The sequence below is a fragment of the Gopherus flavomarginatus genome, chromosome 1 (genome assembly GCF_025201925.1).
Source record: "Gopherus flavomarginatus isolate rGopFla2 chromosome 1, rGopFla2.mat.asm, whole genome shotgun sequence".
In the NCBI taxonomy this organism is placed as follows: domain Eukaryota; kingdom Metazoa; phylum Chordata; order Testudines; family Testudinidae; genus Gopherus; species Gopherus flavomarginatus.
This window is the reverse complement of record NC_066617.1, coordinates 74,382,357-74,670,714: the sequence shown is the minus strand read 5'-3', so window position 1 is coordinate 74,670,714 and position 288,358 is coordinate 74,382,357. Positions and strand designations below refer to the sequence as shown.

General features: G+C 43.5%; 2 protein-coding genes and 1 long non-coding RNA gene across 12 annotated transcripts; 2 read left to right on the top strand and 1 right to left on the bottom strand.

Moving 5' to 3' along the window:
- Nucleotides 1-51,566: 51,566 nt before the first annotated feature.
- Nucleotides 51,567-266,707, top strand: OSBPL8 (oxysterol binding protein like 8). Of its 8 annotated transcripts, none has more exons than XM_050934821.1 (25): nt 51,567-51,626; nt 60,156-60,216; nt 120,105-120,213; nt 144,009-144,045; nt 151,913-152,050; nt 195,194-195,264; nt 203,477-203,557; nt 205,636-205,737; nt 207,375-207,578; nt 218,966-219,050; nt 222,188-222,359; nt 235,334-235,571; nt 237,279-237,463; nt 246,002-246,083; nt 246,757-246,855; nt 248,346-248,442; nt 249,017-249,115; nt 250,802-250,899; nt 251,582-251,671; nt 254,994-255,130; nt 255,567-255,752; nt 257,387-257,474; nt 257,877-257,982; nt 258,650-258,755; nt 264,501-266,707. In XM_050934821.1, exons 3-25 carry the CDS (start codon nt 120,172-120,174, stop codon nt 264,634-264,636), a joined length of 2,679 nt encoding a protein of 892 aa, XP_050790778.1. In that variant the 5' UTR covers nt 51,567-51,626; nt 60,156-60,216; nt 120,105-120,171; the 3' UTR covers nt 264,637-266,707. The 8 variants fall into 8 exon arrangements, with proteins under 8 accessions (XP_050790778.1, XP_050790760.1, XP_050790797.1 ...); XM_050934803.1 differs by having other exon boundaries at nt 51,567-51,641; XM_050934840.1 differs by lacking the exon at nt 60,156-60,216 and having other exon boundaries at nt 51,567-51,605.
- On the bottom strand, nt 238,311-273,068 carry LOC127042732 (uncharacterized). Its single transcript, XR_007772033.1, has 4 exons — nt 272,977-273,068; nt 256,415-256,553; nt 255,323-255,347; nt 238,311-238,821 (listed from the first exon to the last, which is right to left on the bottom strand). It is a non-coding gene; the product is annotated as an uncharacterized LOC127042732 (long non-coding RNA).
- BBS10 (Bardet-Biedl syndrome 10) lies at nt 272,982-276,539 on the top strand. Of its 3 annotated transcripts, none has more exons than XM_050934997.1 (2): nt 272,982-273,223; nt 274,760-276,539. In XM_050934997.1, the coding sequence occupies exons 1-2, from the start codon at nt 272,991-272,993 to the stop codon at nt 276,306-276,308; spliced, it is 1,782 nt and encodes a 593-aa protein (XP_050790954.1). In that variant the 5' UTR covers nt 272,982-272,990; the 3' UTR covers nt 276,309-276,539. The 3 variants fall into 3 exon arrangements, with proteins under 3 accessions (XP_050790954.1, XP_050790944.1, XP_050790937.1); XM_050934987.1 differs by having other exon boundaries at nt 274,655-276,539; XM_050934980.1 differs by having other exon boundaries at nt 274,256-276,539.
- The last annotated feature ends 11,819 nt before the right edge of the window (nt 276,540-288,358 follow it).

The following is a 288,358-nucleotide window of genomic DNA, read 5'->3' as shown; positions in this document are numbered from 1 at the left end:
ACATTCCTGACCAGCCTTTGTACTGGACAGGCAGTTCAGCTGTAGGCAAGTCTACAGCTTGTGACATGAAGGGGTAAATTGTCACTTGGGCCTTTGGGTTGATGAATTTGGGGTCTACGAAGGATTGGTGGATAGCTGACACTTGTGCCCCCCGTGTCTCTCCATGCAGTAACCTTCTTTCCGCCCACTCTCAAATTTTCCCTTTGCTCCAAGGGTATTTGAGAGGCATCTGGGCCTGGGGATCTTTTGGGTGATGGTGGTGTAATGAACTGCGCTCGGATGGCGTTCTTTGGACAGTTGGCCTTGATATGTCCCAGTTCATTACACCTAAAGCATCTTCTATCTGATGGGTCACTGGGTCGAGGTGAGTTACTGGAGACTGGTGAGGTGGAAGAATAGTGTGTCTGTGGCTTTACTTGGGTTGTAGGTGGGGTTTTTGGCTGCCCTCGGTTATAGGGTTTATGGTCGGTGTGCCCTCTGGGGTATTCGTTCCCCTTGACAGTAGCTTTCTTGCTTTCTGCCACTTCCATCCATCTGGCTCCAATCTCCCCCGCCTCGGTGAGATTTTTGGGTTTTCCATCTTGTATGTACCATGTTATGTCCTCAGGAACACCATCCAAGAACTGCTCCATTTGTATGAGGAGGTGCAGTTCTTCCAAGGATTTAACATTGTGTCCTGATATCCAGGCCTCATAATTTTTTCCAACGTAGTAGGCGTGTTTGGGAAATGACACATCTGGTTTCCACTTTGGGTTCTGAAACGCCGACGGGCATGATCCGGGGTTATCCCCATTCTGTATCTGGCCTTGGTTTGAAAAAGTTTATAGTCGTTTATGTTCTTCTTAGGCATTTCAGCTGCCATCTCTGCTAAAGATCCACTGAGCTGTGGCCTCAATTCTACCATGTACTGGTTTTCAGGGATGCTGTACCCAAGACAGGCTCTTTCAAAATTTTCCAAGAAGGCTTCGGTGTCATCACCTGCCTTGTAGGTGGGAAATTTCCTGGGATGTGGAACCATAATTGGCGAAGGGTTGTTAGGATTGGCTGGAGCCTGTTGCTTAGCCTTTTCTAATTCCATGGCCTGTTGGTGGGTTTTCCTCTGGAGTTCCATCTCTTTTTGTTGTTTTTCCATGTCTTGGCGGTGGGCCGCCTCTTCTTCTTCTTGTTTCCTTCTGTGGGCCACCTCTTCTTCTTTTTGTTTCCTTCTGTGGGCCATCTCTTCTTCTTCTAGTTTTCTTTTGTGGGCTGCCTCGTTGGCTGCTTGTTCTCTTTTGTAGGCTGCCAGTTTGATGCTTTCTTCCTTTTCTTTCAGCTCCAGTTGTCGCCTGTGTTTAGCTTCTTTGATTTGTTCTTCTGCCTCCCTTTTTTCCTTGGAAGTCATGGTTCCTGTTTTCTTGTGTTGGGGTGCCCTCTGGTGTTTATTGTCCGAACTGCAGGCTCTGTTGCCTCCTGGGGTCTGCCTAGCAACAGTGCCTTTTTCCCTTTCTTCCTCTAGCTAATCTTTTCAATGTAAAGTAAACCAGAAAAACCACTTTATTTGCATGTGTATAGTGCTGGTATTTGCTTCCTAATGCGAATGCTATTGTCTGACAAAAGACCTGTTTGTCACAGCTTAATGGTTCCTTGCTTAATATGCAAGCCAGAAACTGCAAGAGAGAGCAGAGAAAAAAAAGTTCTCTCTGCTTCCCTTTAAAACCAAACTGTTTCTCTCTGCTTAAAAGCCCCTAGCAGAGAAAAGAAAAATATAATATTCCTATTGGCTTCTGGATTCTATCTTTCCCACAAATGCTGCCACCATGTCATAACCTAGTCCCAGATTTGGACCTTAGCGTCCAAAATATGGGGGTTAGCATGAAAACCTCCAAGCTTAGTTACCAGCTTGGACCTGGTAAAGCTGCCACCACCCAAAAAATTAGAGTGTTTTGGGGCACTCTGGTCCCCCCAAACCTTCCCTGGGGATCCCAAGACCCAAATCCCTTGAGTCTCACAACTAAGGGAAATAAACCTTTTCCCTTCCCCCCTCCAGGTGTTCCTGGAGAGATACACAGAAATAAGCTCCATGAATCTAAACAGGGGGATTCCACCCTCCCAGTTTCCAGCCTTGGAAAACAGAAGTACCGAGAGCTAATCTCTCTTCCCCCCTCACCCAGAGGGAATGCAAAGTCAGGCTAGTAAATCTAACACACACACAGATTTCCCCCGACTTCTTCCTCCCACCAATTCCCTGGTGAGCACAGACTCAATTCCCTGGAGTTCCCCACTAAAGAAAAAACTCCAACAGGTCTTAAAAAGAAAGCTTTATGTAAAAAGAAAAAAAATTACATAAAAATGGTCTCTCTGTATTAAGGTGACAAATACAGGGTCAATTGCTTAAAAGAAATATGAATAAACAGCCTTATTTAAAAAGAATACAAGTTAACACATTCCAGCAACTACATACATGTAAATACAAAAAAACAAACCTATCTTTGTACTCACAACTTGGAAACAGAAGATTAGAAAGCAGGAAATAGAAAAATCCTTCCCATAGCCGAGAGGGACAGGCAGAAGACAAAGAACTCAGACACAAACTTCTCTCCACCCAGACCTGAAAAAAGTCTGGTTTCCTGATTGGTCCTCTGGTCAGATGCTTCAGGTTACTTTTTTTCAGGTGAAAGAGACATTAACCCTTAGCAATCTGTTTATGACAGCTTCATTGAATTGTTGTTTGAAATACCACACAATTAGGATGTTATGCCAATTCTGGGGGAAAAATCCTTTAAATATTCCAAAGTTCAAAAAGCTTTTAACCTTGTGTTGTATCATGAAAATGAGAGGGGATACATTTCTTGAGATTCTTCAGATTATTTGATAACAAAGATTGGACTCTCTGGCCAAAATTTCAAGTGTCCACTAATTTTGAATGCCTCCGCTTTTGGGATGTGTAGAGAACCCTACGATTTGATTTTCAGAAAAGGTTAAATGTCAGAGTGAGACATATTTGTAGACTATATCAAGCCATTTATTGATCTTCTGTGTTTGTTACAAAATTAGAATTATAGACTAGAGATGAGTATATCTATAAGTGAATGAAAGTGGAAGATACTCCTCTTTAGCTATGTCACCAGGGTAACTGAGTTATCATCAGGGTCACACCTGGCTTAATGGTTGAGCTATTGTACAGTCAAAGCTGTGGTCCAGGATGTGTCCTTTTGGGTGATCTGTCTTTGCACTGACTATGTCAGGTCACATCATTACTGTTCCATTCAGTAGTGATTTTTTTCTCGGACAAGTATCCCTCCTGTTTACTGTTCAGAGGGCTCCTCTTAGCCCTCTTTCTATTTCCTGGGGAGAACAGTCTCTAGAAACCCCAGCTTTCTTCCCTGGCTTCATTTGCTTTCACACATATGTACCTTTACAAATGTATATTTCAAGAAAGAAATCAGACATCATAAACCACAGACCATCGGAGTGAGTGGCATAAATTACAGCATCAAGTGAGCAGGTGGCCCTTGACAGAGTTGAAGCTTGGGGGCTGATGCTATTGTGATGAGTACATTGTAGATAACTATAGGGTTGCCAGGTGTCTGGTTTTCGACCGGAACGCCCAGTCAAAAAGGGACCCTGGTGGCTCCGGTCAGCACTGCTGACTGGGCCATTAAAAGTCCGGTCTGCGACACAGCAGGGCTGTGGCAGTCTCCCTGCTTGCTGTTGCTCTGCACAGCTCCCAGAAGCAGCAGCATGTCCCTCCTCCAGCTCCGCGTGCTACCCAGGCCCCAAGCACCAGCTCTGCAGCTCCCACTGGCTGGGAACTGAGGGTTCAGGAGGGGGGCACGCAGAGCCGCTTGGCTGTGCCTCCACGTAGGACCCGGAGAGGGGACATGCCACTGCTTCCAGAAGCTGCTTGAGGTAAGTGCTCCCTGGAGCCTGGACCCCTGACCTCCTCCTCAACCCCAAACCCCTCATCCCCAGCTGTCATAAACAGATAGTTAAAGGTTAATGTCTCTTTTAACAGGTTAACAAACAGTGAACCTGAAACACCTGACCAGAGGACCAATCAGGAAACAAGATACTTTCAAATCTCGGTGGAGGGAAGCCTTTGTTTGTGTTTTTTGGGTTTTGCGTTGTTCTCTCTGGGTCCTGAAAGGGACTAGACGTGCAACCAGGTTTCTTGCCAATCTCCCTGCTACAGTCTCTTATATATTCAGAATAGTGAGTATTAAGTAGAAAAGGCGGTTACAGTCTTTTGATTGTTTTCTGTATTTGCAAATATGTAGTTTGCTGGACGGATTTTGATTGGTATTTGTGCTGTGGGGAGACTTCTTTCCAATGTTTATAAGCTGAAAGACCCTGTAATATTCCATTTTGATTTTACAGAGATTTCTTACCTTTTTCTTTCTTTTATTAAAAGCTTTTCTTTTTAGCTTTTTAGCTTTTCTTTTCTTTTTTTCTGTTTAGTTTTTTTCCCTTGTTAAGGCTCAAAGGAACTGAGTCTGTACTCACCAGGGAATTGGTGGGAGAAGGAAAGGAGGAGTGGGAGAGGAAAGGTGAATTTCCTCTGTGTTTTAGATTCACAGAGCTTGAATCTGTCTATCTCTCCCGGATAGCCCAGGGAAAGCCGGGGAGGGGGTGAGAAGGGGGAGAAAAAACCTGATTTCTCTGTGTTGTGATTCAAGGAGTTTGAATCATGGTGATCTCCTAGTGTACCCAGGGGGGGAAAGATCTGGGAGGAAGAAGGGAGGGGGAGGGGAAATGGTTTATTTCCCTTTGTTGTGAGACTCAAGGAATTTGGGTCTTGGGGTCCCCAGGGAAGGGTTTTGGGGGGACCAGAGTGCCCCAAAACACTATATTTTGGGGTGGTGGCAGCCTATCAGATCTAAGCTGGTAGTTAAGCTTGGAGAAATTCATGCTGGTACCCCATCTTTTGGACTCTAAGGTTCAGATTAGGGAATTATATCATGACACCAGCACCACCCCAGAGTCTGCAATCCCAACTGGAATCCTCACCCCTTCATGTCCCAACCGCCTACCCCAGCCCTGATCCCCCTCCTGCTCTCCGAACCCTTCAGTCCCATCAGGGTGAAAAGAAAACACCATTGCTCCCCAGACAGTAAAGAAAGCTGTACTGCAGGCATAACAAGCCCAGAGTCATGAACAAATGAAGCCTAGAAGAGTCAGTCAAGACTGCGTCCTTCTAACTCTCGCAGCAAATGACACATCGTCCACAGCTGGACTGTTTGACTCACTCAAATTCTAGCCACATCTGCTCTGGGAGGCAAGAGACCGATCTGGGATTGCAACATTATTAATTACAATTGTAATGTGTACAGTGCCTTTCCTCCAAAGATCTCAAAGTGCTTTACAGGCATTAATAAACTAAGGGCTTGTCTACACAAACAGTTAGTTCATGGCAAGCTGGGTTGTGAATCTACCAACACTAGCCTGCTGCTGACTAAATGCCCATGTGCACATTCACAGATCAAAGTGCACAAGTGAACTTTTAATATACATCAGCAGAGTCCACACAGACAGTTAGTCTGCAGCAGGATAATGCAGGATAGATTCACACCCCAGCTTGCGGCGAACGAAATGTTTGTGTAGCTAAGCCCTAAATCACCCAAAACTCCTGTGAAGGAAGCTTTATTATGCCTACTTTAAAGATGGGTGAACTGAGGCATAGAGAGGCTCAGGATAAAATAGTAGCTTTCTGCCATTGCTTGACTTGCAGGTGTGAGGAGGAGCTGTATGCCTGGGGCTGTTCTTAGGGGCATTTCATCAGAAGCAAACATAATGCCCCCAGGAGCACTGGAGAAGCACACACAGCAGCTCTTATGGCTACATCCTTTTACAGGGTGAGCTTGTGCTCTGCCTATGTTAATATAGCTCTTGGTCAGTGGAGTGGGCAGGAGAATCATAATCCCACCATTGCCCCATCCTGCTATGTTTCCTTCTGGGGTGTCTACCACTGCTCACAGCACTAGAATTCCTTGGTCCTTGTTTGTCGGTAGCACAAGGACAAGGAATGTGCCTGGCTCCTGAGCTGGAGTGCAACAGTGGGAAAGGTTTCTTGAGCCCTCCTTATCCACACAAGGCTATGTACAGTCTAGCTGTAACTAGTGAATAGCAAATCTGGGAACAGAACCCTGGAGTCCTGTCTCTTCCACTGCCTTCTTTAACCATATACAAAACCATCTGAGAAGCTTACTATTGGATATAGAAGAATACATTGGTTCTAGAACACTGACCACAAATTCAGCACTAGTCTAAGGATAAATTCACATTTTGTCTAGGCATTGAAAGTTAGTCACACAGTAATATGCGAAGAAGTCCATTTCCACTTTTCTCCTGACCCTCTTCCTTCTGTTTCTTGTTGTTAATTTTATTTAACCTTTCTAGAATATCCCACAGCCATAAAGAAAGTGTAATGAAGCCTGCACTACCAGCATCCTGTTTCTTCAAGTGCCTTCTTTTCTGCTTTGAGCCCAGAATAGAATGGATCATTTAGATGATTTCACTGATGATTCAACATTACTGTTACTTCAGCACAGCCAACATTGCAGGAAAAGTAATAGGCATAATTGTCCTGAAGCAGCACTTAATCTAGAGATCTTGAGGGCAAATTCTTCTAGAAAGAAACATTTGTATAAAAGATGTTATTTGGCACAGTCTTGTAAATGTGTGGCAAATTGCAATTTCTCAGTTCAAATCTGACTTTCTAAAGTCTCACAGGAACTATTATAATCTTTTTTACATTTATTTCCTTTGCCAGGCTTCCTTCTTACAGTTTCAACCTCTTTTCTTCCCATCGTCCTGGTTCCCCTCCGCCCTTTATCTTTGTGCCTTTTTTCTGTTTACTCTTCTGTTTCTAGTCTCCTCTACTTTCTTCTAGTACCTAGGGGGAAGTAAATGATTCATTTAAAACACGTTGATGAATTTTGCTGCTTTTTCTATTTGCAAACTAATTTTGAGTCTATTTGTAAAATGACCCTACATCCTAATTTTACCAGGACAGTCCTGTTCTTTTCATATGATCTCCTTGTTTCCCAGGATCATCTTTCAGAACACCTGAAATGTCTTCCTAGTCCTAGTCTCTTTATCCAGAGTCCTAACTCCCAACCTCCACCATCCTCTACTAGCTCCCAGTCCCAATCTACTCCTTCTGCTCTCTGTCCCTGAGTCTAGAAAGTGCTGCTCAGCTCTTGTATCCCTGGGTTAGAGCATGTTCAGCACAGACAGACTATTTGGAGAATTAAGATGCTGAACTCTAAGAACTCTATACATAGCATTGGTGAACTGAGATATCTTAGCGACATCTAACCTTGCCAAATGTGAGCTGTTTTTCACAGGTCCAGCAGAAGACAAATCCCTGACATCAGAAGGGTCCCTTTGCCAGATTTCAAGTCTCTGCTCCAAAGCCTGGAGGTGACCGCTTGAACTTCTCAAAAAACTGGCATCACAAATTATTTTTTTAATGTGAGCAAAACAGTGTATTTTCCCCTAACTGTATTTTCAGAAACAGCTGAACAATTTTTGCTGAAACTTTAAAAAAAAATCAGCCTGAGGCAGACACCTGGCATGGAAAATTTCAGCTTGACTGGTTAAAATTTGGCAACATTATAAGCCACTGTAAACGGTGTCTTATAACAGGATGTGTCAGGCAGCCTTATCCATAAGCAGTGCTATAAACTCTCTCTATAATTAGTAAAATCCATTACTCTGAGCAATATGAAAAATAAGCAGTGAATAAAATCCAGTAAACATTTAAATACGACAATAGAGTACAGAGCAGGAACACCAGTAGTTTGTATACTAGAAATCCATTTAGTTCCATGCACGTTAGTCACAAGGCAAGTAGAATGAATCAAATGAGTATTCAAAGTGGCAGAGAGATGGACAAAATGATCTGATGAGTCTTTTTCATCACTAATTTCTGTGAAGTGAGTCAATTAATCTCAGGCAAGGTATACAAGTGTACAAAGGCAACAACTAATGAAACAGTAAAACGAGTTAATGTAACACAAAACTTCCATTTAACTGATCCTTTTCAAAATATATGTCATAGTAGCGCAAAGACGCCCAACCAGCCTTATACACTCAAATCTCAGAAGGCTACAGTTCATCAGCATAGTTAAGCCAATGCACAAATGAGAAGATAATCACAGACTCTCCATTAATTCAAATCACTTTTCTTGCCAAAAAGAGCACACTGTATAGTAGAAGCTCCTCATGCCGACTCTGGTAATGTACTGGCCTGCGTCAATGTGTATCACAGCCCTCTGCTGGGCAGAATCAGACTGGACTGAGTGTTTTGTGGTCTGTCATTGTCTAATCCAGTGATTGATCTGTAAAAGACAGTGATTGTGTGCTCCTCAGGGCCACCCATGGGGGGGGGGAAGTGGGACAATTTGCCCCAGGCCCCAGGCCCCGCAGGGGCCCCCATGAGAGTTTTTCAGGGCCCCTGGAGCGGGGTCCTTCACTCGCTCTGGGGGCCCTGGAAAACTTTCAGGGGGCCCGGGCCCCCAGAGCTTCTTCCACTCCGGGTCTTCGGCAGCAATTCGGCGGCAGGGGGTCCTTCCGCACTGGGACCCGCTGCCAAAGTGCCCTGAAGACCCGTGGCAGGGGGGTCCTTCCACCCTGGGACCCGCCGCCGAAGTGCCGGGCCTTCAGTGGCAATTCGGCAGCGGGGGGCCCCTGCTGCGGGTCTTAAGGGCACTTCAGTGGCGGGTCCCGGAGCGAAAGGACCTCCTGCCGCTGAATTAGCACTGAAGCAGGGGCCCCCCACCGCCGAAGATCCCAGACCCCCTGAATCCTCTGGGCGGCCCTGGTGCTCCTTTCCACTCAGCTTTTTTCCCCACCCCCAAATACCAACCCCTTTTCTCATAAGATGTGAAAATAAAGTATGTTCCTCCCATTCAAGTACTCTTATTTTCCGATAGTGACAAGCCTAAGAGGATGTCAATCTATGTCCCAGGGTATTGGGAATCTTCTTTAGTCAAAGCAAATTCAGTGAGTTGGGTGCCTAACTCCTTTAGGCTCCTTTGAAGAACTCAATCCATATTTATACTGAATATTCATGTAGCACAGACCAAACTCCCAATATCTTGCCCCAGGATTCATTAAACTGGTGTAAAATCTGGGATGGATTCTCTGCAGACAGTGTAGTTCAGGGATCGGCAACCTTTGGCACGTGGCCAGTGGTGAAAGTAACATACAGGACTTACCGGTACTGCCGGAGTCCTGAGGGGGGCATGGCCTCATTCGGGAGGGGCATGGCCTCAACCAGAAGAGGCGGGGCCTATCAAGATTTAAAGGCCCTGGGGTACCAACTGTGGCTGGGAGCCCCAGGGCCTCTAAATCAACCTGGGGCTCCCAGTTGCAGAGGTGGTTGGGAGCCCCGGGGGCTCAGGGACAAATTAAAGGACTTGGGGCTCTGGCTGCCGCCGAGCTCCGGGCCCTTTAAATCCCCACCGCAGCTGCGGACGGGATTTAAAGGGCCCGGAGCTCCCGTGGCTGCGGGGAACCCAGAGTCTTGCTGGGCTGGGGTCGGGATTTAAAGAGCCCAGAGCTCCTGCCAGTGCGGGGAGCCCCAAGCCCTTTAAATCCGGCCCCAGCCCGGCCACTGGAGCCGCAGGCAGGATTTAAAGGGCTCTGGGCTGCCCGCAGCGGCGGGGAGCTCTGCGCCCTTTAAATCCCGGCCCCAGCCCGGCCGCCGGAGCCGCGGGTGGGATTCAAAGGGCTCGGGGCTGCCCGCAGCCGTGAGAAGTTCTGAGGCCTTTAAATATGGCCCCAGCCCGGCCGCTGGAGCTGCGGGTGGGATTCAGAGGGCTCTGGGCTGCCTGCTGAGGCGGGGAGCCCAGAGCAGTTTAAATCCCCGCCACAGAAGCCGGTGTGGTCCGTCACGGCGTACTGGCTGTTGTTGGTACGTCGGACCGGACCGGACCGGCTTACTTTCACCTCTGCACATGGCCCATCAGGGAAATCTGCTGGCAAGTCAGGACGGTTTGTTTATCTGACGCGTCCACCGGTTCGGCTGATCACAGCTCCTACTGGCCGCGGTTCACTGCTCCAGGCCAATGGGGGCTGCAGGAAGCGGTGGCCAACACATCCCTCAGCCCAAGCCGCTTCCTACCACCCCCATTGTCCTGGAACGGTGAACCGCGGCCAGTGGGTGCTGCGATAGGATGAACCTGAGGACACGGCAGGTAAACAAACCATCCTTGCCTGCCAGCGGATTTCCCTGACGGACCATGTGCCAAAGGTTGCTGATCCCTGGTGTAGTCAGTATTTGTTCCAACATCCTGGTCATGAATCTGGAAGTGACATTCCCCTACTACAAGAGAAAACTTATGAAGGTTTGCTTTTAGTTCACATAGAGTTTATTTGAGTAAATGGTGTCCTATGCGGTACATACTGTACTGCTCTTTTGCATCTTCTTTATGCTTTAGCTTTGAGACTCTCAAGTGAAAACACAAGAGACATTTTTTAACAAGACAAAAACATTTTGGGACAAATCCTTGGCCTTGGTCCAGGCCTTCTCCACCACTTTGGCAACAGCAGAGGCATAGCTGGCCAGCTGAGGATTCCCAAAATCCCTCTGTTGCCTAAAACTAGTTTCGCTGGCTCCTATGCCCCTTCCCTGACCCACTATGTAGGGCTTGTATTGGGAACATTGATGGAGTGCTGCTGCACTCTATTGATCCCTGGCAGAAATAATATAGGCTGCTGTAAAATATACCAGGGCTGGTGGAAACTGCCCTTGTGATCAGGGAGCTGCATGCGGCTCCTTTGGGAGTCCATCATATAGCTGTGCCCAAAGCTTATTGAGCACAGTTGAAGACTGAGTCCTCCATATTTTGTTAAGACGAAGGCCATGCTTATAGTAGTATTTTTGTAAGAATTTTGGTGGGGTCATGTCTATGGCATTTCAGAAGGATATTTCTTGAGTGGTTCATTGCCATCTACAGTAGTAACACTTGCAGTTTGGCTATCACAAGGATCTGAAGACCAGCTGATTGGTGCCGCAAGCCTGGGAAGCGGGAGAAGTGGAGCGGTGACGGTGTGCTCTGGGAGGAAGCGGAGCAGAGGTGAGCTGGGGTGGGGAGCTGCCGCACAGGGGGAGCTGCCACGGGGGGAGGCACAGGGTGGGGGGGGGAGTGGAGAGCTGCCACAGGGCTTGGGGAGGGGATAGCACAAGGTGGAAGTTTTGCCTAGGGTGTGAAACATCCTTGCACCCGCCCTGACTGTGGGTCACAGGGAGTAACAGGTTACAGCTGCAGCCAAGTGGCAGTGTGGTGCTATTGGTTGCCAGATCACTCTATGGCTCTGCGTTCAAGTCCTGATGATCCTTACAGTAACTTGTGCTGAAAGGTTTTTTGTATTAATTGGTTTTACAATATGTGATAAATAGTAAAATACTTCTTAGTAGGGCCTGATTCTACTGTGCTTACTCACTTTAAGTACCTTATTTTGCAGGGTGTCACATTAAAAGCAACAGGACAACTTACAAATTAAGGTGCTGTCACCTACACCCCTGTACACAATTTAAGAAGGATGGTAATAAATTGGAGAGGGTTCAGAGAAGAGCCATGAGAATGATTTAAGGATTAGAAACGTGCTGTATAGTGAGAGACGCAAGGAGTTCAATCCATTGAGTTTAATAAAGAGGAGGTTAAGGGGTGACTTGATCACAGTCTATAAGTATCTATCTGTGGATCAAATATTTATAATGGGGTCCCCACTCTAGCAAAGACACAACATGCTGCCCCCAAAATGTTAGTGCCCTAGGCGACCGCCTAGGTCGCCTAATGGGTTGCACTGGCCCTGCCCACAATCCACAGAAGTGAACACTACTGGACGTTCTATCTCAAGAGATCTGACTAACAGTGGTCTTAGTGATCCCTGGTTGGCTCCTTGTCCCTATATAAATCCATGGTGTGTACCAGGAAGTGTCCAGACAATAATGTGGATTCCTAGCTAGCTACCGTGACTGAATTCCTCCAATGACCTAGATACCACCTCTCAGGGAGGTGGATTGTCTACTGCAAGGGGAGAGCACCTCCCATCACCTCAGTGTCTATGCTGAAGTGCTACAGAGGTCCAGCTGCAGCTGTGCCATTAGCGTTTTAAATGTAGACCTAGCTGAAGTTTCTAAAATTGCTGGAACAAAAACCCTAATATCATAAGGGAGGATTGCTGTTACCCCATGTAATGCTTGCTTTTACAAATGGGCCTGGGATTATATTGGTTATAGATTAGAACCTAGTGGTTAAAATAAGAGTAGACAAGAATCAATCCACTTTCTCAGTTTATGCAACGTGTATGGGTTGGTGGAGTGTGATGCTTCTTACAGTTAAGGCTTATATCACAAGAGAAAACCAAATACTATAAAAATCTCAGTATATTAAAAGATGCCAACTCAGCCAATAATTGAGGAATAATATAACAAAGTATATAATATATAAAGATCTATACTGTGTATAGAACACCACTAGTGCACATAGTGCTTTACTATAGGCCTGATTCTCCATTCTCTTGCACCAGTTTTATGCCAATGGATTTATACTGCTCTAAAGAGTTTTCAGTCTAGTTCAGTTGATACGTCACTTCAGCTAGGTAAGGGTTGCAGACGTTGTCAGTTAGCAGACCAGCATTAAGCAGCTTTGCAGAAGAAGAAGAGGTTTACAGAGAGATTTAAGAAGCAATAAAGCAAAGACAAAGGAACAGCCCTAACAGAGTTCCAATTTATATTCTATCATTCTAGCAAGGGAATTAATAGCCCCACCACCATAGCCTCAGAAATATTAAGATATCTACACAATTCCTTGGTGAGGTGGGGAAGTATTATTCCCAATTTACAGGTGGGGAACTGACACACAGAGTGATTAAGTAACATGCCTAAGGACACACACAATAATGTCTATGGCAGAGACAGGAGTTAAAACCCTAATCTCCTGAGTCCTGGTCTAATGCCTTAGCCACAAGACAGTGGATAACAGTGGTTAAATAATCTGAGTTGCACAATCTTCATTGTAAATGATTTTTTAAAAATTAGAAATGTGGCTTTCAACTTAAAATAAGGATTTGAGCACATTTGAATCATCTGTTCAGAACTGAGAAAGGCTCTCCTTGCTCTCTGGAGTCTGAAAACAAGTACCGACTTGTCCTCTGTGATATCCCTAGGTTGGAGAATCCAATCCAATCCCTACTGAAGCAAATGCAGATTCCTATTGATAGAAAAAGAAACTGGATCTGGCCGTCTGCTTGTGGTTAGCTGGCTGTGTCAGTGAGAACACCCTGCCCTCTGCTGGATAGACGATCTGTTCTGGCTCCTTTTTATTTGCTGTCTCCAGTTGCACCTTATTTTTGTCCTCAAAGTCAGATGTTCTTGTCACAGTTTTAATTTTGATTTTTTTTAAAAGTAAATTATTTGTTATTAGTTACAATGCTACTCCTGATTGTTTTATTATCTTGTGTGTGTAGCTTTCTTAGTTAATCCATTTTGTCTCAAATGTTCTGCTCTAGTCTCTAGAACTTCCAGGGCTGATTAGCACTTTGAGGACATTCATGGAGCATAATTCTCCACTTTGGTTCAACATAATCACCTTACATTCATGATATTTGGATGTTTTATGGACAAAAGGGCTTATGTCACGGTCTTTTCTTTACACTGATTTAGGCACAGGATGAATCAATTCAATACAATGTTCCTGCAAAGCCAGCTTGTCAAGCTGACTAGAACAGAATTCAAAGTCATAGATCCTGAAGTAGTTTTCCAACCCACTACAGCTCTTTATTTATTGCTTTACCCACAACATCTCTTTAGACCACACTTGGAGAGCAGGAATGAGAAGTTTCTGGATGCCTAAGTACACCAATGGAAATGATTGAGCTGCCCTAGATCCTTTGTTCAACCACAGTACAGGTGGGCTGAGCACTTAACTGAACAGATGTGCCTGTTTCAGCAAATATGCTTTTCCATGCCTTAGATTATCTAAGAATGAAAACAAACAAAGGAATAGAGGACTAATTTCTGTATGTCCTCACCTGCTGTAAAACTATACCCGCCTTTTCTTTAGGAAGCAATATAGCAAAAACAGCAGGAACCAGCTTAGGGCTGGTTTTATTTTATACTGCCTGTTGTTTGCAGTGCAGTGACTCACGTAAAAGATTGGGAGGTTCTGACTGGTTTTGTATTGCCAGTTCGGAAATTGAGCTCTCACAGCTGAAACTCAATTCTTTGGGATCCCTGGGACTACCGTCTTCCTGCAGGACTTCAAGCTAGCACGTGTCTTAGGCAAAGCACAAAACCCAGTCTTAATAGGTTTTTCCATCCTATGGTATCTGGCGTCTGTTTAAACTTCTTGAGGCTATCTGGAGAAACCACCCATTATAGCATGAGTTCAGTTAAAAACATATTAAATGGTGCTTTCCTGTGTACCCTAGAAAGCAGGTATTATTCTGCAGCTTTATTAAAGACAACAGAAGCAGCTGCTTCAAACACAGGGCATGTGCATACCCGCACATGTCCTGTTTCCTGTCTTACCTCCCCAAGTAATGTAGGTTTGATAGAAGCCAGTAGCTATCTGTTTCATTTGTACCCGTTTTAACATGAGCCATTCTCCACTTTGGACTAAGCCCAAGAGTAGAGATAAATTGAGCACATTGATGTGGTTGCTAGAGTCTTACAGAGCCCTTTTATACTGTCAACACATATACATGCAAAGTAAATTATTATCTATGTAAACACTGCTGATATTTACTCCCAAAATAATCCTAGCTTTTCAGTATGATGCCACATCACACTGCAGTAAAAAGCAACAATACAGCTAGACATATGGAGAGCCTTTCCCGCCCTCTTTTCCACAACTTAGAAATATAGGCCAAACATTTGGGTGCCTATATTTGCCTAAATATAGGCACCCAATTCTGAAAATCTTTATTTATAGTTCAGTTGTTAACAACAATATCATTCTTAAATAATTCTTTAACTCATAACAATAAAAATGGCTGTTTGCAGTTTTGTAGCTGTGGCAGTGTTGTCTTTCTAATCAAAATATTGTTAGTCGCTCTAGGGGCATGTAAAGCAAGAAAATCAAACACTAAAGCCACGTAGGTTGAAAATATTGGTACTCTGCTTAGTGCACATTTAGAACTGTCAAAAAATCAGATATTTTATGGCCTGATGAACAGCTGCCTATATTACAAAGCAATATATGTATATCAGGGACAGTATAAAAATAAAGAAAGGTAGTGTAAGTAGCACCAATCCTATTTATTATTTATTTCTTCAAATGTACAAAATACAGCTATTGGTGCTTATCCTATGGGTCTGGGAACTTATCCCCTAGGTTAAAAATACAAAATAATGCAAAAGGGCTGCCCACGAACATAGCCAACCCAACTCACAGCCTGTTCTCTCCTAAATAGCTAGTGAAAAGAGAGAAAATATAACCTTCTGGGTACTCTGTAAAGTCTAACAAATCCAACTCTGGCAGACCATGAAGTTCCTGAGGAATTTGCTATGTACAACAGGTCAAGTGCACGCTCACAGTGAATGAGGAGCCCAGGAAATTTTAATCACAAAACTATAACCTATAGTAGCAGCTGGGTATACCTCCTTAGATCTCTGTTTTGTGGCGTTACAACATCCTAGCATTTTTCATGGTCTTCCGCCTAATACCCAAGGCACTTGAGACAGGACAATCCCGCACCAAAGCCTGTTCCTGCTGCTGTAGATTATAATTGCCTCATGAAGAGCCAGAAAGACAATATGGGGCCTATGTGGTGCTACAGATTAAAATGATAATTATTTTGATTTGAAGCCATGTAAAGACATGAAAAAAATATCAATATATAAAACAGTTCCTTAGCTGTGTTCTAACTACATGTAATAGAAGCATCCTGCACTGAAGCAGTGTCAGTACTGTTAAAGAATTAAGAAGGATATACATAGTTAGGAGATACTGCTTACTCAAGGGGAATATTGGTTTTGATTATTATTTACCAGACTCTGGCATCTTCTAAATATACTGATTTTGTGATTATAATATCTTTCTATTAGCTCATCTGAACATAATGTACCAAATTAAAACCGTCAAAAACTGGTATTGCCTCAAGATGGCACAGTAACTTTAAATATTTTAATTTTAATTTACCCATTTCCAGCCATCTAGTCAAATGAGAAGTTTCTTTTGGGATGCATGAAAGATATACAAATGGGAGCTGTGGAAGAATCAGTAAAGCTGAATATCTGCTAAGAGACAAAGTGCATGAGGTAATATTTTTATTGGGCCAACTTTTGCCTGTGAGAGAGGCAGGCTTCTGAGCTCATACAGAGTTCTTTTTCATATCCTGGAAACTAACTCACAGTATTACTGCTAAATACAAGGTGAAACAGGTTGTTCAGCATAAGTAGTTAACACATTGCAAGGGACCATTCAAGGTGAAATGGCCCGATACGACTGTGCCAGTCATAAGGAGGAAAGGAAAAAGTTGCTAGTGGGTTATAGATTGTTGTAATAAGTCATAAATCCAGTGTCTAGTCAGTCCATAGTTTTTAGTGTTTAGCAAAGTTATGAATTTGGGCTCCCAGACTCGTCTTTTGAATACATTATGCTGGTTTCCTTTGAGGATGAGGACAGATAGAGTGATTGGTTTGTGAAAAGTGCTCACCAATAGGTTATAGGGTCTTCTTGTCTGTATCATTTTCCTGTGTGAGTTCATGAGAGAGTAGCAATTGTCTGGTTTCATCACATTGTTGTTATTGGGGCATTTAGTGCACTGGATGAGGTAGATATATCTGCAGGGTTTGCATCTGTTGTACTGGAAGGGTCTGGTGCCACTTTGAGTTGGTGTGTCCTGGTCTATGGGGAGCTTGTGCCCAGAGCCGGTGCAACCATTTAGGCAACCTAGGCGGTCGCCTAGGGTGCTGGCATTTGGGGGGTGCCATTTTCTTCGGCAGCGACCACAGCGTCTGGATCTTCTGCTGCCCTGGTCACCGCCGGCATTTAGGCAGAAGGAGCTGGGCAGGGGAGTGCGAGGAGGGCCGCCTGCAGCAAGTAATGGGGGGGCGACATGCAAGGGAACTCCCCACCCCAGCTCACCCCTGCCCCGCCTCCTCCTCAAGCACACCGTGGCCACTTCACTTCTCCCACCTCCCAGGCTTGCGGTGCCTAAGCTGATTGGCGCCATAAGCCTGGGAGGCGGGATAAGTGAAGCAGCCACGGCATGCTCGGGGCAGGGGTGAGCTGCTTCACTTCTCCCGCCTCCCAGGCTTGTGGCACCAATCAGCTTAGGCGCCGCAAGTCTGGGAGATGGGAGAAGAGAAGCAGCGACGGCGTGCTCCATGCAAAACTGCTAATTTATTGAAAGCAAAACATTTCATGGAAACATGACAAATCTTCTAACAGAACACAGGCATGGTTTGAAACTCAACTGCCAGGCTGGTTTCCTGCCAGCTAACCTGCCTAGCTCCTCAGCAGCCTGCCTGAAGGACTGTCTTGGAGTTGGGACCCCAGTGCTTATAGGATCTGCCATTCCGAGGCAGCCCTGCTATGCAGACTGACCTGGAGACAGGCTTTCAGACCCTTGGGCCTGCTTCCTGGGCTACCCAGCTCCCACAGCCTGGGGACGCAGCTGCCGCAGGAGTGGAGAAGTTCAGGGAGACATCTGGCCTGAGAATCTGTCAATCCTGGAAGCCCTGAGATCTCGGACTTGGTGACGGTTAGCATGGTGCGGCTGCCATGGAGCCAGGAATCCTGGAAGCCCAGGCAGCAGCTGACTGACATTGACATGATTCTTGTCAGTGTCACAGCTGCTGGAACACTGAGTCCCGAAACTGACCACTGCTATAAGGTGGTGGACAGCTGTGACATGATATGATTCTTGTCAATTTCAGTCAGCAGTTGCCAGGGCTCCAAGGGAGCAGATCTGGTTTCAGAAACGCAATCTGCTGGTGTTTCCAAAACAAAATACTGTGGGATTTCAGTTCCATGAAAACTTGAAGTTTTTGCTTTTTGTCCCCATTTGTTTTCTGGAACCTTAAAAATCAGAATGGAAATTCTGTTTCCCAGCCAGCTCCAGTGGTGATGCCTATAGCTAAAGGTTGCACAACACGTCTCCTTATAAGATCCCATTTTCAGTTGCTTGTAACTTTGTCAAATTGTAACTGTTTGAGATGAAACTTTCCATGCTGGGTGTCTGCCTCTGGCTAAATCTTTCTGAGCATTTCACCTAAAATGGTTCAGCTATTTCCAAGATCCAAATTAGGGAAGAAAAGAATTTTTTTTGTCTGTAAGCCTGCGTGACCAGCCCTCCTGGTCTGCCTCTGAGGGAGGCCACACCTCTTCACTGTCAAGCCCTTACATCGCAATCAATTAGTGGGGAATTAGCGGTCTTTAGAGTTCAGTCCACTAGATCTGTACTGGGCAATAGCAAGTCTATGAACCCCATCCCTCAGGCAAGGCAGGGCATGAACAGTTAGGGGCTCTGGCCTGCAGTCAAGGCAGAGAAACACAGTTTATAAGCCCAGGCCCTTAGCCGGGGTTGGGCAGCAAGCAGTTAGGGGCTCTGGCCTGCACCCAGGACAGAGTAACACAATCTCAGGGCTCAGGCAGGGTTGAGCACCAAAACACAGGCTTCCTGGCCTAATGCAGGGAGGCTGCCTCCCCTGGAGAAGGAAGGTAGCAGGGGGCCTGGGCCCACCCAACTCCAGCAAGTCCCAGCCTTAGGGGGGACCCTAGCAGTGGCAGAGTGGTCTGCCATTGAGTCAGCTGGGATCCACCCACAGCACACGGACTTAGTATCAGGCCAAGGCCCAACCAGACTGTCATCTAGTTTCCCTGGGCTACTTCCTACCTTCCCAGTCTTTGATACCTCTGTGCAGTAGGTGTCTTTTGTCTCCCTGGAATTGTGGTCAGCACCTCAGTCAGCCGGGGGCCTTGGGAGCTCTGGCCAATCCTCAGGCAGCAGCCCCAGGAGTTCCTTCTCAGCATCCTCCTCCAGACACAAAGAAGGGTTTGTCTTCCTTAGCAGCTCCATCCCAATGAGCTGCATGGATGGCCTTTTGTACTTCCGCTTCCTGTCTCACCCCTCAGCTTTCAGCAGGTGTGGCTTCCCTGGTTCTGTAGCCCAAGGAGTGGGCTGTAGTCCTTCCTTGCCTGTCTCTGAAGGAGGCCATGCCTCCTCACTACATTACCCATGTAAAAATAAACATTTTTTGCATCTTTTTTTATTGAGAAGCTTTAGCACTATCATGCTTTGGAGCAAGGACTTGATATTTGGCAGAGATGTCATTGTGGTGTCAGAGATCTGCCTTTTCCTGTCTCAATTAAAATCTGCTAAAGTTTGTCCAAGTTATAAGCCTTAGAAATATCTCAGTTTACATATTCTACGTACAAACTTGTTAAATTCTCGGAAGATTCGCTCTGCACTGGGCATGCTCTATCCAAAAGCTGCAAGGCTAAGCAGGACTTTCCCTGCCTCTGTTGCTCCTAATTGCTGTAGGCCACTGTGGGAGCCAGGCACCAGAACTGTGAGACAGTCTCTATGCAGCCCAACAAAGCCCACTGACCTGTAGTAGGCTGCTTGATGGGCTGCACTGCTTGATTGGTTGGAAAGATCAATACAATCAGCTCTTAAATCCAGCAGCAGTAACTGTTGCTCAAAACATTTGCCAATGGCTGTGACAGCTCCTGTCCCTGCTTGTTCCCAGTCCTGTCTCTGCCTTGCCTAACTGCAGGTAACCCAGTTCTGATCCTCCACTCTGATTCCTGATCTCGGACTTTGGTTCAGACCTTTGGTTCTGGTATCTGTCCTCTGACTCTCCCTCTCCTGGTTACTGACTCCTGTTCTGACTATTACGCATGAGCACCAGTGTCCAGGTCACTGACACCCTCGTGCGTGTGCTTTATGATATGATCTTTAATTACAGAATCCCATACTATTTTTTCCCACAGAATCCCAGACTCATTCAGTGCACAGGATGGCCCTGCTCTGGGGATGACTCTTGGCTGTGTAAATGGTTACATAATTATTTACTGCATAGTATGTGCCTGTGGAGGTCACAATAGGCATATTTTAACAAGTAATAAATGTAATAGTACATATTGGTGGTTCTGAGTTATGCTGAGAAGATCAGCAAAGTAAATAAGAACTTGAAATGGATTTTCAAATTGGTTGAATAAAGTTGCATAAGAAAAATTCTGAACAAAACAGAACTCTAGTGTAGCTCACTACTGTCTATTTGGATTTCATTCTGTGATGTGCTGGCAGGTATCTGTGTCAATGCCCAAAGTATTTCACTGACAGCATGAAAATATCTTGCTACTGCAAGGACCAAAATCATTAACTGTGAATCCTTTGTATCTGACAGTATGTTATTTATGGTAAGCAGGTAAGTACAGAGGTGTTTCCTAAGGATTCCAGGCAAAACAGTGTGATGGAGAGATCTGTCAGGAAATTTGCTTGTCACACCCAGCTTTCTGCAAAACAATCCAAAGAGGGAATGAAGGGTGTTCTGCTTGATCCTCCAAACTTTCAAATGCCTCTTCTTCCACTTTGAGAAGAATGTAAAAGAAAGCAGGAAGCAGAGGAGAGGCATTTCTTTCTGTGATGAAACCATCAGCAAAATGCTGAAGCAGGTATATTAACTTGATGGTCAAGTACAGTATGTCACATAGTGAACAGGAATAGTGGACAGGAGAGTTTTGCAAGGGAGTTCTCCAGGTGAAGGAGGAGACACTATGTGACCCTCGGGGTGTTTGTCTGTTTGCTGTGTGCTTGCTTGATTAAATATTATAGTGAGTTCAGTTGTGAGGGCAGTGTGCTGAGCCAAAAGGCCTTCTAAGCTAGTACTAAGGAGGCTCTAGCCTTCCACAGTTTCAACCCTAATCCCCTTTAGGATATGCCTACACAGCAAAGAAAAACCCCAGTTGACTCGGGGTTGCGGGGCTTGGGCTGCAGGGCTGTTTCACTGCTATGTAGACTTCTGGGCTCGGGCTGGAGCCCAGGCTTTAGGACCCTGTGAGGTGGAAGGGTCTCAGAATTCAGGCCAGCCTATGCTGTGTAGACATAGCCTTAGAACCCCTTGACAAGGGGGTGGAGCTAGCTCAGGGAGAACAGGGTTTTAAAAAGACAGCTCCTTAAGTGACTAGAGGAGCTATCAAACTGGAATTTTGTGAGGGACTTGTGAGAGGCAGATACACTGCAAACATACTCTAAATTAGGCCAACAACCCTCTACCACCCTCAAAAAAACCTGTAGAGAAGTTGAGCAGCAGAGTGGGAGGCTATCTAGTTTATTGCACTGAATGCAGCATGTATGATTATCTGCCTTGTGAATAGGTGGCATATATGTATATGTGGTGTAAGCAGCTCATGGCCCCCAGAGACATAGTACAGGTGCTTCAGGCCAGAGTGGCTGAACTGGAGGAGCTAAAGGAGACAGAGAGGTAAATAGAGGAGACTTTCGGGGGCATAGTAGAGTGGTCCTATCCCAGTCTAACAGCCTCTGTCCTGTTGAGAAGGATGAAAGTCCCGGGGAAGAAGAACATCAAGCTGGAGAGGAAGGAAACAATCCCACAGTCAGGACCATCTTTCCAGATGATATCATGCTATCCTCTCACACTGAGCATACTCCTCCTGCAGAAGAAACCCCAGTTACTAGGAAGAACCAGGTAGGAATAATGGGGATTTGAAACACAGATCATTACAATAATAGATAATTGGGTTTGTGATCACCAAGAGAACATGGTAATTTGCCTGCTGGTCTGAAGGTTGTAGATCTCACATGAAATCTAGACAGATTTATGTGCAGTGGTGGGAAGTAGCTGGTGATCATGGTACATGTAGGTACCAGTGACATAGGGAAAGGTAGGAGACAGATGTGGGGGGCCAAATTTAGGCTACTAGGTAAGAGATTGAAGTCCAGGACCTCTATGGTAGCATTCTCTGAAATACTTCCTATTCCATGCACAGGGCCAGGAAGACAGAACAGCCGAGTCTCTGTGTGTATGGCTGAGACAATGGGGTAGAGAAAAGTGTTTTAGATGTACTAGGAACTGGGGGACTTTTGGGAAAAGAGGAGCCTAGATGGGAAGAATGAGCTCTATCTAAACCAAAATGGAAGTGAACTACTGGCACATAAAATTAAGAAAGTTGTAGAAGATTTTTTTTAACTAAGGGCTGGGGGAAAGCCAACAGGTGCAGAGGGGCACATGTATTGGGTGAAGACATCACTTAGGGATGAATTTAGGAAAGCAATTCATAAAGCTCCCCTCTTCTCCCATGCAGGGCTGGCCCAAACCCCACCACTCACCACCACCCTCCAAGCCCCTTTTTGGCAAACTGGGCATTTGTCTCGTTTGCTCTTGCCAACTGGTGATCAGTTGGCAAGAGCAAACAGGACAAATACCCAGTTTGCCAAAAAAGTTGGGATGTCCAGGGCCAAAACAGGAGATATGGTCACCCTGAGCCAGGGGTCCCCAAACTTTTTCGATCATACCCCTGCTCCCACTAGTTCACGATCTCCTGGGAGCCAGGGCCAGCAGTGGGGCCAGAGAAGGGAGCAGGAGCTGGGCGGCTGTGGTTGGGAGCGGGACTGGAGATGTGGCTGAGGCCATGGCCAGGAGCAGAGCCGGGGCTGGGAGTAGAGCCGTGGCTGGGGGCAGGGCTGCAGCAGGGCCAGAGTGGGGCTGGAGGCACAGCAGGTCTGGTTGGTGCTCCCTGTCCACCCCCTGTGGGGGGCTAACCCTGCCCCTGCTGTTTCCCCCGAGCATTCCTACATGCCCCCTTAGGGAGGTGTGCCCCTCAGTTTGGGGACCACTGTCTTAGACTATGGTAAGAGCCACCCAGGAAGCCAGGGCAGCTATGGGGAGCCCCAGGCCTTCCACCTGCCCTGAGTGGGGTGCTGAGGTGCCTGATGGCAGTTCCCAGCCTATGTCTCTGCCCCCAAGGGCAGGTGGAATGTCCAGGGTTCTGCACAGCAGCCCAGGCTCCCTAGGCAGCTCTTACCATGGCCTGGCTTCTGGTCAGGTCAGGGGCTGGGGCCTTGGTGGAAGGGGAGAAGCAGGGGGTACATGTCACCTCAGGATGAGATGCAGAGATAAAATTTCTAGACACATTAAATGTCTGCTTCTTGGAGCAGCTAGTCCTGGAACTCACAAGGGGAAAGGAAATTCTTTATTTAGTCCTAAGGGGAGCACAGGATCTGATCCAAGAGGTGAATATAGCTGAACTGCTTGCTATTAGCAACCATAATGTATTTAAATTTAAACATCCTTAAATGCTGGAGTGAGGGGGAATGCCAAAGAAATTCACCATAGTACCATTTAACTGCTAAAAGGGGAACTACATAAAAGCAAGGGAACTAATGAAATGTAAAATAAAATGAACAGTCATAAAAGTGAAATGCCTGCAAGCTGCATATAAACTTTTTAAACACAGTGTAATAGACGCTGAAATTAAATGTATTTGAAAAAAAAGTAAGAAGACCAAAACAATGCCACCCGGACTAAATAACAGAATAGAAGAGGCAGCTGGAGGCAAAAAGGCATCCTATAAAAATTGGAAGTGAAATCCTACTGAGGAAATAGAAAGGAACATAAATTCGGGCAAGTCAAGTGTAAAAGTATAATTAGGCAGGCCAAGAATTTGAAGAGCAACTAGCAAAAGACCAGGCCGGTTTGTTTACCCGCTGCATCTGCAGGTCTGGCTGATCGCGGCTCCCACGGCTGCAATTCGCTGCTCTAGGTCAATGGGAGCTGCTGGAAGTGGCGGCCAGCACATCCCTCAGCCCACGCCACTTCCCGCTGCTCCCATTGGCCTAGAGCCGCGAACTGTGACCAGTGGGACCCCCAATTGGCCAGACCTGTGGACGTGGCAGATAAACAAAATGGCCCGGCCCGCCAGGGGCTTTCCCTAAACGAGCAGCGTCCCAAGTTTGGGAAACGCTGACATAGACAGATGTCCAGACACAATTAGCAGATTTAGAGTTGAAGTTTTTGCCTTTTTTAAAAAAAAATATATAAGCAAAGAAGTTAGTGATCTTAGTATCCCTGCAGGCCATCTGCCGAGCCATTTTCATCTGGCAATTTACCATATCTCCTGATAAAGTGGGTCTTGAGGAAGGATTTAAAGGAGGACCGAGCAGGAGGACTGAGCAGGAGGTTTATGGATTAATCTGGGGAGGGTGTTTCAGGAGTAAGAGGCAGCGCTGAAGAAAGCATAGGGATGTCTGTGGGAGAAGTGCCAGCAGACTCCTAGATAAAGCCCACATCAGCTCTATTATCAAACAATTCCATTGGCTACTCTTTCATTTTAGAAATCAGTTTAAAATTGCCCTTGTTTTCTTAAACTTTCTGAGACTTGTTACAGGGTATGTCTTCACTACCCGCCGTATTGGCGGGTAGCAATCGATTGCTCAGGGATCGATATATCGCGTCTCATCTAGACGCGATATATCGATCCCCGAACGCACTTATATCCATTCTGTAACTCCACCAACCCAAATGGAGTTGCGGAATCGACAGGGGGAGCTGCGGACATCGATCCCGCACCATGAGGAAGGTGAGTAATTCGATCTTAGGTACTTTGACTTCAGCTACGTTATTCGCGTAGCTGAAGTTGCGTATCTAAGATCGATTTTCCCCCGTAGTGTAGACCAGCCCTCAGTCACCCTTACGGACCTTGTCTGCCTTTAATCTCTTCCCTGCTCTTCCACTTGTCTAGCCCTGGCCCCCCTCTGTTGCTACATACAATCTCACAACTGTTAGATTGAAACCCTTTTCAGCTCTTGTTATCAGACTCTTCTTTGCCTTCCTCATAACTTCAAATTATCATTTGTTTTCAGGTTTCATCTCAAGACATTTTTTTCCCATGCCTATACTTCCCTCTGCCGTTGCTTTTTATTTTAGCTATGTAGCTATATCATTTAACCCTGTAAAGTATTTTGAGATACACTTGTAGAATGTTATACACCAATATTTTTTTATTTTGCTTTCCATTATACCACTGCAAATCTAAAGTAATTCCATCAAATTTAGCTGAGTTACACCAGTGTAAGTGAAGTCAGGTTCAGGCCCACTGGTATTCAGAATTGTCATAAACAGATAAGTAAGAGTTAATAAAACAAAAGTGCTTCATATCTCTTTTGCCTGGAAAGAGTTAACAAGAACAGTGAGCCTGGCTGTCACCTGACCAGAGGACCAATCAGGGGACAGGATACTTTCAAATCTTGAGGGAGCGAAGTTTTTGTGTGTGCTGTTAGATTTTGGTTGTTGTTCACTCTAGGGGTTCAGAGGGACCAGATGTGCAACCAGGTTTCTCTCCAATCTCTCCGATACAGGCTCTTATAAGTTCAGAATAGGGAGTACTACGCAGATAAAGCGAGTTAGGCTTATGTTTGTTTTCTTTATTTGCAAATGTGTATTTGGCTGGGAGGAGTTCAAATATGTATTTGGCTGGGAGGAGTTCAAATTTGTATTTTGCTGAAAGGATTTTAATTTGTACTTGTATACTTAGGCTGGGAAGGTATTCCCAATGTCTATAGCTGAAAGACCCTGTAACATATTCCATCTTCAATTTACAAAGATAATTTTTACTGTTTTTTCTTTCTTTAATTAAAAGCTTTTCTTGTTTAAGAACCTGATTGTTTTTTTATTCTGGTGAGACCCCAGGGGACTGGGTCTGGATCCACCAGGGAATTGGTGGGGAGAAAGGAGGGAAAGGGGAGAGAGAGGTTAATTTTCTCTCTGTGTTAGGATTACTTTCTCTCTCAAAAAGTCTGGGAGAAGGAGAGAGGAGGAGGGGGGGGAGGTGGATTTTCCTCTCTGGTTTAAGATTCAAGGAGTTTGAATCACAGTGATCTTCCAGGGTAACCCAGGGAGGGGAAGTCTGGGAGAGGCAACGGTGAGGGAAAGGGTTTACTTTCCTTGTGTTAAGATCCAGAGGGACTGGGTCTTTGGGGTCCCCGGGCAAGGTTTTGGGGGGACCAGAGTGTACTAGGCACTGGAATTCCTGGTTGGTGGCAGCACTACAAGTACTAAGCTGGTAATTGAGCTTAGAGGAATTCATGCTGGTACCCCATCTTTTGGACGCTAAGGTTCAGAGTGGGGAATTATACCATGACAAGAATGTTGAGAAAGATCAGAAGCAATAATCTGGGCCCGGATTCTGCCATCATTACTCATGGTGAGTATTACTTTATTTGGCAAGTAACCCCATTGAAATCAAGGTAGCAGAATCTGCCCCCAAATGGCTATTTCTCAAACATCTCAACCTCCTGAACACAATGAAATTGAATGTGATCTTACTTTCATGGGTGTAGAGCTCAGCTGAAATCAGAGGAATCACTCCAGATTTATCACAGTGTGACAGAGTAGAAACAGGTCAGAAACATGCAGTGAGGGCTTCCATGAAGCACAGCAAAGGGCTAAAATTCAGAGCAGTCATTTTTGTCAAGTGCACAGTCACTTCTGTGGTTACTCTACTGATGATTAACATTTTACGAGTGACTTACTACAAGAAATGTGCATCATGTGTTGGTTTGGCTTTATGCAGTTATTTTTGTTTTTCTATAAATATGAAAGGACTCCTGAATGGGCAACAATATTTTTCATATCACTGAACAGTTAGTTTGTTCAAAACTAGAAGCCTGAGTGTACCTTCCCCATGTGCTTTCACAGCCTCTTCCTGCTGGCTGATACTCTCAGTCTCTCCCCAGGTTCTCTCTTCCACTCTTTATGTCCTGGGAAGGAGGAACCCACTTACACCTTTACCACTCAGAAGGAATGTACTGCAGTCACTACTGTGGAACTAGGGTTGCCACCATCCAGGTTTTACCCAAGCAGTCTGGGTTTGGGCTTCTGTATCTGGTTTTACCCAGAAGGTCCAGTTGAAAAAAGGACCTGGCAACCGTAAATGGCACCCAAACCAAAAGTCCAGTTACTATGGGATGGGCGGGGTGACGCCCGGTCATTAACCTGAACCAGCCCCTGCTCAACCAGGGCCACCTCCTACCTGCAGGCAGGCTCCTTGAGACAATCCAGGAAGTGATGGGGGAGGGAGGGAGAGAAGCAAGCAAAGGAATGGGGCCTTGGGGTGAAGAGGTGGAGCTGGGGCAGGGCCTTGGGGGTCCAGGTGCCAGTAATCAGAAAGGTGGCAACCCTATGTGGGACTGACTTGCTGGTAAATGTGGAACACTGGCAGAAGAACAGTTTCAATCTTCCTTCTTGACACCCTGCTGTGACAAAGCACTTAAGCCCTGGCCTTGCTTTCTCAGTCTTGGTTTCTTAAGTGCTAGATAATTGAGTTCCTGTGTGTCTTTCTAATGATTCTCCTGTAGGGTTTTGAGGGTTTTTTTGTTTTGTTTTTTTGGTGGAGAAAATTTCAAAAAATTCAAAATGATTACAGAGATTTAATAGCTTGCATTAGGGATATATAACTCTCCATATATTTTCAAGGCACATATTAGATAGGTCATCCATATCAGAAGGCACTAAAGAGAATTTTAAAGAGATGTTAGAGTGCCCAAGGAATCCAGACAATTAACTCTATCTTCCCCTGAAGTCTTAAACCAACTCCACTGAATTAAAATAGATGCACTATAAATCTTCTTTGCCAAACAAAGAATGCTTCAGCAAGCAATAAACCTGGCCCTCCAAAAACATATCTCCTTAAAAGTGACCAAGATAGAACTCCTATAAATACCAGTGGGAACCAGAGGAAACTAAACGTACAAAACTAGGTATTGACAGTGCAAATATGTGATGACTTCTTCAGAAGGCTGAGGACTAAACAATGTTTAAAAACAATCAATTATTAACCAACTGAACCTGTGGTGGTTGTCACTTTAAAAAGTAATTGTTGGGCACAACTTTAACAATGAATCATATGTAGAAGTCATTAAAAATTTCCTTGAGCAAAATAACACCCTTAATGTCAAATCTGGACAATTTTATCCCAGCTAGACAAGCCAGAAATAGAAGGCACCTTGAGGCTCATATCATTAATAAATTTAGTAATATTGCCCACTAAACTTTACCTCCCCAAAACAACCACTAAACTAAGCAGGCCAGATAGGAACAATCCATCAAGGAAATGTATTGAAACAGTATCAAGTTCCTAATTATCCTAATTTCAGAGATGCACTATAACATTCTATTTGTCTTCTCTATTGCTGCTGGAATATCAGTTGACAGGAGGGATGAGGAGTTCATTTCGCCATCTCTAAATGGTAGATAAATGAGCCTTTTAAAACATTTTGGTTCTAAACCTGGGAATGCCTCTATTTCTCCTAATAACATGAGTTACCGGAGCCACTTTAGCAAGAAGGGTATTTATCTAGTCTACCAGGCCTCCCGACTCCAACTGAACATCTTAAAGCATCATTCTGTTTGTTTGTTTGTTTGTTTGTTTGTTTGTTTGTTTGTTTGTTTGTTTCCAAGATGATTTCACTGTGAATCCCTGTGTATTACAGTTCGTATTTGGTGAAGCTGCCCAATTCAAATTAAGCAACATTTTCAAGCTATGTGCCTAATCCTGCAAGGTGCTAAGTAGCCTCAATTGCTTAAAAGCAAGCATAAATCCCAGCCCAGCATACTAGCCATAAAAAAATTATTCCAACTGTGCATTTTATTTGAGGTAGTTAGTTTCTTCCAATATGTTTAGTGGCAGAAGAAAGTATAAAAGTAAGTAAGAGCCATCACAACTGGCAACTTTCATGATAGTCTCAGTAGAGGCCAAGGAATGAATGAATGAATAGCAAAGAGACATACAGTACAAAGTTCCTACTGTTGTGAAACTTGCCCTCAATGCAGATGTTTGATGTCCTGTATTAACTCTGGCAACACTTCTATATGGCCATTTGTATAAAGTTGTTGATATGGAGACCAATCTATCCTTGCCCCCCTAGAGATGCCTGTTGGTCAGGAATGAGGCACACTACTGGGGCAGTTTGGGGAAATGTGTATGTTCACTGCTTGTGCTGTAGCTATTCTATTCTGTGATTCTGGCAACTTTCATGACATCTATATTCACACAAATAAAAATTAAAAAGGAAATAAGGGCCAGATATTTCCTGTGATGCAAGTTGTGATGCTCATTTGAATGCCCTGACAGATTTGTATATGACCAACAACACCCAGACAACTTCAAACTAGAGCTACAGAACACAGGAATGCAACATAGAGGAATGACAAAAAGTCTCCTGTAGCCAGGCACACTGGAAACTGCATGCATCATCTATTATCTGTGCTATTCACACCTATTAAGCATGTGCCAAAATAAAAGAAATACTTTTCAATCTGTCAAGGTTGTGAAACTAGATTTTAACATGTGTGACAAAGACCCAAAATAAGAGGCAGAATGAAAAATAACAGAGAAAGGACCTCAAAATTACATGGATTGAATGTATTTAATATGCATGAAGTTTTCTGCAAATTCAGCATCAATAATCAGACTTCTTAATGTCAGTAGTCTCAGTAATAAATGGTCAGATAACACTGGATCTCTGTGGAATAAAGGTAAAAATAGAGGAAACTTGCATAAGTTGTCTTTCAGTAATTTGAAATTGTTTCATACCCTTGTGACAGGCTGGAGACCACATAATCATGTGTAGGTGGGCAGGGCCGTCCCTTTGCATCTGAGGGGGGCTGCGCCTCCTTGCAATTTGGGTATGCTAAAGCCTTCTCTAAGAAGAACAAGCGTGGGAGGATTAGTGATTCAAAAAGGGGTCCATCCTTCAAGCGGGGCAGGCCATACGCAGTCTGGGCTCTGGCTGATGACCGGGGCAGGGTGCAGCTATCTATTCATCCAGCCCTTAGGCAGGGCAGGGCAGCCACAGGTTAAGGCTCTGGCCTGTAATCAGGAAGAGCTGTCGTACCAGTCAAGTACAGGGGCTTAGATAGGGGGTTGAGCACCATACAGTCTCGGGGGCTCAGATGTGGGGTGAGTGCCACATGCAGTCTATTGGGGTTAAGCAAGGGGTTGAGCTGAAGAGCACAGGCCTCCTGGCCTACAGAGGGAGAGTACTGCCACTCCAGGGGTTGGGTGGCAGGGGGGATGCAGGCCCGCTCAACTCCACCATGTCTCAACCCAGGGCCCTATCAGTGGCAGAGCAGTCCACCACTAGGTCAGCGTGGATCTGTTCGCAACACATTGACCTGGTTTCAGGCTCACTCTTCACCAGACTACTGCCTGGTTCCCCTCGGTTGCTTCATTCTCTCCCCCTCGGGCTTACCTGGATGCAGGGGTCATCCTCAATATCCTCTGAGTAGACTGCCAAGGTTAGAGGTAACAGCTTCTCTGCCTCAAAAGCGTTGGGGCTCCCTGGAAGCTCACACTGGTCCCTGGGGCAACAGCAGTTCTCTTTGGTGCTTGCCTCCAACATCAGGGAACACATCTATCACTTTCAGTGGCTTCTTCCCAAATGAGCAGCTGGGCCAGCCTTTTATATTTCGGCTTCCTGTCCCACCCCTCCGCTTCTGGTGCGTGGGTCATGACCCTCCTGGCTCCTCTCACCTGATGGCCTTTGGCATTCTCCACACAGATGACATGCCCTTGCAAAAGTGGGTGGAATCCTAATTTGACTCCTCAGAGCAAAATAAAGATTTCACCAGAACTGTGAAAGGAGCTTTTATCGTCATCTGAATTTAGGGTGACCAGATGTCCCGATTTTATCGGGACTGTCCTGATATTTGCTTGTTTGTCCTGCATCCTGACTGATGTTCGGTGGGACACTGGACAAACAAGCAATTTTGCCCTCTGTTCCTGTGCAGAGGAGGAGCCCGGAGGGTCTCTCGCCCCCCCAACTCCGCCCCGTCCTTCCCCCATTGGATCCCTCCCCAAATCCCTGCCCTGGCCCCGCCCCCAGACCCGCCCCCTCGTGGCCCCATTGGATCCCTCCCCAAATCCCTGCCTCTTCCCCAAGCACACTGCCTTCCTCCTCCCTCCCAGGCTTGTGCTGATCAGCTGTATGGCGGCACAAGCGCTGGAATGAGGCCCGGGGAATGCAGCGGAGTGCAGGGTGAGTGAGTCTGGCCTGGCCCTGAGCTCAGGCAGGAGGGTGGGGTGGTACCTGAAGGGGCAGCCCCGGGTCCAGCCTGGGGAACCAGCTCCCTTTATGCGCCCATGGGTGGGGGTGGGGGAGCAGCAGCTGCCCACGCGGGGACTCCAACGAGGCTTCACCTCCCGCCACGTGGAGGCAGCAGCAGCCCTGTTGGTTCCCCTGTGGGACCCGAGCAGGATAGGGGGGCTAGGACCTGCTGCCCCCACTCCAGGGCCGCCTGTGGTGCTCTGCGGGACAGCTGGGCTTGGGCTGGGCCCGGGCACACTCAGGGTGACAGGATTGTGCCGCTCCGCAGGGCAGGCTGTAGGGAAACCCCACCCCGGGGCGGAGGCAGCAGCAGCCCCATTCATTCTGCTGCAGGACCCGAGTGGGACTGGGGGGCTGGGGCCTGTTGCCCCCACTCCAGGGCCGCCCGTGGGATTGCACCAGCTGGGCACCTTCCCCTACGGGGGGAGGTGGAGACGAGGCGAGCTGGTGTGGAGGGAGGGCTCTCTGGCGGCTTTTTTTTTTCCTCCGCCGTGCCCCCCAATCCCCCCCCCCACGTCCCTATATTTCAGTTTTGTCATCTGGTCACCCTATCTGAATTAATGGAAAAACATCTGTGAAATCAAATCAAATATGACACCAGACTATTTATTACAAAATCTCCACAGCATTAAACGGATAACAACACTGAACAGAGACATTTGTTTGATGTTCTGTTTTCAGTAATTATTTGCCCCAGGCCAAGCAACTACAGGATAAGTGTACTTCACTCTACTTTCCAAGGAAGTACGAAGGGTTTTCTTAAAATAGCAACATAGGAATTGGAGGTTTCGCTCTCTTATCAAAGGCTCCATCTGGTAAAGAACTTTGATTAATTACTTGGCATGATTCTTTTTGACCTCTGTGATGGTTTGGGCGGGAAATATGTCTGTATACAACTTACAAATTCCATTTTGGTTTTATAAACAACCTGTTTTCTTACAACTTATGACTGTCTTCTTCCTGTGCTTCTTGTGTTAAGTAAACAGGGGAGTGGTCCCAACATATCAATCTATGAATAAGTCAATCATTAAGGACTATCAGCATCTGAACAGCTCTTATCTAGGAAGATCAAAGGCGTGACTGCATCCTAGAAAAAAGCCAATAAAAGGTATTACTTTACAGACCTTGTATCTGTTTTCTTCTAAGGCTATGTCTACGCTAGAGAGTTTACAGCTGTACTGTACTGATGCCACCAGTGGTTTCCCCAGGAATTGAAATTGGGGGGGGGGTGTTCGCATTTACGGGGGGGTGTCAGGACCAATGAGATAAATAAAAGAGAGATGAATAAAGTAAATGTTTTGTTAGGATTATGCACATTTAACATAACAATAATGCAAGTTACACCAAACACATAACAGGTCTAAATTTCTAAAAAAATATACATTTAAAAAAAAGGATTTAATTTAAATTGACTTTTGAAAAGTAAGCCATCATGGGGTAAGAGGAAAGTCTTCTCATGGATCAGTAACTGGTTAAAAGATGGGAAACGAAGGATAGGAATAAATTATCCGTTGTCAGAGTGGAGAGAGATAAATAGTGGTATCCCTGAGGGGTCGGTACTGGGACCATTACTGTTCAACATACTCATAAATGATCTGGAAAAATGGGTAAACAGTGAGGTGGCAAAATTTGCAGATGATACAAAACTATTCAAGATAGTTAAGGCCCAGGCAGACTGCAAAGAATTACAAAGGGATCTCATAAAACTGGATGACTGGGCAACAAAAATGGCAGATGAAATTTAATGTTGATAAATGCAAAGTAATGCACATTGGAAAGCAATCTCAACTATACATACAATATGATGGCATCTGAATTAGCTGTTAACACTCGTGAAAGATCTTTGAGTCGTTGTGGATAGTTCTCTGAAAACATCCACTCAATGTGCAGCAGCAGTCACAAAAGCAAACAATGTTGGGAATCATTAAGAAAGGGATAGATAATAAGACAGAAAATATCATATTGCCTCTATATAAATCCATTGTACGTGCACACCTTGAATAGTGTGTGCAGATCTGGTCACCCGTCCTAAAAATATATATATTGGAATTGGAAAAGGTACAGAGGTGGGCAACTAAAATAATCAGGGGTATGAAACAGGAGGAGAGATTAAAATGACTGGGCATTTTCAGCTTAGAAAAGAGATGACTAATGGGGATATGATAGAGATCTACAAAATCTTGACTGGTGCAAAGAAAGTGAATGAGGAAATTTTATTTTATCCTTCACATAACAGAAGAACTAGCAGTCACCCAATGAAATTAATAGGCAGCAGGTTTTAAAAAAACAAAAGGAAGTACTTCTTCACACAATATAAAGTCAACCCAGGGAACTCTTTGCCAGGGGATGCTGTGAAGACCAAAACTATAACAGGATTATAAAAAGAACTAGATAAATTCCTGGAGAACAGGTCCATCTATGGCTATTAGCCAGGATGGGGAGGGATGCAACACCATGTTCTGAGTCTCCCTAGTCTGTTTGCCAGAAGCTGGGAATGGGCAACAGGGGATGGTCACTTGATGATTACCTGTTCTGTTCATTCCCTCTGAAGCACCTGGCCTTGACCACTGTTGTAAGACAGGGTACTGGGCTATATGGACCATTGGTCTGACCCAGTGTGAGCATTCTTATTTAAAAATTAATAATAATAACAATGTTTAGTACAGAAACTTCCCAACATAATGACCTCCCAAGATGACAACAATGTGAGATAACAACCTTGGCAAATAATGCATTTAAAAAATCTTGGCCTACTAGGAAACATTTATTTAAGTTTCCATTCCCAGTCACAAATCTAGCATTCTGGAGCAAAGTGACTAAAATATAGTCCAACAAACAAATGTTTATTTAACATGCTCCTCACTTTTCCCTCCACCGCACTCCACCCACCAGTGTTGTCCTTGGTCAGCGGAGATTCAGAGTTCAGAGGTCCTTTCACGTGAGTACACCTGCCAGGTGGGGGACAAGAAGGCACCTTGCTTGTTCCTCCAGCTGCTCACTGTTCGATCTGGCCACGTCTGTTCGTTGTGCCACCGTTCACTCCACCACTCTGTTGCCAATGGCCCTGTGCAGTCACCTTCGGCTGCCACCTGCCACTGTGACCTCTGCGAGTTGGGCTCTTGAGGTTCCACCAGCTCTCAGTGATTTCAGCTGAGCTCTCAGTGTGGGAACCTCGCTTGCTGCTAGTGCAGTCTGGGCTGTCTCTTACACAAAAACACTGTCCCCACAGGAACACTGTCCCCACAACAGGACTAAGCACTTAGACCTGATTGTCAGTGATTTCAGCTGCAGTGGTCACTTAACAGAACAAAAGACTCTCTATGGAGCCTAATCAGCTCTGTCTTTAAACAGTGGAGAGGGACAGATCCCCACTCTCTCTCTTGATGCCTTCAGATCACCACAGGCTAAGTACAGTTCTACTGCCCTTTACTCATACAATAAGAACAACATTTCATCCCCCATTCCCCCCACATTCAAGTGGTTTGTAACCCAGCCCCAGCCAAAATCTATCACTTGGACAACACAGCTCTGTTTGCTGGATACCTAGGTAGATTATGTTTGAATGTAAATATAATCTGGCCCCGAAGCCTTTCCCAACAGCCCCAGCTCATCACTAGCTGTCAGGGAGAGCTCATTTAGACTTTGCTTACAAATCATTATTTGAAATTATTAGGTTGGCCAATATCACCGAAATGAATGCACTGACATCATAAAAAACAATAGCTGTATAAGGAAGCAAGGAAGCTAGTCGATGTTCATACTTTTAAAATCTATTATACTTTTTCAGATACACATTTTATCATACACTCTATAAGCTTTTAAAGTGTGTATTAATGTTTCAGTTTAAATTCAGATTTCCAAACAGTCACTAAATTGGTATGTAACTAGCTCACAAAACTTGGGGGGGGGTGTATACCCCCCCTGGGAGGGGTGTACGGAAATCACTGTGCGCCACTGTAAGATCTCTCGTGTAGCTGCTCTCTGCTGACAAGAGAGAGCTCTCCTGTTAATGTGACTAATCCACCCTCAACAAGCAGTGGTAGCTATGTCAGTGGGAGAAGCTGTGCACACTACCACTCATGCCGGCATAATTTATGTCACTCAGGAGGGGTTGATTATTCACACCCCTGAATGACATACATTTTGCCGACAAGAGTAGTAGTGTAGATATAGCCTAAAGTCATTAATAAAAGCAGAAGGCTAAGAACTGATCCCTCTAGAAATACTGTTCAATGATAATTCTAAATTTACAGTTACATTTTTATACCTGTTAATTAGCCAGATTTTAATCCACTGAATGTGTGCCATGTTAGTTTTATAACATTCTGGTTTTTTAATCAAAATGTCATCTGGTACCAAGAAATCTAACTATGTTACCTTAACACTCTTACCTTTATGAACCAAACTTGTGATCTCATCAAAAAAAGATATCTGGTTAGTTTGGCAGGGTCTGTTTTCCATGAACAATTGTTGATCGGCATTAATTATATTATGCTCCTTTGATTCTTTATTAATTGAGTCCCACATCAGCCATTACATTATCTTGCCTAGGACTGATGTCAGATTGACAGGCGTGTATACCTATCCCATTCACCCTTTTTAAATATTGGCACAATAACTTTTTTCCAGTCTTCTGGAACTTCCCCAAGGTTCCAATATTTATTCCAAATCAACATTAATGATTCAGGGAGAGGCTCAGCCAGCTATTTTAAAACTTTTAAATGCAAGTTATCGGGACCCATTGATTTTAAAATGGCTAAAATAAGTTACTGCTGTTTAACATCTTCCTGAGATACTAGTGGAATAGAAGGAGTGCTATCATCAGCATGTGATGAGACTATGTCTTTTTTTTCCATAAGATAGAAATATTTATTGAACACTTATGCCTTTTCTACTTTAATATTGATTATTCTACTATTTCTATCTAGTAATGGACCAGTACCATTGTCAGGATTCTTTTTGTTCCTAAAATACTTAAAGGAAACTTTTTCTTATTGTCCTTATCTCTGCTGGCCATAGATTTCTCTTTATGACCCTTTGCTTCCCTTATCAATTTCTATAATTCCTAGCTTCCGATTTATAGTACTACCGACTTCTTTTTCTTCCTTTATTTTTTTATATATAATTATTTTTGTAGCTGTCTGCACTTCCCTTCTAAACCAGATTGGTTTTTTTTTAACCAATGTGGCCTTCTTACTTAATTGTGGGATTGTGGCTGTTCGGGCATTTAGTAAAATGTTCTTAAACAATTTCCAATTATGATTCACATTTTTCTGATTAAATTATTCCTCCTAGCTGATTTGGCTCATCGTTTTCAGCCTTGTGAAACTGCCAGACCTGACTAGACCAGCGGACCATCTAGTCCAGTGTCCTATCTCTGACAATTCCACCTTATTCTGAAACATCGGGTACTGGCAAGAGTTATGAAACAACCTGACTATATGGATTGTTTTTTCTACTTCTTGGTAGTTAAAAGTTGGTTTATGGTCTGAAACATGAGTGTTTATGTCCCTTATAAATGTTTTATCTTATTCTCTATAACTGAGCATGTTCTCATAATCCATTTGCCCACACAACAAACACTAATACAAAGTATTCTGAGAAAGTGGGCTATACAGATATGCAGTCCAACAACCAAGGTGCAGGTGCACTCAGTATCTCTGTTGCCGAACACTTCCTCTCAGCAGGATTATCTAATTAAATACCTACTGGAACAGCTAAATATACTCTGACAAAGTGCAGTCAACTATACATGAGAAATTTGAAGCTCTGCACAAAAAAATGGGGGCTTTTGCTACAAAAGCTAATCGCACTTGACAAGAAAATGGGGGCAACAGAGAAACATGTGGAGATGAAAATTGTCTCCCAGGACAACGTGGCAGTTGACAGAGTGGATATTAAAAAGTAGTTGTCAGACAGGAGCAAACTGCAGATTGCAGAAAGGAACAAGCTCAGGCATAAGAATATCTTAATGCAGAGAGTGCCTGACGATAAAGACCTATTCGACCTGATATGTGTTTGAATCCCAAATTCCATCACATCCTAGATAATCAAAAATGATGCCATGGAGTAGGGATGCCGCATTAGACACAAGGAAAACCAGAGCCAGATGAAGGGGGAATGCTGTTTTACAGCATTCTCAGATGCTGATGCCTGCAATAGACGATGTTAGCAACTGAGCTGTCTGTAGAATAAAAAGTGACCTAGTGTGGAGGAATTTTCCGTATTCATTTTCTTGCATCTTAGGCTATGTCTGCACTAGAGACCTTACAGCAGCACAGCTGTACTGATACAGATGCACCCCTGTGGGATCTCCCGGGTAGCCACTGTATGCCTGTGGGAGAGAGCTCTCCCATGAACATAATTAAATCACTCCAACAAGCAGCAGTATCTATGTTGGGAGAGTGTCTGCCACTGACATACTGCTGTACACACCAATGCATCTGCCGGTGTAATTTTTGTTGCACGGGGTGTGTGCGTGTGTGTTTTTTTCACACCCCTGAGTGACATAAGTTATACCAACAAAAGTGCTAGTGTAGACATAGCTTCTGACAACACACAGGAGAAAACAATTAAATATTCCAAAAACCAATTCCATAAAGATAACACTATAAGTCAGGAGAAATAGAAGATAATGGCATTACTTGTGATTCACATGGGTGGAAATTAGAAAAGACTCAGACCTAGTGTCTGCAACTCAGCTTTCTGGACCAAATTCTACTTTCAATTACTCCCATACAACCATACTGACTTAGGATCAGAATTTGGCCCAGAGTTTCTCATGAAGATTATCCCTTAAGCATGAGTTATGTACATGGAATCACATTATACACTGGTCCATGATGTCAGAACTGAGCAAATCTTTTCTGAACAGAACACAACTCAGCGGGGCACTACTGGCAACCCTAACCCTCCTTTTGTTATTACTTACTATCATAGCACCTAGGAGCCCCAGTCATAGGCCAGGACCCCTTTGCACTAGGCACTGTACAAATAGAGATAGGATAGAACCTAGAAAGCCTAAGTCCCAACATAGTCTACTGCTGTCAATAAAATAGTAATATTAACCATTCACAGAACATGTTAGCTCATGGGGTAGAGGTCTGCGGTATGGCTCAGAATACTACAGTGATGAGCATTCTACAAAAGCTTGTAATCACTAGACATTTTTTCAAATAATACTTTAGATAGCCAATAAAAGTAATAATTCTGGAAGTAATATGTGCTTTAATTAAAACCTGTAATTCTGCAGATAAGAGTACCTCTCTTTGATTAGTTAAAGCACATGGTAGGGATCAAATGTATCATTGATGTAAGGTGGGTGCAGTTCCATGGGCTTCAATCAGAGCCTGCCCACTTATGCCAGCTGTGAATTTGTCACTAGATATGTAATGTCATAGTGAGCAGTTGTCACTACTGCACCAACATTTATCAGATACAATTATTACATTTACATCTTTCGTTGGGCATGATTGAAAAAGTACAGACTCAGTCCTGCAAGGTGCTGCATAAGTCTTACCAAGGACTCAAATGCATTCAGCACCTGCAAGAAATGCTCAGCATCTTCAGGATTGAAATGTAAGTAATTATAAAAGAACATTGTCAAAGGATCAATATTTCCTACTCTGAAAATAAGCTTGCCAGCTCTAGGTGATTACATTTCTCATAATTTCCTCTGCTTTGCCTCAATTATGTAGCAGTAGCTTTAGAAGACCATTATGCTGTGTTAATGTTCCATTGACATTATCTCTAATTCTGTTGCTTAAATAATAAAAGTTAAAAGTTTGAATTTTCTTTCCTCAATACTTGTTTCTTATAAATATGTTTTTGAAAATACCCTAAAATGTATTCCTGAGTACAGAAGATTTCTTCTTCTTCTCAACAATCAGAACTGAAATGCTAATCAGCTACTTAGAATATGTTTTCATATTTAGAAAGAATAGATTTTAAATGTCTTTTAATAAAGCTTCCCTTAATTAAGCAATGGTTCTCACCATAAGATGTCCACAAAGGGAGATAATTCACTCTGACAAGAGTTATATACCAGGGCTTTCTCAATGCAGAGCTTTAATCTGTAAGGTCACCTGCAGTCTAGTGGATTGAGCGTAGCTCTGGGAAGCAGGAGACCTGGATTCTATTGGTGACTCACTGTTGCCTTGCTTTGAGACACTAAACAAATCACTTGCAGTCATATTTTCTAGGATATCACCCTGCTTCAGTCTGAAGTGTTCAGAAAACTGTGGAACTTTTAAAATCATGTGTTAAGCACCCATGGATCCTGAAAACATGGTCACATATCTAAATGTGCAAGACAAGTGGGTGCCAAAGACATTGCAGACCATCTAGGTACAAACTTGTCTAATGGACACACTCATATTTATCCATGCCACATTTGTTTCCTCTTCCTAAATGTCACAAATAAACCCCTGATACCCTTACAGCACTCTCCTAGCACTCCAGTACCCCACATATGTGGACACCTGTGGTAGAAGGGGAGAGCACACAGAGCCCAATATCACCAACCATGGCCAGAAACCCTAAAAATAAGTGAGGCGGTGTAGGTGTCAGTTCATATGGTATGATGAGGTGATGAAATATTAAAGCTGGTTTTCATAGTTTTTGCCATAATTTTGAAAACCTGGAATGTGCAACAAAAGATATTATGATAAAGAGGCTCCCATATGGCAAGGGGAAGAGACCAGAATACTGTTATATTTTAAGTGTATACTCTCACCATATTGTGCCTGACATTCTTGCCTACAGATTTGAGACCCCAGAACATTCTGATATAGGATAGGTAGGGCCTTCCCCTCTTATCAGTGTGAGGTGCAGAAAGATGGGCAAAATATTAATAGAGGCCTCCATGGCAGCATTTCCTTGTTCCATGCACACTGTGGCATAGATACATACCAGAAGGACTGGGACATACCTCCAGACCCTACAGTTCTAATCCAACCAGCCATAATAATGTGTGATCCCCATATAGGATGTTCATTGGGTCTACTGAGAACTGTACCTATGTCACTGATCTGCAGGGTCTGTGCTACACCCCAGATTTTAAACAGTCTCTTGGAGTGACCCTGTTAAGTGCGTGTAGCGGGGTGGTCACCCGCTCCGGCCCTGAAAGGGTTAAAACAGCCCTGGGACAGGGCTGCCCCGGGGAGTCAATATGCTAGGCTGATTGGGGAGGCAGCCACAGCTGGGGCTACACCCCATTCAGGCCACAGCTGGCCCTATAAAAGGACTGCTAGCGAGGTGCTCAGGTAGACTCTCTCTCTAGACTTGGAGGGAGAAGGACCGGGCTGCCTGGGAGCTTAGAGTACAGGGATTGGAGCAGGGCTAGGGAAAGGCAGAAGGAGCTGGGGAGCTCCATCCTGGCAAGTCCCTAGGCCAGGGATCCCCAGCATGGTGCCTGCCAGGGCATCTATGTGTGCCTACCTACTGGCCGCCATACAAACAGCTGCCAAAATGCCGTTGATTTTCGGTGGCATTTTGATGGCGATGCCTCTTGATAACGCTACTTCTCAGCAGCATTTTGGTGGCGAAGCTTCTTGGCTTTGCTGCTTCTCACCAGCATTTCAGTGACTGCTTGACCGGCAGCTATGCTCCTTGGTGGCTAGTTGTCTGGTGCCCGCCACACGGAAAGGTTGGGGACCACTGCCCTAGGCTGCAGGCATTGTGCAAGGCTAAAGCTGGTACAGGGTTTGCAGAGGTGAAGCCTAGGCTTAGGCAAAGACAGCAGATCCAACCCCCACTTGCCAATGATGAGTTGCCTTTATAGACTGAAGTCTGCCCTAGTGAGTGGGGGCTAGGTGGTGACTGGCAGTAGCCACTGAGGTGATGTGGGGATAGAGGGTTGAGGGTTCCCCTTGGCGGAGGCAGAACCCTGATGTAAAGGGCACCGGGGTCTGGGAGGGACATGAGGGCCAGCGACAGGTGAGACATTGGCCTGCAGAGGGTGGTCCGGGCTGGAAGAGCTAATTCTCGAGACAACCAGCAGGAGGCACTGTGCTGGTGAGCCGTTGCCTTGCTACAGTGTGCCAGATGAACAAGGGGTCCCACTCTTCTTTGAGAGTAGGCCATGCAGCTTCACCACCTCCTAGACTGAGCATCTGGCTTCCAGCACACCTGGTTCATACTGTGAGCTCTGCCCAGGGAGTCACACTAAGATGGACTCCTGATAGAGACTTGTACACTCTTCAGGGACTCATGCACCTCAGCCAGTATTTCCAGTGACACGCAAGCAGTGTTGTCAAAACAGAGTAGGGTTTATTAGTCAACTGGAACACAACATTGGAAGTCCTTAGGTTAGCACAGAGAAATAAAGGTTAAAGCATAGTCAATTTAAGCCATAACTAGTCTGGTTGGTCTGGTCAAGCCAGAGTCATTTACCAGCCAAGCTATAGCAAACTCTGTTTTCAGGATCTGTCTCTCTCTGACCTCGGTCAGTCCCTGCAGAGAGGCAGCTTCTTCCAGAAATTAACGCTTTTTTCTAGTCACCTCCCAAGTCCTTTGTTCTCCAGGTAGGGCCAAGCTGAGTGCACAATCCCTGCTAAGGCAGGAAAAAACTCCTTCTGGGTCATTGGTTACTAGGGATCAACGTACTGGTGATGAAGGCTTTCTGTTTTCTTCTTGGGTTTTCCATTGATATGAGTGAACATTGACCAGTCCTTTTAATGACCCATTTAGTGTGCTCAAATAGCTATGCAGCACACATACACCTATGGCTTTTGGTCTGCCCTTAGAGCAGACTTAATCCTGTTTTCCCCACTAAGTAGCAATGCAAAGTATAGGTGGAAACTGAAGCATAACAGGCTTCATAAAAATATTACAAACATTCCCATTTTGTCACAGCCTGTGACAGGATGTACATATCTGCCAGTTCCTTAATTATTTGCAGTGTTGTTGTAGCTATGTTGGTCATAGGATACGCTGCTCTACAGCCAAAATGCTTCTGAAATAAATGTAGTCCAACTTTACTAATTCTGGGTCACTGAGAACAAAATTGATGCTTAAAATTGTTGATTGGCTCTAGTTTTCAAGATATGCTATTGGGTCAGTATATACAATCCTTGACTTGGGAATGGTGGAGGATAAGTGAGTTATAAAGGGAAGGGATTTCAATTTAAACCAGAAATGACTAAAATACATCTTTGACTGGATCTATGAATAAATCTATGACTGGGTTTGGACAGTACTTGCTTTTTAGGCAAAACAATGAATGATGCAATCTGAAGCTGGTATTGCGTCATACATGATATGAATTGCATCATGTTATTCCTAGAAGACATGGATGATGCAATCATAACGAAGCTTACATCACTCTGCTGAACAAATTGCCCTATATCAGCTCTAGAAATCATACAGTGTTGTGCTCTCTTATTTGTCAGTGTTTGATTTTGCAAAGGGACACATTTCTGTTTAGCCAAAGTGAGCAGAGATGCCTCATACTTGTGTGAACAGTGCAGATAACTTCTTCTATGTTTGTGGTGAAGTGACTTTTGCATCACAAAAGCGCAGTCTAACCACTATGGTTAAGAAAGCCTATCACTTTTATTTTGGCTGCAAAATTGGAGATCAGGACAAGAGGTGGGCCCCACACATATACTGCAACACTTGTGCAACAAATCTTCACCAGTGGTTGAACAGGAAAAGGAAATCTATGCCTTTTGCAGTGCCAATGATTTGGAGAGAGACAACAGATCATACCAGCAATTGTTACTTCTGCATGGTGCCTCCAGTTGGGAAAGGTGTGTCAAAGAAGAAAAAGTGGACTGTGCATTATCCAAACATTCCATCAGCTATACGCCCAGTACCCCACGGAGAAGGACTGCCAGTTCCTGATGCACCAGAATCATTCTCACTTGAGTCAGACGAGGAAGAGGAAGAGGATGAAACTTCTGGTCCTGAACCATCAATGTCACAGGACCTACATTTTCTCCCATCCTCCTCCTCTGAACCACACTTCCTAACACAAGGTGAACTGAATGACCTTGTCAGGGATTTGGAACTACCCAAGAGTAAGGCAGAACTGTTGGGCTCCAGATTACAGCAGTGGAATCTCCTGGCAGGCTATCAGGGCAATGGAGCCCATCAATGCTTGCAGACTATTGCTGGACAGTGACAAGAGATGCTCCATTTAATGAATACAAGAGACAAGCCAAGAAGCGCCGAGTAGACGCTGAATAGGACTAAACTATGTACATAATAGTTTTTTGCCTTTTGTTTCATAATAAATTTTATTTATCTAACCCTTTTGCTGATTTTTAAAGTGTTACATAAACAGGACAGGTGAAATATTATCATGTGAAGCAACCATAAACCCATGAAAAGACCTAGGTTTACAATTTATGATTAAAACTCTACTATCTACACAATATACATAGACATAAAATGTAAAAACTTAAATATCTTAGAAACAGTAGCCAATCAGTTGTGTTAATTATCATATTAGAATTCAGCACATCAAAATACATAATAAATATCCCATTTTATCTCTGAAACAGACGACTTCTCAAAAATTGTAGACCAGCGATATCAGAGAGACAAGGTGGGTGAGATATGGCAGCGTCCAAGGAGGCAGTACCACCTCCACCCACTGACCGTCCTCAGCAGACCACCCAGGCTGTTTGGGTTGTGAGTGGTGGGGGTTCAGCTCAAAAATTTTAAAAACTGCTCCTGGTACAGGGAGTACTTAGAGCTCTGTGTGTGTATGAGTGGTAACTCAGGGTAGAATGAGGGGGTAGCCAGGGCCGGTTCTAGACTTTTTGCTGCCCCAAGCAGTGCACCGAATTGTCGCCACGGGCGGGGGGCAGTCCATGTGCCCTTAGGGCGGCAGGCGTGTTTCTGCGGTGGCAGCAATTCAGCAGCAGCTTCTATGTTTAGCTGAAGCCACCGTGGACAGCTAAACATAGAAGCTGCCGCCGAATTGCCGCCACCGCGGAAATGCGCCTGCCACCCTAAGGGAACACGGACTGCCCCCCGCTCATGGCGGCAATTTGGCGCTCTGCTTGGGGGCAAAACAACAGGGACTGCCATCCCTTGCAGATTGCCGCCCCAAGCACCAGCTTAGAATACTGGTGCCTGGAGCCGGCCCTGGGGGTAGCTAGGGGCTGTGTGCAGGCAGAGGAGTATCTCAGGGTGCAGGGAGGGAGTAGCTAGGGACTGTGTGCAGGTAGGGGGGTATCTCAGGGTGTATGGGATAGCTAGTTGCTGTGTACAGACAGGGGGTATCTCTGGATGCAAGGAGGGGGTACCTAAGGGGCTGTGTGCAGACACGGGGTATCTCAGGGTTCAGGGAGAGAGTAGCTAGGGGCTGTGCAGCAGGAGGGCTCTCCTGTGGTCACTGCTCTCCAAGGACTCTGCCGGTCCCAGAACCAGGTCCTCCTGCCTGGGCGGCTCTTACCAGCTGTCTGAGCTGAGGAAGAGCCACAACCCTGGGCACCAGCAGCAGGAGATGGAACAACATAGCTGCCCGCTCCATGGCACAAGCCAGAGCAGCAGCTGCCTGGACTGCCCAACTCCAGCTTCCCGTCTCTGACCTGGCCAAGGAATGAGACCTCAGGGGTAGGGAGAGGACAAAGTGGGGGCATGTGGAGCTGCCCTTGGGACTGTTCTGCTCTGGCACTGCTGGGATGGGGGCAACCAATGCTCAGGGCTTCAGCCCCGAGGCTCCCGTCTTCAGCCCCACAGTGTGGGAGACCAGGACGCCCGGCTTCAGCCCCATGGTGGGAGGGCCCCGGGGCTTCCAACTTCAGTGCTGAGGCTCAGGGTTTCAGTCCCGTGGCCGGGGAGACAGCAAGGCTCAGTATCTGGGTTCCAGCTGCAGGGTCCCACAGCTCCTCTGAAAAGGCTCGAGGCACCCTCAGAGGGCCACAGACCCCCAGTTGAGAACTGCTGGTTTATTGGACCAATTTCTGTTGGTGAAAGAGACAAGCTATTGAGCTTACACAGAGCTCTTCAGGTTCCAGGACTAGCTGCTCCAAGAAGCAGTCATTTAAGGTGTCAAGAAACTTTATTCCTGCATCCTATCCTGAGCTGACATGTACCCAGTCAATATGGGGATAGTTGAAATCCCCCATTACTATTGAGTTTTTTATTTTAATAGCTCCTCAAATCTCCCTGAGCATTTTACAGTCACTATCACCATTCTGGTCAGGTGGCCCCTCCCTGACCCAGCCCAGCCCAGGCCCTCCAGAATTGCTGCATCCTTGGTTGCCAGGGAAAGAGTTAGTGTCATCTGTGAACTTGCTGAGGGTGCAATTCATCCCATCATCCAGATCATTATAAAGATGTTAAACAAATTTGGCCCCAGGATCGACCCTTGGGGTACTCCCCTTGATACTGGCTGCCAGCTAGACATCGAGCCATTAATCACTACCCATTGAGCCAAACAATCTAGTCAGCTTTCTATCCACCTTATAGTCCATTCATCCAATCCATACTTCTTTAAATTGCTGGCAAGAATACTGTGAGAGACCATACCAAAAGCTTTGCTAAAGTCAAGATATATCACATTCACCGCTTTCCTCATTAATTGTCACCTCAGGATGGGATGCAGGAATAAAGTTTCTTGACACCTTAAATGACTGAGGTAGATAGGCTGGAGAGTAGGGATAGGGTCCAGAGTGACCTAGACAAGTTGGAGGATTGGGCCAAAAGAAATCTGATGAAGTTCAAAAAGGACAAGTGCAGATTCCTGTACTTAGGAAAGAAGAATCCCATGCACTGCTACAGGCTGGGGACCGACTGGCTAAGCAGCAGTTCTGCAGAAAAGGACCTAGGGATTACAGTGGATGAGAAGCTGGATATGAGTCAGCAGTGTGCCCTTGTTGCCAAGAAGGCTAATGGCATATTGGGCTGCATTAGTAGGAGCATTGCTATCAGATGGAGAGAAGTGATTATTCCCCTCTACTTGGCACTGGTGAGGCCACACCTGGAGTATTGTGTCCAGTTTTGGTCCTTCCACTACAGAAGGGATGTGGACAAATTGGAGAGAGTCCAGCAGAGGGCAACGAAAATGATTAGAGGGCTGGGGCACATGACTTATGAAGAGAGGCTGAGGAACTGGGGTTATTTAGTCTGCAGAAGAGAAGAGTGAGGGGGGATTTGTTAGCAGCCTTCAATTACCTGAAGGGGTGTTCCAAAGCAGATGGAGCTAGGCTGTTCTCAGTGGTGGCTGATGACAGAACAAGAAGCAATGGTCTCAAGTTGCAGTTGGGGAGGTCTAGGTTGGATATTAGGAAACACTATTTCACTAGGAGGGCGGTGAAGCACTGGAATGGAGTACCTAGGGAGGTGGTGGAATCTCCATCCTTAGAGGTTTTTAAGGCCTGGCTTGACAAAGCTGTGGCTGGAACGATTTAGTTGGTGTTGGTCCTGCTTTGAGCAGGAGATTGGACTAGATGACCTCCTGAGGTCTCTTCCAACCCTAATATTCTATGATTCTGTGATTCTATGGTGGGGTATAATTGGTTAAAGGATTGTTTTACAATATGTTAGGATTGGTTAGAAAATTGCTCAGTAATATTTTAGTAAAATGAATGGTTAAGGTACAGCTCAGCAAGACTCAAGTTTCACTGTATAAACTGAGGTCCAAAAGGAAGTTCCTTGGAACCAACTCCAGGACACAGCCCCAAGATCAGAGCTGCCAGACCGCAACACTCTGCTAATGACACAGTGAAGAAGCTGGAGCCCCCCAGATGACCTGATCCTGACTGGCCATCAAGGAAAGTTCACTTGTCTTATTGGGAGTGGTAAGCATAGTATGCTTAGCGTGTGCAGTCTGTTTTGAAGATTGTTAATAAATAGAGGTTAAGTAGGACATTACAGTGTAAGGCTTTTTCACTGGTAAAAGACCCTGCAAACCCACAGAGTGTAAGCCCTAGGAACAGGGCGAGCATGGGTGCCTAAATTAACCAGGTTACACCTTGAGCCCTATGAACTGGGTAAAGATGTGTGCCCATAGCGTCTGTGAGTAACAGAGAATTTATGCGGGTAACACATTCTGAGAGGCAACATAGCTGAGTGGGCAGGATTTGTATCTGCTGTAACGGAAACCTGGTTTCTAGTCCCAGAGCTTACTTTATTTGTGAAATGGATGGAATCATAGTTATCAGTCCCAAGGGTGGAATATGGGGCCATGGTCAATAATAAGGGCTTTGAGTTGCACCAAAATATTAACAGTTGCCAGTAGACGATGACTTAAACTCATGCTCTGTCCTCCTGGTTCTTAGACTACTGTACTTTAGGTTAAAGCAGAGGTCTCAAACATGCGGCCCGTGGGTCGCATGCAGCCCATGGAGTTATTTTCTGTGGGTCACCATAGGCACTGACTCCACCAGCAACCAGACTCCCCTCACCCCTTGCCCCCTTTCTTTCCCTCCCCTCAAGCGTGCCATGTCCCCAATCCTCTGCCTACCTCCCAGCACTTCCCGCTGCCAAACAGCTGTTTAGTGGCACTTAGGACTTTCCCGGAGGGAGGAGCAGGGACCCGGCGAGCTCAAGGGAGAAGGCACGGCTGGGGTAGGGTTTTGGGGAAAGAATAGGAATAGGGGCAGAGAGGAGGTGGAGTTAGGGGGGACTTTGGGGAAGGGATTGGAATGGGGGTGGGGAAGAGGTGGGGCAGGGGCAGGGCCTCATGGACTAGATGAGCAGTCTGAGATATGAAGTTCAGCATGTATGATTCTTTGCTGTGAGTAGTTGGGAAGAATGTTTGTTAAAAGTGGTTATGTATTTTGTATGAATAGTTACTTTAAAAAGTTCCTGCTATTACAGCTATGTTGATGGCTGTTAGTGTAGGTCATCATCAGTGTTACTGACCACATAAGGAATAGTTACAGGTATTTATATTTTATTAAAACTCCTCTTCACATTACAGTTTTTAAAAAGTTCATATATTGACTTTTAATAGCATACTGCATTACTCTTCACTTTTTCATTTTTGACTATACTTTTGTATCGTTGTATGAAAAGGTTTCAGTGATGCAGCTTTCGGGACAATGTACTAGTTCTCTTGTGGTCCTCATGGTGATCTGAGTTTGAGATCCCAGGGTTAAAGGGTATTTTGTGAGAGATGTGGTCAGGCTCTCTTATTTAGAGGAGTGTGTGCTGGGCTGTAGCTAGGTGGCGGGTGGAGCTGTGAGAGCCCAAGGGGTGTGTGCAGGGCTGTAGTTGGGAATGTTATGGCTACGGGAGCCTGTGGGGTGTGTGCCAGGCTGTAGCTGGGGATATTGTGGCTGCGGGAGCCTCAGGGATATGTGCAGGATGTAGCTTGGGTCAGTGCTGGATTAAGGTATAAACTACAGTTTAGGGCCTCGGAATATGAGGGACCTCTAAAACATAAAAAAAGACTCCATTTTAAATTTTATCAAAATCAATTGATAAATAAAGGAGATATGCGAAAAAGAAGATTCTCTCTAAATACAGGCATTTTTGTCCAAATATCACAAAAATATACACATCTGGCTACACAAATACCCTAACCCTACCCTTCCCCTTCACTAATTATTCATTACTGAAAGGAGGGATGCCAGGGCTTAGAAGAAAATGACAATTGAACTTGTAGAATTAGATTTCTATGAGTAAGTCTGCTATCAGTCTCTGAAAGCAGCTTTTTGTTGGCCAGCTGCTACTGGTAAAATTCTGACCGCGCCTTCATAATTTATTTAAAGAAATGCATAATCTCACTGCCGATAAAATTGTAAAAAATGTGAGGTTGGAGATGGCAGTGTCATGAAACAATCCTGTCAAGCTCATACTTGTATGTTAGTGTGGTCTTTCTTATTTTGATCTGTACACACGTACAATTGTGTATTTTAGGGCACACGCTGCTTTCTGCTTTGTGCGCTATCTATGCTTTATATGACTGAGTTTGCAATTAATCGTCTTATGGCCTTGAGTCAAGTGGATCTTGAGGAGGATAAATTTGTGTTGGCTTCCCTATGTCAGTTTTGGGAACCTTCACAGTAAATATCAGAGAGTGCTGAAGAAAGGATAAATAGAGGTTTTGAGAGATGTGAAGGCAGATATACATATGTATAAAAAATTTCTGAATACTTGTTGAGCAAACTATTTCAAACTATGTGCATATATGATTATAGGCTATTAAAGACTAGAATATTCATTATACTGCTTGAATATGGGCTAGTTTTTCTCACTTTCTCAATGCTTCTCTAGAGATTACCATTTTTTTCTGGTAAATTCTTTCTCTCTCTTTCGTACGTATAGCTTGTTGTCACTCTGTGTGTCTGAGGTGTTTACTCAGATTAATTAGTGGTTCTGGGGGAGACAGAAGAGAGACGAAGGCAAAGAGAGATGTCTAGAAAAAAGACTGGGATTTTCTGCTCGGTGGGTTTGGAGCACGCAAGATATTATTTTATTATAGGTAGTATGCTGTGTAAAAATTCTTATATAGACTTATAAATCACATATCATATGCATAATACATTGTATTTTTATAGTATGAGAAAGAAAAATCCCAACAATTCATTGTTTCGTAGAGAAAATTAAATCAGAATAAACATTTGTAAATATATTTTATATATAGTCTGGATAAACTTTGTATTTCCCTAACAAAATTAATCAAATGTTTTTTCATTTATTCATATGAAAAGAAGCATCACTTTCTTTATTCATGGTGTAAAAACAAAAGATATATCCTCTCTTTTTTTCATGTGAGAACATAGACAAAATAGCACTAACTTTCACACAAACATCCTGGTAAAATAACACAGGTTTTTGGCATACATATATATTAATAAAAATATTATTATTGTATAGATATATAAATCTCAGTATTTTTTAACTGGTTTCAATAAAAACTTTCTGCTATTAATTTTAGTACCAATATTAGGTAATTCAGCATAACCTTCTATAAGAACAAAACAGATCAATTTATTGGAAAAATACAAGCTGCATACAATTTTCTGACCGTTTGCTTATTACCTCAGTGTAATTTATATTAATATAACTAATAGCTGAGCTTTAAGCTTGTGGGTTATCCGCATCCTATATCTTATATTGCCTCTTGTATCCTCTATTGCCATCTTATATCCTCTTAAGAGTCTCATTGCGTATTAAGACAAGGAATTCCACAATTTAGATGCCCCAACAGAGAAGAAATATTTTCTGAGAACTCTTCTAGTAAATTGTATTATTTACTGTATTTTTTTATTTTGTATTTTTTTATATTGTATTCTTTACTTCTATGTTACTTACATACAAAATTAGTTCAAAGAATTGGTCTAAAATTCATTTTTGCTTTGTCATCCTTACAGAGGGCTGCTGAAAATGAAGATTATTATTCTATTTTTACAAGTTGATCTTTGTACATATGCAAATATAAAGCTTTTGTGTTTATATATTGTGTCCTTTCTGTGAAAATAATAAATTCATTTTTTTTATGGAATAGGGCCTCTTACACTTGACATAGTTAGGGCCTCTGAATGTCATAATCTGGTGCTGGCTGGAGATGTGTGAGTGTGGAGCTGTGAGAGCCCAAGGGGTGTGTGCCAGGCTGTAGCTGGTGGTGTTGTGTTATGGGAACTGAAGGGGTGTGTACCAGGCTGTAGCAGAGTGGAAAGGCTGCGGGAGCCCGAGGGGTGTATGCCAGGCTATAGGAGGGTGGAGGGGCTGCAGGAACTTGAGGGCTGTGTGCAGGGCTGGAGCTGGGATAGAGGGAGACGGAGGGGTGTGTGCCAGGTTGTAGCAGGGGGAGGGGCTGCAGGAACCCAAGGCGTGTGAGCAAGGCTATAGCTGGGGTTGTTGTATTCTGGGAACTGGAGGGGTGTGTGCCAGGCTGTAGCAGACGGAGGGGCTGCGGGAGCCCAAGGGGTGCATGCAGGGCTGTAGCGGGGGGTGTCGTGGTTGCCGGGCCGCGTGCCGGGCTGTAGCGGGGTGTTGTGGCTGCCGGAGGTGCGTGTAGAGCTGTAGCGGGGAGTGTGTTCTGGGAACTGGAGCGGTGTGTGCCAGGCTGTAGCAGGCGGAGGGGCTGCGGGAGCCCGAGGGGTGCATGCAGGGCTGTAGCGGATGCGTGTAGGGCTGTAGCGGGTGCATGCAGGGCTGTAGCGGGGTGTTGTGGCTGCCTGGGGCGCGTGCCGGGCTGTGTGTGGAGGGGTGTTGTGGCTCGGGAGGACGAGGGGCGCGAGCCGGGCTGTAGGCAGGCGCTGGCCGCCGGGTGGGGGCGGGTGCGCTGCTGTCCTAGGGAAGCGCAGGCGGAGGAGGGGACCGGCGCTAACGGATCTGCTGGGGGCGGGGCGAGAAGCCTCCTCCGGAGCTGGCCTCAGACCCCGGAGCTGTCAAACCCGCACCCCGCCCTCCCCGGCTGTGCGCCAATGAGTCCGGGCAGGACCTGTCACGTGCCCAGAAGGGGCGTGGCTGCGCGTGGGCCCCGCCCAGCTGGTCTGGGGCAAGGGCGAGGGTGGCGCGGCTGGTGAGAGAATCAAACAGCGACGCTGCGCCGCGGCGGGGTGCGGGGACAGGAGCCGGAGCAGGGTAGGAGGCGTCCCGGGCCGCGCTCGTCTTTTCGCCGCACGCGGGTAACGGCCGGACGCTCCCAGGTGCCGCGCGGGGAGGTGAGCGCCGCGGTCTGGGACGGGCTGCCCGCCAGGGGCGGTAACTGGGGTGGTACCGGGGTGCCCAGCCTGTGGCCGCGGCGGCGACTCTGCTGGGGCTTCCCCCAGAGGCTGGAGTCCGCCCCGGTGCTGCTGGGCTGCGAGCGAGCCGGCCCTGGGCTGCTGCTACTCAGACCCCCCCGCTGCCATGGCGGAGCCCGGCGCTGCCCGCACTGCGGGGGTCCCTCCTGGCCGGCGCGGCCCCCATCCCCACCGTGTCGCTGAGGGGTCCTGGAGGAGGCAACGCGGCCCCCGTTAACTGCCTTCCTCCCCGCTCAGCCGCGAGAGCCCGGCCAGGGTCGCGGTGCGGCCAGAGAAGCGTTCGCCTCTCTGCAGCCCGTCCCTGCGGGCTTTCACCCACCGCGCCTTTGTGTGGCTGTTGCTTGTTCGCAAACACTGGCCGATCTTAACTTCAGACTGTTTTATCTGCCAAGGACGTCAGAATAACCAACTGGGTGGGTAAAATTGTTGAGATTGGGAGGGATGATGTAGCTGGGGTTGTGGAATTACGCTTTTGGCAGGAGGACTGGGTGGGTAAATCACTAAAAACTGGAGCACTTTACTTGTTGAACCGCATGTAGATAGAAGGTGGTTAGATCTGTGGGGAAAATAGTTGAGGGTTATGTGACTTTGCAGGTGGTGTCATCAGGGGTGGTTGTCCCTTGGCACTTAGTATGGTGCCTCATTCAGTTTTAGGTTAATGTATCCGCTCAAATACATTAAGATCTGATAATCAGGCTAAGAAAATATTTTGCATGTTTAGAGAAAATGAAGAGCAGTGAATTGTCATGCAGGATGCATCATCATCCCAGACTTAATGAGCAAGGCATATTTAAGCCGAAACTAGGAGTCAAGATAATGTAGTAATATGCCCTTTTAAAAATACATAACACAGTTTTAAAAACCTAGTTTTCTCTGTTGTTAGTATTCTCCTTTCCTTAGTACTGGTCAGAGAGTCTCCCTATTAACTGTTTAATTCCCCCAGTGGAACAAAACTTAAATTTCCCAAGCATTATAAACTGTTGTATGTCACCACTGACCCTCCTGTATATTTATTAGAAATGTGAGTCCATTCTTCTTGAAAATCAGTCTTTCAAACAGACAAGTATGTTTAATACTTAGTAGCTTAATGAAATACTGTTAATCTTTTAATTCTCAGTCCAGTATGCAGTAGCCTTGTAATATTTGTTTTAAAATTATCTGTGTAAATCAGTGTCCAGGAAAACTGCAAAAAACAAACACCCCCCGAAACGTCAACTCCCACGCAAACAGACGAATAAACCTTCCAAAACCAGTGTTCTCTAAAGGTAGATTTAAAAAAACAATCAAACCTTAAATGGGTTGAACCTGTCTCATTTTATTAGAAACTCATCTGCTTATGCACCTCTACCTTGGTATAATGCTGTCCTTGGGAGCCAGAACAATCTTACTGCGTTATAGGTGAAAACATGTATATTGAATTTGCTTTGATCCATGGGAGTGTGCAACCCCGTGCCCCGGAGCACTGCTTTACTGTGTAATATCTGAATTCATGTTATATCAGGTCATGTTATATCGAGGTAGAGGTGTATGTGGACTAATATGTGGTATTTAAAACAAAACATAAAGCAGTAAAAAATCTCAAAACATAATTTTTCATGAGAGGGCTCTTTTGGCTGAAAGCTTAGATGTTTTAGTTTAATCCCTGGAGATAAATTAGAATGGAAATTAACACTTGGCATATCAAAACCTGATTTGTATGGTTGGGTCCCAACTAAAACTCACTGTGATGTTAACCTCATTTTTATTCTTCTTAGTCTGTCAGATCTTTGAAATAAGGGCTGTAACAGTTTTTAAAAACATCAGATGTTGGACAGTTGTCTGCCCACTACAAATGTTGTGGTGAGGATGTATTTAGTTCCATTCCTTTGCTTTCCTTGCCAACTCAGTTCTGGTGAGCTGGCAGGAATCTGAAACTGATAGCCTTGCTTCCTTAAGCACAGGGCTTAAACCAAAAACAAACACACGTTCACTTCAGTGACCTGTCACAGCTTTAGAAAATACTATAGGAGCTTCTCTGAATGCAATGCAATCACCTGGAGATGTGCTTTCAGCCATGCACTAATTTTCCTAAAAACTTTTTAGCTTCTGCTGTAAACTGGTTTGCCACATGCCTATCTGATATGTACTGTGCAGTATTTTAGTCTTTAAAACCTACAGTAGCACTTGACAAGCAGGATTCTCGTCCATCTTAATTCATTGCCTGTTAAAAATGCTTCTAGCTGGGGAGACGGGAAGTATTGAAAAGGGTGTCGGATGCTTGTTACCATCTGTGGTTATGGTCACTTGTAAGCTGCTAGGCTTTAAGTCAGTGATACTCAGACTGGGGCTTGGGAGCTGCAAATGGCTCTTTGCAGCATGTAATATATTAAAACACTGTGATTTAATTATTAACCAATCAGGATGCTTTTACAGTAAAAGCTTTGTTATCCAGCATGTTGGGGGAATGGAGGTGCAGGTAAGTCAAAAGTTCCGGTTGACTAAGAATTATACTTACCAATGGAAGGAGGGGAATGTGATGCGCAGGCTCTGGGAGGGAGTTTGGGTGCCGGAGAGGGCTTGGGGAATGGGGTTGGTGCTCACCTCAGGCGACTCGCCACAAATGGCGACATGTCCCTGCTGCTTCTAGGCAGAGACGTGGCCAGGTGGTTCTGCATGCTGCTTCTACCCCTGCAGTTTCCATTGGCCATGGTTTCTGGCCAACGGGAGCTCCGGGGGCAGCGCACAGAGCCCCATAGCCATTTCTCCGCCTAGGAGCAGCAGGGATATGTTGCCAGGTAGGGAGCCTGCTGGCCCCTGTGCCAACCGGACTTGAAACGGATATCAGAAGTGCTAGTTTCTAGAACTTTCTGGTTGTTAAAGTGCAGATCAACACAGCTTTTACTGTAGTGTGTTGTTAACCAGTTGTAGTTGATAAAATAATACTTGGTCAGAATAACTAAGAAAATAAATTAAGAAATACATATAAAAAGTAGTAAATGAAACAGTGAATTCACGCTACTGTGACTCTCTTGGGTAATGTTGATTGCTAATTTGGCTCCTGAACAACTGAGTTCTGAGTATCACTGCTTTAGGTAGTTAAGATGTGACAGAATTCTTCTTTTGGAGAAAAGAAAAGCTAACTGAGAGCTGTAAATAAAAAGATGCTTAGACAGCTAGATCCAAATGACAGCAGCAAATGGACCATTTTTCCTGCTTTTAACCATGGGTTGCAGGGAGACTTTCTTAAATTGGGAATGAAAGATCTCAATTTTTTTTTTTTTTTGTTTAAAAGCTTTTCTATCTTCTCACTTTCAAAGAGTGTCCAAGGAAACATTTTCCCACCGCATACTATTTATTTGTCAAGGATCCTTTCACTTTTTTAGCAACTCTGAAACGAAGAACTTTTAAACAAAAGTTAAGGAAAATACTGTGCATAAAATCTAAAATCCTTTTCTCTTTTTTTGGTGAAGGTTAACTGGAGAAAAAGTTCATGCTCTTCTTATATAACAAAGGCCCAATGAATATTTTTTTTTAATCTTGCTTGTTTTTAACATATTCAGGTCTTGTCTTCTCTGGAAGGCTCTCTGACTCTTGGAGTAGTTGAAACTATGAAATTCCTAGAGTCAAGAGGGTGAAGGCTGAGTAACAGAGGATTTTTAAATCTTCTTTTGCACGTAATGTTCTCTGTGTGTGTTGTGCTGTTTAATTTATGTGCTTTAAAGACATGATCCAACTCCCGTTGACTTCAGTGGGAGAGATTGATCAGGCTGAAAGTCTGGCATAAAGTGCAGCCAGTTTGACTATTGTGCACCTAACCATGTTTTTGCTATTTTATACACTATTTCTGTAGGACGTGAGTCTCCAGGGAAGTGACGATACTAATGTTTTGAACCACATATTGACAAAATGTGATTAAGAGCAAGCCACATTATGCAGGATTTACATATCTTGGCATTCAGACTCTCTCTGCAAGAAACCTTTCCCCCTCATGTCTAAAAATTAGCTGTAGTTATTGATAGAAGCATACAGGTCTCCCTGCTCTCAGTTTTAAACTAAAGTTTACAAATACAGCAGACCAATTGTGTTTTTCATGATGGTCCATGCACCAGATATAAACATATATATAAAAAACATTTACTACAACAGAAATGCCTCCCAGAACTTCTGTACTATATATTCTGGGAAACAGCACTCCTAAAACGTTAATCCTTGACAAAAACTTGTGATTACTGATTCTTGGGTGAGATGCTACTGAAGTGTTCAGTACTCTGAATATATTAGGAAGGGCTTGAAAAGAGATTATGAGCTTGATTGCTAGTTTGACAATCTCTGACTTTTTCACCTTCACTTTGTTTCTCTGTTTCCCCAACTGTGACTTCTTTCTATCTTGTACAGTGTATGTGGCTGTCACTTCAGGCTAGAAGTCACAAGGGCTTTCTAATTCAGGCCCTGTACTCTCCTGCTTTTGAACAGGGAAAAGTCTTGATAAAGAAAGTAGATATCACTATTTGTAAAATGTGTGCTAACGTGCTGCTTTGCTGTGGCAGTGGACTTGTTGTATGAACCAGAATAGCCTTCACGTAATATGATTGGTCATTATTTTAACGTAATGGCTCTCTCTGCGTCAGAAGTAGAGAAGATTTAAAAATAAATGAGCTAGGCATCATGAAAGGAGACAAGCAGAAGGGAACTGTTGTCTTCAGATAGCAAGAATGAATAATTTTCTGTAAAATACAGTATTTATATTGGTTAAGTGTTGCAGTAGTTTTCCGGGAATACCCACAAAGTACTCGATGCTGTGCAAACATAAAATATAGTGTTCCTTCCCCCAAAGAACTTACTATTGAATTTTTGGCTTTCTACTTCATTAATTACTTATCAGAAAACATTAAGTTTCTGCAAATAGTCTCTTTCAGAAGTGCTGAGAGGGAGAGCTGTATCTGGAACTCATTAAAAGGTATATTTGCATGGCTCCTATATTTACAGGAAATAAAAAATTAGAGGCTTTGCAATTGTGCAGTTGCAGGCAGTCAGTGAGATGAGGTGTGGGGGATGTGCAGAGTGTTTGCTTTTCTAAATGTCAAGCTGAACAGTTTCTTTGAGTAGTACTAAATTTATTTTCTGCGTTCTGTGCACAGATTTGCTCGTGTTAAATCAATAAAGTTTTTAAGTTTTAGTCCACTCTAATACATTTCTAGTCTGATTATTTATTTTTAACAGAAATGGTGTATGTATACCTTACAGTGTAAATAGTATTGGAAGATTAGGAGTTGGAGTTGCCAGAGGTCAAGGGCAAGATTAGTCCTGGTGTACAACCCAGAGTCCCACTTCCACATAAATTGTTTGTGGGAAGGCGGCACGCTTTAGGTTTCCTACTTGAGAACTGTCTTTGTATCCTGCTTGGTTAATTCATCTCTTGTAGCGGTCTTTGGCTAATTAATATTAGGTAGAAGCCCTTTTTGCTCACCTCCAACTGTTTAAAGAGGATGTGGTTTCACTCTGCCCTCAAAACCCTAGAACTTCCTGGGTGGTGAAGGGAAAAGGAAGAACCCAGAAAAGGCTGATGGAAGGGCAAAGGAGGAAGCCACCCTCAGCTGAGAGGCTGCAAGATGGCCTCTGTTACTCCATCCCGTCTTCCTCCCTATAACCACACCCGCAGCCAGGAAGCTCTGGGGTTTTGGGGGAAGAGTGAGACCCATGAGTAACTCCTGTGCCCGCCTCTGTTGGATAACTTTTCTAACTACTGGTAGAGTGAAATTGACAGTTGTGAACGGTAGCAATGAAAATGACTATATTTGTTTTGTTTTGCTGCTTACTGAGAAAGGGGTATGCAACTGCTGAAGCACTGGAGCTGTCTTCCTATAAATCTTTTAGACAGACAGCACTGCATCATGTTGACGCTAGAAGATTTTCTTTATAACTGTAAGAAATCAGAACTAAGGCCCAGATTCTCAAAGGTAATTAGGCTCAGATCCTCAAAGGCAGGCACCTATGCTGCTTTTTAAAATGCAAGACTTAGTTATGTAGAAACCAATTGCTTTAGGCCCTTTCTGTTCTTGTCCCCTCTCAGTTCGGAGTTTGGGGGAGGGATTCTTGCTGCTGGAGAGTAGACTTTTTTTCAAATCCAGGACAAAAATCTTTGCCTCTTATTGGAGAGAGAGTACCACCAGTGTTAAGCCTTGCTTAGTTTTATGAATGACACAAAGCATAATCTTTTGGACAGTGAAGTAATCTCTTCAATCATACGATTACATCAGTGAAGACTGAGTAGAAGAAACTTCAGTTACCAGCATTTAAAGCAAATACTTGGTCAGCTCATGGTAACAGCATGTTAAATACTTTTCCAGCAACTTGGTACATGTTAATTTAGACCTCGTCCACATTTAAATGTAGATTGACCTAGCAATGTCAATCAGCGTGTGAAAAATTCACACTCCTGAGTACCATAGTTAAGATGACTGAGCCCCGGTGTAGACATGGCTAAGTTGATGAAACAAGTCTTCTGTTGACCTAGCCGCCATCTCTTGGGGAGTTGGATTACTTACATCGACCAAAAAACCTCTTCCATCAACATAGGAGGCATCTCTGCTATCGGTGCTACAGCAGAATAGCTGCTGCTATACCAGCCATAATGTAGCTGTGCCCTTAGCTTTGTAGCTTTATACCGACAACCAGAGTCTTGCTAGTGCACTTTGGTGTTTGTAGATCAGTGACTTTGAACTCTTCAGTATAGGAGTACGGTATAGATAGGGCCGTACCAAATTCATGGTCCATTTTGGTCAGTTTCACAGTCATAGGATTTTAAAAATCATAAATGTTATGATTTCAGCTATTTAAATCTGAAGTTTCATGGTATTGTAATTGTAGGGTTCCTGATGCAAAAAGGAGTTGTGGGGGGAGTTGCCTGGTTATTGTGGGGGAGGTTGTGATACTGCTACCCTTGCAGCGGTGCTGCCTTCAGAGCTGAGCAGCTGGAGAGCGGCAGCTGCTGGCTAGGAGCCCAGGTCTGAAGGCAGAGCTGCCGCCAGCAGCAGCAGCACAGAAGTAGGGTGGCAATACTATACCATGCCATCCTTTACTTCTGCACTGCTCTCTTCAGAACTGGGCTGTCACTCAGCAGCTGCCACTGTCCGGCTGCCCAGCTCGGAAGGCAGCAGTGCAGAAGTAAGGGTGGCATGGTATAATATTGCCCTCCTTACTTCTGTGCTGCTGCTGGTGGCAGGGTGCTGCCTTCAGAACTGGGTGCCCGGCTAACAGCTGCCGTTCTCTGGCCGCCCAGCTCTGAAGAAAGCATGGAAGTAAGGGTGGCAATACCATTACCCTTCTAAAATAACATTGTGACCCCCCCCCCACAACTCCCTTTTGGGTCAGGACCCCTAATTTGAAAAACGTTGGTCTCCCCTGTGAAATCCTATAGGATAGGGTAAAAGCACACAAAGGACCAAATTTCTCCAGCGGGGGAGACCAGATTTCACAGTCTGTGATGTGTTTTTCATGGCTGTGAATTTGGCAAGGCCATAATTATAGAAGCTCTTGGGGTGGAGAAGAGGGAACAACTAGTAGTGGTTCACAGCTAGTTTTTGATGTAGGGTGCCTGGGAAAGTGAGGAATCAGTCCTGGCTTTTGGCAATGAGGAGGCAGCTTGGATTCTGGTTCTGGATGGTAAAGAAATCTTTGTTTCTTCTTACCTTTAACTAGGTGGGAATGTGGGTTTTATTTTGCAGTGAACTTCTTACTGCAGTCTACAACAATTGCTCCTACATGTAATAAAAAAGAAGATACTTCAGTTTTTTTTCCCCCTGAAATTTTTAGCAGGGAAATAATTATAATTTTTTATATCTAAACTGTACAGCACGTAACCTGTGTAACTGATCTTGCATTCGTTACCTTCACCTCATCCCCTATTCCCTCCATTTTTAATTGGATTCGGAAGCCATTGGATTCATAAGCCTTTGAGGGTAGAGACTGTTACTGTTTGTGGTTGTACAGTCCCTCGCACAATGATCCTGAGCGGTGTCTCAGAGTGGCACTTCAATACAAATGCTAGTTAATTATATATGAATAGGAGCAATTTTTATTTGTTTCTTTTCCAGACCTGTTCATTCTGCCTGCAGACATGTGCAGATGCTACTGCATTGGTTGGCTTACATTGTGAAGGTTATTTTATGGTGTTATGGAATAGGTTTTTTTGTTTGGTTTTTTAAAGAATCTTAGATTTAGGTGCACAATTATGTTTCTGTTTATGTAGCTGCATAGCTGCATGAAACAGAACCCTAGGGTACAGTTTCCATTCTAACTTCACTCACTGACTTTTAACTTCCTCAGACAAGTTACCTCTGGGTTGAAATTTATTTGCTTGATCTTGGAGCAAAGGTGAATCTTATATTGGAAAGATTTTTAACAATCAATACAGCCACTCTTAAATTATAGGAGTACTTTTCCTATATATTACAGGAGATGTCTTCATGGTCACATAACTAGAATTGGAGAAGGGACAACTTCCTAGCTGGTTGAAGTAAGTACTTCAGATTTGAAGAAAACAGGCTTAGTGTTTAAATTACATATATTTAAAGCTGACTGGAAGCTGACAGATACCTTCCCCAACCGATGTATAATAAAGCCCAAACTATAGTTCTGTCCAAATCTCTTTTTTCTAAGGACTAGCTGTGCTAACTTGGAGAAGATTCAAAAATAGGATCAAAGTAACACAAAACACTCAACAACCAAGTGAGGTTTTTACAGCATTTAGCGCATGGACAGAGTGGAAGCACCCTTCCCCCGAGTAGATTCTCGAGTAGATTCTCTTGATGCCTTTTTGATGTCCTTACAAGTCCTCATAAAGGGTTTTACTTGAACATTCATTACTTCAGGGGGAATTTTGCAGCACTGTGCATGCGTAGAATTCACGTGCTGCTCAGAATTTTTTTTTCTCAGCAGAAAATATTCTGCCAAGAAGTGCTGCAGTTATGCCTTTTGCCCACCAAGGGCACCAGGACAGTGAGCAGCTGTTCCCAAGCAGTAGCAGCCCCAGCTGCAGATAGGGAAGAGAAAAGGCTGTATTCCTCAAAGCACCCTGCCCATGGAGCCAGGTCAGGATGCAGGGGATATGGGAGGATGGACAGCATGGGGCTGCAGGGTGTGTGTGTGTGACAAACGGGTTCAGAATGGAGTTGCAGAGACATGGGGATGGGGTGGATATTCCCAACTGAATGAGAGAGGCTGGGGTCTGCATCGGGGAGGCTCCCTAACAATCCCTCCTACCCCCCCTCCCTCCTCCCCCAAAAAAACAGCCAACCCCTTCCATAATTCTCCCACTGACATCCAGCAGCCCTTCAAACCCCAGGCACCTTCACAGCAATTACTCCCCTCTCCCTCAGCTCCTCTGTTACCCTTGACTCCCCCAAGTTTCAGAAGCAGTGCAAAGAGGTGTGGGAAATATGTTTGTATTGTAGTTTAAATAAATTATTATTCAGAGTTCTGTATTAATATGCCTTGTAAGGAATCAGTGTCAAAAAACATTTCCTCAATCTTTTTTTGTTGCCTGTATTGTTACAGACATGCTTGCCGACAGGTATTTTGAAATAAATTACCAAAATAATTGAAACTGGCATGATTATATTGTTGTTTTTACAAATAAAATATAATATATATTTTTTGTGTGTGTGTGCAGAATTCTCCCTAGGAGTAATTCATCTACCCTCCAACTGAGCTGAGACTAGTCCTTATGTATTTCTCAAAGGCAGTTGCCTGATTCTGTGGTCTCATGACTGATAGACTCATTTCCTTCTTGGCAACTAAATTTCCCAGAAGGCCTATTCTGAAAGGGCCCAAGCACCTAAATGTGTGTGATACAGGGCCTTGTTACACTGATCTCTTTTGTGTATGTATATTAAGAGATGCTGTTTCTTTTTTTAGTATATAAATGTACTCCTCAACAAAAGTAGTTCTTTTTTCTTAAAATGTAGGAAACTAAAACAAAATAGTGATGCAGAACCATGAGCTCAAGTTAGGAAATTTGAAGAGTTAGTGCAGCAAGAACTATTAACTTGTCCACATTGTGCTTTTGTAGTGACTTCCTTGTTTTTTTGTTTTTGTTTTGTTCAGTCTAAACTGTAATTATTGCTATATTTATTCTGTGCCATAACTTGGTCCCACTGTAATTCCTGTATATTTTTACATTCAGGTCAATATTGTAATACTTAGAAGCTACCAAAGCCTGTGCTTGATTTCTCAACCTGAACACTATTTTAATGCTGTTTCCCTTTAAATAATAAATTTCACGTGTATGATACTTCAAATAAGGAAGCTAAAAAGGCCTTTCATTTAGACACTAGTTGACTTTAAATTAATACCTGCCTTCTAACACATCACAAAGTGACTAAATGAACTTTTGTGCTTTGAAGAGGTTCTGTTACATCCAACTTGGGTACAAATCTTGTTAAGAACTTAATCCTAAAAAATCGAAGATCAATAGAAACTACTTTCACAAAACTTGTGAAAACCTATTCTAATGGGAAGCTTTTATTAACAAATGTTTCCTGCACTGTCAGCAACTTGACAAAGATTGTGCGGGGGGCATGAAACTAGAAAATGAAACTTGTCTTTTTTTTGTTTATAGATAATTAGTTTATTTTCCTTGCCAGAGCTCAGAGAAATGTGAGAATAAATCTACTGAAAAATAATCAAAATTTCAATATTTTAAATATCTTTGATGTAGTAATACTGTTAGGGGAACATCTTACCTTAATGAGCATTCACTCCGATACTAACATCTTAATTCAGCTTGTTGCTCAAATTCAGTTTTTTGTATTACATTTATTTATCTTTTTATCTGAATTGAGTCCTCTAAAAGCAATGTATGACTCTGCTTATAGTGATCAGAAGATGGCAAACAGAGCCAATTGCACTTAGAACAATCTCTGAGAATTGTATAGTGAAGCCTATACGTTAGTCTGTTGTCTTATTACTTGTTGGAAAGATACTTGGCTGAATTCCAAGGAGAAATGTAGTTAATTTTGATAAGAGTCATTATAAAGCAATTAGTTGTGGAGGAAGTTGTGATTGGTTTTGTTTACAGAGTGATCACATACTTCACATATTTAAACAAAACTTCCACATATGGACTAAAAAGTTTATCTATAACAGAACTTCATCCATAAGTTAAGAATGGCACTATTTTAGTTTCACTGACAAGATAAATATTTTTATGGAGAAAACATGGACAATGTTTGGTGAAGTGACCTCATATTTTGATGAATATACCGAAGTAATCTGTCCAAATAGTCTTCACCAGTCTGCAAGAGTTTTGATGATTTGTGTGTTTCGATTCACATCAGGATATTCGAAAGTCAGCTTCCAAAGACCACCAAACTTGGAAATGCCTGTCTACTGGTATGCAGATCCTTCATAAGCCTGTCCTTGTTCCATACTTGGAGTAGACCTCAAGGAGGGGAGCAGAGGAACATCTAAGTCAGTGAGGATACATAGTGACATATAACTGTGTTTTAGGGCTGAATGTCTATTTTGTTTTTCATGGGTGAATATTAAAGATTTAACTGATGTAAGATTTCTTTCTGTCACTGAAAATGGTATATATCACTAGCCTGCCATAACCACTGAATGTTAGCCATAAAAATCTGTTTTACTACTATTTTCCACTCCAGGGAAAAGCCTGTAAATTATCTTTCAAGGCTTTGTCTACACTGGCACTTCATCGGAAAACCTTCTGTCTTTCAGGGGAGTGGAAGTTTTTTGTTGCAGCTGCACTGCGTGGCTTTTAGCAGCGTGGCTATAGTGGCACAGGCATGTTGCTAAAACTGGGTAGTGTATCCATACCCTTAGCCAGTGCCTGCTTGTGTCCCCACTTTGCACCCATCCACTAATCTAGTACAATCTTCCTTCATAACCCGTGTGCAATTAACATGTTTACTCTCTCTGTCTCTCTCTCCTGTCTTCTGCTTTTGTTACTCTTTTTCCCTCCTCATCTTGTTTTTACTGTTTATTATTGCCCCCTCTTTTGTTTTGTTTGCTTTTCCCCCTGCCTGTTCCATTGCTCATCAGAAGCCGATATGGTGCTGGGATAGGTTAGGGAGTCCACTGATCACTCTAGCACCAGGACATGAGCTCTCTTAAGAGAGTTTGTTACAAGACAGATATGCATCTACTCTTACAAACCTGAACTGCAGTTAGAACGGAAGGTGGCTTTCAAGAAGCTGCACTCTCTTACCCACAGCATGCGTTCAGTGAGAAGTTTAGTTAACCATGAATCATGTGACCACCACCCCCGCCAACTATCGCTATGCTCCTCTGCCTAATACCCATACTGCTCCTGTCCACAGCCCCTTTCTCCTTGAACTGGTGTGTCCTTGCCCTGAATACCCAGATTCCAGGTTGAGGAAATGTGGCTTTAACTGACGGTGCTTGAGGGAAAATGAGGGGAAAAATATAGCCAGCTCTTCTTATTTTTGGTTTTGATATGACTTGGTGTCTGAGCCATTTTAAAATCACTTAGTGATATGAGGCAGTCTGGCCTTAATAGATGGAATTTTACTGAGAGGTGTATCTTGGTACTTCATAAGAACAAGTCATTTGCTTTTTAATGTGGACAAAATAGTAATGATGCTACTTGGACATTAAGTATAAGGGGGTAGCTGTGTTAGTCTGTATCCACAAAAACAATAAGGAGTCCAGTGGCACCTTAAAGATTAACAGACTTATTTGGGCATAAGCTTTCGTGGGTAAAAAACCCACTTCTTCAGATTCTTTCAGGTGCCACCGAACTCCTTGGACATTAAGGTTCTGAATCTCTGTAAACTGCAGTTTTGTTCCACAGCTGTGGAAATTGAAAATGCCTGATGTGCTGTACTGCTGAACGGTGCTGTGAGAATGAGTTCAGCATTGTTTTTTTCTCTAGAGAGCTGTTCCTGCAAATAAATAGTGTAGCCTGAAAATAAATACTTAATATGTCTAGAAACTCTCTAGTCTTTGTGTCTCAAAGGCTGCATGTCAGCCTTTTTGTAGTAAGAGAACAGTCTCCTCATAATGAGTGATGTAAGTGCCTCGCTTTCTAATCTGTACAGTGAAAAGCAACCACAAAACCAGGATTATTTGTGGTACTCTTAAATTGAAGGGAGATCCTTTCCATAGCTGTGTATTAACGGAAACACTTTTAATAACTTATCAGTTAACAAGAGTGCAGTATGATGTATATTATTTAAGCACTATGCTGTGAGTCAGGACTGTTTTTTTTTTTATTTATTTTTTTATTTTTTTTTTGTAAATCTCTTCCTTGTTTTTGTATCAGTAGTCACATTTGACTGGAGTGACCTTTTCAGTTTGAAGTCAAGGGACCATAAATATATCTGCCCCTACCATCTTTTGGGATATCTACCATTAGTGCAGCTCCAGCTAATGTAGATGAGGCGCAGGTGTTTTTACTGTTTCTTGTCTAGTGAGATAACACAATGGTGATGCTTTTGCCCTGTCCATATTACAGTAACACTGTTGCTACCGCTGGTGGAGCTGTGTTTTAGTTATGCTTTATTAAACTCAGATGAATTTTGGGATCTTGAAAGTGGAGGCTAAACCAAACTTCAGTGAGCCAAGCATATTGCTGTCTGACACTGTTAGCTTCCCCACACCTCTGCAGTACTTTTGTTCGTTTCACTTTGTGGTCTCTTCTAAATCCAGGTATTTTACAGTGTGGACTAACATAAAATGTTTAGATACTCCAATAAAACAGAAGATGTAAAAATAAAATGGAAGACACCAAAAAAAAAAAAGGAGCAAATGTAGCATGTGCCATTATCCTAGCTAGTGAAACATTTTCTGGTGGCATGGCTCTTTAAAGAACCAATGATTGGGGACCTACAGGAATACTTAAAAAGATACATAGTGAAGATGCTTGCTAAGTATCCTCTTCCTAAGAGCTTTGTCTAAGCCTGAATTTGAGGAAAACAATTTAATTTTGGTGGTCAAAACAGAGACAAGAGAAGAAAATAAATGCAGTCCTATGTAGTAGATAATTTTGAAGGAGATGTTCATCTTTGTGTCAACTCATGCACTTAAAACTTAAAATTCTATGTGTGCTGACTTTTTATTTTGTTTTAAGGTCAGAAGGGTCCATTATGATCATCTAGTTTACCTCCTGCATAACACTTGCCATAGGACTTCACCCAGTTGTTTCTTCATAAAATTGATACATTCTGTTTCAGTATTAGCATATCTGTTAGAGAGATGTGTAGTCTTGATTTAAACACTTCAACTGATGAATCTACCGCATCCCAAGGCAAGTTTTTCCAGTGGTTAACTACTCTTACTGTTAAAATTGTGTGGCATATTCCTTGTCTGAATTTGTCTAGTTTCGCCTTTAACCATTGAATCTCATTATGCCTTTTTCTGCTAGATTAAAGAGCCCTCCACTATCAAAAATCTCTTACACATTTAGGTGCTCGTAGACTTTGCTCAAGTCATCTCTTAACCTTCTTTTTCATATATAACATACATTCAGCTTCTCTAGTTCTCACTATAAGGCATGTTTTCTAAACCTGGAACTATTTTTGTATGTCTTTTCTGAACACTTTCCAATTTGTCAACATCCTTTTTGAAGTGTAGACATCAGAAATGGAGATGATATTCCAGTAACGATCTCATTGTGCTGTGAACAGGAGTGATACCACCTCCCTGCTCCTTCCTGATGTTCCTCTGCTTAGGCAGGCAAGAATTGCATTTGCCCTCTGTCGCCTAGAGCCCTGGTAGTTTCCAGCCAAAGGAAGAGCTCTATCTCCACACTGAGTCCATTGTGTTTGGAGCTCACCTCACTAGGCTCCATGTGCACTTTAAGTCTCTTGAGTTTGAACATAATCTCTAGGCACTGCCCCATCTGGAGGTGCACTTTTAGAGTGCTGATCCTCTGTCTAGCACCCCCTTCTGAATGCTGTTCCCAGTTGCCTAAACCGTGGGACTAATCCTGGCCCTTCAGACTTCTCTGTAGCTTAAGTACATCCCTCGTCTCCAAAATTTCAGCTGTTGCAGAAATTCTGACTTTACAGTTAAACTCTAGACGGTCATATGACAGTGAAAGCAAACAGATATTGCTCAGGATTCCAGACACCGTTACTCTTTACTTAGCAGCATAGGATATGTGCAGGTCTAGACAAAATACAATACAGTTTTACACATTTTCCCTGTCTCAGCTTCTTCATCACTCTAGGAAATCCTCTGAAGTGTCCAGAGTCCTTTCTTGAGTCTCGTGGCACCTTTTTGGGTCAGCTAGCTTTCTGTGACCTTGGCTGGTAGTCCTGCAGTTAAAGCAGAGCTCCTGCTGTGAAAACATGTCCTTCAATTCCTTTTTTCTACAGCAGCTTTCAGTAGGTCTTTGTGACTCTCAGGTTTGTGTTCCCCCTGCTAATTTTAGTACTACTGCTGGTGACTTTTCAATTCTTCACTTCATTAACTCCTTGCAAATAAACTTGGTTAGACTGGTTTCCCCAACCAGGCAACCTCTTCAGCATACCCATTGTATGATTAGAGCACAGTCATTAAGACTAATGACTATTTTCTTGGGTCTGGCAGAGATGTGCTACAGCCTTGTTAGCAAATGGTGGATTCCACGTCCATTCAGAGGCATTCCATGATACAGAAATTTAATGTAAACCAGAATTCATAAATTAGTCACATTCTCTTAGCTGTAGCAGTGGAAGCTCATGTTCATTTGTCTGCCTACCATGACTTCCAAGTCTTTTTCACTGTCACTGCATTCCAGGGTACAGTTCCCCATCTTGTAAGTGTATCCTACTGTTTTTGTTTCTAAAAATATGATCTTGGGCTCAAATGACCCCATCTTGCCAGGTGATAGGTCTGTATAATGGACCTGTCTCCATCATTTATCACTCCACCAATTTTGTGTTGCTTGTTTAAAGAAGGGAGATAAACCATTATGCTTTAGGGCAGGAGTCGGCAACCTTCGGCACGCAGCTCCCGTTGGCTGGGAAGAGTGAATCGTGGCCACTGGGAGCTGCAGAGGGTCGTGCCTCTGGACGGTCAATGTAAACTAAATGTCTTGCGGCCCGCCTTTGGATTACTCTGGGCTGGGTACCGAAGGTTGCCAACCCCTGCTTTAGGGATAATCCATCTACTAACTAATGTAAGTTTCTTCCAAATTCCAATGTGCAGTTTACTCCATAAGTGTCCATTATAGGGTTACTCACCCTTTCCTGTGAAAAAGCTGGTTCTGGCCACTGTCAGGCAAGGCACTGAACTAGATGGCAACATGGATCATATCCAGTATGAAAATTCCTGTTATCAGTGAAAAACAAAACAAAGATGGCTATTTGGTGGTCATATTTTAAAATCTCATAACTATTGTGTTGAAAGTCTTCAGAAGTCTCTCAAAAGAACAGAGCAAAGATTGAATAATTAAATATACATATCTCCTAAAAAGCATCTGTAATAACCTTAGTCCCAGATTTGGACCTTAGCGTCCAAAATATGGGGGTTAGCATGAAAACCTCCAAGCTTAGTTACCAGCTTGGACCTGGTACCTGCTGCCACCACCCAAAAAATTAGAGTGTTTTGGGCACTCTGGTCCCTCTGAAAAACCTTCCCTGGGGACCCCAAGACCCAAATCCCTTGAGTCTCACAACCAAGGGAAATAATCCTTTTTCCCTTCCCCCCTCCAGATGCTCCTGGAGAGATACACAGACATAAGCTCTGTGAAACTACACAGAGTGACTCCCCCTCTCTGTTTCCAGTCCTGGAAGCAAAAAGTACTTTCCTATTCCCCCAGAGGGAATGCAAAATCAGGCTAGCGATCCAACACACAAATCTCCCCTTGATTTCTTCCTCCCACCAATTCCCTGGTGAGTACAGACTCAATTTCCCTGAAGTAAAGAAAAACTCCAACAGGTCTTAAAAGAAAGCTTTATATAAAAAGAAAGAAAAATAAGTACAAATGTTCTCTCTGTATTAAGATGATACAACACAGGGTCAATTGCTTAAAAGAATATTGAATAAACAGCCTTATTCAAAAAGAATACAAATCAAAGCACTCCAGCACTTATATTCATGCAAATACCAAAGAAAAGAAACCATATAACTTACTATCTGATCTCTTTGTCCTTACACTTGGAAACAGAAGACTAGAAAATAGAAACTACTTCTCCAAAGCTCAGAGAAAGCAGGCAGCCAGAAAACAAAGACCTCAGACACTCAATTCCCTCCACCCAAAGTTGAAAAAATCCGGTTTCCTGATTGGTCCTCTGGTCAGGTGCTTCAGGTGAAAGAGACATTAACCCTTAGCTATCTGTTTATGACAGCATCAGAATCTATTTATGCTGAACAGCACTCACTGCACCAGGTTTCCTACAGAAAAAAAGTAGCTTGACCAGGCTATTTTTAAATTAAATGCTGAAATACGGATTTCAGAGCCTAACTGCAGGTACTTAGCTTTGGAAGTTTATGCCATTAATCATTATTTACAAAGGTCTTTTTAAAATTAATTGCCAGTCAAGTTACTTTTTTTTCTGTAGAAAACTTGATGGAATGGATGCTGTTCGGCATGATTGTCAGACTCTAATGCTCTTACAATTGCCAACTTGCATCAACAGAATTAGTTTAAATGAAAAGGAGAAGTTGCTGTGATTCAAGGATTGTTGAAATTATTCTTGTTAAAAATAGAAGATGTGAAGCTAGAAGTTAGTGAGCCAACATTGATATGTCAGATAGTAGGCATAATCGATGGACAAAATAGTGAGGGGTTTGGCTATTCCACCCATCACTCAAAAGAACAGATGGAGGCTACTGAAGCAAGTTTCATCATCATGGCTGCCATCTCCACCTTTTTCTGTGACCCCAGGCCTTCATCATCCTGATCTTGAAAAATGTCCTTACTAGACCAGGCCAGAGAGAGGGAGCAGGATGACATCACCACCCTACCAGCTCCAGCTGAATCCTAACCACCACCTGGGATGAAACGACTTTAACATCAGCAGTAATAAAAAAAATTGATACCATCTAAGAGACTGTCAAACAAGAGTTTTCCCCTTCTAAAACTCTCTAAAGCTAGAATGAGAGGAAACAAATGTTAAAATGAAAGCCTTATTTAACACTTTACATTTCAAATGCTTTAACTGTATCTTTAATAGGCTTAAAGGGTTTTTATTGGTGTGTTTGCAAGGTACTAAGCAGGCAGAGATCTCTGTATACCAAACCACATACCTTGTTTAAAATTAATGTTGGACATAGGCTGGGTTATGTTAACAACATTTGCCCACTTATTTCACCTACATTAAAATATTATTCCCATACTTTTATCTTCTAAATGCTCTGGGTTTCAGGAAAACTCACTCAACCCCCATCACATGCACATGCACAAAACTGCTCTTTATATTCAATAGCCAAATCCTCCAAAGTCTCAAAATACTGTGGTGTACATTTACACAAATATTATGTTTTAATTAAATTAAAACTAAGCAGTTGTTAAAATACAGTGTACTGATACATTATCCATGCTTTTTTATTGTTTACTTGCTAATATGAAAAATTCTGTAATCCACAGCCTCCCACTAGGACCTAGAGGCTCTACTATAATTTTAGAACAAAACTTCCAAAGTAGGTGGCAAAATATGGTGGTGTTGGGACTTTTCTTTTCTTATCTCAAATAACTATGAAGAGGCATATTTAAGAGCCTTTGGGCTACCAGCTGTGGTGATACGTTGTGGAAGGAAGAACAAAATATATTCCATTCCCTCCCCCTTTTACCATCCCCTCCCCGTTAAAGGGTATCCACACACCGATCCATTTAAACAAGTTTCTTGTGAAACACTAAGAGTAACTTTACTTAATATATAAACCAGGTGTTTACATTGGGCAAAAAAGTACCAAGATACACAAAAATAAGCCAGTACTGCAAAGTGGTGCACCCCATTTATTGAATAGCTAGGCTGAATTATTAATCCTGATCTTAATAGAATTTGCTGCAATATTTCACATACTGAAACCAACCATTTTAAGAGCTCTCCACTTCAGAGTCCACTATTTAGTAATATTCTACCATAATATCAAACTAGTATGATTTTTTTTGACTAGAACAACCTCCACTTCAGGGAATGATTTGCCTTGATTGGAAAGGCTCTTTGTGGTAGGTTAGTTTCCTTGATGTAAACTAACCTAAATGGACCATAATACCTTTTTTGCTAGATGTGCTTAAAAATAACTTTACCTATGCTTTTTTTAATTACATAAGCGCTGAGCAATTGCCAGAAGGCATCCCATGATAAATTAAAGACTACAAGAGTGCTAGTCAAGGAGAGCTGTCTTATTGTTGGTTTTACCTGGACTAAAGATAAATAATTTAATTCATACTTCTATTTTATACACAATTGTAGAGAATTACAATAAAAATCAAATATTTATGAAGCATGCTGTAGAAAAAATAATTCAGCACACAGACGTCTTTGCAAATATACAAACTCAAGTCTTTTCTTTGGATCCCTGAATTCCACCACTGGTAAAATTTAGACCTGTGAGCTGGAATAAGCTGTATAATATTACTGAATTTTTGCTAGCACCAATGCAGCTGCACAGTTGCTAATAAATGGGTACAAAGTGGGCTAATGTAAAACAGCATAATTAAGATTTGTCTACATGCTAGTTCAGGGTGTTCTTATATCACAGCTGCTGTTACAGACAACTTAAATAAGACCTCTGCCCTGAGGACCACAGACTAGTTTAAACAAATACTTAGTTTAAGGGATGTGAACAATCTAATGACAAGACACACAGAAACAGGTTTAAGAAAGTAGGACTTTGTCCACACTCAAAATCTGTACCATTTTTAACTACGCTGGCACAACCACCCTAGTGAGGACACAACTGTGTGGACCCAGGTATACTGGCGTAGGCACTTCTATACCAGTATAATTGCACCCACAGTAAGTGCTGTACCAGAATAATTATTTTGTTTAAATAATAAAAAGTCACACCAACTGAAATAGTTGCAACACTACAACATCTGTTACTTTAGTCAAGAAATCAGCTGATCAAATTAACCAGCAAGTGAGCTGTAAATATCAAATATACAAGGCTGTTAAAACAAGAGTAAATGCTTTCAGAAATGTCAGGATAAAAATTCTAGGAAGACACATTTGATATATTTTTAACTGCATGATGCTAGAGGTGTTAACTAAGTTGCTGTTGATATCACATCCAACTGGATCATTCTACAAAATATGAAATCCAGTGCTTACAAGTTAGCATAAAACAGAACATCTGAACTGTTATCGGAATTACTTTAGGGCCTTATTCTTGTTCACTGGAGTCGCTGAAAATTATTATTTCAATGGGACCAGGATTTAGCCATTAGAATGCATATGTCCATCTTAGAGTTTCAGACTGTTGCTGTCAAGGTATGAACCCCCACTCTGAACCGTAGCGTCCAAAAGATGGGGTACCTGCATGAACCCCCCTAAGCTTAATTACTAGCTTAGGAATGGTAGAGCTGCCACCACCCAAAAATATAGTGTTTTGGGGCACTTTCTGGCCCCCAAACCCTTCCCTGGGGACCCCAAGACCCAAAGCCCCTTGGGTCTCAAAAGAAAGGGAAATTAACCATTCCCCTCTTCTCTTTCTCCCAGATCCTCCCTTCCCTGGGTTACACTAGGAGATCGCTGTGATTCAACTCCTTGAATCTTAAAACAGAAAGGAAATCCACCTTCCCCCCCCCCTTCTTCACTCCCCCTCCCAGACTCTCCCTGAGAGAGAGTGAGTGATACTAACAGAGAGAAATCAGGTTTTTCCTCCCCCCCTTCTTTCCTTTCTCCCACCAGTTCCCTGGTGAGTGCAGACTCCCTCCCCATGGGTCTTACACAAGATTAAAAAAACAATCAGGTTGTTAAAAAGGAAAACTTTTAATAAAAAAAAGAAAAAAGTAAAAATTGTCTCTGTAAAATCAAGATGGAAAATGTTACAGGGTCTTTCAGCTTATAGACACTAGAGAGAATCCTCCCCCCAGCACAAATACAAATTGCAGCAAACAGAGATACAATTCTTTCAGCAAAATACACATTTGCAAAATAAGAAAACAATTAAAAGACTAAACTGCCTTTCTAACTGGTACTTACTACATTGAACAGAAGAAGCTGTTTCAGAAACTTGGAGATATCTGCTTACATGTCTGGTCCCTCTCGGAACCCAGAGAGAACAAAGAAAAAACCCAGAATGCACAAACAAAGGCTTCCCTCCACCGAGATTTGAAAGTATCTTGTCTCCTGATTGGTCCTCTGGTCAGGTGTTCCAGGTTTACGGCTAGTTAACCCTTTACAGGAAAAAGAGACATTAACTCTTAAACATCTGTTTATGACAGTTGCCCATCACTATAGCGTCCAAGCATCTTCCACATTAAATTAATAGTAATAGCTGAAGTCCCTAGTAGATTTTATTGGGCCTATGGTGGTTCTTTCTTTTTCAGGAGTACAGGCTTTGGTTTTGGTTTTGGTTTTTGGGGGCAGAAGGTGGTTGTCAGTCTTGCTATAAAGGAAAGGCTTTATTGAAAAGCAAAGTTTTGCACAATATTTCCTAGAGATACTGTCAGATGCTAGAGTTGCCTTATCTCCTTCAGAGCTTCCTTCCACACCCAGATCCCTTCTGAGAATCCCTTGTCACAAACTTTATCCAGGGCTTTTTGCCCTGCATTCTCTCAGTTTGATCTTTAGCACTTCTGTGGCTCAATCCATTATTTATGCTAAAGGTTAGGACCAGTGCCTTAAACTGACAGCAGAAATCAAGTAGGAATCAGCAGAGAGAATAAAGCACAGGCCTGAAGAGCTTATGACAGCCTAAGCAGCGAAGCAATGAGCAAAATGCAGTCTAGTCAGTCACTTCTTCAAAATCGAGCCTACTGTATGTGGGAAACACAAATACACTTAAGTCCATAGGTACCCTAAAAGCTTTCTCTAATACAATTACTGTTACATTGTTCAGGTCTGCCATTCAGTTTTAGTACAGATTGAAGAGCTTCAGATTTCTATTGCATTCTAATTCTTCTCTGATCTAGCAACAGCTATCTGTGGAAGTTTTTGTAATCCATTTCCCATTACTTGCAGTACTGTAACTTGGAGCAATATGTATTTTCAACATGGTAGACCACATAGAATTTATTAAATTTGCGAAAACAACTGATTTTATAGGGTTGCTCTAATATGCTTTATAAGATTGCTTTGATGCAATGTAATGTGGTGCAGTGAACAGATGAATTTTTGTGGGCACTAACGCCTCTCCACACATTTTCAGTTAATTTTAATTGAAGATGTATAGCTACATCCTCTGAACTGTCTTGAAATCTCAGATATAATTTCACATCCCCATGGTTCCTTAACATTTGAAAAGGCTTGACATTCTGTTGCATTATAACATCTATGAATGGGAATCTGTCAGGAAAATCATAAAAACTAAAAAGGAGCCATGCTATTCAATAACGGAAGTCTTCTGTTCCCAGACCTTTCAAAACTACTCAAGATAAACATGGGATTCCTTCTGTTTAGAGCTGACTCTTTCATCTTAAGCTTTCCCATCCTTTTTCCTGCAGTTGCAGTAATAGAAATCATAAGTAGCTAATTTTCCTCTGACTAGAATGACAGGAAAGGTTTTTTTGCTTTTTCGTATTAGAGGAAGTGATCTTTACAGATAACATTACATCAGACCTAGTTTCCAAATTACCTGATCATGTTTTGTTTGTTTAAAATAGTTTGATGCAAGTTGTTTGTTTCTCTTTCATACTTTTCCCCATCAACATTTGTTGTTAGAGGACATTGTAACATCTTCTCAGCTTTAGGAACATGCATAGCACAATTAAACATCCCCTTGGCCCATGCCAGCTGACTCAAGCTATACACAGGTTTTTAATTGCAGTGTAGATGTACCCTAAGACTGTAAGATCTAAGGCCTGGTCTACACTATGCGTTTATACCGAATTTAGCAGCGTTAAACCGATTTAACCCTGCACTTGTCCACACAACGAAGCCCTTTATATCGATGTAAAGGGCTTTTAAAACTGATTTCTGTACTCCTCCTCGACGAGGGGAGTAGCGCTGAAATCAGTATTGCCATGTCAGATGAGGGTTAGTGTGGCCGCAATTCGACAGTATTGGCCTCTGGGCGGTATCCCACAGTACACCATTGTGTCCGCTCTGGAAAGCCATCTGAACTTGGATGCACTGGCCAGGTAGACAGGAAAAGCCCTGCGAACTTTTGAATTTCATTTCTTGTTTGCCCAGCGTGGAGCGCTGATCAGCACGGACTGTATGAGAGATACTGGATCTGATCGCTTTATGGGGAGACAAATCTGTTCTATCCGAGCTCCGTTCCAGAAGACGAAATGCCAAAGCATTTGAAAAAATGTCCAGACAGAGGCCACAGCAGGGACTCAACACAGTGCTCCGTGACAAGTGTAACGGAAAGCCAAAGAATCAAATGGACGCTCATGGAGGGAGAGAGGGGGGACTGAGGACTCCAGCTATCCCACAGTCCCTGCAGTCTCCGAAAAGCATTTGCATTCTTGGCTGAGCTCCCAGTGCCTGAAGGGTCAAAAACATTGTCCGGGGTGGTTCAGGGTATATCTCGTCAATTTACCACACTCTCCCCCCATGAAAGAAAAGGGGAAAAAATCGTTTCTTGCCTTTTTTCGGTGTCACCATATGTCTACTGCATGCTGCTGGTAGACGCGGTGCTGCGACGCTGAACAGCAGCATCCCCTCCCCTTCCTTTCCTGATGGCAGATGGTGCAAAATGGTGGAAAACTGTCCTCCTCATCCTGTGAGTGCTCCTGGCTGGCCTCGGTGAGGTCGGCCAGGGGTGCCTGGGCAACAATGGGAATGACTCCTGGTCATTCCTGGTAGACGGTGCAAAAGGATTGAAAACCGTCCTCATCATAGCAATTGGGGGCTGAGCTCCATCAGCCCCCCCCCTTTCATGTCTAATGAAGAATCTGAACTGCCTGGATTATCATAGCAGCAGGAGGCTGCCTCCCCATCATGTTATCTCACTAAAAAGTCAGTGTTTCTTATTCCTGCATTCTTTATTACTTCATCACACAAATGGGGGGGACACTGCCATGGTAGCCCAGGAGGGTGGGGGAAGGAGGGAAGCAACGGGTGGGGTTGTCGCAGGGGCTCCCCCTAGAATGGCATCATCATTTCTGCGGGATCTCTGGGGCTCTGACCCGGAGCGGCTGTGCTCCCTGGTTCTCTAGTACACTTGCCCCATAATTCTAGGCAGGACTGACTCTATTTTTAGACAAAACATAAAGAAGGGAATGACCTGGGGAGTCATTCCCATTTTTGTCCATGTGCTGCCGGCCCACCTCAGCGAGGCCAGCCAGGAGCACCCATGGCAGCAGCAGACGGTACAAAAGGACTGATAACCATCATCGCCAATTTCCAATTGCGAATGGTGCAAAATGACTGATAAACGCCATCGCCAATTTCCAGTTGCAGATGGTGCGATAGCTGGTAACCATCTCTGCTACCTTGCAAAGGCAAATGAATGCTGCTGTGTAGCACTGCAGTACCGCGTCTGTCAGCAGCATCCAGTACACACATGGTGACAGTGACAAAAGGCTGAACAGGCTACATGGTTGCCATGCTATGGCGTCTGCCAGGGCAATCCAGGGAAAAAGAGTGCGAAATGATTGTCTGCTGTTGCTTTCACGGAGGAAGGATTGAGTGACGACATTTACCCAGAATCACTCGTGACGCTGTTTTTGCATTGGGATTTCAACCCAGAATTCCAATGGGCAGGGGAGACTGCAGGAACTATGGGATAGCTACGGGATAGCTACCCACAGTGCAATGCTCCGGAAATCGACGCTATCCTCGGTACATGGATGCACACCACCGAAATATGTGCTCAGTGTGGCCGCATGCACTCGACTTTATACAATCCGTTTTTAAAAAACGGTTTATGTAAAATCAGAATAATACCCTAAATTGCATATCAGATTTCGGGATTCAGGAGTAGTGTTTAGGCCTAGTCACTCTTCAGAATTCTCATGTGAAGTCCACGGCAGCAGTTTACAAAAACAAACCCTAAGGAGCCACGTTACCATCATTTATTGCTGCTCCTACAGCGAGAGACTAGGATTCCCTGCTCTTTCATCTATGGATTTTTTTTTTCTTCCCTCTTAAGTAGCACTATGGAAATTTCTTCTTTGGAAGGTTCTAAAAACCTACCCTCAATAAACAGGTACGGTTAGCAGTAAGGCTGTAAAAGAACTGCCTTGATTCAGGTAGAATGTACATTTACCATGTTGCTGGATAGTCAGTGTTTTAATCTGAGGCACTAAGTGGGGGATGGTGGGAGACAGACACAATTGTTGTCACAGGACAGAGAAAAGTACTTAATTGAAAAAAGTGATGTAACTTTTCAGCTGAGAAATGGTTTGAACTTCAATTAGAGTATGCTTTCATGTCAAAGTTGATGTCCTTCACCCTTCTCCCCCCACATCATCATTACTGAGCCTTTTATGGCCCTCTACTTGCTGTTGTGCATTGAATAATAAAGTTGGAAGTGCTCATCTCCTCCTGATTTCTGTTTTGCCTGGAATGAGTCATTAGCTGAGTTTCCCCAGTTGTTCCCTTTTTTCAGGCCTTTAACAAGTTAAATCAGTGTACATGTAATTTCCTGGCTCTGCTGTTTTGGCTGGCAGGGGCATCTGACTCTCGTTGCTGTATCGGTCTTCAGAAGAGTGGGAGTGATCCAGACTCTGCATTTTCTACTGTGTACTTTCTCCAACCAGCAGCTCAGACTCAGCATTATTTGGGACTAACATGTCTTCCTTCTAAAGGGTGGCATGTTTGCACTGAGGTACTTCTTTTGAACACCTGGTGCTTTTCTGAAGTGTAGTTTGGTCTCTTTAATCTTTTCACCATTGTATGATAGATATCTGCCTCATAGAAGGAGTTCCAAGGCACTGCTGAGGAGAGAGTTTAGATGTATTCATGAACTTGACAAAAAAATAATAATTTTTGTGGGGATAAAGGGAAGTAGTGTGAATGGAACAACTGATGTAAACTACCAGTTAGCATTTCCTAATTTAACATAGTCCGAACTGTGTTCAGATTAATGAACCTTGCTGATTTTTGAAGGGTTTTAAATTACATGTTATTTGCAGAAGCTCATTAGAAGGCGTTTTCACAAGATTGGGCAACGCAACTGCATATCAGTGTTTACAGTGGAAATTATTTTCTATAAATCTTTAAGTTAGTTTGCACTCTATTTTGGAATCTAACTTAGAGGCGATCCGTATTTAAATATCTATCTTGTGAGTGGCACACACAACAGGAAATTAGGATAGCTCGTTTTGAACAAAAGTTTGAACCTCAAAAGCTTCCAGACTAAGCTAAATTAAGTTTTTGCTATATTGTCTATTATGCCTCTGCCACGTTGCATCCCTGGTGTTTCAGCTCTTAGGGTTTTGAGTCTCACAATATTTTGGGTCTTTCTGATAGCCCCAGTTACTGTAGTCATGTGAATAAATCAGAATCTCTGCTTTCAATTTAAAAAAATTCTGGACCTCAAGACTGCAGAGAGAAGCTGGAAAACATGGACCCTAAAGGCTCAAATACCAGAAGGTACATAAAAGGACATAAAAAGTTGTCTTTTAAAAGTGTTATGACTATTTTTAGGGATTGACTTGTGATTTTTATTTATTTATTTATTTATTGGTATGCTTGACGTTGGCAACACTGCTTTGCATAGTTATCAGTAATTACAATTTTTTGACATGCCATTTAGTAAGGTGGAAGCTGAAATTACATAACTTGATCTGAAATGTCCATAGACCCTCAGTTTGTGCTACATTGGTGGGTGGAGTGGGGAGTGTTGGCTGATTTTTTCTTTTGCTGGTAGACAGCCCATAGGACTAAATTGTTGATGAGCATGTATCTTTCCCAACATGCTGTGTAAGTGCACTCTAGGTATTATGTAAAATGCAAACCTCTCTCCCTTTGCATGGTCTGGTGTTGTTGACTTTAAGATAACACACAAGATCAGATGAAACCTTCTCTCTAAATTAGGCTGCTTGTAGAGTCCCTCTGTTAGGTCTGCTCATCCCAGATCCTTGATGGTGTAACAAGTCATCTGCCTCAATGGGTCAGAAAAAAAAAAACACTCCATGCTTTCCTAGCAAGTTGAATACCTGCTATGCAGATGGAAAGTCCCTGGCAAACACTGCCAAGCTGTAACAAGGGCTTTCCTTATCTTGTACTTTGAAGATACAGAAATGAGCTCTGTTTATCAGTAGTCATATGAGCTGCAAAACAAGAAATGAAAGCAAATAGAGTGTTCAAATAAGGCAAATATCAGCAATCTATTCACATAATCTTTTGGTTACTCAGTTCTGTGAATACTTCCCAGCATTGCTAGGAGAGAAACAAATCCCTTCTCATTATAAAAGAGGAAAAATAAATACAGATGTTCAGTGCTAATATCCAAACTAAATTCAATATAATAAAACATACTTGCCAACAGAAAACTAAAAAGAAATGCATAGCTATTGTTGAAATTGTCTTCCTTATTCATTCTGTAATTATAGATGCATTTTTTTTCTGTGTCCTTTTTCGCGGGTCTGTTATGTCCTAAGTGTGTAGTTCACAATGTATAGTAAAGCCCATTTTACCCTTAGTTCATGTCTTCTGGTTTAGTGCCTCCTTAAAAGTAACTTGCCATGATACACACCAGCTTGTTTGTTCTCATTCAAACTGTATTCAAAACATGGGAAAAAGTATATGAAGAAAAAATAGCTGTCTAGTATGCTACCTCATCCAAACATTGTTTGTGCAACAGCATTGACAAATGCTCTAATCCCAGCTGTATCAATATTGTGCATCAGGCTGCTGCTGATGATCCAATGAAAGGAATGTTAAAATATTGTATGTGGTTCACCCCCAGCCATTAGAAGTTGTTCCTTGATTCCACGGATCAAGGTGTCAGCCCCCCCCCCCCCAAACATACACACACTTCAGTGAGTGGGCATGGCTTTTTGGGTAAGTAAATTATGGAATAGTTCTTTTCCTTGGTGAATAGTCATCTACAATTTGAGTAGATAATGAACAAGTCACTTATTGCAGTGTAGTTTAGTGTTAAGAGCAGAAGATGTCAGATTTCCTGGGATCTGTTCATCTGACATCTCTTTTGCTGATTCACTCTCAGATTAAGCTTGATTCATCTACCTCAGTTTTCTGTTTCTCTTTCATGCATGGGTATTGAGGGCTGAACTGTATCTGTGAAATGGCTGTTTCCTCTAATGAAAGCCATCAATTGCAGAGTACAGTCTGAGTGGGTGGCCTGCTCAGCCCACTTATTAATGGATTGCCAGTCACAGAGAGGAGAAACTGAATGGACATGGAAACTGAACTAAATTCACCCTTGGAACATGATCCACAGAGAACAATTGAAATTCACTTGTGAAACATGGTATGAGTTTGCTCTGTTGGTGATCCAGCTATTTTATGGATTAAAAAGACTACTTCAGTCTAAGTGCTATGAAACAAGAATGATTTATAAGCCCTTAGTTTAGTATCAGCTGCTGTAGATATTTAGCATATGGATGGCTTTTCCATCTGGTTATACAAATTTTATTTAAAACTGTGGAATTAAGAACCTTTGCTATGCAAGAGGCAATTTAAGGTCAGTGCCATATATCTGTTTCAATATTGCCATTTACTTCCAAACTTTCATGGGAGAAAAGTAAGCCAACCAGAATATTTGTGTTATTCCAAAAAATAAGATGTTCACTTCCTGAAGGATAGCATCAATGTAGTGTATTCAGTTTATAGAGAATCATTGATGACAATGATATTTGGATTCCTCTTTAACCAAGTTCTTGTGACTACTACTCTGTCAAAAAGAAATTGCTCTCACAAAATAGCAGCTAGTATTCTTAATACTGTAACTTGATCTAAATTGATCTTCTGCAAGCTGCATTCTGTGCTTCAAAATAAAACAGTTCAGATGGCAGGAATTTGAGAGTATTGAAAAACGGTTTCTAACATAAATTCTAGACTTCTGTGATGCAAATTCAATAGGAGTCTACCTATTGAGAAAAGGGGGTTAGTAAAACTGCAAGGTAAAATGTAACTTAATCCTACCTATCAAGTCATCCTTTTGTCAAACCTGTAAAGTTCAAGAAAAGATTGAAGCTTTGGGAGAGGATTTTGGTTCATAACGGTTTAGTAAAATATCTATTATTGCCACTTCAGCCTAATTCAGGCTTTCCTCACAGAAAGCATTAGTGTAATGCCATCCAGAATGAATATCAGGTACTGAAAGACTTTTGCTACTGCTTTGGCTCCAGGAGGCTCACTCTGTCCACCTTCCGATAATAGATATGAACATTCCTTCTTTAATAGATGACTGATAATACTTCTCAGTAGCTTTGTTTGAAAATCCAAAATATAACTGTTACAGTATGTCTACATTTAATAGGGTAAGAATCTTAAATGCAGAAAAATAGCATTAGTAACTTTATTGTTTAGAAGCAGTTTTTTAAATTATTTTTTTAATTGTGGGATTCTGACTATCCTTTAGGAAACCGTGGGTGTGATGCTAGTTATGTGGATCTCTGGTGTGGAAAACAACTTACTGTCTTCAAATGTCATACAGAAATTTTGTGCTACTCATAATAAGCTGAAAGTTTTTAAATGGGTCTCCATCAAAAATGGTTTAGGAGATTTCCTCCCAGTGAAATGGTTTTGAAATATTTTTGATGATTTGGGCATTTAATATATTTCAGTGGGAAAAATAATTGATGTTCAGGAGTACTTTTTAGAACTGCACTAAGTCTCTCATACCGGAGATGACAAGCAGTATCCCAAGACGGTAAAATTATCCCAAAACTTTCTTCAGTTTGTTAGTGGAATTTTAAGGGGTCCCTCAAAAGCCCCATCAGCATACATCTGTCACAACTTAAGGTGCATAATATATGATTGAAAGGTATACACTTCATAAAATTTTCAAACTTTCTTGAAAGAAGATAATAAATATCTCTCCTCCTCTCAGCATCTTCCGTTGCGACCTTACTTTCCATGTTGATGCTCCACCGACTTATTAGCTGCTGGCTTGATCTTATTTTCAAGCAAAATTGCTCTCGGGTTCCTTCTATCTCATTTAACATCACTGACCTTAGCCCAGTGGTAGGCAACCTATGGCACACGTGCCAAAGGTGGCACGTGAGCTGATTTTCAGTAGCACTCACGCTGCCTGGGTCCTGTCCACGGGTCCGGGGGGCACTGCATTTTAATTTAATTTTAAATAAAGTTTCTTAAAAATTTTAAAAACCTAATTTACTTTACATACAACAATAGTTTAGTTATAAATTAGACTTATAGAAAGAGACCTTCTGAAAACATTAAAATGTATTACTGGCAAAACCTTAAATTAGAGTGAACAAATGAAGACTCGGCACACCACTTCTGAAAGGTTCCTGACCCCTGCCTTACCCTTTCATAATGTCCAGTCTATCAGCGTCCATGATTTCTTTGTCACTCAGTTCTCTCTTCATAGACTTCCCGTCAGTCACTTGAGTAGACTCAGTTGTCCACTACCCCTTTTTCTTCCACCTTTGACTCTGTCCCCTACTGTAAAGTCTGTCCTATTAACCTGCAGACCTGGCTTATGTCCAATATCTGATCTCTGTTTCTGCTTCTGTTTGCTGCCGAACATCTCTTGGGTAATCCAATGACCATGCCGACTTACTCCATTACAGGTTGGTTCTCTCCACCTTCCAAACTTCTGTCACCCTGACCAAAACATACTAACTATCAAGCCTGTCACAGTAAGTGAACAAATGTATTCAGCCAGTAAACACTGCCAGAAAAAAAGCTCTCACGTCATGCCGGTTCATTATGAAATAGAAATAATTGCCTGTGAAACGTCGGAGAACTAACTAAATTACAAATTATTTAAACAGAGTTCACTATGTTTGACCTTCAGTCAAATTGCAAAAGCTGAGGAGCAAACTAATGCCAAGGTAGTGTAAGAATGTTGAAAGTAAAATTCTAATTTTAGTCTAAAAAACTAGTTTTTTTAATTTGCCATCTTAAAATAACTTACAAATGGGGTTCATGGTCATTGCACGGGGGAAAAAGTAGAGACTGCTGTCTTGTTTCTGAATGTTCAGCCTTGAGGAAGGAAATGTTATTACTTTGTTTTCAGTACAAATGCTGCAAATATCTTCAAACTTGAGATCTGGTGTCATGTGAAATAATCATGATTAGTTATTGTGTGAAAGGATTGATACATTAATTACAAAAATTGTTCAGAAATCTTTTGTCATTGCGACACCCTCCTGTGTTGAAACTGTAATGAAGAGACATTTGGGTGAGGAAGGAGAGAGTTCACTGCGTCTCCTGCTCTCTGGGCTCACTCTAATGGCTCTGAGAATTCCAATCACTTCTTATATTTAACCAGCTTTGCCTAAAACATAGATATTTTAATGGGAATGTCCATCCTGAAGTGGAGGATTAGAGTAAGGGTGGAGATAGGTGCTCAGGAATAGATTTTGGTTTTTTTGCACGAAATGGAAGAGTGTGCTTAATCTTCAGCTGTGTTCAGTGTTTGAATTTTTAAAGCAGCTCCTGGTTGGAATTCATATGTCATGAAGAGTTTTTACAAGTGGTTTGCAGCAAAACTCATCAAACATCATGAGGAGTCTACTACTCTTCTGCAAGGGTAGACTATTAAGTTGATATTTTCCATTACTCAGAGAGATAATAGTTGAACAGTATACTAAATGTCCCAGCTGCAGAAAAAATATCCAGTTGCAAGATAGATTTGTAACTACTTGCCAGAATCTTCCACATATGTGAAGAACTTGACAGTAGGTCAGGTTTTTTTATATTTTGTGAGTGAGGTTGTCTAACTGGCTCAGAGTCTGAAGCATAGGTGACAAAATGAAGAATTTGTATTCTTGGAGAAGCAAAAACAAAACTCAGAGCAAATGACGAATATCCAATAAATAGCATTTGAACATTATGTGAAACTTTTCAGTATAACAACAGTTGGCATACCAGGAGTTTCACAGCTCACCCTTGGGCCTACACAGTCTTCTCCAAGTAAATTGTACCACTAGTGAAGCATCTCTAAAGTTGTACTTAAGAATCAAAGGGCACTTGATTTTGGGAATTTATTTCCAGAGTGCACTGGTCTCTCTGAGTCTCCATATTATAAGTAGCAACAATACCTATAGCTCCATTACAATTACTCCACTGTGATCCATTAGAGAAGAGGATGGAAAGAGGCCAACTAGAAAAGACAGGGAGTTCAGCTCTCACCCACATGTTTAGTTCATTTTCCTGTTAACATATGTAGTATAGAAAAACAACTTCTTACAGCAGCATGAGTTTTCTAAACACTTTTGTTCTTGGAAGCCATAGCTATCTGTGAAAGAAAGAGGAGAAGGAACCTCCTGCTCTACAAAGTCATCTTCAGAGACCCTTAAAACAAAACGGTGTCCACACCTTTAGAAAGTGCCAGTGGCTGTATCACAAACACATATTTATGAAAACTAAGTAGTTCATGTTATGCCCTCCAACTTGTTAGGTAATAACTAGAAGAGGCATGTAACCCTTCATAAATGTTACAAGCTCGCTGTATTAGTCTCTGCAAAGTGTGCTCCAGTTCTGTTTGATGTGTGCTGTCCCAGGTGATGAAAAGAATATTTACTACAAACACCCACAAATCCCCAGTGATGTGTATGGAAGGTAAGACTTGAATTTCTGCTCTTCAGTTGATCTTCTGCTAAATTCAGCAGCCCTTTTTCTTTAGATCCAATTGATATAGACCAGTGGTTTTAAAACTGTTTTTCTGGCAACCCAGTTGAAGAAAATTGATGCCTGGAACCCAGTGGAGCTGGGAATGAGGGGTGTGACTACAAATTCGTTTTTGTATGTAAGCAGTTTGTTGACAATACTCCATTCTGAAAAATAATATCACAGGAATGTAGTATCTTGCTGTCATAAACAGATAGTTAAGGGTTAATGTCTCTTTTACCGGTAAAGGATTAACAAACAGTGAACCTGAAACACCTGACCAGAGGACCAATCAGGAGACAAGATACTTTCAAATCTCGGTGGAGGGAAGCCTTTGTTTGTGTTTTTTGGGTTTTGCTTTGTTCTCTCTGGGTCCTGAAAGGGACCAGACGTGCAACCAGGTTTCTTGCCAATCTCCCTGCTACAGTCTCTTATATATTCAGAATAGTGAGTATTAAGTAGAAAAGACGGTTATAGTCTTTTGATTGTTTTCTGTATTTGCAAATGTGTAGTTTGCTGGACGGATTTTGATTGGTATTTGTGCTGAGGGGAGACTTCTTTCTAGTGTGTTTAAGCTGAAAGACCCTGTAATATTCCATCTTGATTTTACAGAAATTTCTTACTTTTTTTCTTTCATTTATTAAAAGCTTTTCTTTTTAAAAGACCTGTTTAATTTTTTCCCCTTGTTAAGGCTCAAAGGAACTGAGTCTGTACTCACCAGGGAATTGGTGGGAGAAGGGAAAGAGGAGTGGGGAGGAAAGGTGAATTTCCTCTGCGTTTTAGATTCACGGAGCTTGAATCTGTCTATCTCTCCAGGATAGCCCAGGGAGGGAAAGCCTGGGAGGGGGAGAGAAGGGGGAGAAAAAAACCTGATTTCTCTGTGTTGTGATTCAAGGAGTTTGAATCACGGTAATCTCCTAGTGTACCCAGGGCGGGAAAGATCTGAGAGGAAGAAAGGAGGGGGAGGGGAAGTGGTTTATTCCCCTTTGTTGTGAGACTCAATAAAAGAGAGAAAAAAAGTAAGAAATTTCTGTAAAATCAAGATGGAATATTACAGGGTTTTTCAGCTTAAACACACTAGAAAGAAGTCTCCCCCCAGCACAAATACCAATCAAAATCCGTCCAGCAAACTACACATTTGCAAATACAGAAAACAATCAAAAGACTATAACCGTCTTTTCTACTTAATACTCACTATTCTGAATATATGAGAGACTGTAGCAGGGAGATTGGCAAGAAACCTGATTGCACGTCTAGTCCCTTTCAGGACGCAGAGAGAACAAAGCAGAACCCAAAAAACACAAACAAAGGCTTCCCTCCACCGAGATTTGAAAGTATCTTGTCTCCTGATTGGTCCTCTGGTCAGGTGTTTCAGGTTGACTGTTTGTTAACCCTTTACCGGTAAAAGAGACATTAACCCTTAACTTTCTGTTTATGACACTTGCCTCTAGTAGTGACCATTTCAGAGAGAGGTGAACGTTCCTCTCTATCCCTGTTTAGTGCAAATAATCAAATATGCAATGATATTTATTGCTCAGGTGATATAGTGTATGCTATGAATCATGAGACTTGATTACTCTTCTCTGAGCTTACAGATTTATAAAAGTTAATGATGAAAGCTAGATAACTTTGACCAAGTACAGCTGGTTAAATACATAGGTTGCTGACATTTCCTTTTTTAATCATTAAATTTAGTGTCCAGAAACGTCACTGAATTATCATTGGCCCTGTCTTCTGGGACAGAACCAAAAGGGGTTCTGTCGCAGGGGAAGTGCACCCTGTCCTCTTTTGGGGCGAGATGAGGGTTATTTCCCCATGACTGAGTCAGTGTGATCACCCCTTGCCTCAGGATAGGAGCTAAAGTCAATATGACTCCCCTCACTCAGGGCTGAGTGACCCAATATGCAGAGTCAATTTACCTGCCCTCTTCAGCAGGGCTGTGCGACTTAAGGGCCCCAGTCAGTAAGGCTGTGTGACCTAGTGACCAGAGTCAGTATAGCTGCCTTTTTCAGCAGTGCTGTGTGGCCTAGAGGCTGGTTGGGGGAGTGGGCCACTATCTAGGGGTGTGGGGTGGTCAGGACCTATCACTGCTCCACTGGGTCCCAGCTCAGGGCCTTGGCAGTGGCAAGTGCGTTTGCCAGTGGGTTAGAGGGGGATTCATCTGAAACACACTGACACCACCTGGCACACTGAATAATTCCTCCCGAGCTACTTCCTACCCTGGCCTTGGCGTAGTGGGCATGGCATCTCTGAAGTCTTCGTTCTTCTCCACTTGTGCAGCTTTCAACAGCTTAATCTCTCCTTGGGTGTCTGCAGAAGCTTGGGCATTTTCCTGGGTCTCAATGTCTCTGGCTTCTGCCATCTGGGGCCTCAGCAGTTTCCAGGCTGACTGTGGAGGAGGGAGGATGCATGCTGGGCGCTCTAGCCTGGAGTGAGCTGAGCTGCCCCCTTTATGCCTGGTCTCCAGCTGGAGCATGCCCAGCAGAGCTGAAGGAGTGTGATCTCTTTGGCCCAAAGAGGTTAACCCTTGCAGTACCATTGCAGGGCAAGCATGCCCTGTCACAGACTCTTATTTTTTCCCCTTTATTCCTGATATTTTTATTAGTCAAAGTCCTACAGTAAAAAGCTTTGACAATCTAATTTTTTGGGGTATGGAAGGGAGAAAATGGTTGAGACTTATAAATCTCAACCAGTAATCCTAGGATTTTTTCAGTTTCTTACGTGCAAATCCTGCTGTGTCAGTAACTATTTTGGCTGCCTTTCTCTGGACCATATCACAGCTATTGTAATTTGTGCAGGGTGAACATAATTGAAATCCTTATTTCAGAAAATCCAACAACCTCAAGATAGTAAATCCTCTCATTTCACAGATTTGTTTATCCATGAAGTGATTTCAGTTCTTGCTGTAAGATTAAAAGGGGTGCTGTTACGTTAAATATTTTTGTGTGATCTTTATTCCATGTTATTGACTCTAGTTAAATAAGGATCCGGTAGGAGTCAAATTACTTTCCTTAGAGTCTCAAATAACTGCTCAGAATTTGTTAATGAAGGATAGAATAGAATGATAAAATACTACATTTAAATTGGGATGCATTTCCTATGGAATATATTTTAGAAAAAATCCATCTTGGGCTAAGAATTTGACAGTGAACTGCATTATGGTAAAGAACAAGTTAATCATGGATGCAAAGGAGTAATGGAAGCCATTATATTAACATTTGAAAATATGACAACATTATGTATTTTGGCATGATTGGTCAATCAACTCAATTTCACTCAGGGCTTGTCATAACATTTTTCCCATATTTGGACCTTAGCGTCCAAGGTATGAATGTTAGCATGAAAACCTCCAAGCTTAGTTACCAGCTTGGACCTGGTAAAGCTGCCACCACCCAAAAAATTAGAGTGTTTTGGGGCACTCTGGTCCCCCCAAAAACCTTCCCTGGGGACCCCAAAGACCCAAATTCCTTGAGTCTCACAACAAAGGGGAATAAACCATGTCCCCCCCACTTCTCCCTTCCAGGTGTTCCCTCCCTGGGTTCCTGGAGAGATACACAGAAGCAAGCTCCGTGAATCTAAACAGAGGGACTCCACCCTCCCTGTTTCCAGTCCTGGAAACACAAGTACTTCCCTCTTCACCCAGAGGGTATGCAAAGTCAGGCTTAGTAAATCTAACAGAAAGAGATTTTCCCTCTGACTTCTTCCTCCCACCAATTCCCTGGTGAGTTGCAGACTTAATTCCCTGGAATTTCCACTAAAGAAAAACTCCAACAGGTCTAAAAAAGAAATCTTTGTAAGAAGAAAGACCATTTTTATGTATTTTTCTCTCTGTATTAAGGTGACAAATACAGGGTCATTTCCTTAAAAGAAAAAAATGAATAAACAGCCTTATCCAAAAAAGAATACAATTTAACACATTCCAGCAACTATACCCATGTAAATACAAAAGAAAACAATATAAACCTATGGTCTTCCTATCTTTGTACTTACAACTTGGAAACTGAAGATTAGAAAGCCAGGAGACAGAAAGATCACTCTCAGAGCCGAGAGGGTCAGACCCAAGACAAAGAACAAAGAACTCAGACACAAACTTCCCTCCACCCAGATTTGAAAAAGTCTTGTTTCCTGATTGGTCCTCTAGTCAGGTGTTTCAGGTTACTGATGTTACCCCTTTACAGGTAAAAGAACATTAACCCTTAGCTATCTGTTTATGACAAGGCTGCAAAACTAACAAAAAACAAACACAAAATCCACAAACCCTGGGTTTTACATGTTTACGTTTAATAGATTATTTTGATAGCTCATGGTCTGCTATTTTTTTTCAAGTGGTGCTCAGCTCCAGTAGTTTCCACTGAAGTTAATATATCTTAACTTCAGTGTACAGAGAATAGTTTAAAGGCCGTGTCAGTTGCGAGTGTGTGGTTTGTTTGTTTTTTGTACCTCAAAATCTGGCCCTAAAATTTTACAAAGTCGTCATGGAAGATCTTATGTTCTAAAGGTTCACGGTCACGCTGCCTATACTCATTGCATTTAAAAAATGAACAAACTTGAACTGGATACAAAATGTCAGGATTAACTTTACTGGCCTACATTTTCAAAAGTGGCTACTGATATTTTGAGTTTCCAATATAGACATCTTAAAAGGAGTCTTAATTTCAGAGCATGGGTGCTCAAACTCCTGGAAAATCAGGCCCCTATAAGGTATCTCGGATTGGACACCCAAAAGAAGTGGTTGCCTTTGGAAGATCTAGAACACTGTATTTTTGTGCTTTCTAAGTCTGATTTACTTACTATGGTCCCTAATCACTAGATTCTATGCATTCATAGTGCAACTGAGAAGAGAGGAAAACTAATAGAACACATTAGACATGTGGCATGTGAGATTTGCCAAATTGAGTAAGAGATGTAATATGCACAAGGATAGAAATGCTTGGTATAGCACAGTTTGAAAACCCATGGTCCTAGCAATCCACTCATTGTATTTAGAAGCATGTTGAAGATGTTGTTGCTGATACCAGAGCTGAACGGTTGCTAACTTCCCCACCTTACTGTAAAGGACTGATACACTTTACTTGATCTCTAAATGCCAGATTTTAAAATCAAAATGCAAATTATGATGAATGTAAATGAAAGCATAAAATCATGACACACTTAGTAGCTATGGTATCAATACTAGTCTCATAGAGTAACTTTAAGCTAGTATCTAATTTATGCAGTAAATACAAAAAGGGAGTGTTATCTTTTAAGTTTAACAAAATCTAGGAATTTCTCTCTGTTTGTAACTCAGATTATTGTAGAGGAATGTGACAGTGGTATAAGTAAAGGAAGAAATAACAGTTCTCCTTTTATGAATGTTTAAAAAGGTCTGTCAAGGAAGGCTAAAAACTGCACAATTTGTCTGACAATTGGAATAGGCTCCTTTTAGACCTGTTCTTGCCTTGTAATTATATAATGCTACATTTCACTGGGGAAAAACAAATTTGTGCTTTGCCTGGGGCTCCATGGTCTTCATGTAGATTTGTCACATTTAAAAATAATAATAATAATTTAAAAAGTTGCACAATTTCCCAAACTTGCAAAGCCAAGGTCTCAAAAGTTAGGAAATGTCAAAGGTTCTCATGCAACTTTATACCCTCTTATATGTTTGCATTTTGCTAGTCTTCCATTCAGTGATCATATAACTGTTTTTTTTTTTTTGTTTTTCCTCCTCCATGAATGTTCAGCAGGTTGTGAGCAGAGGATCTTCAGATTCAGAGCACACACTTTTCCACTTGAGTTAAATGATTAACTGGTAACAGAAATGTAGACTATTATCTTCTGTATCAGTCCCTAGAAGGGGATCTTAAATACGCATTGCCCATGAATTGTGGAATGCTTTGGTATTGGGATTCTTGGCCTCCATTCCATAGATTCCAACACCAGAAGGAACTATTGTGATCATCTAGTCTGACTTCTGTATAACACAGGCCATGGAACTTCCCCAAAATAATTTCTTTGGAACTGGAATATATCTAATTCTAGGCTTTGGGAGCAGAGTGTTTCCCAATGGTTACAGAAGATAGCAAAAGTTCATAGCCTTTTGGAATGAAAGAGCCACACAGATTTGGCACAAACTTCATTCTGCTCTTTTAGAGGCCTGAGTCTTTTCCCAGTTCTGCCTAAAATTATCTTTTGAGCAATCTCTGATAATTTTTTATATAAAAAAAGAGTAACTACTTTTCTCCTAGAGGTAGGGATATGAACACTTGGCCTATAACTTGGACCCTACCAAATTCTCGGCCGTGAAATACACATCATGAACCATGAAATCTGGTCTCCTCCTCTGTGAAAACTGGTCTTTTGTGTGCTTTTACCCTATACTATACTGGTCTCCTCCATGAAATCTGTGTTTCTCAAATTGGGGCTACTGACCCAAAAGGGAGTTGCAGGGGGCTCACAAAGTTATTTGAGGGAGGTAATGGTATTGCCACCCTTACTTCTGCACTGCCTTCAGAGCTAGGACTGGATGGTGGTGGCTGCTGACTGCTGGCCCAGCTGTGCAGCAACAGTGCAGAGGTAAGGGTGGCAATACTATACTATGCCATTCTTACTTCTGCACTGCTGCCTTCAGAGCTGGGTGGCTGGAAAGTGCCGGCTGCTGACTGAGGGCCCAGCTCTGCTGGCAGCAGTGCAGAAATAAATGTGGCAATACCATACCATGACATTCTTACTTCTGTGCTGTTGCTGGCACAGCTGGGCTCCTGGCCAGCAGCCGCCGCTGCTCTCCAGTTGCCCAGCTCTGAAGGCCATGCTGCCACCAGCAGCAGTGCAGAAGGAAAGGTAGCAGTGCCGCAACCCCACCTTCAACAACTTTGTGATCTGCCCACAACTCCTACAACACTGTGAAAACACTGTGAAAATCCAATGACCATGAAATTGACCAAAATGGACCATGAATTTCATAGGCCCCTATCTATAATATTTCTGTGCAGTTCACAACCCTGACCACTAGTCATTGGAAGAGGTGTGACCAAAACTATAGTGTCTTGGCTCACAGACCAGAATACCTTCTTATGTGCCAAAAGGGGTTTGTGTATAACTCTTACCCAGTGGAAATGTGGAGCAGGCTGCCCCAATGTGTGTGTGTGTGTGTGTCATATGAGGACTCTCGGGAGGCCTTCATTACAATAATATTTATGACTACTTCAATTGGACAAATGAAAGTGAAACATTCTTGATTCAACCTGTTAAATGTAAAGACTGAATTGCATAGGATACAGCATGACTCAACACACGGACCTGAAATTCCTATGATTCTTTGGCATATTCGTTCTACAAAGGATGATGCATCAGCCTTAAAAAGGACAGGCTTGGGTAAATCAGGCTAAAAATGTAGGTCTTGTTAAATCTTTACAAATCTTAACTTTTAAAAAGTCTGTAAACATTTCTATTTGAATCACAAACAGTGGAGCACTGTGCTAGTATACAAGAACCTAGAAGTGAAATTTTAACTAGGCAAGCAAAGTAAGTGTAACTGTAAATTTAGCAAAAATGGTGGAAATTACACTTTCTAAATCTTTTGATTTAATAATCCATGATGCTAAAGGCTGGCAAGGTCACTTTACGTTTGTAACTGTTAGTCCATTTAAGTCACATTTTCTTGTTTTTTTTCCTATTACACTGCTACCCCACTCTAAAGCAGCTATGAGGAGCCCAAAATCCCTACCACGTTATAGCTGAAACCCTGTTATATCGGGGTAGGGGCGGCAGGGCTCTGGCCGCTGCGGGGAGCCCCAGGCCATTTAAAGCGCCGTCCAAGCGCCGCTGCCGCAGTCCCAGGGTAGTGGTGGCAGGGCTCCAGCGGTGATTTAAAGGGCCCAGGACTCCCAGCAGCAGCCAGAGCCCCGGACCCTTTAAAGCATCGCCGGAGCCCCATTGCTACCACTCTATACGCGAAACTGTGTTATATTGGGTCGCGTTATAGTGGGGTAGAGGTGTATACTTTTATGGTATTTGATTTCTGTTTTTTCCCCTCTACTGTGGGAATCTATTTTTGTTCTGAAAGTCCTGGAAGATAATTTCCACAATATTCGCGGATAAATTCAACTTCAAAGTCTATTTCTCACTTCATCATATTTTTTAATCTACAACAGGAAGAAGCTGCTGAATTGCACACATTAAAGACAAACTTTAATGGGTCTATATGATCACAGTGGTTCCTTCTGGCTGTATAATCTATGAATTCCCAACTAAATTGTATTTTATTGCAAAGTCAGTATGCTGCTAACATGTAGTGTTGTTTGTTTTTTAAATCCTATGGTTAATATGCATTCATAGATTAAATCAGGTAAATTTTAGATTTCTAAGCCTTTCTGTGTGGTTTTGAACTTGCATTATCTTTCCATCCTAAATAACTTCAGTTACAGCAAACTGTGCATGATGTTGTTGGCTGCATGTGTGTGTTCTCTTGGTGTGCTGTTCCAACTCTGGCCAGGTAGCCAGCTCAGCAGACCTTGGTTGAATTGTCCAGAAAGACCAGAGACTTGGTTCAGTGGTGAAAATGCTTGGCCAGGTTTACTGATGACAAAGCATTGCACTTGCACCTGGCAGACTCTAGAGACATGCTCGTGATAATGGACTCAGCTCAGTGAGCTGCAGGATCTTCTGCTTCCCCCCCTAGGCTGGACAAAGACACTCATTCTGCGACCCCTCTTTTATGCACTGTTACAAACAAGTTACAAATGCCCCCTCTGACTTGATTGGTTACCACCCTTTACATTGTGCCTGTTGGTTTGATCAAAATATCTCTGTCCGTCACCCAGTCATCCTAACCTTATCTGTGAGGGGTCAGTGTGTCCCTGTATCATCATCATCATGAAGTATATTTATACAGTAACTTTGTATTGAGGTGTTTTGATACCACCCTTCTAAGAATGTATTTACATGAATGCTTAGTGCCTAGGAGTGCTTGCGTTTTTGCAATGCCAGCTCTGTTCTTGCCAAATCCGTATACCGACTCTTGCTATCTTTGCTTTATATCAGCAGGGCCTGACTTTAGTTTGGGCCTTAGACCTTGTACCAGGCCCCATGCTTCAGGCTCTCTTTCTACTACACATGATAAAGAGAAATTGGGAACATCTTTATTGGTAAACTGAAATTTTGGCAACACTTATACACTATTAATGCAGTGATGTCCTTCTGAGGGCTGGTCTACACTACAGCTGTAAGTCAACCTAAGTTTTATGCTACTTTAGTAGTGATTGCTTTGTGAAAGTGTTCACCCATAAGTAATTGGTCTTTTATCATTTTCATGTGAGAGTTCATTTGAGAGCATAAGTGCTCATCTGATTTTACCCACACAGTTTCTATTGGGGCATTTAATGCATTGTGTGAGGTATGCCAGGTGTTGAATAGGCATAGGTATCTTGAAACGTGTGTTGTGGGAGTTTTGATCTTTTGTAGCAGTGGAGATATGTCTACTGGTTTTCATCTGTTCTGGCAGATGTTTTGACACTGTCGTAATTGGAAACATTGTCTACTAGTTCATTAAAAGCTATTAAATTGTTTTCTCGGTGTCCTTTTTCTCAGACATTTTTTTCATTTTAGTGAATTGAATCTGATACTATACTGTTACAGGCATCTATTCCCAGGCTTAAAATAGTAAAAGTGCTGCCTCTTTCCTTTTATGCTTTCACTCTACATTCCACAGCAATGTCAGTCAAAGGAGAAGGGAAAAAAAAGTCTTCGTTTTAAAAGAACAGGATTGGTTTTGTTTTGGTAAATGTTACATGCAAAGGAAATTCAAATCTGTATTTAGTATCTCTTCTTAGAACTGCGAATTCCACTCTGGCATTAGAAATGGAAAGAACCTATTCTTGCACCTATCCATCCTGTCTGTGGAAACACCATTGTTAACTTAACTTCCTTTGTTTGAGGAATTTGGCCAAAACATCTATATTTTCTTCTGTTCGGCTTGTCCCCTTACTTGCATTAGCTTCTCATCAGTGCTTATATTACTTACAGACAGCTCACAAACCTATCAAGATAAGAACCAAAGGAAATATTAATTGGTCTTTATCCATCAAAATACAGATCATTTTCTTGCCTTGAGATATTGACAAGAACCTCTTTATTTCTCATGCTAATCATTCTCTAGGTGAAAATGAATTAACTAGGTAGAGAAACTTTCTTATTTACTTATTTATTTTAGTTATACTATATAAGAGTTGGGAAAACAATTTCAAAGTGCTGCTGGCTTCAAATTAAGGCTCCTCTTTTGAATGAAAATTGTGTCACCCACTTATCATAGATATAGAACATTTACCACAAATTGTTGCTACCTGTCACATCATTAGAATTTTCCCAGTTTCAACGTCTTGTCTTATTTAAAAATAACTAAGAGTGGAAAAAGCGTGTGACTCTAAATCAGGACATAGTCCCAGTATTCCAGAGTGGAGTTCCGGGGGTGGGGGCAGGACTTTTTTTTGAACATTTGTTAGCCGTTGAAGGAAAGAACATTAAGGTAATCACTTTTTTCCAAAGAGCCTGTATGAAAGTTAACTTGTATATGAAGTACTAGCATTACAAGATATTAATATCTATTGTAGGTTCCACTCAGTGCCTGCCTAAACATTTGATGCAGACAAGGTACTATCATTCTTCCATTACACTGTTTAATTCTTTCCACAAGATAAGAGAGAATGACATTGTAAACCTATACTGGTTTAAGATCACCAAGCAAGGAAGTTACTGCAGTCCATGATTATAATCAAAGGAACACATAGTCCTGCAGATATGTAGCTTTCTAGAAAATCCTTCCTATGTCTAGAAAAAAAATAACCACAGATAATAAGATTTTACTAAATGTGCATTTTCAATGTAAAAACAAAGAATTAGCCCCATCTGCAGCTTCATCTGCATGTCGCTTCAAAAAATTACTGGCTTCATCTGGTTTGGGAAATGCAAGGGGATGCCCCCAGAACTTATACAGTAATGGTTAGGAATTTCCTGTAAGGTACGCTTGTTATAATAGTGGGCAACTGCTTTTGAATTTGAGTAAAAATAACTTCACTCAGTTTTCAGTCCATTTTAAAGGGATCTTCTCAAGCCAATTTGAATTGATATATCTCAGGGTATCTCAGACTTTCCAAGAATTGCATTGGTGCCAAGGTATATTGTATGTACTTTGTTCCCTTGTATGCTGAACTTACAAATCTAATAACTAAATTTGCCATGATGGGTTGCTTTATAAACTCTTGATGGCTATTGCTAAAAGTTCCGTTATTCTTTAGATATTCAGATTATGGGCCACATTTTGTTAGAGAAATAAGATAGGTTTACTGATGAGTCAATGCTAGCATCACTGACTGCATTTTAAAAATAGAGTAGGGAGCAAAGGTAATACCATTCCCTGGTACCGCTCTGGGTATTGATAAAAATTAAAGATGGTAGATGTGAAGTAACTAAACTACATATTTTAATGTTTTCTAAGTATCAGTGGATTCTTGTCAACAGTTACATTTATACATTTTTCATGCTCGCAACTTTAATGCTGCTTATCTTAGTTTTTTTTTATAGTGCTGCCCTTTACGGTAGCACCTGAGCATCTTCCGTATAAAATCAATAGCAGTGGATTTCATGGAGTCTCTGGTACTTAATCTTTTTCATGTCAGAATTCTGTTTGGGATAGTCCTTTTTTTTTTTTTGTGGGGGTGGGACAAGGAAGAAAGAGGCAGAGTTAGTGACAGAGTTCAAATGCCCCATTTATTCCCAAGACCCTAAGGGCAGTAATTACTGTGATGGCTGATGTCCACATTACCCTTCTTCTGTCCGTGGAGTGTGTCCTTACCTTGAGTGCTTTCACCGAATGAAGAGGGGCAGTGTGGGGGCTGACAGCTGGGCCTTTCAGCTCCGTGCAGCTCCCCACTGGGAGGCCAGTTGCCCTGTGGGCTTCTCACCTTCCTGCTCCCAGCTGCCCAGGTTGTCCCCTCTCCAGAGGGGAGATCTGCGCCAGAATCTGGTTGGCTGCCATGCCTGGCTCCTCCCCAGCCTGGAGAAGCTGGGAACAGTCATTAGAGGAGAAGTCTGGCTTCACCCCTGTAGCCCTTGACTGAAGCATATGCAGTCAGTCTAGTATCTCATAGGAGCTGAGAGGCTCAGGCATGCTTAGTGAGGCTATATCGTCAGCAATTTTAGCTGTTAAGCTTTAACAAGTCTCTACTGAGCATGTGCAAACTTGTAACTTGGGCAGATATTCACAGGTTTGGCAAATGGACCATCCCTGACATTAAGGTAAAATTTCAAGTCCTTGCTCCAAAGGATGTTGGCAGTGCTATATCTTTTTAAAGAACAGGTCACTGGAACTTTAACACTTAAATGCATTTTTTTTTCTCTAGCTTGTGTTCTTGGAAATAGCTGAACTATTTGGGCTTAGTTTTTTTGCCAAACCAATTCTGCCTGAGCCAAATAAGCTGACGTGGAAAAATTCAGCCTGAATGGTTAGAGTTTGCCAAAATGATAAGCAGCTGAAAACAGGGTCTTACAATGGGAGGCGTGGGGCAACCTTAATAGGTGGTGCTACCAGCTCCATCTACAATATGTCTTGCATTACCCAGAATGCTGACAGTATTAATTGACTCTGTTCTGGTTTGGTTTGCTCCCCACTGTTCTATTTCTAGTATAGATTTACTTCTGATATTTGAGCTTTCCTCCCAACCACACTTCTTCTAAAAGCTACTTTGATAACTCCTAATTCCTTGTCACTTTTTAGGTTGATAAATCACACCGTGAATATTATAGAAACTAAATTTAACTAGTAAGTAGAAGGTACTTTACCTAAAAGTAAAGATTTTATTTCTGCATTTGGTTATGATGGGTTTCTTCACAGCTTGGGTTTTTAATATTGCTTTATGTTGCACCTAGCTTGTTAGATATAATTTTACAAAATTTGCTGACTCAGAATATAATCTTGTACTGAAGTATTCCATGAATTTGTTAATTATGTTGACCTCGGGTAGCTTGTGGTTACTAGCCATCTCTATTGTTCATGTTATAATTCTTATCTCTAAGTAGATGATTCAAGAAGACTTCTCTTGTGGTTGTATTCTTTACTTTCTGGATATGAAATTGCCTCTTTCATAATTTAGAAAACCTATTGATCCATTTTTAGCTGCATATTTTATCAAGTAGATGTCTGAGTTTGAGCTCTCAGAGTTTGTACAGAAACTTTTCATGACATTTAATTTCACTCTTGGAGAAGAGGGTATGGGCTCTGTTGCAGTTCTTCCTCGAGTGCTTGCTCATATCCATTCCAGTTAGGTGTGCGCGCGCCGCGTGCACGTTCATCGGAGATTTTTACCCTAGCAACACTCGGTGGGCTGGCAGGGCACCCCCTGGAGTGGCGCCGCTATGGTGCCGAATATATACCCCTGCCGGCCCCTCCGCTCCTCAGTTCCTTCTTACCGCCCATGTTGGTCGTTGGAACAGTGGAGCGCAGCTTAGCTGATCACCACCACCCCAGCGATTCGCTCGTTTCTGTTGTATTTGTGTGTATAGTTCGATTTCTATCAGTATAGTTAGTGTTTAATTGTTAGTTCTGTAGTAGTTATTGTAGATAGTTAAGAGGGATCGGGGTCTAGCCCCTTTTTCCCTCCCCCGGTACCGGGGCCCATGCCCAGTTCACTGGGCTTCAAACCGTGCTCGGCCTGTCATAGGCCAGTGCCCACAGGAGACCCTCACGACTCCTGTTTTAAGTGCCTGGGTGAATCCCACCTGACGAACAAGCGCCGCATCTGTAAGGCGTTCAAACCCCGGACTAAAAAAGAACGGGACATTCGCCTAAAACAACTACTGATGGAGGCAGCGTTGACTCCCCAGTCCTCGGCACCATCAGCGGCACCGGGAGCAAGTGCCTCCTCGGCACCGGAGTGCACTCCAACAGCGAAGGCTCCTCGACATCAGCCATCACCAGCTCAAGCTTCTACCCGGCACCGTTCGCTCTTACCACAGAGCAAGAAGCACAAGCCTCCTGCGGCTGTTATATTTACACCGCAGTCTGAGCGCTTAGCCAAGTCGGACCGTGCGGCACCGACGTCCTCCACACTATTGATTCCAGCCTCGCTGGAGCCGTCGAGTCCGGTGCTCACCAGCTCTCCTTCACGCACCATGGTTGAGCTTGTCGTTCCCTCCACTCGGGAGACGTTTTCCACGGCACGGGACTTGATTACCTTGATGGAGCCTGAGCTGCCTTAACCCCCGGCTCCGCTGGTGCGGGTTCCTCAGTCATGAAGGCCGGCTTGCCTATAGAGACCTTCTTCGCCCGGTACCACAGAACGTCGCCGGTCCCAACCAGGTCCTGCAGGCATTCCTGGTCCCGCCATCGATCCCGGTCCCGCGGCCGCTCGCAGTCCCGGTACCGTTCCCCATTGAGGTACTGGTCGTACTCGCGGCACCGCTCAAGGTCCCGGTCGCCGTCCAGATACTACTGGCACCGCTCCAGATCTCGGCACCACTCGTGCCACCGGACTTCTCGCAGCCGATCTCGGCACGGCGATTCCAGGCACCGGTCGACCTCCCGGCACCGCGCTGGTCGCAGGTCCCAGTCCCACCCCCGGCACCGTCACGACTCTCAGTACTGTTCTCTGGCACCGCGTAGAGATGGTTCGAGTGGACGCAGTGACCTACATCAAACGGTCTACGCTCCCCCGTGGCCGTCTAGTCATCCGTCGATCTCCTCCCATGCAGACACTGCATCATACGGGGATTCGGATAACCACCAGGGACCTCATCAGTGGCCCTTTTGGACACCTTGGGCCTACCACCAAACCCAAGGTGATCCGCATATACCATCACGCTCCGGCCCTTCTGAACATCGGGCGCCAGAGACCACAGTGAGCAGACCTCCCCCACCTGGTACAGAGGAATCTCCAACACACGTGCCAGACCCTCAAGATCCGCTGCCTCAGGACATCCCCCAAGACCAGGAGTCGATCCAAGACCCACTGGTTCCCGGGGTTTCATCCTCTTCCCCCCCGGATGAAGCGGTGGTGGGGACGTCTACATCTGGACCGCCCCCAATCGACCTCGGGTCACACCAGGACATTCTGCGCCGCGTTGCCCTCAATATCAACTTGCCTGTAGAGGAAGTTCCTGAGGTGGACGACCCGGTTGTCCGTATACTGTCGGCGGAGACTCCAACCAGGGTGGCCCTCCCTTTCATCTGCTCGATACAGTCTAGAGCGGATACCATCTGACAATCCCCGGCATCCATACCGCCCACAGCCAGAGGGGTTGAACGTAAATACATGGTGCCCTCCAAGGGGTATGAGTACCTGTATGTTCACCCCCCTCCTTGTTCATTGGTTGTTCAATCCGTCAATGAACGGGAGCGCCATGGCCAGCAAGCCCCTGCTCCTAAATCAAGAGAGGTCAGGCGAATGGATTTGTTGGGGAGAAAGATCTATTCCGCAGGAGGCCTCCAGCTCAGGGTGGCGAACCAGCAAGCCCTCCTGAGTAGGTATAGTTACAACACCTGGGAGGCAGTAGGGAAGTTTGTAGAGCTCGTCCCGCAGGACTCCCGCCAAGAATTCACAACTCTCCTGGAGGAAGGGAAAAAAGTTGCGTGGACCTCCCTCCAGGCCTCGCTGGATGCCGCCGACTCGGCAGCTAGAACCGTCACCTCTGGGATTGCCATGCGGTGTATATCGTGGCTGCGAGTGTCAGGCCTGCCACCTGAGCTCCGGTACACGATACAGGACCTACCCTTTGATGGCCAGGGCCTCTTCTCCCAGAAGACGGACCCTCGCCTACAGAATCTGAAGGACAATCGCGTAATCCTGCGTTCGCTGGGAATGCATACGCCACAGACTCAAAGACGATCTTTCCGGTCGCAACCTCAGCGCCCCTACCTCCCGCCTCGGCCAAGGCAAAACTTCACCAGAAGGCGAGGTCGTACCTCTCGCAGACGACAGTCTGGACCTCAGGGGAGTAACAATGCCGGTCCCACCAAGCCACCGGCGGGCCCAAATCCAAACTTTTGAGGGTGCGCCCGAGAGCACTGTACCAATGACCTCCCAGGATCCCTTTCAGTTCGCCAATTGCCTTTCCGCATTCCTCCCTGTGCGGTCCCAGCTGACTTCGGACCGTTGGGTCCTCCGCACGGTGGAGTCTGGCTACCACCTTCAGTTTATTTCAACCTCTCCTCCCCACCCTCCCTCCTCGTCCCTCTTCAGGGATCCCTCTCACGAGCAACTCCTTTTGCAGAAGGTTTCGAGGCTCCTTGCGTTGGGAGCTATAGAGGAGGTTTCGGAGGAATTAAGGGGCAAGGGGTTCTATTCCAGATATTTCCTAATTCCCAAGGCAAAAGGGGGCCTCCGGCCTATCCTGGACCTGCGAGGACTGAACAAATTCATGAGAAAGTTCAAGTTCCGCATGGTGTCCCTGGGGACCATCATCCCTCCCCTGGATCCCGGAGATTGGTACGCTGCTCTCGACATGGAGGACGCATATTTCCACGTCACGATTTACCCTCCGCACAGAAGGTACTTACGCTTTGTGGTAAATCGTCAACATTACCAATTTGCGGTCCTCCCCTTTGGCCTCTCTTCGGCCCCTCGGGTATTCACGAAGTGTATGGCGGTAGTTGCCGCCTCCCTCCGCTGTCGTCGAATACACGTCTTCCCATACCTCGACGACTGGCTTATTCGAGGGACCTCCGAGGCTCAGGTCACCGCTCATGTAAACGTCATCAAGGGCCTATTCACCCGTCTAGGCCTGATTATCAACCTGGACAAATCCGTTCTGCTACCTACGCAGAGGATACAATTCATAGGGGCCATGCTGGACTTCAATCGTGCATCAGCCAGCTTGCCCCCACAGCGCTTTCAGACTATAGTCTCGCTTATACAGCGCCTGAAAAGCTTCCCAACAACTTCTGTCCGCACCTGCCTCGGCCTCCTCGGTCACATGGCTGCGTGCACCTTTGTTACGAAGCACGCGAGACTGCACATGCGTCCTTTCCAGACTTGGCTCGCCTCAGTCTATCGTCCATGCAGGGATGCCATAGACATGATAATCATGATTCCATCAAACGTTCTGGGCTCCCTCGACTGGTGGGTGACGCCCTCCCTGGTGTGTGCCGGTCATCCGTTCCATCTGCCACAGCCCTCGGTGTCTCTGACAACAGATGCTTCTTCTCTCGGCTGGGGTGCTCACTTAGGGCACCTCCGCACCCAGGGTCTTAGCTCCTTTCAGGAGCTGGCGCTTCATATCAATGTCCGCAAACTGAGAGCGGTCTGACTGGCGTGCCAGACCTTCCGGCATCACTTGCAGGGCCGTTGTGTTACAGTTTTCACAGACAACACAACGGCTGTGTATTACATAAACAAGCAGGGAGGGACACGATCTTCCCCCTTTGTCGAGAGGTGATGCGACTGTGGGACTTCTGCATAGCCCACTCGATAGACCTGGTAGCCTCCTTTCTCCCGGGAGTCCGGAACACTCTAGCGGACCACCTGAGCAGATCCTTTCTGTCCCACGAGTGGTCCATCCGTCCGGACATCCTCCTTTCAGTATTCCGGAAGTGGGGCTTTCCCCAGATAGATCTCTTTGCATCCCGAGAGAACAGGAAATGCCAGGTGTTCTGCTCCCTGCAGGGTCGCTCCCCAGGCTCCCTCTCGGACGCGTTCCTAATTCCCTGGGAAGGTTATCTTCTTTATGCCTTTCCACCCTTTCCCCTAGTCCACAGGGTCCTGCTCAAGCTCCGGAGGGACAGGGCCAGGCTAATCCTGATCGCTCTGGCGTGACTGAGGCAGCACTGGTACACCATGCTGCTCGACCTATCTCTTTCGAACCCGATACCTCTGCCATTCTGTCTGGACCTGATAACGCAGGGCTTCGGCAGGCTTCACCACCCGGACCTGCAGTCCCTCCGCCTGACAGCATGGCTGCTGTCTGGCTAAACCAATCCGAATTGCGCTGTTCCACCCCGGTGCAACAGGTCCTCCTGGGAAGCAGAAAGCCTTCCACGCGGGCAACATATCTCGACAAGTGGAAGCGCTTCTCCCATTGATGCGCCCAGCGTAACCTTACTCCCGCAGGTATATCGGTCCCCATTATCTTAGACTACTTATGGTACCTCAAGGAGCAAGGCCTGGCGCTCTCTTCGATAAGGGTACATCTGGCCGCGATTTCCACCTTCCATCCTGGGGAATCCAGCAGTTCGATCTTCTCTCATCCTGTAGTTTCCAGGTTCCTTAAGGGCTTGGAGCGACCCTACCCCCCGGTTAAGCACCCTTCCCCTACCTGGGACCTCAACCTTGTACTAGCTAGGCTTACGGGCCCTCCCTTTGAGCCATTAGCCACATGCTCGCTGCTGTACCTATCCTGGAAGATGGCCTTCCTCGTCGCTATCACCTCGGCCAGACGAGTATCAGAGCTTCGTGCTTTGATGGTAGACCCCCCGTATACGATCTTCCACAAGGACAAGGTACAGCTGCGACCGCACCCGGCTTTCTTTCCCAAGGTGGTCTCTGCCTTCCACATTAATCAAGACATTTTCCTACCAGTCTTCTTCCCGAAGCCGCATACATTGCGCCGGGAACAACAACTACATACCCTGGATGTCCGCTGGGCCCTCGCCTTTTACATTCAGAGGACCAAACCCTTCAGACGCTCGCCTCAGCTATTTGTAGCAGTCACGGAGCGCATGAAAGGTATGCCTATCTCTTCCCAGAGACACTCATCCTGGGTGACCTCCTGTATCCGAACATGCTACGACTTGGCCCGTGTTCCGACTGGCCATCTCACCGCCCACTCTACTCGGGCTCAAGCCTCGTCTGCCACTTTCCTGGCCCTCGTTCCCATTCAGGAAATATGTCGCGCAGCTACCTGGTCTTCCTTCCATACTTTTGCATCCCACTATGCACTGGTTGAGCAGTCTAGAGACGATGCTGCCTTTGGCTCAGCGGTCTTACATTCCGCAACGTCTCGCTCCGACCCCACCGCCTAAGTAAGGCTTGGGAATCACCTAACTGGAATGGATATGAGCAAACACTCGAAGAAGAAAAGACGGTTACTCACCTTTGTAACTGTTGTTTTTTGAGATGTGTTGCTCATATTCATTCCACACCCGCCCTCCTTCCCCACTGTCGGAGTAGCCGGCAAGAAGGAACTGAGGAGCGAGGGGGCCGGCAGGAGTATATATTCGGCACCATAGCGGCGCCACTCCAGGGGGTGCCCTTCCGGCCCACCGAGTGTTGCTAGGGTAAAAATCTCCGATGAACGTGCACGTGGCGCGCACACACCTAACTGGAATGGATATGAGCAACACATCTCGAAGAACAACAGTTACAAAGGTGAGTAACCGTCCTCTTTTGGTTTTTTTGTTTGTGTTCAGCCTCAAGTTTTAGCACATCATATTAACATACCAAGTGCAATGCACTCTAGTACTTTTGAGATCCTTTGATAGGAGGCTCTGGAGTTTCTAACACTAATGAATTAAGCCTCACAAGCTACTCTTGTCCAGTAAATCGTAATTGATGTGGCCCTCAAAGTAGTCTTGAGAAGAGAAATCAGTTTAACATTAATCTCTTATCAGTTGTATGAATCTATACCTGTAAAAAGCTAAGCTTGTGGGTGAAATCAGCGAAGTTTTGTAACTTATATTTGCTGAGAGTACTTGGGACCTGCAGTATTGACAATTCTCACTATTTTTATCAATCTCTGAAAGTTGAGTAGCTTTTTTTAGTGCCAGCTCCTGTAGAGGGGTAATTACATGAGGTTGCTTTTATTTTAAGGAAAGTTGGTTTGTTTCTTGTCCTTGTGGTTTTTGAGAAAAGCTTGAAAATGTGAACTCTAAAGGCTTAAGAACCAGAATGCCAATAAGAATGCGAAACTTAAAAAAAATTAATCCAACTCTTGAATGCATATGGTGTCAGTACTGAAACTGACATATCTCAAGTGACTCCAGGATGTTTAACAGAAGCTACTAAAATTAGATATTTTAAAACCAGCCGGTCCAGATAAATTGAATCCAACAGTTTAAAAAAGCTGGCTGAGAAGCTCAGTGGACTGTTGTTGTTGGCTTTTTTCTTTTGCTTTTTTCTTTTATTTCCAATAACTTTTAGAACACTGGAAAAATTCCAGAAGACTAGAAGGAAAGTAATCTGGCTCCATTATTTAAAAAGGGTAAATGGTATAATCATAGGGCTGTCAGCCTGACATCCATGATAATGGAATGGCTGATATGGGCCTTGATTAATCAAGAATTAAAAGTGGCATTAGTTATATTATCCAATCGATATAGACTTATGGAAAATAAATCTTGTCAAACTAACTGAAATCTTTTTTTGGATGAGATCACAAGTTTGATGAAGGCCAGTGTGTTGATGTAATATACATAGACCTCTGTAAAGCATTTGACTTGGTACTGCAGGATTATAGATTAAAAACTGTAATACAAAATCAATGTGACATGTTAAATGTATTAAAAACTGATTAACAGACCAGATCTCAGAGTGTTTGTAAACAGGGAATCATCAAACAGGTGTATTTCTAGTGGTGTCTCAGAGCGATAGGTTCTTGGCCCAATGCTATTTAATGACATGGAAGAAAACATATAATATCACTTCTGATAACATTTGCAGATGATACAAAGCTTGGGGGAGTGGTGGCTGGAGGCAGGGAGAAGTTGTCTTTGGTTTACTCTTTGTGTGCAGGCTTACCTATCAAGATTGATATTGAACAGTTTTTATTTGTGCTGGTAAGTCTACGGACTTCCTTTATTGCTCCTGTTCTCCAAGATTGAAATAAAGTGATCCTGAACACTTCTGTACAAACTATTAGGGAGCTCAAAAGCAGACATCTGCTTGCTAAAATATGCAGCTAAAAATGGATCAGAGAGCTTTCTAAGTTTCAAAAGAGACTTTTTTTTTTTTTTTAAATTCAGAAAATAAAGAATATAACTACAGGAGAAGTCATCCTGAACCTACTTCTTACAAGAGAAAAACAAAAACATGAATAATAGAGATGGCTGGCAACCACAAGCTGCTTGAGGTCAATATAATTAGGAAGAAGTTCGTGGAATACATCAGTGCGAGATTATATTTCGAGTCAGCAAATTTTGGAAAGTGGAATCTAGCTAACTACGTGCAGTAGAACACAGTATTAAACTCCAAAACAGTGAAGAGCTGAAAACTCAAGGTATCCTAATCAACTGTAGAAATAATGTATTAGATTTAAATATGAAGGCCAGATCCTAACTGTTTTAAAGCAGACTTAGTTTTCTCTATCTCCTCATTAACAAAGCAGCAGAACTCCTTTTGAACTCAGACCATGCTCTATAAAGTCTAACAAGTGCCCTTTTGTTTGTTCTTAAATATGCAAAAACCATGAGAAAATTTAGTGTCACTATTCAAAAGTTATTCTAGGCCCTAATTAAAATTATACTGCAGAGGTAGAGCTGGGCAATGAACCTTTCCTGTGAATTAGACACTTTCATTTGAGAAGGGGTCTGGATTGGCAGGAAAGCCCATGTACTTGCCCAAAAAACAGCGTAAAACAGCTCCCAGAAATAGCTTTGCAGGCTGAGACCTTTAGTCTTGCCTTTAAGTGGACTTGGTAGTCCTGGGATGCTTTAAGTTGTACATCCACAGGGGGAAGGCCTTCAGTAGGTTTGGATGATATTGGCTGCTTCATTGTTCCTCCTTCAAGCAATCTATTCTGGTAGAAATGTAGGAGATCTCACTTAGAGTAAAAGTTGAATAAAGTAGCAGCTACTTGTCCAAAAGATCATAGTGCTTTTCTGCACTTGCTGGTTACCTGCCATTTGCAAAGGGCTGAGTGAATTATCTAGACCATGCAGGGTCGGATTAACCTTTTATGGGCCCCAGTGCCAAACATATTTGTGGTCCCCCATGTAGTCATTGTGGGCTCCGAGTGTGGGCCTGGAGCAGCAGTGCCATTGGTGTTATAGTATACCCGGTACTGAATTTCAGAGACATTTTTCATTTTGATCACACACCTCTGCATGGTTATATGCATTGCCATACACAGCTCCCTGAGCCCCCAGTTATTCTCATTGAGCTGTATGCCCATGTGGGTTTATCAGTGGCCACAGTGAGCAGAACTTTCATAGTGATCAGGGGAAACTCCCCACAGGTTTATCTCCTTCGTCATTCAGACCTTCTATAGTGTCAAAGTTAGAATCAGGACTCACAATTTGTCAGACCACTCTGTTTTATTTAGCACAGCGCTCTGCCAATAACATTCAGAATATGTGAGCGCCCATGCAAGGCTCAAACAGTCTTATTTATACAGATAAAAGAGCGGGAATTAGACAAAGGGACAAAGATATCAAAACAGTAAAATTCACCTGGGGCACAGCATGCATATCCTATTTCCTTACTAACTGTTATCGATCTAAGGCTAATGCTTCAACAATTGCCCTTAAACGGTGCAATTGTTCTATGTTAATGTCTGTATTCCTGACACCTGGTTGCAACATTCCAACATCTTTGCTTAAAGATATAGATAACATTTCTTTAATCCTTTCTATTTTCACAATATAATTCATTCTACTTTCACAATAGCCATGTCTCCAGTACCACCTGTAACGTGCTTGGATGCTTTGCAAGAACGAGGCCCACACACACTGTGAGTTATTTGGCTTTAATGAAGGTAAAGTGACACATTCGCAACGGGGACCCCGGGTGTTGCTGTCACTTTGGCGGGGAACCCAGCACCGAAGCTCAGCTCGGCCTGGGTCGGAGTCCAAAGGCGAGACTGGGAGCATACAGCTATATAGACACAACACAAAAGCAACTCATACATATGCAAAAAGGGACTTCCCACAGGCTATGTCCGCCCCTTGGCCAAAGGCCAGGGACTGTCCATGGGTGGTGTACACCCTTTGGCCTAAGGCCACACAAGCTAGTTTCAACCAGTTAAAAGCAAGTTATAACTGACATGCCGAGTCCTACAACGACCAGCCACTTAGCAAGCAGGGGCTTTCCACAAGGCCGCCGAGAAAGCGGAAATACCCTAGCTAGGCCGTGACACAGTCTTCCGCAATCCCCTACAGCACCCTATGTCACCATTACTGTATGTGGTTCTGGTCTCAGCTAATAAAGTTCCACAGCCAGCAGATACTTGATCGGTTCTGACAGATGCCTTCCTCAGCATCCATCCTGCCATTTTAGTAAGCCACTTGCAAGCACGATTTCCCCAAAGAGAAGACTTAGCCACTGGGAACCTGAAGTCACTAGCCTTTCTTCCTCTGCTCCCATCTACATGGTAATCTACTACCTGGTCACCACCACCTCTCTCCATGGCTGTTTCCCTTCTCTCCTGCAAGCCTGACCTGCTTCCCTTGACATTCTTTTCCTACAGGTGACCTCTGTTCCTTGAAGTTAACTCCGGTTTCTTTATCTGCTCCTATCTTAACGGCGCCCATAGTCATAGAGCCACCTGCAGCTTTTCTGGCTACAGCCATGGGGCCAATTGCCAGAGGCCAGCCTTAGCCTTATTACCTTTTTTATGTTAGAAAACTGTGAATGAATAATTCATTTCTTACTAGATAGTTAACTTGTGATTTGTGTCAAACTCCCTTTGGATAGAAATTTAAAGTCAATTTAAATTTGAAGCACAAAAACAGCACTTAATATTTAAAATTTTTCCTGTATTTATTCAACACATCAAAAATGTATCAATCATGTTTTGCATTTATTAAACAAAGGAAATATTACCTACTTAGTGAATTGAACTGGTTGTTTGTGCTCACCATGCCTGTCAAGGCATTAGAACTATTAAATCTCATTGTCTCATACTTAGTTTTTATTAATAGATCGGAAGAGGAAAACAACCAGAGGTGAAAGTAAGCCAATCTTGCCGGTATGCCATACCGCACTGGCTTCCCCATGCTGGTGATTTAAAGGGCCTGGGGCTCCCGGCAGCGGCTGGAGCCCAGGGCCCTTTAAATTGCCACCAGAGCCCCTGGGTAGCTGTAGCTACTAGTCTAAGGAGGGGTGGCAATTCCAAGGCTGAGCATTCTTGAAACTTGCAATGACAGCACTGTGGACTCTAAATCCTCAGCGCTGGCCCTAGGCAGCTGCAGACTCTGCAGTTAGGTACTTCCTTCCTTGAGGTATGTAAGTTTATTTAAATCAAAGGTACCTTTTAGTGGGAATTGTTTATCTGGATTATTACACATACAAAAATTCCAAGTTTCTAAATATTTGCAGGTTCTGGGACCATAATGTACGTACATGTAATATGCTGGGGTACCCTTAAAGCGTGAGAGGGAATGCTTAGACTGTCCCTCACCAATTTTCGAATCACACAGGGAGGGTATCCTGTCTGCTAGCATCTCATAAACTAAGGGTCTCACCCCACAGGGCACTCTCACAGGAAAGATGAACGAGGATGGCCACGACCCTTCTACACCTCGCTTCAGCAAAGAGCATTGACTAGTCTCAGAGAGACGGCTCCGCTTACTCTTATTACTTCCAGTGAGATGGTGAGATCAGTCGGTGGCTCATACAGAGAGGAAAAAGGGGAGGGAAGATGGGTTCACGCTCTCCTAGATCCAGGCAAGCCCCTCGCTTGACGATGCCAGGCAGAGACAGCCCACCTTGGGTCAGATCTTTTTACCGATCCCCTAGGTGGAGTTACCTGACTTGCTTTAGAGCAGGGGTCGGCGGCCTTTCAGCTGTGGTGTGCCGAGTCTTCATTTATTCACCTTAATTTAATTTAAGTTTTTGCGTGCCAGAAATACATATTAGCGTTTTTAGAAGGTCTCTTTCTGTAAGTCCTATAATATATAACTAAACTATTGTTGTTTGTAAGTAAAGTAAATAAGGTTTTTTAAAATGCTTAAGAAGCTTCATTTAAAATTAAATTGAAGTGTGGAGACCCCCGGACTGGTGGCCAGGACCTGGGCAGTGTGAGTGCCACTGAAAATCAGCTTGTGTGCCAACTTTGGCACGCATGTCATAGGTTGCCTACCCCTGCTTTAGAGTATTTCTGGTCACAAGTCTATGACTTTGCAGAATACTTTGGGTGTCTTCCGGCAACTCTCATTCTTCTTCGAGTGATTGCTCACATCCATTCCAGTTAGGTGTGCGCGCTGCGCGTGCACGTTCGTCGGAAACTTTTTACCCTAGCAACTCCAGTGGGCCGGCAGGTCGCCCCCTAGAGTGGCGCCGCCATGGCGCTCGATATATACCCCTGCCGGCCCACCCGCTCCTCAGTTCCTTCTTACCACCGTGTCGGTCGTTGGAACTGTGGAGCGCGGCATAGCTGTCCTCCACGTCCCTAGCTCTCCTTGTTAACTACCGTTATTGTTACAGTTGTTAGTTAGATCGTTAAGTGTAGTTAGTTAAGTAATTAGGTGTAAATAGTATTGTAGATAGTTGTTCGCCGGTCTGGGCTGTAGCCCTTTCCGGCACCGGGCTCATGCCTGGTTCGCCGGGCTTTAAGCAGTGTGCGGCCTGTAAGAAGCCTATGCCTACCAGCGACCCCCACGACGCGTGTCTGAAGTGCCTGGGGGAATCGCACAGGTCAGACAAGTGCTGCATCTGCAAGGCTTTTAAGCCCAGGACAAAGAAGGAGAGAGACCAAAGACTCACTACTCTCCTCATGGAGGCGGCACTTGACCCGGCAGCTTCACAGGCCGTGATCTCGGCGCCGGCACCGGATCGCACCGGCACCGGGAAGACTCCCCGGCACCGACCTTCCCCGGCACCGGGTGCAGAGGCGAGACCGTCAGCGTCTGCTACTCCAGCCAGGCAGACCCGATTGGAGTGCCCGGCATCGACATCGGCCGCGGCACCACCGGCACCGTCGACTCCGGGCCTGGTGGGTCCGTCGAGTCCGGTGCCGCCAAGCTCCCCCATAAGATCTGGGGTTGAGTTATTGGTCCCATCCACGCCGGAGACCTTCGCCTCGGCACGGGACCTTATCGCCCTAACTGAGTCTACTCAGCTGCCACCCCCGGTACCTCCGGTGTGGGTCGCATCTAGAGGCAAGCCCATGATGACGGCACCGTCTCGGGACTCGCGCTCGCGATCCAGGTCCCGACGCCACGGTCGCTCGAGATCCCGCCGCCGCTCGCAGTCCCGGCACCGCTCCCCTCGGCGGTACCGGTCGCACTCGCGGCACCGATCGACCTCCAGACGGTCGCGGTCTGACTCCAGCCGTCGATACCGGCACCGTGACTCCAGGAGCCAGTCCCGCCGTCACTCGCCGCGCCGGTCGACCTCCCGGCACCGAGCTGGTGGCAGGTCCCGGTCCCCGGTCGACCTCCGGCACCGCGTCGGTGGCAGGTCCCGGTCCCGGTCCCGGCACCGAAGCAGCGGCCGGTACCGCTTCCAGATCCCGGCACCGAGACAGAACCCGGTCCCGATCCCCGGCACCGCTATGACTCCCGGTACCGATCCCCGGCACCGAGAAGATCTTCGGTGCCGACCCGTGCAGACCCTTACCAGCCGGGGTCGGCCCCGACATGGCCTTCTAGGCAGCCGTCGGTGTCTTCTCAAGCAGACAGCGTGTATGCGCTGGGCACCGACAGGCAGGCGGCATTGTTTCAAGACCCTCCGCAACAGGACCAAGGTCCGCAGCAGTGGGGGTTTTGGACCCCCTGGGCATACCATCAAGCCCAGGGCCCCCAACAGCTTCCTGCTAGGCCTGCAACGACGGAGCACAGGGTGCCGGAGGCTTCGTTGTCTCGCCCCCCTCCCTCCCCGGATGGAGAGGAAGGATCCAAGCAGCAAGACCCTGCTCTTGCTCCTGAGACAGAGGCGAGGGCTGAAGGAGACCCCCCACTGGACACTTTCTTGCCGGGGGTCTCCTCATCCTCCTCCCCTGAAGCGGTGACTGGCACCTCCTCCAGTAGCCCTCCTCTGCTGGATCTCAGGGCGCACCAAGACCTCCTTAGGCGAGTAGCTCAGAATCTGAGCCTGCAAGCCGAGGAGGTCTCTGAGATCGAGGACCCTCTCGTCTGATGCTCCCACCAGGGTCGCCCTACCCTTCATTAGGACGATCCAGGCCAACGCCAATACAATCTGGCAATCACCGGCCTCCATCCCCCCTACGGCGAGGGGCGTCGAGAGGAAGTACATGGCCCCCTCCAAGGGCTATGAGTACCTCCACGTCCAGCCGACACCGTGTTCCCTGGTGGTGCAGTCGGTGAACGAGAGGGAGCGTCATGGGCAGGAAGCTCCAGCCCCCAAATCCAAGGAGGCCAGACGTATGGACCTCCTTGGCCGCAGGGTCTACTCAGCTGGGGCCCTTCAGCTCAGGGTTTCAAACCAACAAGCCCTGCTCAGCAGATACACTTTTAACTCGTGGGTGGCAGCGGACAAATTCAAAGAGCTGCTGCCACAGGAGGCCCGCCAAGAATTTGCGGCCATTCTGGACGAGGGCAAGAAGGTTGCACGAACCTCGTTGCAAGCTTCTTTGGACGCTGCAGACTCGGCTGCCCGCACCCTCGCCTCGGGGGTAACGATGCGCCGTATCTCCTGGCTTCAGGTCTCTGGCCTTCCACCGGAGCTCCAATATACCATCCAGGACCTCCCATTCGAAGGCCAGGGCCTGTTTTCAGAAAAGACAGACCCCAGACTTAAGAGTCTCAAAGACAATCGGGTCATTATGCGCTCCCTCGGGATGCACACGCCGGGAACGCAGCGCAGACCCTTCCAGCCACAGCAGCAACAGCAGCGCAGGCCATACCCCCAGTTCCGCCAACGGCAGGACCTCAATAGGCGCCGTGGCAGGAATGGAAGGCGTAGGCATTCGGGGAACCAGGGGGGGCAGAATCAAAGCTCGTCTAAGCCCCCGCCTGGACCCAAGCCTTCGTTTTGAAGGTGCGCCCGAGGGCGCAGTAACAGTTTCCCCCACGGATCCTTCCTCCCGTTTTCCAACCGCCTTTCGTTTTTTCCTCCCGGCGTGGACCCAAATAACATCGGACCGCTGGGTCTTGCGCACGGTGCAGACGGGATACCGCCTGCAGTTTATATCGTTTCCTCCTTCCCGCCCCCCTTCCTCGTCCCTCTTCAGGGACCCCTCTCACGAGCAATTCCTTCGACAGGAGGTACAGACGCTCCTCAACAAAGGAGCTATAGAGGCGGTTCCGGAAAACGAGAAAGGCAAGGGCTTTTATTCCCGCTACTTTCTGATCCCCAAGGCCAAGGGAGGCCTCAGACCTATCCTCGACCTGCGAGAGCTCAACAAATACCTAGTGAAGTTGAAGTTCCGCATGGTATCCCTGGGGACCATTATCCCATCCCTGGATCCGGGAGACTGGTACGCCGCCCTCGACATGCAGGACGCTTATTTTCACATTGCCATTTGGCCGCACCACAGACGTTTCCTTCGATTCATGGTGGGCCGCCTTCACTATCAATTTGCAGTCCTCCCATTTGGCCTTTCTGCGGCCCCGAGGGTATTTACAAAATGCATGGCAGTCGTTGTGGCACATCTCCGGCGCAGTCGTATCCACGTGTTCCCTTACCTGGACGATTGGTTAATTCGGGGCACGTCGGAGCCACAGGTTTGCAGCCACGTCCGCAAGATCACTGGCCTGTTTGCTACCTTGGGCCTCATGATCAATATAGACAAGTCCACCCTGCTCCCCACGCAGAGGGTGGAGTTCATCGGGGCCGTCCTGGACTCCACCGTGACCAGGGCTCTTCTGCCGTTACCGAGGTTCCAGGCATTGTCGGCGATCGTTCAGCGATTGCGGGCAGCCCCCTTGACATCAATACGGACATGTCTAACCCACTTAGCCGTGGCAGGTCACTGGGTGGGTTCCCTGAGCACCTGCTCAGAGTTAAATAGGCTGCTGCATGGCTCCATGGCCACACAGCTTACAGGGAACTTAGGTCCAGAGCAATTCATGTCTGTTCTTCTTCGAGTGATTGCTCATATCAATTCTAGTTAGGTGTGTGCGTGTGCCGTGTGCCCGGATGTCGGAAACTTTCCCTAGCAGCTACCTGTCGGGCCTGCTGAGGAGTCCCCTGGAGTGGTGCCGATATGACATTCTATATAAGACACTGCCGGCTCTACCCGCCTTCAGTTCCTTCTTATCATCTGTGACGGTTGTTGGAATAGTGGTCTCTTGTCTCATCAAGCGCTCCATTTATCCCTAGCTTCTCTTATCTTGATTGTCGATTAATTGCTATTAGTTAGCGTTAAGTGTTTCCTATAGTATTAAGAGTAGTTTAGTAGTTGAGAGCAGTCCCCTCAACGACTTCCCTGTGGGGCTCTGGGGCATGCCGTCCCAAGGCTTCAAGCCTTGCAACCCTTGGAACAAGCCCAAGCCTATGGGTGACCTCCACGATTCCTGTTTCAGGTGTCTGGGGGAACGCCATCAGGCAGACAAGTGTAGAATCTGTAAGGCGTTCAAGCCTCAGATGTAAAAAGAGAGGGAGATTCGACTCAAGCAACTCCTCGTGGAGTCTGCTTTGCGGCCCTCTCAAGACTCGGGCCAAGGTGCTTTGGAGTGGAGTGCCCCTCCTGCAGTACCGTTTTCGGCACCATGGAAGATCCCGCGCTCATCTCTGGACTGGCGATCTCCCAGGCCCCAAAAATGCCCATGTTGGCACCGCGCTCATTCCCTGGTTGCTGGGAAGAAGCAAGCCTTGGAAGGACTCCCTGTTAGGGCCGAAGCAGTTTTCTCGATCCTGACCCAGCAAGACTCTAACCAGGCCTCTAAGCAGGACAAGGCCACCAGGCCCAGATCTGCTCATCCCAGCCCTGGGACGGTGAACAAGGGACAGTGCAAGTGGAAGAGATCACATTACGTTTCACACTGGATACCTTTGAGGCCACCAGAGGGCTCATCGAAATGACAGCTCTGATGCCTTCAGCCCCAGCACCGGCTCCTGAGTCCGGTACTGTCCAGGGGTAAACCGGTGATGTTCGGAGTGGCAGCCCTCAGACCAGCATCTCCACGGCGTTCCAAGTCCCGGCACCGCCACAGGTACTGGTCTGACTCACAGCATCAGTTAGACTCGCAGTGCTGGTCTTGCAGTCCTGATCCTCGGAGCTGTTCCCGCTCGAGGTCGCTATCAACTGCTGGGTCATAGTCCCGCTCCAGATCCAGGTCATGATCGGTGACCTTGCGGCACCATTTGGACCAATGCAGTGTGGAACTCTGATCCCCATGTCGACTGTTGCACTGGCCCCCGGCCTGCCACCACGCTTCATCGTGGCATTGGTCGCCAGAGCGCCGCCGCTCTATTGCTTGGCACCAGTCGCGATCAGCCTCCTGGCACTGATCCCCATATGACCTGCGCCTACCAAGGGACTCAGTGCCACCTTTGCTTCACTCGCGCACTGCTCCTCCTTGGCCGTCGCGATCTTGTTCCCCTTCTGGCAGGTCGGAGAGAGCTTCAGAGTTCTCGGACATTTCCCCAGTCAGGCCCGGGGAGTCGTAGATCCCTTAGCACCCAACTGTCAGCCCCAGTGGCAATTTTGGACCCTCTGGGCATATCACCGGGCCCAGGGCGCCCCCTCAGATGCCTGGCCACCATCAGGATTGAGCGCCCAGCCCTCCGAGGCAACTCTTAGCCGCCCTCCTTGTCGTAGTATAATTCCCAATTCTGGACCTTAGTGTCCAAAATATGGGTATTAGCATGAGTTTCCCTAAGCTTAATTACCAGCTTAGGTCTGATACGCTGCCACCAATCAGGAGTTTTCCAGGGCCTGATACCATCTGGTCCCCTCAAAACCTTCCCTGGGGACTCCAAGACCCAGATTCCCTGAGTCTCACAACAAAGGGGAATAAACCATTCCCTTCCCCCTCTCTTCTTCCTCCCCATCTTCCAGCTGACTGGTCACTGAGTCGAGGTGGGTTACTAGTGAGGTGGAAGAATAGGGCGTCTGTGGCTTTCCTTGGGTTGTAGTGGGGTCTTTGGCTGTCCTCGGTCGTAGGGTTTATTGTCGGTGTGCCCCCTGGGGTATTCGCTCCCCTTGACAATAGCTTTTTTTCTTTTCTGCCACTTCCATCCATTTGGCTCCAATCTCCCCCGCCTCGATTACCGTTTTGGGTTTCCCATCTAGGATGTACCTCTCTATTTCCTCAGGAATACCATCTAAGAACTGCTCCATTTGTATCAGGAGGTGCAGCTCGTCTAGATTGTTAACCTTTGTTCCTGTTATCCAGGCTTCATAATTCTTTGCAATGTGGTAGGCGTGTCAGGGGAATGACACATCTGGTTTCCATTTTTGGTTTCTGAACCGCCGACGGGCATGTTCAGGTGTTATCCCCATTCTGTATCTGGCCTTGGTTTGAAAAAGTTTATAATCATTCATGTTCTCCTTAGGCATTTCAGCCGCCACTTCTGCTAAGGGTCCACTGAGCTGTGGCCTCAGTTCTACCATGTACTGGTCTTCAGAGATGCTGTACCCAAGGCAGGCCCTTTCAAAATTTTCTAAGAAGGCCTCAGTGTCATCACCTGCCTTGTAAGTGGGAAATTTCTTGTGATGTGGAACAATCATTGGCGCAGGGTTGTTAGGACTGGCGGGAGCATCCTGCCTGGCCCGCGCAAAGTCCATTTCATGCTTTCTCTCTTTTTCCCTCTCTTCACTCTGTTTTTGTTGTTTTTCCAGTTCTCGTTGATGGGCTGCATCTTTGGCTTCTTGTTCTCTTTTATAGGCTGCCAGTTTGATGTTTTCTTCCCTTTCTTTCAGCTCCACCTCTTTTTCCCATTTGTCACCTGTGGTCTGCTTCTTTGATTTGTGCCTCTGCCTCCATTTTTGCCTTGGAAGTCATGGTTCCTGTTTCCTTGTGTTGGGGTGCCCTCTGCTGGTTTACTGTCTGAATTACTGTTCCTCTGCTGCCTGCTCTGTTGCTAAGCAACAGAGTGTTTCTAACAAGCCTTCCCGAATAAAACTAGAACAAAAGGAAAGCCTTCATTTGCATGTGTGTTCTGCTGGTGTAGTTGACCTCACAGCTGGAGTTCTATTGTCTAACAAAAGACCCCTGTTAAACTTAATGGCCCTTGCCTGAGGCCATTTCTATGCACAGCCAAACCGAAGCAAGGAAAAAAAAATTCACTGGCTGTAGGTTTAAAAAAAACAAACCCTTCTCTCTGCTTACAAGCAGCTAACAAAGAAAAGAAAATTAATAATTTTACTGGCTTTTGGATTCTACTATCCCAACCGCTGCCAACATGTCATAGTATAATTCCCAATTCTGGACCTTAGCATCCAAAATATGGGTACTAGCATGAGTTTCCCTAAGCTTAATTACCAGCTTAGGTCTGATACGCTGCCACCAATCAGGAATTTTCCAGGGCCTGATACCCTCTGGTCCCTCCAAAACCTTTCCTGGGGACCCCAAGACCCAGATTCCCTGAGTCTCACAACAAAGGGGTATAAACCATTCCCCTCCCCCTCTCTTCTTCCTCCCAGCTCCTTCCCGCCCTGGGAACACTAGGAGATCACCTGATTCAACTTCTTGAATCATCACACGGAGAGGACTGTTACCTTCCCCCTCACCCAGACGCCGTACAGATTCAAGCTGCGTGAATCTAACACAAAGAGAAAATTTATCGTTCCCTTCTTCCCACCAATTCCCTTGAACCTTAACTAGGAGAAAAAATTTACAGGTCTTACAAGCAAAACTTTTAATAAAAAAGAGAGGAAAAAAAAGTAAAAGGTTTATCTCTGCACTTTAGATGGTAAACAGTTACAGGGTCTTTCAACTTATAAACAATAGAAAGAAACTTTCTCCAGCAGAAACACAATTTAAGCTACTTCCAGTAAGTACACATATGCAAATGAAAAAAAACAAATTAAAAGACTATGACCGCCTTTTTTTACTCACAATTCTGAATAGATAAGAGACTGTAGCAGGGAGATTGGCAGAAACCTGGAGGGGCCTTCCAGGGTGGCTCTCCCAATGAATAAAACCATCTAGAACAATGCCAAGTCTCTCTGGCAAACACTGGCCTCCATCCCTCCCACAGCTAAGGGGGTAGAAAGAAAGTACTTTGTCCCCACCAAGTGTTATGAATAGCTTTTTACCTACTCCGCCCCATGCTTGCTTGTGAACGTGGTGAATGCCAAGGCAAGGCAGGACCAACAAGGACTTGCTCCCAAGTCAAAGGAAGCTAAGCAGCTGGACCTTTTTGGGAGAAAAAATTATTCTACTGGGGGTCTCTTGCTGCGGATCACTAATCAGCTAGCAGATGTCATTCTGGAGCTCCTGCTTGGCTGCATCAGTGTTAGTACCTGTTCCTGCTGGACCTGTCAGTCCAGGCACCCCTGCATCTCCCTCTCAGTGCTGACCTCATCTCTTAGAACCACCGTTGTCTACTGCACCCAGACCTTCAGTCGCTCCACCTCACGGCCTGGAGGATCTGTGGCTAAACCAGGCTGAACGCGCCTGTTTGGACTCGATAAGGCGGATGCTTCTCAAAAGTTGCAAGCCGTCAACCAGGCTTAGCTATGAAACTAAGTGGAAAAGGTTTTCCAGCTGGTGCGCTCAGCGGCAGATGCCCCCGCTTCAGGCTCCAATTCCGTGCATCTTGGACTACCTGGTATTCCTAAAGGACCAGCACCTAGCCTTTGGATCCCTTAAGGTCCACCTCGCGGCCATCTCTGCGTTTCACCCAGGCGTGGCCGGGTGCTCCGTGTTTGCACACCTGGTTGTGTGGCATTTCCTCAAAGGCCTGGAGAAAATCCATCCTCTATGAAGCCACCCGTACCTGCATGGGACCTTAACTTGGTCCTCTCTTGCCTTATGGGCCTTCCTTTTGAGCCGCTGGCCTCCTCTTCCCTTCTCTGTCTCTCCTGGAAGGTCGTCTTCCTAGTAGCCATCACTTCCGCATGTCGGTGTCCAAACTACGGGCTCTCACATGTGAGCCGCCCTGTACTGTCTTTCATAAAGATAAAGTTCAACTAAGACCTCACCCGACCTTCCTACCAAAAGTGGTGTCCCGCTTCCATCTGAGCCAGGATATCGTCCTACCCGTTTTCTACCCAAAACCACATGCTGACCTTCGTGAACGTCTCCATTCTCTTGATGTTCGAAGAGCACTCGCCTTCTATATAGACCGGACAAAGCCCTTTCGTAAAACAACCCAGTTGTTTGTCGCCATTGTGGAGTGGATGAAAGGCGCCCCGGTTTCCTCTCAGCAAATATCTTTGTGGATCACCAGGTGCATTCGTGCTTGCTATAACCTGGCAAATGTCCCTCCGCCTGCTGTTATGGCTTACTCCACGAGAGCTCAGGCATCATCAGCTGCCTTCCTGGCACACGTTCCTCTCCAGGAAATCTGCAGGGCTGCCATGTGGACACCTTCACGTCCCACTGTGCCATTGTCCAGCACTCTCAGGATGATGTGGCCTTTGGCAGAGTGATCCTCCAGTCTGCGGTTCCTTGACTCTGAGCACATCTCTGAGGTAAGGCTTGAGAGTCACCTAACTGGAACTGATATGAGCAATCACTCTAGGAAGAGAAAACAGTTACTCACCTTTCTGTAACTGTTGTTCTTCAAGATGTGTTGCTCATATCTATTCCATTCCCACCCACCTCCCCTCTGTCAGAGTAGCCGGCAAGAAGGAACTGAAGGGGGTTCGGGCCGGCAGGGTCTTATATAGAAGGCCATATTGGCGCTGCTCCAGGGGGCTCCCCAGCTGCCCGACGGGTAGCTGCTAGGGAAGAAGTTTCCGACATCCGTGCACGCAGTGCGCGCACACACCTAACTGGAATTGATATGAGCAATCATTCAAAGAACAACAACAGTTACAGAAAGGTGAGTAACCGTGGTTCTGGGTTTTTTGGGGTTTTTTTTGGTGTTTTGTTTTGTTTGTTTGTTTGTTTGAGGGTTATACTGTTGTGTTAGCTAGCCTGGTATCGTAGCACCCTTTCCTTGTTCCATACAAAACATTGCATCATATATAGGGAATAAGGCAGTGGTCCTGAGGAAGTGGATGGAATGATCCTGTGTGTCTTTTGACTGGAACCTAAAAAAAACATGAATCCAGTCCCCAGCTCGTCCAAAAATGGCACCGTAAGTGGCAAAGTCGCTTAGTCTGTGCCTCAGGTCTGTTTAGGCTACTGCTTAAACTGTAGTGGAGATTTTAAAAATTCATAAAAATTTCTGACTAAATTGAGTGCTACAGAAAAGCTTGTAAAAGGAAAACGTTCCTTGTTCACTGTAGGGTTTGGATGTTGCTCAGTAATTGAGGCCTGGAGCTACACATTGAACTAAGAGGATGTAAAAAGATACAGAAGAATCTGGTTTTTGCTTACTGACTGTTGTTTATTCACTGGCTTTTGGCAGCTCTATACCTTGAATGAGTGTGATCCTGTGGGGAAAATTACGTTATATTTTAAGACTATCACAGTGCATGTGCAAAATAGGCCAACCTTAATATGATCATTTCTTGAGTTTTGGGCTCTTCACTTTGCAACCTTAATTTTCCTTTAATGTAGGCCATTTGTACAGGTAGTATGTGGAATCTTTGAGGAAATAAGATATGAATGGCATATGGCAGCAGTTAAGTCATTATTTTTATTGGACACTGCTCTAGTGTATTATTGTTAAAGAACACTAGTGATATCTGGTTGCAGTGTTAATTAATTTCAGCCACTGATGATTGATTTGTTCTCTTCCAGGATATGCAGGTTTGCAGCATGGAGGAACTCTAATTGAAAGAAATACTGAGACAAGGCCTCTTTCAACATGGAAACTGTTTTATCTGAAGGGGAACCCGACAGAACTTCGGTAAGTAACGTCAGTGTGATTGAACATATTCAGATTAAATTAACGTGGAGGGTTTTTTTAGGATCACTGATCTTGAGTTTGTATCTAAAATTGCGAGTACTTTTTGGTCAATGCATGTTAAAAATAAATTTTATATCCTATCAGCAGGGGGAAAATGTACCACTTGTTAAGTAGGGCCTGCCTGGTTACCTTGTAGTAGTACTTTTCACTACCATGGAAGAAATGTTTGTTTCTTGGACTTGGTACTCACTATTAGGGGAGGTAAGGTAGTAGAGGGCATTCCTGTCAGTCTCGCTGATCAGCATATGAGCAGGGCAGACTAGCTTTCTTTTTCCAGTCAGTGATTGTTAACTGAAGTGCTGCTTCATAAGATATTGGGTAGGCGGAATGGTAGGGATTCCCAGGACTACTTCAAGGACAATGAGTACTTTCCATGGAGGATTGTAAGCTCTCTGGGGCAGGGACCATGTCAACCTCCATACTGCACCTAGCACTGTGGGGCCCTAATCACCTTCCTTCAAAAACAAAGTAAAACTCATTTAGATTTTTTCCTTTCTTTAGTGAGAATAAAGGAATGCTTAAATTAATTCAAGAATTTTTTTTTACTTGATAAAATGTTTTGATCACCAATGAAAGCAAAAAGAAAATCTTACAGCAGTATTTGGGCCATAAAAATAAGTAATCTAAATCAGCTGTTTTGCCAGGACATAATCAATAATATGGAAAATGTTTCTATCTGGAGATGAGTATAAAGTGAGCTACTTTACAGCCTGCAACAATGTTGGATCTCTCTTTGCTCATTCAAGAATTACAGCAAGGAGGTCGGTGGCCCCTTTAAAAACTAACAGATTTATTTGGGCATAAGCTTTGTGGGTAAAAATCCACTTCTTCAGACTAACATGGCTACTCTTCTGATACTTGACATCATTCAGAATTGAATTGCTCCCTGGGAGAGGGTACTCTCCTTTCCAAGGCATTTGTTCACACCTTGTACGTCAGATGTCAACCACAGTATAGGGCCCGTTTGAAGAAACTCCCTGCTCCTCCTCCTCCTGTGGTCATGGTACCTTATTTGCAATGATGAGAATCCTGCACCTTTCCTCGGTTATCAACATTTAGCAAATACAGAGATAAAGGTAAACTGGGAAGCAATGCAGACAACTTCAAGTGTGTGGTGTTGGACCTCCGTGACATGCTTTAAAAATGAGATCTATAGGGTAGGTTTTTCTAAGTTCATTAAGGGTACAGATACACTATCCTGTGGTTTGGACTGTGGGGGTGTCATAGTATAATTCCCCAATTTGAACCTTAGAGTCCAAAAGATGGGGTACCAGCATGAATTCCTCTAAGCTTAATTACCAGCTTAGATCTGATAAGCTGCCACCACCCAAAAATATAGTGTTTTGGGGCACTCTGGTCCCCCCAAAAACCTTCTCTGGGGACCCCAAGACCCAAATTCCTTGAGTCTCACAACAAAGGGGAATAAACCATTTCCCCTCCTTTCTTCCTCCCAGATCTTTCCCGCCCTGAGTACACTAGGAGATCACCGTGATTCGAACTCCTTGAATCACAACACAGAGAAATCCAGGTTTTTTTCTCCCCCTCCCAGGCTTTCCCTCCATGGGCTATCCTGGAGAGGGAGACAGATTTAAGCTCTGTGAATCTAAAAGAAAGGGATTCCACTTTTCCCCCCTCCCTTCTCTCTCCCTGTCTCCCATCAATTCCCTGGTAAGTACAGGCTCAATTCCCTTGAGCCTCAACAAGGGGAAAAAATCAAACAGGTCTTAAAAAGCAAAACTTTTAATAAAAAAGAAAAGAAAAAAAGTAAAAGTTGTCTCTGTAATTTAGATGGTAAAAGTTACAGGTCTTTCAGCTTATAGACACTAGAGAGAAGCCTCCCCCCAGCAAAATACAATTTAAAATACTTCCAGCAAAATACACATTTGCAAATACAGAAAACAATCAAAAGACTAAACTTGCCTTTTTCCTGGTACTTACTAAAATTAGAACAGAAGAGATTTTTTTCAGAAAGATTGGAGGAATCTGCTTACATCTCTGGTCCCTCTCAGAATCCAGAGAGAACAAAGCAAAACCCAAAAACACAAACAAAGGCTTCCCTCCACCGAGATTTGAAAGTATCTTGTCTCCTGATTGGTCCTGTGGTCAGGTGTTGCAGGTTCACTGTTTGTTAACCCTTTACAGGTAAAAGAGACATTAACCCTTAACTATCTGTTTATGACGGGGGTGTGAAGAGCAGTGCACGCCAAAGTGTTGTGCTGTAATTCCCCCAGGTGGACCCTGTGGGAACGAACTAAAAGTTTCCTGGTTTGTGTTAATGTCATTCTGTTTGAATAGGACAACGTTAATCTGAACTAGGTTTAGCTCGTGCCCATTCAGATCACAAAGGAGAATTATAGTGCAGCACTTTGGTGCACACTGCTATTCCCACTCCCAATGTCTGAACTACAGGGCCAAGTAGGCAAGCCATAAATCTAAAATGTTGTGAATTCTCCTTAGAACTGACGTTAATGTTAAGTACTCTTTTTCACTGTTCAGCATTGCTTGCCAGATTAATACTTACAGTAGTAATCAAGTTTGACAAATGTGTACCTTGATTATAGGCGGAATGTGAAGGATTTCATGTTTCTATTTTATACCACAGCTATTGCGTTAGAAGTGTTTTTCAAACTGTAAGCACAATTAAGTTTCTCTTTTGGGGCCAAAACCTTTTCTAAGTACAGTATCTAATTTTCTTAGACTACTACACATTTTAGTTTAACATTGCCTGAAGCTTTTGATTTGCTTAAAGTATTTGAAAATCAATACAGAAATATTACTACTGTATTTAGGATCAGTACATATTTCATTTTCTTCTTTGTTTTGAAAATCCTTTGTGCACAAATACCCAACATCTTACAAGTTTTGTGTTTTTGAAAGCTCTCCTTCCAGAGGAGTATGAATAGGGTTGCCAACTCTCTCGGATTGGCCGTGAGTCTCCAGGAATTGGGATCAGTCTCCAGGAGGCTATTGGAAGCCAATCTAGGATATTGTAGGCCACTGAAAGTCTGGCAGAGCAGTGGGGCTAAGGCAGGCGCCCTGGCGCTCCATGCGATTCCCAGAAGCGATTAGCATATCCAGTTAGGCACAGGGGCGTCCAGGGGATCTCTGCATGCTGCTCCTTCCCCGACTGCCAACTCTGCAGCTCCCCTTGGCTGGGAACAGCGGCCAATGGGAGCTGTGGGGGCACATGGCAGGGGAAGTACATGGAGCTGACTGGCTGCCCCTGAGCCTAGGAGCCAGACATGCTGGCCACCTCCCAGGAGCTGCCTGAGATAAGTGCCACCCGGCCAGAGCCCACAGCTTACACGCCTTCCTGCACACACCCCAACCCTCTGCCCCAGCCCTGAGCCCCCTCCCGCACCCAAACCCTCCCAGAATCTGCACCCCAACCCCCTACCCCAGGCTCAACCTGGACCCCCCCCCACACCTCTTCAGCACCCCAACCTCCTGCTCTAGCCCAGTGAAAGTGAGGGTGGGGGAGAGCAAGTGATGGAGGGAGGAGGAGATGGAGTGAGTGGGGGATGGGGCCTCAGGGAAGGGGTGGGGCAGGGATAATGGTGTTTGGGTTTGTGTGATTTGATTAGACAGTATGAATAATATGGCAAGCAAGTGTGGGTAGCCTAAACCTGAATTTATCCCCTAGAGCCCCAAAAGAGAGGAAACTTGCTGAAGTATGCGGGATAGCTGTGTAATATTGAAGGGTTTATGTAGTGGGAGCCAGAAGTAATGAGGGCTTTTTAAAAAAAAATTCTTTCACTTAATCTTCTGTGCTGTGACCTGGTTGCTTTTGTTCTAGTACTGGGGAAAATAAATTATGACTGAAATTTTCTATTGCCAGAGTCACATAGTACTGTATTTCCCTTCTTCAGGCTGGAGAGAATTCTCCCTCCGTACAGGATCCCTGGACTGCCATGGTGCTGTAAATTGTACGAACTGATACAGGCTGAACTGCTGAGCTTTTCCTAGGCTTTTGCAGGTTCCTGTGACTTTCACATTTCTTGAAATCTGTGGGTTACTCACAGGATCCAGGCTCAGGCTGGCCTTCAACTGATGCACGTATTGACTAGGATTCTGTTCATTCATATTGGGATGTATTCTAGAGCAGAAGTTCCCAAATTGGGGTCCATGGGCCATTTACTGGCAGGCAGCAGAGATCTGTCTGGTTTACATTGTGCTGGCTATTCTTATTTAAACTGAGAAAAGAACAGGTGGCAGGGGTGTAAAATCATATAAGAACATAAGCATGCAGTGTGATTCTTTTTCTTCAAAAGATGAACCATTCTTGGAGTAAAGATGGCAAAAAAATACTGCCTAATACTACTTTCCCGCGTAAGCAATAGTTATAGTTACCAGAGGGGGAAGTGATCAGTATAATCACAAATGTGCATGGGAAAGTAGCTCATGACTCAATTTCTTTTAATATTTAGTGTATACTGTGAGAGTTTGAACGCTCCAGCTCTACAGTTCATGCCCTCTGCTGGTGAGGGAGGAGATCTTGTGGTAGGACTGGTGGCAGGATCGCACTCATGCTACAGCTCTGCTGTTGGTCTGTAGCAGAAGACCTCTCATGTCATCCACCTAGACTCAATTTCTGTGTTGGTAGAGAGCAAACGATAAGCTGTATGCTTTTGTGGCTTTTAGAGTATGGCTTTCTTGTCCAATTAAAGTCAGTGTGTTCTGTGCGTGCGTTTGGAAAATGGGGAAGCTCATAAGAACTAGTAATTTAGTTAGAAAAAAACACCTATACTAATTCTCCTAGCTGTTCTGGTGATGCAATTCTCAAATTCTCAACTTTAATTCTTGCTTCAGAATAGTTTGGTTGTAGCTTGCGTATTTGGGTGGTGGTATTGAAATGAGTGATCAAGAGGGCACAGTAATATCAGTTTTTCACATGCAAATCTTGTTTCAATTTTGGAACCCTCGGAAACACTTTTTTTCCTTTTGTTTATCCCAAGCTTTGTTCATGGAACTGCAGAGAAATATCTTTAACTTGGTGCCTCTGATGTTGAGTTGGGGGCTCTGTAAACTGTTGTCCAAAAATCTGAACTGTGATTTTGCATGACTCGTGTGTGGATTGGCTGAGCTTGCTTTTAGAAATAAATTTTAAAAGTAGGAAATGTTAATATAAAGGAGGTTTTTTTTTTGTTTTTTTAAGCAAGTGTCAAAAGACATACACTGAGACTCTGCTGTTGTGCAACCCACATAGTTAGTTTTAAACATCCTAATCTTCTGTTCTCGATGATGTGTTTTTATTTTGCACCTTCTTCCTCTTTGTGGATGATTTAAATGGATTCTAATTTGAGCATTCTTTAGCTATATTTTGAGTGTTTAAATGAAGATTAGGTGGTGGTGGTGGTGTGCCTTCAGAATTTGGAGTACTGCTAGGCTAAAACTTGCCTATGATCATTAAAATTCAATCAGCTGAAATCATTCCCAATTCTGAACTTTTTTGTTAGTGGTATTAATAGTAGCACAGGGGTTCCCCCATATAGACAGAGGTCCTGTTGTGCTATGCGCTTAACATACCTCTAATAAGACAGTACCTGCACTGAAGAGCATACAAACTAAATAGACACAAAGTTGGGGAAAAAGGAAGTAGTATTCCCATTTTACATATAGAACAACTGAGGCACAGATGACTTGTAAAGAGTCATCCTTCCTCTTTCTTTCTCTTTGTAGTTTTTTCTTTTAGAACCATAGGTTCAGTATTGCAGCTGTTCAACAACTGCAGCATAACAAAATGTTCTCCAGGTCACAGGCAGATATTGTGTGCTATGTGTAAACTGACCTCTCCGAGTAGGGTTATTGTGTTATAATTTGAAATACACTGACCAAGATTTAGCAGTGGTCCATCACAGGGGTGGTATAATTTACTCAGCATTTAAGAGATTGGGGGTTGAGGGGGTGGGGAATTACATTACAGTCAAAGATTGTGGGATGATAGACAAGGTAATAAAAGTGATGGTCCAACAAAAAATAACAGATTTTATTTACACTGGAACAAACAGAACTGGACTCCACCTACCTACAATATTTAATATATAAAGTATATAATTAAAAACCCGATTCAAATACATATATACACACACACACGTTCAAATGTGTGCGCATACTAACTTACTACTAAGTCTACTTAACTACATATAGACTCATAGACTTTAAGGTCAGAAGGGACCATTATGATCATCTAGTCTGACCTCCTGCACAATGCAGGCCACAGAATCTCACCCACCCACTCCTGTAACAAACCTCTAACCTCTGTCTGAGTTATTGAAATCCTCAAATTGTGGTTTGAAGACCTCAAGCTGCAGAGAATCCTCCAGCAAGTAACCCGTGCCCCATACTGCAGAGGAAAGCGAAAAACCTCCAGGGCCTCTGCCAATCTGCCCTGGAGGAAAATTCCCTCACGATCCCAAATATAGCGATCAGTTAAACCCTGAGCATGTGGGCAAAACTCACCAGCCAGCACCCAGGAAAGAATTCTCTGTAGTAACTCAGATGCCACCCCATCTAACATCCCATCATAGACCACTAGGCATACTTACCTGCTGATAAACAAAGATCAGTTGCCAAATTAATTGCCAAAATTAGGCTATCCCATCATACCATCCCCTCCATAAACTTATCAAACTTAGTCTTAAAGCCAGATATGACATATATAATCCTCTAAATTAAAAAAAAAAATCTATCTCTGTGTGCACAGGCTATTATCTTATAGGTTGTTGTTTTTGGTTCAAGGTTCCCCTTCCCCCAAATATCTCACTGAGTGCTGTCTAACACGAAGTCAGTCTCTGAGTCTCAAGCACCTCTCATGACTTCCTGAAGAGATGGTCTTGACACCAGTGATGCTTGCTTGCTGGGGTGCACGTTAGACCAGACCCACTGGATCTGAAGGACCTTTGGTTCTCTTGTTCTGGATATCTGGGACAACATGAATCAATGATAGGAGATGACTAGATCCAATGATCAGGAATATTAAGGAATGGATGCTCAAGAACACATGATTAAACACATACTGACATGACCAGCCAGCTGTAAACTGATGGGATCTTCTCCTGCACATCTGTCTGTTGTCCTGCCCAATCTCAGCCTCTCCACTTATTCTCAGTTTCTGTCAGTCCTAGTTTCTCTGTGCCACTCTAGCTGCTCTCTCCCCTCACCCTGTGTCTCTCAGGTTACTCACAGACAGTTTCTCTAAAACTCTCCCTCAGGTTCTTCCTGCCTGCCTCTGTCCCTCAAATGTTCCCCCTGCTTCTCCTCCATCACTTCCCCTCCTCCTTTCACAGAGAGGGCATCACCTCTTCTCCATAGAACAATGACAGTGCATTCACCCTATATCATATTTCCCCATACAAGGTTGAGTCCCTTAGTCTTATTTACATATGCTTTAATTGTAAGACACATAACTTCCAATATTTCTAAGATGACATCAGAAGTGATCCACCATCCGTAGCTGCTGTTCTGTTGGGCCTTTATGCTGCCAGTGTCGCACTGCACCGTAGACCTTATACAGTTTATCTCGGAGTGCACAGACTTGGAATTTCATGCAATTTATTAATTCAGAAATCAAAATATCCTGGTTTACAGTAGCCTCTTTTTCTGAAACTTCCCACTGTTCTTCTTCGAGTGATTGCTCATATCCATTCCAGTTAGGTGTGTGCGCCGCGCGTGCACATTCGTCGGAAAACTTTTACCCTAGCAACTCAGTGGGCCGGCAGGTCGCCCCCTAGAGTGGCGCCGTCATGGTGCTCGATATATACTCCTGCCGGCCCACCCGCTCCTCGGTTCCTTCTTACCGCCCGTGTCGGTCGTTGGAACAGTGGAGCGCGGCTTAGCTGACCTCCATTACCCTAGCTACTCGTAGTTCTCGTATATAGTTATACAGTTATAATCCTTTTATATATATATTTCTATAGTTATACGTTTTTTCTTTGCTAACATAGTTAGTTTAGTAATAGTTAGCGGGGTTCAGGAATTAGCCCCTTCCCTGCACCCGGTGCCGGAGCCCATGCACGGCTCACCGGGTTTTAAAATGGGCTCGGCCTGCCAGAAGCCGATGCCGAAGGGAGATCTACACGACTCCTGTTTGAAGTGCCTCAGGGAATCACATTTGACAGCTAAGTGCCCCATTTGTAAGGCTTTTAAGCCGAGAACAAAAAGGAGCGGGACTTTCACTTACCCCTCCACCTTTGGCACCGAGCGATGATCAAGCAGCTGGCAGAAGCGCCTCCTCGGCACCGGACCCCGCCGGTACTGCCAAGGCCTTTCGGCACCGGCCGTCGCCGGCACCGAAGTCGACTCGGCACCGCTCCCTTCCTCCGAGGTCGAGAGAGCCTACAATTCCTGCTGGTGCCTGACGGCTCCCCGGCACGCGCCGTGGTTGAGCCCCCTGCTCCTGCTGCTTCCGTGCCACCTGCATCACAGCCAGAGAGCTCGTCTAAGTCGGATTGCCCGGCACCGACACCTGAAGAGGCACCGATGACATCGGCACCGTCGATTCCAATCCCCCAGGGCCATTGAATCCAGTGCCTGACAGCTCCCCGGCACGCGCCGTGGTAGAGCTTACTGCTCCCGCTGCTTCTGTGCCAACTGCACCGCAGCCAGAGAGCTCGTCTAAGTCAGATCGCCCGGCACCGACACCTGCTGAGGCACCGACGACGTCGGCACCGTCGATCCCGGTCCCACAAGGGCCGTCGAATCCGGTGCCTGACGGCTCCCCGGCATGCGCCGTGGTTGAGCTTACTGCTCCTGTTGCTTCCGTGCCGACTGCACCGCAGCCAGAGAGCTCGTCTAAGTCGGATCGTCCAGCACCGACACCTACCGAAGCTCTGACGACCTCGGTACCGTCGATCCCGGTCCCACGAGGGCCGTCGAATCCGGTGCCTGACAGCTCCCCAGTATGCACTGTGGTTGAGCCTGCTGTTCCCTCCACGCCGGAGACATTACCAACGGCGAGGGATCTCATTGCCATGACAGAGTCGATGCTGCCTGACCCCGGCACTGCCGGTGCGGGTAATACAGTCTCTTCATATGACCGTCCTCTGCCAGCACAGCAGAGCGGCACCGTTCATGATCACGGTCCCGCAGACGCTCCAGGTCCCATCGGCACACCCGACATCACTTGCAGTCCCGGTGCTGTTTTCCTCATCGGTACTGGTCGCACTCACCGCACCGGTCGGTATCCCGTTCGCCGACCCGCTACTATCTGCACCGTTCCGACTTCCGGCACCGCGACAGGTACCGTGACTCCCGTAGCCTCTCCTCGAGCCTCGAGATCTCGGTCGACCTCCCGGCACCGTTCTGGTTGCAGGTCTGGATCTCGTTCCAGGTACCGGTACGCCTCCCGGTGCCGATCTGGGCAAGGTCCGATAGAGTCAGAGACTCTGCCCATGCCTTTTTTTTTAGTACCCCCACAACCTGAGGTGGAGGAGGTCCCAGAGGTAGAGGACCCGGTATGGGGCCCTCTAAGGGGTACGACTACTCATCTGTCCGCTCTCCTCTCTGCTCACTAGTCTTTCAGTCGGTTAAGGAGAGGTATTGGCATGGCCAGCGGGCGCCAGCCCCGAAACCAAAGGAGGCTTGGCGAATGAACCTACTTGACCGCCAGGTGTACTCTGCAGAGGCCCTGCAGCTCTGGGTAGCAAAGCAACAAGCCTTGCTTAGCTGCTATAATTATAGCACCTGAGTGAAGGTAGTTTAGTTTATGGAGTTTCTCCCTAAAACTCCCGCCAAGAGTTCGCTGCCGTCTTGGAGGACGGGGGAAAAAGGTACCCAGAGCGTCCCTCCAGGCCTCTTTGGACGCAGCAGACTCAGCAGCCAGAACTCTGGCCTTTGGTGTCGCCATGAGCTGCATCTCATGGCTTCAGGTTTCAAACCTCCGGCCGGAGCTGCAGTAGGCCATTCAGGATTTACCCTTTGTTGGTAAAGGCCTCTTCGCGGCAAAGACAGCCCCAGGCTGCGAAGCCTATGGACAATAGGGTCCTAATGCGCTCTCTCAGCATGCATATGCCAGCGACCAAACGCAGGCCTTTCTGTCCCCAGCCGCCATACTCTGTGCCTAGCCAGAGACAGGACTTTGGCAAACGGCGAGGCCAAGGTGGTCGCAGACGAACGTCAGGACCCCTAAAGAGCCAAGGTCAAGGTCCCTCGCAATTACCACTGGGACCAAAGACGAACCTTCCAAGGTGCGCCTGAGGGCGGTGTACCAGTCACAGGCCGGGATCCCAATCCCGCTTTCTCCTGGCGTGGCCCCAGTTAATTTCAGATCGCTGGGTCCTGCGCACGGTGGGGCATAGGTACCACCTCTAATTTGTTTCAGCCCTGTCCCCCTTCAGGGACCCCTCTCACGAGCAATTCCTCGTACAAGAGGTGCAGACGCCGACTGACGAAAGGGGCAAGGGGGTCTACTCCTGTTATGCCCTAGTCCTCCACTCGAACGGAGGTCTCAGACCTTCCTAGTCCTGCGCGGACTCAACCAGTTTAGGATAAGGTTGAAGTTCTGCATGGTATCCCTGGGAACCATTATTCCATCCTTGCCTCCTGGGGGCTACTATGCTGCCCTCGATATGAAGGACGCGTACTTTCGCAACGCCATCTTCCCTCCGCACAGGAGATACCTCCGCTTTCTAGCCAACCGTCAGTACTTCTGGTTTACGGCCATAGTCGCCGCCTACCTTTGGTGATGTCAGATATGCATTTTTCCGTATCTGGACGATCCGCTTATCCGAGGAGACTCTGAGACACAAACCACTCAGCACGTGGGCATCGTCACGGTCTTATTCACAGGTCTAGGCCTGATGATTACTATAGAGCAATCCACTCTGGTTCCCACGCAGAGGTTGGACTTACTAGGGGCTATCCTGGTCTCCAACCTAGCCGGAGCCTACTTATTACAACTGCGGTTTTAGGCGATGGCAACAATCATCCGAGGTCCGCAGACTTTCCCAACGACCTCGGCTCGCACTTGTCTCAGTCTCCTGGGTCCATGGCTGCCCGCAAGTTTGTAACCAAACACGCCAAGCTCCGCCTCCGTCCTCTCCAAGTCCGGCTCACCTCGGCGTACCACCCGGACAGGGAGCCAATGGTCATGGTAGTCACCGTTCCCTCGAGCACCTTAGGCTCCCTAGAGTGGTGGCTAACTCCCTCCCTGGTGTGGGCAGGGATGCGGTTCCATCCGCCCCAGCCCTCACTGCCTCTGACGACGGACGCGTCATCTCTCTGCTCGAGTGCTCATGGTCACCTCCGAGCTTAAGGCCTTTGGTCTTCTCGGGAGCTGGCATTCCGCATCAATGCCCCAAAAATGAGAGTAGTCCGCCTGGCGTGCCAGGGGTTCCAGCGGCAGCTGCGAGGCCGTTGTATCTCGGTGTTTACAGCCAACACAACGGCCATGTGCTTCATAAATAACCAGGGAGGGACATGGTCCTCCCCCCCTTTTGTCAGGAGGCCATCCATTTCTGTGACTTTTGCATGGCCCACTCGATGGAGCTGGTGACGTCCTTTCTCCCAGGCGTTCGGAACGCCTTGGCGCTTTGACTCAGCAGGTCTTTACTGTCTTATGAGTGGTCACTCTGCCCCATGTGAGGCGTTCTGCTTTCCAGAAGTGGAGATTTTTCCTCACATAGACCTGTTCGCTTACTGCGAGAGCAGAAAATGCCAGATGTTCTGCTCCTTCCAAGGTCTCTCCTCGGGATCGATCTTGGACGCATTCCTGATGCCGTGGAAAGGCCAACTCCTTTATGCCTTCCCACTGGTTCATTAGGTCCTACTCAAACTCCGCAGGGGCAGCGCGTGCATCATCATGATCACTCCAGCGTGGTCCAGGCAGCACTGACATACCACGTTGCTCGGTCTGTCAATAACCGACCCAATTACCCTGCCAACCCACCCAGACCTCATCACTCAGGGCCACGACAGGCTTCGTCACCCGGACCTGCAGCCTCTTCGCCTCACGGTGTGGCTGCTGCGTAACTGAGCCGGGGTGACAGGAAGCCTTCCACCTGGTCGACGTACCGTGCCGAGTGGAAGCGCTTCTTCTACAGGTGCAATACACTCGATCTTGCTCCTACCGAGGTCTCGATCCCCTCTATTTGGCCTGCCTCTGGCCTTCAGCGGCAGGGCCTGGTGGTATCATCACTGAGAGTACACTCGGCAGCCATCTCTACCTTCCAGCCAGGCTAAGGTGGACGTTCTGTGTTCTCGCACTCTATGGGTTCGAGGTCCCTCAAGGGCTTGGAGCGCTTGCACCCTCGGGTGCGCCGCCCAGCCCCAACCTGGGACCTCAACCTAGTTTTAACCAGACTTATGTCTCCCTCATTCGAGCTGTTCGCGACCGGCCCTCTGCTATACCTGTCTTGGACGACAACTTTCCTCGTAGCTGTTACATCGGCCAGACGAGTCTCCGAGCTCAGAGCTCTTACGGTGGTTCCGCCGTACACTAGGTTTCACAAAGACAAGGTGCAGTTATGACCGCACCCGGCTTTCCTCCCTAAGGTGGTTTCGGCCTTTCATGTTACCCCCAGCTCAACGCAATGGGCGCAACAATTGCACTCCCTGGACATCGGTAGAGTGCTCGCATTTATATTGCGCTGACACAACCATTTCGTAAGGTGCCCCAGCTCTGTCACGGTAGCAGACCAAAGGGAAGGCTTGCTTGTTTTCCTCTCAGAGGATCTCATCTTGGGTGATGGTGTACATCCGCACTTGTTATGATTTGGCTCATATTTCCCCAAGCCACATCACCGTGCATTCTACCAGGGCTCAGGCTTCATCTGCCGCCTTGCTGACTCGTGTTCCTACCCACGAGATCTGTCGCGCAGCTCCATTGGTCCTCGGTCCATACCTTTGCTCCGCAGTATGGCCTGGTTCAACAGTCAAGAGATGCTGTAGCCTCTGGCTTAGCAGTTTTCATTCTGCACATTTCACTCCGACCCCACCGCCTATGTAAGGCTTGGGATTCACCTAACTGGAATGGATATGAGCAATCACTCGAAGAAGAAAAGACGGTTACTCACCGTTGTAACTGTTCTTCGAGATGTGTTGATCATATCCATTCCACACCCGCCCTCCTTCCCCACTGTCGGAGTAGCCGGCAAGAAGGAACTGAGGAGCGGGTGGGCCGGCAGGAGTATATATCGAGCACCATGACGGCGCCACTCTAGGGGGCGACCTGCCGGCCCACTGAGTTGCTAGGGTAAAAGTTTTCCGACGAATGTGCACGCGCGGCGCACACACCTAACTGGAATGGATATGAGCAACACATCTCGAAGAACAACAGTTACAACGGTGAGTAACCGTCTTTTTCAGCTTCCGTGGCGCTAGCAGTAGTGGGAGTACCAATGTAGATAAGAGACTGGTAGCCAAGTTGTCTTTTTCACCATCTTGTGTAGACCTACTAGGAGCATAATTGGCCTGCATGGTGGTAAAAGTGCTTGTGTCACAGGCCATCATAATGCTGGTGGAGCTGAAGTGGGACTAAGAATAGTAGGAATTATTTTGGAGGAAAAAGCTACTGTTGACACAGTATGTTTTGAATGTGCGATCAATAGAGGGAATCTAAAACACGTGCTATGTACTGGTTGCTGAGAAAGTAATGGACTAAATTCAAATGTATAATGCTAGTTTAAACTCTGATCTAGACATGAGTTCTGCTTGATAAATCAGTCCCGCTTTTGTTTTTGTTTTGTTTTTGATTTTTCCCTCCTAAGGCTGAGTTGGTTATCCTACTCTGTCCCAGTGTTTCATTTGGTTTTGAGTAAGAACAAGATCATCCGGTGGGAATAGCTCAGTGGTTTGAGCATTGGCCTGCTAAACTCAGAGTTGAGTTTTCAATCCTTGAGGGGGCCATTTAGGGATCTGGAGCAAAAATCTGTCTGGGAATCGGTCCTGCTTTGAGCAGGGGATTGGATTAGATGACCTCCTGAGGTCCCTTCCAACCCTGATATTCTATGATCTTAGTGTAGGGACAGATTCAGTCTTAAGAAACATCCTTCCTCTATATATTCTAGAGTCCCTTTAACTATCTGCAAGGCTCTTCTGCTTAAGACAATTTAATCTTTGACCATTATGATCTTTTATTCATCTTTGCCTTTTTGAGGTATACACTTTTCCTTTTGGCAGGGTGGCTGCATCTCTGAACAGCTCTATTTCTGCATTGTTCAAACATAAATATAATTCTGGCCCCAAAATGTAGTTTAAATGATAATGAAAAGAAAAATTACTGATGATGTGGGAATAGGAAGAAAGAAGAAAGTGTAATTTCCATGGAAGCAGATGTTCCGTTCCATGGAATGCTTGTCTTTATTCTAAAAATAGACACTTTTTTTAGAATAAAAACAGCAATTGAAGCAGATAATTCCAGATCTGAGGAGGTGACGAAAGGCTAACTGAAAAGTAAGATCTGAGGAGGAATTGGCATACAGAGAGAGGATGTTTGGGCGCAAGAAAAGACATTATTGCAAGTATGAAGGAGATAAAATAAAAGCAGTTGGCCTACAGGCCTTAGACATGGAAAATAAGAGGTGATAGCTTGCCAGGCAGGTGGGGGCAGAACTTAAAGCCTTCAAGTTGAAGAGCGTTTGAGGTTTGATGTGGAAAGAAGTCAATGATAAGAGTTAAGGGAAAGGTGACACAGGTGAAAGTGGTGTAAGACAGATGATTTTAGATTTAATATTTTGGGAGAAATGAAAAGGGTGGTGAGGAGGTATGTACACAAGTCCGGTCTTGTGTGCACCCTTGAATGTAGTGGATACTTTGAATTGTGTAAAGATTGAATGTAAGAAGTTTGGGACAGTAATGTGCAGAGTCTCTTACTACAGATGAGTTATTTGTTTAAAAACTTCTAAGAGAGTAAAGGGAAGGCAAGGCATATTTTTTATGTTCATGGCGCTTTCTTTTAAATATTGACAGGAACCCGTTGTTCATCATCTAGCACACAAATGTATAACTTGCACACTAGGTAAAAGGTTTTTAAAATAAAACAATGTTTTAGTTCTGACTGGAAAACTGTTCATCTGTTAAATTATTTGTATATTCTTGTTGCTGTAAAGCAGAAAGCTATCTTAATATTGCCTCTGTAGAACTGTGAACCAGTAATGTAGCTTAGGTTCTTCTTTGTTGTCTAACAAAGTCTTGGGTTGAATTTTCATATGTAGCTCTTATGGAGGCAATGAAGTATGGTAAAGTATCTGTAATCTTACCTCTTTCCCCTCCCCACTGTGCCCTTCTACTTGAAATTGTTAGTATATTAGTCAAATGAAACAGTACTTTGATTATATTTGGCAAACTTTAAGAACTTCAGAAAATCTTGTAACTGTTCTTCTTGGGCCATTGATGGGCTATACAGAGAATCTGAAAGTCTGGACACGCTATCATGGGAGTGTGCAACCTAAATTATATCAAAATGTAATCTTATTGCTGACTGGAAGAGCTGTTTAGAACAGAAACATTTTGTTTTATGTACATAAAGCCCTTCTATGAAAAGAGCAAAACTTTTTATCTGAAGCAAAGCTATGTGCTGTATTTGCAACTGTGTTGTGTATGAAATGTAAGCTTTCTTTACCAATCTTCGATTTGTACAATAGGTGAAACTTACTGTTGTTTCACTTTCACATCAGGGATGGTACTTGGCCCTGCTGTGAAGGCAGGGGACTGGACTCGATGACCTTTCAAGGTCCCCTCCAGTTCTGTGAGATACGTATATTTCCATATAAATTTGTCATTTTAAAGGGTAGAATATTGAACTGTGGGTTTTTCGTTATTGGTATTCAAGTTGTATAATCCGCTCTTTGGACAGTTGTTGGTCTACCATGAAAAAGCAGTAACTTTTCCATAAAGATTACTGGTATGTTACTGTTTTAAAGCCATATTTTGCTGCCTTGCTAGAATCTATTATGTCAGCTAAGTTTGAAAAACGTTAAAACAAGTCTTGAGCTTTTTACAAAATCTACCAAATTTAGGTCTTTCAAAAGGGGGTTTCTGACAGAGGTCACCACACAAAATAGACATTTTCAAAGTTGCAAAAGCTTTCTAACACTCTATATTTATTAAAGGGGGAGGGGAGGGAAGGTGGTGGTGGTAGGGGAGGGATATGAAACTTAGTTTACCAAACTCTCCTAAGCAAGATTTTTATCTATGATAGCAAAATTTAGTTGCATGAAGTTTTAAATCTTGCAGCTGCAAAAAGAGGAAAATGCTAAAGATAACCAGGTTCCTGTGAATTCATCAAAGTACAACAGAAATCCTAATTTTTCATTTATAAAATCTGAGGTGAGCACCCTACCTTCTCCCGTGCAGAGAGAGCTCAAAATACAACAGGATTCTAGGGAGGATTGTTACTGAGGAAAGGGCTCACAAGTGAGGCTGCTTGACAGGCTGTGTTAATGGCAGAGACACAGCAGCCAGTGATTGGAGAAGTGGTGTTGATCAGGAGGAGATTGCAGTTATGGGGAAGAGGAGCTGTGGGCCAGAAGGGCAGGAGTTGCTGCCATCCCCCAAACAGCTGCAACTCAGATGACTGTTGCTTTCTGGATTTGCAGATGGGATGGGGGGCGAGCAGGAGTACTTTGGAGGAAAGAGGGTTTTTCCTAGAATGTATAGAGGGACTGTCATGGATAGACAAATCTGTAGGAAGTTAGTGAGTCCCTAGCTTTTTTGCTCCCTAAACCTATGTCACTACTTTAAACTAAGGATATTCACTAGGTAGACTTTAAGGTGGAGTTGTGATTGTGACCGCACAAAGCTACCCATAGTCATTGTGCTCTTCCTGACTGTGGGAGTTTAAATGCCTAAATTCTAATACTAGAAAACCAGGAAATTTAGAGATAAGGGCACCCTGTCCTCCAATATCTTTTACAAGAATGTTAGGCACAACATTAAAAAGTTTTCAGTGTGTACTTGTTCTGTTACTATTAGAACTTCATGGTCCACTTTGCTGATACAAATAAAAGGGGTTACCCCAAGATTCCCCGGAAAAGAGCCCCTTGCAGGAGGTGCGGAGCCTGTTCTTGTTGCCTTCCACAGGAGACCCTGGTACCAGGAATGGGACAGAGCGGCTAGAGCATCAGCACTGAGATAAATTCCATTGTCACTCCAAGTCTTACCACTCCAGCATTTTTTGTGACCACTAAAGATCAAATAATAGAAATGGTTGATAAACACTGATCTACATATGCTATTTAAATCTGTCTGAGAATCTAGTAAATGCAGTTTGGGATGATCACTTAGGTTCAGGTTCAGCTTTGGTGGTAAGATTTTGATATATATGCGCAAAAGGCTACAATTACAATACCATGAAATTTCAGAGTTTAAATATCTGAAATCATGAAATTTATGATTTTTAAAATCCCATGACTCGGAAATTGACCAAAATGGACTGTGAATTTGGTAGGGCTCTATTAATAAACAGTAGTTTGCAAAAATAGTCTTAATTATTGACCTCTGACAGTGAGATGATCCTTTTTTAAAATAAATCCTTTAACAATGTGATTGTGGGGTAAAATTTTCAAAAGCAGCTAAATCCTACTGGAAGCCCAATGGGACTTAATCACTGGAGTGACTCAGGTGCTTTTGAAAATTTTACCTTTTGGTCTTTATCTTTCTGTTATATACAGGCAACATAATTGTTTTTTTATTAGTGGACTATGGATATAAAGTTTACATAGGTATGCATGCTTAATCATGAACAGTTTAGGTGAACAAACAGCAACTTAACGATGAGCTTAAAGGGTCTTGTTTATAACAAGCATATATATATTAAACTTATTTTAATGTTTTTTTCTGAAGACTTGCTCACTTATCTTAGAAAATTAATTATTTATTGGAAAATGTTGAATACTCCTTTTAGATTCTGGAAAGGAAAATGCATGTTTCATACTGTTTTATGGCATGTTTGTGAAGTATTTGAGTACTGGAGAATTTTGCTGGCTAAAAGTGAGCCCATGACTGTTTCTGGATATGAAACTTTCTGTGGTTTGATTTGTGGCAACACAGGACTCAGTTCTTCCTCCTTGCTCTGACAGATGACTGCCAGTTGCTAGAGGTCCTTCTTTTGCTTTGCCAGTTTGGATTTCTGCCTCAGTCAGAGCAACATACAGGACAGAGGCTGTCTGATGCATCTGTGCCTGTTAATGCTCCATGACCTAGCTGGCAACATGGTACTCTTGAACTTTGTATCTCCAGCAGGGTACCTCAGATGCTGCCACACCTATGAAAGGGGTGCCTATTTCCATCCTTTTATGGTGTAGCCATTCTGTTTTTCCCATGGGATGTAGAACAATTTTTTTGGTTAGTTTGTCCAGAAACCTAGTTGATATTTCCTGCAAAGAATTTCATCAAAGACATAATCTCTGGATCCTTGAGGGCTCAAGCTTTCCCCTCTCTCCTGGTGCGTCTGTTTCTGAATGTGGTGACCTTTTCCAGCTTATTCAAGTTGGAGAATTAGATTCTATATATACAAATTGAAATCCTTCTCCTCTGATTTATATGGAGGGATGGGAGTGAAAATACATACAGGCAATCAAGTTTTCTGAAGTAGTCTTTAAGATCCTAAAGACTATCATTGTACACCTTATTCATATGCAAACTTGCACTGGTTTGACTAATTAAACACGCATTTTTAAACCAATTTTAGGTAAATCTTTGCAAGCTTGCATATAAATAAGATGTACAATGATAGTTTTTAATATCTTAAAAAAAACATTTTAACTAAGGTTTAATAAAGCCATTTTCCAACAGTTATAGTAGATTTCGTTGGTTTAGTTTGTTTTTCACCTACAGAAAACTTCAACTTTTCATTTGGAAAAAAAACCAACACCCTCCAAACAAATCATTTTTAGCCCAAAACTCTAAACATACATAAAAAGAAGAGACTTTATGTGGATCATGTTTAGTTGAAACCCAAGTTTTCTGGCTGAATAAGTTTTTGACTGACAATTTCAAGCAGCTTAATATCAACACACAAGCTTGTACTAGTTTAAATAACTTTTAACTGATACATGTTTGTGTGAGGACATTTGTGTTACCAGCTAGTATTTGAATTCAGGATCACTTACCCCTGCAACATTTGGACATTACAGATATCCTAAAGTTATGTTTAAAACTGCCACTTTTCTGTATTGCTTTAGCAGATACTCAATCTTCTTTTGCAGGAAAAATCCATGACAGTAGATCTTGACAGGCTTAAAATCTTTCCTTTCATTTTTTTAAAATGTCATTCTTAAGGTTACATGTGTATTCTGTCAATGATTTGTGATTTAATGATTTAAAAGTATATATTTTTAAATTTAGTTCATAGTACGTGTTAAATAGTTCAGTTCTTTTTTCATCAAGAGCTTATATGTTTTTGCTATATATCCTGATCACAAATGCATCAAACCAGAAGGTAATTTCGCACAGCAAAACAAGTAGTAGGTCTAATTTTAGGCTTACTAGTCTTTAAAATGAGTTTAAACTTGAAGGAACGACTGTCTAAAGACTTTCTTGTGTGTAATCAGTGTCTCTAGTGACAGCTTTTCTGCTTTTTGCTGCTTTTAAACTTGCATAGCCAAAACAGGGGTAGGAGAAGAAGATGGTTTCTGTTTCATCTTGTGTATCAACAGAAGTGCTCAACCTGTGCAAATTCAGTGAAGGTAGTGGGACTTGCACAGGTGTTATAGGGGCCTGATTTGACCACTAAAAGCTTTTTTGCTGGTGACCATGTGAGAGAGAACCAAGTTTGACTCTGAGTGTAGGTTGTTTGCAGAGATGGCAGTTTAAATAATAATAATAATAATAAAATAAAATTAGCATGTTTAATATAGAAATCATGGAGAGAAAATAACATAGAATCCCTGGTGCTATTTTCACTTTTACCTATATTGACAGTGTTTACTCAGAAAAGTCTTTCCTGACATTTTATCCCTCTAGGAGACTTATTAGTGCATATAACTTATTTCAATATGGACTCCAGATGATACATGAAGGATCCTGTGAAGTAAACAGAGGTCTCTTGTGTCCAGAATAGATCCTGAAAAGAAGCTATCTTCAGTTAAGACTCTAGATTATAAATATATACTTTTGTGGTGTTAGGTATAGATGCAGTGTATAATATCTATAGTTTAGGCTGGTGCTTGGGCAGTATGGAATCTAATCTCAGTATAAACACTGTGTTTATTGGTGAAGATCAGGAACAGTGTTAGACTTGTTTCATCCTATAGCATAGGTGCTCTTTGTATCAGTCCAAAGGTTAACCATACAGTGCTAAAATATTTATATAAAAGGCCTTAATCATCTCAAGTGACAAGCTCTCCTGCTTTATGCTGTCTAATTCTGATGTTACTTGGTCAAAACAATACTTGAAAGGAAGGTAGTGGTGTCAAGACTGCTGCTGTGCTTTTTCACTGTGTATTTCACCACTATGAGAGAGTACAAACCATTTGCAGGGGTTCTCGCAACAAATTTTTTAGTGGCTGCAGAGTGTGGCCACCAACTCTTGCTGGTGGCTGCACGGACACTTTATCCTAAAATACTTGATTAACTTTATGAAAAACAAATAAATAGCACATATACACATCCACATCATTGTAATTTATTCATGTAGGGGTTTTTTTTTTTTTGCAGGCTAAATAATAAAAATATTACTGTGAGAAGTGATACTTGTGTGTTTGTTAATATCACTTTTCTCAGCAAGTCCCAGGAAAAATTAAGCCCTGGATAGGGGACAGGATGGGGTTGGAGGTGGAGGCAGTGGGGTGATGGAAAGTTGATTGAGGGCCAGGAAGGCAATGGGGTCCAGGAGTGATGGGGAGAGGGGCATGGATGTGGGGCCAAGAGAAAGGAGGCTTGGTGGTGAGCCCCGCAGTTGCGCGGCTGGAGCAGGGTGTTGGTGCCCATGGCCGGGGATCAGTGCCCACGGCCAGAGCTGGGGGCAGGAGCTGCATGGCTGGGGAGGGGGCCAATGCCTGCGCCCGGAGCAGGAGCTGCATGGCCGGGACAGGGAGTTGAAGCCCAGGGACAGTGCCCACCACCACGAGGCTAAAGCTAGCACCTGCTGCCACATGCCTGGCCGTCAGCGCACGGCCGGGGCCAGGGATCAGTGTGGGGACGGGGCCAGTGCCTGCTGCCATGCACCTGGAGATCGGTCCCCACTGTGACACGGCTGGTACTATGAGTCAGTGGCCAGGACTGGGGATCGGAGCATGCAACTCGGGGTTGGTGCCTGGAGCCAGCAGCTGCCGCTGTGATCGGGGCATGGGGCCAGCACTGTGTGACCAGAGATGGGGATTGGAGCCTGCCGCTGCGTGGCCAGGAGTTGGAGCCTGAACCGAAGCCCCATGGCCGAAATCCAGGGCTGTGTGGCCAGAGCTAGGGGTCAGCGCCTGAAACCCTTCAGCCAGAGCTGGGTGTTGGCGCCTGAAGCCCCTTGGCTGGAGCCCTGATCTGCGCAACCAGGATCCTTAAATCCTGCCTCTGGAGCCTGCCTCCCAACCACCGCAGGGCTGAAGCAAGAGCCTCATTGCCCTCCCACGCTGGTAGAGAACTCCCTGTAGTCCTGCAGCATTGTACCCCACCTGTCTCCAGGAGCAGTGCAGGGCTGCACATCCAGGAGGAACAGAGAAGGAAGTGGGAGGAGCAGAACTTTTGCCTCCCTCCCATCACCACTCAGGAATCTGCTGTGGCTTGCCGTATTTGAGAAATGCTGATTGATTAGGAAGCTTAAATTGCAGAACCCTCCCGACCCTGCATGCTTGTTCATTAATACTTTTGTTTCCCACCTCGCCCAACTCCTCCTTTTGCTTTAAAGCTCTTAGTGTGAACTGGCAGATGTAGCGGAGTGGTGCTGATCAGGAAAGGCTTGGTGTTCTGACTCATCACACTGAATTAATTCTTACACCGTTGCTCTATTACTGCATGCCTCTCTGCTGTTTTGTTGCTCTTGGAACTTAAGGTAATGTAATCCCATTTACGATAACATGTATTGTGTTCCCATTTTAAGTATGCTATCATACTGTATTATGCAGTTAAAGAGAAACCAACTTGATATATGTCCAGTTTTTTTTAAAATGAGTTTGATACTACTTTAGTCCCGATGTTTTCTTTAACTTTGGGGGTTTTGCAATCACATTCCCCTATTTAAAAACATGTTCTTTCTCTCACCTGATACTCTATGAAAGATCCAGGCAAAGAATGAAACTAACTAGCTGACTAAACAGGAGAAACTGAAATGGACTGTACAGAATGTGCTTCCAAATGCACCCAGTAAACAAAGTGAAGAATTTGAAGTTGTTCATTTTTTTTAAACTGATCTTATTACAATAGTAACAACGTTTTCAGACTGAACTGAGTATTACCCTCTCCAGGGCAGGCAAGTGGCACAGGAACCCCCATTGCTAAATAGGGACATGGCCGTGTTCTCCAGGAGGCAAGAGATTCCTTCTGATGCACCCTCACAGAGTTGGGAGCCTTGGGGGGGTGACATGGGGTCATGTTTGCTGACATGGAGGCAAACCTGACACCTTTTTTTAAAATATGGCTAGGGTTTGCCATCTCAGTGAACATTGGGTAGGGTTTTGGTTGGGCTTTCCAAAGCATTGGATTTTATACTTTTTTTTTTTAATTTAAAAAATGTTAGTCAAATGTGCAACAGTCCTGTTTAAATCACACACACTGAACTAGACTAGGAAAGAGCTAAAATTGAAAAGATAAACTATAGCTTATCAGAGGAGCAATTGGGGATATTTTTTCCCTGATAGTGGGTGTGTCACAATGCTCATTTTATCCTTGATCCCAACATTTATGTCTCTTTTTTAAAATGGTAAGCAGTTGGGGGCAGGGATGGATCATATCTTGTATCTGTACAGCCCCCAGCCCAAGTGGTCCTGATCCTGACTGGAGCTTTGGATACTAATGGAATATAAATGATTATATTCGTTTACCCCCCAAATTATACCCCATCCAAAAAAGATGAGGTGGAGTGAGCTGTTACTTTATAAGTACTCCCTCCTCCTGCAGTGATTACAACTATATATAGTTCAGTGGCAACTTAGGTGGGGAAAATTTGTGATACAGCTTACAGTTCTTTGGAGATGTTTAACTCTTCAGTTTCCATTGTTTGTCTTGTTTCCTACACCAGAAAAATATGTTGTGTGATGGGTAGCTGTACTTAATAAACTAAAACACTGAGGCCTCTAAAATAATATTTTTGCATAAACGGTTATGCTTGGCTGCATCATACTAGTGGGTGCAGCACATTTAATGCGCTTTTAGGAATGTTTGTGTTTACATGTACAATTTGAGATAAACGATTTTTTTTTTAGATGGATTGTCCTAGAATCCTAACTCTTTCATAGGACATTGTGGTTTTCTGAAACTGATTTAATTACAGATCTTGACATGTTCTGTTATAATGAGTTTTGTGAACTCTAAATTTCTGAACATCTTTCAGAAGACCTACTTTTGTCTGTCTAAAGAGAGATATTAGCTGCTCACTAACTGTATCCAAGCTAATAATGGCTTCCTATATGCATATTTGTCAGTTTTGTTGCTTCAACATTGTTTTGTTTCTGAACTGTTAAGTCCTTTTGAAGTCTTCCCTTAATATTGATGTGCATGTTGTATTTTAGTGATAAACTAACTCTGTTTTCATTGTGCTTCCTCTTTCCTTTTGCTGCTGTTGCTGACGTCTCTGCACATTTTGCTTCTTCTTGGCCTGGACACTTTTTTTGTTCGCTGTTCTTCGTTCTCCAATTGCATTGCACACGCAGAATCATGGTGAGATCAAAGACTCTCTTGGACCATCAAGTAAGTGACTGACCTCTTCTCTCGGATGTTTGGGCATATTAGTCAAGGTCACCATCTTCTTGTGTGAGCACATGGGTCAGTGGACGTAACACTAGGGTTTCATGTATGTCACAACCTAATTGAAGAGCTGAAATAACAAGGACAACAGTTAGAGAAATACTTTATTCTGCTTGTTGGTCTTGTCCGTAGGTGTTTGTTAAATTTAAAAGAACAACCATAATTCATAGGAAGTGTTGTTGTTCTTCAGTCATGGCTAGAAAAATATGAGTCCTTTGAACACTCCACCTGGAGTTGTGAAGTTAAAATGGAAATATTTATCACTTTAAAAGAAAGGGTTGTCTTTTCACTCATTTGTACAGTGCCTAACACAGCTGGGCTCTAATCGGAGTTGAGGCCTCCAAGTGCTACTGTAATATAAAAAATAAAAAGGACACAGAAAATAGTGGTTTAACAGGTAGAAGCAGCTTGTTCTATTTGGAGCTAGTACAGTGATAGGGCAATGTTTGCTTTCAGTACCTTGTCCAATTACTTTTAATAAAAAGCCCTCTCGTACTGAAGTGTGAATAAAAAGAGGTATCACAGCATGCAAGAGAGACTAGTTTTGGATGCATTTTTACTAAAATACCATTTAATAAAAAGGCAGTGACCTGTGGGAATACTACTATTAGAAACTTTTCAAATCCATGTGAGGTTTTGTATATTGCTTTTTTCTTCAAAAAGTGAAATGAAGTAAGTTATCTACTGCTGAAAATGATTTACAAATACTGTTATGTTGAGTCACATACAGATGGGTAGGTCAGTTTGAATTTAGTTTAAGGTGTTAGACAGACTTCCTTTTTTTGGTGGTGTCACCTTTCTGTCCCTCACAGAATTTTCTTCTTAGTTCTTGTAGCAGCACCAGCTCACCATTCTGGTCATGGGCTAACTGCTGCCTCAGTTTATTTTCACTCAGTCTGGCTCTCCCAATTTTGTAGCCTGGTTTAGTTGCTGTGGTGATTTGGCCCTCTGGCTAAATCATGAACAAAAAATTTCATTCTTTCCAGGGTATCCAAGTCAAAATAAACACAAACCAAAATCATCAGCTAGTCTCAAGCTAGGCCCACCCGCCTTCCTAAAGGTCGATCTTCTCAACTGATCTTTTCCTGGGGTTTTTTGAGTCTTGCCTTGCTGTCTACCAACAGCAACTCCCAGGGCTTTCTACCAGGATTCACCCCTGGCATCTGCTTTCTTTCTCTCCATCCCACAATGCCTGTTTGTCAGACGACTTTGCTTATTTTGTCCAGGGGTGGGGGAATGCAAGCTAAGCGTGACACAGATGGGTTGTACCCGTTAAAGGACCAGTCATCCTGGGACAGTTCTTCTATGATTCATAGATTCCAAGGGCAGAAAGAGCCATTGTGATCATTTGGTCTGATCTCTTATGTGACACTTCCCCAAAATACATCCTACAGCGCGTCTTTTAGAAAAACATCCGATCTTGATTTAAAAACTGTCAGAGAGAATCCACCATGACTCTTTGGTAAATAAAGGGCTGAAACTGGCAGTGAAAGTTCCCAGCAAAGCTTCCACATGACAGACTGGAGACCTTGAGGCTGTTGAATTTGTCTCCTTGAAAGTTCCTGTTTTGAAAAAATATCTTTTGAGCATGAGGTCAGAAGTTTAGATTTTCAGATCTCATGAAGTTTAATTGAATGTGCATCGTGAAGAGATTTGGCCAGTTGTATCATATCCTTTAACCTGAAGTTGAAAATAGATGTTTATGTTGAGGATGGGGGTTCTATTTTCTCTTTTGCATTCAGTTAGAAAAAGTGTTTCATTTCTAAGACTAACTGCCTCAAGGTGTCTGTGGGCCATGTTTTATCATGGCTTTTTGTTGCAAGATGACAGCTCTTCAGTTCCATTGCCTTGAAAGGCCTCCACTCCAGAGACCACTTGTAGAAAAATGGAAGTTGCTAAACCAGAGACTGGAACACTAATTACTTTAGCTCAAATACTTTGGAGAGCCAGTACACATTTCTTGAATCAGTATACTTTTCCAAGCACTAGTCCAGCTTCAGTGAACACCGAGGGAAAATGAGAGGATTTGGAGCTTGCATGTAGTTTATACAGCACATTTCATACTGAAGATGAGACAAGTCTCAAATAAAGGAAAATCGGACTCTGAGTCTTGAGTCTGATTATTATAAGGGACTGTTTGGTGGCACTAAGTACTGGAGGCTTAATTTTTAAAGGACATGTTCTAAGAAGTTATGTATTTAAATTGCTGCTGATTAATGCATTAGGCACTTAAGTAAATTTAAAAAAAAATACTTCAGTTAGGACTCTGCCCATTGTAAGCACAGTGCTGTTACCTATTGAGAGATGCAGTGAAACTGTCAGATACATATTTTTTTTTAAATAAGTTCAAATTACTGATGTCTTATTAACACTTGTTCTCTGATATTCAGTTACATCTCTAGCTTTCATTTCCCATCTCATGAGCTACAGACAGTGGTACAAGAGATCTCTTAAAGGCTTTGAATGAGAATTTTATGTATTTTAAATTACAGACTCTGCCTGATACAGGCTGGAACTGGAATGTTGATTAAATATGGAAGTTTGGGATTCTGATATATTAGTGTTCACTGCAGTGAAGCCTTTTGTAGATTGAAGCATTGCAAACTCCTGTGATGTGATATCTATTGAATAGCATAGTATCTGGTTTTTCTCTTAAATCCCTAATTCGTAGAGTCTTCTTTTTTACTTTTTTTAATGAAAACTGAGATTCTCATGTAAAGTAAGTTTCTAGCCCTCATAACTGCAAAGAAGAGCTTGAAAATGTTAAATACCAGAAGGAAAATAAAAGTAACCTAAACTTTAATTTTTTTTTTTAAATCTCATCCTAAAAATCTTGTTTTTAAGCCACTCTCATAACTTGCCTTGGGCAGGCCTTCATGCTTTTTTGAGTGCTCAGGATTGACAATGCTGGAATAGGATTTTACTGGAATCCATTGTGGTATTGAGTTTCCAATGCATTATATTAAAGATCTCTTACTGTATTCTCAATATGGAAACAATTGAAAAGGTAACTTGCCATTTCAGATACTTAAAATAATTTCCACTGATGAATCTGTGCAAATTTGACATAAAGACTCTAATTTGTAATTTTTCATTTCAATTCTTCATTTCATATCTTTTGTTATTGACCTGCTATGAACTAGCATCCCAACAGCTGAGCAGAAGCAAGTGTGCGGAAATGGAAAAAGGTAAATAAAAATGTTCTTAAAACAGTTGTTGGCTTAGCCTAGTGGTCTTACTGGGATTGGAATGTTCCCTTATATGGGGATCAGCGCTTAAGACCAGAACTTAGTCTCTTACTCCACGTCGGCAAGGACCTAGGTGTGGCACTCTTCGTAGCCGGTGCTGGGGCCAGAGACATATGTTGAAATACTATCTATCGAGTAGGGGGAGAGAATGATATTGTGATGAAAGCAATGAACCTTGACTGGGGAAATTCAATTCACAGCTCTGGCAGAGACTTGCTGAATGGCTTTGGGTGAGTTATTTAATCTTGCCATGTCTGAATTCCCCATCTGTGTAATGCTTTCCTATTTCAAATGGATACTGTGAACATAATCCAATGTTTGAGGCACTGGATGCTATGGTGTCCAAGTAGGACTCAGAGTTAATTAACAGAATTGTAGTTGGAGCTCAGTTTTGAAATGCTTCCTAACATCCATATTAGGGCCCTGAATCCTGTAGACATGAACTTTTTGAGTCTGAGTTGGTGTCCAAATATACTTACAGCTAAACTGAACTAGCATCTCTTCTGAGATGCTCTCAATCTTTCTATATTCAGTATTTAAAAACTGTTAGGGGCTTGCCATCGTAATGGGGGCCACCATTCTTTAAAAGGGGGATATTAACATTGTTCCTTGCTTAAACCGATGGATAAGCAGATTCCCAAGTCTTCAATATGTTGAAGGAAGTTCTTCCTGGCTTTCTTTGATCGCTGGTACGCTATTTAAGGGAGCTGATATTTCCTGTTTTTGGCCATTGTTTTGATGATGCTCTGATCCACCATAACTCACCTTAACAGGGTGCAATGAAGGTGTGGATTTTATTTAGATAGTCTATGCACTATAAATAATGTTAGACTGCTTCTGCTTAAGTAGTATTAAGCTTGAGGTATTAAAACTTTCTAGGATAGTTGATATCATTACACAGCCATACTGTCTTAGGGAACCGAAATGTTGTACAGGGCTTAGTGGGCCAGCTAGTGGCCTATATAGCAGTTTGTATTGGACAGGAGTGTTCTTCAAACTAGGATTTACGAGCTCATAGACACTTGAAAGTACTATTTAAAGCTTAGTAGTTTTCATTGATACTTCAAAAATACAAGTTCTAAACTGCAGGAATATTCGACAGCTCATTTCATGAAAGGATCTTGTCCTGTGTACACCCTTTAATTTTGTTGTAATGCCATTCCTTCAGTGCAAAGCAGTAAAGGGAGTTGAAATAAATCAGTTCAGTGTCTTCAAAATGAGGTCATATTTTTAATGGTAACATTCAGTTTAATAGCATAATGAACACTCAGCCTTCATTATTCCAGTAACTGATTTTTGTTTCCTTTCCTAGCACTCTTATTCCTTTTTAAACTCAAAATGATTACTTTGATTCCAAACATCTTAATGGCCGGTTTCTGGCATTTTTCCATTTACTTACTTTAGTAAATAGCTTTTGAAAATATTCATTTTGATTGTTTTTAAATTCTTGCTCTTTCCATTTAAAGTGAACTAGGCTGTTTCTTAAGTGTTTCCAGAAGAGCTTTGTACCAGTTAGGATTCAAAAGATGCTTGGGTACTGCCCCACACAGACATATAGGGCATAATTTTACAGAGATGCTCAAGCACTTGATGCCCCCATTGACTTCAGTTGGAGTTGTGGATATACAGCACTTCTGAAAGTCAGGGCGGGCCTTAATAAAAGCTACTTGTTGTAACAGAGTAAGAAGCTGATGCTCCCTTTGATCTTGCATAGGGTAAATGGCTCCATGCTATCATCTGGCCTGCTTACCAGGCACATGCCAAAAGGAGAGCCCACAGTGATTAGAGGGAAGGTTTGAGGGTTTTCTGGAATAGACAAGACAGATGATTCCTAGCTTGTGCTTGCTGTATTACCTGCAATACGGGCAGAAGTGCACCTGCACTGAAAACTTTCCATTCACTTCTTACTGTTCTGTAACACTGTGCTGACAAATACCATTGGAGTTTAACAACTTTAAACTCCTTTCTCTTCTGCTGATCAAAAAAGTTAATCTGTAAAGCTGAAAGTGAAGTGCCCACTCAATTGAAGAGGCCAATGTTAAAGCTTCATAAGTGCAAATACAGTTAAAAGACAAGTCCTTGCCTTGAAGCACTTTTATAAACTAACTTAAACGACATGCATCCGACAAAGTGGGTATTCACCCACGAAAGCTCATGCTCCAATACGTATGTTAGTCTATAAGGTGCCACAGGACTCTTTGCTGCTTTTAACTTAAACACATACACTATATCACATAACTGTTCAAAAGGAATAGTTTGCAAATATTGTCTCTGTGTGTATGTGCCATCCCTTTCAGTATCTTGACAAGGTGAACTTTGCAGTGGCACTACAAGACTGTGTATGTTGAGTATATGGCAAACTTTAAGCTTTCAACAGGGTGGGTGGTGGTAAACTTTTCCTTAAAACATGACTGTTTTTACTGTTCTGTGTATTAATGAGCCATGCACTATGAGAGATTAGCATTCTCAGTTACTTGTGACAACTAATCAAGAGTATTCCTCATTATGTCTTAAATAAAAACTGAAAAGCACCGACTACTACATCGGTTTTAAAAAGTTAGGAGAAGTTAAAAATATAATACTGGTAGTATAAGTGCCCCAAAAGAGGTTCTTGGTTCAGGTAAACTTACTTTGGCAATACTTTGTGCACTGTTACTTTGATATTGTTATATAAGTAACCAATTAATACTAAAAAGCTGAGTGTCTGTCCTCCTTTGGAGTACATGTGATTTTGATTGATATGTGTACACTGGACACACAATTGGAGGCAATTTGGACATTACAATGTCAAAATAGGAGAACTTGAAGTGATTTTGCTTCCAGTATTAAACAGAAACCAGCAGAGGGCATTATAGTTGTATACATGGTGATTCTCTTCAAATTGTCAGGTACTCCACTGCATGTAATAGCAGAAATGAAATTGCAGCTCTATTGCAACAGTACGAAGGAAGAGATGTGAAAAACACATAAAAGGCTTTTTTGGCTGAGTCAAATGGCAGGAGAGGGGAATTATCTTTCAGAATTCTAGATTTTAATTGCTTATTTGTTATATACTTCAAAGTTGCTGTTTTAAAACAGATTAAAATATATTTTAAAGAACAGTGTCATAATTTTTTTTTTAGGACTGTTCATAATCCACCGAAACTCTAAAGTGAAATTTTGTTTCCTTTATAGATCTTCTGCACCTTTGCATTTTGTTTCTATGCTGGTTTATAGGGTGACTGGACTACTGACCTGCCAGCACTGATACTTTCGATCTCTTGAAAAAGCATTTGATTTTAACCCTACTCTTTCCTCCTTCCCCGGTCAGGGGGAGAGAGAGGAAGTGCTACTGTTTCACCCAACTTTCCTGATCAGCAGGTCACATAAGTGTTTGTAGTTTGTCCAGAATAGAGCTATAAAGTGGGGACTACTACTGTCCTTTTACTCTTTATGCTGTCTTCACTGGTCATTGCCACCTTTTGTGGAAAAAATAACTTAGTGATAATAATAATGAAATAAACCATCAGGCATCCTTGGATTGTCATGTCTGAAAAATTAAACTCCTAACCTGACGTGGTTTAAAAGTACAGTTCACAGACCCAGCCTGAAGAGACGTGGAAATCTTAAGGCATGGTGAAGTCTGCAGCCAAGGGGCTCATATCTTCTTATTTTTGCAGCCTGCCATGTGGTGACTCGTTGAATTAGGCATCCTTTGTAATCTCCAAGTTTTCATTTTGGTGTTTGTTTTTCCCCCTCCTTATTTCATTAGTTATGACTACTCATTCCAGTAATACCCACAGTGTGCCAGCCACTGTACTATTACAGAAGAAGGGAACAGTCCCTACCCTAAACAGTTTATAGGTGAATACAAGTAAAGTGGTCGGTGATTACTGGCCACTGTTACTACAGGATTTACACTCTAAAGCTTTTTTAAAAAGATGTTCAATTTTCCCCTCATCCCTGCCAGTGTTTGCAAACTTCATGAAGGAAATTTCTATTTGTATTCACTTCTGCTTTTTAATCTCTCTCCTTTGCTCCTCTGCCCATTCCCTCACCAGAGGCTACATGTTTGTTATAGTAACGTGCATCCATTGATAGCTTTTAGGAACAAACATGTGGTTCTGCAACAGAGACACTCGAGCTGGCGGGTTGCAGCCATGGCCTGTGCCATACTAAGGATTCCCAGAGACTGGATCCAGAGGGAAGCTGGATTTCAAGAAGTGTCTCTCTCTATCTCTCTTCTCCTCTCCACACCCCCCCCCCCCACCTGCAGGAGTGTGTTTTGCAATGGATTAGTATAGTGGATTCCAGGCCACATAGTTTTCCCGATTCCCAGTACTCTTTTCCTCTGCTATACTTCACTATCCCAGACCATTGTCTATTCCTAACCAAATCACTGGTTGGGAAATTCATTAGCCTGTTCAAGAGGAAAGAGCACCTGTGGGTTTGAAAATGAAGATCCCAAGGATTTAATCTGAATGGCAGATTTGTAGTAATTAAAGATTATTTAATTGCTGTCATTTATTTCTTTGTTATGCATCGATTTCTATAGTTGCGTGACCATCCTTTTTATGTTCCAGCTGTGGTAACAAACAGTGATGAATCACACCTTCTGACTCCAGGAAAGATGAGCCAGCGCCAGGGGAAAGAAGCACATCTCACTCCAACCAAAGATCTACTCCAGCCGACGCTCAGTCCAGGAACAGTCCACAGCCATGGTAAGAGACCTCTACTTCTATTACTGAAGGGTTTAAAATATTCCAGACTTGCCAGTTATTATCTATTCCAACTCAGGCATCAAACATTAGTTCAGTTCTTGACCAAATATTGCTTTTAAAACTGAGGTTTCAGAAAAAGGAAACTTGTCTAAGTACCCTCTGGAGTAAAAGCTTCCAATATAATTACCTTAAATTTATTCTGTTAGCCAAAGCATATTGTATTGGAATTCTTCATACCACTAAAGTAAAAGTTGTTAATTGCACAACAGAAGAGGATTAAAGTGTAGCTCATGGCACTGGTTTACATAAAGTACACATTATGACTTGTGGAGAAATATTCCGTATTGTGACAGTGAATAAAGGTGACCGCATATAATCTTGTAACTGCTATTTATGTCACATCTAAGCATTTTATGCAAGACTGTTTATACAATACATTTGTAAAAGAACTTCAAGAAAATATAACTTGATGCAGAGAGGTTTATTCATCATCAATTATACGGAGTGGCATGGCAGAATGTAGGCCTGTTCTTGAAAAATCTAGTGTATAGATGTGGTTATTTTTGTCTGTGTGATAAGATATTTACACTTGTTACTTAATGCACAGCATGAGAAATATATCCCTTTCTGGGACATCCTATGCAAGCTCAAATGCTGTATTTAATCTTATTTTCCTGCAGATGGAAACATGAAACATCCCAAGCACTTCAACTAAACCAAACTGTTTTAGGTAAAATATAAAACAAATTTGTTAACTTCAGAAAGAGAGATTAAAGTGGTAGATATAGGAGTTCAGAGCTAGTTACCAAAGAAAATAAAAGATAAGCGCACAGTCTAAATCTTAACCTTATTGCATTAAGCAGTATTTAGATCAAGCAGTTTTCACCCCACTAGATGTTGAAATTCTTAATACATAGGCCTGTCTTAATCAAGGACCAGTCTTCTCAGTTGAAGTTTTTGTCTTCTCAGTGTTCTTGTTACTTCCAGCATAGGTGGGGGAGAAGAAAGGTGAAGGCATGCTGCCACTGTTCCCTATTTTATATCCTTAATCCATTTTCCTAGAAGACACTTGTCCAGACATGTCCTGGCAGTTTTTGCTGAGTCACTGGGTTGGGTAGTCCCCTTGGAGTGGTCTTGTGCAACTGTGTCATGGAGTCAAGCAGTTCCCATTGTGTGGTGCTTTCACAACTGTCATTGAATTGTAAATCCCTTTATTACAATTCCCCTGCTGATTGATGGTCGTTGAGCACCCTCCTCGGTGGTGGTCCTTTCCGTGCCACTAGCATATTTACAACATATTTTTTTAACAACCATACAGCAAAATCTCATAACATACACACTAACAATATACATATTTGGATGGAACAGTGGGGTTCAGCAGATCATGACCTTTCATATACCTTACATGGCATGCTTTGTATGAAATATTACAACCACATATGAATGATGAATATGGAGGTTACAGGGTGCCTTTTTGAGGTACAGTGTGTTACACATACCTGCCCACAGACAGGTTTCAGGCAATGAATGCCATCGTATCTCACATCATGAACGACCTACGTGTACCGCTCAAGATATGCCTGTCTCTTCAGGGCCACCTAGCTATATTACCCCTTTCCACTAGGTTTCATCTTTACTGCCTCCAGACGTGGCTCCATTCCATGTACTCAGTGAGCCATCACTCTTTGGATCTCAGGCTGAAGATTCTGGTACTATTGTCCCTGCTACAGTGGATTGCAACTCTCTCCCCCCTGTGGGTCATGTGCTGTTGAGGGTTTCCTTTCTTCTCTCCTTTCCAAGCAAAATTATTATCACAGATGCTTCCCTAATAGCCTAGAGAGCCCATATGGACAACTGCACAGAACAAGGCATGTGAACCCCTCTCAAGTCCAGAGTGCACATCAACATCCTGGAACTTGGAGCAGTGCAAAGGGCGTGCAAACCATTTCTCCCACTCTTTCAATTTCATCATGTCAGCCAACACCGCCACCAGTTTTCTATATCAACAAACAAGAGGGAGCGAGAACCCCCACTCTTTGCACAGAAGTGGTCAGGCTCTGGAATGGGTGCATCACACATCAAGTTACCCTATCTGCAGCTTACCTCTGGGAACACAGAATGTGCTCACGGACTTGCTCAGTAGACACTTTGCAAGTGACCATGAATGGGAGCTTCACAATATGGTGCTGGGCAATATCCTCAAACTATGGGGAATCCTTGTCATGGACATATTCACTTTTCAGACCAACAACAAATGCACCACGTACTGCTCCAGAGAAGGCATCGACTGTCACTCCCCGGGCGATGTTCTTCTACTTTCGTGGTCAGACCAATTCAACTACGCATTTCTTCCACTGCCACTTCTACCTCAATTTCTCCTCAAAATCCAGTGAGACAGGGTGACTGTCATCCTCAGGGCCCCTTTTCAGCCCAAACAGTTCTGGTTCCCCAATTGCCTCCGCATGTCCTCTTATCCCCTGATTCCCATCCTGAACTTTCCTGATCTCCTCACCCAACTTGGTGGCACCCCAATCTGCATACCAGGATGTGGTAATTCGATGGGCACCTACTCTAGAATGAGCATGCTCCTCTGCCATACAAGACATTCTCTCTAGCAGCAGGAAGGACTCCATTAGACAGTGCTACCTGGCGAAGTGGAGGTGCTTTTCCTCTTGGGCCCAACTTAAAGGGGTTCCACAAGAAGAGGTGGAAATCCCCTGATTCTGGACTACATTCTATTCCTGAAGTCATTGGGTCTCACCCTCAGCACATTGACTGACCACTTGACTGCAATTAGCACATTCTATCCACCAGTGTAGAGGGTTTTTCTTTTTACACATCCTACTCAGAACCTTCCCTCTCTGCCAAATGGTCACATCTCAATAGGACTTGAATTTGTATTCTCAGTTTGAATGACACCCCTCCTTCTGGCCCTCTCCCCCCCATCACTGGCAATCTTCTCCTTGTCCCTCCTTCCCATGAAAGTTACCTTCCTGGTAGCTATCACTGTAGTGAGGAGAGTTGGTAAACTCTGTGCTATGATGGCAAACCCGCCATTCACAGTATTCCACAAGGGGAAAATCTCCTTATGTCTACACCCTAAATTTCTACCAAAGTGATAACCCAGGTTAACTAAGCTATTCACTTACAGGTTTTCTTTCCAAATCCACATGCCTCCACGCAAGAATGTCGGCTCCATTCCCTCAGTGTCAGGCATGTGCTGACCTTCTACCTTCAGAGAATGAAACATATAAGGCCTGTCGACTATTCACTGCAATAGCTGAGAGACTCTGGGGACAGGCCATCTCCACCCAGAGACTCTCTCCAGGTGGATTTCTGACTGCATCAAACTATGCTACCAGCTGTTGGACCTACCTCCCCCTGCAGGGATAAAGACTCACTCTCCTAGAGCGCAAGCTACCATCATGGCCTCCCTCCAGAGTATCTCTCTCACAGACATAAGTAAAGCAGCCACGTGGAGTTTGATGTACATCTTTACGACACTTTATGCCCTGGTGCAAGACTTGGCAGTGGATGCTTCATTTGCTTCAGCTGGTAACGAAAGATGATAGGAAGGCAGAGTTGCTTAGTGTCTACTTTGCTTCAGTCTTCTCACCGAGAAAGAACACGTGACCAGATGACTTGCAAAGTTATCATAGACAATAAAGGCGAAAAGATGCAGTTGAAGATAAGTAAAGAAGATGTAAGAGATCTTCTGACCAATTTGAATGAATTCAAATCAGTGCGGCCAGATGCTATTCACCCAAGGGTACTGGAGGAATTAGCTGAAGAAATTTCAGAACCATTAGCAATAATATTTACAAACTCATGGATGACAGAAGAGGTGCCGGAAGACTGGAGAAGGGCTAACATAGTGCCCATCTTTAAAAAGGGGAGAAAGGAGGAGCCGGGAGACTTTAGACCAGTCAGCTTGACTTTGATACCTGGGAAGCTAAAACATGCAGTTTGTGAGTACTTGGAGGATGAAGGGGTAATCACTATCAGCCTGCATGGATTTACCAAGAACAAATCCTGCCAAACCAGTTTGGTTTTCTTCTTTGACAGAGTAACTGATTTGGTGGATATGGGGAATGCGGTGGACACAATATATCTGAACTTCAGCAAGGCTTTTGACAGTCCCACATGACATTCTGATCAGTAAGCTGGAGAAATGCAGGCTTGACAGAACTGCCGTTAAGTGGATCCATAATTCGTTAAATAACCATAAATAAAGAATAACTATTAATGGAATGATGTTGGATTGGAGGGAGGTCTCAAGTGGGGTTCCACAGGAATCTGTTCTGGGTCAGGTGTTGTTAATAAAGATGTGAAATGACCTAGATGTAGGAATAGAGAGAATACTGATCAAATTTGCAGATGACACAAAGCTAATGGGGCTTACCAGTACTTTGGAGGATAGAGCTAAAATTCAGAGGGCTCTTCATAAATTGGAGAACTGAGCTATAGACAAATGTAAGGTACTACACTTAAGGAAGAAAAAGCAAATGCACAAATACTGAATAGGGGGAAACTGTGTTGGCAGCAGCATTCTGAGAAGGATCTGGGAGTTGTGGTGGATCAGAACCTCAATATGAATCAGCTGTTGCAAAAAAAAATGCAATTTTAGGTTGCATTAACAGAAGCATAGCATGCAAGTCCCGGGAGGTGATAGTGCCGCTCTACTTGGCACTGGTTAGACCTCAGTTGTTTGGACTCATGGCTGGACTCAGCAGTACTGTGTCCAGTTTTGGTCATCAGTGTATAGAAAAGCTGTAGAGAATCTGGAAAGGATCCAGAGGTGAACAACAAAGATGATCAAAGGGATGGAATGCAAGCCATACAAACAAAGGCTGAAGGAACTGGGTATGTTTAGTTTGGAAGAGAGGAAATTAAGGGGGTGGGGGTGGGGTATGATAGTGGTCTTCAAATACTTGAAAGGCTGCCAGAAAAAGAATGAAGAAAAGTTCTTCTCTCTTGCCACAGAGGGCAGGAGAAGAGGCAATGGGTTCAAACTACTGCATAGCAGATTCAGATTAAATCTTAGTAAAAAGAAGAGTAGGACAATGGAACAGACTGCCTTACGAGGTTGTGGAAACTTCTTTACTGAAGGTTTACAAAAGGAGGCTGGCTAGCCATCTGTCTTGGATGTTTAGACACAACAAATCCTACATTTTGACAGGGAGTTGGAGTAAATGATTCTTGCAGTCCCTTTTAACCCTATGATTCTATTTTGAACGATGGTCCTCCACACAACCCTTCCATCATCATCCTTGCACTATCCACCAACTTAGGTACTGCTTGTCAGTCTCCATCAGTGGAATACAATAGGGACCATCACTTGAAGAAAAGGAGCTTAGTTACCTGTAACTGGAGGTTCTTCGAGAGCTATGGTCCCTAGCTGTATTCCATTTCCCGCCCTCTTTCCTCTCTGCTGTGGATCTCTTAGATTTGTGGTGAAGAAGAACCATGCATGGACCAGCGGATACTACTTACACACCACACTCCTAGAGTCGGAGAATTTGAATGTGTAACCCTCTGTGGAATACAGATAGGGATGACATGTCAAAAAATCTCCAGTTGTTGGTAAGTAACCTTCTCCTTTGAGACACTAAATGAAGGTGTCAGGGAATTGCCCCAGTTTCTGTATAATAGGCCTGTGATGATTTACGGCTGTGTGGAGCAAATAAAATATGAATTGTATGTGTTCAAGGTGGAAGTCATCAGTATGTGAGACTCATTTATTTCTTCCCCTCTCCTAGCCCCCAAAATGCCATGAAGCAAATAGCAGAATTTTTTAATCAAGTAATGCAAATTTAAGTAGTTCCGTTCCAATGAAGGATGACTGTGATACTTCAGCATATTAAATGTAGCTCAGGAGCCTTCTGTACCATTCCATCTGTTGCTATGATTTAAAAGAAATTAACAAGCTTCTGAGAGTTCCCTCTCTCTAATGGATGGATATCGTGACATCCATTCTGCAAGCATTAAATCCACGGGAATTCTTATAGTTGTATGCAATACTGATTCTTCTAGAGGGTGAATTTTAAGATTCTCCCTGCTTGCCAAAAGTGTGTTTTGAATTGTTAAATTCATGCCCTTCTCCTTGGGCAGTAGTGACCTCCAATGTGGGACTTCACTCGGACTGTCAAGTGGTCACTTGAGTTTTACCCTAAATTTTACAGGCAATATATATGACAGCTTCTTCTGGGGTAGGTGCTGTAAGTTGCTATCCTCTCAGTCCCATTTACATGAATAGGTCCTGCTGTAGGCATCCTGCTATCTGACATGACAAAGTATATTAGAGAAGTCTAATTTCTTACCTGTCAAGTTTCTAAGTCCTTCTTTTACAGACAGACAGACAGGTTTTTTTTCTTGGACTCCCAGATCTTTCTGCAGTAAATCTGTTGCCAATCGAAATCTGACAGGGTCAGTCTAATAAACCTTCCTGAGCATATTATACCCCTTTTGTCTGAAATAGCCTGAATTTTTGTTGACGTTCAAAGGACAAATGTTCAGGTTCTTGGAGAAGGTAGAGCGTAAGCTTCCTCGATGCGGCAGAGAAAAATTTTTGTAGGTGGCTGGCTGAGTTCCTATCAGATTGATCATTTATTGCTGTTGAGATTTAATTATGTTAATGGTGTGTTGGGATGGGTTAGGGTTATTGGATTATTTAAATAAAAATATTCTGCTCTTAGTTTGCTGTATTTTCATCAGTTAATTTTGAGCTTTCATTATGTTTTTGGTTTCCCTTTTTGACTACAAGAGTGGGAAAAAGTCAGTGTATTTGGGAAGAATTCAGATGACACTTGTGAATTCAGCCAAAAATACCACTGACTTACTACTTTGTTCTGTTTGGTGTTTTCCCAAGATTTATTTTACTATGGTCTTCTGCACTACTGACTGCTAATTATGGTATATTTTCTAAAAGCTGCTAATATTTCATTACAGCATGAGTCAGGAGTTTGTACCTGTTGCAGTCTATTATTTAGGAACAGTCTTGCTATAAAATGTGTCTAACTTGAATATTAATAAACCTTCTAAACAAGTTTATGGTGGTTCTTTCCTTCGCTGTATCTTTTTCTTGACCAGCAATGCAGTACCTGTATATTTAGTTTCGTAAAATGTTTTTTTATAAAGCTCCAAATGTAACCATTATGCCTGATGACATAGATGTGGTCAAGCATTCATTATGTTCTTTACTGGCTCTGCTTTTGATCTCCAAAATAATTGAGACCAGTCTGTAAATTTTTTTTTTTTTAAAAAAGCTTGGAAAAGATTTATAAAAGCGATAGGCTAGATCATACTACAGTAATCATTTCATTGATACTCTGTCATCCTTCCTATTGTCTCATCTTGTGCTTATATAAGTTTTTTGAGGCAGGGACACTAATACAATGGAATCTCAGTCCATTGTTGGTGGGTTTTTTGTGCGGCGACAAAACAAACAAGTTACTTTAGTGTCTTAATTCATGCAAATGAACTGACTAATAGGGGTGGTTAATTTAGCCTGTTTTATTATTTCTGTAAACATCTGTAAAGATGTGAATTCAGTGCTTCTGAAATTGGTGTGTTGGTATCCCTGCTGACTTAAGTCTTCCTATACTTGCTTAGAGACTAGGTAAAGTATAGGCCGGCCTCCTGCTGTCCTCCTAATAGGCTTCAGTCTTAGCATAGTTGGACTTTTGAGTAGTAGTGCAGTCTCCAGGCTCAGTCAGTCCTTGACCAGTCTGCTGTCATGGAAGTTGTGGTGCTCTTCATGATGTGAATGTTGTAATAATTGCCTTGAAGTGACAAAATTGTCTGAACAAACCACCACCGATTAATTTTATAGCACTGTGCAAAAATTCTACTTGTTCACCTCCACAGAGCAATATCTAGAAGTAGAAGTAAAATAGCAGGATTGACCATTATGTCCAGTAAGTGACTTCCACTCAGGTAGGAGTATCCATTTCATGAAAGCAACTACAAGATTTAGTGCTTTCCAACTACCAGGAAATAATTAATGGAAAATGTTAAAAACTGCTAAATGATTACTTCTTGATCCAGTACTTTTACCACAAAATCTAAAAGCCCCAGTAGTTTGTAACATGAGTTTTCATAAATGCTGGAACAGCTTGTTCTGCTAGTCAGTGTAATTTAATACAGAATCACAACTCCTCTGGGCACCATTTGTGTACAAATTAAACTGATTTGTAAGCTTTAACTCCTGTGAGCTGTGCAAAAGCTTATTATTTTTATTATTTAATACTAACAGCCCAGTGCCACCGAGGGATTGTGTGTGTGTGTTTCTAAATTCACTCTGTTCAGAGGTATTCAACGTGACAGTGTCTCTTTAAAACTATACCCCAAGGTTCTTTTAAATAAAAGGCTCACAAAAACAGACCAACCAAATGTCCCATCACTTTTAAAAGAAAAAATCCTGTGGAAAGTATCTAGTCAAACATTTCTTGTGGCTATTTGCCATCATCACTGCACTTAACTAGTTATCAAATTAACTTAATTGTCTCAGTAACCAAGTGAAACTGACTACTTTTGCTTTTAACATGAGAAATGCAGAAAGCAAGTGAAATGTAATTTATATTTTAATTTACTTTTGCTGTTAGGTATATTTGTAACATAAATGAAAAATTAGGATGGGATTTTCCAAAGCCCCTAGCTGGTTTAGGAGGGCAAGTCCCATTGAAAGTCACCCACGATGCTCTGAAAATCCTATCCTTGGTTATTTTTTAAAATAGGGGTACATAACTTGACACATTGCTTTTTAAATAATATCTAGAGTGTACAAATATATAAGTAATGGGCACAATATATAAGTAATATATAAGTAATGGGCTTCAGGTTAAATGTAAAATATTTGCATGTAAAAGTACAATAAATTCCTTGTTTTCAGTCCATGGCGCATATTGCTAGAAAATTATAAACCACTATGCCCAGAAACAATTTTATCTGTTCAAGATTTGTGTAATTTTTTAGATGGCTGTGCCAGCTGCAATGTTAATATTTCCATGAACTTGCAATATGAAGTAATGATTCATGTATTTGGAGTAGTTTGAATTTCAAAAATGAATATTTCATATATAAATATTCATCTAATGAAGTACAAGTGTTAGAAATAAATTGTAATTGCAGTAAAGTTGACCTTGAGGAGGGTGATATTCTGTGATTGTACTACAAATACATGTGTGTTTCAGAAATAGTATTTGCTTCCAGATGTTTGCATTTGCTCTGACTGACCTGAACTGAAATTCTTATTCATGGGATTTTTTATCATCAGGACTGAGATGTACAGTAGAAAGGAGTGAAATATGGCTAGGTACCTTATCCTATAAACGAAACACTTTTAGAAAACATAGCAACTTCTTTACAGTCATCTATTGGAGGTTCAGTATTTGCTAGGCTAGCTGACCAGTGGCAAGCTAAATAAATTCAGTGAATTGTCTGCCATGCCAAATGTTGCCGTTTTTTATTGTAATAAGTGTATTGTCAGTGTGATACAAATTTTTATAACTAAAAATGTATAGGGTGGTAGAAATTTTGTTTGAGGCCTGTTTTTTGAAGTAAGCTTAGGAATACTTTGACTAATTACCTGTTCTAGTACCATAAAAGTAAGTTTGTTGGTCATGTAGCTTTTGCAAAAATGAGAGGCTGAACTAAAGTAAAAGATATGCAAATAGTTTATTTCTTATGCATTTTGACCTGGTGTTTTGCAGGCTTTGGGTGGAATACAAATATAAACCTTTAAAAAGAAATCGAGCTTTTTAAATATCCTGATTTTAGCTCTAGTATTTCTAACCTCATGCAATGCTATATCGTACCACTAGAAATAAATCTACCCTAATTTGTTCTAGATTTAGTTTCAAGCCCTAGTTTACATCTCTCAGGAAAGAGTAAGGGTAGAAGGGAATCAGTCACACTCTGAATCACTAGCAAGAAAATGGAAAATACTGTAAATGGAAGTGGTCATATTATTGTGCTAGCTCTTGCCACTCTGAAAACATCAACTTGTTTGTCTTAAAGTACATCTTGAGATACAGCCCTGTCATGGTATAAACCCCCACTCTGAACCTTAGCGTCCAAAAGATGGGGTACCAGCATGAATTCCTCTAAGCTTAATTACCAGCTTAGAACCTATAGCGCTGCCACCAACCAGGAATTCCAGTGCCTGGTACACTCTGGTCCCCCCAAGACCTTGCCCAGGGAACCCCAAGACCCAGACCCTCTGGATCTTACCACAAGGAAAGTAAACCCTTTCCCCCACCGTTGCCTCTCCCGGGCTTCCCCTTCCTGGGTTACCGTGGAAGATCACTGTGTGATTCAAACTCCTTGAATCTTAAAACAGAGAGGAAAATCCACCTTCCCCCCTCCTTCTCTCTCCCCCTCCCAGACTCTCCCTGAGAGAGAAAGTAATCCTAATACAGAGAGAAAATTAACCTTTCTCTCCCCCTTCCCTCCTTTCTCCCCACCAATTCCCTGGTGGATCCAGACCCAGTCCCCTGGGGTCTCACCAGAATAAAGAAACAATCAGGTTCTTAAACAAGAAAAGCTTTTAATTAAAGAAAGAACAAAGGTAAAAATTATCTTTGTAAATTTAAGATGGAATATGTTACAGAGTCTTTCAGCTATAGACACTGAGAATACTCTCCCAGCCTAAGTATACAAGTACAAAGTAAAATCCTTTCAGCAAAATACAAATTTGAACTCCTTCCAGCCAAATACACATTTGCAAATAAAGAAAACAAACATAAGCCTAAACTCGCTTTATCTACCCAGTGCTCACTATTCTGAACTTATAAGAGCCTGTATCAGAGAGATTGGAAAGAAACCTCGTTGCATGTCTGGTCCCTCTTAGCCCCCAGAGTGAAAAACAACCAAAAACTAACAGCACACACAAACTTCCCTCCCTCAAGATTTTGAAAGTACCCTGTCCCCTAATTGGTCCTCTGGTCAGGTGACAGCCAGGCTTACTGAACTTGTTAACCCTTTACAGGCAAAAGAGACATGAAGTACTCCTGTTCTATTAACTCTTAACTATCTGTTTATGACAAGCCCGCAGTAACTGAACATATCTTCATATATTTGAAGTTTGGACGGTAGCTTTAAAGAAATAACGTTACTTAATACCAGGTTTTGTGGGGCCTTCTTGTTTTAAATAACTGATGTATTGCTATTTTTTCTTGACAGTTCCTTACATGAGAGTTGTTTTAAGTCAACTGAAAAACTGTTTTGTAAGAATGATTATAGTCCAACAAGAGTAGATGAGTTAAGTGAGTCTGCCAAGTTTAGTAACCTCTAGCTTTCACTTGCACAGAATTGTAATGGTGCTTATGGGCACTTTTTTATTAATTGGTACTTAACATTCTTTGCAGTAACTAAGGTAAAGTGTAGGCTTTAGATGAAGCTTATACCCACTTGACTACTCAGAGTACAGCATGTGTTTTGCTTCAGCCTCCTCTAGTGCAGTGGTTTTCAACGTTTTTCATTTGTGGACCCCTAAAAAATTTGAATGGAAATGTGCACCCCTTCGAAAATTGTAGACATAGTCTGTGGACCCCGAGTTGAAAACTACTATTCTAGTAGTTGATTTAAGAAAGTTAATGTTGGCATCAGTTAGCCTTCCTGAAACTTGACTATCCTCTATTCCTTTAAGTGCTTTTCTTTAAATTTTCTATCAACCTCATTTGGTTAAAATGTCAAACAAGACACAGTATTCTCCGTGTAATCTAATAGTACCTATATACGGAATTGACTATCACTTCCATTACTCTGTGATCCTTTTATATATGTAACCTGAAATCATACTTGTTTTTTCCTCTGCCATACCTCTTTGTAAGGTGATACCTATCATCCCTAAACCTTTTTTCCATTATTACTATTGGAGTACTTTCCCCTCCATTCCAATATTATTACTTTTCCGCATTAGCACAGTGTGGAGGTTACACTTGTAAAATGCCTGGCTTAAATTTAGCTAATATTTCTAAATAAATTAACAGAGTAAACAAGAATAAAATCCAAGTATTCCCTGGCTTGCAGTAAGTCATCACTAGATAGGTTCAAGAAGCTACCAGATAGACAGGAGTCTTTCAGTGGGAGAGAATGAACATGTGTAGAGACTCCAAAGATCTGTAATGCTGGGGAAAAAAGTTTAGTTTTTTAAAGAAGGCGGCAAAAATCTGAAGATGCTAGTCAAACAGTGACTTTTGCAGTTCTAGCTGTTGAAAATTAATTTGGTACTCAATGCTTCTTCCACATTGTGATCAGGACTGTGGGCCAGACTTTTAAAGGTATTTAAGATCCAAAAAATGTAAATAGTTACCTAATGGGATTTTCAGAAGCACCTAGGTGCCTAACTCTAACTTCCCTTTATTTTAGTGGAAGTTTAGGCACTCTGGTGCTTCTGGGAATCCCATTATGCTCCTTGTTTAGGAGCCCAGTGTGCTTTAACAACATACTTCTGACCAAGGAAGAGCAGGTAGCCACACCTCCCTGCATATCCTTGTACAGTAGGTCAGGTGTCTAATCTGACAGTATCAGGAAGTGAGAATTCATATGTATTTTAAAAAACCACAACAGTTTGGTTCTGCCTTGTTCTGCTAAATTATACATCTGAGTCACCTGCGTTTATTGTGGACTGGTTGGCAACCATAAGATGTATCACAAGTGTTGCATCATCAATGCTTATAATGTAGAAGAGGTTGTCCAGGGAAATTTCTAAGTCATCAAGTTTAGGTCTGTTAGAGGTAGAGGATAGTTTCTGTTTCTGGTTACTGTAGCTAAATGTAGGTTATTTGGTAGCCTGCTTAAATAAGTAATAGAAAGGGGCTAATCATATAGCTGTCTTTTGGCTGAGATACACAAACAAATTGTTTGTAATTGTGTTAATTATGTAATTTCACTTGTATGATACACTTGATACAAAACAGGCCGTTAGCAGGTAACCCACGTTGGCCCTTCTGGCCCCTATGTGGGTTCCCTTTTTTTAGGTGAGGCCTCTCTGCCCCAGCCCCTTTCTCCGTAGGGGCCTCGGTCTTCACCACCCCTTCCCTGGGGTTGGTCTCAGACTGAGCCTTTATCTCGGGCACTCCCCCTTTCTGCCTCAGGGGGCAATGCCTCTTTATGTGGCCCTTGTTGTGGCATTGGAAGCACCCTTGGGGCCTGCTAATGGGGTGTTACCTGTAATGGCCTGTTTTGTGGCACATCAGTGAAAGTGTGCACATTTGTGGCTTCTTTTGTGCTTTGACCTCATGGGACTTTGCATTATTACAGTCACAGATCTGTTTAGTATTTTGTTGTTTTGTATTAATAGGCAGATGGATTCAGAATTTGGCCTGACAAGTGATAGTCTTCCTGATAGAAGACTTGGAGGGAATTTGATTATTTTTTGCTGTAAAGCTTGATTTATTTTTGTAGGTCCTATAGTGAATTGCTTACAGCCAGGATTACTTACGTATAGCAACATATTTTGGCAAGGACTGCTATACTCTGCTTTTAAGACCACTAAAACCTCTACCACAGAGGAATATTTCTGGATATGAATCAAATAACATAATGTGGTCAAATGCCAAATTTTATATCTATAAATCATCAAAGAGTTGTAGTTTGACAGATTTTTGACTGACTTCTTCACCCTGGCTTTGATTTTCCTGCCCCTCTCGCCCCCCAGTAGAGTTGCAGCAGAAAAACAAAGTACAATAGGCTACATTTATTTTTAATGTTAAAAATAGATATGGCAAATATTGAAAACAAGATTGGAGTTTTAAGGTATGTCTGCACTGCGCCCACCCTGGATGGGCAGACTCGTGCTAGCAGGATGTGAGCTAGTGTGCTAAAATTAGCTGTGTGTATATAGCTGCACTGGCAGAGACTTGAGCTAGCCATTGGAGCGCAAACTCAGAAGTTGGGTGGGTCTGATCTCAGGTGGCCATCCTGACTCTTTGCTGACGCAGCAACATCCACACTGCTGTTTTTCATGGGTTAGCATGAGTCTGTCTACCATGGATGGGATACACGCTCTGAGCTGCAGTGTAGATGTACCAGAATGTGCAGGAATCTTTGCTTATAACCTGAAGTTGTTTACATTGTTATACAAATCATCCTTTTCAAATTGAACTCTTGTAAATTATCTTAATTATTCTTCCAAAATTCAGAAGTGTCCTCTGACTTGTAATAGATACTGAAAATTGTTTAAGATGCTTTAAAAAAAATTGCTGCTAGTATTCTGATAAGATTATCAGTGTTAAATTTATAACTTAGTATATAGAAAGTGTTCACTCTACTGTCCAATTTTTATACATAGGTGATAAAATATATTTCATGAGTTTAACTTGCTAGGAATATCTGGTTTTTGCTGAGTGACAGGAGGATGGTCTTTGGCTTTAAAAAAAGTGTGCATATGACAACTCCATGTAGAAGCACTTGTGAAAAGAATGGCACTAAATGAAGTCTGTAATGCTAGGTTATCTAGGGATTTGAAGAAGAACAGCAAGGTATTTTGCACATGTTAATGAGGAACACCTTCCATGTCTGAGGGGAAGCAAGGAGAGTGTGCAAAGTTGTTTGCTTGGAAACAGAACAGGAGTATTTGTGGCACCTTAGAGACTAACAAATTTGAGTATAAGCTTTCGTGGGCTACAGCCCACTTCATCGGATGCATGTATTGGAAAATACAGTAGGAAGATATATAGAGAACATGAAACAATGGATGTTACCATACACACTATAAGTAAAGTGATCAGTTAAGGTGAGCTATTATCATCAGGAGAGAAAAAGAACTGTTTGTAGTAGTAATGAAAATGGTCCATTTCCCGCAATTGTCAAGGAGATGTGAGGAACTGGGGTGGGGGGAGGAATAAAGATGGGGAAATAGTATTACTTTGTGTAATGTCCCATCCACTCCCAGTCTTTATTCAAGCCTAATTTGATGGTGTCCAATTTGCAAATGAATTCCAATTCAGCAGTCTTCTGTTGGAGTCTGTTTTTGAAGTTTTTTTGTTGTAATATTGTGACTTTTAGGTCTGTAATCGAGTGGCCAGGGAGATTGTAGTTTTCTCCAACTGGTTTTTGAATGTTATAATTCTTGACATCTGATTTGTGTCCATTTATTCTTTTACTTACAGACTGTCCAGTTTGGCCAATGTACATGGCAGAGGGGCATTGTTGCCACATGATGGCATATATCATATTGGTAGATGTGCAGGTGAATGAGCCCCTGATGGCGTGGCTGATGTGATTAGGTCCTATGATGGTATCCCCTGAAAAGATATGTGGACAGAGTTGGCAGCGGGCTTTATTGCAAGGTTAGGTTCCTGAGTTAGTGTTTTTGGTGTGTGGTTGCTGGTGAATATTTGCTTCAGGTTTGGGGGCTATCTGTAAGCAAGGATTGGCCTGTCTCCCAAGGTCTGTGAGAGTGATGCATCGTCCTTCAGAATAGGTTGTAGATCCTTGATAATGCGCTGGAGAGGTTTTAGTTGGGGGCTGAAGATGATGGCTAGTGGCGTTCTGTTACTTTCTTTGTTGGGCCTGTCCTGTATAGGTGACTTCTGAGTACTCTTCTGGCTCTGTCAATCTGTTTCTTCACTTCAGCAGGTGGGTATTGTGGTTGTAAGAACACTTGATAGAGATCTTGTAGATGTTTATCTCTGAGGGGTTGGAGCAAATGCGATTGTATCATAGAGCTTGGCTGTAGACAATGGATCGAGTGGTGTGGCCTGGATGAAAGTTGGTGCAAATACTCACCATATCCAGCATGTAAATACTTTGCAATGCCAGCTACACTTTCTGGTGACATTGTAAATAAGAAGTAGGCAGCATTATCTCCTGTAAGTGTAAACAAACTTGTTTGTCTTAGTGATTGGCTGAATAAGAAGTAGGACTGAGTGGACTCGTAGGCTCTGAAATTTTACATTGTTTTGTTTTGGGGGGCGATTATGCAACTAAAAAAATTTACATGTGTAAGTTGCACTTTCATGACAGAGATGGCACTATAGTACTTATATGAGGTCAATTGACACCTACTAATTTTTATCATTTTTACAGTGCAAATATTTGTAATAAAAAATAATGTACACTTTGATTTCAGTTATAACAGACTACAATATATTTGAAAATGTAGGAAAACATCCAAAATATTTAATAAATTTAAATTGGTATTTTATTTAACAGTGTGATTAAACCTGAAATTAATCACAATTAATTTTTTTTGAGTTAATCATGAGTTAACTGCAATTAATAGACAGCCCTAGTAAATATACTAATGCTTTCTCCAGTCTAGCGTGAAATGCCAGATGATGGGACTCCCACCACTTCCAGAGGTAGATTCTCTAGGCTAAGATAATTTGTCAGTAAGTACTTGCTGATACTCAACCTATGTTTTCTTTACTCGTTCCATTCTCTTCCTTGTTATAACCTTTTATATCTCCAGAATCATTCCTCCAACTATGGCTTTTAGACTTTCCTTCTGAAAGGCTGTCTCGAGTATGTGTGCTTTTATATAATTTATGCATTTCTTTTTTTGTTTGCCAAAGCCCTTGCGGGATTCTTGGGCACAAAAATAGGGGGGTTGTTAAATGGTTTAAAAAGAAAACACACTTTACAGGCTATTATTCCTTAGTCTACAAGTTGTTTAGTTTATATGAGGGATTTCTGGGATGTTCTATTATAGGTGAATCAAGGTTAGCCAGAGTGTTATCTGATTATGCCATTTCAAGAATTTTTTTAAAAAAAGTGAAAAGATTAGAGAACCAATTAATTAATTAGCAAATGGTGTAAATAGTATAATATATAAACTATATCAAAGGAAGGTAATTCGCCCCTTATGTTTGGCTAATCTCTTAGGCAAACTGGTTTTCATAACAAAACAAAGAACTGTGTTTGTCCTGTGTTCCCTGAAGAGATAAGACAGAAGTTGCTTAGAGATGAAATTGCTACTAATCCCTAGAAACAATACACTACTCCCTCCAGATCAGATCTGAAATCCACATCAAGAGACCAGCATGCTTGATCTCTGTTCTTTGAGATAGGGTTGCAATAGACAGTTCTTTTAGATTTTCAAAAATTAAACGGAGGTAGAAGAAAATTGTTCCCAAGCAATGCAACCTGAGATGATTTCTAACCATTTTGTGTTCTTTGGGGGTTGTTGCTATGTCTTTGAGTATTCCTTCTGCCTCACCCAAAGAAGGCAATTTTCACTTTTGTCATATTTTGTTCCATCTCATTCTGATGTTACCTATTTACTTCACTTTTGCTTCATGTCTGTGGCATTCATTATGCTCCTTAAATTAAGTCAGGACATAATAAATGCTACATGCCCCTTATCCTATGCCACTCCAAGAATCATTTAGGCAGAGGGAGTATGGAGTATTGCTGGCCCATACCCATTAGCGCTGTGGTCTCCAACCTTTTTATGCCCAAGATCACTTTTTTAATTTAAGGGCAGCCCAGGATTTACCTTGTCCCTTCCCTGAGGCCCGCCCAACTCATGCCATCCCCCCCTCTGTGTCACTTGCTCTCCCCAACCCTCACTCACTTTCACTGGGTTTAGGAGGTTAGGGAGGGGGTGCGGGCTCTGGGCTGGGGCCAAGGGATTTGCAGTGTGGAAGGGGGCTCTGGGCTGAGCCTGGGGCAGGTGGTTGGGTGAGGGGTGCAAGCTATGGGAGATATTTTGGGTGCAGGAGGGGGCTCTGGGCTGGGGCAGAGTGTTGGGGTGCAAGAGAGAGTGTGGGCTGTGGGCTATGGGAGGGAGTTTGGATGCAGGAGGGGGTTGGGGCAGAGTGTTGGGGTACAGGAGGGATGAAGGTGCTGTCTCTGGGAGGGGAGGTCAGGGCTGGGACTTGGGGTGTAGGAGGGGGTTCAGGGTTGCTGGCTCTGGGAGGGTCTCAGGGCTTGGGCTTGGGGTGCGGCTTCCCACCAGGCAGCACTTACCTCCAGTGGCTCCCAGTTGGCAGCACAGTGTGGCTGCTGCTAAGACAGGCTTTCTGCCTACCCTGGCCCCACGCCACTCCCGGAAGGGGCTAATGTGCACCTGTGGCAGGGTGGGTGTCACGTGGCTCTGCACGCTGCCCATTTCTTCAAGCACCGCTCCACAGCTCCCCTTGGCTACAGCTCCCTGTTCACGGCCAGTGGGAGCTGCGGAGGCAGTCCTTTCCAACAGGAGCAGCAAGCTGAGGGAGACCTCTGTCCCTGCTGGGCCACACTGGCTGCTTCCAGGAGCGGCGTGGGGCCGGGGTAGGCAGGGAACCTGTCTTAGCAGCAGCTCCACCGCACCACCGGGGATCGTGATCGACTGGGAAGTCCTCTAGGATCGGCCCATCGATTGCAATCGACTGGTTGGTGACCACTGCATTAGCGGATCTCACAAAGTATCTGAGCTGTCTTAACCTGTGACAGAGCAAAAGGTAGGTAGTCCTGATGTATTTCTTGAGCCCAAAGCTTGTTACAACACGTGTTGCCACATAAACCCCCGGAGAGAAGTCGTGAACATATTAATTACCTTTAACAATGAAATGAAAATGTCACTTTAAAATCTACTTCCTCCTGTTATTGAATAGATATGGCCTATCTTTCATAAGACACAGGGAATGTGGTGAAATGAGTCTGCCATATGGAATTTAAGCTTTCCTTGTAGGACCCTTATTCATGAGTAGTCTTGCTAATTTTAATTGATAACTCATGTGAATAAGGTTCCACTGACATTGAGCCCCAAACCATTAATTTTAATCTCTATATTGCCTAATTAAAATTTTTATACATTTTTCAAATTTTGTTTTGTGATTGTCTTTTAAAAAATATTATTTTGGCAGCATGCCTGCTCTTCAAATAGCATACTCTATTAAAGTCTAAATTAATGGGAATCCCCTTTGTGTATGTGTAAAGGCATTGTATTTTGGAAACAACATTCCATACAACAGAGAGCTGCTGCTTGTTAAAATTACATTTACCTATTTCTATATGGGTAGCAGCTTTGCAGAGACATAAAATATTCATGGGACTATGCTTTAAGAGGCAAGTGTATCAGATTAATGTGAAGGAGAAAAAAGCTTTTCAACCAAGCTTTCTTTTGCAAGTAAATCTCAGCAAAGCTGACCTACTTGAACCTGAACTGTTGCCCTGGAATTTCGCAAGTGTTGTGAAGACCAAAATTATTGAAACCTGAGTAGTGAACAAGTCTACACACTACTTCTGCTGGGAGGAGCTGAGGGACAGTGCAGTTGGTGAAACACAGGGATACAAATATGTACAAGCTGCAGAGAGCCTTGATGCAAATGCTTGTACTATAATCAGAAGTATCTAAGGAGTTATGCTTCAGCATAAATGGTACCTGGTTTGGAATTACTTAATGGTAGAGGAGAATATTTGGCAGGAGTAAATTGGTTTTCCTTTAGCAGACTATTAGCTCTGCTTTCAGAATGAATAGCATTGTGGCTCGGATGTCTGCTTTGTGACTCACGCTGGTGTCTGAAGGCAAGTATACCTCTAAAAGAGCCTGTTGATCCGTAGGAGAAAAATAGACTTCTCAATTATAGTGGCTTTTAAACTAAATGTAAAATATGCATGCTGTATAGAAACAATTTTGATGCATCTGACAGCTGCTAATAGTTGATTTTATTTCAAACACTTACATGATACATACTGCAGATTCATGTGAGTAACGTGAAATTATTTACAGATCTATTTTTGAGGAAGCCTGTTAGGTAATATTGCATGGTAGAATTGTCAGACCATATTCCTGTCAGAGACTTAATTGCTCCAGGGGTATTTCCCCCCACCTCCTCGGCTTTTACGGTGTTGATTAATTTAAAGTCTCTGTTTCAGGAACTGAAAGAAATTTTTTGCCTTTCTTTGTTTTTTTTATTTTATTTTTTTTAAGTATGGGTATTGCATAAGAGAATCTAAGCTGTGGCTGCTGCTGCACCAGTAGTAGCATGTCTTGATTGTATACTGAGCCTATGTGCTATATAAGCTAAGAATACTCTCTGAATGTAGTGTAAATTATTTAAAAGTTCTAATTTGCTCCGTAAGGGTATTCAGTCTGTGCTATTGATTTGGAGCTTAATTTGCATGCTTAGTATTAATACCTAATTCATCCAGAGAGCTTTCTTCTTTTTTGACCAACTCATGATTTTTTAATTGTAATTTTTTCCCTTATAAGAATAATTTTTTGTTAAAACCTAACCTTTTCTATAATGTATTGCTGTGCTGTTTACATACAAAGACCTTTAGATTGTGTCCATCCTGTGCACTCTGATTTAGTTCCATCCCAAGCAATCTTATAAAAGAATGTCTTAAGGAGAGGGTTATGACATATTTTTTCAGCTGGCTGAAAATAAATTTAAAAATAGATTTATTTCTAAAAAGAAAGCCCCAATTTAATTGCAAATACATATGGGGCATACATTGTATTCTTCAGAGAATGTCTTCAGTAGATTGCAATCTTCTTCACTATCTACTTTTTTCAAAGTAATCCTTATCGTACCCATTTCAGACCATCAGGTTTTTCTCCTCTGATATTCCTTGTTTTGTATAGTACCATGTTACCTTATTTTTCTTCTATAAATGATGTATTAAAATCAGAAGCTTGCTTGCATGACACATCTATAGTTACTGGTAAAAAGAATCTGAACAGTGTCTTATGGGCACAGATGCACTTCGGATTAAATGCATTCAGGATATAGAATGGTTATCACACAATTCATATTGAGTCATCTCCCACTCCCTCCTGTGAGTTGCCAGCAGATACACTTGGTTGTTTTGTTGGAATTTTGTAGTCTTGTCTCTTAGACTTTACATGAGGTGCGTAAATGATACCATCAATTTTATAATTGAGGTGACTCTGCGGGCATTAGATCCTGACGCTCAGGGATCTAGGAATCCTTTTAAATGCTCTTTGAATTTTGTTAATCAATTCTAGAGGTGCTGGCTTAGTAAATGTGCATTTTCCAAGTGATGATGGCACTTGCTGTGATTGGCATTCTGAATTTGTTCTGATGTGTTTAAAAAATAAAATATAAAAAATTTGCAACTTTTAAGCAAAGTTGTCATGTAGAAGATGGCCAGAATCTGAGCATTTACCAAGTTGTCCAAAGTGCTAAAGTGTCCCTCTCAGCAGAGGAGGCTGGTGCTGGTTGTGGTAAATTGAAAGGGTTTTTTAAAATTTGGGATGCTGAACATATTGAGACCAGAACATTCTGCTTTTCTAGCTTGTAGACTGCAGAACACATCTTGTACTTCTTATTGTCACAATATGGAGTCTGCTGAAATCTGGGCCTGGAACTAAGGCATCATAGGATGGAATGTTGACTACACTACAGGTGTTAGTTCCCATGTCCACCACAGTATAACAGCGCTGCAGCTGTATCAGGCACATTTTTTAAAATTTCCCTCTCCTTCCTCACCCAAGTGTACTACATTGAAATGCTGAAGCTAAGGGACATACATAAATAAGAAATACAGGTAAAGTTCACAAGTAATGAGTGTGATGCTGAAAAAAGTGGAGCGCTATTAAACACTTGTGGAAAATCCTACTAATAAATCTGAAGACTGTAAGGAATATAGGTTAGTGAAGTATAAGAGAAGAGAAAATGAAAACATGAAGCTGGGGAATCCACAGAATTCTCCTGTACTTCAAATAGTATTTTTATGCTGGATACATATGTTACATGTTAGTGCCAAAGAAAGCATCATCTTTGGTCAAAAGGGACATTTTAAAAACAGCAGACCAATAAGTGAGATTTTTCCATCTTCATGCTGAGTTAAACTAAGGGCAGTTGATTAAAATATGTGATATACACCAGTGGTTCTCAAATTAGGGCCGCTGCTTGTTTAGGGAAAGCCCCTGGCGGGCCGGGCCTGTTTGTTTACTTGCCACGTCTGCAGGTTTGGTCGATCGTGGCTCCCAGTGGCGGCGGTTCACCACTCCAGGCCAGTGGGAGCTGCAGGAAGTGCGGCCAGCACATCATTCAGAATCACCACTAAGCAGAAATAAACTCAAATACATTAGAATTCATTTGGAAATGTCTTAGAAATTTCTTACTTGTGGGATGAGCAAAATGGACAGATACAGGGGAAAAAACAAAATATTTAGATGGATCATTTCTATTTGAAGGCTTATGTTGGAGCATTTCGAAGCATGTTTGACAGTAAAGAGCATATGTCTCCACTTGCCTTTTGGCTGTAGAACTGCATCTAAGCTGTGCCATGCTTCCAACTACTAATAGCATGACTTGGTTTAGATGGCATGGTTCAAGCCAGTCATAGACATATGACTTTTCTTTTTTTGGTTAGTAATGTGAATGCACTGTGCTACAAAAACATTACATTCCTGCCTGCCGCATTCATTCCACAGTGAAATTGTACAGCTGTTACCTAGAATGATTTAAATCATTCTCAGACTATTTTTCCTTGCAATTTTAGAGAAAATTAAATGAATATCAACCCCTTTTTCAAAAAGGGAAAAGGTTAATGAGGTAGTGAAATGGGGTCACCAGAAGTAAAAGGTAAAGATAGGAGATCATAAAGGAGTAGTATCAAGAGTCATGTCACAGTTTTATCATTTAACAAGAAATATAAATTTTATTGTGGCAAATCAATGAAGTATGGTAGTTAATTGGAATAATGGGTATGAAAACTTGATCTTTGTATGTTGCTGAACTGAATCATTCAGCATTTAGCAAGGTTCTGGCACACTTAGCATTCATGTTATCCTTGGGTATTTTGGAGCTGTGGTTTCTGTGGATGGCACATGAGTTGGGTATTTCAGTCACAATCCTTCTTTAATGCCTGCCTTGCCTTTGGCGTGTGCTAGAAATTATTAGGCTGTTAAGAGGACTGAGCATTTTTTCACAGTTCACAGCATCACAGGGAGTAGTAGAGCTACAATTATTTTTCTAAATCGAAAGACATTTTTATGTGCCACATACATACTTTGCACTGTTACAGCTCCGTTTAACAGCCATTGTAGGGACAATAGAATACTGCAGGCTGCTGTGTTTAGGTGTGACCCAGTGAGACAATGTGACATGAGGATGCTTAGCACCCCTCAAAATGGGAGTGACTGAGCATTAATTACAAACTGTTTTATCATTAACTTGATTTTGAGAATGGCTTCCTCCAGTGAAGGAGAAATAGCCTTTGTGTGAGGAAGGAACCCAACTGAGCTAACTGTATATTTGTTTCTTTTGCATTGTCTAATTAAAATGAACCAGGTTTTATAATGACTTTTGTCTCAGATGCTGTATAGTAACAAAATGGAACCAGCAGAAAAGTGCCTAGCAGTGAAGAAAATTAACTTGTGGGAGTGGATGTGTTTAAAAAACTAAACTGCTTAGTGGTTACTGACAATTTGAATGGTGTTGATTGTTAGGTATGGGAAACAGGAGAATTGGCCATATAAAATCACTGGTAGGGAGAAGGAAAAGGATTGGTTGCTTTACGTGCCATAGTTACAGCAGGTAAGGTTTGGTTCATCAGGTTACTACTATAAGGTCAGCTCAGAGTTCTTAAATGGTTTTTGTAAGTGAGTTTTGTCCTCCTTTGGTTAACTTGGCTGCTTCCATTGAAGTCTTAATTTTAGGTTTAAAAAGGTGATTAACTGAGCTGCTAGTCTTAATTATATTTATCGGCTGTAAGTGTTTCTGCATTAAGCAAACATTATGGTTCTTTTTATTTTTGTGGAGGTTATGTTGTGTTACTTGTTCATCAGAAATGTAGAAAGAAAAAGTTAACAGAAGGAAAAAATTAGAATAAAATACTTACTTGTTGCATAAAGTGTCTGATGGCTTAAAAATCAAAATAAGCAATAAGAATTCAGGTCAGTGTTAAGTTAACAGAAAAACCATCAGGTAGGGTTGTAGGATTGATTATTAAAAGTTTAACTAGACAGACATTAAACGAGCCTGATTTTCAGGAAGTTCTAAGCACTTGCCCTCTGAAAGCCAGGCATCTCTAATGTGTGTCCAGTTAGACATTCAAAAGTGGAAGTACTTAAAATCCCTATTCTTTTAAGAATGCTTAAGCCACTACTAGTTTTCAGAATTGATATACGTTTCGTGAATTGTTAACTGTTAGCAAATGGGACTATCCTTTGTTAACATGTAGACTTAAAAGGTTTATACTGGATTATTGTTTGGAGAGACTATCAAAATGCATCTCTCGCTTTGAATTGTAGCTTTTATTTTAATTTAGAATCCACAGTAATCATAGGTGACAAACAGTGAATAGCAGGAACCTAAACTAAAAGTAGAATTTAATCACTGTTATATAAAATAAAGCATTGGCTCCCTTTTCCAGTACTCATGGTAGCATATTTTGAAATGAAGTGTCAAATAGGAAATCCACATTACTACATTAGATCATGAGTTGATCTTTATACAGTATAAGTTTGGGGCCTGGGAGACAAGCAGGCAGCGGAATCTATTTAACAAATCCATCTGAAACCCTAAGTAATGACAGTTGCCTAGTGCCCAGCGAGCAGTGCTGAACAGCAGCCTGACTTGAGATATACTGATTGAATTAAATGTGAAATATTGCTGAAGTAGGATGGTGATTGGGGGGGAATATCCGTTCCACTTTCAGCTCATTAAGAGAATCTGCAGCAGCATAATTTGAGCCTATAATATCTCTGTTTATTGCTGATTTTGACATCATCTGGTATCTCCTCACATCAGAGTGTGTGTATGTATGTCCTTTGTGTCTGTTCCCTTTGGATCTTACTAATCAGAATGTGAGGTAAAAGTCTGTTACTGCAACGTTCTTGTTCCAACCAGCTAATGCTAACCAGCTGTCTGAGTGAACATAATCCTTACACAGACCATCTAACTCATGAAGGAAGAGGGTCCACTGCGACGTAGGTTTTCTTCATGTGCTGGGGTTTCGCCTGGTGTGTTTCCTGCACGATCTGATGTCCGAAAACTTGTCCGGAATGCTTCGTTTGGAGGATACAATGAAATATCTCCTGCTTTACCAGGTTTGTTTTGTCTCACTCTTGCTCAGTAGATCTTGATCTTAAAACAAAAAACAAAATTTACAGTCCCAAATCCATCAATTTAGGTGAAAGCCCTTTACTAAGATGTTGGTATTACAGTAACTAGAATGAATATTCCAAACATATTTCTGGATGAAATCGGATTGTGGGAAGATATGTGAGTAAATAAACTAGCTTGTTTCAGAAAGAACATAAGTGTGTCTGCCTAAAAGGGATTCTGTGCATGCTTGATAGACAATGTGGTGCTTTGTTTTGATTTGCATACAGGATGCAGTTTTTTGCAGCTGAAAAATTGTATGATGGGGAGAGAATATCCCCAAACGACTCTTAAAGTGAGAGACAGAGGTTTTTAAACTGTGTAGTTTTTAACAGCTGCATGGTAACTGCTGCAAAGTTCACACACAATTTCAGTAGTCTTGCTTAGAATGACAAGTCAAGAAGCTGAGTTAAGGCTAAAGTTTTATTCTTAATCACAACCCCCCTCTTTTAGTATCGCAGAGGTCTCCAGTAAATGACTTTATATAGGATGGATTGAATCTCATCTGGGTCAAACATTTTGACCTGTTCTGATAGGTGAAAGTGTGCATTGAAAAGTGTTAATTAATAATAAAATAATGAGTTGTGGTGGAATTTTAAAAAACTTTTCATTGTACGTCTACATAAGTGTGATTCAAATCAGTATTAATGGGCGTATAGTCCTATATTATACTTCAGGAAACTTTAGACTTTAAAAATTCTATTTCCAAGCATTGTCAGTCTGAAGTGCAATTCTGCTTTGAAAGTTGCAATGTAAAAATGGCCATTCTGGTGGCGGGGGCAGGGGTGTGAAACATTTAATTTTGTTAGGTTATCTCCATAGAGCCAGGAGAGCTGGAAGAGGAAGCTATTTCATTCTTTGTTTTCCCTCAACAGAATAGCTGGCTAAGTTGCAGTTCCTTTCATCTGTGTAAATCCATAGAGGACAGTTGGGTTGCTGAATGTCACTGAGGGGCAACTTCTTAACACTCAAGTTATGCCAGCTGTCACTGATGGCCTGATTTTGCTTGCAGAACCTTTACTACAAGTGAAGGTAGACAAGAAGAAAAGAACACAATAGGATTCCCCAGGCCTAGGCTGAATCTGCAGGGCTGGAAATTAGAGAAATCCGCTTTTACTTATAAACCAAACTCATACGGTAATCAGAGAGACAAGAAATATGGACCACGGAGCACCATTTTAAGTCTTTTTGCCTAGAGTAGGACTGCACATTAAGTGTTATCTTTGACCATTACTTCGACAATAACTTTTTTTTTTAAATAAGACAAATGGAAAAGATGGGTCCTACTTTGATGAACTAGACCAGGGGTTCTCGCAACAAATTTTTTGTTGGCCTTAGAGTGCAGCCACCAACTCTTGCTGGTGGTTGCGCTGACAATTTTTCCTAAAATACTTTAGGAAAAACAAAATAAATATGCACATATACATATCCAAATAATTGTAATTTATTTATGTAGGGTTTTCTTCAAACTCAGTAATAAAAATAATTTACATTTGTCTCTATTCTTTACTGGACCTAAACAGAACAGAAACACAAATAAGGCACTTTGCATGTTCTTGTCTTTTTGTTGTTGTTTCTTTTGCTTTTTTTGGTTATGCTTTCTCCCCTTCTCCCCAAGACTTGCTAACTGGTAAGTCTTCTTCTGTGATAAGTGATATTTATATGTTTGTTAATATCACTTTTCACAGCAGAATTACTCAGCCCTGGGACAAATTAAGCCTTGGATGGGGAGGAAGGCAGTGGAGCCCAGGGACAGTGGTGGGGTGTGGTGAGCCTGGGCCAGAGCCTGCCACCGTCTGTATGGAGCCCGAAGTCCAGTGGCCGAAGCCTGCCTCCCCTACCCCTGGGAAAGTGGTGAATTCACCAGCTATCTGCACCTCCAGAGTTTGTGTCTCTGGAGGTGAGGCAGGGTCCAACCACTGCTGGCAGCCCTGGGAGAGGGCCACTGCTTTGCATCCCCACCTCACTTCATGAAACCCCAAGAGGCTGTGACTGCAGTAAAAGGCACTGGTGGCCACATGCAGCCACAGAGACTACATTTGAGAAACACTGATTTAAGAAGTCTGTGAGAATTACACACACAACGGATTTGTACCTTTATGAAGCTCTTGGTATGTCTTGTGTAAATACCTATTTAGGTAATGCATCTACCTCACTTGATGGGATAACCTTTCGATTTGTTATGTAAATAGCTGTTTATGCATACATGGAAAACACCTGGTATAAAACAAGCATATGTAGCTAAAGTCCTGAGGAAATGCCTTGGGGGGAAAAATAGTTACTATGGACTTACTGAATTCATTTTTTCAAAGCAAAATCTTATTTAGAGAAATTAGTAACCAAAGTTGTTGTTTTTCATTATACAGTTACCAATTTTATTTTACTACTACAGCTTGCTGATCATGCAACACTTGATACTACTTGGTTGTGGGGAAACACCCAGGAGTTGAGTATTCACACTGTAGCGTTTGCCAGTGTGTGCTTCCTGCATTGTTCCAGACAAAACCTGTTGTTCCAGAGCTGAATATGCTGTTTCCCTTTTATGTCCCATAGCCTTCTCCAGTGCTGCTACCTTCCCTGAAGCATAGCTCATATAATTCTTTTGAGAGTGCTTAATTCTTCAGTTCAGTTTATTATCTTTCAAAGCTGTTTATTGCATCCACTCCTCAAGTTAACCTGCTGCTTATCTTGATGTGTCAAAGTTGACAGCCTTGTCACTCAGTTGACTTTAGATGATCTTCCTGATTTCTTCATTTATGCTTTCATTTTTGCATTGGTGCACGTATGAATTTCAGAATTAAAAACATCATAATAAGTGACAGTTCTTCTTCGAGTGCTTACTCATATCCATTCCAGTAGGTGTGCGCGCGCTGCGTGCACGTTCGTCGGAGACTTTTACCCTAGCAACACTCAGTGGGCCAGCAGGGCTCCCCCTGGAGTGGCGCCGCCATGGCGCCGGTTATATACCCCTGCCCGCCCGCCACTCCTCAGTCCTTCTTACCGCCCGTGTCGGTCGTTGGAACTGTGGAGCGCAGCTTGCTGTTCTCCACCTCCCTAGCGATTCACTCGTCTTCTCTTATATTGTATATAGTTCGATCTTTCAACTGTAGTTAGTTATTGTTGTTTAGTAGTTTTGTTTGGTGTATTGTAGATAGTTTAACGGGATTGGGGGTTAGCCCCTTCCCCGACTCCGGTACCGGGCTCATGCCCGGCTCACCGGGCTTCAAACCGTGAGCGGTCTGTCGTAGGCCGATGCCCACTGGTGACCTGCACGACGCCTGCCTTAAGTGCTTGGGCGAGGCTCATTTGACAGATAAGTGCCGTATCTGTAAGGCTTTTAAGCCCCGAACTAAAAAAGAGTGGGACGTTTGCCTCAAGCAGTTATTGATGGAGTCGGTGCTGACTCCCCAGTCCTCGGCACCGGCACCGAGAACAACTGCTTCGTCAGCACCGGAGCATACCTCTTCAGTGAAGACTCCGAGTCACCGACCTTCTCTGGCACCAGCTTCTGCCTGGCACCGCTCACTCTCACGCGCAAGCCTCCTGTGGCTGCTATATCCGCACCGCAGTCAGAGCGCTTAGCCAGGCCGGACCGCCCGGCACTGCCATCTGCCGCGGCACCGACTTCCACTGCACCATTGATTCCGGCCTCGGAAGAGCCGTCGAGTCTGGTGCCTACCAGCTCCCCAGCGCAGGCCGTGGTTGAGCTTGTCATGCCCTCCACTCTGGAGACGTTCTCCGCGGCACGGGACCTGATTGCCTTAACGGAGCCTGAGCTACCTCGACCACCGGCACCGCCGGTGCGGGTCCCTCAATCCACAGGCAAGCCGGCACTTGTAAGACCTTCTTCGCCCGGTACCATGGGACTTCGTCGCTCTCGGTCCCGGTCCCGCAGATGCTCACGGTCCCGCCATCGATCTTGGTCCCGCGGCTGCTCGCAGTCCCGATACCATTCCCTGTCGCGGTACTGGTCGTACTCGTGGTACCGCTTGAGGTCCCAGTCGCCGTCCAGGTAGTACCGGCACCGTTCCAGATTTCGTCATCACTCGCGGCACCATGCTTCCTGCAGCCGATCTCGGTACGACGATTCCCGGCACCGGTCGACCTCCCGGCACCACGCTGGTCGCAGGTCCCGGTCGCGCTCTCGGCACCGCTCCCCGACACCCCGTAGGGATGGTTCCAGTGGACGCAGGGACCATCACCTCACGGTCTCCGCCCCGCCATGGCCATCTCATCAGCCATCAATCCCCTCCCATGGGGAATCGGACAATCAGCAGGACCCTCATCAATGGTCCTTTTGGACACCTTGGGCCTACCATCAGAGCCAAGGTGCCCTACATCTGCCACCGCGCTCTGGCCCTTCCGAGCATAGGGCGCCAGAGGCCACGGTGAGCAGACCTCCTCCAGCGAGTACAGAACATCTCCCAGCGCAGGTCTCGGACTTTCAAGAACCACCCCAGGACGTTCCACAGGACCAGGAGTCACTTCAAGATCCATTGGTCCCCGAGGTCTCTTCCTCTTCTTCACCAGATGAGGCAGTAGCGGGGACGGCCTCATCTGGACCGCCCCCAATCGACCTTCGGTCGCACCAGGACCTCCTCCGCTTGGGTCGCTCTTAACATAAACCTACCTGTGGAGGAAGTTCCTGAAGTGGAAGACCCAGTCGTCACCATACTATTGGCGGAGGCTCCGACAAGGGTGGCCCTCCCCTTTATTCGCACCATACAGGCTCGGGCAGATACAATCTGGCAAACCTCGGCATCCGTACCACCTACTGCCAAGAGGGTCGAACGCAAATATATGGTTCCATCCAAGGGGTACGAATACCTATACGTACACCCTCCTCCTTGTTCGTTAGCAGTCCAATCCGTCAACAAACGAGAGCGCCATGGCCAACAAGCCCCTGCACCTAAATCGAGGGAGACCAGGCGCATGGACTTGTTGGGAAGGAAGATCTACTCCGCGGGAGGCCTCCAGCTCAGGGTGGCGAATCAGCAAGCCCTCTTGAGTAGATACAATTATAACACCTGGGAGGCAATAGGGAAATTTGTAGAGCTAGTCCCGCAGGATTCCCGCCAGGAGTTCTCAGCTCTACTGGAGGAAGGGAAAAAAGTTACAAGGACCTCCCTCCAGGCCTCGTTAGATGCCGCTGATTCGGCAGCTCGAACTGTCACCTCTGGGATTGCTATGAGGCACATATCGTGGCTGCGAGCGTCGGGTCTGCCACCCGAGCTGCAGTATACCATACAGGACCTACCCTTTGATGGTCAGGGCCCTTTTTCCCAAAAGACGGATCCTCGCCTTCAGGGTTTGAAGGACAACCGCGTGATCATGCGTTTCTGGGAATGCATACGCCGCAGACTGAGGCGATCTTTCCACTCACAACCCCAGCACCCCTATCCCCCACCTCGGCCAAGACAGGACTTCTCCAGAAGGAGAGGCCGTACTTCCCGGAGATGCCAGTCTGGCCTACAAAGGGGTAATAACTCCGGCCCCACCAACCACTGGCGGGACCGAAGCCAAACTTTTGATGGTGCGCCCAAGAGCACTGTACCAGTTACCTCCCAGGATCCTTTTCAGTTCGCCAACTGCCTTGCCGCATTCTTCCCTGCATGGTCTCAGCTAACATCGGACCGCTGGGTTCTCAGCACGGTGGAGTGTGGCTACTGTCTTCAGTTTATTTCGTCACCCTCCCTCCTCGTCCCTCTTCAGGGACCCCTTTCACAAGCAACTCCTTCTGCAGGAAGTTTCGAGGCTCCTTGCTTTGGGAGTTATAGAGGAGGTTCCAGAGGAGGAAAGGGGTTCTATTCCAGATACTTCCTAATTCCCAAGGCGAAAGGGGGCCTCCGGCCCATCCTGGACCTGCGAGCTCTGAACAAGTTCATCACGAAGTTCAAGTTCCGCATGGTATCCCTGGGAAACATTATACCCTCCCTGGATCCCGGAGATTGGTACACTGCTCTCGACATGAAGGACGCATATTTTCATATCGCGATTTACCCTCCACACAGAAGGTTCCTTCGTTTCGTGATAAATCGTCAACACTACCAATTTGCAGTCCTTCCCTTCGGCCTCTCCTCAGCCCCTCGAGTGTTCACAAAGTGTATGGCGGTAGTCGCCGCCTACCTCCATCGCCGTCGAATCCATGTTTTCTCATATCTCGACGACTGGCTTATTCGAGGGACCTCCAAGGCTCAGGTTACCGCACACGTAAACGTCATCAAGTACCTATTCTCCCACCTAGGTCTGATCCTCAACCTAGACAAATCCATTCTGCTTTCTACTCAGAGAATAGAATTCATTGGGGCCATGCTGGATTTGAATCTTGCAACGGCCAGTCTACCTCCACAGAGGTTCCAGGCTATAGTCTCCCTCATCCAGGGACTACAAGCCTTCCCAACAACCTCTGTCCATACCACCCTCGCTCTACTCAGCCACATGGCTGCGTGCACTTTCGTGACAAAGCACGCAAGACTCCGCATGCGCCCTCTCCAGACTTGGCTTGCCTCAGTTTATCATCCGCGCAGGGATGCCCTGGACATGATAGTCGCGATCCTACCAAAAGTGCTGGACTCCTTCAACTGGTGGCTGACACCCTCCCTGGTGTGTGCCGGTCGCCCGTTCCACCCACCGCAGCCTTCGGTGTCTCTAACGACGGACGCTTCATCCCTGGGCTGAGGTGCACACCTAGGGCACCTTCACACCCAGGGCCTTTGGTCCTTGCAAGAACTGAGTCTGCATATCAATGTCCGCGAACTGAGAGCAGTCAGATTGGCGTGCCAGACCTTCCAACACCATCTACAGGGCCGTTGTGTTGCGATTTTCAAGGACAACACAACGGCCATGTATTACATAAACAAACAAGAGGCACACGGTCTTCCCCCCTTTGCCAAGAGGTGATGCGACTGTGGGACTTCTGTATAGCCCACTCGATAAACCTCGTAGCCTCCTTCCGGGAGCCCAGAACTCTCTCACGGATCACCTGAGCAGGTCCTTCCTGTCCCACGAATGGTCCATCCATCCGGACATCCTTCTTTCTGTATTCCGGAAGTGGGGCTTTCCCCAGATAGACCTATTTGCCTCCAGGGAGAACAGGAAATGCCAGGTGTTCTGCTCCCTTCAGGGCCGCTCCCCAGGCTCTCTGTCGGAAGCGTTCCTGATCCCCTGGAAAGGACGTCTTCTCTATGCCTTTCCACCCTTTCCCCTAGTCCACAGAGTCCTGCTCAAGCTCCGCAGGGACAGGGCCAGGCTGATCCTAATCACTCCAACATGGCCGAGGCAGTACTGGTATTCCATGCTGCTCGACCTATCCCTAACGACTCCGATACCACTGCCACTCTGCCCAGATCTTATAACGCAGGACTTCGGCAGGCTTCACCACCCGGACCTGCAGTCCCTGCACCTGACAGCGTTGCTGCTGTCTGGTTGAACCAATCCGAGCTCCGCTGCTCTGCCCAGGTTCAACGGGTCCTTTTGGGAAGCAGAAAACCCTCCACGAGGGCGACATACCTCGCCAAGTGGAAGCGGTTTTCTCTTTGGTGTACACAGCGTTCCCTAGTTCCTGAGGCCGTTTTGGTCCCTATTGTCCTGGACTTCTTGTGGTACCTCAAGGAACAAGGCTTGGCACTCTCTTCAATAAGAGTGCATTTAGCCACAATCTCCACCTTCCATCCGGGGGAGTCGAACAGTTCCACCTTCTCTCACCCGATAGTTTCGTGGTTCCTTAAGGGCTTGGAGCGCCTCTACCCGCCGGTTAAGCCTCCTTCCCCTACCTGGGATCTCAACCTTGTCCTGACTCGGCTCATGGCCCCACCCTTTGAGTCGTTAGCCACTTGCTCGCTGCTGTACCTGTCCTGTAAGATGGCCTTCCTGGTAGCTGTCACATCAGCCAAACGGGTTTCGGAGCTCCGTGCTTTAATGGCAGACTCCCCATGTACAATCTTCCACAAAGATAAGGTACAGCTACGCCCACACCCAGCTTTTCTTCCCAAGGTGGTCTCTGCCTTCCATATTAATCAAGATATTTTTCTACCGGTCTTCTTCCCGAAGCTGCATGCATCACGCAGGGACCAACAGCTTCACACCCTGGATGTCCGCCGAGCCCTCGCCTTTTACATCCAGAGGACAAAACCCTTCAGACGCTTACCTCAGTTATTTATAGCACTGGCGGAGCGTATGAAAGGTATGCCTAGGCTCTCATCATGGGTAACGTCCTGTATCCGGACGTGCTATGACTTGGCCCACGTCCCGATTGGCCGTCTCACCGCCCACTTGGGCTCAAGCCTCGTCGACCGCCTTCCTGGCGCACATTCCCATCCAGGAGATATGCCACACAGCTACCTGGTCGTCAGTGCATACATTCACATCTCACTATGCGCTCGTTGCGCAATCAAGAGACGATGCCGCCTTTGGCTCAGCAATCTTACATTCCGCAACGTCTCACTCTGACCCCACCGCGTAGATAAGGCTTGGGAATCACCTACTGGAATGGATATGAGCAAGCACTCGAAGAAGAAAAGACGGTTACTCACCTTTGTAACTGTTGTTCTTCGAGATGTGTTGCTCATATCCATTCCACACCCGCCCTCCTTCCCCACTATCGGAGTAGCGGGCAAGAAGGAACCAAGGAGCGGCAGGCCGGCGGGGGTATATAACTGGCGCCATGGCGGCGCCACTCCAGGGGGTGCCCTTCCGGCCCACCGAGTGTTGCTAGGGTAAAAGTCTCCGAATGTGCACGCGGCGCGCGCACACCTACTGGAATGGATATGAGCAACACATCTCGAAGAACAACAGTTACAAAGGTGAGTAACCGTCTTTTCTTACATTTTGAATCATAATGGGTTTGGTGTTGGTATTAAGTAGGAATTAATTTCTTTTGTTTTTTTTTTCCCTTAAGCTTCCTACATGTGAAGGTTATTTGTTGTGAAATGCAAAATCAGCATATGAAATGATGCCCCTCTTCTTTTCTACTACAAGATTGATTGCAGGGTCTACTTGCACGTGCAGCATGAGAAGAAATGAAATTAACATAGTGATGAAATGCTTCATTTGCAAGGTTTAAGAGGTTAAACTCAAATTCAGTTTTAAAATGGCACCATATCATAAACTGTGTGCCAAAGATTACCTTGCTTAAACAAGGTAATGACTAATCCTTGCGCTTTTTTAAAATCAGCTTTCTGTAGAGGGCAGAAGAAATATACTTTCTGGAGGACTTGTTTAGTCAAGAAAATATTGTCTTAAATATACAAACTAATATCTCCTCATTGTGTTCTAAATAGATTTTTAAAACATCAGAGCTCTTGGTTATCAGTTTAATTAATATGTAACTACTAAACTCTGCCTGCTGTTGTATAAAAAATACTGTCTTGCAATCAGTTGGGTCTCATTTAAGTGTGATAAGACTGTCAGTTATTAAAAAGAATAGCCCTAATGTTTATAATAGGCACTAAAATTAGCACCTGAACCAAAACCCATTGACTTCAGCGAGCTTTGGATCAGTCCCTTGGTGAGTTTGTAATCTGAGGGCCAGAACCTGGCCCATGCCAAATCTGCTTTGTTTTGGTCTGGTGGAGAAAAGCAAATTTAAATATTGCCTTAGTGGATTCCCTACAGAGATCCCACTAGTGGTGTATAGTCAGCCTGAAACCACTCACCACCTCCCCTCCCCTTACAACTCTCAGAATATGGCCTACGAGGGAAGAGGCTGTTGGGAGTGCAGCAGTGCCCTGGCCACTATTCCTGGCTGCTGTAACAACCCCTTGGAGATCATTGCAAGCTAGGCTTAGGTTAGAGCAGCTTTTAGACTCATAGACTCATAGGTCAGAAGGGACCAATCTGATCATCTAGTCTGACCTCCTGCACAAGGCAGGCCACAGAACCCCACCCATCCAATATTATAACAACCCCTATCCCAGGACCGAGTTATTGAAATCCTCAAAATTGGTTTGAAGACCTCGAGCTGCAGAGAAACCACCAGCAAGTGACCCGTGCCCCACGCTGCAGGGGAAGGCGAAAAACCTCCATGGCCCCTGCCAATGCGCCCTGGAGGAAAATTCCTTCCCGACCCCAAATATGGCGATCAGCTAAACCCTGAGCATGTGGGCAAGGCACACCAGCCAGCACCCAAGAAGGAATTCTCTGCAGCAACTCAGTTCCCATCCCATCCAACATCTCCCTGCAGACCATTGAGCAGACCTATCTGGTGGTAATCCAAGATCAATTGCCCAAATTAACGATCCTATCATAACATCCCCTCCATATACTTATCAAGCTTTGTCTTAAAGCCAGGAAAGTCTTTTGCCCCTACTACTTCCCTCGGAAGGTTGTTCCAGAACTTCACTCCCCTAATGGTTAGAAACCTTCGTCTAATTTCAAGTCTAAACTTCCTAATATCCAGTTTATACCCATTCGTCCTCGTGCCTACATTAGTACTAAACTTAAATAATTCCTCTCCCTCCCTAACGTTAACCCCCCTGATATATTTATATAGAGCGAGCATATCCCCCCTCAGCCTTCTTTTAGCCAGGCTAAACAAGCCAAGCTCTTTGAGTCTCCTTTCATAAGGCAGTTTTTTCCATTCCTCGGATCATCCTTGTAGCCCGTCTCTGAACCTGTTCCAGTTTGAATTCATCCTTCTTGAACATGGGACACCAGAACTGCACACAGTATTCCAGATGGGGTCTCACCAACTCCTTATATAACGGTACTAACACCTCCTTATCCTTGCAGGAAATACCCCGCCTGATGCATCCCAAAATCGCATTTGCTTTTTTAACAGCCGTATCACATTGGCAACTCATAGTCATCCTGCTATCAACCAGTACCCCAAGGTCCTTCTCCTCCTCCGTCGTTTCCAACTGATGCGCCCCCAACGTATATCCAAAATTCTTATTATTAATTCCTAAATGCATGACCTTGCACTTTTCACTATTGTATTTCATCCTATTTCTATTACTCCAGTTTACAAGGTGGTTCAGATCTTCCTGAATAGTATACCTGTCCTTCTCCGTGTTAGCAATACCCCCCAGCTTTGTGTCATCCGCAAACTTTATTAGCACATTCCCGCTCTTTGTGCCAAGGTCAGTAATAAAAAGGTTAAATAAGATCGGTCCCAAAACCGATCCTTGAGGGACTCCACTAGTGACCTCCTTCCAGCCTGACAGTTCACCTTTCAATACGACCCTCTGGAGTCTCCCCTTTAACCAGTTCCTTATCCACCTTACAACTTTCATATTCATTCCCATCTTTTCCAATTTAACTAACAGTTCCCCGTGCGGAACCGTGTCGAACGCCTTACTGAAATCTAGGTAAATTATATCTACCGCATTTCCTTTATCTAAGTAATCTGTCATCTTCTCAAAGAAGGAGATCAGATTGATTTGACATGATCTACCTTTAGTAAATCCGTGTTGCAATTCGTCCCAATTACCATTGACCTCTATGTCCTTAACTACTTTCTCCCTTAAAATTTTTTCCAAGACCTTACATACTACAGACGTCAAGCTAACAGGCCTATAATTACCCGGATCACTTTTATTCCCTTTCTTAAAAATAGGAACTACATTAGCAATCCTCCAGTCATAGGGCACAACCCCCGAGTTTATCGATTGCTTAAAAATTCTCGCTAACGGGCTCGCAATTTCACGCACCAGTTCCTTTAATATCCTCGGATGGAGATTGTCCGGGCCCTCCGACTTCGTCCCATCGAGCTGTTCAAGTACGGCCTCTACCTCAGTTGCGGTAATATCCACTTCCATATCCACATTCCCGTTTATCATCCCTCCATCATCGCAAGGTTCCTCACTAGTCTTATTAAAAACTGAGGCAAAGTACTTGTTTAGATGTTGGGCCATGCCTAGGTTATCCTTAACCTCCATTCCATCCTCAGTGTATAGCGGCCCCACTTTTTCTTTCTTTGTTTTCTTCTTATTTATTTGGCTGTAGAACCTTTTACTGGGGGTGAACTTGACCCTGCTTTAACTTGAATCTGCTTTAACTTATCCTGGGGGTGAACCTGCAGCTCTGAGATCAGGGGAGAGTTAAGTTTGTCATCTTTGCCATCCCACTTGGTACTGTGCTAATAAGTATATCTCAGCCAGACCCAAGGATTGGTCTCATGAGCACAAAGTGGGATGTGATTCTTAAATCTGAATTGATTCACACATTGGGACAGAAGAACTCAGAGTATTTTGTTCTTAGCATTATAGTTTTTATATTGAAATGGACACAAGGACTTTTAAGGCTGACACATCTGTCTGCGCATATCTTCTTCTTTTGAAAGATATACTTTAAGTTTCTATTTAAACAGGGCTCAGTGTGCAGAATATTTAAGTATACTCAAGAAACCAGTTACATGAAAATGAAAGAAGAAATTAAAAAGATGAACTGAAAACTGTCAGTGATTGATATTGGAGAGCTTGAGACCTGGGTTAATTTTAAACACTGCTTCCAGCCCCTCTGGCATTGTCAGTTCCAACCTCAGACAGTGACCTCAAATGCATTTTGCCTTAGCATTTAGTACCACAAAATGCAGATTTCCAGTGCCTTAAGGGCTAACAGAAATATAAATATAGCAATAACACAGAGCATTATGTTCAAACAGATGGATCCTCCTCTGTTATGCCGTGTTATCTCCGTCAAGATTTTATATGCATGTATAGATAAATTCACAGTGTATGGCTGATGGAAAAAACAGGTATATTTTTGTCTACAATAACAAAAAACTAATATACCCTCTAACACAAATTGTTCAGGAAGGTAATAAGTCAAGGGAGCAGCTAATCAGAATATAGTATCTACGAAGTGAAATACATATTGACTACAGAGTTTTGGCTAACAAACAATTTTAGGGTTATTTTGGTACAAATCTTCTTGAATGCATTAGACTACTAGTGCTTCTGTTAAAATAAGCTTAAAATACACAGATGCTTCCATTGTATGAGAATACATGGCAAAAGTAGTGTTTTACTTTATAAGGCTGTGACTAGGTTAGGGGTAGAATACTACATTTTATATAGACCATTTTCATAACACCAAGGAGAAAAATCTGAAGAATATATTTAGTAGAAGTTTTAAAAAGCTGCCTTACTGTTGCTGGAAAAGAGAACGCCAAGGCAACACAATGCTGGGATACACAACTATGCAGGGGTTTTATTGGTAATGGAACAAAGCTCTTTACTGCAAAGGTTCAAAATCCGGGACAGTGTCTTAAATAGCAAGCGGAGTACAATAGTTTTGCTTTGGTTAATTTTTAAAGTTTTTAATTGTTCAATAGAATAGTAATGGTTTGAAACAAGTAATACAAATTAATTTGGTACAACTGAACACTGAAGAGAGAAGAAACCTGAAGCATGAAAATGGAGTTCAAATAAAAAAGGTTACAGTGGATCAGATAGCATCCTACTTTCCTGTAATTCCTCATGTCCAAATTGATGTATGCAGTTTTCATTTGTGCCTGATGTAGCTAATTAAATCTATGGAACGCTTTAGGAAAGTTTATTGTGTGTGTATATGTATGTATATAAAATTAAGTTCTTAAAGCTGTCATCCTTTAACGGGAAGCTGTGAATTTATAGCTGCTATTCTCTTAATCACAATTTTTGATGTTAAACATTGTTGTTAATTCAACGTATTATGTCTTTTTGTAATTAAGATAGTCATTTTCTGTCCCTTTCTCCATTAACTTTTCTGCTTTAACATCCCAAAATGTCAAACTTAAAGATGGGTGAGGTAATATCTTTTATTGGATCAACTTCTGTTGGTGTCCGAGACGAGCTTTTGAGCCCAGAACCTGAAGAAAAGCTCTGTGTAAGCTCGAAAGCATGTCTTTCTCATCAACAGAAGTTGGTCCAATAAAAGATATTACTTCACCCCATCCTGTCTCTCTAATATCCAGAGACCACTATGGCAACAGCACTGTATAAAACTTAGATTAGTCTCTTATTCTGTGTGTACTGGATAGAAATATGTACTTGTCTAAATTGTTGCTTTAGTTGAGTGACTTAGAAAATTTATTTTGGTTGTCTTAAATTTTCAGGAAGCTGGGTTCCTTAAATTTTAAATTATGTGCCTTCACAGTCCATATCAAATATCTAATTTTTTTTTTTTAAGGCCAGAAGGAACAGTTATCAGGAGTAGCAAAAGCTCCCTTAAAGTGCAGGTGGCGACTTGTGCCAGAACAGTAGCCCCCAACTCTGTGCCACCTCTTCTCTCTTCCACCCCACCCCATTGTTTGTCTTTATGGCATAGCCTTCCCATTTCTAAAAATGATGGGGCCATGACCTTGCCTCCTCCCATTCTGGCTCCTCTGACCATTATGATCTAGTCTGAGCTCCTGCACAATAGACCATAGAATTTCACCTAGTCATTTCTGTATTGAACCTAATGACTTCTGGTTGGACTAGAGCATATTGTCTCAGAATGACATCCAATTTTGATTTAAAGACTTACAGTATCTGAAAATCCACTGTGTTGACTGGTAGATTGTTCCAGTGATTAATCCCTCACTGTTTAAAAATGTGCACCTTCTATCCAGTTTCAGTTTTGTTTATATTAAACTTCCAGTCATTCTATCTTGCTGTGCTCTCTTATTTTAAATTAAAGATCCCTCTACTACAATTTTCTCCCAGTGTAGGGACGTACACACTGTGATCAACCTTCCATTTAACTATTGCTGTTACCTGGGCGCTGCACTCCATGATCTAGTGGACAGGATGACTTGTAAATGAAGGGTTTTAATAGCCTTCTGTGAGCCACTTAATGGGAAGATATACAAGGAATACAGTTGTCTGTGCACAAAGAGTATTTAGAATGTCATGTCCTTTTAAATTAGTACCCAAAAGGAATAAACTTATTTTTAATATACTGAAATGTGACACCCTCAAAGTTAGTTGACAAAAATGTGAATTTATGTTTTTGGCTACCAAATCAGAACAGAGAGAACTATAGCAGTTCTTGCATAACTTGGACATTCTTTATATGAAATGATTTAGGGCAGTGGTTCTCAAACTTTTTTTTCGCGGACCTCTTGAAAATTGCTGAGGGTCTCGGCGGACCACTTAATGTTCTTTCCGAATGTTGTTTGTACCATTAACTGACAATTGTAAAGTTCTTTGGATAAAAGTGCTATATATTAAAAAAAAAAAACACCTTTAATTGTTTTTTTGTTCTACAAATAAAAGCATACAACTCATATGTTAATATCGGTAGTCTTACCTTTCTAATGTGATGGATGTGTCCTCTCTCCCTCGCTGCAGCAGCCCCCGAGCTGGAGCTGGGAAGGAGAGGAGTTCTCTCCCTCTCCCTCTCCCCCACTGCAGCAGCCCCTGATCTGGGCCTGTGAGGAGTGGGGTCTCTCCCTGGCAGCCCCTGAGCTGGGGCTGGGGAAAGTCACCTCTTTCTTTGGCTGCTGCAGCCTTGCACGTCTAAAATTCCCTCCACCCCCTCTTCTCACCTCACTGCCTCCATCCTCCTACCCCCTGTTCCCCCCAGGCCACCACCTCACCTTACATGTATGTCTTGTGCAGGGTCCTAATTAGTGGAGCCATGCCTGCATGGCTCCATTAATTAGGTGAGTGGCCCTTCATTCTGTTTGTGTGCAGCCGCCCAGGCATGCACCTTAGAAGGAACTATCCATGGACTACCTGAATGGAGCTCGTGGACCACTGGTGGTGCATGGACCACAGTTTGAGAACCACTGATTTAGGGTTTCTCGTCAAGTTAGTTCCCATTTGAGGTTATTTTTTTGTCATGACTCCATGAGGAAATTTCTAGAAATGGATATTTGTGCTGGATCAGATCATTAAATGGTATCTGATATCTTTTAGGCATCATAAGCCCTGGAAGGATACAGATGCTGGGCCAGAGATGGGGTCTGGAAAATACTGGTTTCAAAATGATTTTACAAAAAGAAAAATTGTCCAACTTTACGGTGGTGGGGGGGATGGGACAATCTTCTTTTAGAATATGTATTTGGGGAGGGGAGGAGGAATGAACAACCCATCTTCTTGAGGGAGGCAGTGTATTTTTTTCCACAGGACCTTCCTATGTACCAGTGTCTCCACAATTCCTAATTCCTATGGCAGTCCTTCAGCCTGCAGGAGAGATATAGCCCATTGTAGTAATTACTACCCATGCAACATTTCTGTCTGGTAAACTAGCTTTCTTGTGGCCCAAGACTTTATGGTATATTTGCAGTCAAAATGGTGCAAGGCTTTTCATCTGGCTGGGTCTATTCTGAGGTATGCTCTTTCTGAGGTGACCTTTAAATTACCTGCGGTGTACCTAGGTGGTATAGTAACAGGTATATTTTGATATACTGAAATATATGCATCAGGATTTTTTTATTCTTGCACTGGAAAAAACTGTTCCAACAAAATGGAGCACTGGTATAATCTGTTGCAGCATCATCTCATCACCTGCGTGGCATTGACTTCTTCCACCACTTTATACTTAGAACATTTCATGCTGTAAAAGTGAAGTGTGCCATTGAGTTGTAGATTGACAGCTTTGACACTGATAAAAGCTCAGTGTTATTGCATAACTTACACACATAAAATATTGTAGATACAGAGGAGTGTCAACTTTTGTTTAATTTGTTTTAAAGTTAATATTGTATATATCGCATACACCATGTTGGACTCAAAATGTAAGCACATGTTAAGATGTGAAGCAATCTTTAATCTGGAGAAGAACTACAAAAGGGCAGTTCCGTCTATGTTGTGTGTGCACCTTCACATATTTTAAACATGTCAATTTAATGCTTATGTACAGTAGTTTGAAATATTTTAATGACCCTGACAAGGGAATTGGTGGTTTTTTGTTTTCCTCCTTGAATTTATATCTGAGACACCAAATAGCTAATAAGTTCCAACCAAAGTCTGGGCGGTGACACAATCTCACTATTTGGAATCTTCATTAGCATAAATCCTGGAAGGGTGCAGGTGCTGGTCCAGAGATGGACTTTGGAAAATACTGGTTTCTGTTCAAATGAAAAAGAAAAATTGTTCAACTTTGCAGTAGGAGGGAAGCTGCTTTTAAGGATTTACATTTGTCCAACTGTTTGCTATAATCATTAGTACAGGTATATTATGCATTTCAGGTGTTCATTTGGTAGTGAAAATTGTGACTTTGCATATTATTTTAATTTTAACCCTTTAGTCTGAAAAATTCACCTTTTTTCAATTAAGTTTTCCATGCTTGCCTATGCCTAAAAGTTAATTTAAAAAAAAAATGGAGCAAAATATCTTTGGCCAGCTTTGAGTCAAGCTTTCTTGTTTTCTTGTTTCTTTGTTTCTATTTAAAAACAAACAAAAACCAAAAAAACCAACATTTTTTCCAGTGCCAGGAAGTATCTGGAACCTGTAATTGCATGTTTTGTTTTTTAAAAAGCAGCAAACAGTGAGGAGTGTCTATTTAGTTTGAAAAAAGTCAGTTCTGATTTAATATTTTTGCCTGTTTAAAACATTGTGTACTCCATGTGCACAATATAAACCTTTGTGGAGTGTAGAGGTGCACATTTGGGGCAATATTTATGGTGTATGTGTGAGCAGCTCAGAATTTCAACACTTCTAAGTCTGAAATGGCAGTTGGGAAAATTGTATATACACCTCTACCTCGATACAACGCTATCCTCGGGAGCCAAAAAATCTGACTGAATTATAGGTGAAACCGCGTGTTATTGAACTTACTTTGATCCACTGGAGCGCACAGTCCCGCCCCTCTTTCCCCCCCCCGCCCCCCCGAGCACTGCTTTACCACCTTATATCTGAATTCATGTTATATCGGGTCACATCATATTGAGGTCGAGATCTAATGTGAAATTTAAAATATGAATAAATACACAGAATAATATATTTTCAGTGAGGAAACTAATTTTGTTAGAAACTCAGAAGTAGCTGTACAGCAAGTGATATGTTGAAACCTCAGGATGTATTTTTACTAAGCAATGTTATTTAATCACATTTTATAAGGGCAGTGTTTTTTTATTTTTTTAATTTATTTGCATCATTCTAGATGATGACCAGACAAGTAAAAATTGCTAATTTATGTTTTACTTTTCAAGAGCCAGATAACTCATTTGAGTACACTACATTTTATTTTATCATATTGCAACAATATCATCTTCTCTTTTAAGGTTTTGATAGAGGGAAAGATGATGTGTCACAAAGTAAAGAAGATTCAGCACATTCAATGTCAAAAAGCAAGGTAAGAACAGCCAGCTTTCCAAAAGCTGGTTTTGAAATATGCAATTACACACTGGAGTTGTTCCATGCACTGGGTTTAAATGCAAGTGTATTTAGCCACAGTGAGTGTTAATCTGGTGGATTGCTGTGAAGACGTCTCAAGAGAGAAGGATTAAATATTATTAAAAGCATAGTGTCTACTTTATTAGGGTGACTTTAAACATAAACCTACCGTGCAAACTCAAGAAATTGAGTTATAGTTTCTCACGTCGTCTTGTTAAAAATCTCATTTAGAAGATGGCATCCCTTAACTTAAATCCACTGTACGTTTGGGCAGCACTGGTCTTGATATAGAATGTGAACTTCCAGCCTTCTGAACTGTAGGTGATAGTGCCATTGATTTGAGACATAATATCTCCTAATGGGACAAGTTGAGGGTTGTGAAAGAATCTTCAATGGGAAAAGGTGTGTTTTCCAACAATCATTCTATTTATATGTAGTTTGTGTTTTGAGATTCGAAAGTATTTATAATTTAATGTTGCTATTTAAGAGCATGAAATAGTCATTCATGAGTTCAATATGAATTCCCATTCCTGTTAAGCAATGAGGGCCTCCTAGGAGGTGCAAAGTGCCATCATCTCCCATGGCAGTCAGTCTACTGATCTTTAATATAAGAAACTATGGTCACTGGTTTCTTTACATTCATTTTAAAACTAGAGCTGGTCGTTAATTTTTTGACTAAACGTCTTTCATTAGAAAATTGTTGAAGTCGAAACTGTTCTCTGGAGATACTCAGTTTTGATTAATTTTGTATTTTAAAAGAAGTTTCAGAATGATCAAAACTGGTTTTTGTTTTGCGCAGAAAGTTATAACAAAAGTCCAATCTCCCAGCCTGAGTTTATAACATCAAAGCATCATTTACACAGCTACTTTTAGTGTGCAAACCCCACTTCCGTAAGTCTGTAGACCTGGTCTGGGAGACTCAAACCTCTTAGCTTAGATCCATTTGACTTAGAGCCTAATGAGTTATTCATATAAAGGTTTTCTGGAACTTGCCTCGATATTGTAAGATGTGGTATTTTTACATCAGACATTTTCTAAGAGTTTTAAGAAATTCACAGATTTTGGCCTAGGACATCTTAAATGTGGAAGGTGAGTGTGCTACTACAAAGAACACACTACTGCCATCTTCCCTTTTTTTTTTTTTTGCCTCACAAGTTATCAAGGCTAAATCCCCATTCTGGCACTTGGAGCCCAGAAGGTGGGGGCCTGCAAGGATTCTAAAAATTAATACTTGCCACTCCAGGCTTGTATTAAACTTCCAAGGTTACAGCTTTTTTCTGACCTTCCACCACCCAAATGTGCAAAAAAGCAAAAAAACAACAAAAAAACCTTGGACCCCAGAAGGAACACTTGGGAATTCCTCCCTGTGGGGTACCCTAAAGTCATTTCACCCCTTCTCTGGGGAAGAGCTGAAGGGAAAAAAAAAACACAAAGGAGATTAGCAGTAACCACCAGCTAATCAAACAGCATATGCACAAACCTCTTAGGACACCAAAAATCCAGTCCTGTTCTTAAAAAAGGTAAATTTTATTAAAAATAGAAAGGAAGAAAATACATCTGGAACTTAAGCTTTTGCTAGATTTTTAAAAGAGCAATTCCAAAAATTAAGCACCCAAACTAGCCGCCTTGGGGGTTTAGCTTAACAGTTACAAGCCAACAAAAGCATCGGGTTAGCCCAGAGGAGATCCACAAATAAATAAGAAATAAACCTGATCGTGTAACTTAGATGTTCCCTATCCAAATTATTTTTTCTAGGTATGGAAGATACTTTTGAATACCTGGTTCAAATCTTACACAGCATTCCTGCTTATAGCATCACTGCTCTGTGTTGCTCCAGCCCAGCAAACAGACCAAGGGAAAGTTTCTTTCCCAATTTTAAAAAGTTCTAGCCTTCCCATTGGCTCTTTTGGTCAGGTGCCCTCTTCCTCCCCCCCCCCCACCTGGGGGACTTTTTAACCCTTTACAGGTAAAGCAAGTAGAGAACAGCTACTAAGAGGGATTTTACAGCTAACTGGCTGGCTGGGTGTCCATCAAAGGGAGCAACCTGCCACCCCTCCCCCCCTCCCCACTTCATTACCACACAAGTACTTTAAGTTTGCAATCTATGGCTGCAGAAATCTTGCATTTGAAAAACCTGTACTTGTAGACACTGGTGTAATATGAGGTAATTTTTATTTGTGATGCTTTGTGACCCCCTAATTTTGCTATTCACATCCATGCTACAACTTCTTGATCAGGGCCTAAGTGTCTAATATGTAGGTCTGCCTTTGGTGACTCTTATGTGTTTGGTGGCACATGAAGTTTTAATGTGAAATAATGGCCATCAATATCTTTCTGATCAACAGTCTGTAATGTATATCTTTGTTTGATTATAAAAAAGGGAGGGATTTTGTACAACATCTGTATAAATAAGAGTAAAGAACTACTGCAGGGTTTCTCAAACGGGTCGCCGCTTGTGTAGGGAAAGCCCCTGGCAGGCCGGTCCGGTGTGTTTACCTGCCCCGTTCGCAGGTCCAGCCGATCACGGCTCCCACTGGCCACAGATTGCTGCTCCAGGCCAATGGGAGTCACTGGAAGTAGCGGCCAGTAAGTCCCTCAGCCTACATAGCTTCCAGCAGCTCCCATTGGCCTGGAGCAGAGATCTGCGGACAGTGGGAGCCGCGATCGGCCGGACCTGGAAATGGAGCAGGTAAACACATCGGCCCGGCCTGCCAAGGGCTTTCCCTACACAAGCGGCAACCCTTGTTTGAGAAACACTGAACTACTGTTTGGTCACTGAATTGAAATGATTGGTTTTTATCGATGAGATTTTTCTGACAATTTTTTCTCAGGGCATCTCTATAAGGACAAAGTGAAAGCTGTTTAGGTACCTTAACTCAGTGTTTCTATTCAATGGCAACCCCCCCCCCCCCATGTTAACACAAGGTTAAGGTTGCTTGATAGTATGTCGACCCCATGTAGAATGTTGAGTTGAAGGAAAACTCAGACTTCTGAAAACAAAGAAGTTCACAGTTAAGATTGCCATGCAACTTTAACGCTGCCCTTTTTCAGTAATGCCTGCTGCCAACCCCACAATTGCTATCTATTCACTCTCGCCCACTGGATTTCATCTAACATTATTAAAGGGAAAATAGGTTGCCCACATTACCTTCTGTCTCTTCTTCTGGACTTGGCAGTAGCCAAGGGAATTATTGGGACACACTGTAGGTGCAGTTAGTGTGTTAACTGCATTTTCTGCTTTTCAAAAGTTTGAGTTGTCCTCAACATTCTGCAAGGGACAGCATCCCACCAAGCAACCTTTTGACTGCAGCAGCAGTCAAAAAAGCTGACAGTGTTAGGAACCATTAGAAAAGAGAGAGGTAATAAGACTTAAAATATCATAATGCCACTGTATAGGATGCCCACACCTTGAATACTGCATGCAGTTCTGCTCTCCCCATCTCAGAGATGCATTAGAACTGGAAAAGGGCAACACAAATGATTAGCAGTATGGAACAGCTCCCACATAAAGAGAGATTAAAAAGACTGGGCCTGTTCAGTTTAGGAAAGAGATGACTAAGGGAGGGAATAGTGTGGAGAAAGTGAATAAGGAAGTGTTATTTACCCCTTCACATAATATGAGAACCAGGGTTCACCCAATTAAATTAATAGGCAGCAGGTTTTAAAACAATATACAGAGGTATTTCTTCACACACAATACAGTCCACCTGTGGAACTCATTGCCAGGGGATGTTGGAAGGCCAAAAGTATAACTGGGTTCAGAAAAATAATTGGATAAGTTCACGGAGGATAGGTCCAGCAATAGCTTTTTGCCAAGATAATTGCCCTGTTCTGTGGGCTTTTGATTAACTTATATTAACTGAAGGGTGAGTTCACAGTCATCAGTCTCAACGAGGCCTTTGATTAATCTAATGATTTGTGCCTCTCAGTTTACTAGTACAAGGCAGCAGAAGGAAACAGGATTTTTTGGCAGGCCATCTGTAACTTGGGAACCACTTGATCGAATTACCTCATATTTCAGTCATTAGCACTACCCCCCTTCCTCATGAGGCAGACCAATTTTAAAAGCAATCAAAATAATCATTTGGTTTTAGAGCACTCACAAGAGTTGAACTTTAAAGCATATAAACTGGTGGGAATGAAAACCCTTTACCTCAGTAGTTCTCAAATTGTGGGTCAAAACCCCAAAGTGGGTCGCAACAACATTTTAATGGGGTCTCTAGGGCTGGCATTAGACTTGCCTTGAGGCTGAAGCCAAAGCTAAGGCCCCCCTCCCCTTCCCAGGCCTACCTGGGGCTGAAGACAGGGCTTGGGCTCAGGCCTCAGTCCCCACTCTTTTGTTTTCAAAGTGGGTTGTGGTACAATGAAGTTTGAGAACCGCTGCATAGCTGTTTTTTCTGTACTGGTACAGGCACACTGCAAAAACCACACATTTTCTTAAATACTGTTCTCAGTTTGGGTCATCCACTATGTAGTGGGGTTCCATGAACCTGGTGTAACACCTGACAGATTGTGCCACTGTTTTGACCTGAAGCATAGTCATAGTTTGATGTCTAGCTCTGGCGGGGGAGAGGGAGAAAATTCTTGGAAAATGGCTGTTTTTTTTCAGGGCTTATCTCTGGAACCCCTGGCTCAAATGACTCCCCCCGCCCCAGGGGCACAGAAATCTTAAATTACTTCAAAGAAATCTAAGCATGTAGTTTTTAGAGGATTTAGGAAGGTTGACCTTTAAACAGAATTTGTGATACAGCCCTAACTATCATGCTGCTGTTGCTTACTATATTATCTACATTACCCTGATCGAGTGGTTTTATAGCCTATTTACACTGGAAGAAAAGAGCAATTTGTGGGAGAGAATATGACTTAAGTATTTACTCATAGATTATTCTCTGGTATGGAGGATACCCTCTATTCTTCATGCAAAAACAAAAGGTTGTTTAAATTGAAAAATTCAATGCAACCTTAACTATGGAGTTGCTATGGAATTTCCATAATCATCTTGCAGGTATTACATTTTTTTTAAACGCTTTTGCCGTGGTGTAGTATCCTATGGCTATTATTCCTATCTCCCAGCCAAACTGTTCTGTAGCTGATGGAATAGACTTGGAATTCTGTGATGTCATAGTTGAGAAGGCTAGACCATGTCAGCCTTTGTTCAGTCATTAAGCTCTGACTCTGGATTGCTTCAGATGCAAAACAATACATTCAGTTCTAGTCCACACTCAGTTCGTACTGGTCAGGGAAAAGGAGAAAATACACTTGGTTATTATCCAGCTTCTTTATGATCACAACAGTTGGTTGGTCCTGAAGCTTCTGAGCCCTCTTTTTATTCTGTGATTTTTTTTTAACTGAGATTCTCTAATTTATAATTTAACAAATTACTGATCTTTGTATATTAATCCAATTTATTTTCTCATCTTTCCATTTCAGGTTCTTACTCTTGTTTTCCATCCGATAACTTCAGTCTTTCTGTCCTTTCCAGTCACTGTCTTATCTAGACCTCTGTACAGCTGCAATAAGGAGACAAAAGATGTTTTCTTTCCCCCATTAACACCTCTTTTTTCACCTTCAGTTTTGCAGTAGCTGTTGGCCTGACTTTTGATAGGAATCAACGGCTCCCTAGACTTCAGGATAAGCTTTCAGAGATGCAATTGGCTGTTCCAGCTACAAAGGCTAAGTGGTAGCCCTAAGCATGGACTGGGCCACCAGTGATGAAAGTTACTCACCACCCAGTACAAGGAAGGTACAGCATGTACCTCACTAGGATTGCAGTTGGCTCCTTTACGATGTTTCCTGTTCAAAATGTTTTCTCCTGTCATTTTTTAGATGTGAATTTAGTGCTTGGGAAAGGTGCTGGGTTGACATCCCTGGAGTTTAAAGTCTTCCATTTATCTACTGAACAAGTTTCCCATAGGCAGTTTCATCACAATGCTTTTCTAACAAACTTCAGCTCTTGCATGGAGACCAAGTTTTCATAGTTCTAGGATTAATGTGCACCAGTGTGGGGTGCCACACACACATTTACATTTCAGATACCATTAGATTCCTTTTAACAGGCAATCTGAAAACTTCAAAGTGTTGTTTTGAGTTGTGTTCCGTTATGCCTTGCCTTTTGGATTCTCCTGGCTCATCTCTCCTCAAATGCTTGAAACAGAGTAATTATTTCTTCCCCTTCATCCAGTGCAGTGAAAGTACTTGAATCCTTATCACTGAATAGACCAAGGATTCACATGTCCGGTTGTGTATTTAGTTTAAATCTAAATTTTATTTTGTTCTGAACAGGCTTCTAATAGAAATTAACAGTGCTCCCTTCCCTCTCATTATTTCATACTTGCACATTTTAGACTCAGTCATTCCTAAGTGTTTCGGAAACAAACTTTTTGTGAATAAACTTTGTATTGGAATTTTAGATTTGAAACTGGACAGCTGGCTATTTGAAAGGCTAAATAGAGTAAGTGGTTGCTTTCAGAAAATTGTCCTCTAATTTATATTGGCATCAAGAAGGTTGTATTGGTACATGGGCATTTTGCTACAAAGCAATTCTTGTCAATCAGGGTTGTTTTGGTGCATAGAGAAATAGATCTCTTTTAAATTTATTTTTAGGTTGGTAAGCAATAACTACTGAACAGTTCCCAGTGGTGATTCACTGGATTGCAATAGTAATGACAAGTGATAAGTTGTAACAGCACAGCAGACTTCCCTTACAGATGGCCAGTTGCCAGTCTTTGGCTGGATCAGTCAGTGTCCTCTTCCAGTTCCCTTTCAGCTAGTGGGCAACAGATAAAAGATTCAAAGATTGATTCTTTTTATGACATGACCAAAAAAAATCATGTTATGATGAGTCAGCACATTGCCCAGCCATGAATGAGGACTCAGGTTTTTATAAGCAACCTTGAGTCCCACTCTCCAGTCTGGTAGCACTTGGGTGCTCTGCTGAGATATCTTGATCTTCTGGAGTTTGTAGGAGAGGGGAAAGCAGTGACTGAACTCTTCTTGAGCAATCGTAGTCCATTGACTCATGGAACAGATTTAAGTCTAGTATAGTCTGAAGAGGTTGCATGAAGAGCTGAGCTCCTCCCAATTTTCAATTCCTATGGTCCATCTTTCAGCCAAATAGAGCATTTTAAAAAAAAAAAAAAAGAACAAAACCATTCAGCTGGAGACGACTCGTGTCTGCCAATAGGGTGGGGGGTGGGAGGAGATTTAGGGCAATCGGCTTCAGCAGTGTTACTGAATATGCTCAATCTGTGTGAGCATGCTCAGTAGAAGTCATAGAGAAAATGGGGTGGGGGGGAGAACGTGACCCCTCTTCCGCTGTGCCTCCCTGCCCCCAGCAACAAATTTACTACATGTAGTTGAGCTGTTTCTGGAGGATTCACTTGCAGGCTCTTTCAGTCCTTAAAGTAACTGACAAAAGCAGGGGTCTCAAACTCAGTTTACCTTAAGGCCAGTGCCAGTCCTCAAATCCTCCCAGTGGGCCAATAATGTCACTGAAGATGGTGTTCAGAAAAGAAAAACGTTTATATTGTATTTTTTATTTCGAATTTCTTAGAAATAATAAAACTGTCATACAACTTTATACAATTCTTCACCTGCCAGAGAGTTTTTAGTGCTTTACAGACACCTGGCAGCACTTCAGTTCTGTCAGTTTTTTGATGTTTGGCCTCAATAACTGAGCAGTTGACACTTTCAGGATTGTAGCAAGGTGTGCATCAGATAGCTGTGTTCGGTATTTTGACTTGTTTGTATTCATTGTGGAAACAAGTGATGTTGCCTCCATGGCTGACTGCACGGCGACTAGTGATGCTACTCTGTCCCTCTCCCCCAGCCAACAGGAGCTGCGGGGGGGAGGCGGTACCTGCAGCAGACATTGCTGGCAATGTGTCTGCATGTGACTCTCCTCCGCGGGCCTTAGTGGGGAGGTTCTTGGGCCGCAGATGGCCTGCGGGCCAGGACTTTGAGAACCCCGGACAAAAGTATAACTCTGTACATAGTTTTTGAATGAACCACGTTGTGAGAAATTGATTTTTATTGAAGGAAATGAAAGGAAATGGTGAAGAGCTATAGAAATATCTGTGCACATCACTGTTTTTGTCTGAGTGAAACATTATCCTAATGGGTCCAGGTATCTATCAGCAATATTTACTTATTCTTTATTTTGTAAATTTCAGTCTGAATCCAAGCTTTACAATGGCTCTGATAAGGACATCTCCTCTACTTCAAGCAAGCTCACAAAAAAGGAGTCTCTTAAGGTATGTCACTTTCCAAAATAATTTAACAGCTTGAAATTTGACTTTCCAGTCAGCCCTCAGAAGCTAAATAGACCTCTCAGGTAGAACCCTGCATGGGAATTTTTTTTTTTAATCGAGCTCCCATCCTGCCTCGCAATACCCACTCCCTCATTGTTTTTGCATTTTTTATTCTGCTCCCACCTGCAAAAACCTTGGCTCCCACAAGAGAGACAAGTTCCTCCATGCTACTAAAAAAAATTTCAATTAATATATTGTACACCTCTACCTCGATATAATGCTGTCCTTGGGAGCCAAAAAATCTTACCGCGTTATAGGTGAAACAGCATTATATCGAACTTGCTTTGATTCACCAGAGTGTGCAGCCCCACCCCCCGGAGCACTGCTTTACGGCGTTATATCCGAATTCATGTTATATCGGGTCGCGTGATATCAAGGTAGAGGTGTATATATAAAAAATATTCAGACACAATTTTTACCACTAAAAGAATAAAGCTAATATTGCTTAAACCTTGTAAAAAAAAAAACAACTTTTAACTCCTGTCATAATAGACATCAAATCTTTCTATCTCTTGCTTAATTTTAAGTATTAAAAGCTTTATTTAAAAAAGAAAAACATGCTCTACATTGCTGAATTTCTGTTTGACAAACTGATGAGAGATTTAGTGTTTTCCTGCACATTACTGTAGTCTGGTTTTCTTTATGTCCACCCAATCCTTCCCACAACAAAGTACAGTTTACCTGCTCCTGCTATTATGGCAGTGGGTCCTTTGGGACCTGTGGGTTCCCAGTCCTGCTGCTGTGCTCCACTCTAAGGAATATCTAAGACCATTGCCTCATGATGATGCTAAGGTGACTTTGTGTTTCTGTGGTGCAGTCTTTAGGATCACGTGTAAAATGGGAAGAGCGCCACTTGTTGAATCACCAACACTGTCTTGTGGTACCAGTGTTTTCCTTGTTGGTGTTCCTCCATATACTGACAAGATCAGACCCTACAAAGTTTAAAATCACTGCCAAAGGTGTTTAGCACAGTATTTTTCAGCTTGGAGTCAAAACCAAAAAATCTTAAAAAAAAAAAAAAAAAAAAAAAAAAAAAAAAAGTTTGATTTGAACACAGAACAATTTTTTCCCAACTTTTCAACAGATTTGTTTTGACTCAACCAAAACATTGTCAACTTGAAAATAATATTTTTCTGTCTTTTTTTATTTGTGTTCAGTTTTTGTTGCAATTTGGTTGTGTGGATATTTCACCCTTTTTTATATATAAATTGGCCAGATTTTGAAATTGAACTGTTCATTTTGAAATGAAAAGTGAAAACAAAATAGTCCAAGATGAAACATTTCAAAATGGTCAAAAAGAAACATTTCAACTCTTGAACTTTTTTTTTCAACTGAAACTATTTGCCAAATTTCAAATAGTTTTGGGTCCTGAAAAATGCAATGATGAAAAAGCAATTCATTGAAGAAACTTTACCCAGCTCTTGAGGTGTTATAGCCACAGACCGTAAAGTGGTCGGCCACTGTGAAAGGAAAATGGCATCACTGAATTTCTACTGGAAAAGAAAATAAATAAAAAGTAAATATTTTCATATCCCTCTTTCATTATTTTTCAATATAATGGACATTTAAACATGCATACATCTCCTAAACCCGAAATCTGCACAATCGTGCCAGTGTATGAGAACTTGAAATTGACTGCTAATTGATTATAGATAAAAGTGAAACTGACTGGTCTACTTGCCTTTCTGATAAGGAGCAATGAAATAAACAATAAAATGGTTAAAAATAAGTGACTTCAGTTATTTAAAAAAAATTTAAGGTGATGTTTGTAACATTTTTTAATTTGACATTAGAAGTGACTTGTCTTGAAACTGAACAGGGAAAAGTCTTGTTTGTTCAAGACAAACATTCTTCCACATTTTAAAGCTGCTTCTTTGTCTATATTGTTATAGGTTGAGCTTTGCACCTTACAATTTTCTTGAGTTTTGTTAGTTGCAATGTTTTTTTTTTTATTGCTCTGACTTGCTTTTTCCCTGTGATTTAAAATAGTTTTTACCATCCTCTATATTTGTTAATTACAGGTTCAAAAGAAAAATTACAGAGAAGAGAAGAAGAGAGCGACAAAAGAATTGCTTAGCACAATCACAGACCCATCAGTTATTGTTATGGCTGACTGGCTGAAGGTCAGAGCTTGAGTGTGAAACCTGAGTTGAAGTTGTAGTAGCTGCCTGGTGTTTACCTACCAAAATAGAAAAGGCTCAGAATCTTAGTGTATTGCTGATTAATGTTTTTCATCTAGCAGAGCATCTATTAATTGCAACCCAGAGGCTCCATGCTTGAATCCTAGGGGATAACTGAGGATAACTGGCTGTTAATTACTGCAGTTGCCATAGTGACATTGATCTAATATGTACAGCAACTAATTTAAAAAACTTTTGGGGGTGATGGGTTTTTTTGTACTTGTTGATTTTATACTTGATCATAGAGAATTCCTTAATTTCTGTTAGAAGTCACAAAAGGAAGGTCAGTAACCATCTTAGGTATTTTAACACAAGTTCCTTCTTGCACATCTCTTCCTCTTTTTTTCTCTTTCCTCCCATATGAAATAGCTATAATCCTAGAAGCTTATTTCCATAGAAGAGATGAGAAGTTCATCTGTCCCAAACAGTGGGCAGTACCACTAGTGACAGGGCATTGCAAAAGCAGTGTGGGTACTTTCACAGAGATTAAACTAAATGGCTTATCCATAAGAGGTAATGTTTACCTTGCTCATGGAAAAGCCTTACTAAATAGAAAGATTAAATCAATACTACGGAGGTCAACAAATTGGTGTTTGGTCAGCCTGATAGGGAGGTATAAGTTCTAGAGTGACCAGAACTTAATCACAAACATCCAGACCCCAGATATTCAAATCCAGAGAATCTAAGAACTCTTGGTGGTGCACAGGAGGAGGTGCTCTTTCAAATAGCCAGTGACCCAAGTCAGATCTGGAATTTTTATATATCTATAGATTGGTTGGAAATACCTTGATTTCTATTCAAAATCAAGTATTAAGAACTCTGAGACCTGTTATGACCTACCATCACTAACAGTATGTCTGCACAACAAAGAAAAACCTGTTGCTGGCCAGTGCCAGCTGACTTGGGCAAGGGCTGCGGGGATATTTCATTGCTATGTAGACTTCTGGGCTCAGGCTGGAGCCCAGGCTTTAGGACCCTCTGACGTGGAAGAATCCCAGAGCTTGGGCTCCATCCTGAGCCCAGAAGTCTGCACAGCAACAAAACAGCCCTGCAGCCCGAGCCCTGTGAGCCCGAGCTGCCTGGCATGGGCCACCCCTGGGTTTTTCTTTGTGGAGAGGAAAACCTTAAGGAGGCAATTGCATTCTGCACCAACTGTATCTTTTGAGTTGCATTCATAGCAATTCTATTCAAAGTCTATTATAGTAAACCCATATGTCATGCATAATATTGCTAATGGTAAAATACGCTCTGGCCATGGACACTCCTGGGGAATCCAGAAGGAATCAGGTATCCAGAAGTACTTCCAGATTTTGAACCAATGTGTACATCGCTTGCATAACAAGGGTTATACTCACCAGCCCTGGAAGGAGGAATCTGCATCTAAACATGTTTCTGCCACAAGGAAGGAAAGAACACAGTTGTAGAATCAACGGACTTACTTTATTTTGGGTAAAACTGTCTATTGACTTGGATTCAATTTTCCTTTCAGCAGAAGGGGGATGACTTTAAAATTTATTTTTGACTTTATGATATTTATTTTTAATTGTCATGAACTAAACCCAATTGTTAATATTTTGTAGATTCGTGGTACATTGAAAAGCTGGACCAAACTGTGGTGTGTGCTGAAACCAGGAGTATTGCTCATTTACAAAACCCCAAAAAATGGCCAGTGGGTGGGAACAGTGCTCCTGAATGCTTGTGAACTCATTGAGCGGCCTTCGAAAAAAGATGGCTTTTGTTTCAAACTTTTCCATCCCTTGGAACAGTCCATCTGGGCTGTTAAGGTTAGTGAACATCCATTCTTTAAGAAGACATTGCAAAATGTGTCTATGTTCCCAGCATTGAGTAGAAGCAGCCTTACATTTGAGGCAATACACTTTTCTATATAGTCATCAGTGTTATGTCTTCTAGCTATTCTTAATTTAATTCTGTGTTAATACAGTGTCTACTGCTGTTCTTTTCATCCAAAAAAGTAACTATGTGACCTCTGTGATTTATACTGGGTAGATCACATGTTGGTTACATGAATAGATTAATCTTTTGGGGACCACTTAGAAATAAATAGGATGCTATAATCTTTGCTGAAGAGCATACACTGTGTTTCATGTAATGTCTTGCTGAAAAGTCTTTCATTCAGTATTTATAAATAGCTATTTCATTTCTTTAGATTTGATACTTGAGTAAATTAATAACTGCATACAAAAGCACTTGTTTTAATTACTTTTGTGCACAGCAATAATGATGGAGACCATGTAGGTATTTGAAGCTTACATATGATTCTGTATCTTAAAACATAGTGGTGGTGATCATTTGAACAGAAGAAACCCATTTATCCAACCCTCCCTTAACAAGCTCTCCACATTTCCGGAACAACTTGGACTCGAGGGCCAGAAGCGGGCAATCTCTCCTGTGGACACTAGATGGCGGTGTATCATCACATTTTTCCCATTCTCTGGTTTATCCAGAGTTTTTTGATAATCTGATCTGGCCCTGGTCCCAATTAGATTGAATAAACAGGGTTCTACTGTATTACCTTACCTCCTAACAGCCCTAATAATGGATGAGGAATTTATTATACTCTCTGCATTCTGCATCTGACACACAGATGCAAAGTATCTGTGCAGCTGTTTCATGTCATGTTTCATTGGTGATGAAAATGATAACTTTCTTCTTCATTAAGTTCAGGCAGTTAAAGTAACATTTATTCCAAGGAACTGTTGTCTGTTTGGAATCTTATCTCTTCTTAGTATGAAATACTCAAAATATTAGGTTTTTTTCAAATTGGTTGTAGATTTACTTTAGTCTAAAACCACTTACCTACCAATTTCTCATTGTTTGTTTGCTGCACAGTGATTTTCCCCATTCCTTTCCTAGCTATATGTATTTTGTGGTTAATGTGACTTAAAAGTTGATTACTTTATATGCATCTACATCATGAAAGTTGTTAACAGCTGTTTGACTAGGGTGACCTAGCTGTGCAGAAGATGACAAATCAGTCTTAGGCTGAGATCTGCATAAATCAAGCCTATATTTCATAATTGCTTTAACATTATTAAAGGTAGATCAAATTTTAAATCCGAATAAGTCAATATTGTCCATTTTAAATGTGCTGTGGGCTATTGCGGCATTTGTTCGTTCTGGTATGGCTATGTACAGTAGAGATTTATTAGTTTTAGTTAGAAGTCCTTGTTAAAATGAAGTCTTCTTCCCTGTCCTATCTCCCCCCATCATTAACAGCAATCTGCTAGTGAAACTATAGATCCTGTGGGAGGCAAACTTTCATAAGGATAGCAGCCGGTAACTTTACTCTCCAATAAACTTTCACCATTAGGCTCACAAGAGAAAAAGCTTGTTTTTCAACAAAGACCAAGAATGTAAGAATGACTATACTGGGTCAGACCAAAGGTCTATCTAGTCTAATGTCCTGTCTTCCGACAGTGGCCAATGCTGAGTGCCTCAGAGGGAATGAACAGAACAGGAAATCATCAAGTGATCCATCTTCGGTTTCCCATTGCCAACTTCTGGCAAACAAAGGCTAGGGACACCATCTCTACCAATCCTGGCTAATAGCTAGTGATGGACCTATCCTCCGTGAATTTATCTAGGGTTTTTGGAAACCTGTTATAGTCTTGGCCTTCACAACATCCTCTCACAAAGAGTTCCACAGGTTGACTGTGTGTTGTGTGAAGAACTCCTTCCTTTTGTTTGTTTTAAACCTGCTGCCTATTAATTTCATTTGGTGACCCCTAGTTCTTGTGTTATGAGGAGTAAATAACACTTCTTTATTTACTTTCTCCACACCAGCCATGATTTTATAGGCTTCTATCATATCTCCCCTTAGTCATCTCTTTTCCAAGATGAAAAATCCCAGTCTTATTAATCTCTCCTCATTTGGCAGCCATTCCATACCCCTAATAATTTGTTGCCCTTTTCTGAACCTTTTCCAATTCTAATGCATCTTTTTTGAGATGGGACGACCATATCTGCATGCAGTATTCAACATGTGGGCGTACCGTGATTTATATAGAGGCAATATAATATTTTCTGTCTTATCTATCCCTTTCTGAATGATTCCCAACATTCTATCATCCAGTTAGGGAACAGGAACAATACAGTGTAACTTCTCTCCGATCGCAACTAACCAACACATCTGCAATAGTGAATATCAAAGCCTCTCAAAACTATTTGCAATCAATCAGTAGGTTTTTAAAAAGTATCTAATGTTTTCAGAAAACTGATACATTATAGAAAATCATAATTTACAAGCAATTATCAAAAAAGTTGATTTGTTCAGTTATTCACTGCAAATTACTCATTCAGTTTTAGTCATTGTACTTTGCCTGAGCATCTAAGCATATCACCACCTTTTTCATACCAACAGTCCAGTCTTTATCCCTGAACGATAGTAGTCTGATACAGAGTAATTAATGTATCTAGTATAACCCAAATTAGAGTCCAGGTAATTTGTCTCACTGACAGACTTCTAGCCTCAGACTGTAGTCTTGCCACCTTAAGATTTTACACATTATCACAATATCCTTCCCCTTAGTTAAGGTACTTTCTAGATCACATACTCATATTGCTCATAACATCTAGGATCTGTGGTGATCTATACTTGGAGGATTGACAGTTCTTCCTGCATTAAAAAACTGTGTGGTTTCTTTCACAGTCTGACTGGTAACTCCGTATCTTATAATGTCCTTCTTGCCAAAAATACTCTTCATAGACCCACCAATACCTTTTGTCTCAATTCTGAGCACTTTCTCTTGGGGAACAGTTCTTGTTTTTAATCTCTGTAATAGGAGTTCAGAAATTCCTGGCTATGGTTGAGACTAGCACTAGCCTGTGTACATTGTTTCTTTAACACTGGCTGTTCCATATTATAGCTTCTAAAAGTCACTGTCGTCATCTTTGAGTGATTGTTATATTCCACTGTGGTTTACACATGTGCATCAAGCACCCAGAGCTGGAGAATTTGTAAGTAATGTCTATCGGGTCTTACATGCACCCTGGCTCACCTCGTGCCTCCATCTGAGGGGATAAAGGATGGGGCATACCGACTGTCTCTCCTGTTACTTCTCACCACGTTGTGGTCTGCTTCGGAACCTCCAGTGTCTGTAGCTTCAGCTTCGTCCTAAAAAATAAGAATTAGATTTAGCTTTGTAAAAATTGTTAAAACTATTTACAGTTTGATAGAGTTTGCATCCCTGCCTCCTCTAAAACCCCTCTACTCAGTACTGCCTCTGGGGGCCACTTTCATGAGAATATTCTTAAACAAGAGATGGACTCCCTATTAGGGCGAGAAGCGATAGAACACGTCCCTTCTCAATACCAAGGGAGCAGGTTTTACTCAACTTGCTTCCTGGTACCCAAAAAAAGGGTGGTTGGAGACAGTTCTCGACTACTGCCATTTCGATCACATCGTTTGCAAACTCAGATTTCACATGGTCATGTTGGCATCTACAATCCCATGTTTAAACCAATCTCAGCTTGGTTTAACATAGGCTTGTTGCATTTCCTCTGCACATTGAGAGGGAGGCGAACTGGATAATAAATTCATACTGGTCAGGGTTTTGACCAGTTCAGGATGCTACAGCTCTGGGGCCCTAGTCTGGGAAGCTGATGCTTATTTTGGCTGTAGCCTCTCTTTTGTTGGTTTATGCAGTGGCTGGTCAGAGAGCCTGCATGTAATTGCAGCTGGGTGTGTCCCTACCTGTATGTATGCTGGAGGAAGTGTAGGACCAGGAGTAGGTCTTCAGCTTGTCACAGCAGCACAGTGGGAAAAGAGGCCAGGCTGTTGGATCAGAGGGCTCAGTGGTACCCCAGTTCCAGGTGGCACCCCGGGGGAACTCCTCACATCTACTCCCAGGGTGATGCCCTGCTTCTTCCTCGATCGGATCAGTTCAATTATGCCTTTCCTCTGCTACCACTTCTACCACGAGTTTTATGCAAAATCTGGCAGGGCAGAGGTCATGTTGGTCGTCCATTACTGTCCCCAGTAGTTCTAGTTTCCCACCCTCCTACACATGTCATCCCGGCTACTAATCATCCTCCCAGTGTTTCCTGAGCTCCTGACCCATTGGAACAGCAAGATCGAGCACCCTGATTTGTGTCCGTTCCACCTCAAGGCTTGATATTTGGATGGGTATCATTGTTAGAATGTTCAGTTGGGGAGTGAACCTAACCCAGCCTTGAGAGACATTCTTTCTAATATTAAGAAGGATTCCATTAGAAGATGTTACTCCTGAGAGGATTCTATGCCATATAATCACATCAGTTTCAATTGTTTTACAAGCAGCAACTATTTCAGAAGGTGCCTTTCCTTGATATCTGTAAAGTGGCCACTTGAGGCACTGTTCATGCATTTGCAAGACATTATGCCCAGGTGCAGGACTCCTCTGCTGATACTTCCTTTGGGACTGCAATCCTCCACTCAGGTCCACCGTCTACATCAGGGGTCTCAAACATGCAGCCCACAGGGCTATTTCCTGTGGCCTGCCAAGCGGCCCATGCCGCTGCCCCCCCACCCCGGGCCTACCTCCAGGCCAGGGGTGGGCAAACTACAGCCTCAGGATTGCCCCCCTCGAGTCGCTGCCACCCTGGAAACCGAAGCCCTCCTGCACCCCAGTCCCCTGCCCTGAGCCCCCTGCCTGCACCTCAACCCCCTTCCCTGAGCCCCTGATGCATCCCACACCTCAATCCCCTGCCCTGAGCCCCCTGCTTACACCCCAGCTCCCGGCCCTGAGCCCCCTGCCTGAACCTAAACCCCCTGCTGCACCCCAACTCCCTACCCGGAGCCCTCTGCCTGCACCCCACACCCCTTCTGCACCTCAACCCCCTGCCTTGAGCCCCCTGCTGCACCCCACACCCCAACACTCTGCCCTGAGCACTCTGCCTGCACCCCACACCCCTTCTGCACCTCAACTCCCTGCCCTGAGCCCCTGCCAAACTCCTCATGCACTCTCTGGGGGCAGGGAGGGGGTGGAGTTGGGATGGAGACTTCAGGAAAGGGGTTGGAATGGGGGCAGGGAAGGGATGGGAAGAGGTGAGGCCTAATGGAAGGGGTAAGTGGGGACAGGGCTGGGGGCAGCGAGGAGTGTGTGTGTCAGTGATGCGGCCCTCAGGCCAATGAACTAGCCCTCATGTGGGCCTCATGGTCATTTGAGTTTGAGACCCCTGGTCTACATCCTCACACCTTCCTCCTACTTCAATAGTGCTTGTGAGTCACCCATGGTGTAATACAATAGGAACCATCACTCAAAGAAGAGGAGGAAGTTACTGACCTGTAATAGAGGTTCTTCAAGCTGTGTGGTCCCCCTCTGTATTTCATTTCCCTCCCTCTTTCCTCTCTGTTTTGGATCTTCTCTGATTTGCAGGAGAGAGAGAACTGGAGAGATGGTTGGTCTGCCCCACCCTTTATGCCCTCAGATGGAGGCTCGAAGTGAGCCAAGACACATGCATGGACCAACTGACCTATTTTCAAATTCTCCAGCTCCGGGCGCATAGTGCACATGCATAACCCACAATGGAATACAGATATGGACTGTCCATCTCTAAAAACCTCCATTACAGGCCACTAACTTCCTCTTCACTTGCTTTTGTTCAAAACTTCTTGCTTTTACATTCCTTCTTCTAATTTACCAGTTTCCCATTAGATTCATTGGGCGAAGTCCATCCCCCAACACCCAAACAGGTTTTCTTATCAATTAGGCTGATTGACAGTATATTTAACATAGCCTCCAACCATGACTACAAACCCCTTTACCTATTGGTTGTCTTAAAATTCCTCTAAAGATACCTATGTAGAGTGTGCACTTGAGTGGTGTTTTCAGTCTTTTATCCTCGAAGTACACTTGACAGAATAGAAATATCTGTAGGAATAGCACTGTTTAAAAATTCCAGCTGTTTAAAACATTTGTTTAGAGTTTATTTAGGTCTGTCAAGCGATTAAAAAAATTAATCGTGATTAATTGCACTGTTAATAATATAATACCATTTATTTAAATAGTTTTGGATATTTTCTACACTTTCAATATATTGATTTCAATTACAAAACAGAATATGAAGTGTACAGTGCTCATTTTATATTAATTTTTATTACAAATATTTGCACTAAAAAAATTTTTTTTCAATTCACCTTATACAAGTATTGTAGTGCAATCTCTTTATCCTGAATGTTGAACTTACAAATATAGAATTAAGTACAAAAAAAACTGCCTTCAAAAATAAAATAATGTAAAACTTTAGAGCCTACAAGTCCACTTAGTCCTACTTCTTGTTCAGCCAATCACTCAGACAAACAAGTTTGTTTACATTTGCAAGTGATAATGCTGCCCACTTCTTGTTTACAGTGTCACCTGAAAGTGAGAACAGGCATTCGCATGGCATTGTTGTAGCCGGCGTTGCAAGATATTTGTGCCATATCCACTAAATATTCATATGTCCTTTCATGCTTCAACCGTGCATCCATGCTGATAAGGGGTTCTGCTTGATAACCATCCAAAGCAGTGTGGACGACGCATGTTCATTTTCATCATCTGAGTCAGATGCCACCAGAAGAAGGGTTGATTTTCTCTTTTGGTGGTTTGGGTTCTGTAGTTTTCACATCTGAGACTTCTGAAAGCATGCTCTACACCTCATCCCTTTCAGATTTTGGAAGGCACTTCAGATTCTTAAACCTTGGGTCGAGTGATGTAGGTATCTTTAGAAATCTCACATTGGTACCTTCTTTGTGTTTTGTCAGATCTGTAGTGAAAGTGTTCTTAAACAACATATGCTGTGTCGTCATCTGAGACTGATATAACATGAAATATATGGCAGAATGCAGGTAAAACAGAGTAGGAGAACATACAATTCTCCCCCAAGGAGTTCAGTCAGAAATTTAATTAATGCATTTTTTTTAACGAGCATCATCAGCATGGAAGCATGTCCTCTGGAACGGTGGCCAAAGCATGAAGGGGAATACAAATGTTTAGCATATCTGGCATGTAAATACCTTGCATTGCCGGCTACAAAAGTGCCATGCAAATACCTGTTCTCACTTTCAGGTGACATTGTAAATAGGAAGTGGCCAGCATTATCTCCCATAAATGTTAACAAACTTGTTTGTCTCAGCAGTTGTCTAGAGAAGTAGGACTGAGTGGACTTGTAGGCTCTAAAGTTTTACGTTGTTTTGTTTTTGAGTGTAGTTATGTAACAAAAAAAATCTACATTTGTAGGTTGCACTTACATGATAAAGTACTTGTATGAGGTGAATTGAAAAATACTCTCGTTTGCCATTTTTGCAATGCAAATATTTGCAATAAAAAAGAATACAAAATGAGCTCGTCAACTTTGTATACTGTGTTGTAATTGAAATCAATATATTTAAAAATGTAGAAAAACATCCTAAAATATTTAATACATTTCAATTGGTATTCTATTGTTTAACAGTGCAATTAAAACTGCAATTAATCATGATTAATTTTTGTAATCACAATTGGGTTTTTTGAGTTAAGCGCATGAGTTAACTGCGATTAATCAACAGCCCTAAATTTAATTTGAGGTTTATATCTGGAGCTTTTCATCCTTTGCCATCGCTTTGCCACACTCTCCTACTGATTCCTCTTGCAGAAGGCACTTGGAATCTACAGTGAGGGGAGTCATAGAAGTACCTAGAACAGTTAGGAACCTTGCCACCTACTCATAAGTCTGGTTCTGGAGGGGAGGAAGGTACCTCCACCGTAACCTAACTTCAAGGAGGAGGCAAGGAAACAAGGTAAAAGTGCACAGGGTGCTGCTGACAGACCAGGTCATAGAAGTTATTTGCCACAGCCAACTAAAGCCTCCAGTTTATTTTTTAAAATTAATCTGAAGACCTTTCTCTTTAAAGTGTGGTTCTCACTCAAGCCCATTTAAAATAAGTGTCTGAAGAGGAAAATCCAATGAAAGGAGGCAACTCATCTACAGAACCATATCTTCATTAGTTGTTGCTGTGAGTGACAGTAGAGCTTCCTGCATTGTAATCAGAGGCGGTTCCAGGCCCCAGCACGCCAATCGCATGCTTGGGGCTGCATGCCACGGGGGCAGGGCCGTCCTTAGGCATAGGCAGAATAGGCAGCCGCGTAGGGCCTCTCTCTCCCTGAGGGCACCACTCTCCAGGCAGCCCAGACAGTGTAGAAGCAGGGCTGCTGGGTCCTAGAGAGAGCCGAATGCAGCACAGTCTGAGGAATGGGATTGGCTTCTGGGGTCTCTGGGAAGGGGAGGGGTTAGGGTTGGGAAAGGAGCTCACCTGTGAGTGTGACTCTTTCCCCCCGGCTGAGGTCAGGTGAGGCAGGCTTTGTGGCTCTGGAACCAGTATCCTTTGTTGTCTCCCATAACATCCATTCTTCTCCCCCCTGCCCCACGGATCACCCCCTCCTTTCTCCCTCCTCTCCAGGAGCACCCCTCTCTCTCTCCTCCCTCCCCTCGTCAGGGCTGGGTTGGGTGAGGTGCTGGGGGGGAGGGGAGGCTGGCTGCCTGCCTGCTGAGGAATGAAAGTGAAAGTAACTCACTTCCTCGGCAGGCAGCCAGAATTAGAATGTCACACAGGGCTTGGCTGGGGTTAGCCAGATGTGTGAAAAATCAGGATAAGAAATTGGAGTAGGGTGAGCAGATATCCCTGTTTTATAGGGACAGTCCCAATTTTGGGGTCTTTTTCTTATATAGGCTCCTTTTATGCCCCCCACCCCCACCCATCCCTGTCCTGATTTTACACACTTTCTGTCTGGTCACTCTAGGTGGGGGTAATTGGTGCCTATATAAGACAAAGCCCCAAATAACAATCCTGAATCCAATTTCAATGTTTTTTTTTAAATCAATATCTTAGCCAAAACCAGAAAATTAAGTTGTTGACAATTATTAGTGACAGGTTTGGTTTGAGGCAGGGAGTGGGTCAGTTTTCATCAGAGAAACAAAAAATGTTGACTGACTTTCCTATAGCCTGTTACTCCTGATAAGAGCCCTCCAACAACTGTAATATGCTCATCTCCTTACTAGTGTATAAAGCAGGGTTCGGCAACCTACAGCACACCTGTCAGAGGTGGCAGGTGAGCTGATTTTTGATGGTATGCAGCAGCAGGCTGAGCGGCTCAGCCCATCACTGCTCTGGGATTCCGGCTGCTGCCCTATTGCCAGCTGGGATACCAGCCATCAGCCCCACTCAGCACCTGCTGCTGGCCTGGGGACCCCCAAGGAATCCCAGGCTGGCAGTGGGCTGAGCAGGCCAGTTGAACCACTCAACCTGCTGTCAGCCTGGGGTTCCATTCACTCAGCCGGCAGCGGGCTGAGTGGGCTGGTGGCGGGCTGAGCAGGGCCGGTGGGGGGTTGAGTGGCTCAGTCTGCTGCCAGTCTGGGGTGCCAGCAGCACTCAGCCTACTGCTACTCCGGGGTTCCGGCTGCCGGCCCCTTGCCAGTCAGGAGCTCAGCTGCCAGCCCCACTCTGCCTCCTGCCAGCCTGGATGAGCAGAATCCCAGGCTGGTAGCGGGCTGAAGGGGGGTTGGCGGCTAGGATCCTGGCTGGCAGGAGTTGGTGGTCAGAACTCCAGACCAGCAGCAGGCTGAGCAGGGCCTGGGATCCTTGTCTAGGGTTCCAGCCACCAGCCCGCTGCCGGTTTGTGGTTTCATTTACTCAGCTGGCAGTGGCCTGAGCAGGACCGGTGGCCAAGACCTCAGATAATAACAATAGTTTATTTATATAATATAGACATAGAGAGAAACCTTCTACAAACATTAAAATGTATCACTGGCACGAGAAACCTTAAATTACAGTGAACTTGGCACACCACTTCTGAAAGGTTGCCGACCCCTGGTATAGAGTGACCATATGTTGTACTAAGATTCTCCTGCCTTTTTTTTTTCCCTGTGAGTCAGTATAACTTTTGCCAGCCCAGAAGTTGGGCAGCCAATGTTTTACGTTTTCACAATGTTTTCTCCAACTTTCATAAAGTAAACACATAGTTAATATGAGTTAAAAAGGCCAGGGACACTTCTTTGTGAAGAATCTGTACAGCAGATCAGGCCCATAGACGATCCAGAAAAGAAATTTGAGGTTGAATTTTTTAATGTTGTGATGGATAAAGCAGTATCTGCTGTTGATGAAAGGTTTAATACCTTGCAAGTACACCATGAACAGTTTGGATTTTTGTATGACATAACTAAATTCAACAAAATAGGAAAACAAGAGCAACTAATGACAAAGTGCAAGAATCTAGAGAGCCTCCTGAAGCACGGTGATAGTTTTGATTTAAATGGACTTGAACTGTATGAAGAATTGAGTACACTGTCATCAATGTTGCCACATGCAAAATCGGTGATGGACATTGTACAGTTTATTCATACCCGCAAGCTTGTTGACATATATCCTAACGTGTACATTGCCACTCGTATTCTACTGACAATTCCTGTAACAGAAGCATCAGGAGGACGGAGTTTCTCAAAACTAAAGCTCATTAAAAACTATCTCCGCTCTACAATGAGTCAGGAACGCTTGACTGGTCTTGCTATTCTTGCGATCGAACAAGACACGACTTTGTCTTTGTCATACGATGACATTATTACTGATTTTGCAGCCAAAAAAGCCAGAAAGATTGCTTTTAATTAAAAACAAATCTTTGTTTCAATACCTCTTCATATAAATTTCCAATAAAATTTTGATAAATTAAAAAAATATATATTATTTGCATCATTCTGTCATATCAGAATTTTTTCTATTGTGCTGCTTCTTTAGTGCTAGTCCATCAGCATTACAGTGTGCTTAATTAAGTTAAACTGGTTTTAATAATGTGAATGTGGCAAGTTTTCCAATACTATAAGCTTATGTTTGTGTTGCTAAGAGCAGATCAGGCACAGGGGCACCAGTTTAATAATCTCGCCTAGGGCACCATAAATCCTAAGGCTGGCACTGCACGGAGGGGCGCTCTGCTGGTCCCCAGGAGGGCAGCAGGCAGGCAGCCTTCGGCAGCATGCCTGCGGAGGGTCCGCTGGAGCCGCGAGACCAGCGACCGGCAAAGCGCCCCCTGCGGCATGCCACCATGCTTGAGGCAGCTAAATGTTTAGAGCTGCCCGATTGTAATTAGCTTGTTATTACAGCAAACAAGCATGAAACAGCTGATTCAAAATAATGTTTACGGGTGTTGTATTCATATATTTCTAGGGTCCTAAAGGTGAAGCGGTTGGTTCTATAACTCAGCCATTACCCGGCAGTTATTTGATCATCCGAGCAGCTTCAGAATCAGACGGTAAGTAAATTTCTTGTTTAGTTTTTATTTTTCATTTTTAAAGTGCTTGCTTATTAGAGATTCAAATTATTCCATTTCTCTTGTACAGTGTGTAAGAGCATCATATTTGCAGATCCGCAGTTCAATTGAACGTGCTCTTTTTATTAACCCAATATATTAGATAGCTGTAATGCAAGCATTTTTATTTCATATCATGAAGTAACTTTGCAAAATTTTAGTAGTTATAAATGTTGACTCCTTTGAACTAAACATTTGAGCCTACTTAAGAGACTAACAAAACTGTCTTGTAGAAGAGGTGTTAGTCCACATTAAATGCCAAATATCTTGGAAGATTCTAAATTAGAAAGAATTTCAAAAGACTATTGTGTAACTTTGGTGAGCAGCTGCTATTCAACTGCACTAGTTAATTAACTTAGCACTGCAGTATACATTTTATACAGGTCTTATTGTTGAAAGGGTTATGGCCAACTTAAAATCTAGTAAATTTCAAGAAATGAATGAAAGGTAATTTCATGACATAGTTGTCCTAAGTTTGCTTTCAGTTTATTTGGTTTTATGATCAAATTCTTATTTTTCAAAATGCTTTTTGCTCCCTTTTTGCTATTGAAAGATCCCAGAAAATTAACCAAACATGGGAAATAGTAAAGGTGGCTATACATAAAGTATTACAGTGAAAAAAACACAGGTTTTTCTGTGATCTTTCAACTATGATCTTTGGTCTAGTCTGTTAGAGTTCTTTGGGTGTATCAACAAAACAGACAGAAAACAGAGGAGCAATAAATGGTCAGTTTTCAAGATGGCAAAAAGTTAATGACTGGGCGCCCCAAGGTTATGTTCTAGGACTGGTTGGTGGTTGATCCCTTTTTCAGAGCATTACCAAATTGAAGGGCAAATTTTGCATGTGACAGAATTATTTACGTTAGCCAAAACTAGAGAAGGCTGTAGGGAACAGCAGAGAAATCTAATAAAGTTAGGTGACAAAGCACAATAGCGGAAAAAGGTCATTGTTGTGAATGGAGAAATGGTACATTGGCAGGAATAATTTGAACTAATCAAACATTAGCTGGGGTCTGAATTATTTAGTCAGGGGGAAAAGGATGGTGTTATTGTGGACTACATGGTGAAAACGTTTCCTCGGTATAATTGTAAACTTAAAACGCAAGTATGTGTAAAGAATGGAATGTCTGAATTGGACATTTGCTGATGTGTTTTTGTAAGAAGATGCCTTTAAGAAAGTACTGAAGTTTTACATATTCATAGTAAGGAACAAAAATATTGCAAACAGGGAAGGAGAATTCAGTACAATTGACACTCCATGCTTGAAAGTTGAGTTTGATAGAACAGAGAAATACTAGAGAGCAAAATAAATGCTTTCAATATAGTAACATTTTCTAACTGCTTAAAGTGCATATTAGGTCAGGGGAGCAGGAGGATGATGTCCTTCTGAATGAGGTGGAAGGTTGGAGATGAAGAGTGAGTGTCTGCATCCATTGGCAGGCAAAGAAGGGAGGTGGCAGTCTGCCTCTATCAGGGAAAAGGTATATCTGCTGTGGCTTCTTCGTTTAAAACCAAGGCTAAGATTTTGTCTCGGGTACTTTTTGTGTGTTAAAAATTCATGGAAGCCCATGACCTGTCCATGACTCTTACTAAAAATAACTGGGACAAAATGGGGGCGGGGGTCCATCGCCTGTTGAAACGGATCTTTAATGGTCCATGGGCAGATTGTTACCAGTACCAGTGAAAATTCAGGTTCAATTTGCTCATGTACAGCAACTTATTTGAGAGAGACTCACACAAGCAATAAAAGGTTATGTAATACGTCCTCCTAATAAGCCTTAATTCCCCAAGCATAAACCCTCAGTAACTATCTTGGCCCTACACCGTATCCTGACTGGCAAACAAAGCAGGTAGAGCTACCAGTCCTAGATAGAGACTTCTCTCTTCTCTTTTCAAGTACTTGGTTACTCTGAGGCCCTCTGGTTCAAAAGTCCCACAGACGTCCCTTGTAGCAGGGTGTTGGCTACCCTAAGACCCTCTATCTTAAAGCGTCACAGACCTGTTCAGATGTTAATTGGAGAGCTAACTAACTAATTAACTCTGCATGTATGGTATCCTTAACATTTATACACGTTGCTCTCAAAGGAGTCATGTCCCAGAAATATGCCCTGTGGGTGTTTCATTACTGGTTTTTCTAATTAACATTTTTAAGGGGACTGCAAAATAGACAGAGTCCAAAGATCAGTTGACGTTTACCCTCTCATCAATCACTCACTTGAGCTCTTAGTGTGGTGCCATCCTAAAGGGTCATTTTGACCCTGGTCATTCAGTACCAAGCTCACTGATAGCGTGTCTTCTGCGTTTTCTTTACTTTTGTGAGCTGGCCATCCGCTGACATGACCAGAGTTCCAAGCTGAAACACACACAGATAGAGCCTCTGATTAACAATTCAAGTGCAATTTCAGCACACTCAGTAAATTTCCTTACAAATGGTCTGATGTTAAGAGAGCCCTGCTCCCAGAATCCTCTAGCCAGTTCAAACATACCAAGCCATACAATACTCATGTTCACCACATTCATTCATATCAATCACAGTAATTCACAATAATAATTTGGCACCATTGCAACATCACCCATCGCTGCTCTTGCTCGCGGCGGCTGGGAGATCTAGAATCTCCACCACCTCACAGAGGTTTGGAGGTCCGGGGCTGGTGGCTCAGAACTGCAGGGTCCCCCACGTGGCTCAGAGCTCGGGGGTTGGCAGCTGAGAGCTCTGGGGCCCCCGCTGGCTGACAGATCCGGCCCTGGGGCTGAAGCAGAAAATGTCACAGAGGTCTCTGGAAGTCATGGATTCTGTGACCTCTGTGACATAATCATAGCCTTAGTTATAATGTTCTGGTCTATGACCTTGCCAGTCCTACCTTGGAGTCCCTTTCACATCTAGACAGGAAGTAAGTTATTTTTATATTTTAGGTCTGGAATGATATTAAAATCCAAGTCACCTAACGTCTGTGGAGTAAGTGTGCATTTATTATTCTAGTATGTGCCTTTCAAAGGTAAGGTATGAGGGGGCCCAAAATAACTCATCATTGTGAAATGAATGATATAAAATTCCATTACTAACAAGCATCTATCTTTAGGCAGGTGTTGGATGGATGCTTTGGAACTGGCTTTGAAATGTTCGGGTCTGCTTAAACGTACGATGATTAGAGAAGGTAAAGAGCATGACTTGAACTCTTCAACAGAGAGCACACAGGTTTCTCTCTATGGCTTATTGCGTGCTAACAACTTACACAGTGCAGAAAGCTTTCCGTAAGTAATCAAGCCCTTAATTTTATTATTTTAAGAAAGTTACTAAAACTGGTGTAAAACTCTTAAATCATTTAGGCAGATCTTTGAATTTGAAATGGTAATATCAAAGTGGAAACCTTAAGACTGGAATTCCTTTTGCCTCCTAATGCCCCTTAAAGATCTGTAATTGTGTATTTTTTTAAAATGTAACATTTAAACTGTGCAGATGTGGATTCTTTACTTGATGATATTCAAGTAGCCCTGTTTATTCTTTCTTATGGGTACTGTGTTTCCTTATGGTGCCTTGTGGTAGAACCATCTTCTAGCAGTATTAGCTGGGGCACTCTTGTGCCTCCCTCTCACCCCCCCAATGTCACACCATGCCAAAAGCAAGGCTGTATAGAGGGTGGAACACCCTCACCACCTCAGTCCCTTCCAACCACATGCCACAAACATATGTGAACCTCTCTGGTCTCTTCAGAGCTGGGGTTTTTTCTTCTTAGATAGTTACTGTTAGCTGTTGATTTAGTCAGTGTTTCTTTTTCAGTTCTGTGATATGGTAGAAGTGAAGAAGCTGGGTTTTAAGAGGTGCATTTCCTGCCTAACTGTCTTCCCGGTACACAACGACCTTGTGCAGTGCCTTAAGTGCTTGGGAGAAAGACATTTGTCTTTTGATTGTTTGTTTGATTTGTAGGACCTTTACTCCCAGAGCCCACAAGGACAGGGAGACTTACCTGCAGCGCCTACTATGGAAAGAAGCTTTCAAAGCCAGATCCTCTGGTTCTGAGCAATCCTCCAATCCAAGGTTGCAAAGGCCAGTCTCTGCCTCTATTGTTCCCTCCAACAAAGGACCGAAGGATTCCAAGAGGCCGCATCCTGAGTTGGGACCAGACCCAATCCCTGCGGCTTCCTCAGTTAAGATTCTGAGGTGAAACATGACCAAACTGAGGGCCATGTGATCGGATAACACTGCCCAGTTCCAGAAGAGAGGCCAAGACAGTTGATCCACCCTTACTGGTGCCATACTTTGTCCTCACACCTTTCTAATCCTGAAGGAACTCATGTGGTGGTAGGACTAGGATCAGCTTCAAAGTCCACTTACAGATGTAGGAAGATGGAGTCCATTGGTGTGCCAGAACCAGGGTAGGTAGTGCCTTTGGTGCTGACAGTAATGACACTGAAGAGAGAGGGTCATAAAGACAAAGTGGCCACAGTGAGCAATTCTGGTTCTTGGCACAGGCATCAGAGCTGTCAGATCCATCTGATTCAGATCAGGGCACTACGGCTGCAGAACGCAGACTTGTTCAGCCTTTTGCGTCAGTAGCAAGGGAGATGGACTTGCATGTAACACTGGATTTGATATCGTCTCAATCTTCAGATCTGTAGTTTGGTTCCCATTTTGGCTCCCATTTTGGTTCCATCTACATCCTCAGTTCCAGAGAGTTCAATCATCATGGCAGCCTATGGCAGTTCACCTTTTGATGCCGCTGCACGTCTGATCCAAGAGTGAAATGCAAGAGCTCTTAGAGGAGGCATGTTTCCCCAACTCAAAGATCATCATCTTTTCCACTGTCAGGAGGAGGAGGCTAGAGGGCATCAAGGTCCCTTGCACAGATCCTCTTATGCTCCCTCCTCCTAGGACCCCTACAGGATCTCCACAAAAAGCTGGCTCCTTATATCTTCTGCCAGTTCTGTTGTCCCTGGCTCACTCTATTCCAAATCTAGATTTTTACCAAGAAGGAGATAGAGGAAGAATGCAGAGACTGGCAGAGTTTTTACAAAATGTGTCTCTCTGTTGTGGGGGCTCATCTGAGGAATCAGGGTATTTTTGTTAACCCTTGTTTAGATGACTGGCTACTGAAGGCATCTGCAAATGAAGATCTGTTAAATAGTCTTCATGACCAATCTCTTTTCAGATTTAGGGTTCTTTCTCCACCCAAAGTCGATTTTCTGCCCTTCACAAAAGATCCTTTTTATAGGCGCTATACTAGACTCCATAGAGGGGAGAGCTTTTCTGCCAGAGTCTAGATTTATCAAAACAAGTCAATATTTGTTAAAGATCCAGAGAGTAACGTTTTTCTTGGGTCTTATGGTAGCCACTACTATGTGACACTGTTTGCCTGTTTGAGAATGAGATCTATGCGGCAGTAGATGCCTTGGTCTACAGACTAAGTTGAAACAGTCTTCAGTTGTTGATACCCATGCCTTAGAGGATGATAGTGTCCCTAGACTGGTGGTCAGTCAGAACAGATGTGCTCAGGGGTGTATGGGTCCAACCTGGATAGTGACTTCAGACGCATCAACCAAGGGCTGGGGATATGGGAAGGGTGTATCTGAACCATATGACAGTTCAAGGGCACTGGTCTTTTTAGCAGAGAATCCTGCACATTTACATGTTGAAATTAAGAACTGTTCCTCTGGCTCTCAGATTGTTCCGTTACGCGGGTGGTAATGGACAGTACATCAGTAATGTATTACATCAGCAAGGATCCTTTCTCCTGTGTGGAAAGGCAATAAATCTGTGGGATTGGTGTATTCATTGTGACGTTAGTCTGTGTCTCTACATATAGCGGGGAACAGCAGATTGTCGCAACCCTAAAGTGCACGCTTAAACATGGCTTCTTTATGGCCAATTGTCAGTCCATAGCCATTTTGTTTTGGTAAAAGGACAAGACGGTCTCCATTTTGGGTCAGATTCTTGTTCCTTAAAGGACAGGAAAGCCCCAAGGTGTCGTGTGCATAACCCTAGCGTGCCGGGTGTACCCTGTGAGCCGTATACAGACATGCAAGCATGTCTCAAACAAAGAAGTAGCGTGCTTGCCAAGTACAGCTTCTGCTGACATAGGGGGTTCCTGCTCGGAACCTGGAAGGCGAAGGAGCTAGGGAGCCAATCCGGTATCAACACACGTAAAAGGGAACCAATCTGAGACTGACACGAGTAAAAGCCCCCAGACAAAACTATGTCTCATGCCAGAATCGGGAGGAGCTCCCGCATGTCAGCTGAGAGGTCTGATCACCCTTTCAGCCAGGGAATATCCTCCGAATTTTGCTGGCTTGGGTCATGTTGTATTAAACAAGACCACCTCCCCTAATTCGCTATGCAACCAGTGTTTATGCTGCTGGTCAGCTGTTTCTGGAGTGTGGTATGTATTTTGTAATTTCTGCAGTATTCATTGTGACGTTAGTCTGTGTGTCTACATGTAGCAGGGAACAGCAGATCATCTTAGCAGAGGCACCTCCCGGATTCACGAATGGTCCATGAAGGCTCAGTTGGTTCGGACTGTATTCTCCAGTTGGAGTCAACCAGATGTGGAGCTATTCACAGCAAGAGTCAACAAAAAGTGTTTCCTCTTTTGTTCCAGAGTGGGCAAGGACAGTCAGTCCCTGTTGGATTCCTTCCTTTTCCACTGGCGGGGAAAGACTTGATGTATGCTTTTTCCCACTTTTCTATTGATCGAGACAGTAGTGGGGATGATACTAATTGCACCAGGTTGACCATGTCAGCTGTTGTTTACTAATCTCCTTCTACTGTGTAGTGGAGTTTTTGTGTGTCTTCCCTGATCTCCAGTTTTACTGTCCTACCCGGAGGGCAGGAGCTTTCATCTGGACTCAGTCTCTTCACCTGATGGAGTGGGCGATCGGACTTTTGACTCTTTCTGCTCCTGAGCAATCCATATTCTTCATCTTCAGGATATACTAGTTAATTGTAGAAAACAATCCACTAGAAACTGTTAATGTCTAATGTAGTCCAGATTTCAGGCATATCTCTATTTATTACCCCCATATCAGCTTCTGTGCCTTGTGATCTGGAATACTGAAAGAATCAGGGATTATCTAACTCACTGTTAAAAGTTGATTTGGCAGCCATCTCTGTGTATCACAATCTAGTTGTTGGTAGATCACTGTTCATTGTTTGATTAAAAGATTTATGAAAGGTTTATCAAATGTGTATCCCCATTGAAGATCCTGTCTCTTCTTGGGACTTCATTTTGGTGTTGGCCATGCTGGTGAAACCTTTCAAACCCTTGGCTTAGTGTTTTTTCTACTTCTTATCTATCAATACGGGTTTCGTTATTGCCATCACAAGGAGAGTGAGTGAACTGAAAGCCCTTATGGCTGACCCACTTTTCACTTCTTTCACTAAGGACAAGATAGTTCTCAGACCTGACCTCAGATTCTTAACTAATGTGTCTGATTTCCACATTAATTTGCCAGTTCTTTTCCATAGGCTGCACTCTAAGAAAAGAGACTCTGTCCTACGTACTTTCCATGCCCAAAAGTCCCTCGCCCATTACTTGGACAGGACGAAAAGTTTCTGTAAATCCTAGCTTGTTTGTGTCTTATGCCAAAAAACAAATGGAGTATAAGATTTCTTCCTAGACTAGTTCTTGGTGAATTACACAATGTAGTGCTGAATGCTACATGCTAGTAAAAGTTCCAGTGCCTGTTGTGATTTGACCACATTCCACCAGAGTTGTGGCTTCTTCCTTTGCCTATTTTAGGCAGATGCCAGTTGATGAAATTTGCAAATCTGCAACCTGGACTTGAGTGCAGATTTTCACTAAGCACTATACTCTGGATTTGTCAGAGCAGTGCTTTAGTCTCTATTCAAGTAGGACTCTGATCAGGTGTTCTGAAACTCATCTGGAGGCAGCAACAATCTATCTCATAGTTGGAGAATATGCAAAGCTACTTGAAGAAGAAATTGAGGTTACTTTTCAGTAACTGGAGTTCTTCGAAATGGCTCTGTATATTCACACTTCCCACTTGCCTTCCCCTCTCAGAGTACTTATTTTTGTGTGTCTCTGGCTTTGCAGTGGAAGGAACTGAGGTGGTGAGGGTGCTCCGCTCCTATGTAGTCTCACCCTGAGTGCGACATGAAAATGAGGGGTGGGGCGCAAGACTGCTCTAGCTGGCATTGCTAGAAGATGGTTCTACTGCAAGGTACCACAAGGTGGCACAGCACAAGTAAGTGTGAATATGCAGAGGCATCCCAAAGAACTCCTGTTATAGGTAAGGAACCTTCGTTTCCTTTAACCAAGTTTCTCACATCCATTGTTTTCTAGAGAACTTATTTCATTTTCTCCAAAATGCGCACAGTCCTGTGTTCAAAAATAGGCAGTAAATGTGGACTCCAATTGCTAAAGTACTGCTGTTTAATCCCTCTTGGAGCCCTCTCAGTACCCTTTGGGTTGCTTCATCTGAAGGTCAAAAGTTTAATTCATCTGACATAAATTGCTAGATTTTTGGCTTTTGTACTATAGGTGGTAATTTGAACAATAATATTATAAAGTCATTGATACACTTTGACCAACGCTCAACTTTTTGGGTGACCAGACTGATATATACCCTCATTTTCAAAAGTGAATGATGGAGTACAAAAGCTGTATGCCAAAAACCAATAGGCAAAATTTCTCATGTTGCCTCTAACACTCAGTGTACAATAACTTCCTAGACATTGTTCAGGGCTGAAGATGCTTTGGGACAAAGATTCCAGGAAGATGATACAATAAACTGGTTGGAAATGAAGTCTTAAACAACCAAAATAGATCAGTGGTATTTCCAAACAGCAAGGCTCTTATTTTTGAACATGGAGAATCTTAAGTTTTATACAGAACACAAAGGAGGGCATGGACAGAGTCTGCTTCAAAAGAATTTAGGCCCAGATTTTTAAAGGTATTTAGGCATAGTTGCACTCAGCATTGCAACACCTAACTGATTTTCGAAAGGGATTTAGGCCCAGATTTTTAAAGGTAATTGGCGGATTTAGGCGCCTAAGCACCTAAATCCCTTTTGAAAATGAAGCTTAGGTTCCTAAGTCAGTTAAGAGATCGCAGTGCTGAACATAGCAAGGCCTAAATGCCTTTAAAAATCTGGCATTACTGTAAAATTTATTTTTAAATTTTTTCTCTGATTTTTTCATCATATATCTGGTTGATAGAGGATAAACATACAACACTGGAAGAACTCAGAGCGCTGGAACTCTAGTATGTGTGTTTTGGGAGTATACAGTAGGCACTCCCAGAACACACACATTGGAGAAGGATACTTAAACAATCTTACTCTCAAGTGTGAGTGCACTTTATTTCTGTTACCCAGAATGTCACCTCACTTCTGGAATCTTCGTTTCTGAGTGTTAACTTCATTGGAGCTACTTAAGCGGTCAAAAAGCTTATTGTGACAACCAAGAATACATCCATTATCAATCTTTATCCCCATAATTTTCCCTTTCCCACCACATGAATCTGAGAAAAATGCCATCATATGTGCAGCCTGGAGCAGGATGTTAGAGTTCTGCCATCTACTCCAGGACATGTCATGAGAATTCTGCTCCCTTACCTTCCTTTTGTGGGAGGATTGTGTTGTTGCTCATCTCCCCAATGCAGGATGCTGAACATTATGCCATTATATGCAGGGAAGTGGGTGAAGACCTGCATCTGGAGAAATACAGTGCAGTTGCCTCTGAGGGGACCCCTTGAGACTAGGGTGAAACTGGGAGGAGGAGGAGGAGGCCTGTTGCATCAATCCTTGGTTCTTCTTCGAGTGATTGCTCATATCCATTCCAGTTAGGTGTGTGCGCCGCGCGTGCACACTTGTCGGAAAACTTTTACCCTAGCAACTCAGTGGGCCGGCAGGTCGCCCCCTAGAGTGGCGCCATCATGGTGCTCGATATATACCCCTGCAGGCCCACCCGCTCCTCAGTTCCTTCTTACTGCCGGGTCGGTCGTTGGAACAGTGGAGCGTGGCTTAGCTGACCTCCACTTCCCTAGCTACTCGTAGTTCTCGTATATAGTTATGCAGTTATAATCCTTTTATATATATATTTGTATAGTTATATGTTTTTTTCTTTGCTAACATAGTTAGTTTAGTAATAGTTAGCGGGGTTCAGGAAGTAGCCCCTTCCCTGCATCCGGTGCTGGAGCCCATGCACGGCTCACCGGGTTTTAAAATGGGCTCGGCCTGCCAGAAGCCGATGCCGAAGGAAGATCCACACGACTCCTGTTTGAAGTGCCTCAGGGAATCACACTTGACAGCTAAGTGCCCCATTTGCAAGGCCTTTAAGCCGAGAACAAAAAGGAGCGGGACTTTCACTTACCCCTCCATCTTTGGCACCGAGCGATGATCAAGCAGCTGGCAGAAGCGCCTCCTCGGCACCAGACCCCGCCGGTACTGCCAAGGCCTTCCGGCGCCAACCGTCGCCAGCGCCGACTGTCGCCGGCACCGAAGTCGACTCAGCACCGCTCCCTTCCTCCGAGGTCGAGAAAGGCACCAGCAGGAATTGTAGGCTGATGGCTCCCCGGCACGCGCCGTGGTAGAGCTTACTGCTCCTGCTGCTTCCGTGCCGACTGCACCGCAGCCAGAGAGCTCGTCTAAGTCGGATCGCCCGACACCTACCGAAGCTCTGACGACCTCGGTACCGTCGATCCCGGTCCCACGAGGGCCATCGAATCCGGTGCCTGACAGCTCCCCAGTATGCACTGTGGTTGAGCCTGCTGTTCCCTCCACGCCGGAGACATTACCAACGGCGAGGGATCTCATTGCCATGACAGAGTCGATGCTGCCTGACCCCGGCACCGCCGGTGCGGGTAATACAGTCTCTTCATATGACCATCCTCTGTCAGCACAGCAGAGCGGCACCGTTCATGATCACGGTCCCGCAGATGCTCCAGGTCCCGTCGGCACACCCGACACCACTTGCAGTCCCGATGCTGTTTTCCTCATCGGTACTGGTCGCACTCGCCGCACCGGTCGGTATCCCGTTTGCCGTCCCGCTACTATCGGCACCGTTCCGACTCCCGGCACCGCGACAGGTACCGTGACTCCCGTAGCCTCTCCCCGAGCCTCGAGATCTCGGTCGACCTCCCGGCACCGTTCTGGTTGCAGGTCTGGATCTCGTTCCAGGTACCGGTACGCCTCCCGGTGCCGGTCCCCGGTGCCGAGTTGGGCAAGGTCCGATAGAGTCAGAGACTCTGCCCATGCCTTTTTTTTTTTTTTAGTACCTCCATGGCCATCCAGACACGCATCCGTGTCATCCCACATGCGCAGATCTTATGCTCAGGACCATGATTCTGATACGCCCCCCGACAACCTGAGGTGGAGGAGGTCCCAGAGGTAGAAGACCCGGTTTGGGGCCCTCTAAGGGGTACGACTACTCGTCTGTCCGCTCTTCTCTCTGCTCACTAGTCTTTCAGTCTGTTAAGGAGAGGTATTGGCATGGCCAGCGGGCGCCAGCCCCGAAACCGAAGGAGGCTTGGCGAATGAACCTACTTGGCCGCCAGGTGTACTCTGCAGAGGCCCTGCAGCTCTGGGTAGCAAAGCAACAAGCCTTGCTTAGCTGCTATAATTATAGCACCTGGGTGAAGATAGTTTAGTTTATGGAGTTTCTCCCTCAAAACTCCCGCCAAGAGTTCACTGCCATCTTGGAGGACGGGGGGAAAAGGTACCCAGAGCGTCCCTCCAGGCCTCGTTGGACGCAGCAGACTCAGCAGCCAGGACTCTGGCCTTTGGTGTAGCCCTGAGGTGCATCTCATGGCTTCAGGTTTCAAACCTCCGGCTGGAGCTGCAGTATGCCATTCAGGATTTACCCTTTGTTGGTAAAGGCCTCTTCACAGCAAAGACAGCCCCAGGCTGCGAAGCCTAATGGACAATAGGGTCCTAATGCGCTCTCTCAGCAGGACCCCTAAAGAGTCAAGGTCCCTCTCAATTACCACTGGGACCAAAGACGAACCTTCCAAGGTGCGCCTGAGGGCGGTGTACCAGTCACAGGCCGGGATCCCAATCCCGCTTTCTCCTGGCGTGGCCCCAGTTAATTTCAGATCGCTGGGTCCTGCGCACGGTGGAGCATAGGTACCACCTCTAATTTGTTCCAGCCTTGTCCCCCTTCAGGGACCCCTCTCACGAGCAATTCCTCATACAAGAGGTGCAGATGCCGACTGACGAAAGGGGCAAGGGGGTTTACTCCCGTTATGCCCTAATCCCCCACTCGAACGGAGGTCTCAGACCTTCCTAGTCCTGCGCGGACTCAACCAGTTTAGGATAAGGTTGAAGTTCCGCATGGTATCCTTGGGAACCATTATTCCATCCTTGCCTCCTGGGGGCTACTATGCCGCCCTTGATATGAAGGACGCGTACTTTCGCAACGCCATCTTCCCTCCGCACAGGAGATACCTCCACTTTCTAGCCAACCGTCAGTACTTCTGGTTTACGGCCATAGTCGCCGCCTACCTTCGCTGATGTCGGATATGCGTTTTTCCGTATCTGGACGATTCGCTTATCCGAGGAGACTCCGAGAAACAAACCACTCAGCACGTGGGCATCGTCACGGTCTTATTCACAGGTCTAGGCCTGATGATTACTATAGAGCAATCCACTCTGGTTCCCACGCAGAGGTTGGACTTCCTAGGGGCTATCCTGGTCTCTGACCTAGCCAGAGCCTGCTTACCAAAACTGCGGTTTTAGGCGATGGCAACAATCATCCGAGGTCTGCAGACTTTCCCAACGACCTCAGCTCGCACTTGTCTCAGTCTCCTGGGTCCATGGCTGCCCGCAAGTTTGTAACCAAACATGCCAAGCTCCGCCTCCGTCCTCTCCAAGTCCAGCTCACCTCGGCGTACCACCCGGACAGGGAGCTAATGGTCATGGTAGTCACCGTTCCCTCGAGCACCTTAGGCTCCCTAGAGTGGTGGCTAACTCCCTGGTGTGGGCAGGGATGCGGTTCCATCCTCCCCAGCCCTCACTGCCCCTGATGACGGACGCTTCATCTCTCTGCTCGAGTGCTCATGGTCACCTCCGAGCTAAAGGCCTTTGGTCTTCTCGGGAGCTGGCATTCCACATCAATGCCCCAAAAATGAGAGTAGTCCGCCTGGTGTGCCAGGGGTTCCAGCGGCAGCTGCGAGGCCGTGGTATCTCGGTGTTTACAGCCAACACAACGGCCATGTGCTTCATAAATAACCAGGGAGGGACATGGTCCTCCCCCCTTTTGTCAGGAGGCCATCCATTTCTGGGACTTTTGCATGGCCCACTCGATGGAGCTGGTGACGTCATTTCTCCCAGGCGTTCGGAACGCCTTGGCGCTTTGACTCAGCAGGTCTTTCCTGTCTTACGAGTGGTCACTCTGCCCCATGTGAGGCGTTCTGCTTTCCAGAAGTGGAGATTTTTCCTCACATAGACCTGTTCGCTCACCGTGAGAGCAGAAAATGCCAGATGTTCTGCTCCTTCCAAGGTCTCTCCTTGGGATCGATCTTGGACGCATTCCTGATGCCGTGGAAAGGCCAACTCCTTTATGCCGTCCCACTGTTCCCACTGGTTCATTAGGTCCCACTCAAACTCCGCAGGGGCAGAGCGCGCATCATCATGATCACGCCAGCGTGGTCCAGGCAGCACTGATATACCACGTTGCTCGGCCTGTCAATAACCGACCCAATTACCCTGCCACCCCACCCAGACCTCATCACTCAGGGCCACGACAGGCTTCGTCACCCGGACCTGCAGCCTCTTCGCCTCACGGTGTGGCTGCTGCGTAACTGAGCCGGGGTGACAGGAAGCCTTCCACCTGGTCAACGTACTGGGCTGACTGGAAGCGTTTCTTCTACAGGTGCAATACGCTCGATCTTGCTCCTACTGAGGTCTCGATACCCTCTATTTGGCCTGCCTCTGGACTTCTGCGGCAGGACCTGGCGGTATCATCACTGAGGGTACACTCGGCAGCCATCTCTACCTTCCAGCCAGGCTAAGGTGGACGTTACGTGTTCTCACACTCTATGGGTTCGAGGTCCCTCAAGGGCTTGGAGCGCTTGCACCCTTGGGTGCACCGCCCAGCCCCAACCTGGGACCTCAACCTAGTTTTAACCAGACTTATGTCTTCCCCATTCGAGCCGTTCGCGACCGGCCCTCTGCTATACCTGTCTTGGACGACAACTTTCCTCGTAGCTGTCACGTCGGCCAGACGGGTCTCCGAGCTCAGAGCTCTTACGGTGGTTCCGCCATACACTAGGTTTCACAAAGACAAGGTGCAGTTATGACCGCACCCGGCTTTCCTCCCTAAGGTGGTTTCGGCCTTTCATGTTACCCACAGCTCAACGCAGTGGGCGCAACAATTGCACTCCCTGGACATCTGTAGAGTGCTCGCATTTATATTGCGCTGACAGAACCATTTTGTAAGGTGCCCCAGCTCTGTCACGGTAGCAGACCAAAGGGAAGGCTTGCTTGTTTTCCTCTCAGAGGATCTCTTCTTGGGTGATGGCGTACATCCGCACTTGTTATGATTTGGCTCATATTTCCCCAAGCCACATCACCGTGCATTCTACCAGGGCTCAGGCTTCAGCTGCTGCCTTGCTGGCTCGTGTTCCTACCCACGGGATCTGTCGCGCAGCTCCATTGGTCCTCGGTCCATACTTTTGCTTCGCAGTATGCCCTGGTTCAACAGTCAAGAGATGCTGTAGCCTCTGGCTCAGCAGTTTTCATTCTGCCACATTTCACTCCGACCCCACCGCCTAAGTAAGGCTTGGGATTCACCTAACTGGAATGGATATGAGCAATCACTTGAAGAAAAGACGGTTACTCACCTTTGTAACTGTTGTTCTTCGAGATGTGTTGCTCATATCCATTCCACACCCGCCCTCCTTCCCCACTGTCGGAGTAGCCGGCAAGAAGGAACTGAGGAGCGGGTGGGCCGGCAGGGGTATATATCGAGCACCATGACGGCGCCACTCTAGGGGACGACCTGCCGGCCCACTGAGTTGCTAGGGTAATAGTTTTCCGACGAGGGTGCACGCGCGGCGCACACACCTAACTGGAATGGATATGAGCAACACATCTCGAAGAACAACAGTTACAAAGGTGAGTAACCGTCTTTTCATGGCCCAGTCCATTGTGTGTGTGTGTAGAGATTATCAGATAAGCCCGTGAGAACTCATGGAACAAGTACTGCCCTCATTCTACTGGCTCCTTTCAACGAATATATATGATCTGCCTCCAGCTGGACACCCAGCTATTACCCAGAGAAACATTAGTGAGATGGCATTTCATAGAATTTTGCAAACGTCTTCCCTTGGCCTTTCTTTTAAAGTTATGCAATAGCTACTCCAACACTTGACACTTTTGAAATGCAGTTCTCAGCTATGTAAGCTAACTGGACCATAGATCTACCTGTGTATGTATGTATGTATCATACAAATATAAACAGTCTTTAAAACCCACTAAAAGTAGCTAGGTCACTATTAGGCAATCAATCATACATATTGTTTATACACAAAATAGTGAGGGTTGTAAGGTAAAACCTGTACGAGGACAAAATTGTTGTAGGGTTGGTAATGAACTTCATAGTTCAAAGCAAAAGCAAAGCAAACCAAACAGATTGCTATAAAAGTTTCAAGGAAGGCTCTTCCTTGTGATCCTTTCTTATTGCAGTGCTATCCGTTTGATATGGCTATCAGATATTGGTATTGACACGCCTGCATTAAATAAGTTCCTGATTGGAGGATTTCAGAGTAGCAGCCATGTTAGTCTGTATCCTCAAAAAGAACAGGAGTACTTGGGGCACCTTAGGCCACGTCCAGACTAGAGGAGGAAAATCGATCTTAGATACGCAACTTCAGCTACGTGAATAACGTAGCTGAAGTCGAATTTCTAAGATCGAGTTACTCACCTGTCCAGACGGCGCGGGATCGATATCCGCGGCTCTCCGTGTCGATTCCGGAACTCCGTTCGGGTTGATGGAGTTCCGGAATCGATGTAAGCGCGCTCGGGGATCGATACATCGCGTCCAGACTAGACGCGATATATCGATCCCGAGCAATCGATTTTAACCCGCCGATACAGCGGGTTAATCTGGATGTGGGCTTAGAGACTAACACATTTATTTGAGCATAAGCTTTTGTGGGCTACAGCTCACTTCTTCGGATGTTGGTTTGAGGATGTTATTCATCGTTGTGGACAATTTGAAGGAAAGGGACTGTCACAACATTTTAGATTTATTTTCTGTGTATTTGTTGTAGATTAAATGATAGTGAAATTGAAAGGCATCACTTTAAAGATCAAGACGTGTACTCTGACAAATCTGATAAGGAAAATGATCACGATCATGATGAGTCTGATAATGATGGCCTGGGAAAAAGTGAAGAAAGTGACACTGACACATCAGAGCGACAGGATGACTCTTACATTGATCCAGAACCTGTTGATCTTATCAGGGAAACTACTTATATGGAACAGATTCATGAAGAACTTGGAGAGGTAAATAATGTACTCTTAGCAGTATTTACCTTATTTCCAGATAGCAAATTGACTTAAGAGTTTTAGACATCAAATTAAATGTTATTGGAAAGTTGCCTTGCAGTATTGGATTTAGTACTTTAAGGAGACTTGTGAAAGTGTGACTGCTCCCCCTCATGTCCCTCTATTCAGGGGCAGCTCCAGGCACCAGCATGCCAAGCGCGTGCCTGGGGCAGCAAGCCGGGGGGGTGCTCTGCCGGTCACTGTGAGGGCAGTAGGCAGGTTGCCTTCGGCGGCTTTCCTGCGGGAGGTCCGCCGGTCCCGCGGCTTTGGCGGACCTCCCGCAGGCAAGCCGCCGAAGGCAGCCTGCCTGCCATGCTTGGGGCAACAAAATACCTAAAGCCACCCGTGCCTCTGTTTAACAGATTCCTGTGTACCGCTAGTCACGTGGCTGAGCAAGGGACTTTGGAATACTCCCCAAACTTAAGGGACTGATTTTACACAAAGTGCCTCCTGCAGCAGAAGTGGAGTCCAGCTGCTTGTCCTTTCATTTTTAGTGATTGGTTTACATTAGCTTGGTTTCAAGGCTCTCTCCTCAAGGAAAAGGGCAAGAAATTTAGTTATTAAATGAAGTAAAGAGGTTTCTTTACATTCTAGTTTCCCACTTAATCAGAAAGGCCAGTAGCCACAAGATTTGCAGGGCTCAGAGGTTGCTCTTGTTACCTTCTATCATTTAACAATTTGTTAAGTTGATCTTTATAATGGCTCTGACGAAGCTTCTGCATGGCAAAGCTCCACCTGCCTTTGATGTCCTGAGCGTTTGTGTGATTAAAAAGTAGCAGTCACCATAAAAAAAATCACCAGTGCTATTTGAAACGGTAACACTCTGAATCTGACTTGTTTGAGCCTCCCGTGTGTTCCTGTTCACTGTTAGACTTTTTTTTTTTCCACAGTAGCAGGGAATGAATAAGATGTCAGATGATGTTAATTTCTAGTCTGTTAACGCTGCTGTTACCGATTTCTGCTCCAAAGATAGTTGAACTTCTTTTAGACAAAACCCACTACTAGCTTTTTGGTTTTTTAAATTGGAAATAAGGTGGCTTCTTCTAAAATCCTGCTTTCATTTCTTGAAAGGAAACACTCTTGAAAGGAGAAATATCTTCCTTTTCTTCTCCTAGTCTAGCAGAGTCATCTGGAGATGTGTAGATGGGAGAGAGAGAGCATCCTCTTGCTGCTTCTAGAGGGAGGGAGGTGTATGGAAGAGTGCTGGACATATCAAAGGGTGGAGGTGAAATGGACATATTCTTCATCAGCATTCAAAATGAGAAATTGATTAATGTAACCAATGGCTCCTGGCTGGTGCATTCACTGCGTGTGAGAGAAAAGGGAAAAACATAGTTGATGGCTGGGAAAGGAACAGGCTTCTGACCATGGTCCCATCTAGAAGGCTCTCTTGATATAAAATGTAATATAATTATTGGGGCAAACCCAATTCCTAAAAAATAAATTCTATATAGCATATCTGAAATGCTGTGTTAATCAGGTAGCAACTTCTCAGAATGCCTCCAGTGGGGCTAGTTCCCACACTCCTGCAGGTAGTTGGCTAGCCACCATGTATCCTAAACCAAACTTATTATTTGTCCCAAATGTGTGTAGTTTTTTTTCATAGAGTATGTTGAACTGTTACTGTGTTTCTACTTTTTCATCAACATTTTTTCCTGGTGGAAGGCAGGGGAAGCTTGTCAAACAGAAACCGTGTCAGAGGAGAACAAAAGCCTGATCTGGATGCTGTTGAAACAAGTCCGTCCAGGAATGGACCTCTCCAAGGTTGTACTGCCTACGTTTATCTTGGAACCTCGTTCTTTCTTGGACAAACTCTCTGATTACTACTATCATGCAGACTTCTTGTCTGAGTGAGTTAATTCTTTTCATTTTAAAAATAAATTTTATTAAATAGTGAAATGGGTTTGCAAGGTTTTCTATCCATCCTGGTTAAAGTGAAGCAGAGAATGCTGAATATCTGAATGCTCATCTAACAATGTATTAAACATCATGTTGTGGAATTTCCTTGGCTTATTGCTTCCTAAAGTTTATAAAGTATATCTCAAAGGCACAGTTTCCTGGTCAGAAATTGATAATTTCTCTGACAGAGAAATATGCTTGTCAGTGCTACTAGAAACAGAGGATAGGAACCTTTGGAAACATCTGTTTTCCTATGCTTTAAGAAGTAAGAGCCAGTTAGTGAAGGCAAAGGAAATTAGATCTCCTAGCTATATACAAAGCAAAACCAACTATGTAGTCCAATTAAAGTGTTTTGTTAGCTATATGAGGGCCTAGATCAGTGGTTCTCAACCTATTTACCATTGTGGGGTGCATCCAATACTATCTGTATGGCCCTGAGAATGTCACACGAGCCACAGCTCTGTGCTGATTGGGCCACACATTGAGAACCCTGGCCTAGGTGAATTCACTTGATTTATCTAAGAACCAAAAGGAATAAGAAGGACCTAAAATGGAATGCTTCACTTCAACTTGGAGTTCTGTGAATTTCTAAACCAGTCTTCCCAGATTGGAGAACTGGACTGATAAGATTTTGCAGTGCATGGGCCTAAGTACTATATCTTTGCAATAGCCATGCTGCCCAGAATTGGACATAATTGGCTTTGCAAAATAAATCGTTTCCCCCTTGACCTTTGGCTTTTAAGTGAGGGAAACACACAGTTCTCTCAAGAGCCAACAGTTCTCCAGTCTGTTCTCAAGACTAGATTTTCTTGTTACTTTATTGTTTTGACAGATATTTAATAATAAATACAAAAAGGGCTCTACTTCACCCTAGAATCCTAAAATGGGGATTACATTACATGGATCAATGTCTGGATCAACGTCTGTCTACAGCAGGGGTCAGCAACCTACAGCACGTGTGCCAAACATGGCATGTGAGCCAATTTTGAGTGGCACGCAGCTGCCTGCCTCGGTCTCGGCCCCCAGCTGCACTCAGCCCCACCGCTCTCCCCTGCGCGGGCAGAAGCTTGGTTCTTCTTTTGAGTGCTGTTCCTGTGGGTGCTCCACTCTAGGTGACGGTGCGTCCCGGCGCTGTCGATCGGAGATTTTCAGTAGCAGTGCCTGGTTGGGGCGCACGCACCCAGATGGTATCTCCCGTCTAGTTGGAATCTTCTTGAGTGCATGTGTCCCACACCCTCCTCAGTTCCTTCTCAACCGTCCTCAGCTGAAGACGGGACTCGGGGCAGTGCTACCTTCTCTTCCCTGGTCTCTATAGGAAACAGTAACAAAGAACATAGAAATAATTATTAGTTACATCCCAGTTGTTTCCCTTCCTTTAGTGTAGTTAGTTACTTAGTTTAAAAAAGAAAAAATCCCTCAGGCTTGTCTCCCGTTGAGACACTCTCCTCGGCCATCTCTAATTTATAATGCCAGGAGCTTCAGGATTCAAAAGGCGTATTTCCTGTCAGGAATCCATGCCACGGACAGATGGGCACTCATACTGTGTGAAGTGCCTCCCTTGCGCAAGCCTCAAGTCAAGAGCTCGTCGTGACAGGGATCTGCGGCTCAAAATGCTGATGATGGAAAATCCTTACAGCCGCTTTCGGAGATGGGAAAGGTCAAACCCGCTCCCACACACGCCCCAGCCAGATCAGAACCGGTGGGCAGCGTTGCTTCACCCTCCCTGGAGCGGAGGCAAGAAGCAGAACAGTCTCACAGGCGAGACTTTAACAAGGGTAAGGGGTCTCCTGCGAGATCCCTACCCTCTGTGCTGACAGCACCAAAGGCAGGTGCCTCAGCTTTTTCTAATGCCTCAGCCGCAGCTCTGACAGAGCGCAGAGGCAGGGACCTGACCTCCCATGTCAGGAAGGTCCTTGTGGCTCCGGTCCGCTCGGCACCGCAAACGGCCGCAGTGCCAGCAGCGCGCGCCTCCTGGGCACCGCAAACGGCCGCGCTGCCGGCGGCGCGCACCTCCTGGGCACCGCAAACGGCCGCGCTGCCAGCGGCGTGCTGTTCCTCAGCACCACAAACGGCCGGGGTGCCGGCAGCGTGCTGCTCCTCAGCACCGCAAACGGCCGCGGTGCCGGCAGCGTGCTGCTCCTCAGCACCGCAAACGGCCGCGGTGCCGGCAGCGTGCTGCTCCTCAGCACCGCAAACGACCGCGGTGCCGGCAGCGTGCTGCTCCTCAGCACCGCAAACGACCGCGGTGCCGGCAGCGTGCTGCTCCTCAGCACCGCAAACGACCGCGGTGCCGGCAGTGCGTGCCTCCTGGGCACCGCAAACGGCTGCGGTGCCGGCAGTGCGCGCCTCCTGGGCACCGCAAACGGCCACGGTGCCGGCAGCGCGCCTCTCCTCGTCACCAAAAACAGCTGTGGTGCCGGCAGCGCAATGCTCCTTGGCACCAAAAACGGCCATAATGCCACCAGTGCAATCCTCCCCTGCAGGGAGAAGAACGTTGGCACCAAGACTATCTTCCCCCCGGGCACCAGTAGCAGACCCCTTGCAGGGCACCTCCAAGCAGCCTGCAGCACTACTGTCACTTGCACTTTCTCCTGCTAATGAGCTAGAGCAGAGAGCAGGCTCAGCTCAGCCCAGGGAGCAGGAGCAACAGTTTCTCATTCAATGTGACCTTTCAGTGCCACCTGAGCCTCACTCTCCACTCCTACGTAGACAGGACTCATTTTTTGAACCACTGCTCTCTCCACCTGAACTGGTTTCACTGACGGTGAACTTGATTTACAGCAACAAGCGGAGTTCTCCCCTCCTGCTTCTCCTCCACAGGCACCTCTGCCACCTCAGGTCACGGCTCAAGGCCACCAGCCTCAGCTTCCCTACTTCGCCCCCCCCATGGGCAACAGCTGGGTTCTCCTACCCTATGCCTTGGCCTCAGTGGCACCCTCGGCAACATCCTCCTACTAGTCATCCTCCTTCTGTGCATCAGTTTCCTGCTCCGTCCACTTCTAAGGTGCCTGAACCCCCTCCTGAGTATGCAAGTTACGCACCATATCTTTAACTTTCCATTAGCCCTGGAAGGAGCCCTCCGCCTCCACGGGCCGTGGATGACTGTAAACAATTTCAAGAACTTTTAGGAGGGTGGCACTCAGTCAAGATATCCCCTTTCAAGAGGTTCAGGAGATGCAACACAGACTCCTCAGAATCCTTCAACCGTCTGCACCCTTAAAAATCGCGCTCCCTATAAACGAAGCACTCCTGGAGCCGGCTGACACACTCTGGCAAACCCCAGCGTCTTTAGTACCAACTTGCAAAAAGGCCGTACGTAGATACTATGTCCCTGCTAAGGACGCTGACTTCCTATTTTTTCATCCACCACCGAACTCCCTTGTCATGGATGCAGTTGCACAGAGGACGAAACAGTCACAATATCGACCCACCTCGCAAGACAGGGACCTTAGATGCCTTGACGTCTTGGGCCGCAAGGTTTATATGTCCTCCACACTACATTTCAGAATTTCAAACTATTCTGCTCCCCTCGCCAGTTACGACTTTGATAATTACACTAAATTTTTGAATTTGCCTCCTACATTCCAGAGGATATGAGAGCAGACTTCAAATCAATCCTGTCTGAGGGCCAACTGATTTCCAGAACAGCCCTACAGGCATCTCCAACACGGCAGACACAGCAGCCTGTACAACTGCAACTGCTGTGGTTATGCGCAGATCCTCATGGCTCTCTGCATCTGGCATCCCCAAAGAACTGCAGACCAAAGTGGAGGATCTCCCTTTTGATAAGGACAAACTTTCTCCTACCCTCCTACTTTTCCCCGTCCCTCTTCAGGGACCCTTCTCGCGACCACTTACTTCGCACAGAAGTGGTGTATCTTCTGCAACTAGGTGCAATGGAACCTGTGCCAACGCAAAATCAAGGGACAGGTTTCCACTCCCATTACTTTCTAATTCAGAAAAAGACCGGAGGATGGAGGCCTATACTAGATCTATGCCGACTGAACAAATTCGTGAGGATATAAAGATTCAAGATGGTCACACTGGGCACAATAATACTTGCACTGGATCAATGGAACTGGTTCAAAGCCCTCGACCTACAGCATGCTTACTTCCATATATCAATTCATCCAGCTCACAAATGCTTCCTACGATTCACAATCGGTCATGACCATTTTCAATACAGAGTTCTTCCTTTCGGACCCGCCACAGCACCGAGAGTCTTTTCCAAGACTCTAGCCGTGGTCGTGGCTCACCTCCGCAAACACTGGCTCACGCTGTTCCCGTATTTGGACTATTGCCTTATCAAGGGCAACTCCTATGGCGAGACACTTCAAGCTACCCGTTTCACCATCTCCCTCTTTCACAGCCTAGGCCTCCAAATAAACATCCAAAAATCCGCTCTGACACTTAAACAACAGATCACGTTCATCGGAGCTCATCTCGACTCAGTCCAGAGCAGGGCCTCGCTCCCATATCACAGATTCCTCGCTATCACGCAGCTCAAACACACGCTCTCTATTCATCCCAGGACACAGGCAAGACTTTGCCTACAGCTCCTTGGTCACATGGCAGCCACCGCCTTCATGGTTCACCATGCCAGGCTACACATGAGATGTCTCCAGGGCTGGCTCAATTCCAATTTCAAACCCAACAGACACACCTTAGGGATGCTGCTAACTCCTCCTCCCAATGTTATAGCTTCCCAGCATTGGTAAACAAGTCCAGAAAACCTCTGCACAGGGGTTTCCTTCCAGCAATGTTCCCCAACGCTCATGCTCACCACGGACTCTTCCCTAATCGGTTGGGGAGCGCATCTGGGGCGGCACAGGGCTCAAGGCCGATGGTCCACATCAGAGACGCACCTACACATATAAATCTCTTAGAGCTCAGAGCAGTGAGGCGAGCATGCCTTCACTTTCTTCCCCTCAGAAAGAACAAATCTCTTTGGGCCTTAAAAGACAACATAGCATGCATGTACTACATAAACAGACAAGAGGGAACCTAATCACATTCCCTTTGCATTGAAGCCATTCAACTATGGAATTAGTGCATACGACATCGAATACAAATCATCATTTCCTACCTACCAGGCTGCCACAACACTACTGCCGACGCACTCAGCAGGCACTTCCTGACACAACGCGAATGGGAACTGCACCTCGCAGTACTCCAACAGCTCTTCTCCCTCTGGGGCAGCTCGTCAATAGATCTCTTTGCCACGACCTAGAATCAAAAATGTTCCGTTTTGCTCCAGAGTGGGACTGCATCCCTAGGAGATGCATTCCTCATCCAATGGAACAACTCCCTCCTGTACTCCTTCCACCAATCCCTCTGTTACACAGGGTTCTTTGGAAGATTGCAGACGGCAAGGCCTGGGTCATCCTTATTGCCCCGGCTTGGCCAAGACAGATGTGGTATCCCTACCTACTCTGCATATCCTCCCGTCACCCACGGGCTCTCCCCAACAGGCTAGACCACGTTTCCCAGGACAACGGACGGGTTCTTCACCCCAGCTCCAAAAACTCCACCTCACAGCATGGTTCCTTCATGGTTCCAAACCCATGAACTAGCCTGTTCCGAGCAAGTCCAATATGTCCTCCTCACAGTAGGAAGGACTCCACTCGTAAAACCTAACTGCAGAAGTGGAAGCGTTTTCGCCCCCTGGTGCTCATGTAATCACTTAGCACTCAATAATGTGACCCTCCCTAACATTCTAGACTACCTCCTGAAACGAAAACAGGAAGGACTTTCACTCAGCTCCATCAAAGAGCACCTGGCGGCGCTTACCACCTTCCATGACCTATTAGACAGTTATTCATTCTTTACTCACTCCACCGTAAAACGCTTTCTCACGGGCCTGCAAAATCTCCACCCTGAAATTTACCCAACAGCGGCTGCATGGAATCTTACCCTTGTTCTTCATGCTCTCATGAAACCTCCATTTGAGGCCTTGGCTACCTCCCCTCACCTTCATATGTCCACGAAGGTGGCTTTCTTAGTTGCCATAACATCAGCAGGGAGAGTTGGTGAAATGAGCACCCTGATGGCCCACCTTCCCTACACTATCTTCTCCAAAGACAAAGTCACTTTGAGACCACATCCTAAATTTCTTCCTAAGGTGATATCGACCTTCCACCTCAACCAACCTATATACTTACCTACTTTCTATCCCAAACCTCACAAGACTCTGCAAGAGGCAACCCTGCATACTCTCGACGTCAGGCGAGCAATCGCCTTTTATTTAGGCAGGACCAAACCATTTCGTAAGTCCCCACCACTCTGTTTCCATTACCAAAAGATCGAAAGGTACGGCTATCTCTAAACAACGTCTATCCAAGTGGATCTCTGACTGCATCAGATCCTGTTACCATGCGCAAAATCTTCAACCGCCCGAAGGCATCATTCCACTCGAGCCATGTCGACATCCGTTGCCTTCCTGCACAATGTTCCCATTCCTGACATCTGCAGAGCGGCTATGGGGTCATCTGAACACAAGTTTGCAAAACGCTTTGCTCTCACACAAGACACCACAGCAGACACCATAGTAGACCATACATTACTATCTACAGTACTCACTGCCGCATCTCCAAAGTCCCACCAACCATAGTGGGTACTGCTACACATTCACCTAGAGTGGAGCACCCACAGGGACAGCACTCGAAGAAGAAGAGAAAGTTACTCACCTTGCAGTAACTGAGGTTCTTCGAGATGTGTGTCCCCGCCCTCTTCCCCTCTACATTGGAGTACTAGTATGATGCTCCACGGTAGAGAAGGAATTGAGGAGATACCATCTGGGTACGTGTGCCCCAACTAGGCACTGCTACTGAAAATCTCCGCTCAACAGCGCCGGGACGCACCGTCACCTAGAGTGAAGCACCCACAGGGACACACATCTCGAAGAACCTCAGTTACTGCAAGGTGAGTAACTTTCTCTTCTGCGGCAGCCAAGCTTCCACTTCCCCCCGCTTCTTCCCCCAGTATGGTGATTTCCTACCCCGCCCTCTTTCGTCCCTGCGCCAATCAGCTGATGGCCCTAGCGAGGGGGAAGGGGAAGCACGGAAGCGTGCACACAGCTCCATAGAGGAGACAGAGAGAGGTAGGGACGGGGCCTTGGGGAAAGGGGTGGAACAGGGCGTATCCCTTCCAGCCCCCTGCCATGAGCTGCCCAGCCCTCTGCCCTGACCCCTCACACACACTCAGCATTCTGCCCTGCAGCCCCCATACTCCCAGCTCTCTGCCCTGACCCTTGAACCCCCCCACACACCCATCCCTCTGCCCTGCACCCCCCTCCATACTCAGCCTTCTTCCCTGCACTCCCTACACCCCCAGGCCCTCTGCCCTGAACCCCACCTCCACCCAACATACATTCAGCCTTCTTCCCTGCATCCCCACAGTCCCATCCCTCTGCCCTGAACCCCCACACACACACCTAGCCTTCTATCCTACACCCCCCCAGCGCTCTGCCCTGGTCCCTGAACCGCCCCCACCCCAGCCTTCTGTCCTAAACCCCCTCCCCCAGCCCTCTGTCTGATCCCTGATGCCCCCCCCCCCGGGTCTGGGGTCCTGGCCGCAGGCCCTGCTCAGCCCGCTGCCAGTCTAGGTGAACAGAACCCCAGACTGGCAGCGAGCTGAGAGGCTGGCAGCGTAAGATCAGCATTTTAATTTAATTTTAAATGACGCTTCTTAAACATTTTGAAAATTTTGTTTACTTTACATACAATAGTTTAGTTATATATATAGACTTATAGAAAGAGACCTTATAAAAACATTAAAATGTATTACTGACACGCAAAACCTTAAATTAGAGTGAATAAATGAAGACTCGGCACACCGCTTCTGAAAGGTTGTCAACTCCTGGTCTACAGTGTTAAACTATATTAGAAGGGAACAAAAGTCCATAAAGGAAAACAAAATATTTATCTGAATTTCAAGAAGCAAACCAAGCTTTTTGATCATACAGTGTGCATTTTCTTGTATTCAAGAAGCTTATTGGGGCTCAGTTTTGATAACTTTCTCCTTGGACCTCACTGGTCTGACTAGCAGCAGTATCTTCCCATCTACAATAGGAAAAGTTTCCAGTGAGATGCTTGGGAAGCAGTCTCTTGGTAATACTGTCAAATCTTTAAGAAGCATGACTTTATTTTTGTAATTTGGCTGCTGCTTGGTCAACTGTATGCCAAAAGCTATTCTTTACTCTTATTCTGATACTTTCTAACTATGTCCGTTCAGTTACCAGTGGATCTGATAAAATTATTTGATACATATAAATTAAAATATAGGCGTGACTTTCAATTTCCCATGTGTACTAATTCAAAAACTTGTTACAAGATCTATTTTCTGGTCAATAGATAATATATTATATAATCTAAATTATATTATATAATTATAAATTATTATATGCTGCTAGTAGATAATAATGGTAGAAAATCTGTGATGTGTCTATTTCAATCTTATTTTTCATCCTATAACTGTGTCTTGTTTCATAGGGCTGCTCTTGAAGAGAATGCTTACAATCGTATGAAGAAGGTAGTGAAATGGTATTTGTCAGGATTCTACAAAAAGCCAAAGGTAACCTTTTGCATCTTCCTTTGCTATTAAAGGATCATCTTAATGTTTAGTTATTTTAAAAGTAATATATACAAATACGAAGCTGTCTCTTACATTTGGACTCAAGCCATGGTTGAAATGGACTGCACTTAATGCCCATTTTTGGCAATGAATGTTGCAATATGCATTTTCAGATAAATTGGGCAGTTCCTATATTCTTGATAGTCATGCTCTCAGTGAGGTACATCAATCTCAGTAGGAAATTACGACCTGGATTAGATAGCAGCAACATTTTATACTTGGCCCCCTACTTGCCTCTTATTACTTCTTCTTTCTAGTAGTGCTGATGGGAGGAGTATTGAATGACATACAGCTTGCCTCTGCTTAATTTCAGACAGATGGAGATGAGTGATTAAACCAGTTCTCCCACAATAGCCCAACCGCTCTATCCCGTATCATAAAATGTACACAGAATGAGAAGATCTCTGAAGTATTAATGAGAACTTGTTTCTATGCTTTGTCCCCCAGAATTCATGGGGTTATCTTCAAAAGTGGACTCTCTCATACAGTATATTCTAGTGTCCTCTGCTCTTTTTTCCTTTACGTTTGATAATATTAATTCAATTTTCTGTAAACTGTTTTGCATTTTCTATGACTGTATTGTCTGATTGAAATCTCCAATGTTTCTGTTCAGGGACTAAAGAAACCATACAATCCTATACTTGGTGAGACTTTCCGCTGCATGTGGATTCATCCCAGGACAAACAGCAAGACTTTCTATATTGCTGAACAGGTATTAGCAAAATAGGTTTTGCTATTAATCTGACTTTTTAATATATGCCAGCAGTTAGTTAGTTTTTTGCGTTGCTTTGTTGAACAGATAAAATAAGCATATTCTATGTAGTCATAGTGACCCAAATTTGGCAAGGTACTTAACGTTTTTGCATAACACACCTCTACCCCGGTATAACGCTGTCCTCGGAAGCCAAAAAATCTTACCGTGTTATAGGTGAAACTGCATGATATCGAACTTGCTTTGATCCGCCGGACTGCGCAGCCCTGCCCCCCCGGAGCACTGCTTTACCGCGTTGCATCCAAATTCGTGTTGTATCAGGTCACTTTACATCGGGGTAGAGGTGTATATGAGTATTCCCAGGGCTCCTTAATACTGGCTCAGTAGCTAGCTGAATCTGAACCAGTATTTAAGAAATGATTTGATGTCTTTGCTTGAATGTCTGTTTCCTTAGGGGAATGGCTGCTGATTTTGGAAGTGGAGAGACAGAGTTTCACTCATTGTTCAAATAATAGTGTTTCTTAGGTCATCTTCTCAGGGAAGTCAGTGTTAGTCTCCTATAGGGGCTGTGCGGTAGTATCATGGAGGAGAAAAAGTTTTGTCTGTGAATGTATTACTGGCATGTTGATCCTCTGTCTCAGAGCCCAGCCACAAATAGGGTTTCTAAAGGCACAGAGGGAAACTAAGGGATGGGTAGAAGAACTGGCATATTTATACCCTTGACTTATGGACTGTTGGGATTGAGTAATTGTGCATATATTCCTAACTGCTACTCAAAGATAGTTCCTTGACCATGTGGCTAGGCACCCAACTCTTACAGTGGAGCTGTAGCGAGACAGTACTATTAAGTAACCTCTAGTCTACTGGCTTCTCTTTCTGAAAAATAAAATGGCAGCTAGCTCTGGAACTTGGCAGAGGAGGCAGTAAAACAACTGCAGTCAGTAGGCCAGGAAAATCCAAGTATATGGTACTTCTTGTCCAAGCTGAGGCAGAAAATCTGGGAACTAGGACACACAGACCAGGCAAATGCATGATTCCAGCTAGTGAGACAATTCATGTGTTGTAGGCTTTGAGATTATTTATTAAAGAGTAGTGGTGCTTGCAAGGGACAAACAGTGCTATGTACGTGAAAAGTATTCAAGAAGTTCTGCTGACAAACTTGGTCTTTAATGGTACTCTGGATTTTTACTAGACACAGGTGGTTATACAAGAAATTTCTTAAAGATAATACATGAGACACTTATTTTTGCAATAGTCTAGCATTTGAAATTTTCTAGTTACACTTTGAATTCAGTAAGGATGTTGACTTTGATCAGAGTATATATTTAAATATGTCTTGATTTCTATCTATGAACATTTCCGATAGATGCCTTTCTTTGAATTTTAAATACATGTGCACTTTTGATATGTGCTTTCAGTAGCTCACTTATTAGAACAAGAATTATTGCAACACTTCAACTGCTTGTGTTCAACTTTGTTGCATTCAACAGGTGTCTCATCACCCTCCGGTATCTGCCTTCTATGTTAGCAACCGAAAGGATGGGTTTTGCCTTAGTGGTAGTATCCTGGCCAAATCCAAGTTCTATGGTAAGTTCCTTGTGCTTTTTTATGTACAATGGAGCCCCGATTATCCAGTCTAATAGGGATCAGGGCCAGATCAGAGAACCAAAAATCCAGATAAACCAGAGAATGGGTGGCTGGGGCTCCCACTGCCAGCCCTGGCTGGCTGGTGGTTCGGTAAATATGGAGTAACGGATAATGGAGGTGCGGTTAAACTGGGTTCTACTGTATTATTGCACAAGGAATCTGTAAAAAATTGGAAATGCAATTAGACGTTTTTATTAAATAAATGCAAGGAGTGCCTAAAATTCTAAGGATTATTTTAACAGAGAAACTGCTTTAAAAACTTTAAGCATCATTTACAAAACATTAAGAATCAAGTCACTTATTGGCATCTCCTTCCTCCAAATAGAAGGTTTTGTTATAGATACTATATTTTGTAAAGGGGATGCTCTACAGCATATGGGCTTCAGTATAAGGACAGAATGCAACATAGGATGACCCAGTCTCTTCAATCTATTGTTCACTTACTGGGAAATGCTGCCTATTGTCCATTGGCTTTGAAAAATACATAGTGTAATTTGGTTTCCTTGTCTTTCAGGGAATTCATTATCTGCCATATTGGATGGAGAAGGTCGACTAATGTTCCTGAATAGGGGAGAAGATTATGTAATGACCATGCCATATGCACATTGTAAAGGTAATTTTTTTCCCTTATTCAGAAGGTGGAAATGTTACAAAATTAGATGTTATCATAAGCTGTGGATCGGCTTGAGTTAGAGAGACTCTACTCTGAAGTGAAGTTGTCTGAACACGCAAAACATTATATCCAGGTTCTTCCAGACCTGAAGAAGAACTCTCTGTGGCTCGAAAGTTTGTCTCTCTCATCAGCAGAAGTTGGTCCAATAAAAGATATTACCTCACCCACCTTGTCTCTCACACATAACATTGACAGTTCTCTAATTCTCTGCTTCTACATCTGTTGTTAGACCAAGTACACTTTTGTGGAGGGACTCCTAGTTAGTACTGTATTTTTGTTGTGGTAACTTTTGAAGAAAATCATGTGGCTTTAATGACAAAAATACATAAAGCCACCTGGAATTGCAATAAAAGTAATTAATGAAGTCAAGGACTTGGGCCTATTTTTTTGTTTGTTTGTTTTTAATAAAAGAAACAAACCAGTCAAGCTACACCATTGCTACCTCCTAGAGATCTTAATATTTTAAACCAGTTTTCAAAAAGGGGTACCTAGCTACTATTCTGATTTTTACCCCGTTCTAGATTTTCTTTCTTAACTTGGTCTCATCAGGGAACATAAGAAATTATACTTCTTGCTGTGGCTGAAGTGTTTGTGCATTTTGTTCAAATACTTATCAACCATACGTACAAAAATGTGCTCACTCCCCATCTTAATTTAGCCAGATTTCATTTCATTCTTTCACTGTTAAACCAGCCCTTGAGCTTATGATCATAAGATACACTGCAGTGCAGCATTGGGGGCAGGGGGAGGGAGCGGTTGCTGTTCTTCAGCTTAAGTATTGAACTAGTTGTTTAGCTGCTTAGCTGGAAGTAAAAGATCCCTTTGAGACTCCCCAAAATAGTTGAGGATGAACCATTTGTCCTGGCTAACATTGTCTATGAATTTAAAAATGTCAGTGTTCCATTAGTGAATATCAAAAAGTCTAACAGCCAAGGGTATATATATGATTGGAGTACAGTGGACTACTGTCCATGTGCCTATAATCATTTCACTCTCTGGGAAGTGAGTGCTTTTTATAAAGCTATTTGGGCAGGCGCGGAGTGTTGTGGCGATATGAAACAGTACAAAACACTTACATTCAAATGGAACTAATTTTAACACAATTTGCTGTTTATTCCAGTACGTATATTCTTTGGCAGAGACTGGCCAAGTGTCTGCCATAAATGCTGCCACTTGCGTGTAAGACGTTGCAATGTAGCAGAATAGTGTAAACAGAATTAGCTCCAGTTAGCTGGATTTTGGAAAGCTTAGCTGTGCTCTTCTCACTTCTTTCCAGGAGATTTTTTTAAAACTTATTTCATGCCAGAAAGGGATGAACTTTTGTATGGTTCTGTAACAAACATATATAAAATGTATTATGTAATGTACCAACATCCACAGAGTAAAGGGCTGCACATAGTCACGATTAGGGGAGATCCCCTGAAGAGAAGATAAACTGGCTCTTGTGGCTATTCCTTTTTCCACCTAGCACCAATAAACATTCATTCTAAGGGTTTGGTTTGGTTTTTTTTTTAACAAGAATTTAGCGCTTGTGTGTATCTTGCTCAGTGATCAATAGAAAGCAAATGGGTGTTGTAGGGGAACTCTGTTTGCATGTTATGTAAAATAAGTTCTGTTTTTCTGCAGGAATTCTTTATGGCACAATGACTTTAGAGCTTGGGGGAACTGTCAACATTGCATGTGAGAAAACTGGATACAGTGCAACAATTGAATTCAAACTAAAGGTAAGAGGGCTCTGTATGTGGGCACAAGGGGAATTAAGATAATAGAAAAATGGATGTCGTTCTTACAAGGTCACTAATCAGATTTTCAGAGTTGATATTGATTTAACTCTTTTCTTGGAAAATGTATAGCTTCTTCATACTAATTGCTGTATATCAAGCTGTGTTAGTCAAGCTAATCACAACGCAAGTGATTACAGTACTAAAAGGAACAGCATCATTAATAATCTACATTGATCATTAAGCAGAATACTCTTCTGGGTCCAAAGGTCAAGACTTGGGCTCTGACCTTAGCACTGCACCATCACACTGATACAGTGCTGTTGGATGAGTCTAACGGATGACACTTTGGTTTAAATATCTCAAAATCTTTTCTCTCTGCCCAAGTAAAATTCAAGGGACATCCAACCCTTTAGATCAGTCAGGGATCATGCCAATGTTTTGACCAATAGTCCTTATGTTAATAAAACTGTTTCAGCATAGCTTTTGAGAAATGATAGGATGACTGAACAAGAAGTCATGGGTTCAGCCTTAACTCTTGGATAAGATAGCCATGCGATATATTATTTTAAAGTAATTTTGGCTGTCACACCAGAGATTTCATAATTACATGTTTTTGTCCTAATGTTTGACTTTACTCTAACATTATCTCTCACTAAAAAAATTAACATTTTTCTTTTTGTAGCCATTTTTAGGCAACAATGACAGTGTTAATCAAATATCAGGAAAAATTAAACTGGGCAAAGAAGTTCTGGCTACTTTGGAGGGCCACTGGGTGAGTAGTGAATGCGTCTATAAAATAAACTATTTCTGTTTTGCTAGTAATGACAAGTAAATAGCACTCTCCCTTCAAATTTGTTGTAAATTCACTTAGATATAGATCTATTTCATTTTGGCTGTAAACGCGGGCACTTATAAAGATGCAGCTCATGATAATAGATATCTTACTATATATACTCAGCTATCAGGAATGACTCTGGAATTTAGATGATGCTGATTTTAAATGACCCTCTTGTTTTTGTTAGTTTACTTTTGTTACTGAAAGGGGCAGAGTTGGACGAAAAGGGTGGTAGTGCTTTTGTGAGTGACATACAGTGTTAATGAAAAAAAGAAATCGGTGACATGTATGGCACGTACACAAAGACGTAATATATATCCATATATAATGTAAGACAAACTAAGAGAACTAAAATGGGGGCGGGAGGGGAAAGGGAACTGAAGTAAGAGCGTGGCATGGATTTACTGAGGACTCTGAAAGGAGAAACTGAGGCAGACACAACTGTTGTGCTGAGGCCTGCTGCAGGAGGGCGTTTAGGACAGGGTCGTCCTATCACAGATAGCTGGTAGGGACTCCAGTAAGTAGTCAGCTTTCAAAAAATATACATATGGACTGTCAAATGACTTAAAAAAAAGTCACAATTAATGGCAAGATTAAAAAAAGTTGTGATTAATTGCAGTTTTAATTGCACTGTTAAATTAAAATTGGTATTCTATTACTGTTTGTTATAAATATTTTGGATGTCTTTCTACATTTTCAAATATTGATTTCAATTATAATGCATAATACAAAGTGTACAGTACTCACTTTATTACTATTTTAATTACAAATATTTGCATAGTAAAAAAGATATTTTTCAGTTTACCTCATAGAAGTACTTTGTTTGATCTGTGGTCTTGTAGTGATCCTGAAACTCTGTAAGCGTACTCTGGCGCGACTGGCAGGATTCATTTGCTATTGGTTGGTTATCTATAGCACAAGAACTGGAGGCGAAAGCATGTTTTAGTATGTAGGTGGTACTGCAGACTTGAAGTACTTTGATGGTATTGGAACTCAGCTACAGATAACTGTCTTTTTATCCAGAGAACCATCCAGAAGATTTTTTTTTAAATAAAATTCCTATTCAAAAGACCGAAACTTTTTGCTGCTTTGCTCCATTAATTTTTGCTGATATTTAATCACTCCAGATCATGAGAGCACATTAGAACTGTGCAAATTTCCACTAAATGATGAAGTACAGTATGTGAAAAGGGTCAAAACAGAGGTGTGCGATTAATTGTTTAAAAAATGCATTAATTTGTTTAGTGTTAATCGTTTGTGTTAAGTGGGTTTGATAGCCATAAAAAAAGTAATTCTATATTTTTAATTTGCACTTTCATGATAGATTGTGCTAGAGTACTTGTATGAGACTAATTGAAAAATACTGTTTATTTTGTTTTTTTAGTGCAAATATTTGTAATAAAAAATAAAAATTAAGCACTGTACACAGTATTCATAAACAAACTAGGGAAATGCAACTGAGATGGAGCTACTATAATGTGGGTGCAAAACTAGTTGGAAAACCATTCCCAGAGAGTAGTTATCAGTTGTTCACAGTCAAGCTGGGAAGGGCATAATGAATGGGGTCCCGCAGGGATGAGTTCTGGGTCCGGTTCTGTTCATTATCTTCATTAAGGCAAATATAGTGCCCATATTTTAAAAAGGGAGGAAAGAGAACCCCGGGCAATTACAGACTGGTCAGCCTCACTTCAGTCCTCGACAAAATCATGGAGCAGGTCCACAAGGAATCCATTCTGAAGCACTTGGAGGAGAGAAAGGTGATCAGAAACAGTCAACGTGGATTCACCAAAGGGCAAATCATGTCTGACCAATCTGATTGCCTTCTGTGATGAGATAACTGGCTCTGTGGATATGGGAAAAGCAGTGGATGTGGGATATATCTTGACTTTAGCAAAGCTTTTGATACATTCTCCCACAGTATTCTTGCCAGCAAGTTAAAGAAGCATGGGCTGGATGAATGGACTATAAGGTGGATAGAAAGCTGGCTAGATTGTTGGGCTCAATGGCTTGATGTCTAGTTGGCAGCCGGTATCAAGCAGAGTGCCCCAGGTGCTGGTCCTGGAACTGGTTTTTTTCAACATCTTTATTAATGATCTGGTTGATGGGATTAATTGCACCCTCAGCAGGTTCGCAGGTGACACTAAACTGGGGAGGAGCGGTAGATATGCTGGAGGGTAGGGATAGGGTCCAGAGTGACCTAGACAAATTGAAGGATTGGGCCTAAAGAAATCTGATGAGGTTCAACAAGGACAAGTGCAGAGTCCTGCACTTAGGATGGAAGAATCCCATGCACCGCCACAGGCTGGGAATCAACTGGCTAAGCAGCAGTTCTGCAGATTACAGTGGATGAGAAGCTGGATATGAGTCAGCAGTGTCCCCTTGTTGCCAAGAAGGCCAATGGCATATCTGTATTAGTAGGAGCATTGCCAACAGATCAAGGAAAGTGATTATTCCCCTCTATTCAGCACTGGTGAGGCCACACCTGGAGTATTGCATCCAGTTTGGTCCCCCACTACAGAAGGGATGTGGACAAATTGCAGAGAGTCCAGCAGAGGGCAACAAAAATTATTAGGGGGATTGGGTACATGACTTTACAAAGAGAGGCTGAGGGAACTGGGGTTATTTAGTCTGCAGAAGAAAGAATGAGGGGGGATTTGATAGTAGCCTTCAACTACCTGAAAGAGAGTTCCAAAGAGAATGGACCTAAGCAGTTCTCAGTGGTAGCAGATGACAGAACAAGAAGCAATGGTCTCAATTGCAGTGGAGGTGGTCTAGGTTGGATATTAGGAAACACTATTTCACTAGGAGGTGTTGAAGCACTAGAATGGGTTAGCTAGGGAGGTGGTGGAATCTCCATCCTTAGAGGTTTTTAAGGCCCACTTGACAAAGCTGTGGCTGGGATGATTTAGTTGGTGTTGGTCCTGCTTTGAGCAGGGGATTTGGATTAGATGACATCCCGAAGTCTCTTCCAACCCTATATTCTATGATTGTGCTATGTAGTGCATCAAAACCTGACTTAAATTGCCTCACACATTTAATAATCTACATTAGTAGTAGTAGCAGAGGCAAGAAAATCTGTTTTTGAACTATGACTTTTGAGCATTCCCAGCCAGGTGTGTCAAAAGAGAATAATAAATTCTTCAGTTGCAAAAAGTGCTGTATCCAGGGTTTCTGTTCCTCAGGTTTGTTCTCGCCAGCTTTGTTTAAGGCTGCAACAATTTTTGGTAAGTAAAGTAATTAAAAATGTTAAACTTTACAGGACAGTGAAATTATTATTAGCGACAAAAAGACAGATGTTTCAGAGACCTTCTGGAATCCAACATCTGAGATCAGGCAGCGCAGATTAACAAGATACACAGTGAAATTTGACGAGCAAGATAACTTTGAGTCAGAGAAGTAAGTTCATGAACTATTAGCTCCTTTTCTTTTAGTTAATTACATAAAGGAGAGCGTATATGCTGTTTTGACAAATAAAATATGGAAGAGAGCATGAACTACTGGGTAAAGCATAGGATTTGGAGATGGTGATTTGGATTTTAATTCTGGTTATCCTGAAAACTTTTTTGTGAACCTGAGCAAGTCACTTACCTTCTCTGTGCTTCAGATTCCCAGTCTGTAAAATTGAGAGAAATAACACCTTTAAATGCAACCTTATTTACAGAAGTTCCAATGTCGGAAAACTTGAATAAAATAAAACTGGCAAACACAATGTAGTAAATAGTAACTTTATAAATTGATCATCAGTCTCATTTTACCTCTGTCAAAGCAATATTTGTAGTTATTTCTGTCCTCCTGATTTTAATTCTTTCACCCTATTACATTAATTTGCTAGACTTTGGCAACAGGTGACTCGAGCTATAACCAACAAAGATCAGACAGAAGCTACTAATGAGAAATGTGTTCTGGAGGATGCTCAGAGAAAGGCTGCTAAAGAAAGGAAACTGAAGGGTGAAGAGTGGACCTGCAAATTGTTTGAACAGGATTCAGTCACAGGGGAATGGCACTACAAATATGCAGAGTGAGTGGTGGAGTGTTTTTGCTTGCAGTTTAAACTATTCTACATTTTTTAAGGTGTTACATAGAGAACTTGTTTTATAGTTTCAGGATTGAAAGAACATGAAAATGTGGATGAGTCCACACTGTCCATGTGGTATTGAGTAGTCTTAAATCTCTATTCATCTAAAGTCATATCCACATTACAACATTAAACTTACTGTGTAAACTGGCATGGGGTTTGCTTTGGACGTGGTTATTATCTACGCAAGACATGGCTGATGTTCAGTTAAGTAACTGATAGTAACAATTTGCTGCTAATAGAGAGACAGACTGGCTTATGTTTTTTTCTTCTTACAACTAATTCAGCATGCTTTTTTGACAAGTGGATGATACCCCCTAAATTCTTCCTGTGTAATCAGTTTGGCTGGTGTCATCTTCCTAGTTCTTTATGCATATGACATCCTGGAATGCATTGTTCCACTTGCTGCTGGTTGTGTTCTGTGGGCTTGTTCTCTGAACGCTTGCCTTCCTAGGCAATGCAGAATATCCAGATTTTCCCAGAATGGGCTGATGCACAATTGTGCAGCCTGGTAGATGTGGACTTGAAAACATAGCTGTAATAGCAGAAAAGCTGTTTGGACATAAACTGCACCATGTAACTTGTTATTGATAAAGGTGACTTACGCAGAGAGGCTCCGAAAACACAGTTGCAGCATGGATGGGTCCACACAGCTCTCTTCTCCTGACAAGTGTGACGCACACTGAGTAGCTCACTGTTAAAGGCTTATGGTGGTTCCGTGCATCAGAAGGTGGAGGTGTAAATCTGCTAGTATACAAACAAATGTGAAACTTGAGTCCAGTCTTGGCATTGATCCACATCCTCAATTCCCACTGACTTGCAGGGAGTTCAGCAAGAAGAGCAGTGGCAGAATTGAGCCTTTTACCAGTAACAGTTACCACAGGATCAGCATGCAACGTCTTTTGTCCCTTTTTCAATTGGAAGTATTAGTTTGTACTAAAAATGGAAAAAAGTAAAATATCCAGGGATATTACAGCCATATAAGAATGTAGTAGTTCTGAAACCAATGTTATATCTAGCTTTGTGCTGACAGTTGGTTCCAGAGCTGTATACCTTACTGTGAACTCTGTTATACATAACAAATTTTCACAACCGACAAAGCCTTAAAATTTTCTACGCACCATATAAACTAGTGTTTTACCTTGCCTTGCTCTTTCAAAGAGACAGAGTAACAAGATTTTTCTTCCCCAGTTCCAGAATGTGGTAGGTTTATGTATCTCAGTCTTAGGTACTGGCATAAAAAAAATGCTATCAAAATTGAGTGATACTCTGGCTGGCATTCTCAATAGCCAGGGTAGGGATTGATCTGTGCATGGAGACTGAGTTATCACATCATCTTTGGGTGTATAATCCTGCCAAATCAGAAGTGAGGCACATCAGTAGGGTAATATGAAGAGGCTTACATCACTTATGCCCATTCTATACTTATCCTGTGGGGAGTTGTGAATCTTTTGGGTGTCATACTGACACCTTTCACTCAAAAGATTTGCTTGAAAGCTTTTGTCAACTTAACAGGAAAATGAAAATGCCTGTAATTTTTTATACAGTAACACTGTGTTCATTCTGTTTCTGTGTAGAACCAGACCATGGGATCCACTGAATGATATGATACAGTTTGAAAAAGATGGTGCCATCCAAACAAAAGTCAGGCATCGGACACCAATGGTACGTTCTGGCTTTGTAATTGTTCTCAGTAAACAGTGAGGTCAGACACTTGCAAATGTCAAGTTATAAATCTAGAATTCAAAAAGCACTAATGTGGTTCTTCACCTGTGTCCTACAAAGGTGTAGTTCAGTCGGCCCCTAGCCTCTCACTCTCCTGCTGTTCGCTATGTAGGAAAACTGACATAATTGGATAGGTATTGAAAGTTACATTACCTTAATTCCACTTACAAAAAACATCCACGCTTATTTTAATTAGTCTAATGTAAACCCTCCAAAACCTCTAGGATATCATTTTCAAATATTAACTCAGGCTTCTAACACACAGCCATTATTAAAATAAAACAGCTTTTTCATCAGAATGTTTGATTCTGTGCATATAAGTATTATGTGTGTGAATTGCAGGTTAGTGTTCCAAAAATAAAACGAAAGCCAACCAGTCAGTCGAAGAAAGGAGAGTGTGGATTCTCTTCCCCAGAACCTGATAACCAGGACTCCTCTGGAAGTGAAGGTAGGATAAGCTGCATCTGTTTGGCAAATTACATTGCTTTTCTGTTCAGTTAGACTGAACACTGCTACAGTACAGTCATGCATTTACTTTCCTATTCTTTATTATCCCAAGATATTTGTGGTATAAAATAACTATTGGAATATGATAAGTTACAGTATAGTGCATTATTACGTGTCTTCATAGAAAGACAAAAATGCATAGCACAAGAAAAGCAGGTGGCCCATGGTGTTACTAGTGAGATATCTGAAACTTTCCTACGTTTATAAACATAGGGCTGTAATTTAAGTAGGCTTTACTACTATAGTTAGTACTTGTGGTACTACTACTGTGTTCGTTCACTTGTAAACAAAAGGATTAGTCTCTGCATTAAGAAAGCAGCTATTTAAATATATAGCTCAATAGGTTTACGTAAGAATGAAATGTGTAAATAATTGTTGGCACTGTTTATAATCTTAAAACTTCTGTACTCAGTTGAAAAAGATAAAACACTTCACTTGTGGGCTTCCTGGGATATAAGCAACTGGAACAAAGCTTTCAGCAGGACCTCAAATTGGAGAATTTCACCTAACTGTGTTTTCTAAATAGTTTTATCATAGGATTAAAGAAGTTTAGATTTGGATAAAGTAGTCATTCTAACCTATTGCATCTGTCTGGCATATCTTCATAGCACAACTACTAAAGCATAATACAAGAATCAGAAAGAAAGGGGCAGACCTTGGTGAACTACAAAGTGCCATTGAATCTATAAAAGAAACACAAGAAGACATTAAGAGGTAGTATTCAATGATGATATTTTAAAATAGATTTTAGCGCATCAGGCTTGTTCTGTTTGAAATAAGCTAGGAATATAAACTGTTCTTATTTAATCTTCCTTCACTGGTTTAAGTATAAATACATCAAAACAGAAACTTCTGCTTAAAATTGACGTTTATTGTTTTTGTCATGAATTCTGCTTTGTATAATATACTCTGGAATAGTTCAAAAATGATACTGCTGCTTGTAGTGATGCAGGTCTCACCCTTGCGGTGCCTCCTACTGGTCATCTCTGGGAATTAGCATTTCCAGCCTCCAGAGTGCCCTCTGCAGGCCGGTATCCTGCTGCTGCTTGGCCCCCATGTCCCTCCCAGGACTTGGGTGCAGGGCCAGTGCAAGGAAGTTTCGTGTCCTAGCCAAAACTTCCACCTTGCTCCCACCCCAGCTAACCCCGCCCACCGCGGCAGCTAATCACACCCACCCGCCCCTCCCACCCATTGAAAGCCTTCCTTCCATGGCAGCTAACCCAGCCCAGGGAGCACCCCTGTGGAAGCTAACACCGCCTTCCTCCACAGCAGCTAACCCCGCTGAGGGAGCCTCGCCTGAGCTGGCTTTTAGGTGCCCTCAACCACTAGGCGCCCTAGGCAGCTGCCTAGTTTGCCTAAATAGTTGCACCGGCCCTGCTCGGGTGCCCTGTTATCTGGGGTGCTGCCCCCTGGTCTCAGGGTCTGTGTTTTTAATTTGTTAGGGGGGTTGCACTCAGAGGATTGCTATGTGAAAGGGGTCACCAGTACAAAAGTTTGAGAACCACTGCTCTGTGTGGCCTTGGACAAGGCCCTGCATCCTGGGGAGTTGCTAGTCTGGAGCTCCCTAGCCCCTCTTGCCTTTCCCCAGCCCTTCCTTATTCTAGGTACCCTGAGCTTCTCAGCAGCCAGCCCCTCTTCTCCCCCCCCCCCCCCCCCCCGCCCGAAAGCAGAGAGAGACTCTTATAAGGGACAGCTGTGGCTACTTCCCCAATCAGCCCAGGTTTTCCCCTACCACAGCCCTCTCCCAGGGCTGGTTTAAGCCCTTCAGGGCAGGAGTGGGGTTACTGCCCTGCTACACTGCTCTAACAAGCCTGATTACTTCATCTCAGATTCAGAAACTGGGTAAATACAATGATTAATGCAGATCAGCTTCACTGTATGTTTGTCAAATTACAAGTAGGTTTACTGGAAGTAAATAGCATGGGAATTCCATATTTAGCACAAATTTTGGGTCACTGGATTTTTTAGTATTTCCACTGTTTTCTGGAGTATTTTTTTTAAAGTTTCTACCGCTTCCATACGTGAACCAATGCAGTGTTGTTTTTATGATACTGCAGAGGGATTTTGCCTAATTCTTATCATTAGCATATTAACTGTGAAACCGAAGGATGACTGTTTTAAAAGTCAGTATGTTTACTAAAATAACCAGTAGTGAAAAAGTTAAGAGAGCGCTCAGGAGCCCAACTGCATGCCATCTTATTGCATGATTGGGTCCTAAATGTCCAAACAAATATTGAGATTTATTTACTTGTTGGACTTAAGTGTAAAGCTATTGCAGGAAGAGAGAGGCAAAATCTCTCTGGGGATTTGAAGTTTACTCAGGGAGAGATGATATGGAGATAGCTGTTAATTTAAGTGGGAATGAAAGAGCTCAAGGAGGGAAAGGAATTTAAAGAACGATAATTTAAAAAAAATAGACTGAAACTTTTGGGATGGGAGGAGCCTGTACAGGAGAGATGGGCTCCACCTAAACCAAAGTGGAACCAGGCTGCTGGCACTAAACATTAAAAAGGTTGTAGAGCAGTTTTTAAACTAGGAGATGGGGGAAAGCCGACTGCTGCAGAGGAGCATGTGGATCGGACACAGACTTCTCTTAGGGGAGAGTCTGATGATAGAGAATCTCCAGGTTATAGTCAGGAACAAAGGATGGAAGAAGATAATGTAAGGGCCGGATCAGAGATAAACAGTCACATAAAAAAGAAACTGGCACATCAGAAAAGGGCAGACAAATAAACAAGGACAAGTTTTTAAAGTGCTTGTACACAAATGCTAGAAGTCTAAATAATAAGATGGGTGAACTAAAGTGCCTTGTGATAAAGGAGGATATTGATATAACAGGCATCACAGAAACCTGGTGGACTGAGAGCAATCAATGGGACACAATCATTCCAGAGTACAAAATATATCGGAAGGACAGAACAGGTCGTGCAGGGGGAGGAGTGGCACTATATGTAAAAGAAAATGTAGATTCAAATGAAGTAAAAATCTTAAGTGAATCCACATGTTCCATAGAATTGCTGTGGATAGAAATGTCATGCTCTAATAAAAATATAACATTAGGGATCTATTATTGACCACCTGACCAGGACAGTAATAGTGATGTTGAAATGATAAGGGAGATTAGGCTATCAAAATTAAGAATCCAATAATAGTGGGGGATTTCAATTATCCCCATATTGACTGGGAACATTTCACTTCAGGACGAAATACAGAGATGAAATTTCTCGATACTTTAAATGACTGCTTCATGGAGCAGCTGGTATGGGAAACCACAAGGGGAGAGGCAACTCTAGATTTAATCCTGAGTGGAGCGCAGGAGCTGGTCCAAGAGGTAACTATAGCAGGACCGCTTGGAAATAGTGACCATAATACAATAACATTCAACATCCCTGTGGTGGGAAGAACACCTCAACAGCCCAACACTGCGGCATTTAATTTCAAAAGGGGGAACTATACAAAAATGAGGGGGTTAGTTAAACAAAAGTTAAAAGGTACAGTGACTAAAGTGAAATCCCTGCAAGTCGCATGGGCCCTTTTTAAAGACACCATAATAGAGGCCCAACTTCAATGTATACCCCAAATTAAGAAACACAGTAAAAGAACTAAAAAAGAGCCACCGTGGCTTAACAACCATGTAAAAGAAGCAGTGAGAGAGAAAAAGACTTCATTTAAAAAGTGGAAGTCAAATCCTAGTGAGGCAAATAGAAAGGAGCACAGACACTGCCAGCTTAAGTGCAAGAGTGTAATAAGAAAAGCCAAAGAGGAGTTTGAAGAACGGCTAGCCAAAAACTCCAAAGGTGGTAATAAAATGTTTTTTAAGTATATCAGAAGCAGGAAGCCTGCTAAACAACCAGTGGGGCCCCTTGACGATCGAAATACAAAAGGTGCGCTTAAAGACGATAAAGTCATTGCAGAGAAACTAAATGGATTCTTTGCTTCAGTCTTCACGGCTGAGGATGTTAGGGAGATTCCCAAACCTGAACTGGCATTTGTAGGTGACAAATCTGAGGAACTGTCACAGATTGAAATGTCACTAGAGGAGGTTTTGGAATTAATTGATAAACTCAACATTAACAAGTCACCGGGACCAGATGGCATTCACCCAAGAGTTCTGAAAGAACTCAAATATGAAGTTGCGGAACTGTTAACTAAGGTTTGTAACCTGTCCTTTAAATCGGCTTCGGTACCCAATGACTGGAAGTTAGCTAATGTAACGCCAATATTTAAAAAGGGCTCTAGAGGTGATTCCGGCAATTACAGACCGGTAAGTCTAACATAGATACCAGGCAAATTAGTCGAAACAATAGTTAAGAATAAAATTGTCAGACACATAGAAAAACATAAACTGTTGAGCAATAGTCAACATGGTTTATGTAAAGGGAAATCGTGTCTTACTAATCTATTAGAGTTCTTTGACGGGGTCAACAAACACTTGGACAAGGGGGCTCCAGTGGACATAGTGTACTTAGATTTCCAGAAAGCTTTTGACAAGGTCCCTCACCAAAGGCTCTTATGTAAATTAAGCTATTATGGGATAAAAGGGAAGGTCCTTTCATGGATTGAGAACCGGTTAAAAGACAGGGAATAAAGGGTAGGAATTAATGGTAAATTCTCAGAATGGAGAGCGGTAACTAGTGGTGTTCCCCGAGGGTCAGTCCTAGGACCCATCCTATTCAATTTATTCATAAATGATCTGGAGAAAGGGGTAAACAGTGAGGTGGCAAAGTTTGCAGATGATACTAAACTACTCAAGATAGTTAAGACCAAAGCAGACTGTGAAGAACTTCAAAAAGATCTCACAAAACTAAGTGATTGGGCCACAAAATGGCAAATGAAATTTAATGTAGATAAATGTAAAGTAATGCACATTGGAAAAAATAACGCCAACTATACATACAATATGATGCGGGCTAACGAGTCAGGAAAAAGATCTTGGTGCCATTGTTGATAGTTCTCTGAAGATGTCCACGCAGTGTGCAGAGGCAGTCAAAAAAGCAAACAAGATGTTAGGAAACATTAAAAAGGGGATAGAGAATAAGACAGAGAATATATTATTGCCCTTATATAAATCCACGGTATGCCCACATCTGGAATATTGTGTACAGATGTGGTCTCCTCACCTCAAAAAAGATATTCTAGCACTAGAAAAGGTTCAGAAAAGGGCAACTAAAATGATTAAGGGTTTGGAGAGGGTCCCATACGAGGAAAGATTAAAGAGGCTAGGCCTCTTCAGCTTGGAAAAGAGGAGACTAAGGGGGGATATGATAGAGGTATATAAAATCATGAGTGATGTTGAGAAAGTGGATAAGGAAAAGTTATTTACTTATTCCCATAATACAAGAACTAGGGGTCACCAAATGAAATCGATAGGTAGCACGTTTAAAACAAATAAAAGGAAGTTTTTCTTCACACAGCACACAGTCAACTTGTGGAACTCCTTACCTGAGGAGGTTGTGAAGGCTGGGACTATAACAATGTTTAAAAGGGAACTGGATAAATTCATGGTGGCTAAGTCCATAAATGGCTGTTAGCCAGGAAGGGTAAAAAATGGTGTCCCTAGCCTCTGTTCATCAGAGGATGGAGATGGATGGCAGGAGAGAGATCACTTGATCATTGTCTGTTAGCTTCACTCCCTCTGGGGCACCTGGCATTGGCCACTGTCGGTAGACAGATACTGGGCTAGATGGACCTTTGGTCTGACCCGGTACAGCCATTCTTATGTTCTTATGAGGGAGGGAGGAGGACGGGGGAGCTTGGTTGCAATTTTTCCCCATGGGTGCTCCAATCCTGGAGCACTCACGGAGTCATTGCCTGCCTCTCGCTTGTGTCCTTACCTGAATATCTGGACAAATGGTGTCCCAATCGTACATTGATTGGGATGGGAGACAAAGGGTTAAATATTGGGACAGTCCCAATTTTATTGGCACATCTGGTCACTCTAATTGGCTGGAAACAGTGAACTGCGGCCACTGGGAGCTGCGGGGGGCCATGCTTGCAGACGGCCAATGTAAACAAAATGTCTCACGGCCCCTAGTGGATTACCCTGATGGGCCATGTGCCAAAGGTTACCAGCCCCTGATTTAACTGAAGAAAATATGTTGACTGGTATCTGTTGAACATGAAGGAAAATGCAATACTTGACCCTTTCTGCTTTGCCGTATTCTTACTTGCAGACTCCAAGGCCTTCAACAAATATGAGGAGTTTGGGATGAGAAATGTTAGTTTCCTGCAATTTTATTTCTCATTTGAGGTCTTTTATTTTTTTTTTATTGAGTTGATGTCTTGATATTGTGTCTCTAAAAGCCCAGTAGAATTACATCAATTAACCATTTCTCCAAAAGCTGACAGAAAATAGCCTCTTGATATTTCATGGTGTTCCTAACAGAAGTCAGATAATGTAAGAAGCTGTTTAAATCATCTTGATGTCCACTTAAGAGAGTTTCTGTTTATATTTTATAGGGATATTATGGCTCTACGGAACCGTGTTACTTCAAATTCACCACCACTGGAAAACAATTTCTTGCAGCTTAAGCACTATGTCTTTATTTTTCTCATGGTTCTGGTGCAACTTATCATCAATTTCGTGTTCAAATAGAAGGTCTGAACAAAAGACTCTTTGAACTGGAATACTTACTGGGACCATATTTTAAGTTGGTTTAGGCTTTAAATGATGCAATATTATCTAAAAGAGCCCTGTAGTTAAAACTTAAAGAACTTCACCTCAAATCTTTATGTGTACATGGATCAAGATCTGTCGTATTCCTGCCTAGCCAGTTGAAGTGGGAAATGTGTAAGTGCCAGTACTCTCTTGCTCTTTGTATATGCCTCACACAAACACAACAATAGCCTTCTATCTGTAATATCTCATAGGCTGTACTAACAAATTTCAGTACAGACAATGTCAAACTCAAAATTCAGAGATCTGTTCCTCTCCCAATGGGGACATGTAATGTCTATTGATGAAGATAAATTGAGAAAAGAACAAACAAACTTAAATTAATAATTTTGTAACAAAATAAATTCTGAAGTAACCAGCTTTACTATTGTATTGAAAGTACTGTATGGTGAAATGTGTTTCAGATCAAACACAAAAAATACGTTAGTAAGCACCATAAGTAATAAGAATTAGCTTAATGCAGAGTTGAAGACTTTACCTGAAATCGTTGTGTTTAAGTGCTCTAATTTGGGAGGAGGTTTTTCCTAAATATATGGCAGTATTTTAATTCTAGATTATGGTGGTGATATACAAAGCACTAGATTTTCATGGCTGGCCACTTCAAACTTTTTATTAAAAACACTGGCTTACGTTGTGCATAGAATGAATTGTACAACTGTACAGTACCCATAATGACTACTATGTTAATGGTCCACCAACATTTCCATTCATAATGTGTCAGGGATTTATAACTATGTAGTTAATTTTTTCTCAGTTTACTAAACTTGAATTAAATTGTGTGGCCACTTCAAATAAGTTGAAGAAGATAAAGACTACTGCTATCAAATGGTTTATTTGATGTTTCTGTAACTCAGAAAAAAATATTAACATGCACATCTGTGTTAAGTGTGAAGGGCTTGATGTTAAGTTCCAAAATGAAAGGCAGTTTAGAACTAAGAGTTCAGTCCTGCTATTAGATTACCACTGATAATTTTATAAAATACACAGCAACAAACCTGAGCTGTTTAAGAGCAAGATGAAGCCTAAATCTTCATTAAATTCCCCCTTATTGCAGCATATACACACCATGGAACTCATCCCGATATTCCACAATTGGACAAACTAATAATATAGAAGTTGGACTTGGATTTTAAATGTGACTTTTTATTCTAACATGGTTTTCCTCTGAATTGGTATGTTTCCAAATAACTAATTTTTTTTAAGCAAAGTTAAGTTTAGATATACAGGGTGAGATCTCCCTTCCTCCTCCCTCCATTTTGACCCATTTACACAAGTTAAGAGGCCCTAGAATCTCAAGTTCTAGAAGGGGAGACCTTCCCTGGTGTAGATGCCGTGGAAGACAGGCATAAGGCTGTTTTCCAAGAAGCCCCTCTCAAGTCTTGGCATGTTAGGGGGCAGGGCCACAGCACTGCAGAGTTTCTGGGCAGTGCAGTGGCTGATGCAGCAGCTATTCAGGAATGCTCTAACCTAAATAGGCCCCAGGGCTCTCTAGGTAACACTGTGGGCCTCTCCAGCCCCTAGAATATCCCATGACTGGCAGGATGCAATGGTGTTTTAAAGCCACCTTCCCTTGTGCTGAGAGTCCTGTGCTCTACCAGTCTCATCCAGTGTTATCTAACTAAATTTTACTTGCATTTTGTGCTTTATCTAACCAATTTTTATCTTCCTGTGTCCCTAACATACAGTTTTCCCCACTCCTTTATTGCCCCCACACGAGACAAATTTTACTCTTTAAGCATCCTGCTTAAATTTGGTAATTCTCCACCCCTTGTCATAATGTAGTTTTGTCTTGAACCATTCTCTATAGCACTGTTCTTTAACATGACTATAGTATAGACTGGTGTTGTGTACACAGGCACAACCAAATTCTTGTAACTTGGTTGGAACACTGTCGTGTTATGCCTTGTGATTACATTTTTAAAATATAGAAAGAGCTTTACTGTAAAGAGGAAAGAGTTCAACACAATAAGTTCCTAATAGAAACAGAATGTTGTAATACTGATTTGACACTGCCAGCATTCGAGAGATTGTCATTACACCACTCACATAGAGAGATCTCTTATGCAGATCTGTTCCAAGACCTGCAGTGTAGTTGGTATACTCATATAATTTGTGCTATACATGACAGGGACACATAATACATAGGCAAATGTGAGAGCTAGCTAGCACTACACCAAGAATTTGGGCAGTAATATTAGATCCCTGAGATATTCCTACAGTTTTTGTATGTTGAACCTCATATTTGGTAATAACTTATCTAAATTTAAAATGAATGTTTGTTAAAAATGTCCATCTTGCTCAGTATTTATGGGTTTTACTGTTTTTTTCAAGGGCAGTTAAGGAGAAGCCCTTTACGGATATATTTTTAAACTGACTTTAATTTAGTATTGATTTGCAAGCATATATAGAACTGCATATTTATACTCACGCTGCCATTGTATAGGTCAAAATATTGTAATCGCTAGCTGACGATGTTTTAGCCCACATCAGAATACATATGTGCACACCATATATTCCATATTTGAGATCCTGCCCACTTCAACTCTTGTGTTTTGCATATGCATATACTTGAATAAGATTGAGCTAGACAAAATGCCCTTACTTACGTACAAGATTTTTTTCTCCTCTCTCAATATGCTGTTAGAGCCTGACTATCTAAGATATAAGAGCAGTTGGTTTAATTCATGTCCCAAGAGGCAAGAGTACTTCATGAAATTTTTTAATGAAAAAGTAAAGCAACAGGTCTGCTCTTAGGTGTATTTATTACTCATATTCTAAAAAGCACATGCACTGAAAGCCTGATAATTCCTATTTTGCTCTTCTTTGTATGTAATTCCCTTATGTGAGCAGAAAAAGGAATTTATTGCCTGATTTTTAGGGTAAGGTTGATTACAGGCCTGTTTTGTAAAGCCTTTTCTTAATACATAATTAACTTCATATTTAGCCATGATGTGTAGTTGATCTTGAAATATTATTTATTAAAGATTATCAGTTTTCTGCACAGTCATAAAAACTCTGCTTGTACAGTTTGCAGATATCTGAAGGCAGTAGCCTCTTGCTAGTTTTTAATATTTAAAGCAGAGCACTTGTTTTCTCACTTGATTAGATTCTTTATTCTTTTTTCTTGTACAGGAATTAGGAAATATTCTGAACTGATGGTTGTTGCCATGTGTTTTTTGATTGTTTTTTAAAATGCACTCTAAGCCTTTAATTTGCCATTTAACTACTGTAGTTAGGTATAATTGACCTACAAAGAAAGTAAGCGTCATGTGAAGAGCATAGTTCCAGCAATACATAATGTTTCTTGTATTTCATATGTTGGTTATTTTTAAAATAGTTTGCATTATTTATAAGGGTACAGCTTGTCTTCTTTTTTTTTTTTCCTCCAGATTAAATCCTGAAAACTTCATTTTATTGTTGTCTTGTAAGATGTTTCATGGATTTTACAGTTCAGTGCTCTTCTGTGCCTTTGGGAAATCCTTGTCAGTTTAATGTTAATGAAACAAAATTTGGATTCAGTATATTTGTCTAGCATAACTTGGTGGTAGTTTTTCTTAAAAGCCATTATTTCATCACCTAGTTTTCTTTTTGTAAACAAGAATGCTGTACCCTTATGAAAGATTGACTAATCATATTTCAAATATATCCTGAAGTCTTTGGACATCATTGAAAAAAGTCAGATATTTCTGAGTATTATAAACAGTGCCTTCTTGATGGATTTCACACAGTTTTGAGGTGTATAAAAAAAACTTGTCAAATGTGTGCCATACATACAACTGACCTTTTGTGGGGGCTGTGTTTTTGAAGACTACCTTTCTCCCTTCATCATATTTTTGAAATCACTATATAAAAATCTATCCTTCCACTTCTATTTCAGTTTTCTAGAATTTCTAGCTAGTGAGCAGTGTGTCTGGTCTTTGCTTTTTTGGTCTTCCATACAATGAAGCTGCAGTACTTTGTTTGTGATATTATAGAAATAGCCATAATAAAAGTTTAACATCACAGACAGATTATTTTGGCTTCACTTTGTACTTGACTAAATTTAATCGAGAAATTAACTGATACAGAGAAAAAATTGAGGGGAGGAGAGATTTTCAAGGGCACAAAGGGCAACAAGGCACCCAACTCCCATTCATGTGTCTTGAAAATCTTCCCCTTAAGCATGTATACCTTTTTAATTATCTAGCCATTTTGTACAAACTACAAACCAAAGGTATATTTAACTGCATGGGGAAAGTGCTCTTTAAAATACATAGCTTGCCACTATTATCTAATTCTTCATTTTTCTCTAGTTTCAGAACTTCAGGTAACTCAGACTAGCACATTTTTATTCACTTTTTATTATGTTACATATTGTTTGAATTTTTGTACTGTTACATTTTTTTAGAAAATTGAAAAAAGGACTGTTATACAAAAGCTGTATAGGACCAGTGTTTCATTAATCCCATTCACAGAATATGGAAAGAGCCAGATCCCATGACAAAAATGAATGTGAATGTATGTACTAAAATATTTATATAGGAGAAAAATCCTTTATTCCTGTATGTTTTGTTTCTGCATATATCATGTTAAAATTGCTTTAGTATAGTATTGCAAAGGTTATTTAGAAAAACATGATCCATGTAGTGTGATAAGAACTGCTATGAATTCTTTAGAAAGATCCACAAGTTGTGACCATATTGCATGCTTAAATGTACATCTGAGTTCAACATTTTGTTAAATGGCCATTTGTAAATTAAAGCACTACCACTGGTCAATAGTTTTGTATGACTAATGAATAGAATAAAGAAATGTCACCAACAGCATAAGCACAGTATACTGAGTCATGTTTATGTGTCCGACACCATTACATTTAAACAGATGGTAGGAATGGTACTGAAAGGAACTCTTCGGATTGGTTACAGAATCATTTATCCCTGGGTTTCTGTTGCTCCTTATTTACTTTATATTTCTGGTTTCTGATTACAGTTTTAGTATTTGGTCTGCCTACGGTATCTATTGTAGGTGTTTTACTATGGTAAGAGTCTTGCAAAATGAAGCCTCTGTAAAGAGATCTCTGGCAATTTAACTTGTACTGTTTGTTTATTTGTTCTGCTTCTGCTAGGATATCATGTTCTCATTTTGATTAAAATTTCCTCGGGGACCATGTCTTGGCAATTAATTTATAATATTTGGTCTAATTACTTATGTAGTAGGCTACTTTGTGGTGGTTTTGCTCATTTGGTGTGAAGGTTAGTATTAAGATGTTGCGGTGATTTTACATATATTAGGGCTGTCAAATAATTGTTTTAAATAATCTCAGTTAATCATAAGATTAAAAAAAATTGTGATGCATCACAGTTTTAATTGCACTGTTAATAATAGAATACCAAGTTAAATTTATTATAAATATTTTGGATGTTTTTCTACATTTTTCAAATACATTGATTTCAATTACAATACAGAATTCAGTGCTCACTTTATATTATTTTTATTACAAATATTTGCATTTTTAAAAAAAGAAAATTCACCTCATACAAGTACTACAGTATGCTGGTTCTCAACCAGGGTTATACATACCCCTGGGGGTACGCAGAGGTCCTCCAGGGAATACATCAACTCATCCAGATATTTGCCTAGTTTTACAATAGGCCACATAAAAAACACTAGCAAAATCAGTATAAACTAAAATTTCATTCAGGCTGTGATAAATGAAGGGGGCGGGGCGAGTAGCTCCCTTTGATGGACACCCAGCCAACCAGTTAGCTGTAAAATCCCTCTTGGCAGCTGTTTTCTATTTATTTTACCTATAAAGGGTTAAAAAGTCCCCCAGGTAAAGGGGTGGGGGAAGTGGCACCTGAACAAAAGAGCCAATGGGAAGGCCAGAACTCTTTAAAATCGGGAAAGAAACTTACCCTTTGTCTGTTGTTGTTGCTGGGCTGAAGAGATAGGCAGCAGGCATGCTATGTAAAGTTTGAACCATCAGATCATATCTAGAACTACTTTTAAGAACCCAAATATGCAAGTAAATTAGGAATGTTTAGGCAGATGCGATTAGGTTTATTTCTGTTTATTTTGCAAGGTTTGCGGACTCCTCTGTGCTAACCCCAGATGCTTTTGTTTGCTTGTAACCTTTAATCTAACCCCCAAGAAAGCTATTTTGGGTGCTTAGTTTTTGGAATTGCTGTTTTAAAATCCAGCAAAAGCCTGAGTTCCAGATGTATTTTCTTCCCTTTTGTTTTTAATAAAATTTACCTTTTTTAACAGGATTGAATTTTTGGTGTCCTACGAGGTTTGTGCATGTTGTTTTGATTAGATGGTAGCAACAGCTAATTTCCTTTTTCTTTCTCAGCTCTTCCCCAGAGAGCGGGGTGAAAGGGCTTCAGGGTACCCCACATGGAGGAATTCCCAAGTGCTCCTTTCTGAGTCCAAGGGTTTTTTTTTTTTGCATTTGGGTAGTGGTAGTATTTACCAAGCCAAGGTCAGAGAAAAGCTGTAACCTTGGGAGCTTAATACAAGCTTGGAGTGGCAAGTATTAATTTTTAAAATCCTTGCTAGCCCCCACCTTCTGTACTCTAAGTGACAGAGTGGGGATTCAGCCTTGACATGGATTTTACAGCAAACTTGCTGGGTGGGTGTCCATCAAACAGAGTAACCCCCCACTTCAATTATCATATATATAAAATGTGTGTGTATATATAAATAACACATCCCACTCCTGTATTATTTTATTTAAGTTTTCATCACTGTGCTTTTTGATGGAAGGAACTTGTGGTGTTTTGCTTGAGGCTGCACCAAAAGCTGTGGTCCTTTAGGTATATATCCTGCTGCAATCCTATAGTAGTTCTGATCTGCAGCCATATATTGGAGTGTTCCTGTGTGTATATTGTATTTGTTAGTTGTGTCCTTTTGAGTAGTTTGTAGTTGACTTAGCTCTATTATCTTGAAATGCTATTGAATTCTATTACTGAATAGTTTTGGCAGTAAGTTAATTGGGAAGGACTTTGGCTGGGGCTGTGGGGTGCAGCTGGGACCGAGGGCTTGGTGCAGGAGGATCTCTGGGCTGGGACGGAGGGGTGTGGAGGATGGGAGGGAGGTCAAGGCTGGGGCGTAGGAGGGGGGCAGACTCTGGGCAGCACTTACTTCAAGCAGCTCTTAGAAACAGCAGCATCTCCCTGCTCTGACTCCTAGGCAGAGGTGCTGCAGGCAGCTGTACGTGCTGCCCTGGCCGCAGGTACCACCTCTACAGCTCCCATTGGCTGCAGTTCCTGACCACGGGGAGCTGCGGGGGCAGCACTTGGGATGGGGGCACCATGCAGAGCCCCCTGGCTGCCCCTACATGTAGGAACCAGAGGGGGGACATGCTGCTGCTTCTGGGAGCTGTGCAGCCTGGGGAAAGACCTGCCCCTGCACCCTGGCTGGAGTGCCAGAGTGGGGAAAGCCCCTGACACTACTTCCCAGGGCCTGATTCAAATGTCTGGAAGGGCTGGATGTAGCCCCCAGGGCCATAGTTTGCCCCCCCTGACGGTAGGGTATGCATGGCTTATGCCTTGTAATAAGAGGGAAGGCCTGCAAAGCACAAAGAATGCTACTGCTATGGAGAATGAAATTAATCGTGGTCCCTGTCTACAAGGCACAATGTATCCTGTTCCTATCTGGCTGTGTTGCAAGTGACTGCTGAGCACCAGGAGGTGGGACAGAACCGAGCCGCCAGGGAGAAGGTAAGTAAGGAACAGCATCATCCTGGGAGCCCTGGCCTGTATTTCTGAAACAGGGCCGGCAACCGGCGCTACTGCCGTCACTGGGTTGCCCACGCCAAGTGTCCAAACACTGAGTCACGCCCCCCAAACTCCACTACGTGTAGAGGCCGCTTTAGAGTTGCCCTCGGCGTGAGCCTTGGGGCTGCACGTGGATCACGGTCCCGAGAGCTTCCCTACACTCGGCAGCACCAGGGACTGATTTTTTTTTATCAAAGAAAACTCGCCCCCGCCCCGGCGTTAGAGAGTCAGGGCCTGTCCCCGCCGCGTTACCCCAGGCGCGCCTGCCCAGCGCGGGGCTCACACGTGCTGTGCGCGAGGCGGCGGCAGGCGGGCGGGCCCACTGGAGCCCAGTCCGCGCTCCCCCACGCGCACCTGCACGCGCCACTAACGATCGGCCCGGCTCAGAGCGAGGCTGCCTCCGTCGGCGGCCGCGCGCGCCTCTGGGAGAAGCGGCACGAAGTGGAAAAGGCGGCAGCGGGCTCGGCCCAACCGTCCTAACCCCTCCCCTTTGGCACGTTACCGCGTTCAAACGTGATGGCGTCACAACGCCTCAGGACACAGCGGCGGGCGGCTTCCATGGCGTCCGCGGCGTCCCTGGACTTGGGGCGGCTGGTGCAGGAGGCCGAGGCGCTGGCGAGCGCGGTGCGGGGCGCGCTCGGGCCGCGCGGGGGGCAGGTGCTCGTGACCCGCCCTACGGGAGAGACGCTGCTCACGCGGGACGGGAGGCGAGTGCTGGAGGCGCTGAACCTAGGCCCGCCTACCGCCAGGTAATCCCGGCCCGGGTACATGCCTCGCGCGCCCTGCCCCGCCCCGCGCCTTCCCGGGGCAGCCGGAGCCGCCTCCGGGTTCCAGTCGCTTGTGGCTGCGACCCCTCCCCGCCGTGAGCGGGCCGGGCCTGCAGCGCCTCGGAGCGCCGCTGTGCGGGTCCCGGATGCCCGGGCCGCAGCCGGGCCCTGAAGCTCTGGGACTTCCCAGGGGGCAGAGTGGTGGCGACTTGTCCCCTCGCAGCAGCCGGGAGAAGACAAATCAATGGAGCAGCTGCTCCCCCTGGGCAGAGACAGCACAGCACCTTGTGCCAGCAGTTCCGGGGCTTCCTTACACCCCTTTACACCCAGCTTCATCCTCCCCTCCGTGAGCCCGGCGCTGATGGGAACGATACAGTCCGCTCCCCTGCCCCCGGCAGAGGCCAGGGCCAGGATCCTCGCCCTTCACAGCACCTGGGGACAGGGAGGAGTTTGTGCTTCTCGCTGGGATGCTGTGGCCTTTTGCTGTCACTGGTGCCTGCCTGCCTCTTGTCTACTTCTGTGTCTGGCATGTCTTTCAAGCTCTGGGCAAACCTTTCCGTTTGTTAAAATGACAGCTGGGGAGAACCTGCAGTCGGTCATGAGTAAGACTATGTCTTAAGTCATGGCCAGTAAATAAAAAAGCACAGCCTGTGACCTGTCCATGACTTTTACTATATACCCCTGACTAAAACTGGGGGGGCTGGCCTGGGGGCATCTGGGGAGGGGGGATAGAGGCAGGTTTCCTACTTGGCTCCTGGGAAGCAGTGACCTCCAGCTCCTAGCTCCTCATGCTGCTTCCGGTCTGCCCCCAAGCCCTTGTTCTGCAGCTCCCACAGGTTGGGAACTGCAGCCAATGAGAGCTGCAGGGGTGGTGTCTGCAGGCAGAGGCAGCACGTAGTATTATCTGTTGACAAGTGAATAGCTGAAACACTTCTTTGTTAATAAATTGAAGCTATTGATTAAAATCTGTTGGTAAAAGCCACCCTTAATTTACTTTTTCTTTTTTTCTACCAGAATGATAGTAGCTTGTGTCTCCAGTCACCACAGCATGACTGGAGATGGTGCTAAAACATTTATCATCCTGTTGTCCAAATTACTCAGAGGACTTCAAGCAATTCTTGATAAAAGAGAAGGATCTCCATTTTGTGAGGATATTCAAAGGAGCAAGAGAGATCAAAAACATTGTCACAGTCTGAAGCAAATATCTCAGTCTCTCATGACATTTCAGACTCACATATTAGACCACATCATGGCACAGGACCTAAGAAAACATTTTCTATCTGCTTTTTCTAGTTGGGAAGGAGAGATAGGTAGGGACACAATGGAGTCAATATTAGAAGCTTATTTTTGTGGAAGAATAGGAAATAGTCATCAGAAGCTTCTTTCCCAATTGAGTTGTGATTTCTATTACAGGTGTATACCTTTCAAAAATGGTAAAAATGAAATGCTGGATTTGGTGAATGAATATTTTGTAGAATTGCATTCTGCTGTAACAGGTCTTCCTGTTTCAAATTCCAGGATCTTAGAGGGACTTGTTCTTCACAGAGATTTTGCTGTGTACTGTCCAGCAGATGGTGACATAAGAATGTTAATTATAACGGAATCGATCGACTCTGCTCTTTCTCCCTCTGGTTTAGAATTTGTTGTAAATGCAGAAGTTCAGTATCAGGCATCCCAAGTCTGGATTACAAAAAGAACAGAAGCTATAATGAAACACTTGCAAAACAGCAATATAAAAGTATTATTGTCAAGTGTGAAACAACAGGAAATAGTTATTTACTATGCAAAAATAAGTGGTATATCTATTGTAGAGTGTTTATCATCAGAAGAAATCTCTCTTCTCTGCAGGGCCACAGGTATCTCACCTTTTATACCTACTCAGGACAATATACGTAGTGAGATCTCTGAAACCATGACAGCAAAATTTTGTCGGCCTCTTGTACTTGGCTCCAAGAGATATGTTCATCTTGGTTTGACAAGGACAGGTGCCTTTGAGCCTCATTGTGTAATATTTTGTGGACCAGTGCGTGGTGTCACAGAGCAGCATGCCTCTGCTTTTCATGGAGCATTTAAAATGTTACAACAACTATTTAAAGCAGTTGATCTGAGTGACGGATGTGAAGCACAACCTGAAAACACAAATAATACTTCAAAAACTGTACATTGTAGTTGGCAACAGTCAGCTACTCAACAAAAATTCATAATGGATAATATTTCTTGTAATAGGGAAAAGGTCAATGACCAACAACTGAAAACATCTATGGTTGAAACAGAAAAACACTTTATAGACTCTTCTTCATGGGTAGATGAAAATCCATCATGTAATCAAACAGACTTGCAAAAATCTTCAGATCTAGCCATGCCTCTTGTAAAATTAGAGAGTGATTTTATGTTTTCAGCTCTAATTGACAGAGGTAGTTCTGTAAGAGAGTTACAGAAACCACCACTGAAATGCAAGCATCCAAGTGAAATGTGGGTAATGAATAATAGTAAGCCTCTTGTCAACAACCACAGAATTTGTAATGATGCTATGACAGCAATAGAAAACACCAGTATATCAGTTGTGTCCAAACAGCTGGATGCTGCTCAAGAGTATTGGAAACCAGGCAATCCTATAGTTCCATTTAAGTATGAGAAGAGTTATAAACACACAGTCCAAAGTTACACCAACTTGGTCATGCAGGCAGGATCAGTTTTGCCAGTTGGAGGTAACTTTGAGATCCTGTTACATTATTATCTCCATTCCTATGCAAAACAATGCCAACAACCAAAAATAAGTCTTATTTCTACTGTAATTGCTGATGCATTGCTAAGCATTCCAAAAATCCTTTACAGGACAACAAAAGAGAACAGTTTTACTCAGGTCTATTTCAAAGCCACTAGTGCACTTCAAACTAATCAGCAGCTGCCCATGCATCAACAAGGTCTAGAATCGGTGTATTGTAAATATCAGTTAGTAGCTTCTGTTCTTCATTGTCTTACAAAGCTTCTCACTATTGATTTAATAATTGGTATTAAGAGACCACCTCAAAAGACTGAGGTTAATGATTCAGAAGATGATTTATGAAAACAACATTTTTGTTTCTCCTATGTTGTTACTGGAAGATTTTGATTCAATTATATTAAGCCAATGATATTACTTTAGAAACTACGCTCAGGGCCAACTCGAGGCACCAGCTTAGCAAGCAGGTGCTTGGGGCGGCCACTCCGGAGCGGGGTGGCAGGTTCAGGTATTCGGCGTAAATTAGGTGGAGGGTCCCTCACTCCCGCTCAGAGCGAAGGGCCTCCCATTGAATTGCCACAGATCGCGATCACGGCTTTTTTTTGGCTGCTTAGGGCGGCAAAACCCTTGAGCCAGCCCTGGGAACACTGCTTTTCATTTAAAACCTTTATTTCCAATTTATCTATTTTGGTATTAAAGGTTGTGGCCACCCTAACGGATTTTCCCAGGAAAGACACAGCTAGCCAACTTTCCTTTGAAGGACACGGATACAGCCCTCCGCTCAAGAATAGGCAACAAGCATAAATTATTCAAAAACAAAAATACTTATTAGAAGTGAATAGTTACAGTAAAAGAGTAGAGTTAGAGGTAATAGAGTTACAGTATAAACATGAAGCGGCGTGGCAAATAGACACAGCCCTACAATTACTGTTTCAATTAACTACCACGTATAACAATATGATCATTCACTTTATACCTTATAACAATATCTATCACATATACCAGTTAGGGCTGTCAAGTGATTAAACAATAATAGAATACTATTTATTTAAATATTTTTGGATGTTTTCTACATTTTCAAATATATTGATTTTAATTAGAACACAGAATACAAAGTGTACAGTGCTCATTTTGTATTTATTTTTTTATTACAACCTAATACTGTAGTGCAGTCTCTGTATAATGAAAGTTGAACTTACTGATTAGCATATGCTAATTAGCCACTTGTACAGAAAGCTCCTCCTCTGTCCCATAGACTTCTATGGACTCAATGCAGCCTTATGGAGTTTTTCAGCTGACCTTTGGATGAGCCCTAGCTACTTCCTGTCTGGACATCCCGTTGGTTTCTATGGGGTACAATGTATTCCTATGGGGTTTTGCTGAGTCATTCCCCACAGGAAGTAATACAATACTTTGCCTTGATTGCATCATCCCTGTTCATTTCTGTGGGCTCCCATGCATTCCTATGGGATTTCCCACTACATTACCTAATTTTATACTATAGCCGCCATTACTGTATTTTCTAATTTAAACTGTTCTTAATTTTTATTTAATTAAAGCTTTATTCTTAAAACTAATTACTATTCTAAGCATGTCAAAGGGTCCTCACACTACCACCACTCATTTTATATTCAATTAAACAATTTAAAATTTCTGCAAATTTAAACCCTTTTTGAGGTTTTCTGTGGATTTGCAGTTTAGGGCTTGGTAAGCCATTTTGGGCAAGTGAGGCAAAAATCTTTTGTCACAATGTGTTCTGGTCAAGTCTGGATGCCCAAAGCTCATTGCAAGGACAAATACTTCTTCCTGTAATAAAGAGGGAAGGAAAAGCAGATCATTGCAGGTTTGTATTGCTGTTGAACTCAGCAAAGCAATTTCTGTTATTTTATCAGGCAGGTTTCAAACACAAGCAAATGTAATAGTATGCATTTAGGGTTAAATTGATTCTGGCCCTGTGCACCATATTGCGGAGGGTCTTGAGATTCACCATTGGGCAGACTCGCACACCTCATTTTTAATATTTAAATATTTATGCAAACTAAATGTGAATTTTGGTTTGCCTGGCAAGTTACCTGTGGCATGTGCCATCAAAACTTTACAAATCTAAAAACTAGCTTTAACAATTGTTTAAAAAGTCAAAATGTCTCTGTAATTTATTGACCTTCATAAGGAGTTGAATTAAATATGATTTTAAACACTATGTTGTGTCTTTGTATATATTTTCCCTAATTTTTTTCTGTCCACTATATTCTTATAATCCATTTCACATCAATATTTTCACTGTTAAGACAGCCATCCGTAGACTGTAGGCCACTGTAGTCTATTCCTGTAAATGACTGTCTGGCTGAATATGGTATCTAGAATTTCTATTTTTTATCTAATTATTTTGATCATAGTAGCAATAGTAGGAAGTAAATCGACATTATGACTGGCCAACGTGTGATCTCTCAAATTGATTTTACATGGTATTCATGGCTTCCAATATTTTCAGCTATTCTGGCTTATGTTCTCGTGGTGTCACTATAAAAATAGGCTGAGTGTAGGAGAGAGGCTGTACTGTTAAACTACTAAACATCTTTTCAAACTATTGATCGTCAGTTTTCTTCAGGTTTCTCATCCTAAAACTTACTTGAAGATTAGTCTTAACTTGATGCCTTAATTTACCTGTTTTTTTAACTGTCTACCATAGTGATGCATGGAGGAAAGAACACCGAGTAAATGGGCAGCTGCAGCTGGGGAAGTGATCATATTTGTATCCCTAGTAACAGTATTAGGTATCAATACTAATATCAACAGGGATTTTATAATCATTAATTTGAAGTATTATGGGAAATTTAAAAATCTTATGTTGTAAACATACTTTTCTCTCTCGTCAATAACCACTTACATGATTAAAACAATGTCAGGTTTCTTCATTATTTGTGCTGTTTGTTTCCCTTTTACATTTTTCTCAGTATATTCAGTGGTGATTGATTGAAGTCTTTTTCACTTTCAGGTCCTCCTACTGCCGTATTTTGTTTGCAAATACAGTAGCAAACTTTATTTAAATACAAATTTCCATTGGAATTAAAAAATCTTGCCAAAATTTCTATTAATTTGGATTTTGTAAAAGTTTGTTTTACTGCATGTGAATTCTAAGCAAAAATTGGGTTGATACTATACCTTGAACTTTAGGAAATTTGAGAAAAAGAGTTAAACTGAAGCAAAAAAAAAGAAGTTTCTTAAACATATTGTGGTGATAAAGTTGAACTTTTTGTTCTAAAAAAAAAAAAAGTGAAGCTCATTGTTTTAAAATGTGCCCCAAGGCTACCTTCATGTTTAATGAAGTGGTAGAGCCCACAGAGATTAAAGGATCCAACATGCAATTCTCCATTTTGAACACGTCATGATGGGAGCTATAGTCTCTGGGCTAGACTGTCTGAGTAAGATGAGGGCAGGGCAAATGACACCATTTTATGCACATTAGTGTAGACCACAGGCTCCAGTAAGTTGCCAGTGCAGCTCTCATTTGGGAAAAATGTGGATGATGCCTTGGACTGTTCTAACACAAGAAATATCAACTGTAATGACTAACAATTTTTTTTTTTTTAAATTTAGGACCTAGTCCTGCAATCGTCTCCATTTGGGTGGACTTCTGAACTTGATTCATTTGAAAACAGTAGGTCCTAGTGTAGGCATAAGTGTCTGCCTTTACAGTTCTCAAGGCAGGCTAAAGGTCTAAGTTATCTTTGGCTAGCATAGTCACTTGTTTGGGGGTGGGGTGGTTAGGAGGAAGGGCTGGAAAAGGATCACTCTGGCATCCCGCTGTTGCTACAAAACATAATTAGGTGCTTGAATACATGGTGATGGGTGCAGTATAAGTAGAAATCACCATTCTAAAAGACCTTGAATTACAGAGAATTGTATGCAGCTCACCCAGCATGCTTCAAGGCCACTCTGAGTACCTTCTGCTGGCCTTCAAGCTGCCATCTTGAACTTGGACTCTGTGTATTAACCTGATAATAGATTACTAAAACAGCCTAACAGGTATGCAGGTTCCTATGTATCTTGTGGAAACTGGTCCACAACTTTGGTGAAGGACACAAAATCTGCAGCCCTCTGAAGCTTCCACAGAATAAACCATTTACATTTTAAAGTTTGAGTTTTTATTAAACATGAAAATAAGTAATACAATCAGGACTCTGTCCTCTGATGTTATTTATGTTGACATTCAATTTATTTTACACTGTTGTAACATTTTCAGTTTATGAACCACAGATTTTTGTATAGATAAAGGAAAATCGTACTGTAGAGTATGAAGGGTCTGATAGCTGGATAAAAGAGTAGTTAGGATTCCTGGCACTTAGGGAAGCAGTTTGGGATTAGCTCATTACCTATCATTTGCCCCACAAGATAAGAAAAATATAATCCAAATCATTTTATCATGGTTAAGGAATTAAGGCTAATTAAGAAGTTAGCAAACTTGATGTCAGGTGTAAATAGTCTGTCTTTGTATACAAAAGTTATATGGGAGAATTTACAAAATAGAATGATATACTGTCTCTGTGCCTCAGTGGGTCACATAGCTGAGGATGCCAGCTTCAGGAGAAACTTCTGAGAAACAGAGCAGACTTACTCTAGACTGGTGGTTATTCTACCATTAGCTGTACCATGCCAGTAACAAACATAAAGGTCTATCTCACTACACTGGTTAAAATGAAGTCAAAAATGCAGTTTCCTTAGGCATTCAAGCATTTATTTCACCACCCAGACACAAGACTTTATGATGAGTGGTTATAGAAAAACAATTTAATCAAACAAAGGGTTCTACTGATCTCAAGAGACCAGCCACACAGCCAGATCAGTATTGGGTAAGATCTGAGTTAAATAATCAGCGTGCTGCCAATTCTTTAGTAACTAAAATCTAAAGATTTATTTATAAGGAAAAGAAGCGGAGAGTTAAAATGGTTAAGGAAATCATATACATACAAGTAATTGCAAAATTCTTCTGTCAGGTTTGAAACTGTGATGGAATAAACGGCTAGTCTGCAGATGTGTCTCTGGAAATTACCCAGACAGCTTGGAGGTCATCAGTCATTGTTTAGAGCTTCCTTGTCAGAAACCCAGTTCAGAGAAATGAAGCAGGAAATTAAGACAAAATGGAGATGTTTCCTGGGTCTTTTATATCTTCTCACAATCTCATGTGGATGGAATTTTACTGTCCCAAACAAAGCTCCCAATCTCAGATTGTGGAAAATGACAGGCACAAGAGGCTGTCCAGGGTCACATGAGCAAGTCACATGCCCAGGGCCAGCTTTAGGAAGTGCGGGGCCCAATTTGAACATTTTCGGCGGGGCCCTGGCAGGGATGACTAAAAAAAACAAACGTAAAAAAAAGCCTTTCATTTCTTCCATGTATTATTTACTTTTCATAACTATATAAATAATACAGTTATATATTATGTACATTGCATCATATATGCTGTTGATTGCTTATTAATGACTGCCATTTCACTGTGTGGGTCCCTGCCACTCCCTGCGGGTGTGCACATGTGTGGGTCCCAGCTGCTTCCTGCCCCCCTCATTGAAGCAGGTGTGCAGGGTTACTGCCCTGGGAACTGCAGGGCAGCAGTGGACATGGGGCTGGTTGGAGGCAGGGCAGGAGCTGACTAGAGGTAGGGTCTAGCTGCAGGCAGGGAAAGGGGTGCAGGGCCGGCTGGAGACAGGGGGGTGTGGGGTGGGCTGGCTTCAGGCAGGGCCACAGGGGGATGCAGCAGGGGTTGGGAGGGCTGGAGACGGAGTGCAGAACTGCCTGGCTTCAGGAAGGGGAGTGCAGCGGGTTGTCTGGAAATGGCAGGGGGCTTGGGGCTGGGTGTGGGCAGGGTGTGCAGGGCTGGTGTGGGCAGGGGTGTGTGGGGGCTGGCTGGCTTTGGGCAGGGCCACAGGTGTGTGTGGCAGGGGTGGCTGGAGACAGGGCAGGGGGGTTGGCAGGGGCTGGCTGTGGGCACGGAGTGCAGAGCTGGCTGGGGGCAGAGCTGGCTGGAGGCAGGGCAGGGGGTGCAGCAGAGGCAGCTGGAGTCCCAGCCCTTTAAATAGCCCCCAAGCCTCCCGCTATCCCAGGGCTCTGGGGGTTATTTAAAGGGCCCAGGGCTCCCCGCTTCTACCTCACCCTGACCTTTTAAATAGCGGCGAGAGCCCTGGAGAATACATGGGGGCGGTGGGGCTCCTGCGGCTATTTAAAGGACAGGGTGGCAGAGGCAGCTGGAGCCCTGGCCCTTTAAATAGCCCCCGGAGCCCCCCGCTATCCCAGGGCTATGGGGACTATTTAAAGGGCCCGGAGCTCCAGCAAGGAGAGCGGGGCTGCGGGGCAGCTTGCCGCGCTCCGGCCGCGGCTCCAGCTGGGAGAGCAGGGCTGCGGGGCGGCTTGCCGCACTTTGGCTGGGGCTCTGGCTCTCGGTGCGGGGCCCTCTTAGGCGCAGGGCCCGATTCCTGGGAATCGGCTGAATTGGCCTAAAGCCAGCCCTGCACATGTCTTTACATGCTTTGATGACTCACAGGAGCAGCCATTGCCCATATGCTTTCTAAAGTGTCCACAGGAAGATTGGCTGGACTGGATGAGTTTCTTCTGTTTCCCATTGCAAGAGTTTATTTTCTTTAATGGGCCATCAACATAAAGCTGTCTGGCTTCATTGTATATTTTACCTGGTGGGTATTACCCCAGGAACAAACATTTGGGATACAGATCTATAGCCAATGTTCATATCTTCATATATAAAAATGATACATGCATATAAACAGGATAATCATACCTGGCAAATCATAACTTTACATCGACACCTTACATGATATACTTTGTTGCAGTTGTATAACAGTGGTAGCAACAATGATATACATAGTCACCTTTCAATCATGGCATCACAATACCATATAATTATTTTAATATACCTTACCACTGATTCTTTCCACCGTTCCCTCAACATCTGACCCTGCTTTATTGCATCTCTCACCACTGAATGCCAGTTAAGTTGGGTATTTGAATGTTACTGCTCTTACTTTGGGAACCATTTTTTTTTCACTTTTGTACTACTAAAGACAGCTGAGAGCATGGCACTCATTTTGTGAAGACAGGGACACAACTCTTCCAAGAAGAACACTAGTTCTCCTTTCTGGATTAGCCAGTGTGAGGCACTTATCCAGCATATGACTATTTCATTTTCAATCCTGGCATTATGAGTATTTTGTGCCTATGTTCCACAGGCTCAGGGAAAAGAGAGAGATGCATTAGTCCAGCCTTCTGGGATGCCACCAGGTTCACCTATTGATCTGACTGTTTCCATAGTAGAATCCTCTGCATTCTAGATCTGTGGTTCTCAACCATTTCCATACTGTGACCCCATATTAGAACAGAAAAATGTTTTGGGACTTCCCACCTTCTGTATACTCATAAAGGGAGGATGGTTCCGTGGCTGTAACTCCTCAAAACCTGTCTGAGACATTCCATGTCCTAGATCAGGGCTAGTGTTCTCCACTGGTATTTTCTCCTTGAAGTTTCTGTTCATCTCCACTGGGTAGTGTATGCACATTTTTAAGTGCTCTAATCTGTGCTGGCAGAGGACATTCACTTCTGCACACATGTGTGTAGCAGGGTAGACCTCTGCTCCTGCCCTGAAGGGGTTAAAAACAGCCCTGGGAAGGGGCTGTGGCTGGAGAAAGCAGCCTTTAGGCTGGGCTGAGATGGGGAAGTGGCTGCAGCTGGGGCCAGGCCCCAAACTGAGCACCGGGTCCTCATAAGAAGGCCAGGGGAGCTAGAAGCAGAGTCTCTCTCTCTGGCTGTAGAGGAAGAAGGGCCTGGCTGCAGGGAGCTGGACAAGGTACCTTGAGTGGAGCAGGGCTGGGGAAAGGCAGAGGAGCTAGGGAGCTCTTGCCTGGAGAGCTCCAGGCTGCTGCCTAGCATTAGGCCAAGAGGTACTGGGGGTTGCAGGGAGCAACCCAGGGGTAGGCAAAGGCAGCAGGTCCAAACCCCTTTGCCTATAATGAGTGGCTGATACTGCAGTCTGCTCCAGTGAACAGGGGCTAGGTGGAGACTGGGCAGCAGCCATTACTGAGGTGAGGTGGGGATAGAGGGTGGGGGTCCCCTGGGAAGGGGGAACCCTCAGAGAAAGGGCTGACTGCTTGGGGGCAGCACTCCATGTCAAAGGGCACCGGGTCCAGGGAGGGACATGGGGCCAGAGGACAGGTGGATCACCGCCCTGCAGAGGGTGCTCTGGAACCGGAACCGAGCTAATTCCCAGAAGTAACCAGCAAGAAGTGCCGTGGAGGTGAGTCAGCCTGTCTACAATGTGACTTTTTAAAAAAATATGCAAGAGTTTTAGCCACATATCAAGTAGCTGGATAACAAATAAAGGCCACGTTTTGAAAATGTGGCTCATACAGTAAGTCCAGGAACTGAAACTGTATCTCTTGTAGGTCAACAGTCAGGATGTGATGGGCTTTTAGGCTGGCAATAATTCAATTTTTCAGTGTTGCTGTTTGGGAGTTTTTCCAGTCTTAACATATTCCTGGGTGGTATGACATTGCACCCTATATTCATCATAGTAATATTATATGATTATGACATAATTATGATGCATTTTGTAAAAGATAAGTCATGTGAGGTGCCACTGAAAACATTTTTTGCTTAATATGATTGTCCTATTTGTATGCATGTATCATTTTTTGTATCTGAAGTTATGAATCTTGATTATGTATCTGTATTTCAAATCTAGTTATACCTGGGTGATGCCCATTAGGCAAGATGCTTTCAGTCTAGATCGGTGTTTCTCAAATGCAGACACCAGAGCATTTTCTTGCAGCCACAGTCATCTGGGCTGTGATTGGGGGCAGGGACACAAAGCAATGGCCCCTCTCCCAGGGCCTACAGAAGTGGTTGGGCCTTGCCCCCTCCAGAGACACAAATGCTGGAGTTGTAGGCAGCTGGTGAATCCCACCCTCTCCCAGGGGTATGGGAGGCAGGCTTTGGCCACAGGGTTCAGGCTCAGTCCATGTGATAGCAGGCTCTGGTTCCAGGCTCTGCTGGGCTCCACTGCCTCCCTGCCCACCTCCCCATCCAGGGCTTAATTTGTGTCAGGGCTTTCTGGGGTTAAGTAAGTCTGCTGTGAAAAGTTATATTAACAAACATACAAATATCACTTTTCACAGCAGAACACTTACCAGCTAGCAAGTCTTGAGGGGAAAAAAACATGCAGCCAAAAAAGCAAAAAAAAGGACAAAAAGACAAGAACATGCAAAGTGCCTTGTAGCAGGGTGGACCCCTGCTCCTGCCCTGAAGGGGTTAAAAACAGCCCTGGGAACGGGCTGTGGCTGGAGAAAGCAGCCTTTAGGCTAGGCTGATTAGGGGGAGTGGCTGCAGCTGGAGCCATGCCCCAAACTGAGCAACAGGGCCTTATAAGAAGGCCAGGGAAGCCAGAAGCCCAAAACAGTCTTTCTCTAGCTATAGAAGGAGATGGGCCTGGCTGCAGGGAGCTGGATATAAGGTACCTGAGTGAAGCAGGGCTGGGGAAAGGCTGGGGAGCTCCATCCTGGAAAGCCCCAGGCTGCAGCCTAGCATTGGGCTAACATGTACTGGGGGTTGCAGAGGGCAGCCCAGGGTTAGGCCAAGGCTGCAGGTCAAAACCCTCCTTGCCAGTGATGGATAGGCTGATACTGCAGTCTGCCGCAGGACGTGGTGCTAGACAATGACTAGCAGTAGCCATATACTGAGGCAAGGTGGGGGTTTCCTGGGGAGGGGAGACCCTGAGAGAAAGGGGTTACTGCCAGGGGGCAGCACCCCATGTAAAAGGGCCCTGGGTCCAGGGAGGGACACGGGGGGCCAGAGGACAGATGGATCACCAGCCTGCAGAGGGCTCTCCAGAGCTGAATCGAGCTAATTCCCAGAAGACATCAGCAGGAGGTGCCGCAGGAGGAAGTCCACTTGTCTACATGCCTTATTTGTTTCTCTTTTTTTTTCTTTAGGTCCAGTAAAGAATAGAGAGAAATGTAAATTATTTTTATTACTGAGTCTGAAAAAAACCCTACATAAATAACTTACAATGATTTGGACATTGTGTATGTGCATATTATGTTTTTCCTAAAGTTAATCAAGTATTTTAGGAAAAATTGTCACTGCGGCCACCAGCAATAGTTGGTGGCCACACTCCAAGGCCACCAAAACACTTGTTGTGAGAAGCCCTGGTCTAGATATTTTCAGAATGGTAGCGGTGTTAGTCTGTATCAGCAAAAACGAGGAGTACTTGTGGCACCTTAGAGACTAACAGATTTATTTGGGCATAAGCTTTCATGGGCTAGAACCCACTTCATCAGGAAAATACAGAAGGAGGTATAAATACATGAAAGGATGGGAGTTGTCTTACCAAGTATGAAGTCTAACAAGAAAATTCAATTAATAACAGGATACCAAGGGAGGAAAAATAACTTTTGAAGTGGTAATGAGTGGCCCATTTCAGACAGTTGACAAGAAAGTGTGAAGGTCTAGATAGTGGGTGGGGAAGGGCCTATTCAGGGTAATGAGCCATTAGGGAAAGCAATAGGCCTTAGAAGTTGTTTATCTCCCACCTGGTGAGCCTTCCTGAGAACACTCCAGACTGCCTGTAAAAAATGGCTGCTATGACTCTACAAGGACATTTGACCAGGCCACATGATTCTGGACTCCATCTTGAGATGTCAGTATTTTTCCACTACCAGTGTGAGAACCAAGTTCTGAAACCAAGGGTTCCCTCCATATGATAAATCTATGTAAGGCAAGGAGTGACATCATCTGTTGTTCACTCCCCACACAAGATGATGCCTGGAAACACCTGAGAAACAAAGACTGAACTGGTGGAAGTCCTGGACCTGTGCTAAAAGGATTTCTAGCCTGTGTATGAAAGACTTGGAGATTTCAAGCTGTAAAGCAAGTGCAGCTTGTCCCTTAAGATTCCCCTAAGAATCTGCAGCCTGCTTGTATCATCAACCAGGGTGAGAATTTGCTAAGACATATCCTAACTTAGACTTAGTTTGTTTTGTTTATTTACTAGGTAATCTGCTTTGATCTGTTTGCTATCATTTAAAATCTATTTTTTGTGGTTAATAAACTTGTTTTTGCTTTATCTAAATCAGTGAGTTTGAGCGAAGTGCTTGGGAATCTTAGCTCAGAGAGGCTGTTGCATATTCCTCTCCACATTGAGGGGTGGGGGCGAACTCTATGAGCTTACACAGGACAGTTCCCTATGCAGCGCAAGATGGTATAATTTGGGGTTTATGTGCCAGAGGGTGTGCATGCCTGGGGAGCTGAGAGTTTCCTTGGTTTTAGCCTTTCCATTGTTGGTTTGTGCAGTGGTTAGTCAGAGAGCCTGCATGTAACTGCAGCTGGGTGTGTCCCTTCTTGTGTGTGTGCTGGTGGAAGTGTAAGACTGAGAGCATGTATGTACCTTGTCACAGCAGCACAGTGTGAGAGGGAGCCCATGCTGGTGGATCAGAGGGCTCAGTAGTACCCCAGTTCCAGGCAGCACCGCGGGGGAACCCATCACAGATGGTATTGGACATACTTCTAGATACAGTGACACACAATTTCCTGCCTCTTTTGTGTGGTTAACTTGCCCAGGTCCTCTTTTTTGGCAGGTGTGGCCATATAGATTGCTAATAGGGACAGATGTCTATATGGACTACCATATAACCATCTGATTTATAAATGTACTAAATGGCTTGAATATATTGGGGGGGCTTTTTCTCTCCCTCTTTCTTCCCAGAGCAACTGATGCACAAAGAATTGTCATGCTTGGAAAGGCTGATGGTTAGAAACTTGACTGATTGTTGTGAAAATGTGTTACTGGTCTGAACAGTAGGCAGCTAGTGGAAGTTCTCAGTAAGAAAGAGATGACAGTAGAAAATTGTGCTCGTCTTGCTTGATGGAGAAAAATAAGGTGCCTACAATGGTGGCTGTGAAAAGGTCTGAGGTATCCAGTCTAATTTCATCCTCACCTTCATGCAGATGTGTCTATATGGAACAACCCACATTTGAAAATTGGGAACAAATCTATAATTTGGAAGAACTGTCAGCAGGGGCATCATATGGATTTCCCAGTTAGTCACTGATGAGAGCTTTGTCTCTCTTCTAATGCAAAAGCAGTGCTATGGCCTGCCACCCTCAGCATAATGTCCATACTTACGACTAAGTCCTTGTCTACACTACAGAGTTTTGTTGACGCAGGTTATGCTGATGATCAAAAACAGTATAATTACATCACTTGTGCATGTTCAAACAATGCTCTTTCTGTCGGCAGAGCACATCCACAGTTGGTGCTCTAGCATTGACAGTGAGAGCAGTGCGCTGTGGGTATGTATCTCACTGTGCTACTCACCACCTTCTGCAGCCAGGAGTTG

Excerpts from the sequence above, each read along its gene's own strand:
- BBS10 (XM_050934980.1), top strand. The coding sequence starts at position 272,991 with ATGGCGTCACAACGCCTCAGGACACAGCGGCGGGCGGCTTCCATGGCG. Across the intron at positions 273,224-274,255 it reads CTAGGCCCGCCTACCGCCAG|AATGATAGTAGCTTGTGTCT; the intron begins GTAATCCCGGCC and ends TTTTTCTACCAG.
- OSBPL8 (XM_050934840.1), top strand. The coding sequence starts at position 120,172 with ATGGAAACTGTTTTATCTGAAGGGGAACCCGACAGAACTTCG. Across the intron at positions 144,046-151,912 it reads AGACTCTCTTGGACCATCAA|CTGTGGTAACAAACAGTGAT; the intron begins GTAAGTGACTGA and ends TTTATGTTCCAG. Across the intron at positions 207,579-218,965 it reads AGTCCATCTGGGCTGTTAAG|GGTCCTAAAGGTGAAGCGGT; the intron begins GTTAGTGAACAT and ends ATATATTTCTAG.